The 281,729-nt window shown below is 51.1% G+C and overlaps 8 protein-coding genes across 34 annotated transcripts in view; 3 read left to right on the plus strand and 5 right to left on the minus strand.

Moving 5' to 3' along the window:
• Positions 1 to 2,786: 2,786 nt before the first annotated feature.
• Positions 2,787 to 20,260, minus strand: LOC123327535 (protein CD300H). The gene is made up of 4 exons (XM_045164693.1): positions 20,124 to 20,260; positions 6,983 to 7,362; positions 5,328 to 5,466; positions 2,787 to 3,104 (listed from the first exon to the last, which is right to left on the minus strand). The coding sequence occupies exons 1-4, from the start codon at positions 20,258 to 20,260 to the stop codon at positions 2,972 to 2,974; spliced, it is 789 nt and encodes a 262-aa protein (XP_045020628.1). The 3' UTR covers positions 2,787 to 2,971.
• An 8,473-nt stretch (positions 20,261 to 28,733) lies between these two features.
• Positions 28,734 to 45,771, minus strand: CD300LD (CD300 molecule like family member d). 3 transcript variants are annotated; one of them, XM_025279459.3, is made up of 5 exons: positions 45,556 to 45,766; positions 36,497 to 36,700; positions 33,622 to 33,951; positions 32,134 to 32,221; positions 28,734 to 30,047 (listed from the first exon to the last, which is right to left on the minus strand). In XM_025279459.3, the coding sequence occupies exons 2-5, from the start codon at positions 36,549 to 36,551 to the stop codon at positions 29,912 to 29,914; spliced, it is 609 nt and encodes a 202-aa protein (XP_025135244.1). In that variant the 5' UTR covers positions 36,552 to 36,700; positions 45,556 to 45,766; the 3' UTR covers positions 28,734 to 29,911. The 3 variants fall into 3 exon arrangements, with proteins under 3 accessions (XP_025135244.1, XP_044794468.1, XP_044794467.1); XM_044938533.2 differs by having other exon boundaries at positions 29,068 to 29,706; positions 45,556 to 45,762; XM_044938532.2 differs by lacking the exons at positions 28,734 to 30,047; positions 32,134 to 32,221 and having other exon boundaries at positions 32,818 to 33,951; positions 45,556 to 45,771.
• A 14,678-nt stretch (positions 45,772 to 60,449) lies between these two features.
• CD300LF (CD300 molecule like family member f) lies at positions 60,450 to 174,195 on the minus strand. 12 transcript variants are annotated; one of them, XM_044938540.2, is made up of 8 exons: positions 172,657 to 174,080; positions 161,838 to 162,014; positions 161,269 to 161,598; positions 159,818 to 159,917; positions 158,459 to 158,568; positions 156,103 to 156,125; positions 155,657 to 155,806; positions 154,003 to 155,189 (listed from the first exon to the last, which is right to left on the minus strand). In XM_044938540.2, exons 3-8 carry the CDS (start codon positions 161,366 to 161,368, stop codon positions 154,971 to 154,973), a joined length of 702 nt encoding a protein of 233 aa, XP_044794475.2. In that variant the 5' UTR covers positions 161,369 to 161,598; positions 161,838 to 162,014; positions 172,657 to 174,080; the 3' UTR covers positions 154,003 to 154,970. The 12 variants fall into 12 exon arrangements, 9 of the variants coding, with proteins under 9 accessions (XP_045020683.1, XP_006045261.2, XP_045020684.1 ...); XM_044938536.2 differs by lacking the exon at positions 161,838 to 162,014 and having other exon boundaries at positions 172,657 to 172,821; positions 173,879 to 174,076; XM_044938537.2 differs by lacking the exon at positions 161,838 to 162,014 and having other exon boundaries at positions 159,818 to 159,863; positions 172,657 to 174,083.
• CD300E (CD300e molecule) lies at positions 94,347 to 106,733 on the minus strand. Its single transcript, XM_006045202.4, has 4 exons — positions 106,566 to 106,733; positions 99,220 to 99,567; positions 98,735 to 98,846; positions 94,347 to 97,652 (listed from the first exon to the last, which is right to left on the minus strand). The coding sequence occupies exons 1-4, from the start codon at positions 106,603 to 106,605 to the stop codon at positions 97,337 to 97,339; spliced, it is 816 nt and encodes a 271-aa protein (XP_006045264.2). The 5' UTR covers positions 106,606 to 106,733; the 3' UTR covers positions 94,347 to 97,336.
• On the plus strand, positions 134,289 to 202,996 carry RAB37 (RAB37, member RAS oncogene family). Of its 6 annotated transcripts, XM_044938541.2 has the most exons (10): positions 134,292 to 134,773; positions 185,443 to 185,553; positions 197,437 to 197,547; positions 198,590 to 198,631; positions 199,157 to 199,223; positions 199,326 to 199,378; positions 200,298 to 200,363; positions 200,902 to 200,958; positions 201,040 to 201,116; positions 201,293 to 202,996. In XM_044938541.2, exons 1-10 carry the CDS (start codon positions 134,702 to 134,704, stop codon positions 201,396 to 201,398), a joined length of 762 nt encoding a protein of 253 aa, XP_044794476.2. In that variant the 5' UTR covers positions 134,292 to 134,701; the 3' UTR covers positions 201,399 to 202,996. The 6 variants fall into 6 exon arrangements, with proteins under 6 accessions (XP_006045258.2, XP_044794476.2, XP_025135247.1 ...); XM_006045196.4 differs by lacking the exon at positions 197,437 to 197,547 and having other exon boundaries at positions 134,289 to 134,773; XM_025279462.3 differs by lacking the exons at positions 134,292 to 134,773; positions 185,443 to 185,553 and adding an exon at positions 194,503 to 194,787.
• Positions 202,997 to 204,081: 1,085 nt separating this feature from the next.
• Positions 204,082 to 220,976, plus strand: SLC9A3R1 (SLC9A3 regulator 1). Its single transcript, XM_006045205.4, has 6 exons — positions 204,082 to 204,760; positions 214,807 to 214,968; positions 215,972 to 216,125; positions 218,667 to 218,707; positions 219,805 to 219,894; positions 220,102 to 220,976. The coding sequence occupies exons 1-6, from the start codon at positions 204,296 to 204,298 to the stop codon at positions 220,294 to 220,296; spliced, it is 1,107 nt and encodes a 368-aa protein (XP_006045267.1). The 5' UTR covers positions 204,082 to 204,295; the 3' UTR covers positions 220,297 to 220,976.
• A 1,901-nt stretch (positions 220,977 to 222,877) lies between these two features.
• On the minus strand, positions 222,878 to 227,623 carry NAT9 (N-acetyltransferase 9 (putative)). 8 transcript variants are annotated; one of them, XM_025279464.3, is made up of 7 exons: positions 227,574 to 227,623; positions 226,864 to 226,955; positions 225,857 to 225,966; positions 225,168 to 225,311; positions 224,532 to 224,591; positions 224,286 to 224,380; positions 222,878 to 224,015 (listed from the first exon to the last, which is right to left on the minus strand). In XM_025279464.3, exons 2-7 carry the CDS (start codon positions 226,938 to 226,940, stop codon positions 223,581 to 223,583), a joined length of 921 nt encoding a protein of 306 aa, XP_025135249.3. In that variant the 5' UTR covers positions 226,941 to 226,955; positions 227,574 to 227,623; the 3' UTR covers positions 222,878 to 223,580. The 8 variants fall into 8 exon arrangements, with proteins under 8 accessions (XP_025135249.3, XP_025135250.3, XP_025135248.3 ...); XM_025279465.3 differs by having other exon boundaries at positions 225,168 to 225,284; positions 227,520 to 227,615; XM_025279463.3 differs by having other exon boundaries at positions 227,520 to 227,615.
• Positions 227,624 to 227,822: 199 nt separating this feature from the next.
• TMEM104 (transmembrane protein 104) overlaps positions 227,823 to 281,729 on the plus strand; it is a 54,513-nt gene continuing 606 nt past the window's right edge. Inside the window, exons 1-10 of one of the 2 annotated variants that reach the window (XM_045164750.1) lie at positions 227,823 to 227,961; positions 228,762 to 228,874; positions 239,362 to 239,483; positions 242,109 to 242,190; positions 242,767 to 242,863; positions 243,567 to 243,644; positions 247,305 to 247,404; positions 247,846 to 247,954; positions 267,661 to 267,754; positions 279,887 to 281,729. The exon at positions 279,887 to 281,729 is cut by the window's right edge and continues 606 nt beyond it. In XM_045164750.1, the coding sequence (XP_045020685.1) occupies positions 228,830 to 228,874; positions 239,362 to 239,483; positions 242,109 to 242,190; positions 242,767 to 242,863; positions 243,567 to 243,644; positions 247,305 to 247,404; positions 247,846 to 247,954; positions 267,661 to 267,754; positions 279,887 to 280,647 (1,488 nt within the window). In that variant the 5' untranslated portion in view covers positions 227,823 to 227,961; positions 228,762 to 228,829 and the 3' untranslated portion in view covers positions 280,648 to 281,729. Of the gene's footprint in view, positions 227,962 to 228,757; positions 228,875 to 239,361; positions 239,484 to 242,108; positions 242,191 to 242,766; positions 242,864 to 243,566; positions 243,645 to 247,304; positions 247,405 to 247,845; positions 247,955 to 267,660; positions 267,755 to 279,886 lie in introns of both variants that reach the window. The other variant, XM_006045209.4, reaches the window with a different exon arrangement.

A 281,729-nucleotide genomic window follows, 5' to 3' on the forward strand; every position in this document is an offset into this window, starting at 1 on the left:
TGACAATATACAGGCTTGACGTACTCCTTTTCCTATTTGGAACCAGTCTGTTGTTCCATGTCCAGTTCTAACTGTTGCTTCCTGACCTGTATATAGGTTTCTCAAGAGGCAGGTCAGGTGGTCTGGTATTCCATCTCTTTCAGAATTTTCCACAGTTTATTGTGATCCACACAGTCAAAGGCTTTTATTCAAAGCCTTTTATTTTTTGAAGCTCTTAGAGTCTCAAAAAAAGGAGCGATACCAAAAGAAGATTATAAAAATTGCAGTGTATTTTAAATGTGCCAAGTTCAGAAACTGACTTTCTGTTACACAAACGGCCATAAAGTAGAATTAACTGGGCTATAAAATGACTACTGGATTAAAACTTAATTTGCTGATGCAAGTTCCTGTGCCCGATGCACAGTGAGGCCAATCAAACTGGAACGTTGGAGTCCAGAGGAAAGGAAGTTTCATTGCAAGAAGAGGAGGCCTAGAAAGCCTTGGGCTCCCTGAAAGACTTCAGCAAAGCATTTTTAAAAGCCAGGTTGGCGGGGGGTGGGGGGTGCGTGGTCGCCGGGTCCCCCACGTTCCTCTGATCGGCTGGTGAGGGGGAGCAGGGGGTGTCACAGGGGTTCCGTCCACCAGTCCTGAGGCTCCAGGAGGCCTGGGGCCCAGTGATCATGGTCCTCAAGTAGTCAACATCTTTCCTTTGGTGGGGGGTTTCCACCTCTGCAAAACAGTGCAGGAAATGTGCATCACATACTATTACCTAGGTACTTCAGAAAGGACCTAAAGCAGGGGATAAGGGGGAAGGCCTGACCACCCCACACACACCCCCACCCCGGGAAGGCCCCATAGGGCCCTGCTCATTTACATATCTACTGGTGGTTTGATAGGAATAGCAGCTTCCCTCACTCATGGGCGATACAAGGAAACACTGACAGTCGTCACCACTTAGAGTTCCAAGCGAGTAGACACGTCCAGCCGGAGAAGGGAATGGCACCCCACTCCAGTACTCTCACCTGGAAAATCCCATGGACGGAGGAGCCTGGTGGGCTGAAATCCAAGGGGTCGCTAAGAGTCGGACATGACTGAGCAACTTCACTTTCACTTTTCACTTTCATGCATTGGAGAAGGAAATGGCAACCCACTCCAGTGTTCTTGCCTGGAGAATCCCAGGGACGGGGGAGCCTGGTGGGCTGCCCGTCCATGGGGTCGCACAGTCGGACACGACTGAAGCGACTTAGCAGCAGCAGCAGCAGCAGACACGTCCAGCAGGGGGCGCTGGGTCTCTCCACTCCTCCCAGAGAGAAAGAAATCCCGAAGAGCAGTTAGGGAGCTGCTGCTCAGGGAAGCTGAAGATCCAACCCCTGGATGTCTGGGTCCTTGTCTGGTCAATCCCAGGGTGGGAAGGTGACCCCTACTCAGACAGCTCAGGCTGACGAGAGGGAAGGGGCTGTAGGACTCAGCCTGGAGAGGAATGGCTGTCAGGATGCAACGGGTCTTGTTCTGATACTCACGGTGGCCAGGATCAGATTCAGCAGCTGAGAGGCAATCCGGGTATAGTAGAATTGTTCGTATGTCCTTGAAGGAGTGAAGCTCTGCAAGATGCCACTAGCACCGTCTGGTGGTGGGCTGAAGAACTGCCACAAGTGTGCCCTGGTGTGTGCCGACTTACCTCAGTCGTGTCTGACTCTTTGCGACCCCATGGACCATAGCCCACCAGGCTCCACTGTCCATGGGATTCCCCAGACAAGAATACTGGACTGGATTGCTGTGCTCTCCTCCAGGGGATCTTCCCGACCCAGGGATCAAACCTTCATCTCTTATGTCTCCTGCATTGCAGGAGGGGTCTTTACCACTAGCACCACCTGGGAAGCCCAAGTGGTTACCTTCTATTTTTGCCCTTGAGGTCAGGAAATAGAGATGCCACATCCACCCAGCAAGGCTTCCGACTGACCTGGGGCTCGGACATGGGGGATGGGTCCCAACGAGGTAAACTGCACCTCTACCCGAGCTCCCACTTCCCAGAGAGCAAGAGGCTCTGTTTCACAGAGACTGTTTTTGATGCTGGCTGACTTAGAGGAGATCACCCGGCTGGAGAGAGAGGGTTGTCAAAGCCCCTGCTCCTTCTTGACCCAGGCCTTTGCCTCTGTCCAGCCCATTCACCTCCCCCTCTCCCCCAGCCAGCTGGAGGCTCTCATCTGAGAGGTCGTCTCTGCCCTCCTGTTGCCCCATCCTCTGAATTCTGGTCTGTTTTTTTCTCTATAAGGCTTTTTTTTTTTTTTTTAACGTGAACCATTTTTAAAGTGCTTATTGAATTTGTTACAACATTGCTTCTGTTCTTTATGTTTTGGTTTTTTGGCCATGAGGCATGTGGAATCTTAGCTCCCTGTCCAGGGATCAAATCCTCACCCCCTGTATTGGAAGGCGAAGTCTTAACCACTGGACCACCAGAGAAGTCCCCACAACGCTTATTATAAACCAGTGTTGTATCTTTATTTTTTTTAAACTCCCATTAGAATATAAACCCATGTTTTAATGATTGCTCTCTCCCCAACACCTAGAAACATGCCAGGCTCTTTGTATTTGGTGAGTGAATGAAGAAATGAAGAGTTGAGAATCTACACCTGGGGCAAAGGAATGTAGGTGGGCAAGATGGCAGAAAATCAGGCCCTGGGGTCCCCTGACGAGCGGTGGTGCTGTGCCTGGGACTCCCTCCTAGGGAATGAGGGGTTCTGGGTGCCCTTGTGAAACGCTCTTCCCAGTTCTCTCCAGCCAAGCACCAGGCAGGTGAACATCATATAGACACTTGTATATGTGATATATTTCATTAAACTTTTTAAAGTTGGTTGTTGTTTTTTTTTATCAAGTCTCTGGATATAAGGTGAAAAGCGACATGAAGTTCAAGGTCAGTTCTTCTCTAGTCTGAGCGGCTGTGTCTCTGGACAGGATATTGATGGTGGGGGAGCGGGGCTGCAGGTTGTCTTGGTCAGACTGGTTTTGTCTCCCCACAAACTGCCCACTGAGGCCTGTTGACCCAGAGGGCAGCACCGAGCATGCCCAGGAGCAGGGGCACCTTCAGGAAGACCAGGAGCAGGAAGTGGGTGCTGCCCAGCAGGGGCCTGTGGGAGGATGCGGTGACCGGTGGTAAGTTTCTGCTTCAACAGGAGGCCTAGGCCCCTCCCCCATCTTCCTCTGTGCTCAGGTCCCGTGGCCTCAAAACTCAAAATCAAGGTCAAGTCTGGTTGGTATTGAGGCTGCACTGGGTCTTAGTAGTGGTATGTGGGATCTTATAGTTGTGGCAAGTAGAATCCCTAGTTCCCTGACCAGGGATTTAATCTGGGCGCCTGCATTGGGAGCGTGGAGTCTTAGCCACCGGACCACTGGGGAAGATCCCACTCACCCTTAACAACCGCGTGGGAGAGCATCTGTTCTGTTTAAATGGTTCCGCAGTCTCAACCACAACGATCTCAACTCCTTGCTCAGCTCATGGCCAGTTCTCTCACCTCCGGGTCCCAGGACCTGCTCTCACTCCAGCTCCTCACAAATCCCATGTCCTCTTCCCATCCTGAGCCTCTGCTTAATCGCTCTGCCTCCCCGACCCTCTGCCTGGCTCCCAGCCTAAGGTGGCCCTCCAGGGCCACCTCCAAGATTACACTGGGCTCCTGTGGCCAACCCTGTCGGTACCCCACCTCGTGCCCTCCTTGCCCACATGACCTCTTGGCTGCTTGGACAGTACTGAGCCCACCAGTGGTCTCCCACATCCTTGGCTTGGGGCGATCTCTGGTTTTTGGGGTGTGCGTGGCTTCCTGCACCAAGCAGGCCAGACATGCTATAGAATCCCCTGCCTGGACACTCCTCCAGGCTCCTTCTTGGCGGGCTCTCCCACTTCTTCAGGTTTCTGTTCAAGTGTCACTGTTTCTGAGAGGCCGTCCCTCACCACTCTGTATGAAAACCGCCAGCCTCTCCATCTTCTCCCACCCTGAGGACCAGTGTGTGTGGACCACCACCCTGGCTTCCTCACTGCTCTGTGGGACCAACCCGGGGGATGTCCCACAGAGTCTCTCTGAGGGGGAGTGAGCCCCGTTGCTATGGTGACACGTCTTTCACTGGTGTCTGCTTCACTGGCGTTCCCTGCTTCCCCATTCCCTCACCATTATTCCTGGGATCTACTCGCCAAAAAGTGTCTTAGGATCGAGTTTGAACAAACCTAAACCAAGACAATCTCTTGGTTATTTGTTTTCACTGAGCATCTTGGTAGCCTTCATTATGCCCGTCACTTCCCAAACATCTCTCACCCTACCCTACACACCTGCTTCATTTTCCTCACAGTGATTGCTGTTAACTGACATTTCCTCCATTATTTATCTATTATCTATCCAAGTATCTACCTCTATTATCTATCATATATCTATGCATCCCATCACATATCTCCATCTCTACCAACTATCCTCTGTATGTATCTATCAATCATACATCCATATCTATCTATATTCATCTATGTATGTATCATCCATCCATCCATCTATCCATCTGTCCATCCATCCATCCATCCATCTATCTATCTGTCCATCTGTCCCTCTGTCCACCCATCCATCCACCCATCCATCCACCCATCCATCCATCCATCCATCCATCTATCCATCCATCCATCCAACCATCTGTCCACCCACCCATCCATCCATCTATCCGTCTACCCATCAATCCATCCATCCATCCATCTGTTCACCCTCCACCCATCCATCTATCCATCCATCCATCCATCTGTCCACCCATCCATCCATCTATCCGTCCACCCATCCATCCATCCATCCGTCTGTCCGTCCGTCTGTCCATCCATCCATCCATCCATCCATCCATCCATCTGTCCACCCATCCACCCATCCACCTATCCATCCATCCATCCACCCATCCATCCATCCATCTATCCATCCGTCCATCCATCCATCTGTCCATCCATCCATCCATCCATCTAGCCACATCTAGCTATCCTTCCTTTCACACATCTCTATCAACTGTCCTCTGTCTATTCCTATGTGTGTATGTATCTTTGTATCTATTGATCATCCATATCTACCTACCTACCTATCATCTATCTATCTATCTTCTTATCCATCTTGCCATTGTCTAAAATCTACCCATTTGAAAGAAACTTCCATGAAAGCACAACCTTGCCCATTAGTTCACAGTCATATTCCTAGCCTTTGGATCAGTTCCTGGCACACAGCAAGTAAATTAAATGTTTGTTGAGTGGTGACTCATTAAGGAAACCCATGTCTAGGAAGCCCTACCCTAGGGAAGAAGCTGTGAAGATGACAGAAGAAACCAGGAGGCATGCACCTTACCCTTGCTGCTGGCTGAGCGATCCAGAAGTCCATGTAGAGCTGTTGCTACTGGAGGCTGTGATGGAGGGTGGAGTGAAGAACTGTGGAGGGTGAAGAACGGTGTCCTGTCCACGACTCTTCCCAGCCAGTTGCCTGTCACCTGCATGGTTCCCAGTCCACAGAGGAGAGGAAACTCACAGAAGGGACTGGACAGGTGTTCTGGGACCATCACCTCCTCATGCTCAGACCCAGGCCTGACCAGCATATAGGAGTATCTGCACCCAACTCCACCCCAACCTGTTCTGCGTCCAGGTGGAGACAACCAGGACCGGCGTCACTGCCTCTAGCATTAAGCGCTTTCCTTCTCCTCACCTCGTTGAAAACAGGAGTGCATGAAGGTCAGCACAAGAGTTGGACCTCAGGTCCCACCGCCTAGCCAGTGCATCCACATACCACCCCTCCCTCACCCTGTCCACCCTGGCAGAAGACAGTACAGCAGAAGCTACTGAAGCCTGAGCACCCTGGAGCCTGTGCTCAGCAACCAGAGAAGCCACTGCAAGAAGCCTGTGCGCCAGAGCTGGAGGGTTGCCCAGGGAAAGCCCGCGTGCAGCAATGAAGATCCAACACACCCATAAATAAGTAAATATTTTAAAAATATTCTGTTAGTTGTCCCCCAGCCCACTTCCACCTTGTCCGGTCCAGGGGTTTGTGGGCTCCCTCCTGCCCACCACTCTGAACCTTCTGGCTCAGAGTCCAGAAGGGAAGGGAGCAAAAGCAGAGGGAAGCTGAGGAGACAGAGAGGAAGCCAGACAGACAGAGACACAGCACTTATGCACAGCACAGACAGTATGCACAGCATATTGAGTGCAGCACTTTCACAGCATCATCTTTTAGGATTTGAAATAGCTCCACAGGGATTCCATCACCTCCACTAGCTTTGTTCGTAGTGATGCTTCCTAAGGCCCAGACAGGGGCCAGAGGCTTGGGGGCTCCCTCTCGGGCTTTCCCTTGCCTACAAACCAATCCCCTTGGCCCCCAGCCCAGTTGCTGATGCCTCCGGGAAACAGGTGTTCCCTGGGTCAGCACAGTGGTCAGAGGCTGAGGAAAGGCCCAGGGGAGGAGCTGGGGCTGGGGCTTGCCCTTTGGGATCATGAGGTCAGAGGGGTGAGCCTGGCAGGCTCGGCCATCTCTGAGCCTGGGTCACTCAGGGCTCCTGGATGAGGATCTGGGTTGTTGAGAGGCCCCAGTTCTGACAGCGGAAGCCAGGGGAGAGTGACAAGAGAGTCTTCTGGAGTGGACCCCCCCAGCCCCCCACACACACCCTGTGCCCTGTGGGCACAGGGAGATGGCAAGAGCCCTTTAGTCCTGACGGATCCGGGATAACAGCGGGCCCTCCCCCCCAACCAGCCTCAGAATCCCCGAGGCCCACAGACGTTGTCAGGGCCTGGGCGTTGGCAGGAACCCGGGTGTCCCCCCCTCACTCTCACAGCCGCTTACACACTCACACTCTCACACACCGGACACACTCACATGCACATGACGCACTTGGCCCTGAAGCTCTGACACACAAACACCAGGCCCAGTTCCTCTCCCCTGGGCTGAGATCTCCTGGGACGCCCCGCAGAGCTGAGCTCAGATTCCTTCACCACCAGTACCAGAGAGAAGGAGGGTCTTACCTGCGGAGACAATCACTTGAACCTGGAAAAAGGGATCAGGCAGGAAGCCGAGGAGTCCTTCTTCCTTCAGCATCGTTGCAACCCCACACCTGTATTTCCCTGCATCATCTGCAGTGAGGCTTTCCAAGGTCACTGTGAAGGTGAGGTCCTCCGGATGGTCCGTGATGGACACCCGGCTGCTCTTCACCTCCACCTCGGGCCTGCTGGTCTGTAGAGTCCGCTGCCAAAGCGGGAAGCATGGCTGTCTGCACCAATATTTGTGAAATTCCCTGTATTCCTCCTTGTAGCGACACTCCACGCTCAGGGAGTCCCCCACGGCGCCCGTCATGGTGCTGGGGCCGCTCAGGGACAAAGAGCCTGGAAGACACAGTACGTCTTGTCTTCATCCTAAAGAGCCTGGGCCAGGGGAGCCTGGGGGGTCAGGTCCTCTGGGAGCCTGGAAGTCACCCTGAGGCCAGAGGAAGGAGGGATCAGAAGCCAAGGAGGCAGCGGGTTAACCCAGTGTAAAGGTCGGGTGAGAAACGGTTTTGGCAAAGTACCAAACTGCTGAAAAAGAATTGTGTGTGTAATATACTTGTGTGTGTGTGTGTGTGTGTGTGTGTGTGTGTTAGTTGCTTCTGTTGTGTCTGACTCTCTGCGACTAACAAGCTATCAAACTGACTAACAAACGTGTGAAGGAGGCCAGAACTCTGTGACGACTGTTGTTGTTTAGTCGCTAAGTCATGTCCAGCTCTTTGCACCCCCATGGACTATATAGCCCGCCAGGCTCCTCTGTCCATGGAATTCTTTAGGCAAGAATACTGGAGTGGGTTGCCATTTCCTTCTCCAGGGCATCTTTCTGATCCAGGGATCAAACCCGGGTCTCTGTCATTGCAGGCAGGTTTTTTACCATCTGAGCCAGCAGGGAAGCCCAAATAATCTACTTACTGATCACCTATCTGTCTGTCCATCCAGCCATCCTTCCCTCCCTCCCTTTCTCTTTCTTTCTCTCTCCCCATCCACCCTTCCAACCAACGATTCAGGCAATATACTGTCACCCACAGATTGGGAGCCTTTTGCTTTTGTTTAATGTTCAAATTAACAAAAAAAGTACATTTTTTGCTCCTTCATTTAAAAAAACATTTTTGGCTGAGCTGCCCAGCTTGCAGCATCTTAGTCCTCCACCCTGCCCCAGGGATCGAAACCAGGGCCCTCAGCAGGAAAAGTGCCGAGTCCTAACCACTGGACCACCAAGGAATTCCCACTTCTTCACTTTTAATATCCTGAATTTGGACACTTTATTTCCCAGCAAGTCCAAGTGGCCCACTGACCTATATTCTGCAACAGAACGATGTCTACTCCTCCCACCAACATCCCCTAGTGCAGTGGTTCCCAAGCAGCAGCAATAGTCCCCGCGGGAGATACCCGGCAATGTCTGAAGACATTTTTGAGGATCACCATTGCGGGGCGGAGAAAGCAATGGCAACCCACTCCAGTACTCTTGCCTGGAAAATCCCACGGGTGGAGGAGCCTGGTAGGCTGCAGTCCATGGGGTCTCGAAGAGTCGGACACGACTGAGCGACTGAACTGAACTGAATGCATAAATAATATAATTAATTTTATATAATAATTATTATTTTTTAATTTTTTACAATGTTGTGTTAGTTTCTGCTGTACAGCAACATGAATCTATTATATGTCTACATATATCTCCTCCTTTTCAGCCTCCCTTCCACCCTACAGTCTCTTGTTTTAATAAGAATTAAGGATTGGATTAAGTAACAGGAGAAAATCTTGTCTGATTTGTCCAATTAGTATTAGTTCTCTGCCCCCCCTGCCCCGCCCCTCCCCTGCACTTCTCTCTGGTGTATCAAGACGACATTCCTGATTTTAATCATGTTGGGGATAAAGACTCAAGTGGCCAGATATAAACTTAGGGCTCAGTACGTACTGTCTGTGTGGGAAGCAAGCTTTACATCTCATACTCCTCCTTTCCCAGTGTGCAAATACACTGAACAGGGGTTTTTAGGGGCACATTACGCCCTCTGTTTCCTTATGCTTCTCCTTCCCATCAGCACCCTTTGCTCACACCGTGCTCGCCCTGACTCGCCCGAATGAACTTCCCCATGTCAGGCCCAGCCCCGCTCATCTGGGACGCAGAGAAGCAGCAGAACCGCCAGCAGCCGCATGGCCCGGGCCCCTGGTGATCTCTCCAGGCTCCTGCAGAGCCTGGAGCCTCCTCACCCAGTTCCACTCACTGTTTCCCTTTTCTGCTTTTCTTGGCACTTTTCTGCTTTTCTTGGCACTTTTCCACTTCCTCTGTCAGCCTCCTAGAGCTGTTCTCAGTTGGTCAGAAAATGAGGGAAGCTGGGGCCTTGGGACGTCAGATGATCATGCTGAGAACTTGTTGAAAGTCATTCTCATGTAGCACATTTGAATGTGCAGTTCCAGTTTCTGTTCCTTGTGAAGATGATGCCCTTCCCATTCCTTGCCTGTGGTTGATGGGCCCATCCCCCCTTCTCTAAATCCAAATTGCCCAGACAGCCAGGCCAGTCTTGGTTAAATTCCATCTAGATTTTCTGAGCAAGTCCTCCTCTTTGTCAATAGAGTCCATTTCCTGTGGCTGGCATGGGCAGTCCCGTGTGATCAAGCATTGACTAAGCCTTGTCTGGGCACAGTCGGCTGTTTGCAGGGCCCAGTGCAAGAAGAAAACATCCTCATTCTGGAAATATTAAGAATTTCAGGAGCAGTCTAGTGGCTAAGTCTCTGTGCTCCCAATGCAGGGAGCCCAGGTTTGATCCCTGGTCAGGGAACTAGATCCCACATGCCACAGCTAAGACTGACGCAATGAAGATCGAAGATCCTGAGTGCCACAACTAAGACCCAGTGCAGGCAAATAAAGAAAGAAATACTAAAAAAAAAAAAAAAAAAGAATTTCAAGATGGTGGCAATGGAGTATCAGCCAAGCATGTGGCCCTTCTAAGTGTGAAGCCTGATGATGCAACACCCGTGAGGCTGACTCTGTCTTGGCCCTTGATGGCACAGATCAAGGGCATTGTGGAGGCCAGTGAAGCTGCCAAGGACGGGATGGAGGGAGATTAGTTGGACATGATGGCAGAGAGAAACTCAAGAGTGAAGTGGGGACCTTGGAGGGTTTTGAGCAGAGGAGTGCCATGATCCCACGTTTGTTTTCAAAGCATCGTTCTTGCTGTTAAGTGGGGAATGGGGGCCTCCCTGATGGGCCAGTGGTTAAGACCTCGCCTTCCAATGCAGGTGGGTAGGTTCAATCTCTGGTTGGGGACTTGAGATACCACCTGTCTTGTGGCCAAAAACCCAAAACACAGAACAGAAACACTATTGTAACACATTCAGTTGAAACTTTAAAAACAGTCCAGATAAAAATATACATATATTTTTAATAAATGGAGAGTAAACCGTCCCCTCCCCAAGATTTAGACCATCTCCTCCCCAAGAAAAAGAAATGAAAAAAGGCAAAATGGTTGTCTGAGGAGGCCTTATAGATAGCTGAGAAAAGAAGAGAAGCTAAAGGCAAAGGAGAAAAAGAAAGATAAACCCATTTGAATGCAGAATTCTAAAGAATAGCAAGGAGACATAAGAAGGCCTTCCTCAGTGATCAATGTAAAGATAGAGAGGAAAACAATAGAATGGGAAAGACTAGAGATCTCTTCAAGAAAATTAGAGATACCAAGGGAACATTTCATCCAAAGATGAGCACAATAAAGGACAGAAATGGTGTGGACCTAACAGAAGCAGAAGATATTAAGAAGAGGTGGCAAGAATACACAGAAGAATTATACCAAAAAGATCTTCATGACCCAGATAACTACGATGGTGTGATCACTCATCTAGAGTCAGACATCCTGGAATGTGAAGTCAAGTGGGCCTTAGAAAGCATCACTATGAACAAAGCTAGCGGAGGTGATGGAATTCCAGTTGAGCTATTTCAAATCCTGAAAGATGATGCTGTGAAAGTGCTGCACTCAATATGCCAGCAAATCTGGAAAACTCAGCAGTGGCCACAGGACTGGAAAAGGTCAGTTTTCATTCCAATCCCAAAGAAAGGCAATGCCAAAGAAAGCTCAAACTACCACACAATTGCACTCATCTCACACGCTAGTAAAGTTATGCTCAAAATTCTCCAAGCCAGGCTTCATGAACCATGAACTTCCTGATGTTCAAGCTGGATTTAGAAAAGGCAGAGGAACCATAGATCAAATTGCCAACATCCGCTGGATCATAAAAAAAGCAAGAGAGTTCCAGAAAAACATCTATTTCTGCTTTATTGACTATGCCAAAGCCTTTGACTGTGCGGATCACAACAAACTGTGGGTAATTCTGAAAGAGATGGGAATACCAGACCACCTGACCTGCCTCTTGAGAAATCTGTATGCAGGTCAGGAAGCAACAGTTAGAATTAGACATGGAACGACAAACTGGTTCCAAACCAGGAAAGGAGTATGTCAAGGTTGTATATTGTCACCCTGCTTATTTAACTTATATGCAGAGAACATCATGCCAAATGCCAGGCTGGATGAAGCACAAGCTGGAATCAAGATTGCTGGGAGAAATATCAATAACCTCAGATATGCAGATGACACCACCCTTGTGGCAGAAAGCAAAGAAGAACTAAAGAGCCTCTTGATGAAAATTAAAGACGGGGGTGAAAAAGTTGACTTAAAACTCAACATTCAGAAAACTAAGATCATGGCATCCAGTCTCATTCAGTTCAGTTCAGTTGCTAAGTCGTGTCCGACTCTTTGTGACCCCATGAATCGCAGCACACCAGGCCTCCCTGTCCATCACCAACTCCCAGAGTTCACTCAGACTCACGTCCATCGAGTCAGTATGCCATCCAGCCATCTCATCCTCTGTCGTCCCCTTCTCCTCCTGTCCTCAATCCCTCCCAGCATCAGAGTCTTTTCCAATGAGTCAACTCTTCGCATGAGGTGGCCAAAGTACTGGAGTTTCAGCTTTAACATCATTCCTTCCGAAGAAATCCCAGGGCTGATCTCCTTCAGAATGGACTAGTAGCATCTCCTTGCAGTCCAAGGGACTCTCAAGAGTCTTCTCCAACACCACAGTTCAAAAGCATCAATTCTTCGGCGCTCAGCTTTCTTTACAGTCCAACTCTCACATCCATACATGACCACTGGAAAAACCATAGCCTTGAGTAGACAGACGTTTGTTGGCAAAGTAATGTCTCTGCTTTTGAATATGCTATCTAGGTTGGTCAGAACTTTTCTTCCAAGGAGTAAGCGCCTTTTAATTTCATGGCTGCAGTCACCATCTGCAGTGATTTTGGAGCCCAAAAAAATAAAGTCTGATACTGTTTCCACTGTTTCCCTATCTATTTCCCATGAAGTGATGGGACCGGATGCCATGATCTTCGTTTTCTGAATGTTGAGCTTTAAGCCAACTTTTTCACTCTCCTCTTTCACCTTCATCAAGAGGCTCTTGAGTTCCTCTTCACTTTCTGCCATAAGGGTGGTGTCATCTGCATATCTGAGGTTATTGATATTTCTCCCGGCAATCTTGATTCCAGCTTGTGCTTCTTCCAGCCCAGCATTTCTCATGACGTACTCTGCATATAAGTTAAATAAGCAGGATGACAATATACAACCTTGAAGTACTCCTTTTCCTATTTGGAACCAGTCTGTTGTTCCATGTCCAGTTCTAACTGTTGCTTCCTGACCTGCATACAAATTTCTCAAGAGGCGGGTCAGGTGTCTGGTATTCCCATCTCTTTCAGAATTTTCCACAGTTTGTTGTGATCCACACAGTCAAAGGCTTTGGCATAGTCAATAAAGCAGAAATAGATGTTTTTCTAGAACTCTCTTGCTTTTTTTATGATCCTGCGGATGTTGGCAATTTGATCTCTGGTCCCTCTGCCTTTTCTAAAACCAGCTTGAACATCAGGAAGTTCACGGTTCACATATTGCTGAAGCCTGGCTTGGAGAATTTTGAGCATAACTTTACTAGCGTGTGAGATGAGTGCAATTGTGTGGTAGTTTGAGCTTTCTTTGGCATTGCCTTTCTTTGGGATTGGAATGAAAACTGACCTTTTCCAGTCCTGTGGCCACTGCTGAGTTTTCCAGATTTGCTGGCATATTGAGTGCAGCACTTTCACAGCATCATCTTTCAGGATTTGAAATAGCTCAACTGGAATTCCATCACCTCCACTAGCTTTGTTCGTTATGATGCTTTCTAAGGCCCACTTGACTTCACATTCCAGGATGTCTGGCTCTAGGTCAGTGATCACACCATCGTGATTATCTGGGTCATGAAGAACTTTTTTGTACAGTTCTTCTGTGTACTCTTTCCACCTCTTCTTAATATCTTGTGCTTCTGTTAGGTCCATACCATTTATGTCCTTTATTGAGGCCATCTTTGCATGAAATGTTCCCTTGGTATCTCTAATTTTCTTGAAGAGATCTCTAGTCTTTCCCATTCTGTTGTTTTCCTCTATTTCTTTGCATTGATCGCTGAGGAAGGCTTTCTTATCTCTTTTTGCTATTCTTTGGAACTCTGCATTCAGATGCTTATATCTTTCCTTTTCTCCTTTGCTTTTCACTTCTCTTCTTTTCACAGCTATTTGTAAGGCCTCCCCAGACACCCATTTTGGTTTTTTGCATTTCTTTTCCATGGGGGTGGTCTTGATCCCTGACTCCTGTACAATGTCACGAACCTCAGTCCATAGTTCATCAGGCACTCTATCTATCAGATCTAGGCCCTTAAATCTATTTCTCACTTCCACTGTAGAATCATAACTTCATGGCAAAAAGATGGGGAAATAATGGAAACAGTGATAGACTTTATTTTTCTGGGCTCCAAAATCACTGCAGGTGGTGATTGCAGCCATGAAATTAAAAGACGCTTGCTCCTTGGAAGAAAAGTTTTGACTGACCTATTGGTCATAACATATTAAAAAGCAGAGACATTACTTTGCCAAGAAAGGTCTGTCTAGTCCAAGCTATGGTTTTTCCAGTGGCCATGTATGGATGTGAGAGTTGGACTATAAAGAAGGCTGAGCACTGAAGAATTGATGCTTTTGAACTGTGGTGTTGGAGAAGACTCTTGAGAGTTCTTTGGACTGTGAGGAGATCCAACCAGTCAATCCTAAAGGAAATCAGTCCTGAATATTCATTGGAAGGGCTCATATTGAAGCTGAAACGCCAATACTTTGGCCACCTGATGCAAAGAGCCGACTCACTGGAAAAGACCCTGATGTGAGGAAAAGATTGAAGGTGGAAGAAGGGGACAACAGAGGATGAGATGATTGTATGGCATCACTGACACAATGGACATGAGTTTGAGTAGGCTCCAGGAATTGGTGATGGACAGGGAGGCCTGGCGTGCTTCAGTCCATGGGATTGGCATGCTGCAAAGAGTCGGACATGACTGAGCGACTGAACTGAACTGAGTAGACTGTTCAGTTGAGGAAGGGGGTCTAACATGAGAACTGGGAGACCAGTTAGTCTGCAGAAGTCCAAGAGTTGATGATGACTGGCTCTCAAATTAAGAGCAGGGGAGGGAGTGCTTAGATCCTGCAGATCGGTATTTTGAAGGAAAGATATTTTAACAGATCAGATATGGTATATGAGCAAAAGAGAGAGGTCAAGGGTATCACTCCAGTTTGGGGAGCAATGGGAGGAATGGAATCCAAATAAACTGAAGTGGGAAAAGCTGGTTTGGGGATGAGATCCTAGTCTGACTTGTTTTGTTGTTTCTGTTGTCTTTAAATTTTTTGGCTGGGTTGCACAGCCTGTGAGATCCTAGTTCCTTGGCCAGTAATTGAACCCAGGCCCCCCTGCATTGGAAGCACAGAGTCTGTACCATTGGACCACCAGGGAAGTCCCTGATTTATGTTTTAAGATGTCTGTCAGTCATCCATCATGGACCAAACATCTGTGTCTTCTTCCAACCCCAGTTTATATGTTGAAGACCTGACCCTCTAGGTGACCTTACCCTCCTGGGGAAGGTAACCACATTAGATGAGGTCATGAGGGTGGGGCCCTGTTCTGATAGGATGGCAACCTTATTACAAGAGGAAGACTTCTCTTCCTCTCCCTCCATCTCTCTCTTTCTTTCTCTCTCTCTCTCAAAAAGATAATAGCAGAATTTAGTGAATTTTAAAACAGAAAAGCAGTAAAACCATGAACAAACCCAAGGGCTGACCTTTTGTGGAGTGGAGGAAAATGTGAGGGGAAAAAGACAATACAACAGAGGAATTAAAAAAGAGAATATTCCCAGATAAAGAAAAAATTAAAAGAATCTCACGTGAGCATTTTGAAAAAAATATTTACAAGTATACTCATAAACTGAGATTAGACCAGCAATTTTCTAGGGAAATATACATTACCTAAGCTTACTGCAGAATAGAAATCTTCAAAATACTGTAGAAAGGGCTTCCCTGATAGTTCAGTGGTAAAGAATCCTTCTGGCACTTCAGGAGACACGGGTTCGATCCCCGGTCCCGGAAGATCCTGCATGTCCCGTGGGCCACGACCACCGAGCCTGTGCTCTAGAGCAGCACTCATGACAAGAGAAGCCACAGCAATGAGGAGCTCGTGCGCTGCCAGTGGAGTGTCGCCCCCACTCTCTGCAACTAAAGAAAAGCCCATGCAGCAAGGAGAGCAGCCAAATAAATAAATAAAATTATTTTCTTAAAAATGCTATGGAAAAATCTGAGAATGTTACCAAGGAACTATTTATTCCCTCCAGTCCCCACTCCAACCCTCAAAATGATGGACAAACTCCAGTGATTTATCCTTCCAAAGCTTCAAGGAACAGATACTTCCAACACTGTGGAAACCATTCCAGGCCATCCAGAAAGAAGGGACATTTTGGGGTGAAGTCAGCATAATACTGATATGACAACCTGACCAAGAGAACATTTATGAGAAAGAAAATATCGTCCAATGTCATTGATAGGCATTGATGCAACGGTTCTTATATTAAAAACTCGAAGATAAATTTGGGGAAGTACTTTAAAAGAATAATACAATATGATCAAGTTTGATTCATTCTAGGAATCTCAGGAATCTAGGAATCACAGGGTGATTCATATGGGAAATATGTTTTTATTATTAATCACTTTAAAATTCTATTGAGAGATAGAAATATAAGTAAATGGAAAGCTATATTTCTTTCAACCCCATGGACAGAGGGACCTGGTGGGCTACAGCCCATGGGGTTGCAAAGGGTTGGACATGACTGAGTGACTGATCACACATACACACACACACACACACACACACACACACAACTCTTTCACTACTGTGAATGTGTGTGTGTGCCATGTGCCCTTCTGTTCCCTCTTTCAGTCCCATCTTGGTTCTGACCTAGAGCTGGTCACAGAGTCAGGAGGCTGGGGGGCACATCAAGCCTAGCGATGTCTCCACCTCATCCTACTAACCCTGCTTAGATGCCAGTCCTCATGCTGTTCTTGCCTTCAGTAAATATCTGTGCCCCTCCTTCTTAGCAGTTAGAGGGACCCTCATTTCCTTTATCAAGAAGAACAGTTGTGCTATAGATCAGGCCAGGACCAAATTTTTTTAATGGTTCTTTCAATTATATTTTTTTAATTGAAGTATAGTTGATTTATGATGTTGTGCCAATCTCTGCTATACAGCAAAGTAACTCAGTTGGACACATGTAGAATATATATATATTTTTTTTCTTTTTCCCTTATGGTTTATCATAGGATATTTCAATAGTTCCTGTGCTATACAGTAGAATACACTTGCTGTTTATTCCCCTACAAAAAAAAAAGTTTACATATGCTAAACCCACACTCCCACTCCTTCCCTCCTGAACCGCCCTCCCCCCTTGGCAACCACAAGTCTGTCCTCTGTATCTGTGAGTCTGTTTCTGTTTTGTAGATATGTTTATTTGTCCCATATTTTAGATTCCACATATAAGTGATTGTTGTTGTTGTTGTTCAGTTCGTAAGTCGTGTCCAACTCTTTATGACCCCATGAACTGCAGCACGCCAGGCTTCCCTGTCCTTCACTATCTTCCTGAGTTTGCCCAGACTCATGTCCATTGAGTTGGTGATGCCATCCAACCATCTCATCCTCTATTACCAAAATTTATCCTCCTGTCTTCAATCTTTCCCAGCATCAGTGTCTTTTCCAATGAGTCAGTTCTTTGCATCAGATGGCCAGAGTTTTGGAGCCGCAGCATCAGTCCTTCCAATGAATATTCAGGGTGGATTTCCTTTATATATGAAATCATATGGTGTTTGTCTTTGTCTTTCTGGACACAGCTCGCATCACCTGCTGCAATTCATCTTCTCAAAGAGTGACACCCTTTCCTCCTAATATATAAAATGCAAAAAGTAGGTGCTGACAGTGGGAAATGAATCAAAGACGAGTGCAAAGGAGATTCAAGCAGCTTCACTTAAACCCTAAGGACATCCACGGTGTCCACTCTTGACCTTGGCTTTGCATCCTTGAAGGGTATTGAGCGTGTGTTACCACCAAGGATGGGAGGCTGGACCATGTGGCTGCTCCCAGCTCTGCTCCTTCTCGTCATCCAGGTGAGTGGGGCTGGTGCTTCAGACACTGAAGTGACTGAGGTTGGGCAGGAGATCATGAGGGTCTGTCCTGGCTTGCAGATAGGCAACTTCTTACTGTGACCCTGCCTCTGTGTCTATGCAGAGAGAGACAGAGTCTGGACCTCCAGGGAATTCTAACAAGCTCTTGAGGAAATTCACTCTGGAACTTTTGACTGTGAGCACACTATCAACTTTCCTGACCATTCAGAGGAGTGTTAACACCTGCTCAGGACCCCACGCAGCCTCATTCCTCTGGCTGTCTCCCCACTCAGGCGGAGTTAGCAACCATGTCCACTGCTTGAAGTTATATCCACTAGAAAAAAAAGTTCCCCTCTTCCATGCTTGATTTACAGTGGGTTTCTCAACCTTGACACTGTGGACACTTGGGGCCAGATCGTTCTTTTTCATAGGGACCTTCCTGTGGTAAGCAGCATTCCCGGCCTCTACCCACCAGATGCTGATTGCACCTCCTCCCCAAGTGATAATCAAAAATGTCTCCAGACCCAGCCTAATGTCCTCTGGGAGCAGGGGAAGGGGTGATGGCAAAACACCTCCATGAGAACCACTACTTTCGGGTCGCCCCTACATTTATCCAAGTGCTGGAGCTATTCACTTACAGAGGTTCAGCACACTACGCGGAACCATCTGATCCGCCGTGTGCCTTCCTTCTGCGGTCCACTGATGCCCCAGATCACAAGATCTGGTCTACTCATGAATGCGACCAGCTGGTGCCTCCAGGACCTGCCTGGTCCCCATATGACACAGAGGATTTCCTCTTGATTCTTGATCTTCAGTGTTCTCAGGTCAGGAGATGCCTTGGCAAACAACACAATCTGTAAGGTCTCATAAACACTGTAGCAAAAGAATGCACATTGTGCCAGGAGAGTGTCACTTCACGTGCCACTGAAGGACGGACAAGAGTCCCAGCTGACTTCCAGGCAGAGGGGCCTTGATGGGGATGCTGGGCAGAGACTAGTGTAAAATGAGCAAGGACTCAGGGGCCTGACTGCATTGTTGCAATAGTGCTGGAGTGCCTAGACTGTTGTGTGAGCTATGAGAATATCTCACCCTGTGAATACCATGGTGAGGTGATGTGCTTAGTTGCTCAGTAATGTCCGACTCTCTGCTACCACATGGACTGTAGCCCACCAGGTTCCTCTGTCCATGGGATTTCCCAGGCACAAATACTGGAGTGGGTTGCCATGCCCTCCTCCAGGGGATCTCCTCAACCCAGGGATCCAACCCAGGTCTCCCACATTGCAGGTGGATTCTTTACCATGTGGGTTTTTTTTTCAAGACTTTTTTTTTTTTAATGTAGACCACTTTAAAGTCTTCATCACTTTAAAATATTGCTTCTGTTTTATATTTCTTGCTATTTCGGCAAAGAGGCCTGTGGGACCTTAGCTCCCCAATCAGGGATCAAACCCACATCCCCTACATTGGAAGGTGGACTCTTAGCCACCAGGGAAGCCAGGGAAGCCCCAGTGTGCTGCAATTTTATTTTCTAAATGTGATAACTCTATCCTCTGGGGTACTCAAGCCGGGGCCCCCACACATGGCCCCTCTGATGTTTCCTTGTGTCAGCAGAGTCTTTGGGCAGTCTGGGGTGGGCCTCCCCAACCTCATTTTGTCTTTGAATACAGTCAATGTCCCACCTGAGCTTTAGCTACATGAAGGCAAAATCTTCAGCTGGATGGCAGGACAGAAGGCTGAAACCCTGGTCTCTCTCCTATGTGCCCCTCACCTCTCAGGGGGCAAGAGAGAGTCTCAAGGTTTCACCTCTAACAGATTAGAAAAAAAAGACTTCTCGGAGAATATCACACGATATCCTTGTGGAATCTTAAATGATGCAAATTATTTTACTTACAAAACAGAAAGAGATTCCCAGACTTAGCGAATGAATGTATGGTTGCAGGGGAAAGGATGGGGAAAGGATAGTTAGAAAGTTTGGGATAGACATGTGCACACTGCTGTATTTAAAATGGATAACCAGGGGTGGTCATAAGATGGCAAAGGAATAGGATGGGGAGACCACTTTCTCCACCACATAGTCATCGAAAGATCATTTGAACGCTGGACAAATTCCACAAAACAACTTCTGAATGCTGGTGGAGGACATCAGGCATGCAGAAAGGCAGCCCATTCTCTTTGAAAGGAGGTAGGACAAAATATAAAAGATAAAAAGAGAGACCTGTCCCAGGGAGGGAGTCGTGAAAGAGGAGACGTTTCCAAACACCAGGAAACCCTTTCACAGGTGGGTCTGTGGGGAGTTTTGGACTCTCAGAGGGCAACATAACTGGGAGGGGGGGAAAAATCCCACAGATTATGCGCCTAATCAGAACTCCCAACAGAGAAGTAGCCCAGACACTCACATCCACCACCAGTGAACGGGGCCTGAACAGAGAGATGCAGACTGCATGTTAAGGGTAAGGGCCAGGCCTGAATGCCCTGAGGACAATCTGAGGGAGCTAATGTGAGATAGCGATATAAACTGTGGGAGAGCCAGAGAGAGAAAAAAGAGAGAGACAGAGAGAGAGAGAATTTTTCCGAGAAAAGCTCTAAGGCACAAGCTGGCCCGCTCACCGAACAGAGGATTGAGTGAACACCAGAAGACAGCCAGCCAGCTGCAGACCGGCCCATCCCCCGCTGGAGGCAGAGAGGCAGGCGCGTGACATCCAGAGCCGGAAGGTGAGGGGCAATCTCGGCACCAGAGACGGCATCCTCCACCAAACTGTGAGCAGGCTCCCAGTTGCTAACCAAGTCTTCCTGGGATCCTGGACAGTTGACATCCACCAGGAGGGTTGCGGTCAGAGATCAGCTCCCCAGAGGAGATACATGGCACACCTGAGACAGCATTCTTGAGGTGCACCCAGGAAACCCAGTGGCTGGGACCGGGGAGTTGATAAGATGCATCGCCCACCTAGGGAGAGTGCACTCGCCAAGCACCTGGACACCTGAGCCACTCGGACCTGGGAAGGACACAAAACTCAGGCCCAACTGAGTCTGTGCCTTTGTGGAGTACCTGAGAACCTGAACCTGAGTGGCTTAGACCTGGGAAGTGCACGTAACTCAGGGCCCACTATAGACAGTTCCCCTGCAGAGCAACCTGGAGCCTGAGCAGTGTAGACTGGGAAAGCATACATGCCGTGAGTGGGGGCAAATCCAATGTGGCCCAGACACTGTGAGCACTGCCCACACACGCCAGTGATATTTGTTTGCAGTGTTCCTCCCTTCCCACAGCACAGTTGAACAAGTGAGCCTAAATAAATGACTGCCTTTGTCCCCTTGTGTTAGGATGGAAATTAGACCCTAAACAGACTTGCAAGCAGAGGGAGCCAAAATAAAGAAAAGGGAACCGCTTTGGAAGTGACAGGTGCAACATATTAAAACCTGTAGTTAGCATTGACTACATTGGAAGGGGCCTATAGACATTGAGAAAAAATATAAGCTGGAACAAGGAATTATCTGAAACTGAACTGACCCCACACTGCCCTCAACAGCTCCAGAGAAATTCCTGAATGTATTTTACTATTATTATTTTAATTTTTTTTAATTTTTAAGCTCTTTACTACTCCTTTAATTTTAATTTTTAAAACCTACTATTACCATGCAAAAAAAAAGACCCTATTTTAAAGCAAATTTCAAATATATATATTTTATAATTTTTGCAATTTTGTTGTTTTTTTAATACTGCATTTTTGAGAGTCTAACCTCTACTCTAGATTTTTAATTTCCTTTTTGGTATTTGTTATTAATTTTGTACCTTTAAGAATCCAATCTTCAGTACCCATTTTTAGTTAGGAGTGTGATTACCGGTTTGATTGCTCTCTCCCCTTTTGACTCTCCTTTTTCTCCCCCAGGTCACCTCTGTCTCCTCCCTCCCCCTTCTCTTCTCTACTTAAATCTGTGAATCTCATTGGGTGTTCTGGGCTGTGGACACTTAGGGAACTGATTATTGGCTAGCTTGGTCTCTCTCCTTTTGACTCCCCCTCCTCTCCTCCTGGTCACCTCTCTCTCCTCCCTCTTCTCTTCTCCATATAACTCTGTGAACCTCTCTGGGTGTCCCTCACTGTGGAGAATCTTTTCACATTAACCTAGATGTTTTATCATCAATGCTGTATGGATGGAGAAGTCTTGAGGCTACTGTAAGAATAAGACTGAAAGCCAGAGGCAGGAGTCTTAAATCCGAAATTTGAGAGCACCAGAAAACTCCTGACTCCAGGGAACATTAATTGACAAGAGCTCATCCAAAAGCCTCCATGCTGCTGCTAAGTCACTTCAGTCATGTCTGACTCTGTGAGACCCCATAAATGGCAGCCCACCAGGCTCCCCCATCCCTGGGATTCTCCATTGCCATTTCCTTCTCCAATGCATGAAAGTGAAAAGTGAAAGTGAAGTCGCTCAGTCGTGTCTGACTCTTAGCGATCCCATGAACTGCAGCCTACCAGGGTCCTCCATCCATGGGATTTTCCAAGCAAGAGTACTTGAGTGGGGTGCCATTGCCTTCTCCGAAAAGCCTCCATACCTACACTGAAACCAAGCTCCACCCAAGAGCCAACAAGTTTCAGAGCAAGGCATACCAAGTTAATTCTCCAACAATGCAGGAATATAACCCTGAGCATTAAAATACAGGCAGCCAAAAGTCACACCAAACCCATAGACACCTAAAAACTCACTACTGGACACTTCATTGCACTCCAGAGAGAAGAGATCCAGCTCCACCCACCAGAACACTGATGCAAGCTTCCCTAACCAAGAACCTTGACAAGCCACTCATCCAACCCCACCCACAGGGAGGAACCTCCACAATAAAGAGGAAACACAAACTTCCAGCGTACAGAAAGGCCACCCCAAACACAGCAATCTAAATAAGATGAAAAGGCAGAGACATATTCAGCAGGTAAAGGAACATGATAAATGCCCACCAAACCAAACAAAAGAGGAGAAGATAGGGAGTTTACCTGAAAAAGAATTCAGAATAATGATAGTAAAAATGATCCAAAATCTTGAAAACAAAATGGAGTTACAGATAGTCTGGAAACAAGGATTGAGAAGATGCAAGAAAAGTTTAACAAGGACCTATAAGAAATGAAATAGTCAATCAATAATGAATTATTCAATAACTGAAATCAAAAGCACTCTGGAGGGAACCAACAGTAGAATAACTGAGGCAGAAGATAGGATAAGTGAGGTGGAAAATAGAATGGTGGAAATAAATGAAGCAGAGCAGAAAAAAGAATTAAATGAGGACAACCTCAGAGACCTCTGGGACAATGTTAAACACCCCAACATTTAAATCATAGGAGTCCCAGAAGAAGAAGACAAAAAGAAAGGCCATGAGAAAATACTTGAGGAGATAATAATTGAAAACGTCCCTGAAATGGGGAAGGAAATAGCCACCCAAGTCCAAGAAACTCAGAGAGTCCCAAACAGGGTAAACCCAAGGTGAAACACCCCAGTTCAGTTCAGTTCAGCTCAGTTGCTCAGTCGTGTCTGACTCTTTGAGACCCCATGAATCGCAGCATGCCAGGCCTCCCTGTCCATCACCAACTCCCAGAGTTCACTCAGACTCATGTCCGTTGAGTCAGTGATGCCATCCAGCCATCTCATCCTCTGTCATCCCCCTCTCCTCCTGCCTCCAATCCCTCTCAGCATCAGTCTTTTCCAATGAGTCAGCTCTTCGCATGAGGTGGCCAAAGTACTGGAGTTTCGGCTTTAGCATCATTCCTTCCAAAGAAATCCCAGGGCTGATCTCCTTCAGAATGGACTGGTTGGATCTCCTTGCAGTCCAAGGGACTCTCAAGAGTCTTCTCCAACACCACAGTTCAAAAGCATCAATTCTTTGGCACTCAGCCTTCTTCACAGTCCAACTCTCACATCCATACACCCCAAGACACATATTAATCAATTTAATGAAGATCAAACACAAAGAACAAATATTAAAAGCAGCAAGGGAAAAACAACAAATAACACACAAAGGGATTCCCATAAGGATAACAGCTGATCTTTCTATAGAAACTCTTTAGGCCAGAAGGGAATGGCAGGACATACTTAAAGTGATGAAAGAGAAAAACCTACAATCCAGATTACTGTACCCAGCAAGGATTTCATTCAAATATGAAGGAGAAATCAAAAGCTTTACAGACAAGCAAAATCTGAGAGAATTCAGCACCACCAAACCAGCTCTTTAACAAGTGCTAAAGGATCTTCTTTAGACAGGAAACACAGAAAAGGTTTATAAACTCGAACCCAAAACAACAAAGTAAATGGCAACAGGATCATATTTATTGATAATTACCTTAAGTGTAAATGGGTTGAATGCCCCAACCAAACGACAAAGATTGGCTGAATGGATACAAAAACAAGACCCCTGTATATGCTCTCTACAAGAGACCCATCTCAAAACAAGGGAAACATACAGACTGAAAGTGAAGGGCTGAAAAAAGATATTTCAGGCAAATGGAGACCAAAATAAACCAGGAGTAGCAATACTCATATCAGATAAAATAGACTGTGAAATAAAGGCGATGAAAAGAGACAAAGAAGGACACTACATAATGATCAAAGGATCGATCCAAGAAGAAGATAAAATTATAAATATATACACATGCAACATAGGAGCACAACAATATGTAAGGCAAATGATAACAAGTATGAAAGGCGAAAATAACAGTAACACAATAATAGTGGGAGACTTTAATACCCCACTCACACCTATGGATAGATCAACTAAACAGAAAATGAGCAAAGAAACACAAACTTTAAATTACACAATGGACCAGTTAGACCTAATTGATATCTATAGGACATTTTACCCCCAAACAATGAATTTCACCTTTTTCTCAAGTGCACGTGAACCTTCTCCAGGATAGTTCACATCCTGAGCCATAAATATAGCCTTGGTAAATTCAAAAAAATTGAAATCATCTCCAGCATCTTTTCTGATCACAATGCGGTAAGACTAGACATCAACTACAGGGAAAAATTGGAGAAGGAAATGGCCATCCACTCCAGTGTTCTTGCCTGAAGAATCCCAGGGATGGCAGAGGCTGGTGGGCTGCCACCAATGGGGTCGCACAGAGTCGGACATGACTGAAGTGACTTAGCAGCAGCAGCAGCAACAGGGAAAAAAACTATTAAAAATACAAACATATGGAGGCTAAGCAACATGCTTCTGAATAACCAAGAAATCACAGAAGAAATAAAAAAAGAAATCAAAATATGCATAGAAATGAATGAAAATGAAAACACAACAACCCAATGCCTATGGGATTCAGTAAAAGCAGTGCTAAGGGGAAGGTTCATAGCAATACAAGCTTACCTCAAGAAACAGGAGAAAAATCAAATAAATAACCTAACTCTACACTTAAAGCAACCAGAAAAAGAAGAAATGAAGAACTCCAGGGTTAGTAGAAGGAAAGAAATCATAAAAATTAGATCAGAAATAAATGAAAAAGAAACAAAGGAGACCATAGCAAAAATCGACAAAGCTAAAAGCTGGTTCTTTGAGAAGATAAATAAAATAGACAAACCATTAGCCAGACTCATAAAGAAAAAAAGGGAGAAGAATCAAATCAACAAAATTAGAAATGAAAATGGAGAAATCACAACAGACAATACAGAAATACAAAGGATCATAAGAGATTATAATCAGCAATTGTATGCCAATAAAATGGACAACTTGGAAGAAATGGAAAAATTCTCAGAAAAGTATAACTTTTTAAAACTGAACCAGGAAGAAATAGAAAATCTTAACAGACCCATCACAAGCATGAAAATCGAAACTGTAATCAGAAATCTCCCAACAAATAAAATCCCAGGACCAGATGGCTTCACAGCTGAATTCTATCAAAAATTTAGGGAAGCGCTAACACCTACCCTACTCAAACTATTCCAGAAAATCACAGAGGAAGGTAAACTTCCAAACTCATTCTATGAGGCCACAATCACCCTAATACCAAAACCAGACAAAGATGCCACAGGGAAAGAAAACTATAGGCCAATATCACTGATGAACATAGATGCAAAAATCCTTAACAAAATTCTAGCAAACATAATCCAACAACATATTAAAAAGATCATACATCATGACCAAGTGGGCTTTATCCCAGGGATGCAAGGATTCTTCAATATTCACAAATCAATCAATGTAATATACCACATTAACAAATTGAAAGATAAAAACCATATGATTATCTCAGTAGATGCAGAGAAAGTCTTTGACAAAATTCAGTATCCATTTATGATAAAAGCCCTCCAGAAAGTAGGCATAGAACGAACATACCTCAACATAATAAAAGCCATATATGATAAACCCACAGCAAACATTATCCTCAATGGTGAAAAATTGAAAGCATCTCCCCTAAAGTCTGGAGAAGGAAATGGCAATCCACTCCAGTATTCTTGCCTGGAGAATCCCAGGGACAGAGGAGCCTGGTGGGCTGCCATCTATGGGGTCACACAGAGTCAGAGACAACTGAAGAAGCTTAGCAACAGCAGCAGCCCCTAAAGTCACGAACAAGACAAGGGTGCCCACTCTCACCACTACTATTCAACATAGTTTTGGAAGTTTTAGCCACAGCAATCAGAGAAGAAAAGGAAATAAAAGGAATCCAAATTGGAAAACTCTCTCTGTTTGCAGATGACATGATCCTCTACATAGAAAACCCTAAAGACTCCACCAGAAAATTACTAGAACTAATCAATGAATATAGTATATTTGCAGGATATAAAATTAACACACAGAAACCCCTTGCATACCTATACACTAACAATGAGAAAACAGAGAAATTAAGGAAACAATTCCATTCACCATTGCAACAAAAAGAATAAAATACTTAGGAATAAATCTACCTAAGAAAACAAAAGATCTATATATAGAAAACTATAAAACACTGATGAAAGAAATCAAAGATGACACAAATAGATGGAGAAACATACCATGTTCATGGATCAGAAGAATCAATATAGTAAAAATGAGTATACTACCCAAAGCAATCTATAGATTCAATGCAATCCCTATCAAGCCACCAACGGTATTTTTCACAGAACTAGAACAAATAATTTCACAATTTGTATGAAAATACAAAAAACCTCAAATAGCCAAAGCAATCTTGAGAAAGAAGAATGGAACTGGAGGAATCAAACTGCTGACTTAAGGCTATACTACAAAGCTACAGTCATCAAGACACTATGGAACTGGCACAAAGACAGAAATATAGATCAATGGAACAAAATAAAAAGCCCAGAGATAAATCCATGCACCTATGGACACCTTATCTTTGACAAAGGAGGAAGAATATACAATGGAGAAAAGACAATCTCTTTAACAAGTGGTACTGGGAAAACTCGTCAACTACTTGTAAAAGAATGAGACTAGAACTCTTTCTAACACCATAAACAAAAATAAACTCAAAATGGATTAAAGATCTAAATGTAAGAAACTATAAATCTCCTAAAGGAAAACATAGGCAAAACATTCTCTGACATAAATCATAGCAGGATCGTCTATGACCCACCTCCCAGAGTAATGGAAATAAAAGCAAAAATAAACAAATGGGACTTAATTAAACTTAAAAGCTTTTGCAGAACAAAGGAAACTATAAGCAAGGTGAAAAGACAGCCTTGAGAATGGAAGAAAATAATAGCAAATGAGGCAACTGACAAAGAATTAATCTCAAAAATATACAAGCATCTCCTGAAGCTCAATTCCAGAAAAATAAATGACCCAGTCAAAAAATGGGCCAAAGAACTAAACAGACATTTCTCCAAAGAAGACATACAGGTGGCTAACAAACACATGAAAAGATGCTCAACATCAGTCATTATCAGAGAAATGCAAATCAAAATCACAATGAGCAGTCAGAATGACTGCTATCAAAAAGTCTACAAACAATAAATGCTGGAGAGGGTGTAGAGGAAAAAGAATCCTCTTACACTGTTGGTGGGAATGCAAACTAGTACAGCCACTATGGAGAACAGTGGGGCGATTCCTTAAAAAATGAAATAGAACTGCCATACAACCCAGCAATCCCACTGCTGGCCATACACACTGAGGAAACCAGAATTGAAAGAGACACGTGTACCCCAATGTTCATCACAGCACTGTTTACAATAGCCAGGACATGGAAGCAACCTAGATGTCCATCAGCAGATGAATGGATAAGAAAGCTGTGCTACATATACACAGTGGAATATTACTCAGCTATTAAAAAGAATGCATTTGAATCAGTTCCAATGAGGTGGATGAAATGAGCCTATTATAGAGAATGAAGTAAGTCAGAAAGAAAAACGCCAATACAGTATATTAACGCATATATATGGAATTTAGAAAGATGATAACAATGACCCTATCTGCGAGACAGCAAAAGAGACACAGATGTAAAGAACAGTCTTTTGGACTCTATGGGAGAAGGCAAGGGTGGGATGATTTGACAGAGTAGCATTGAAACATGTATATTATCATATGTGAAACAGATCGCTAGTCCAGGTTCGATGCATAGACAGGGTGCTCAGGGCTGGTGCACTGGGATGACCCAGAGGGATGGGATGGGGAGGGAGGTGGGAGAGGGGTTCAGGATGGGGAACACATGTACACCCATGGCTAATTCATGTGAATGCATGGCAAAAACCACCACAATATTGTAAAGTAATTAGCCTCCAATTAAAATAAATCAATTAATTAAAAAAAATAATAAATGGATAACCAACAAGGACCTACTGTCTAGCACAGGGAACTCTGCTCAATCTTATGTGGCAGCCTGGATGGGAGGGGAGTTTGGGGGAGAATGGATACATGAATATGCATGGCTGAGTCACTTTGCTGCTCACCTGAAGCTATCACAATATTGTTAATCAGCTATACTCCAATACAAAATAAGAAGTCTTTTAAAAATGAAAAAGAGGCTACTTTCCCATCTGCTCCTGGTGCAGCCCCCTCCCCCAAGTACAGAGTGACAACATGAGTAGCCTCCCTCTCTGGTCTTAAGGCAACCCAGAATTAAAATTCCCAGGGAGCAACTTGAGAAGAAGAAAACAGTTGACCTTTTCTAAACTAGCTCCCTGAGGCCCTGCCCACTTCCTTCACAATGAACCACAGGAAGAACTTAATTCATGTCCCAGGACTCTTAGTCTAGTGATCTTTTTAGGAAAAGAGTCCTCTCCAAGCCCCACCCTCCACAGCCCACCCTAGCTCATAGCTGCAGATCTGTGCTAACTCCAGCGTCTGACTGATGGATTACTCCACAGTCCCCAAAATGCATGGAGGATCTCCTCGCAGACCCTAAGTGAGAGTCACAGCCAGACTGAATACATTCAAGACAGGGAAGAAAATGGAGATATTAATGGGGCGAGAACTTATGGTGACAAGGAGAGGCTATGAGGTCGTTCTCATCTTCAGGTGTGTCCAGGACGTGGGGGATGGCGCTGGTACTAGAATCTCATTTCAAACACACAAAATACATCAGGGCAGGGATGCCAGAGTCTTCTGACCACTCTTTAAGAAAATATTTTCTTTATTTATTTGGCCGCATCGCCCCCCCACCCTCCCCCCGGGTTCTTCATGAGTCATGCAGAATCTTTTGTTGCACTGCACAGTCGTGGTTCCCCAACCAGGGATTGAACCCACAGCCCTTGCATTGCAAGCCAGATTCTTACCCACTGGACCACCAGCAAAGTCCCTCTGTCCACTTATACTTTCATATCTTCACATGCAGTTGGCATATTATCATCGTTTTGCACATTTTTCTACTTTCATGGGGTCTAGCATTTCCCAGGTGGCTCAGTGGTCCACCTGCAAATGCGGGAGATGCAGGAGACACGGGATCAACACCTGTGTCGGGAAGATTCCCTGGAGGAGGAAATGGCAACCCACTCCAGTATTCGTGTCTGGGAAATCCCATGGCGAGAGGAGCCTCGCGGGCTACAGTCCATGGGGTCACAAAGAGTCGGACACAATCGAGCACACACACAGAGAATCTCAAACCCACGATTGGCTGACCCCTGCCCCGCACACAATGCAAAAATAAGTGTATTACATTGTGTGTGGCACAGACTTGAGATCATATATGTCCTCCAAGGAACTGGGCCCAGAAGAAGGCATCCGCTCTTCCATTCCTTCCTGTAGTTTCTCCTGTGTTGGAGGCCTCAGGATGAAGAAGGCCAGAGGCTGTGCAGGGAAGGGCGAAATTAGAGCCAGACTGGAACATCAGAGCAGCAGGTTTCCAGGGACTAGGGGACTGATTCTTGAAGCAGGGGGCCACGCTGCCTCGAGAACCACAGTCGCCACTGACCACTGTCATTGCCTGAGAAAAATGCCCTTTTGTTCTGTTTGAGGGTCTTTAATCTCTGGACAATATTGAAGAGCATGGGGGCTACTGGTTTTTCTGGGGCTTCCCCCCAGAGCTCCTCAGAGGCCTGTTGACCCAGAGGACAGCACCGAGCATGCCCAGGAGCAGGGGCACCTTCAGGAAGACCAGGAGCAGGAAGTGGACGCTGCCCAGCAGGGGCCTGTGGGGAACATGGGGACAGGAAGTGAGATGCCCCCCAGGCCCCCTCCTCCCAGCTCTCCCAGGTCCCAGGTTCCAATAACCTACAGGAGGGCCAGCCTGGGACCCCAGGGTGACAACAGCCTTCACCCCCCAGACTCTCCTTCTTCGTGTCTCCCTGTTCTGACCCTTGCTGCTCTCCTGGGCAGGAAAGGACCAGTGATATGATCTCATCAGAAGGAGAAGAGCTTAGAACATAGACACATACAAAGGGGAAACCACGAGATGCACAGCGAGGAAGACAGCCACCTACACAGCTAAGGAGGGAGACCTTGGGAGAAAGGAGATACGCTGACACCTTGACCGCAGACCCTGGCCTCCAGAGCTGTGAAAAATGAACGTTGTCTAAGCTGCCTGGCCTGTGTTACTTTGCCATGGCAGCCAAGCTAATACAAGAATCATCCCTTATTCTTCACTCTTCACAGAAATTTGTCAAATGAAGTCACCAATCAATCACTTAACTCTGTTTGGTACGTTGATTATGTGATATAAGTACCTGGAAGGCAGACAGCTGGATATTTGGATAATCCTCATATCCCCTCATATTCTTAAAACAGGGATGGGCAGGCTTCCCTGGTGGTCCAGTGATAAAGAATCCACTGCCAATCCAGGGGTCATGGGTTGGATCCTTGGTCTGGGAAGATCCCACATGCTGCACAGCATCTAAGCCCATGTGCTACATCTTCTGAAGCCCATGCACCCCAGAGCCCATGCTCCATAAGAAGAGAAGCCACTGCAAAGAGAAGTTCACCAACCACAACTAGAGAGAGCCTGCGTTCAGCGATGAAGACCCAGAGCAGCCAAAAATAAATAAACTAATTAATTGTAAAAACAGGAATAGGTAGGAGTGGGTGCTCAATGCTTAATTGTTGGATAAGTGAGTGAATTGGCCATCTCATGTGCATCAAAGACCCTGCCTGACACTTACGGGTGGCTTTGATCCATTCAATGAAGATATTCCTTAGTGATCCTTAGTGATTCCTTATTCACAGCAGTTTGGTAGAAAGAAACTTTCCAAACACAGAGCAAAAGTGACAGGGAAAGGTAAGTGTTCCCGGAGGAAGAAGGTGGGGGGCGGCCCACAGATATTCTGTGTGAAGGCCCAGCAATAGGAAATGGGGCAGATCTAGAAGCAGAGAGGGCCAGGGAGAGTGAAGGAGGAAGTGAAAGGGACCTCGCAGCATACAGAAAGCCCCTTTGGCTGCAACGGCTGGGCAGGGCACTAAGGGGCATGGGTGAGACTCAGTTTGTTCCTCTGTGAATGGGGAACGTGCCTATCTGTCCGTTCCTTCTCATAAGTGTAGGCAGGGGCAAAGAATTAACAGAATAATGACAGGAAAGCCTCTGAGCCGCCAGGAGATATGAGCATCACTGCTGTTGCCAGAGCAGAAGTTAGGGCAAACGGGACTCATCAGGCCTTCCCTGCTCTCCCAGAATCTGGACCAGGAGCCCCGCTGGGGCCCGCACACACCAGCCGTGCCCTCCACACTGGCTGCCGTCCCGACCGAGTCCCAGACTCAGAGTCTCCATCTCTGAGCTCGGCAGGAGATGCTCCTTGTCTGTGTCCCCACACAGTGCAGGGCACGTGGAAGTTCACACAGTAAAAATGGGACGGATGGATGTTGGAAGCAACACGCCGGCAAAAGGCACTGAGCCCAGGACGAAGGGTCTGGGAGCTCCAAGGACACTTGCGGCCCAAGAGCAAGTGGGAAGAGAGCCCAGAGTCCTTGCCCTCTTCACAGAGCCTGAGGGTCGGGAGACAAGCTCTGGCAGACTCTAAAGGGCGCCTCCATTGGAGGGCTCGGCCACAGGGAACTGTAGCAACAGAGCTGGATGACCTGCTGTCGGAGCTGGGGTTGGTCACAGTCAGGGACCAAAAGGGCCACAACTAGAAAACGCCCGTGCACAGCCATGAAGACCGAGCATATCCAAAAACATTAAATAATTTTTTTAAAGGGATGGGCAGGAGTGGGTACGCAGTGCTTATCTTTTGGTTAAATGAGACAGTCAGACATCTCATGCAGATCAAAAGCCCAAATGGTACTTACAGTTGCCCTTGATTCTCTTCTGGGGCAACTGGTGCCGTGAACATGTTGCCATTGGAGGTGGCGAGGGTGGAGATCAACACTGTAGGTGCTGCAAGACATACAGACCAGGTTACACACCACTCTGCCTGCTCACCTGCCCGCCGCCCTAAACGTGGCTCTGAGTCTGGGGGATGGGGGTTTGGGGAGCATGGCCTCCTTGCCCTGAGGAGTCTGGAGCAGGGCCCAAGGAAGGGCCAACAGCCTGGACTGCTCATATCTCCCTGGCCTCTGGGAGACTCAGAGCCTCAGAGGCAGTAGGGCTGGCACAGGTCCAGGGAGGTTAAAGGGGCCCAGGGTCACCTCAGGCCAAGGGCAGCTGGAGGGCAGCAGAATTCAAATGCTCCAGCTGCTCGTGACAGGGTCGCGGCCAGTGCCTCCTCCATCTGCTTATCCATGAGGACAGGAGTAGAATGGGGGCTACCAGGCAGCTGACACAGCCAAGATCTGCGACTTCAAAGGTCAGGGCCAGCCCTGACCTCAGTAAAATCCCGAGGTTCAGGAAGAGCCTGCACTTGGAGGACGTTATTAAGCTCCCACAATGGGGACAGTTCTTAGGAATGTTGTCAGGATTGAATGAGATGATGTACGTGTTGTACTTTACAAGTATAATGAGCCTCACAGGTTCCAGGTGTGAGCGTGGGGGGGACAGGGCGGGGCGGTGACTGTTGACTGTGTACCCAGCCCCCCTGCCACACAGGTGCCCCATGAGCTGGTGCCATCTATCTGAGGATCAGCAGAAGCAGAGCTTAATAGATAAATTATGTCAAGCCAAGATTGCTGAGCTAACATGCCCAGGAGCGTTTGCCTTCTAGAAGGATTGAGGAGTGCTCTCTTCGGCAGCACATATACTAGAAGGATAGAGGAAGAGAGTGTTCTTCAACTCAGATGTATAAATGGCTCATGATGGGGTTTCATGCACCAGAAATGCAGCCTTCTGACTGTGAGGCCCTTTCCAGACCCCAGAATTAAGCACAGCATCCCCCACTGGGCTAGAACTTCCCCCTGAGATGGGATATGGAACATGCGGTGGGCATGGCAGCTCTGAAGTCCCAACCCCGAATTCCAGAAAGAGCAGGAACACCCCCAGGGCAGCAGGGGTCCCAGGAAAGCGCTGGCAGGAATCGGAGTCTCCAGGTCCCATAGAGGAGGGTCCCTTGGCCCACAGGCTGACACTGGTCCCACCACCTTCATCTCCTTGGGAGCAGACTCGGGCACTGACTGTGCGCAGGGAAACGGGGTGCTGGGAAAGCCTGATCCCAGCCCGGAGGCGGCCCTGGAGCCAGGAGAGCGTCAAGGGGAAGCCCGGCCCCTCCCAGCCCAGGTGGTCAGCGGGGGCTCCGTGAGCCCTCAGGACTCCCCCACCCCTGGGACATTCCCTCTGAGGGACAGTTGGGTCCCTGGACAGAGCAGGCCCTGAAGAGACACGTCCACACACACACATACTCTTACCTGGGTCAATGGTCACTTCTACTGGGTTCCCCAGGTCAGTTCCAGTTCTCTCAATCCCACACCAGTAAGTGTCTGTATCATCTAGCCTGAGCTCCTCCATGGTGATGGTGAAGGAGCGGTCTTTCTGGTTGTCCCTGATGGACATGCGGTCCTTCTTCACCTCCTTCTCTGATCCAGTGGTTTTAACAATGAAGGGACAGTTGTTCCAGGCAGCCCCCCGGCACCACCACTTCATGTGGCGCTCATACCCAGGGTCGTATCGACACCGCACAGTCAGTGAGCCCTGCTCCACACCTCTCACTGCTCTGGGACCCGAGATGGCAGATGAGCCTGGAAACACAAATCCATGTACCTGTCACCTCCCGCCCTGGGGGCAGGGCCACAACCTCCTGCATTGTGAATAGTGCAACCAGACCCAAGGGCCTCCTGAGCGGAGTAACAGTCAAGGAAGGGATACACCTTCCACAAGATGGACCTTTTGCCCTGCAAAATCCTAGTCAAAGCCACCAGGAAAATCCCATAAAAGCACAACTGCGGATCTCGAAGAAACACAAACACTGACACAGAGCAAGAGCAACTTCCTGAGATCATCCCCACTTCCCCTGTCTGCGGCCAGTGAGTCTTTCCATTCCAGCCACATCCATTTGCAGCCATCCCTGTGTTATTCTGCTCTGATGGGGAGGAAAGACCAGAGGACCCATTTCCATAGAGGATGACTCTGCACTGACGACCTCAGGAGGTCCAGCTGAAACACCCCCTTAACACGTCTGTGGGGAGGCTGTTCCCACTGGCTACGATGCAGTAAAGCGGTAAACTGGGTGTGGTGTAGTGAATGTGCTGGCAGGGGCCTCCTTGAAGCTGACCAAAGCAGTGGTTGCTACCGGGGCTCCATGTGCTATGGACTCCATACAGGACATGTCCCATTATGTTCACTGAACTGTAAATTCCACTCCCAAATCCCTGGGAGAAGTGCTTTTGTAGGACAAAAGCAAGGACAGGACAGCACTCACTTGCTCATTATTTTCAGTCTAGGTCTGTCTATTCAAAGCTATGGTTTTTCCACTAGTCATGTATGAATGTGAGAGTTGGACTATAAAGAAAGCTCAGTGCTGAAAAATTGATACTTTTGAACTGTGTTGTTGAAGAAGACTCCTGAGAGTCCCTTGGACTACAAGGAGATCCAACCAGTCCATCCTAAAAGAAGTCAGTCCTGTATATTCATTGGAAGGACTGATGCTGAAGCTGAAACTCCAATACTTTGGCCACCTGATGTGAAGAGCTGACTCATTGGAAAAGCCCCTGATGCTGGGAAAGATTGAAGGTGGGAGGAGAATGGGATGACAGAGGATGAGATGGTTGGATGGCATCACTGACTCAATGGACCCGAGCTTGAGTAAACTCCAGGAGTTGGTGATGGAAAGGGAGGCCTGGCGTGTTGCAGTCCATGGGGTCACAACAAATTGGACATGACTGAGACACTGAACTGAACTGAAACTTGCGTAAAGGCACTCAGAGCACTGGAAATCACTTAAATCAGACCTCCATTAAAAATTATTTAAATTTACTGAAGTCACCGCAAACCCGGAGCTTCCCAGTGGCTCAGGGGTAAAGAATCTGCCTGCAATTCAGAAGCCGCAGGAGACAAATACCATCCCTGGGTCGGAAAGATCCCCTGGAGGAGGGCTTGGCAACTCACTCCAGTATTCTTGCCTGGAGAATCCAATGGACAGAGGAGGCTGGCAGACTACGGTCCATGGAGTCACGAAGAGTCGGACACGACTGAAGCAGCAGCATGCATGCAAATGCAAACCCATTCACAGAAACTCTGACCACTTCTTTACAGTCAATAAACATTCAGCGTGATTGTTCAGCATGAGTTTGAGATGCAACTAGAAGCATGTGGAACACGATCTAACAACTTCAAACAACATGTTTTTTGAAAGCACATAGAGAACATTTACAAAAATTGACCATTAAAGAGACTGCCGCAAAATAGGTCACTGAAATTTTCCAAGGACTGAAGTCATTGAGAATGTTCTCTGGATATAATTCAACTAAGGTAGAAATTAATAATGAAACAGAAGTTAAACATTTCCACATGCTCAGAAAATAAAATGGAAGTGTTATCGCTAAGTCGAGTCTGACTCTTTGCCACCCCATGGTCTGTCATGGAATTCTCTAGGCAAGAATATTGGAATAGGTTTCCATTCCTTTCTCCAAGGGATCTTCCTGACCCAGGGGTTGAACCAGGATATCCTGCCTTATAGGTGAATTTTTTTTACCATCTGAGCTACCAGGGATGCCCCAAATCAACAAAATAGTGAGGGAAAAAAATCACAATAAAAACTTTAAGGACTTCCCGATGGTCCAATGCAGGGGCACGGGTTCCACCCCAGGAAGATTCCCCATTCCATGGTGGGGCGGGCAACTCGGCGCCTGCACCACAGCTGTGGAGCCTGCACCCCCTGGAGTCTGTGCTCTGGGACCAGAGAAGTCACTGCTATGAGAAGCCCGCGCACCGCACCTAGAGAAAGCCCTCAAGCACCCCCACGCCCCAGTGCAGCCAGAAATAAAGCTTTAAAAAGCTCTTCAGGAGTGGATTCCTTCATCACCCCCATTTTCATTCATTCATCTGTGTGTCTAGAATGGCCAAGGTTGAAAAACACTGTCCTACGGCGGGGACACTTGGGTTTGGTTTGGTTTCTTGTTTCCCAGCACCTAACATAGAAGCTGTGAGGTGTTTACAGTAAACATGATATTTGATTAACAAATAAGTGTCTGGATGAACGAATGGACCCTGCCATGTTCCCCCAGGACAGATCCTCAGGATCTCCTGCCTCAGTCACGCCAGGGTCGGAAGCCCCACCCCACTCACCTGGGATGACAAGAAGAAACAGAGCCGGGAGCAGACACGTGGTCCTGCCTCCCATCCTTGGAGCTAACGAGCTCTCGGTCCCTTCAAGGACCCGGAGCCAAGGTCAGAAGTGGACGTGCCAGATGTCCCTCAAGCCTCGAGAGATGTTTCCTGAATCTCCTTTGCACTTGTCTCTGGTTCACTTCCCACGGTCAGCACCTACTTCTGCATTTTACAGATTAGGAGAAAAGGCTGTCACTCATTGAGAGGATGAATTGCAGCACGTGATGAGAGCTGTGTCCCGACCTCTGTGCCTCTGGGGAGAACAAGTGGTCGGGGTCCGGGCGGGTTGCCCACGAGGAGCCAAGACATCGCTGCTGGGGGGAGGGGGCAGAGCTGGTGGTGGGTGAATAGAGAGGACCCCAGAGCAGGGGGTCAGAGGCAGGAATGGACTCAACTGGGTCTGCCCTTGGGCAGAAGGCGGAGCTCGGGGCTCAGGTCCAGCCTCGCTGCAGACACAGTCCCACCCTTCCCTCTCTGCAGGCAGCACCCCCACCTGCATCTCAGACCACCTTCCTGCCCTGAGCCTGACCCCTGCCCCTCCCTGGGCTCGGCTCCCTTTGAGGTCCTGAGTCTCTGCCGAGCAGAGGCCGCCCTGGGGCAGGATCAGAAAGGAGAAGCCCCTTTTCCTTTCACCCATTTTGCCCAGAGGCTTCCTCTCCCATGTCTGCATGTGCGCTCTGGACTGATTCTTTGTCTCTCCTTTTCTCTGTCATATTTTAGGAGACGAGTTTCTCTGAACCTCTGACCCCTTCTTTCTCCCTCTGTCCTGGCCACTTCTGTTTATTTCATGTAATGTGTGGCTTTGTGGCTTCCGTGCTGCTAAGAGCTACCCAGAGGTGAACAGGGCCCAGCTCCCCAGGCTTGGCAAGTGTGCTGAGTGCCCCCGTGCTGTCTGTGTGTGTGTATGTGTGTGTAAGCCCCAGGTTGAAAGACTCCTAGGTCACCATGAGATTCCACCACTGGGATCTGTGTCCTGAGATCCACTCCCAGGCACGCCCTCTGGTCATGACGAAAGGAACTCATTTTCTTCTTCCCTGGTAGCCCCACACTCCCCGGGGACCATGCCCACACTCAACTTCACCCATTGGTCTGGGGTTGGGAGGGGAGGGCAGATTGTGGGGGCAGGATCATGTCCTGGCTCCCTCTCAAACACCCGCATGTGCTGCAAGGGAGCCTCTGTCTTCTAATGGGTGTTCGGGCCTCTTCTGCCCACCCTGAGGGTTCAGGGCACCTGGGCAGGTGGTGAGGAGCTCAAGTGCCCTGGTCTCAGGGCCTCACTTTCCCTCCAGGAAATTGTGTTCTGAATCACTGGATGTGGCTGAGGATTTAACCCTGGCTGAAATTCTACTTCTTGGCTATTTCTCCAAAGGAGACATCCAGATGGTCTACGTAGGCACATGAGAAGATGCTCAGCATCACTAATTAGTAGAGAAATGCGAATAAAAACTTCAATGAGATATCACATCAGACTGGTCAAAATGGCCATCATTAGAAGGTCTACATTTAACAAATGCTGGAGAGAGAGTGGAAAAAAGGGAAATGTCCTACCCTGTTAGTGAGAATATAAGTTGGTGCAGAAACTATGGAAATTGTGTGGAGGCTCCTCAGTAAACTAAAAATAGAATTACAATATGATCCACCACTCCTACACCTGGGCATATACCTGGACAACACTGTTTCAAAAAGATGCATGCACCCCTACGTCCATAGCAGCACTGTTCACAATAGCCAAGACATGGAAACAAGCTAAATGTCTGTGAACAGATGATAGATGAGGAAGAGGTGGCGTGTATATATCCACATACATAACCACACTGGAATACTACTCAGCCATAAAAAAGAATGAATAATGCCACTTTCTGGAGAAGGAAATGGCAACCCACTCTAATATTCTTGCCTGGAGAGTCCTATGGACAGAAGAACCTAGTGGGATACAGTCCATGGGGGTTGCAAGACTCAGACACAACTGACTGTTTTCATCAACATGGGTGCAACTAGAGACTACCCTACTAAGTGCAGTAACTCAGAAAGTCATAGACAAACACATATGATATTACTTATATGTGGAATCTCAAATATGGCTTAAATGAACATATCCACCATACAGAAACAGACTCACGGTCGTAGAGAACTGACTTGTCATTGCAAGGGGGAGGGAGGGAAGGAAAAGGCTCGGAGTCTGGGGTTAGCAGACTGTTACATGTAAGCTGTTACATGTGGATGGACAAGCAGCAAGATCCTACTATATACCACGGGGGAGTGTCTTCAATATTCTGTGATAAATCACAATGGAAACGGATATTTTAAAAAAGAATGTCTCCATATGTATAACTGAGTCACTCTGCTATACAGGAGAGGTTGGCATAACATTGTCAATCAACTCTACTTCAATTAGAGAAATAAAATGAAAAGACCCATTATAAAAATTATGTCCTGACCTGATCTATACACAATTGTTTCTTCCGATAAAGAAAACAAGGGTCCCTTTAGATGCTAAGAAGAAGGTATATCGATGTTCACCAAAGGCATGGGCCACAATGTCAGGGCAACACTCCTCATAACAGTCAAAACTTGACACAACTCAGACACCCACCACCAGAAAGGATCGGGACTTCCTGGTGGCTCAGTGGGTAGGAATCCACCTACCTATGCAGGGGACATGAGTTTGACCCCTGGTCCAGGAAGGTTCCGTGTGCTATGGAGAAAGCAAACCTGTGTGCCAGGTCTACTGAAGCCTAAGGCCTGAGACCCGCAGCTGCCAAAGCCACCACCCCTGGAAGCCCCACGCCCCCGGAGGCCCTGCCCGGCAACAAGAGAAGCCACCACAGTGAGAAGCCTGCCCCCTGCAACTGGAGAGTAGGCCCTGCTCACCACAAGTAGAGAAAGCCTGAGTGCATCAACAACTCAGCCAAGCCAAAGAATAAATAAATAAATCAGATGACCGTTATATCTACTACTGCAGGCAGGAATCCCTCAGAAGAAATGGAGTAGCCATCATGGTCAACAAAGTCTGAAATGCAGTACTTGGATGCAATCTCAAAAACGACAGAATGATCTCTGTTTGTTTCCAAGGCAAACCATTCAATATCACAGTAATCCAATCTATGCCCCAACAAGTAACACTGAAGAAGCTGAAGCTGAACGGTTCTATGAAGACCTACAAGACCTTTTAGAACTAACACCCAAAATAGATGTCCTTTTCATTATAGGGGACTGGAATGCAAAAGTAGGAAGTCAAGAAACACCTGGAGTAACAGGCAAATTTGGCCTTGGAATATGGAATGAAGCAGGGCAAAGACTAATAGAGTTTTGCCAAGAAAATGCACTGGTCATAGCAAACACCCTCTTCCAACAACACAAGAGACGACTCTACACATGGACATCACCAGATGGTCAACACCGAAATCAGATTGATTATATTCTTTGCAGCCAAAGATGGAGAAGCTCTATACAGTCAACAAAAGCAAGACCAGGAGCTGACTGTGGCTCAGATCATGAACTCCTTATTACCAAATTCAGACTTAAATTGAAGAAAGTAGGGAAAACCACTAGACCATTCAGGTATGACCTAAATCAAATCCCTTATGATTATACAGTGGAAGTGATAAATAGATTTAAGGGCCTAGATCTGATAGATAGAGTGCCTGATGAACTATGGAATGAGGTTCGTGACATTGTACAGGAGACAGGGATCAAGACCATCCCCATGGAAAAGAAATGCAAAAAGGCAAAATGGCTGTCTGGGGAGGCCTTACAAATAGCTGTGAAAAGAAGAGAAGTGAAAAGCAAAGGAGAAAAGGAAAGATATAAGCATCTGAATGCAGAGTTCCAAAGAATAGCAGAAAGAGATAAGAAAGCCTTCCTCAGCGATCAATGCAAAGAAATAGAGGAAAACAACAGAATGGGAAAGACTAGAGATTTCTTCAAGAAAATTAGAGATACGAAGGGAACATTTCATCCAAAGATGGGCTCGATAAAGGACAGAAATGGTATGGACCTAACAGAAGCACAAGATATTAAGAAGAGATAGCAAGAATACACAGAAGAACTGTACAAAAAAGATCTTCACGACCCAGATAATCACGATGGTGTGATCACTGACCTAGAGCCAGACATCCTGGAATGTGAAGTCAAGTGGGCCTTAGAAAGCATCACTACAAACAAAGCTAGTGGAGGTGATGGAATTCCAGTTGAGCTATTTCAAATCCTGAAAGATGATGCTGTGAAAGTGCTGCACTCAATATGCCAGCAAATCTGGAAAACTCAGCAGTGGCCACAGGACTGGAAAAGGTCAGTTTTCATTCCAATCCCAAAGAAAGGCAATGCCAAAGAATGCTCAAACTACCGCACAATTGCACTCATCTCACACGCTAGTAAAGTCATGCTCAAAATTCTCCAAGCCAGGCTTCAGCAATATGTGAACCATGAACTTCCAGATGTCCAAGCTGGTTTTAGAAAAGGCAGAGGAACCAGAGATCAAATTGCCACCATCCGCTGGATCATGGAAAAAGCAAGAGAGTTCCAGAAAAATATCTATTTCTGCTTTATTGACTACGCCAAAGCCTTTGACTGTGTGGATCACAATAAACTGTGGAAAATTCTGGAAGAGATGGGAATACCAGACCACCTGACCCACCTCTTGAGAAACCTGTATGTAGATCAGGAAGCAACAGTTAGAACTGGACATGGAACAACAGACTGGTTCCAAATAGGAAAAGGAGTACGTCAAGGCTTATATTGTCTCCCTGCTTATTTAATTTATATGCAGAGTACATCATGAGAAACACTGGACTGGAAGAAGCACAAGCTGGAATCAAGATTGCCAGGAGAAATATCAATAACCTCAGATATGCAGATGACACCACCCTCATGGCAGAAAATGAAGAGGAACTAAAAAGCCTCTTGATGAAAGTGAAAGTGGAGAGTGGAAAAGTTGGCTTAAAGCTCAACATTCAGAAAACTAAGATCGTGGCATCTGGTCCCATCACTTCATGAGAAATAGATGGGGAAACAGTGGAAACAGTGTCAGACTTTATTTTTTGGGCTCCAAAACCACTGCAGATGGTGACTGCAGCCATGAAATTAAAAGACGCTTACTCCTTGGAATGAAAGTTATGACCAAACTAGATAGCATATTCAAAAGCAGAGACATTACTTTGCCAACAAAGGTCCATCTAGTCAAGGCTATGGTTTTTCCAGTGGTAATGTATGGATGTGAGAGTTGGACTGTGAAGAAAGCTGAGCACTGAAGAATTGATGCTTTTGAACTGTGGTGTTGGGGAAGCCTCTTGAGAGTCCCTTGGACTGAAAGGAGGTCCAACCAGTCCATTCTGAAGGAGATCAGCCCTGAGATTTCTTTGGAAGGGAAATGATGCTAAACCTGAGACTCCAGTACTTTGTCCACCTCATGGGAAGAGTTGACTCATTGGAAAAGACTCTGATGCTGGGACGGATTGGGGGCAGGAGGAGAAGGGGACAACAGAGGATGAGATGCTGGATGGCATCACTGACTTGATGGACATGAGTCTGAGTGAACTCCGGGAGTTGGTGATGGACAGGGAGGCCTGGCGTGCTGCAATTCATGGGGTCGCCAAGAGTCGGACATGACTGAGCGATTGAATTGAACTGAAAAAAAAAAAAATAGAAGAAGAAGCATGGGTGCGTCTGGGCAGGGAAGCCAGTGCGTGCTTCTTCTCATGCTCCCTCTGCTGGGCCCTGGAGGCTGACCCAACCCAACAGGGAAGATAAAAGCCTCAGCTTCCCAACCACAGGACCAGGAAGGGGTCAGGGAGCTGAAGAAGAGGAAGCAGCTCCAGAAAGGAACTCTGGACAGTCAGCTCACCCTCCAAGCTGTGCGAGCTGGCGGAACCCTGAGACAGAACCCCAGACTCTGTGTGTGTGTGTGTGTGTGTGTGTGTGTGTGTGTGTTAGTCACTCAGTCGAGTCCGACTCTTTGTGACCCCACAGACTGTAGGCCGCCAGGCTTCTCTGCCCATGGAATTCTCCAGGCAAGAATACTGGAGTGGATTGCCATTCCCTGAATACTGGAGTGGATTGCCATTCCCTTCGCCAGAGGAACTTCCCAACCCAGGGATTGAACCCTGGTCTCCTGCCTCACAGACAGATTCTTTACCATTTGAGCTACAGGGAAGTCTTTCCCCCAGACTGAGAACTGGGGAAAGATCACCCCTGTGTCACGGACCAGCCGCTGGGTGGAGCACATGGGCCAGGTCTGAAAGCACCTCAAAGCCTCTGAAAGCTGAACTCCATTGGAACACCAGTCCTGGGAAGCCTTTAGCACTTGAAACTCTTGATGGCCTGACATTAAAGAAGCAGAATCCACATTTAAAGACCCTGGAGGAAAGTGATGCAATTGTGCTGTATGTTTGTGGTGGTGTTCGCAAGAACTGATGCCTGCGTTAAAAATTCATCAAAGTATACATCACAAAGGAGTGAGTCTTACTCTGTGCAAAATTTGAAAAATAATAAAAAAGAAAAACAAAAAGAAAACAGTTTTCAACTGGGTACTTTCAATGTACACAGTTTATTTTATCCCAATTATACCTCAATAAGGGGCTTCTTATTGATAAGAATACTTACCACCTAGTCACCTGAGATGGCCACCCACTCCAGTATTCCTGCCTGGAGAATCCCATGGACAGAGGAGCCTGGTGGGCTACAGTCCACGGGGTCACAAAGAGTGGGGCATGAGTTAGTGACTGAACAGTAGCACACCTCAATAAAACCACTGAGAACTGAAGGGAGGGAGACAGGGAGCTGGTGTTCCCTGCAGTCCTGCCCACCCCCATCCCTTCATGAGTTCTTGGCTGCAGGCAGAAGCATCTGGGCTCACTGGACTCCCCACCCTGCCCCTGCATCCTCCCAGAAGAACCCTCAGTCCTGGGACATAAACGCACACAGAAGCGGCTCAGCCTCCTCCTCCTCAGGGCTCCCTCCCCAGAACCGGCTCACCACCCCTCTCCTGCTCCTGCAGACTTGCCACTGCACCTCCAAGCCCCCCTCCGCTGCAAGGCCCTCGGAGGGTACAGGAGGCAGGAAGAAGACTCAGGGGGCTATGTCTTTGGAAGACTAGTCCAGAGAGGGAAGCTTTAGCCGCAAAGAGATCAGTCTGAGGACTGGAGTCACAAGGACTTTCAAGGAATTTCATTCTGAGCATATCTGAACTCTGCAGAAGAGCATTGGCTTTGAAAGTCAAGAGCTGAGTCGAGATGGGGGCGGAGATGTGCGTGTGACGGCCCTGTGCATGGAGGGGATGCTGGAGAGAGCGCTGGGGATGCTGCTCAGAGACGAGGGCAACAAGGACAGAGTCTGGGAGACGCTGGAGTGAGAGTCACGAGAGCGAGAAGAGGGACTCGGCCAAGAGAGAGGAGACTTCCCTTGTGGCTCAGAGGTTAGGAACCCGCCTCCCAATGCAGGAGACACGGGTTTGATCCCCGACCCGGGAAGATCCCATGTGCTGCGGAGCAGCTAAGCCCGCCTCAACTACTGGGCCTGAGCCCTGGAGCCTGGGCGCCACAACTACTGAAGCCTTGAGCGGCCTAGAGCCTGTGCTCTGGGACAAAGAGAAGCCACCAGGACGAGAAGCCCGTGATTAACAACCAGAGAGCAGCCCCCTGCTCTCCACAGCAGAGAAAAGCCCGCACGGCAGCGACGAGCAGCACAATCATAAATAAATAAATGCATTTTTTAGATAAAGGACAGGGGGCAGGGCACAGAGCAGCGGGGCAGCCCGCAGGGAAGTGGGGAGGGGAGTGCAGAGTCAGTGGAATAAGCAGCTCAGAGGTCAGCAGCCCAGAGCCAGGAGAAATATGCGAAGAGGTGGGAGGGGCAGCAGAATGAGGGGTGGGGAAGGCACCTCTCCTTCCTTCTAACTCCCCCGTGGCGGCCTCTGCTTCCCAGTGACTCTGGACCTTAGGAGGCCAACCTAAAAGAGGGTAGGCATGGGGCTCAGGGAGGGACCCTGGCCCAGGAGGAAGGTGATCTGAGATGCACGGTTGGGGGAGGGGGGGCGGGGCTGATTGCAAGGAGGCTAAGACGGGGCTGTTTGTCCAGCGAGGCTGGGCCTGAACCCCGAGCGCTACATTCTTTCCGATCACAGACCAACGTCTCTCCATCACTCGTCTCCCCGGCTCTGCAGCGCTCTCCTCCCAGCCCCGCCGCACACGTCATGCTGTTCGACTGGCGGCCACCTCCTCAGGCCCTCACTCACACTCGCAGGGAGATCTTGGGCAACTGGGATGCTCTGTGTCTCCCCAGCCACGGAGGACACATTATCACACCCATCACATGTTCTAAAGGACAATTCATGAAATGGGGAAGTAAGAGCAGAAAAACATAAGGGAAGTAGATGAGAAATACTAAAAACTAACGGTTTCAACGCATTGAGGGCGCTTTGCCTGTGGGTTCACTTTGAGTCCCTGGAGAGCAGCTGGCATTGATCATCCACAGGGAGGGGACCGGGGCAGGACCATGTGGCTGCTCCCAGTCCTCCAGATGAGAGGGGCTGGCCTTCAGGAACTCGGACGTGCCAGGCTGGGCTGGGACACAGAGAGGGTCTGTGCATGGGGTAAACAGCTTTCCTGAATGAAAGCGACATGGCTCAAAATAGCCTGGAGTTAAAACTCCCCTCCAAGTTCTCCCCACCATTCTATACAGAGTAAAGAACTTTCTCCCCACGAAGAGCAGAATGGACGCTATGATGGATTACGTTCAGCTCCCAGCCGATCCCAGTCTCTGGCAGGTCTCAGGAATTCCTTGCCCCAGTTGTTGAAAGCTAACTAATCAAAAGTAATCTTGAGGAAAAACAGATCCCCTCAAAACAATGTATCTCTCCATATATATGTTTTCCATATATACCTACTCTCTTCTTGACTTAGCACAGCAGCCCACTAATCTGACTGCTGCCCCTACTTGCCTCATTAAAGGTGATCTGTTCCTGTAAAGTGCCGGTCTCATTCTTTTTCTGAACCTCGCCTTCTCTAGTTCCCTTGACTTACATTTTTGGTGCCAAAACCCAGGAGGTTGAGGTTCCTTCTCATTCTCCATGGCCGGCTCTTCGGATCGTGGAAGCCTGCCAAGCTCACTTTCCTGCCCAGGCCTTCAAGACTTCCTCAAGAGGACACCCTGCGCCTTCATGAGCGGTACAAGCCCCGAATAAGGGCTTTATTGGTTTTCCACATACCCCAGGGAATTATTGGCCTCTCTCTCTCTCTCTTTCTCTCTCTTCCTCTTTTCTCTACACTCTCTTTTTTATGAGACTGACCAACCCCAGGGCAGAGGCCTTTTGCCATTCGACCTCCCTCCATCCACCACAAATTCTTGCCTGACCCAGTAGCCCAGGGAAGCTCAGACAGTACTCTAGGACGCCATAGACTATTGATTTCCGGGTTCCCTGGGAGCCCTCCGGCCAAAAGACCCTCTGGGGAGGCACTTGGGGGAAGCCCCTCCCTCCTTCAGCGTCTCTCTCCCTTTGCCAGGTCGAAGGATTAGGGGATGACATTTTCTCTCGACTGGACTGTCGTTAGCCATTTGCTATGGGGTCAAGCCAATCCATCTTGTGGGACTCTCTCTTGGCCTGTGTAAAATGAAGCCTCAAACCTCTACTCTTGACTGAAATTAAGGTTCATAAGCTTGAGTCACTATGCACTCAAATTTGGCCTCAATACAAATTGGATAACCAAAACCACTGGCCTGAGTTCAGGACTTCGGATTTCAATATTTTATCAGATCTCACTAACTTCCTCAAACAGAAGAGCAAAAGGTCAGAGGCCCCCTATATTCAAGCCTTCTGGAACCTTCGAAGCCGTCCTTCTCTCTGCAAGGACTGTTCTACCTATCAAATCCTCCTCTGCTCTCTCTCCCCCTCCACTACAAAAGAATCTGACTCTAAAGCCCCTAAAAGGCCCCCTAAACCCTCAGCCCCCAATTTGGACCCGGCAGATGGACCTCCTCCCTACCGCTCCAGAGGTGAGGCTTCCGGAGACGAGACCCCACCCTCTAGCCCTTCCTCCTCCAAATCAGGAAGCAATGACTCCAAAACCCCAAAAGAGATTTCCGCTCCCCCCCTCCATCGACCAGGACCCGAAGCAAACACAGATTTCCTCCCAGAGAGGAAGGGACTGGAGGGGCCTGCCCGGGTCCATGTGCCTTTCAATTTCTGATATGAACCAAATTGAAGAAAAAGTGGAATCTTTTTCAGAAAACCCTACTAGATACAGGAAGAAATTCCTCCGTCTTACACAAGCATATAATTTAACCTGGAATGATCTCTATTACATCCTAAATGCCGCTTTAACCCCTGATGAAAAGGAAGGGATATAGCGGGCAGCCCGAGCTCATGCTGATCAGCTCCATAACCAAGACAGGGGTAATCCGGTGGCTGATGGTGCGGTCCCTTTAACTGAGCCATGGTGGACATATCAAGCCGGCATTGCCGGCATCCGGTACCTGCATCGTGTGATCACCTGTTTACTAGAAGGAATGCTAAAAAGCTCTCACATTCATGTGAACTACAATAAGATTAGGAAAGTGACTCAAGAAAAGGATGAAAACTCTGCCTTTTTTCTTCCACAGCTTACTGAGGCAGTCCAGAAATACACTAACCTAGATATTTCCACCCCCGCCGGACTCTTGTACCTACACGTCCAGTTCATAAGCCAGTCAGTCCCCGATATTCGCTGAAGACTGCATCAGTTACAAAAGGGCCCCGAAACCCCTCAGCGAGAGCTCCTAGAAATAGCCTTTAAAGTTTTCAGTACTAGGGAGGAAGAAGCGAAAAAGGAAAAAGAAAAGGAAAGAAAGGCCCCTCCAAAGAGACCTACAAACTTCAGACCTAGGCTCTACTACCTCACTCCAATATGTAGACGATTTATTGTAAGGTAGTTTCCCTCACCTAGTCCTAGTCCACACTGCAACAGATTAAATCCCCTAGGCAACGGGGGCTGCAGCGTCTCGCTCTCCAAAGCACCGATTGCTTCCACCACTGTCAGTGACATGGGATTGCTTCTCACTCCCACATCCAAAATAATCCCAGCTCAGAGACTTCAAGCCTTGACACAGACACCCAGGCCCCAAACCAGGAGGGGACTTCTTTCTCTATTAGGTGTATTAAACTTCTTCCGAATGTGGGTCCCAAATTTTCCCCTCCACGTAAAACCTCTCTACCAAGCTACTCGAGGAAACTTAGATGAACCCTTATTGGCCCCCACCTCTCTCCACACCCCAATACAGACTCTTATCAAACATTTACTACAGCCCCCTTCTCTTTACTTGCCTGATTACACCAGGCCTTTTTTCCTTTTTGTACATTCTCGACAAGGACATGCCTTAGGGATTCTGTGCCAGAAATTGGGGGACATATGGGGCCCTCTAGCTTACTTATCCAAACAACTCGATCTCATCACGTCGGATGGCCACCTTGTCTCCAGGTCTTAGCTGAAACTACCTTCTTAGTGCCTGAAGCCCAAAAACTAACCCAAAAGGCTCCTCTAAATGTATGCTCACCTCCTTCCTTCAAAGATTTACTCTCTCATCAGGCTTTCCTTTCTCTGCCCACTGCTCGACTACAGATCCTCCACACACACCTCCTCGACCCATCCCTTTCTTTTATGCCTTGTAAACCTCTTAATCCTGCTAGCTTACTCCCTACACCAGATCCAGAAGCAGAACACCTATCTCATGACTGTGTTCAAACCTTAGATATGATACTTAATCCCTTTGAATATATAACTGGTCATCCCCTTACTGGCCCCAAAGTCCCAGAATACTGGTTCATAGACGGCAGTGCCCAGACATAAGCCCCATTTGGGGCTGGATACACTATAGTGCAGGGGCAGCCTGACAAAGTTATCCCCCTCGCCTCATCAAGTCAGCCACACTCCCAGCTCACACATCCTCACAGCAGGCTGAACTGATAGCTCCTACACAAGCTTTGACCCCGGTCAAAGACCAGAAGGTAAACATTTACACTGACTCCAAGTATGTCTATAACATATTACATTCTAACATTATAATCTGGAGGGAGAGGGGATTCCTGACTCAGAAGGGCACGCCCATTCTCAATGCTTCTTTTATTTCTGAACTCCTCCACATGGCTCAGCTCCCAAAACAAGCTGCTGCAATACGTTGCCGGGGACATCAGTGACATGGCCCTATCTCCTTTTATAACAACATAGCAGATCACGAAGCAAAGCGTCAGGCCGCCTCTGTTAGTCCTGTCTTTACTATAGTCCAGATTGACGAGCCTAACATCCGCACATTGCTTTCATATTTACACTCCCTTTTCCACCCCTCTGCAAGAGTACTTAAGACTTTCCTTCAGAACTTTACTGGGCTGACTAAGGATGATGTGACTTATTTAAATAATCTGACCCAAACTTGTACCACTTGTCAGCAGACAAACCATAGTTCTAACATTCGCCCCCCTCTTTTCCCCACCCACCAAATTCGCAGACATCTTCCCGCACAAGTAGATTTCACTCACAAGCCACCCATTAAAAAGGGGTAAATTTCTCCTAGTCTTCGTAGATACATTTTCTGTGTGGATTGAAGCTTTCCCGACTACTAACAAATGAGCCCCTCCTGTGGCTCACCTTATTCTTACTGAATCCTGCCCAGGTTTGGAACGCTTTCCTCCCTCCAGTCTGACAACAGGCCAAGTTCACATCCCAGATCACCCAAAATACTGCACGAACCCTTCAAATTCCTTGGAGGTTTCATATTCCTTATCACCCCTGGTCCTCCAGTAAGGTTAAGAGAGCCCACCGAGTCCTAAAAGAAACTCTGACCAAATCAACAATCGAACTTCATCAAGATTGGACTAAACCCCTCCCTTTAGCCCTCTTAAAGGTCTGGGCCTTACCAAAAAAGCCTCTAAACGTCAGTCCATTCAAGACCACGTATGGGAGGCCCATAATAGCTTTAGGACTCCCCCACTCTCATGACGGTCCCAGACTGCCATCCCACCTTCCTTTTCCCTTACTTGCCCAGATGCGAGATGCCCTTTGAAGACATATGGATAACCTACTCCCATGACCACATCCCTATCTCCCGTACCCATCCCTCCAAATAGGAGACAAAGTCTATATGACAGTTCAGTCCCACTCGGATCTAACCCCCAAATGGCAAGAACCCTACACAGTAATACTGCTGACCCCTACTGCTGCAAAATTAAAAGAAATCACCCCTTGGGTGCACATTACTCAACTGAAAAAGGTTATGCAGCCCAATGATGAGAATGCTTACCAGACTAATACTTATCAAATTTCTCACCCAGGCCCTACAACTCTAGAGTTTTCATGGCCTCCACGGGCCCCAAATGACGATGAATGAGCCTATCGGTTTCATGGCTACAATTATTTCCGGAACAACTCCTGGCAGATATCTGGGTCTCGAGTCCTCAAGGATCCACGTTCGAACACGTTGAAGATTACATCTCCACCCTGTGGCTGCAGGGAACCTTTTATAACTTTTACCCTTTTGAAATCCAATTCTTCTCCATAGTAGTTTATCTTATATTCACTTCCCCAAATGTTGGTTAACATCTTCTTCTTATCTTCTTTCTTTCCTCTGACCCAAGAACTCTTTCGAAATCCTACACTCAACTGTCTACTCTGGACCCTTAATTTAACCCATACTCTCCCCAATGTTTCTAACCCACAGTTGGCTAAAGACTGCTGGATATGTCTATCCATAACTCCTCCGGGAGATTCAGCCCTCCCCACATCCATCCTAGACTGGACCACTGGTAACATATCCCTACACCACACATACCACGGAGAGCCTTTATTCGTCTCATATCTTAAATCTTCACACTAGTGATCAAATCTGGAATTCGGGCAAACTCTTAGAATCTTTATTCACTGACCTTCCCTCCAACAATGGAAAACCTCCAATAGGAGGCCCTGTCGCCCAGAGAGTAACACTATGAATTGAAGTGAAGTGAAGTCGCTCAGTCATGTCCCACTGCTTGCAACCCCATGGACTGTAGCCCACCAGGCTCCTCCATCCATGGGATTCTCCAGGCAAGAACACTGGAGTGGGTTGCCATTTCCTTCTCCAGAGGCTCTTCCCAATCCAGGGATCAAACCCAGGTCTCCTGCATTGCAGGCAGAAGTTTTCCTTCTTCTGAGCCACCAGGGAAGCCCTATTATTACACTGTTACAACCAGCTCCTTTTTGCATATCTAAAAATTCCCGAAACAGTTCATATGACCAAGCCGTGGGCATAATCCCTAAACCCATGTGTAGTCATCCCTCCACTTTGCTCTTTGCCACTGGAGAGGCTATATATGATGTTCCTGGTCCTGCAGGACACTTTGCCTTCACAGCACGGCTTCCCTCAGCACACTCATCCGCTTCTCCCTTCACTAGGGCCACCTTAGCGGAGTCCCTGACCGTTCTTGAATGAGCGATCAACCCTGCCCCCCCACCCCAAGACTCCTCTTCGCCATCAACGTTAGCTGTTGTACGGTGACACCTGGCCTGGTTTCTTGTGTGGGACGCCTACATACCTCTGTTTACCTACTAATTGGACCAGAACCTGCACCCTGGTATACTGCAGTCCAAACATTTTTAGAGCCCCCAGTGATCAATCTCTACCTATTCCTCTCATTCACAAAAAAATGAAATGAGCCATTCATCTCATTCTCCTCTTAGTGGGACTAGGAATAGCAGCTGGAATTGGAACAGGAACCGTGGGCCTAACCACCTCCATCCAAAACTACCCATCAGACAGCCTCCAGGAAATAGCCCAAGGTCTAGTAACTATCCAAAATCGACTCGATTCCTTGGTGGCAGAGGTGTTACAAAATAGAAGAGGATTAGATCTACTAACGGCAGAAAAGGGAGGTTTGTGCCTTTTTCTGGACGAATCCTGCTGCTTCTATGCCAACTAGTCGGGTGTTGTTCAGGAAGCTGAAAAATACCTTCCAGATCGAGCCTCTCGAATCCGCCAGAGATTAAGCAACTCCTGGCAGTCACGGTTGACGGATTGGAACTGGATGCCTTGGCTTTTGCCCCCAAATCCTTCATATTCATTATCATCCTATTCACATTTGGACATTGTTGGTTTAATCTTTTCCAGTGATTCCTCCAGGACCGAATCCGAGCCATTTCTCAACATCAAGTCAAAACTGTTCTTCTGCTCGAGACCCTGGCAGCTAGAACAGAAAATCAACACTACGGGCCTTAGACTTCCTTCCTCCCAGACCGCAAACCCCCGACCCTCATTTACCAGCATGAAGAAGCCCTGAACATTGACAATGCCCACCTCTCTTTCTCTTTTTATATATTCCTTAGGGTCTGGAATGAAGGAAAGCTACACAGCTCAAAATAGCCTGGAGTTAAAACTCCCCTCCAGGTTCTTCCCACCATCCTATACAGAATAAAGAACTTTCTCCCCTGAAGAAAGGAATGGACGCTAAGACTGATTACGTTCAGCTCCCAGCTGATCCCAGTCTCCGGCCGGTCTCAGGAATTCCTTGCCCCAGTTGTTAAAAGCTAACTAATCAAAAGTAATCTTGAGGAAAAACAGACCCCCTCAAAACAATGTATCTCCGCATATATATGTTTTCTATATATACCTACTCTCTTCTTGACTTAGCGCTGCTGCTGCTGCTAAGTCACAGCAGTCGTGTCCAGCTCTGTGCGACCCCATACATGGCAGCCCACCAGGCTCCTCCATCCCTGGGATTCTCCAGGCAAGAACACTGGAGTGGGTTGCCATTTCCTTCTCTGGTGCATGAAAGTGAAAAGTGAAAGTGAAGTCACTCAGTCATGTCCAACTCTTCGAGACCCCATGGGCTGCAGCCCACCAGGCTCCTCCATCCATGGGTGCAGCAGCCCACTAATCTGACTGCTGCGCCTTCTCGCCTCATTAAAGGTGATCTGTTCCTGTAAAGTGCCAGTCTCGTTCTTTTTTCGAACCTCGCCTTCTCTAGTTCCTTTACCTTGCAGGGCCTATTCATTCATCCATGCACTTAAAAGAAAGGTTAATACATTTCTGTTCTCTGACATGTTCGAAGTTAGGTGTTGGGAGAAAAAATGAAAATGAATAAAATAAAGATCTGTTTTCTAGGGTACCGTTTCTCAAGGCTGCCAGATAGATGAGAAGACAGAAATATAGGTGGACAAATAGATAGAGGGAGGCATGCATGTATGGATGTGTGCATGAATGTGTGAATCTGAGGAGCTTTCTTTTTTAATATTTATTTATTCATCTGGCTGCATCAGGTCTTAGCTGTAGCACAAAGGATCTTCACTGAGTCATGTGAAATCTTCCACTACAGCCCATGGACTTTCTAGTTACGGCTTTCCAGATGGCCATGATCTCCCTCCCTCCTAGGCTCTGACACTGATGCCACTTTTCTTTATGCATGGAGTGTTTTTCTTATAATAAAGAAGCATTTCACTGTACCCTGAACCTTCCAAAAGTGAGAAAGTGAAAGAAAGAACAAGAAGATTATATAAGAAAATGCTGTTTAATTCTATAATACCTGCCTTACTGCAAAGCTATAGTATTCAAGATAGTATGGACTGGCATAAGCACAGACAAATTGATCATTGGAAAAGAATGGAGCATCCATAAAGAACTCACATGTTTGCTTTTTGACAAACCATCTAAAGAAATTCAATGGGAAGAAATGGGATCTGGGTAATAAGAATTCCAGAACATGGGGAGACCGATTGGCATCACTGCTTTGGTCAATTTCAAAGGTTCTTCTACCAGGCTGGTTTACTGTAGATCCAGTAGAAACAGAATCATTAGGAACAGTTTCTCCAGAGCTGGGTGATGGGGTGGTTTCCCCTGGGCCTCCTGAGGTCATCAGTACAAAGTCATCTTCTGTGCAAATAGGTCCTCTGCTCATTCCTCCCCATCAGACCAGTATAACACAGTCAGTTCAGTCACTGAGTCATGTCTGACTCTTTGCGAACCCATGAATTGCAGCACGCCAGGCCTCCCTGTCCATCACCAACTCCCGGAGTTCACTCAAACTCACGTCCATCGAGTCGGTGATGCCATCCAGCAACCTCATCCTCTGTCATCCCCTTCTCCTCCTGCCCCCAATCCCTCCCAGCATCAGAATCTTTTCCAATGAGTCAACTCTTCGCATGAGGTGACCAAAGTATTAGAGTTTCAGCTTCAGCATCATTCCTTCCAAAGAACACCCAGGGCTGATCTCCTTCAGAATGGACTGGTTGGATCTCCTTGCAGTCCAAGGGACTCTCAAGAGTCTTCTCCAACACCACAGTTCAAAAGCATCCATTCTGCTCTCAGCTTTCTTCACAGTCCAACTCTCACATCCATACATGACTACTGGAAAAACCATAACCTTGACTAGACGAAACTTTGTTGGCAAAGTAATGTCTCTGCTTTTGAATATGCTATCTAGGTTGGTCAGAACTTTCCTTCCAAGGAGTAAGCGTCTTTTAATTTCATGGCTGCAGTCACCATCTGCAGTGATTTTGCAGCCCCAAAAATAAAGTCTGACACTGTTTTCACTGTTTCCCCATCTATTTCCCATGAAGTGAGGGACCAGATGCCATGATCTTCGTTTTCTGAATGTTGAGCTTTAAGCCAACTTTTTCACTCTCCTCTTTCACTTTCATCAAGAGGCTCTTTAGTTCTTCTTTGCTTTCTGGCAAAAGGGTGGTGTCATCTGCATATCTAGGTTATTGATATTGATATTTCTCCTGGCAATCTTGATTCCAGCTTGTGCTTCTTCCAGCCCAGCGTTTCTCATGATGTACTCTGCATATAAGTTAAATAAGCAGGGTGACAATATACAGCCTTGACATACTCCTTTTCCTATTTGGAACCAGTCTGTTGTTCCATGTCCAGTTCTAATTGTTGCTTCCTGACCTGCATATAGGTTTCTCAAGAGGCAGGTCAGGTGGTCTGGTATTCCCATCTCTTTCAGAATTTTCCACAGTTTATTGTGATCCACACAGTCAAAAGCTTTGGCATAGTCAATAAAGCAGAAATAGATGTTTTTCTGGAACTCTCTTGCTTTTTAGATAATCCAGCGGATGTTGGCGATTTGATCTCTGGTTCCTCTGCCTTTTCTAAAACCAGCTTGAACATCTGGAAGGTCACGGTTCACGTATTGCCTGGCTTGGAGATGACTGCAAATAGACATGACTGGAAAAGGAAAGACTTACTGGCTACAGACAGGGGAAGATGGGGTGAACGACAGGAAGCTACTATTGCTCTGGGTCAATGTTTTTACTTCTTTGATCTGTAGTTGTGCTTTTATGGAATTTTCCTTTTCTATTGGCTTTGACCCAGTAGAATTTTGAAGGACAAAAGGTCCGTCTTACGGAAGGTGTATTCCTTCCTTGACTGTTATTCAAGGAGGCCCTTGGGTCTGGTTGAACTCTTCACAGTGCAGGAGGCTGTGGCCCTGTCCTCAGGGCGGGAGGTGATAGGTACACGGATTTGGGTTTTCCAGGCTCACCTGCCATCTCCAGGCCCAAAGAAATGAGCAGCCTGGAGCAGGGCTCACCGACTGTGCGGTGTCGATACAAGCCTGGGTGGGAGACCTACATGAAGTGATGGTCCCAAGGGGCTGACTGGGACAGCTGCCAGTTCGTTGTTAAAACCCTGATCAGAGAAGGAAGTAAAAAACAACCACATGTCCATCAAGGACAACTGGGAAGACCACTCAATCACCATGACCATGGAGAAAAGTGAAATGAAAGTGAAAGTTGCTCATTCGTGTCTGACTTTTTGTGACCCCATGTACTATATAATCCATGGAATTCTCCAGGCTGCAATACTGGAGTGGGTAGTCTTCCCCTTCTCCAGGGGATCTTCCCAACCCAGGGTTCAAACCCAGGTCTCCTGCATTGCAGGTGGATTATTTACCAGCTGAGCCACAAGGGAAGCCCAAGAATACTGGAGAGAGTAGTCTTACCATTCTCCAGGGGATCCTCCCAACCTAGGAATTGAACAGGGGTCTCCTGCACTGAAGGCGAATTCTTTACCAACTGAGCTATCAGGGAAGACCCAACCATGGAGAAGCTCAGGCTAGACGATTCAGATACTTACTGGTGTGGGATTGAGAGACCTGGACCTGACCTGGGGGACCATGTTGACGTGACCATCGACCCAGGTAAGAGTATGTGTGTGTGTGGACATGTCTCTTCAGGGCCTGCTCTGTCCAGGGACCCAACTGTCCCTCAGAGGGAATGTCCCAGGGGTAGGGGAGTCCTGAGGGCTCACGGAGCCCCCGCTGACCACCTGGGCTGGGAGGGGCAGGGCTTCCCTCGATGATCTCCTGGCTCCAGAGCCACCTCCAGCTGGGATCAGGCTTTCCCAGCACCCCGTTTCCCTGCGCACAGTCAGTGCCCGAGTCTGCTCCCAAGGAGATGAAGGTGGTGGTCCCCGTGTCAGCCCATGGGCCAAGGGACCCTCCTCTGTGGGACCTGGAGACCCCGATTCCTGCCAGTGCTTTCCTGGGACCCCTGCTGCCCTGGAGGTGTTCCTACTCTTTCTAGAGTTTAAGTCTGAGACTTCAGAGCTGCCATGCCCACCCCCTGTTCCATATCCCATCTCGGGGGAAAGACCCAGCATAGTAAGAGTGCTGTGGTTTATTATTTGGTCTGGAAAGGCCTCCACACTCAAAGGGCATTGAAATCTACCAAATTCATTTGTCTGACAATCATATGATATTCTCTTTACTTCATGAATACGGTATATCACACTTACTGATTTTCTAATGTTCAAACAGTTTTGCTTGCTTGGCATAAGCCCAAATTGGTCATGAGGCATGTTTTTTCTATTTCTGGATTCAGTTTGCCAATGTTTTGTTTCAGACTCTTGCATTTACACTCATGAGTGATAACTGCCTATCATATTTCTTCCTGTCACTGCCTTGTCAGGTTGGCATCAAACCTATGCCAGTCTTACAGAATGGATTAGGAATTACATCTTCTTTCCTCTGTTCCAGAATTTTTTTCAATATATAAGATAGACATTATTTCTTCCTTAAATGTTTAGTAAATGTTGACATTGAACTTTAATAAATAATCTAGCATTTCCTTTGGGGGATATTTTTAATAATGGAGTTGATTCATTTAAATAGTTGTAAGATTATTTCAGCTTTTCTAATTCTTTTTGTGCTAGCTTTTGTATATTATTTTTCAAAGAATTTGTCATTTCATCAGAAGTTTCAAATTTACTGGCATAACTTTGTTTAGTGTCATTTCATTATTGTAGCTGCATATCATCTTATCCTTGTATTCAGTCCAGTTCAGTTCAGTCGCTCAGTCGCGTCCGACTCTTTGCAGCCACATGGGCTGCAGCACACCAGGCCTCCTTGTCCATCACCAACTCCCGGAGTTTACTCACACTTGTGTCCATCGAGTCGGTGATGCCATCCAACCATCTCATCCTCTGTCGTCCCCTTCTCCTCCTGCCTTCAATCTTTCCCAGCATCAGGGTCTTTTCCAGTGAGTCAGTTCTTCACATCAGGTGACCACAGTATTGGGGCTTCCGCTTCAGCATCAGTCCTTCCAGTAAACATTTAGGACTGATTTCCTTTAGGATGGACTGGTTGGAGCATCACCACTTATGCCAGTTCAAAAACATCAATTCTTTGGCTTCAGCGCTCAGCTTTCTTTATTGTCCAACTCTCACATCCATACATGACTACTGGGAGAACCATTGGTTTGACTAGACAGACTTTTGTTGGCAAAGTAATGTCTCTGCTTTTAATATGCTGTCCAGGTTAACTTTTTAATATGTGCAGAATATATAGTGATGTCTCCTATCTCACAATTGATTATTCAGACCCCCAATCTTTCTATTGTAAATATCTTTCACGAGCTTTTTAAAAAGCAATCATTGACTTTGAGGATCTTCTCTATTTTATCTTATTTTCTACTTCATTAACTTTTGCTCTTTTTTTTTCCAGTATTTTCTTCCTCCTACTTTTTCCTGAGCAAGTGACTACTGACTGTCATTACGGCCCAGGGTGGGAAGAACCATGTGAAGAGGTGGTGTCGAGACGTTGATCAGCAGAACTGTATCATCCTGATTCAAACCATGTCATGCAAGCAGGAGACGGCGAGCCGTGTGTGCTGCAATCAGAACAAACGCGTGATCACCATGACCACGTCTTTTGAGAAAAACACTTGTTTTTCTGACTTGCTACCTAGGCATTTTATAGGAAGATAACCCTTCTCACACTCAGAGCTTGGACATTCAGATAAAGATCTGAGTTTAAGATTCCCACCAGAAGTTCCTGCTTTACTGCTCCCAGGGCACCTTTAAAAATAACCACTTAGGGACTTCCCTGGTGGTCCAGGGAAGACTCTGCACTCCCAAGGCAGGGGGCCCAGGTTTGATCCCTGGTCAGGGCACTAGATCCCACATGGTGCAACTAAAGATCCCGCACGCTGCAGCTAAGACCCAGAGCAGCCAAACACATTTTGAAAAATAACCACTTCGAGTTAAGCCTGCTAAAAATTAGCGACCTCTGCTCTAACCACCTACTAAGTAACAGGTGCTTGCTACCCTGCTCTCTGTCTTCTCCTCTCTCATGACCTGGGACTGAGAAGCACCCTTTCCTTGGCTCATTGCCACCCCACCTCACCAACCCTTCTTCTGAGATCTGTCAGTAATAAATCTTTTGATTCTACTTCCCTCGTGCAGGTGTAGTGACACTTTGCCTTCAATCAAAGGCTTCCCTGGTGGCTCAGCGGTTAAGAATCCACCTGCAATGCAGGAGATGCAGGTTCAATCCATGGATTGGGAAGATCCGCCGGAGAAGGAAATGGCAACCTACTCCAGTGTTCTTGCCTGGGAAAGCCCAAGGACAGAGGAGCCTGCTGGGCTACAGTTCATGGTGTCACAAAGAGTTGGACACGACTTAGGGACTAAACAACTTCAACCAAAAGGACCTCGTGGGTTTCACTTCCAAAGTGGGATATTTGGGTACTGACAGTCAGCTACCTGCCGACCCTGGGTGAGTTGCTTGTACCTCTGCATTCAATGGGTTATCATCTGCATATTCTCTTGTTTTTATTTTGGGGGTTTAAAACTCTTTTTTAAATTAATTTTTTATTAAAGTGTAGTTGATTTACAGTGATGTGTTAATTTCAGGTGTATAGCAAAGTGATTCAGTTGTACATAATACATATTTTTTCTCAGAATCTTTTCCCTTATAGGTTATTAGTAATACAAAATATTGAGTTGAGTTCCCTGTGTTATAAGTAGGTCCTTGCTGGTTATCTATTTTATATATAGTAGTGCGTATATGTTCATCACAAACTCTTAATTTATCCCTCCCCTTTCTTTCCCCTTTAGTAGCTATGTTTGTTTTTTTAGTCTCTTTGTTGGTTTCTGTTTTTTATATGTTCATTTGTATCATTTTTTAGATTCCACATATAAGTGATGTCATATGATATTTGTCTTTCTCTGACTTACTTCACTTAGTATCATCATCTCTAGAGGTCCAGCCACGTTGCTGCAAAGGGCACTGTTTCCTTCTATGATCTGCATAGTTTTCTTTCGACACACTAGCTCCAGCTTCTCAACACATCTGCAGGAGCTCAGGGCAAACAATGCAGACACTTACTGATGTGGGGCTGAGAGAATCAAAGCGGACCCTGGGGTCTAAGCTAAAGTGACCACTGACCCAGATAAGGAGTCTTCCTCCCTGTATCATGTTGCTGGGGAATTGAGGTTTCAGGATCCCCTTCATTCTTATTCAGACTATAAAAATGAATCCCCGAACGCTTCCCTGAGACCATGTGTACGAGTGTGGGTGAGGGAAGGAGTGAGTGTGTGACATCAGAAGATGACTGTCTTAGCCTCTCGGAGCAGGACATGCTCAGCTCAGGTAGGAGAATTTGAAAAAGACCAGTCCCCATTTTGATCATCGATGGCACCCACTCTGCCTTCCTTGGAACTGGGCAAGCCTGACAGTCCTACTGCAATGGAACCTCCAATTTTTATCGCAAGGATTTTCCCAATATTTCATGGGATATACTTATATTTTCAAAGTATTTGCTGTTTAGTCAAACTTCAATTATAATTGAGTGTCCTGTGGAGCTTTTTCCAAGACTTTTTTTTAAAATGTATACCACTTTAAAGTTTTATCAGTTTACAATGTTGCATCTGTTTTTTATATTTCTTGCTTTCTGGGCCACAAGGCATGTGTGATCTTAGCTCCCCAATCAGGGATCCAACCCACACCCCCACACTGAAAAGTGCAGTCTTAACCAGGAGGGAAGCCTGGGAAGCCCCAAGTATGCTACAGTTTCATTTGTTAAACCTGATAACTCTATCCTCTGGGGTACTCAGGCTGGGGCCCCCACACATGGTCCCTCTGACGTTTCCTTGTGTCAGCAGAGTCTTTGGGAAGTCTGAGGTGGGCCTCCCCAACCTCATTTTGCCTTTGAATACAGTCAATTTCCCACCTGAGCTTTAGGTACACGGAGGCAAAAATCATCAGCTGGATGGCAGGACAGGAGGCTGAAACTCTCTCTCCTATATGCCCCTCACCTCTCAGAGGGTAAGAGAGTGTCTCAAGGTTTGGCCTCTAGCTTTAGAAGAAAAGTTGACCTTTTCTAAACTAGCTCCCTGAGGTCCTGCCCACTTCCTCCACAATGAACCAAAAGGAAGAGCTTAATTCATATCCCAGGACTCTTAGTCTAGGGAATCTTCCTGAGAATACAGTCTTCTCCAAGCCTCACCCTCCCCAGCCCACCCTAGCTCATAGCTGCAGATCTGTGCTAACTCCAGCGTCTGACTGATGGATTACTCCACAGTCCCCAAAATGCATGGAGGATCTCCTCACAGACCCCAAGTGAGAGTCACAGCCAGACTGAATACATTCAAGACAGGGAAGAAAATGGAGATATTAACGGGGCGGGAACTTATGGTGACAAGGAGAGGCTATGAGGTCGTTCTCATCTTCAGGTGTGTCCAGGACGTGAGGGATGGCGCTGGTACTAGAATCTCATTTCAAACACACAAAATACATCAGGGCAGGGATGCCAGAGTCTTCTGACCACTTTTTAAGAAAATATTTTCTTTATTTATTTGGCCGCATCGCCCCCCCCCCCTCCCCGGGATCTTCATGAGTCATGCAGAATCTTTTGTTGCACTGCACAGTCGTGGTTCCCCAACCAGGGATTGAACCCACAGCCCCTGCATTGCAAGCCAGATTCTTACCCACTGGACCACCAGCAAAGTCCCTCTGTCCACTTATACTTTCATATCTTCACATGCAGTTGGCATATTATCATCGTTTTGCACACTTTTCTACTTTCATGCTCTCTAGCATTTCCCAGGTGGCTCAGTGGTCCACCTGCAAATGTGGGAGATGCAGGAGACACGGGATCAACACCTGTGTCGGGAAGATTCCCTGGAGGAGGAAATGGCAACCCACTCCAGTATTCGTGTCTGGGAAATCCCATGGCGAGAGGAGCCTCGCGGGCTACAGTCCATGGGGTCACAAAGAGTCGGACACGATCGAGCACACACACAGAGAATCTCAAACCCACGATTGGCTGACCCCTGCCCCGCACACAATGCAAAAATAAGTGTATTACGTTGTGTGTGGCACAGACTTGAGATCATATATGTCCTCCAAGGAACTGGGCCCAGAAGAAGGCATCCGCTCTTCCATTCCTTCCTGTAGTTTCTCCTGTGTTGGAGGCCTCAGGATGAAGAAGGCCAGAGGCTGTGCAGGGAAGGGTGAAACTAGAGCCAGACTGGAACATCAGAGCAGCAGGTTTCCAGGGACTAGGGGACTGATTCTTGAAGCAGGGGGCCACGCTGCCTCGAGAACCACAGTCGCCACTGACCACTGTCATTGCCTGAGAAAAATGCCTTTTTCTTCTGTTCGAGGGTCTTTTGCTCGGGGAATGTTGAAGAGCATGGGAGCTGCTGGTTTTCCTGGGGCTTCCCCCCAGAGCTCCTCAGAGGCCTGTTGACCCAGAGGACAGCACCGAGCATGCCCAGGAGCAGGGGCACCTTCAGGAAGACCAGGAGCAGGAAGTGGACGCTGCCCAGCAGGGGCCTGTAGGGAACACAGGGACAGGAAGTGAGATGCCCCCCAGGCCCCCTCCTCCCAGCTCTCCCGGGTCCCAGGTTCCAATAACCTACAGGAGGGCCAGCCTGGGACCCCAGGGTGACAACAGCCTTCACCCCCCAGACTCTCCTTTTTCGTGTCTCCCTGTTCTGACCCTTGCTGCTCTCCTGGGTAGGAAAGGACCAGTGATATGATCTCATCAGAAGGGGAAGAGCTTAGAACATAGACACATACAAAGGGGAAACCACGAGATGCACAACGAGGAAGACAGCTGCCTACACAGCTAAGGAGGGAGCCCTTGGGAGAAAGGAGATACGCTGACACCTTGACTGCAGACCCTGGCCTCCAGAGCTGTGAAAAATGAATGTTGTGTAAGCCGCCTGGCCTGTGTTTGTTTGCCATGTTTGCCATGGCAGCCAAGCTAATACAAGAATCATCCCTTATTCTTCACTCTTCACAGAAATTTGTCAAATGAAGTCATTTATCAATTAATCACTTAACTCTGTTTGGAACGTTAATTATGTAATGTACGTACCTGGAAGGCAGACAGCTGGATACTTGGATAATCCTCATATCCCCTCATATTCTTAAAACAGGGATGGGCAGGCTTCCCTGGTGGCCCAGTGATAAAGAATCCACTGCCAATGCAGGAACCATTAGAAAGCCCGTGCACAGCCATGAAGACCGAGCATATCCCCCCAAAAAATAAAATAAATAAAAAAAATTTTTGAAAAAAGGGATGGGCAGGAGTGGGTACCCACCCAGCGCTTATTTGTTGGATAAATGAGTGTATCAGCCATCTCATGAAGATCAAAAGCCCTAATTGTTACTTACAGGTGTCCTTCCGGGGCAACTGGTGCTGTGAACATGTTGGCATTGGTGGTGGGGCGGGTGAAGATCGACCCTGCGGTTGCAAGACACACACACCAGGTTACACAGCACTCTATCTGCTCACCCACCTGCAGACCGAAAGTGCCTCTGAGTCTGGGGGATCTGGGTTTGGGAAGCATGGGCCTCCCTATCCTGAGTGTCTGGAGGAGGGCCAAGGGAGGGGCCGAGAGCCCAGACTACTCATATTTCCCTGGCCTCCAGGAGACTCAAAGCCTCAAAGGCAGTGGGGCTGGCACAGGTTCAGGGAGGTTAAAGGGGCCCAGGGTCACCTCAGGCCAAGGGCAGCTGGAGGGCAGCAGAATTCAAATGCTCCAGCTGCTCGTGACTGGGCCGCAGCCAGTGCCTCCTCCATCTACTTATCCACGAGGACAGGAGTAGAATGGGGGCTACCAGGCAGCTGACACAGCCAAGATCTGCGACTTCAAAGGTCAGGGCCAGCCCTGACCTCAGTAAAATCCCAAGGTTCAGGAAGAGCCTGCACTTGGAGGATGTTATTAAGCTCCCGCGATGGGGATAGTTACTCTCAGGAGTGTTGTCAGGATTGAGGAGATGAAGCTGCTCTGCTTTGCAAGTATAATGAGCCTCCAGGTTCAGGGTGTATGTGTAGGGGAGCTATTGACTGTGTGCCCACCCCTCTCTGCCAGAGGTGCCCAGTGAGCTGGGTCACCCGGTCCGAAGATCAGCGGAAGCAGAGACCAACAGACAAAATTGGTCAAACCAAGGTGCCTCCACTAACATGCCCAGGAGTGCTTGCCTTCTAGAAGGATTGAGGAAGAGTGTCATTCAACACAAACGTATAAATGGCTCATGATGGGGTTTCATGCACCAGAAATGCAGCCTTCTGACTGTGGAGCCCTGTCCAGACCCTGAAATTAAGCACAGCATCCCTCACTGGGCTGGGACTTCCCTCTGAGATGGGATATGGAACATGCGGTGGGCATGGCAGCTCTGAAGTCCCAACCCCGAATTCCAGAAAGAGCAGGAACACCCCCAGGGCAGCAGGGGTCCCAGGAAAGCGCTGGCAGGAATCGGGGTCTCCAGGTCCCACAGAGGAAGGTCCCTTGGCCCACAGGCTGACACTGGTCCCACCACCTTCATCTCCTTGGGAGCAGACTCGGGCACTGACTGTGCGCAGGGAAACAGGGTGCTGGGAAAGCCTGATCCCGGCCCGGAGGCGGCCCTGGAGCCAGGAGAGCGTCGAGGGGAAGCCCGGCCCCTCCCAGCCCAGGTGGTCAGCGGGGCTCCGTGAGCCCTCAGGACTCCCCCACACATGGGACATTCCCTCTGAGGGACAGTTGGGTCCCTGGACAGAGCAGGCCCTAAAGAGACACGTCCACACACACACATACTCTTACCTGGGTCAATGGTCACTTCTACTGGGTTCCCCAGGTCAGTTCCAGGTCTCTCAATCCCACACCAGTAAGTGTCTGTATCATCTAGCCTGAGCTCCTCCATGGTGATGGTGAAGGAGCGGTCTTTCTGGTTGTCTCTGATGGACACGCGGTCCTTCTTCACCTCCTTCTCTGATCCAGTGGTTTTAACAATGAAGGGACAGTTGTTCCAGGCAGCCCCCCGGCACCACCACTTCACGTGGCGCTCATACCCAGGGTCGTATCGACACCGCACAGTCAGTGAGCCCTGCTCCACACCTCTCACTGCTCTGGGACCCGAGATGGCAGATGAGCCTGGAAACACAAATCCATGTACCTGTCACCTCCCGCCCTGGGGGCAGGGCCACAGCCTCCTGCATTGTGAATAGTGCAACCAGACCCAAGGGCCTCCTGAGCGGAGTAACAGTCAAGGAAGGGATACACCTTCCACAAGATGGACCTTTTGCCCTGCAAAATCCTAGTCAAAGCCACCAGGAAAATCCCATAAAAGCACAACTGCGGATCTCGAAGAAACACAAACACTGACACAGAGCAAGAGCAACTTCCTGAGATCATCCCCACTTCCCCTGTCTGCAGCCAGTGAGTCTTTCCATTCCAGCCACATCCATTTGCAGCCATCCCTGTGTTATTCTGCTCTGATGGAGAGGAAAGACCAGAGGACCCATTTCCATAGAGGATGACTCTGCACTGACGACCTCAGGAGGTCCAGCTGAAACACCCCCTTAACACGTCTGTGGGGAGGCTGTTCCCACTGGCTACGATGCAGTAAAGCGGTAAACTGGGTGTGGTGTAGTGAATGTGCTGGCAGGGGCCTCCTTGAAGCTGACCAAAGCAGTGGTTGCTACCGGGGCTCCATGTGCTATGGACTCCATACAGGACATGTCCCATTATGTTCACTGAACTGTAAATTCCACTCCCAAATCCCTGGGAGAAGTGCTTTTGTAGGACAAAAGCAAGGACAGGTTAGGTATGAAACAGAGCAACACCTATGTATGTCTTCAGGTGTCTTGTAAGCTTTTTATTAAATCTAATGGAAATGATTCTATCAAGAGATCAACACTGAGTAAACCAGAAAAAAACTACTTCTCTCTGCTCTGCAACCATCTGCTCTAGGTCAGCGATCACTTGCTCATTACTTTCAGTCTAGGTCTGTCTATTCAAAGCTATGGTTTTTCCACTAGTCATGTATGGATGTGAGAGATGGCCTATAAAGAAAGCTCAGTGATGAACAATTGATACTTTTGAACTGTGTTGTTGAAGAAGACTCTTGAGAGTCCCTTGGACAGCAAGGAGATCCAACCAGTCCATCCTAAAGGAGATCAGTCTTGGGTGTTCATCGGAAGGACTGATGTTGAAGCTGAAACTCCAATACTTTGGCCACCTGATGTGAGGAACTGACTCATTGGAAAAGACCCTGATGCTGGAAAAGATGCTGGGAGGAGAATGGGAGACAGAGGATGAGATGGTTGGATGGCATCACCAACTCAATGGACATGAGTTTGAGTAAACTCCAGGAGTTGGTGATGGACAGGGAGGCCTGCCGTGCTGCAGTCCATGGGGTCACAAAGAATCAGACATGACCGAGTGACTGAACTGAACTGAACTGAAACTTGCGTAAAGGCACTCAGAGCACTGGAAATCACTTAAATCAAATCTCCATTAAAAATTACTTAAATTTACTGAAGTCAACGCAAACCCGGAGCCCCCCAGTGGCTCAGGGGTAAAGAATCCATCTGCAATTCAGGAGCCACAGGAAACAAGTTCCATCCCTGAGTCAAGAACATCCCCTGGAGGAGGGCTTGGAAACCCACTCCAGTATTCTTGCCTGGAGAATTCAATGGACAGAGGAGTCTGGCAGACTACAGTCCATGGAGTCACAAAGAGTCGGATACGATTTACCAACTTAGCATGCATGCATGCAAATGTAAACCCATTCACAGAAACTCTGACCACTTCTTTAGAGTCAATAAACATTCAGCATGATTGTTCAGCATGAGTTTGGGATGGAACTAGAAGCATGCACAACATGATCTAACAACTTCAAACAACACGTTTTTTTAAAGCATGTAGAGAACATTTACAAAAATTGACCATTAAAGAGACCTGCTGCAAAATAAGGAAATGGCAACCCACTCCAGTGTTCTTGCCTGGAGAATCCCAGGGATGGGGGAGCCTCGTGGGCTGCTGTCTATGGGGTCGCACAGAGTCGGACACAACTGAAGCAACTTAGCAGCAGCAGCTGCAAAATAGGCTATGAGAAGCCCGCGCACCGCACCTAGAGAAAGATCCTGAGCACCCCCACGCCCCAGTGCAGCCAGAAATAAAGCTTTAAAAAGCTCTTCAGGAGTGGATTCCTTCATCACCCCCATTTTCATTCATTCATCTGTGTGTCTAGAATGGCCAAGGTTGAAAAACACTGTCCTACGGTGGGGACACTTGGGTTTGGTTTGGTTTCTTGTTTCCCAGCACCTAACATAGAAGCTGTGAGGTGTTAACAGTAAACATGATATTTGATTAACAAATAAGTGTCTGGATGAACGAATGGACCCTGCCATGTTCCCCCAGGACAGACCCTCAGGATCTCCTGCCTCAGTCACGCCAGGGTCGGAAGCTCCACCCCACTCACCTGGGATGACAAGAAGAAACAGAGCCGGGAGCAGACACGTGGTCCTGCCTCCCATCCTTGGAGCTAACGAGCTCTCGGTCCCTTCAAGGACCCGGAGCCAAGGTCAGAAGTGGATGTGCCAGATGTCCCTCAAGCCTCGAGAGATGTTTCCTGAATCTTCTTTGCACTTGTCTCTGGTTCACTTCCCACGGTCAGCACCTACTTCTGCATTTTACAGATTAGGAGAAAAGGCTGTCACTCATTGAGAGGATGAATTGCAGCACGTGATGAGAGCTGTGTCCCGACCTCTGTGCCTCTGGGGAGAACAAGTGGTCCGGGTCTGGGCGGGTTGCCCACGAGGAGCCAAGACATCGCTGCTGGGGGGAGGGGGCAGAGCTGGTGGTGGGTGAATAGAGAGGACCCCAGAGCAGGGGGTCAGAGGCAGGAATGGACTCAACTGGGTCTGCACTTGGGGAGAAGGCGGAGCTCAGGGCTCAGGTTCAGCCTCACTGCAGACACAGTCCCACCCTTCCCTCTCTGCAGGCAGCACCCCCACCTGCATCTCAGACCACCTTCCTGCCCTGAGCCTGACCCCTGCCCCTCCCTGGGCTCAGCTGCCTTTGAGGTCCTGAGTCTCTGCCGAGCAGAGGCCGCCCTGGGGCAGGGTCAGAAAGGAGAAGCCCCTTTTCCTTTCACCCATTTTGCCCAGAGGCTTCCTCTCCCACGTCTGTACATGCCCCCCGGCTCCTGGCTGCTGGTCACCGCCCTGCATAGGCACTGCTTATTTTTCTGTCTCTGTGTGACCTTCCCCACTGCCTCCAGGGGGCCCCTGTGTCCCCTGCTCCCTCTCCCCCTCCTCTCTGGACTGATTCTTTGTCTCTCCTATTCTCTGTCATATTTTAGGAGGCGAGTTTCTCTGAGCCTCTGACCCCTTCTTTCTCACTCTGTCCTGGCCAGTTCTGCTTATTTCATTTAATGTGTGGTTTTGTGGCTTCTGTGCTGCTAAGAGCTACCCAGAGGTGAACAGGGCCCAGCTCCCCAGGCTTGGCAAGTGCGCTGAGTGCCCCATGCTGTATGTGTGTGTGTGTGTGTGTGTGTGTGTGTGAGCCCCAGATCGAAAGACTCCTCCTCAGTCACCATGAGATTCCACCACCAGGATCTGTGCCTTGAGATCCACTCCCAAGTACACCCTCTGGTCATGACGAAAGGAGCTCACTTTCTTATCTGCAGCAAGGGAGCCACTGTCTTCTAACGGGTGTTCGGACCTCTTCTGCCCACCCTGAGGGTTCAAGCATGTGGGCAGGTGGTGAAGAGCTTAAGTGCACTGGTCTCAGGGACTCAGTTCCCCTCCAGGAAATGTGTGTCCTGAATCACTGGTTGTGGCTGAGGATTTAACCCTGGCTGAAATCCCACTTCTCTTAAAAGTAGGTCCGGGTTATTTCTCCAAAGAAGACATCCCAATGTTCTATGTAGGCACATGAGAAGATGCTCAGCATCACCAATAAGTAGAGAAATGCAAATAAAAACTCAGTGCGATATCACCTCACACTGGTCAGAATGGCCATCATTAGAAACTCTAGATTTAACCAACGCTGGCGAGAGGGCGGAGAAAAGGGAACCCTCTTACCCTGTTAGTGAGAATATAAGTTGGTGCAGTGACTATGGAAATTGTGTGGAGGTTCCTCAGAAAACTAAAAATAGAATTATGATATAATCCAGCATTCCCACACCTGGGAATATACATGGACAAATCTCTAGTTCAAAAAGATGCATGTACCCCTATGTTCATAGCAGCACTGTTCACAAGAGCTGAGACATAGAAACAAGCTAAATGTCCATGAACAGATCAATGGATGAGGAAAAGGTGACGTGTATATATGTACACATATATACACACACTGGAATACTGCTGCTGCTACTGCTGCTAAGTCACTTCAGTCGTGTCTGACTCTGTGCGACCCCATAGACGGCAGCCCACAAGTCTCCCCCATCCCTGGGATTCTCCAGGCAAGAACACTGGAGTGGGTTGCCATTTCCTTCTCCAATGCATGAAAGTGAAAAATGAAAGTGAAGTCGCTCAGTCGTGTCCAACTCTCAGCGACCCCATGGACTGCAGCCTACCAGGCTCCTCCATCTATGGGATTTTCCAGGCAAGAGTAATGGAGTGGGGAGCCATTGCCTTCTCCACATTGGAATATTACTAAGCCATAAGATTAGATCTCAATTACAGGAGAAAAACTATTTAAAATTCCAACATATGGAGGCTGAACAACACGCTGCTGAATAACCAACAAACCACAGAAGAAATCAAAAAAGGTATAAAAATATTTCATAGTAACGAATGAAAATGAAAACACAACAACCCAAAACCTGTCAGACACTGTAAAAGCGGTGCTAAGGGGAAGGTTCATAGCAATACAGGCATACCTCAAGAAACAAGAAAAAAAGTCAAGTAAATAACCTAACTCTACACATAAAGCAACTAGAAAAGGAAGAATTGAAGAACCCCAGGGTTAGCAGAAGGAAAGAAATCTTTAAAATTAGGGTAGAAATAAATGCAAAGGAAACAAAAAAGACCATAGCAAAAATCAACAAAGCAAAAAAAGCTGGTTCTTTGAGAGTATAAATAAAATTGACAAACCATTAGCCAAACTCATCAAGAAAAAAAGGGAGAAGAATCAAATCAATAAAATTAGAAACGAAAATGGAGAGATCACAACAGACAACACAGAAATACAAAGGATCATAAGAGACTTCTATCAGCAATTATATGCCAATAAAATGGACAACTTGGAAGAAATGGACAAATTCTTAGAAAAGTACAACTTTCCAAAACTGAACCAGGAAGAAATGGAAAATCTTAACAGACACATCACAAGCACGGAAATTGAAACTGTAATCAGAAATCTTTCAGCAAACAAAAGCCCAGGTCCAGATGGCTTTACAGCTGAATTCTACCAAAATTTTAGAGAATAGCTTAGCTATCATACTCAAACTCTTCCAGAAAATTGCAGAGGAAGGTAAACTTCCAAACTCATTCTATGAGGCCACCATCCCCCTAATACCAAAACCAGACAAAGATGCCACAGAAAAAGAAAACTACAGGCCAATATCACTGATGAACATAGATGCAAAAATCCTTAACAAAATTCCAGCAATCAGAATTCAACAACACATTAAAAAGATCATACATCATGACCAAGTGGGCTTTATCCCAGGGATGCAAGGATTCTTCAATATCTGCAAATCAATTAATGTAATACACCACATTAAAAAAATGAAAAATAAAAGCCATATGATTATCTCAATAGATGCAGAGAAAGTCTTTGACAAAATTCAACATCCATTTATGATAAAAACCCTGCAGAAAGCAGGAATAGAAGGAACATACCTCAACATAATAAAAGCTATATATTACAAACCCACAGCAAACATTATCCTCAATGGTGAAAAATTGAAAGCATTTCCCCTAAAGTCAGGAACAAGACAAGGGTGCACACTCTTACCGCTACTATTCAACATAGTTTTGGCCACAGCAATCAGAGCAGAAAAAGAAATAAAAGGAATCCAAATTGGAAGAGAAGAAGTAAAACTCTCACTGTTTGCAGATGACATTATCCTCTACATAGAAAATCCTAAAGACTCTACCAGGAAATTACTAGAGCTAATCAATGAATATAGTAAAGTTGAAGAATATAAAAACAACACACAGAAATCCCTTGCATTCCTATACATTAATAATGAGAAAATAGAAAGAGAAATTAAGGAAACAATTCCATTCACCATTGCAATGAAAAGAATAAAATACTTAGGAATATATCTACCTAAAGAAACAAAAGACTTATATATAGAAAACTATAAAACACTGGTGAAAGAAATCAAAGAGGACACTAATAGATAGAGAAATATACCATGTTCATGGATCAGAAGAATCAATATAGTGAAAATGAGTATACTACCCAAAGCAATCTATAGATTCAATGCAATCCCTATTAAGCTACCAATGGTATTTTTCACAGAGCTAGAACAAATAATTTCACAATTTGTATGGAAATACAAAAAATCTTGAATAGCCAAAGCAATCTTGAGAAAGAAAAATGGAACTGGAGGAATTAACCTGCCTGACTTCAGGCTCTACTACAAAGCCACAGTCATCAAGACAGTATGGTACTGGCACAAAGACAGAAATATAAATCAATGGAACAAAATAGAAAGCCCAGAAATAAATCCACGCATCTATGGACACCTTATCTTTGACAAAGGAGGCAAGAATATGTAATGGAGAAAAGACAATCTGTTTAATAAGTGGTTCTGGGAAAACTGGTCAACCACTTGTTAAAGAATGAAACTAGAACACTTTCTAACACCATACACAAAAATAAACTCAAAATGGATTAAAGATCTAAACATAAGACCAGAAACTATAAAACTCCTAGAGGAGAACATAGGCAAAACACTCTCCGACATAAATCACAGCAGGATCTCTATGACCCACCTCCCAGAATATTGAAAATAAAATCAAAAATAAACAATGGGACCTAATTAAAATTAAAAGCTTCTGCACAACAAAGGAAACTATAAGCAAGGTGAAAAGACAGCTTTCAGAATGGGAGAAAATAATAGCAAATGAAACAACTGACAAAGAATTAATCTCAAAAATATACAAGCAACTCCTGCAGCTCAATTCCAGAAAAATAAACGACCCAATTAAAAATGGGCCAAAGAACTAAACAGATATTTCTACAAAGAAGACAAACAGATGGCTAACAAACACATGAAAAGATGCTCAACATCACTCATTATCAGAGAAATGCAAATCAAAACCACTATGAGGTACCATTTCATGCCAGTCAGAATGGCTGCTATCCAAAAGTCTACAAGCAATAAATGCTGGAGAGGGTGTGGAGAAAAGGCAACCCTCTTACACTGTTGATGGAAATGCAAACTAGTACAGCCACTATGGAGAACAGTGTGGAGATTCCTTAAAAAACTGGAAATAGAACCGCCATACGACCCAGCAATCCCACTGCTGGGCATACACACCGAAGAAACCAGAATTGAAAGAGACACATGTACCCCAATGTTCATCACAGCACTGTTTATAATAGCCAGGACATGGAAGCAACCTAGATGTCCATCAGCAGACGAATAGATAAGAAAGCTGTGGTACATATACACAATGGAGTATTACTCAGCCATTAAAAAGAATACATTTGAATCAGTTCTAATGAGGTGGATGAAACTGGAGCCCTTATACAGAGTGAAGTAAGCCAGAAAGAAAAAACACCAATACAGTATAATAACACATATATATGGAATTTAGAAAGATGGTAATGATAACCCTGTATGTGAGACAGCATAAGAGACACAGATGTATAGAACAGTCTTTTGGACTCTGTGGGAGAGGGAGAGGGTGGGATGATTTGAGAGAATGGCATTAAAACATGTATATTATCACATGTGAAAAAAAATGAATAATGCCATTTTCTGGGGAAGGAAATGGCAACCTACTCTAGTATTCTTGCCTGGAGAGTCCTATGGACTGAAGAACCTGGTGGGGTACAGTCCATGGGGCCACAAGAGTCAGACACAACTGAACAACTAACACAATGCCATTTTCATCAACATGGGTGTAACTAGAGATTACCCTACTAAGTGCAGTAACTCAGAAAGTCAAAGACGAACACCATATGATGTCACTTATATGTGGAATCTCAAATATGGCATAAATGAACATATCCACCAGACAGAAACAGACTCACAGACGTAGAGAACTGACTTGTCGTTGCCAAGGAGGAGGGAGGGAAGGAAAAGGCTTGGAGTCTGGGATTAGCAGATGTAAGCTGTTACGTGTGGATGGACAAGCAGCAAGATTCTACTGTATACCACGGGAGACTGTCTGCAATACCTGTGATAAATCACAATGGAAATGAATATTTTTAAAAAGAACGTTTCTATACATATAGCTGAGTCACTCTGCTGTACAGGAGAGGTTGGTACAACGTTGTCAATCAACTATACTTCAATTAGATAAATAAAATGAAAAGACCCATTATAAAAATTGGGTCCTGGCCTGACCTATACATGATTGTTTCTTCCAATAAAGAAAACAAGAAAGTGAAGTCGCTCAGTCGTGTCCGACTCTTTGCGACCCTGTGGACTGTAGCCCACCAGGCTCCTCCGTCCATGGGATCTCCAGGCAAGAGTACTGGAGTGGATTGCCATTTCCTTCTCCAGGGGATCTTCCCGACCCAGGGATCGAACCCAGGTCTCCTGCATTGCAGGCAGATGCTTTGCTAAGAAGAAGGTATATAGATGTTCACCAAAGGCATGTGCCGCAATGTCAGGGCAACACTTTTCATAACAGTCAAAACTTGACACGACTCAGACACCCACCAGCAGAAAGGATCAGGACTTCCCCGGTGGCTCAGCGGGTAAGAATCCACCCACCCATCCAGGGGACAAGAGTTTGACCCCTGGTCCGGGAAGGTTCCGCGTGCTATCATAATCAGCAATCACGCAGTCACAGTCATTCAGAGGCTATCATGATGCCTCCCTTCCTCTGGAGTCCCCAGGTCTCCCTATCTGATGCTCCCTTCCTGGGAGCCCAAGGAGGTGATCAGTCTCCTCTTCTACCCGTTGGGGTAGGTTTCTGCCTGGGGACCAGTCCCGGAGCCTTGCCTTATCCTGTGACCAGGATAAACCAGCCTATTAACAGCTAGTGTTGCCCACTACAGTATGTCTATAAAAACTCTGTAATCCCTTTGTGCGGGGCTCAGAGCTTGGACTGTTAACTCCTCTGGGCCCACCAGCATAATAAACCTGATTCTCCAACTCTCTGAGTGTGGTGCTTGGTTTCTTGAGTACTGGTTCAGCAAGCAAACCTGTGTGCAAGAGCTACTGAAGCCTAGGGCCTGAGACCTGCAGCTGCCAAAGGTCCCGCCCCTGGAGACATCCACTCCTGGAGGCCCCGCTCCTGGAGTCCCTGCTCCTAGTGAAAAGGAAAAGTTAAAATTTTACATCACCTCCTTCTCCTTCTGCCTCTGTAACTCAGCTTGCCTCTTGCAAAATCTAGATCACGTAGGTCATGTTGTCTCAGACAGTGGGGACTTGCAATACTAGGAACTGGAGTTTATCTCACTCACCCTTGTCCTGCTCTTTGCAATCGCCCAGCCCCTGCAAACCTGCTTCATCATGCCTGTCCAGGCCAGGCATCCCCCTCCCCATCTTGACCACTGTTCCTGCACATGCAAAACCCCTTAGTTTAAGACAGCCTATTAACAGCTAGTGTTGCCCACTACAGTCTGTCTATTAAAACTCTGTAATCCCTTTGTTCGGGGCTCAGAGCTTGGACTATTAATTCCTCTGGGCCCGCCGGCATAATAAACCTGATTCTCCAACTCTCCGAGTGTGATGCTTGGTTTCTCGAGTACTGGTTTCTGCAACATTTCTGGAGGCCCCACCAAGATTCCAACCACGCCAGTCCCTTGAGCCACCAGACTGCGGGCTCTGCCAGGCTGGAGTGAAGGAACTGGAAGATGAACGAGGAGGCATGCCACCTGACAGTATTCCAGGTTCTCTTGTGGACCAGTGTTCCAACACTCTGGACAGCTGAGCCCCAACTGGACTCATTGGAGTGACAGACCAACTCACCAGGAATGGTCACAGGATAAGGCAAGGCTCCGGGACCGGTCCCCAGGCAGGAACCTACCCCAACAGGTAGAAGAGGAGACTGATCACCTCCTTGGGCTCCCCAGAAGGGAGCATCAGATGGGGAGACCTGGGGACTCCAGAGGAAGGGAGGCATCCTGATAGCCTCTGAATGATTGTTAGTGCGTGATTGCTGATTATGATCAACCTATCTTGAGAAACCTATATGCAGGTCAGGAAGCAACAGTTAGAACTGGACATGGAACAACAGACTGGTTCCAAATAGGAAAAGGAGTACGTCAAGCCTGTATATTGTCACCCTGCTTATTTAACTTATATGCAGAGTACATCATGAGAAACGCTGGGCTGGAAGACGCACAAGCTGGAATCAAGATTGCCAGGAGAAATATCAATAACCTCAGATATGCAGATGACACCACCCTTATGGCAAAAAGTGAAGAGGAACTAAAAAGCCTCTTAATGAAAGTGAAAGAGGAGAGTGAAAAAGTTGGCTTAAAGCTCAACATTCAGAAAATGAAGATCATGGCACCTGGTCCCATCACTTAATGGCAAATAGATGGGGAAACAGTGGGAACAGTGTCAGACTTTATTTTGGGGGGCTCCAAAATCACTGCAGATGGTGATTGCAGCCATTAAATTAAAAGATGCTTACTCCTTGGAAGGAAAGTTATGACCAACCTAGATGGCATATTGAAAAGCAGAGACATTACTTTGCCAATAAAGGTCCGTCTAGTCAAGGCTATGGTTTTTCCAGTGGTCATGTATGGATGTGAGAGTTGGACTGAGAACAAGGCTGAGCGCCAAAGAATTGATGTTTTTGAACTGTGGTGTTGGAGAAGACTCTTGAGAGTCCCTTGGACTGCAAGGAGATCCAACCAGTCCATCCTAAAGGAGATCAGTCCTGGGTGTTCATTGGAAGGACTGATGCTGAAGCTGGAACTCCAATACTTTGGCCACCTCATGTGAAGAGTTGACTCACTGGAAAAGACCCTGATGCTGGGAGGGACTGGGGGCAAGAGGAGAAGTGGACGACAGAGGATGAGATGGCTGGATGGCATCACCAACTCAATGGACATGAGTTTGAGTAAACTCCGGGAGTTGGTGATGAACAGGGAAGCCTGGCATACTGCAATTCATGGGATCACAAAGAGTCAGACACAACTGAGCAAATGAACTGAACTGAACTGAAACAGCATATTAAAAAGCAGAGACATTAATTTGTCATCAAAGGTCCATCTAGTCAAGGCAATGGTTTTTCCAGTAGTCATGTATGGATGTGAGAATTGGACTATAAAGAAAGCTTACCACAGAAGAATTGATGCTTTTGAACTGTGGTGTTGGAGAAGACTCTTGAGAGTCCCTTGGACTGCAAGGAGATCCAACCAGTCTATCCTAAAGGAGATCAGTCCTGGGTGTTCATTGGAAGGACTGATGTTGAAGCTGAAACTCCAATACTTTGGCCACCTGATGCAAAGAGCTGACTCATTTGAAAAGACCCTGATCCTGGGAAAGATTGAGGGCAAGAAGAGAAGTGGACGACAGAGGATGAGATGGTTAGATGGCATCACCGACTCAATAGACATGAGTTTGAGTAAACTCCGGGAGTTGGTGATGGACAGGGAGGCCTGGCATGCTGCGGTTCATGGGGTCATAAAGAGTCGGACATGACTGAGCGACTGAACTGAACTGATTGCTGATTGAACAGAGTGTAGTTTCTTTTTGAAAACTACAAAACCAATTCTTTTTGCACATGCAATTAAAAACAACTAGCTTGTTAAAAAGAACTACCCAGGGAAAAGCTTGAAGTTAACCCTTTCCATGTCCTTGAAATACAGCCAGCTTTGCCTGAGACCTCAGCCTTGGGCAAATTAGAATGTCAAGCAAAGAAAAAAAGGGGGTTGAAGAGATATTTTAAATCTCAAACAGAAAACTATAAGATCTCTTCTGTCAGTCTGTCTGTCTGGATTTAGGTATGTCTCAATATATGTCTTTTTTCTGATAATATTGTTGAAGTTGTAAATGAATTCTAATTTTATTGGCCTAAAGAAAAGTAACAGAGAAGGCAATGGCACCCCACTCCAGTACTCTTGCCTGGAAAATCCCATGGACGGAGGAGCCTGGTGGGCTGCAGTCCATGGGGTCGCTGAGAGTTGGACACGACGGAGAGACTTCACTTTCACTTTTCACTTTCATGCATTGGAGAAGGAAATGGCAACCCACCCCAGTGTTCTTGCTTGGAGAATCCCTGCTGTCTATGGGGTCGCACAGAATCGGACACGACTGAAGTGACTTAGCAGCAAAGAAAAGTAAGCACTTAAAATCAAACATTCTAAATGCAAGAAAAATTAACCTAAATAAATTTCAGATTCAAGTGAAATATTCAATAGTAAATATCTAGTATCAATGTTTGTTTGCTAATCTAATAAGAAAGTAGGATATGTGTTTTTAATAAAGAAGATATAAAAAAATAAAATTGCATTTTATAAAGGGAAAGAAAGTAGGTTTGACTTACAGATGACTGTTACAGAAAGTGATTAAAGGTTTGTGGAAGGTGGACCATGAAAAAGTTTTGTGCATGGTTAAGACTAAGTTGAAAATAAACTTAATTAAGTTTACCTAAATAAGTTTAAAGTCAGCTGGTGCAAAAACTTAAATTCAGCCTTTCTCTCTGTTAAGAGGACATACTTTCTTCAGATGTTGAACTGCTTTTAATAATAGATTTAAGGTTTTTTTTTAACCTCTTAATTGATCTGTTCTATATTTACCTTTAGAATCTTTTGTTAACTTTGGCTAAGTGAATAACTATTATTTCGCAGTAACTTATGTGATCCTACCTGACTGAGTGTTATAAACCCTTTTAATATTTATCAACAAAACTTCCTAAATAACTTGACTTCTAGCTAACTTTGGGATGCTTTAGAGGGCCCCTGAGACATCCCAAAGCGCTATTAAGCTACCTGGGTTCATTGGACATGTTAAATGACATGGGAAGTACCGTTAAAGAGGTAAAAAATTTTTTCAGGTTATGTTGATGTTACTAATATAGAATTCTAAAATTATGTGAAATTCATATAGATCTGATATGCCCTGATAAAATATGGTCGATTATAATTCTAGTTATCATATTAAAGTGTTATGACCAGGTTTCTTTGTCAATTGCAATAGAGTCAGATTTTAAACATGCCTTCTATGGTTTTATTCTCATGCCTTTAGAAGAATACTGCTAGTTCTTCAAGATTTATGTAAAAGACTTTCTACAATTAAACAGATAAACAAGTTTTGTTATAAACAGTAAGTTGATATCAGGCTGGAATTTGGTCTTTTCTCTGTTTAGAGAACAAAGTTTTCTTAAAATGCAGTTTTCGATAATAGATTACAAATTTCTTTGCCTTTAAATGATTTATATTTGTTTTTAAAATCTTTTTGTTGCTTTGGTAAAGTAAATAAACATTATTTAAGATTATGCTACATGTAGACAAAGCTCATTCTGCTTCTACAAAAAACCCCTCATGGTTAGACTTTTGCTATCTTGATGTCCTTAAAACATGGCAATAGTCTGCTCTTAAATCAGGAAATTAAAAATGGATAAACAACAGCTGAAAATCAAAGAGCCAGGGCTATGGGAAATCTAAGACGGCCACTTGGCTTTTCCTGGCTCCCTGACAGACTGCATTTTTATTTGATGGGTTAAAGCTTTCCCTGGCTACAGTGTTAATGCCCTCACAGTGAGTTCTCAAAAAATAAATAAATAAATAAATATGTTTCACTAAATATTAAGGTCTAGTTTTGTTAATTAAGGTCTGTGATTACTAAGACTCACTTCTGAGATAGTCCCTTGTTATGTTATATTGCTAAAAGTTTTAATTAAGTTATTAAAAAGGACATTCTAAGATTGTTCTAAAGCTTATCTCAATAACCAGTCTTTGGATAAAGGTCAGATGCTCCATGATGTACAACCAGATTAACACTTGGTTATAATCATTTAACTGAGTCAGATGACCCAGGGTATACCGGGCTATACCCAATGAAAGTTCTTGACTTAAATTCTTGCTTGTGACCTTACTAATAACTGGTAGCTATGTTATTTTCTATGTAGCTTGCTTCAGAAGATTATTTCTCACGTTACCAAATGTGTGACTGAGCCTGTGATAAAATGCTGATATGCAATTCCATATGAGATCAGTAATTGTAATAACGTAACTCTAGATATGGGAAGAAGCAACAAGAGGAAATATTTTCCTGGACCAAGAGGCTAGTAAGACAGGTATGGTCCAGAGACTTGCTACTTACAAGGCCTGGTCTAGTGACAACACATTGAGTGGCCTGTCAATGGAATCTTTGTTAGACCTGGGAATGAGCCTTCCCAGCACCGCGGGACACAGTGACCATGAAATGCCCCCAAAACATGGTCAAATATGTGGCTATGACAGGGCCTTGCTGACTGGAGCTGGCCCTTGCCAGCTGCCTCTACAAAGATTAAATCATGACCACTATAACACGCTGACCTTCAACACCTTCCTTGAAAGGAGTGCAGGGTAGAGACAAAAAATAAGGCACTCTGTTCTGGGAAAACCCAGAAAAACAGGCCTTCAGATAGTCAGATGTTTTCAGGTAAAGATTTTTATGAGTCCAAATTCTTGCATCTTCTCATATCTAGAGAAGCACTAATGTCACGAACCAATGTCTGGACCTGGTTCTCCTAGCTAGCACCTCAGCAGCTTTCCTACTTCTATTAATCTTTGGACCGTATATCTCTAACTTTCTTGCCAAGTTTGTTTCTCTAAGTAGTAGTATGACAAGAATATCCCCTGGCTAACACCCAAACAATGCTAGAACAAGCTGCCTTATTCTGCAGACTCTCATCGCCCTCCGTAAATGCACCCTGAGGTCCTCAGGCTATTCTCCCTTTGAGATCTTATACAGGAGACCACCAACAGTGATAGGAAAAAAATAAAAAGCTCAAGGGAAACCAACAACAACTAGCTGACCTGGAGATGTCCCGACACCTCCAGGCCCTGGGAAAGTCTTCTGCCATGTCACCCGAGAAACATGAGAAAGGACAGCCATTCCACTGGGCAACTGGGTTCACCCCTATGAGCCAGGAGATGAGTTAGAGGCGTCATCCCTTGGTCCACCCCACCAGACTCAAGAAGGCAGTGGCTTTCTGTAATGAAGACACCTGGAAAGCAGTTCCGGACACCAAACACCCGCTCAAGGTCTGGTTCCAAAAATAACGACCCTCACCCATGAAGGAAGCTGAGCCCTGCTCTAGTCACTCTGGGAGCTGACTAGTCAACGCACAGCAGAAGCTTGAGTGTTCTTCAGCCTTGCTTCAGCCACTATCCGGTGGCTGGCTGGTCAACGCAAGGTGGAAGCTTGAGATCCGGCTATCAAAACATCAATGGGTTTTCACTGTCAACCGGACTCTCTCCCTGATTGCTGTTATTTCTGTGCTCTTCACCACAGGACTAGCTTCAGTTGCACCCCAGGACTGGGATTTGGGTCAGAAGCTGCCTTTCGCTGTCTGTTATGTCACTTCTGATGCTTTTGAGCTGTGGTGTTGGAGAGTCCCTTGGACTGCAAGGAGATCCAACCAGTCCATCCTAAAGGAGATCAGTCCTGGATGTTCATTGGAAGGACTGATGCTGAAGCTGAAACTCCAATACTTTGGCCACCTGATGTGAAGAGCTGACTCACTGGAAAAGCCCCTGATGCTGGGAAAGATTGAGGGCAAGAGGAGAAGGGGACGACAGAGGATGAGATGGTTGGATGGTATCACCGACTCAATGGACATGGGTTTGGGTGGACTCCGGGAGTTGGTGATGGACAGGGAGGCCTGGCGTGCTGTGGTTCATGGGGTCACAAAGAGTCGGACACGATGAGCGACCAAACTGAATTGAACTATCTCACTGTAGTGGGAAGCCTCATTCTTATTAAAAGTCTCTTATGATCGATTCTCCGTACTAACTACACTGCTCCATAGGATAGCTGACCCCCCCTTAACAACAGGCTCAGTTGCTATAGCCGTGACAACCCAAATATGGGGAGAAAACTTTTTGCTAGTGTTCAGTTATCTGTTACGTGCAGGTTGCTTTGCAGCCTTTTGGTGTCCCTTGCCGTAACAGATGGTGCCGCCCCCATCGAGGCCTTTTCTTTCTTTGTGGGACAGATGCTTACTTATGTCTACCTGTCAATTAGATGGGTATCTTCACCTTAGCTTTCCTCACTCCCCAGATGAATATTGTCCCTAACAACCAGACTCTCACAGTACCTCTGGCAGCACATACGTGGTCAAAAACAGCCATCCAGCTTATACCCCTACTAGCTGGTCTGGGAATCACAGCTGGGACAGGTGTGGGAATAGGAGGAATTGCTTCATCAACCACCTTCTGCCACACCCTATCCAAAGACTTCACTGACGACACTGAGAGAGTGGCCAAATCTTTAGTGGCCTTACAGGACCAACTTGACTCCCTGGCTGAGGTGGTTTTACAGAATAGGAGAGGGCTAGACCTAGTGACAGCTGAAGAGGGAGGACTCTGCCTCTTCTTGAATGAAAAATGCTGCTTTTATGTACACCAATCAGGAATAGTCAGGGACATGGCCCAACAGCTAAGGGAACAAATCATAAAATGGAGAGAAAAACTAGCTAATTCCTGGGGTAATTGGAGCAATACCTGGAGCTGGGCATCGTGGCTTCTCCCTCTAACAGGTCCTCTCATCATGCTCTTTGCAGGGCTCTTGTTTGGCTCTTGTATTCTCAATGCTATTACCCAGTTCATAACCTCTTGGATTGAATCCATAAAGTTACAAATGGTAAAAGCTCAGTATAGCCCCTTAAATGATGGGGAGCTCTGAATGTCCTACTGAAACATGAGATGATGCTTTCTACAATGAGAGATAGAAGCATCAAGGGGGAGAATGAAGAGGAAAAGTTAAAATTTTACATCACCTCCTTCTCCTTCTGCCTCTGTAACTCAGTTTGCCCCTTGCAAAATCTAGATTGAGTAGGTAATGTAGTCTCAGAAAGTGGGGACTTGCAATACTAGGAACTGGAGTTTATCTCACTCACCCTTGTCCTGCTCTTTGCAATCGCCCAGCCACTGCAAACCTGCTTAATCATGCCTGTCCGGATCAGACATCCTCCTCCCCATCTTGACCACTGTTCCCGCATGCACAAAACCCCTTAGTTTAAACCAGCTTACTAACAGCTAGAGTTGCCCACTACAGTCTGTCTAGAAAACTCTAATCCCTTTGTTCGGGTCTCAGAGCTTGCAGTGTTAACTCCTCTGGGCCCGCCAGCGTAATAAACCTGATTCTCCAGCTCTCCGAGTGTGGTGCTTGGTTTCTCGAGTGCTGGTTTCGGCAATGCTAGAGCCCCCGCTCCGCAACAAGAGAAGACACCACAGTGAGAAGCCTGCCCCCACAACTAGAGAGTGCCCCTGCTCACCGCCACTAGAGAAAGCCTGAGTGCAGCACTGAAGACCCAGCCAGGCCAAAAAATAAATCTTTTAAAAAAATAGAAGAAGAAGCACGGGGGCGACTGGGCAGGGAAGCCAGGGCGTGTTTCTCCTCAGGCTCCCTCCGTCTGGCCCTGGAGGCTGACCCAAGCCAACAGGGAAGACAAAAGCCTCAGCTTTCCAACCACAGGACCAGGAAGCAGGGGGAAGGGGTCAGGGAGTTGAAGAAGAGGAAGCAGCTCCAGAAAGGGACCCTGGGCAGCCAGCTCACCCTCCAAGCTGTGCAAGCTGGCAGGACCCTGAGACAGTACCCCAGACTGAGAACTGGGGAAAGGTCACCCCTGTGTCACGGACTAGCCGCTGGGTGGCGCACACGGGCCAGGTCCAAAAGCACCTCAAAGCCTCTGAAAGCTGAACTCCGTTGGAACACCAGTCCTGGGAAGCCTTCGGCACATGAAGCTCTTGATGGCCTGACATTAAAGAAGCAGAATCCACAGTTAAAGACCCTGGAGGAAAGTGATGGAATTCTGCTGTATGTTTGTGGTGCTGTTTGCAAGATATGATGCCTGCGTTAAAAATTCATCAAAGTATACATCACGAAAGAGCGAGTCTTACTCTGTGCAAGATTTGAAAAATAATTTAAAAAAAAAAAGAGAGAAAGAAAAACGTTTTCAACTCGGCACTTTCAATGTACACAGCTTATTTTATCGCAATTATAGCTCAATAAGGGGCTTCCCAGGTGACTAGATGGTAAGAATCGCATGTCAGTGCAGGACATGCAGTCCCCATCCCTGGGTCAGGAAAACCCCCTGGAGAAAGAAATGGCAACCCACTCCAGTATTCTGTACGTGGGACTCTCCAGGCAAGAATACTTACCACCTAGTCACCTGAGATGGCCACCCACTCCAGTATTCCTGCCTGGAGAATCCCATGGACAGAGGAGCCTGGCGGGCTACAGTCCATGGGGTCACAAAGAGTCGGGCATGAGTTAGTGACTGAACAGTAGCACACCTCGATAAAACCACTGAGAACTGAAGGGAAGGAGACAGGGAGCTGGTGTTCCCTGCAGTCCTGCCCACCCCCATCCTTCATGAGTTCTTGGCTGCAGGTAGAAGCATCTGGGCTCACTGGGCTCCCCTCACCACCCCTGCCTCCTCCCAGGAGAACCCTCAGTCCTGGGACATAAACGCACACAGAAGCGGCTCAGCCTCCTCCTCCTCAGGACTCCCTCCCCAGAACCGGCTCACCACCCCTCTCCTGCTCCTGCAGACTCTCCTCCCCTGCAAGGCCCTTGGAGGGTGACAGGAGGCAGGAAGAAGACTCAGTGGGGCTATGTCTTTGGAAGGCTAATCCGGAGGGAGAAGCCTTAGCTGCAAAGAGATCAGTCTGAGGACTGGAGTCACAGGGACTTTCAAAGAATTTCATTCTGAGCATATCTGAACACCGAATGGGCGGGTAACTCTGCAGAAGTGCACTGGCTTTGAAAGCCAAGAGCCGAGTCGAGATGGGGGCGGAGATGTGCGTGTGATGGCCCTGTGCATGGAGGGGACGCTGGAGAGAGCGCTGGGGATGCTGCTCAGAGACGAGGGCAACAAGGACAGAGTCTGGGAGACGCCAGGGTGAGGGTCACGAGAGCGAGAAGAGGGACTCGGCCAAGAGAGAGGAGACTTCCCTTGTGGCTCAGCGGTTAGGAACCCGCCTCCCAATGCAGGAGACACGGGTTTGATCCCTGACCCAGGAAGATCCCACGTGCTGCGGAGCAGCTAAGCCTATGCGCCTCAACTACTGGGCCTGAGCCCTGAGCGCTACATTCTTCCTGATCACAGACCACCATCGTTCCATCACTCGTCTCCCCGGCTCTTCAGCGCTCTCCTGCCTGCCCCACCACACACATCATGCTGTTCAACTGGCCACCTCCTCAGACCCTCACACACACTTGCAGGGAGATCTTGGGCAACTGGGATGCTCTGTGTCTCCCCAGCCACGGAGGACATGTAATCACACCCATCACACACTCTAAAGGACAGCAATTCATGAAATTGGGAAATAAGAGCAGAGAAACATAAGGGAAGTAAATGAGAGAAACTAAAAACTAATGATTTGGACACATAGGGGGTGGTTTGCCTGTGGGCTCAGGTCAAGTCTCTGGAGAGCAGCTGGCAGTGATGATCCACAGGGCGGGGACCCGGGGGCAGGACATGTGGCTGCTCCCAGTCCTCCAGATGAGAGGGGCTGGGCTTCAGGGACTGGGACCTGCCAGGCTGGGCTGGGACACAGAGAGGGTCTGTGCTGGGGTAAAGAGCAGGGCCTATCCATTCATCCATGCACTTATTTTTTTAAAGAAAGGTTAATACGTTTGTGTTCTCTGACAGGTTCTAAGATAGGTGTTGGGGGAAAAAATGAAAATGAATAACATGAAGATCTGTTTTCTAGGGTACCGTTTCTCAATGCCGGCAGATAGATGGGTAAGAAGACAGAAGGGTGGGTGGACAGATAGGTAGATAGACAGAGGCATACGTGCATACGTGCGTGCTTGAATGTGTACATCTCTGAGCTTTATTTTTTAATATTTATTTATTAATCTGGCTGCATCGGGTCTTAGCTGCAGCACAAAGGCTCTTCACTGCATCATCAGGATCTTTCATCGCGGCACAGGGGCTCCAGGGCACGCAGGCTCTGTATTTGTGGCTCACGGGCTTAGTTGCCCCTCTGCACGTGAGATCTTAGTCCCCACCAGGGATTGAACTCTCATCCCCTGCATTGACAGGCGGATTCTTAACCACTGGACCACCAGGGAAGTCCTGAGGTGCTTTTAAAGAGCACAGATGCTCAGACCCGCGTAGTCAAGGTAAGACTCAGCATCTGGGTCATTTCAAAGCCTCCACAGCTGGTCTGGACTTGGAGCCAGAGCTGAGAACCCTTCCTCTAAAAAGAGCTCGGAGAGCGGGGAGGAAGACAGGCAGCAAAACCAGGGCGGGGCAGGGTCTCGGGGTGTCCTTCAACCCTGCACGTCAGCTGCCTAAGTTTCTGCTCCAGATGAGCCAAAGACCAGCCCATGGTCCAGAGGGGCGAGTGTGACAGACAAGACAGGACGAAGAGGCCTGGCAGCCCCTGGAAGAGACCCAGTCAACTTTGGAACCAGAGAGCCCTCAGAAGAGATGCTATCTGAGCCAAGCCTGGGGGGATGGGTGTTAGGGTCTGACTCCTTCAATCGGAGAAGAGAGAACGTTCCAGGTGTGGGAAGCAGCTTGTGCAGAGATGTGGAGACACAAAAGAGCACAGTGTTTAGTGTGGGGGTGTGTATGTGTCTTGTTCGTCAGAGGGTGTGTTGTGGGTGCCGTGTGTCGGGGAGGCAGAGCTCCAGGAACTCAGCAGAACGACCTCCCCAGCTCTGGGCTTCGGGACTGAGGCTGTGGACTGTGGGCTGGAGGGGAAGGCGGTTTGCCTGAGAGCAAAGGGTGGGAGAGTTTCTGAAACGAGGGTGTGGCTAGTGGTCCGTGGGATGAGGAGTCTGCAGATGCTTCTGTATTTGGGCAGTTAGGACCCCAGAGCAGAGCTTGATGAGAGGCGACAGCAAAGGTAACACTGCAGGGGAGTAGGAAACAGGTAGGACGTGGGATCCGAGCACCCCGGGGGCAGAGGGCAGAGGCTCCTGGTCAGTCCCTGAGGAAGGTGCCGAAGCCTGGAGCAGCGCCCAGGCCCGCCCTGGGCTGCAGGAAGATGGAGATGCGAGTTGGGTTCCTGTTTTCCAGGCTGCTTCTGCATCCGTGGTGTCGGTGAGCAGCCCCAACGGTGGTCTGGTGACCATCGAGTGTCACTATGACCAGGGTGGGAGATCTACTTCAAGTGGGGATGCCGCGGAGAGAACTGGGGCTCCTGCCAGATCCTTGTGAAGACCACCAGCTCAGAGAAACCAGTGTGGAAGGGCCAAGTGTCCATCTGGGACGATCATAGGGGGCGCATGCCCACCATGACCGTGGAAGGGCTCAGGAGAGGTGACACCGACCCTACTGGTGTGCGGTCCAGAGAACCGGGCCTGACCTGGGGCACCAAGTCTACGCGGCCATCCACCCAGGTAGGAGCTACCCTCCTGTCCTCCGAGGCCCTGGTACTGACCCGTGGAGGGTGCAGAGCTCTTCCTCTATCTGCCTGAGGGATTGGGGGGGGAACCTTGAAACTCACCTGAGACTACATGTGTGCCCATGGTTTCACATGCACGTGTGTGCACACACGTGCATGGAAGGGGGTGTGTAGATTTTCTAGAAAGTCTGAAAGAAAGCGTGAACCTGGCATCTCTGCACATCTCCATCTGTTGTCATCAGGGGGAGGAGACTCAGACAGGCTTGTCCCAGGAAGGCAGGGGCTCTTTACCAGGTCATCAAGCATCGTGTCCACCCTCAGAGTAGCCCCAGCCTGACCGGGGGCCTTGTCATTGTGCAGAGAGGGGTGGGGGCCAGAAAGCCATAATCCTGGGTGTCTCAGCTGAACAAATGAGCCCCACCCCCTCCTTCTCTGGCAACATGAGGGCGGGGAGGATGAGGGACTCTGAACTAGGACAAGGAAAGGCAGGACCCACTGTAACCTAGGAGCCTCCACCGGCCTCCTCTGGCTGCCTCCAAGCCCTGGAGGAGATTCTCAACTCAGCCGTATGTGCCCCAGAGGCACGAGGGCCTCGTTCAAACAGAGGCCTGGAAAGACAGTCAGACTCAGCTCCCACCCTGAGCTCCTCGTCTAGAACCTTCACACCGAGGTTTTATCTCCACTTCCAGCACCAGGGAAACCCCTCCATAGCATCCACATAGACACACAGATACTAGGTAGGTAATATCTCTGTTATTCTTTTTTTTTAATGGCCAGTTTCTTTTTTTTATATATTTATTTATTTGGCTGTGCCAGGTCTTTGACTGTGTGGATCACAACAAACTCTGGGAAATTCTTAAAGAGATGGGAACACCTGACCACCTGACCTGCCTCCTAAGAAATCTGTATGCAGGTCAGGAAGCAACAGTTAGAACTGGACATGGAACAACAGACTGGTTCCAAATCAGGAAAGGAGTACGTCAAGCCTGTATATTGTCACCCTGCTTATTTAACTTATATGCAGAGTACATCATGAGAAACGCTGGGCTGGAAGAAGCACAAGCTGGAATCAAGATTGCCGGGAGAAATATCGATAACCTTAGATATGCAGATGACACCACCCTTATGGCAGAAAGCAAAGAAGAACTAAAGAGCCTCTCCATGAAAGTGAAAGAGGAGACTGAAAAAGTTGGCTTAAAGCTCAACATTCAGAAAACTAAGATCATGGCACCTGGTCCCATTATTTCATGGCAAATAGATGGGGAAACAGTGGAAACAGTGGCAGACTTTATTTTTTGGGCTCCAAAATCACTGCAGATGGTGACTGCAGCCATGAAATTAAAAGACGTTTGCTCCTTGAAAGAAAAGTTATGACCAACCTAGACAGCATATTAAAAAGCAGAGACATTATTTTGCCAACAAAGGTCCATCTAGTCAAGGCTATGGTTTTTCCAGTGTCATGTATGGATGTGAGAGTTGGACTATAAACAAAGTTGCTACTGCTGCTGCTAAGTCTCTTCAGTCGTGTCCGACTCTGTGCAACCCCATAGATGGCAGCCCACCAGGCTCCCCTGTCCCTGGGATTCTCCAAGCAAGAACAGTGGAGTGGGTTGCCATTTCCTTCTCCAATGCATGAAAGTGAAAAGTGAAAGTGAAGTTGCTCAGTCATGTCCGACTCTTCGTGACCCCATGGACTGCGGCCTACCAGGCTCCTCCGTCCATGGGATTTTTCAGGCAAGAGTACTAGAGTAGGGTGCCATTGCTTTCTCCTAAAGAAAGCTGAGTGGTGAAGAATTGATGTTTTTAAACTGTGGTGTTGGAGAAGACTCTTGAGAGTAGCTTGGACTGCAAGGAGTTCCAACCAGTCCATCCTAAAGGAAATCAGTCCTGGGTGTTCATTGGAAGGACTGATGTTGAAGCTGAAACTCCAATACTCTGGCCACTTGATGTGAAGAACTGACTCATTGGAACAGACCCTGATGCTGGGAAAGTTTGAAGGCGGGAGAAGGGGACGACAGAGGATGAGGTGGTTGCATGACATCACCGACTCAATGGACATGAGTTTGAGTAAACTCTGGGAGTTGGCGATGGACAGGGAGGCCTGGAGTGGTGCAGTCCATGGGGTCGAGAAGAGTCGGACACTACTAAGCAACTGAACTGAACTGAACTGAACTGTACTGAACTGTGCCAGGTCTTAGGTGCGGCATGCAGGATCTTCAATCTTTGTTGCCGCATGCAAACTCTTGGTTGCAGCATGTGAGATCTAGTTCCCTGACCAGGGCTCCAACCCAGGCGGCTGCATTGGGAGCTTGGAGTCTTAGTCACTGGACCACCAGGAAAGTCCCTATCTGTGATTCTTGAGCCCACTTAGAAAACAGAGAAGTCTTTCCAATTTTGGTAATATATGCAAATATGGTATATAGAGTGGGCAAGTATGCTGGTTCTAGAATGTTCCAGAAGTTAGCTGAAAAAAGGCAGCCAAGCTAGGGTGGATATGTGGAAGAGGAGTTGGCACTGGGACAATCGGAGGCTGAGACCCTCCAAGCCCAACAGTCCTCACAGGCAGGGTGGTGACACAGGAAGCCACTGGAGATGGAAGGACGAAGAGGCCACTGGTGCTCAGTCGGGTGCAGGAGAGGGATCTTAGGGTCACATGGCATCAGGGCAGGAGGCCCAGAGCCCGCTGCAGCCAAGGCCGAGACTCAGAGAAAAGCTATCTTGGCCTGATTTAAAACCCCAAGGAGGGACTTCCCTGGTGGTTGTGGTTAAGAATCAGCCTTCCCATGCAGAGGATGCAGGCTCCATCCCTGGTCGGGGAACCAAGATCCCACGTGCTGTGGGGCAGCTAAGCCCCGATGCCACAACCTGAGACCTGCGTGCTGCAACTGCAACCTGATGCAGCCGAAGAAAAAGAGGAAAACAATCCCAAGGGGCGGGAACTTGGTTCTGACACACTCAGCTATGTCAACAGGACTCTGCGATGACTCGGAATATTTGTAAAATGCCCACCTGGCCCACCACCCTCAAATCCCTCACACGGTGGTAAGTGGATTCTCTGTAAATGAAGGAAGGTTATGTTTTGAATAAAAATCAAAAAGATGCAGGAGAAGGCCAAGGTGGCTGATCAGTGGTGCTCAGACAGAAAGGTTCTTAATCCCCGGAGGCAGGGGGCAGGGGTGGAGAAGGCCAAGGGGAGCCGCCTGGGTCACCTTGGGAGCCACGCTCTGCTCTGTGTGTTCAGCAGGAAAAGCAACACCCTCCCCATCAACAACATTCACGACTGGACCTGTGACCACAGACACGGCTGAATCCATAACAATAGACTTGAGTGAGCCTGTGACAGCAGACACACCGGCCAGCCCGGCTTCCTCGCCTCCAGCCCCCCAGAGCGTCAGCAGCAGCCAACCCACGGCCCTGAGCAGCGTCCCCACCAGGCAAGCAGAGACAGCCTCCTGCAGACCTTCCCCACGGCTGCCCGGTGGCTGCTTCCCAGGGGGCGCTCAGTCAGGGACCCTCATGTGGCCCCTCTGATGTCTCCTGTGCAGAGAGAAGAAACAGCCATCTGTCCTGGGCTTCCTCCTCCCCATTTATGCCTCCAAGGACTGACAGAGCTGCCCACTCCCTGCGAGGAACCAGAACAAACCTCTCCAGCTGGGCTGCAGGAGGCAAGGCCATGGTCTCCCTCTGACCTGCCCCTGCCAGCCCAGAGAAGCAAAAGGAGGCATACTGGGGTTGAGCCTCGAGTGTGCCAGAAGGGAAGCACTCTGTGAGTTTCCTGTGGCTGCTGTAACATCGCCACAACATTGATGGCTTCAGTTCCGTTCAGTTCAGTCACTCAGTCGTGTCCAACTCTTTGCGACCCCATGAACTGCAGCACGCCAGGCCTCCCTGTCCATCACCAACTCCCGGAGTTTACTCAAGCTCATGTCCATTGGTGGCTTAAAGTATCACAATGTTATTATCTCCTAGCTCTGGAGACCAGAAATCTGAAATAAGTCTCACTGGGCTATAATCAAGGGGCTGGCGGGACTGAGTTCCTTCAGGGGCTCTGGTGTAGCATCCACCTCCTTGCCTTTTCCAGCTTCTAGAGGCCACTGCGGGCTTGCCAAGGGGCTCAGCGGTAAAGAAGCCACCTGCCAATGCAGGAGACACAGGTTCGATCCCTGGGTCAAGAAGATCCCCTAGAGGAAGAAACGGGCAACCCACTCCAGTATTCTTGGCTGGAGAACCCCGTGGACAGAGGAGCCTGGCGGGCTATGGTCTATGGGGTCACAAAGAGTCGGACACAGCAAGGAGACTAAACAACAGGAAGCCTCTGCATTCCTTGGCGTTTGGCCCACTCCGGCTTCAAGGCCAGCTGTAGCGCCTCAAGTCTTCCCTACATTGTGCTGCTTCCCTCTCAAAGTCAGTGGCTCACCAATCTTAAACCTGTCTACACGAAGAAGCCCCCCTTGCTGTGTAAAATAGCACATTCGCAGGTTCTGGGGGTCAGGATGTCTTTTGTGTGTGTGCGCGTGCTGAGTCGTGTCCCAGTCTCTGTGGCCCCATGGACTGTAGCCCGCCAGGGTCCTCTGTCCTTGGGATTTCCCAGGCAAGAATATTGGAGTGGGTAGCCCTTTCCTGACCCAGGGAATCTTCCTGACCCAGCGATGGAGCCCTAGTCTGCTGCACTGGAAGGTGGATTGTGTACCACTGAGCCACCTGGAAAGGGGAGGGTCATTAATCTGCTCAGGACAGTCACAGGCGTATGCTCTGGCCCTCCTCTCCCCAGGTGTTAGGATGTTCCAGGAGGGAGTGGGGAGCTAGGGTCCCTGCTTTCTCACATTCACAACATGGGAAAGAGGCGTGACAGCAGCCTGAAGCCCACCCCCTTCAGAGGTCAGCTCTCTCATCAAAGGGGAGCCTCCCCCCCCACAGGCTGCCCCAGTTTCCTCCCAGCACAGCCTGGTGCCCTCCAGCTCCCACGGTCAAGGTCCAGTTTCTCCCTGGGTCCTGCCTCCCAGAATCACCCTCCCTCATCTTCCTCCCCTGCTGTGGTCCAGCTTCCTTTCTCGAGGGTCCTGTTGCTTGGAACCTGGGCCCCTGGCTCTCATTTGTTCAATAATGAGTCTGAACAGGACGAGATTATGGGAGATGCTTCACGCCCCGCTTCTGCTTTGCTCGCTGCTGTGGGGGGAGTTGTGCCTTGCAGCCACAGAACACAGGACTTCGAGAGAAGCTGGAGAAGCCAGGGGCAGTGGGCAGGGGGTGGAGGGAGGGGAGGGTGGGGCAGTCTCTGTGCTGGGACTGGTGAGAAGAGCGCAGTGGGTGAAGGGCTATTTTAAGGCTGGCATCGCAGTGTGCCCGCTCTCTCTCTCAGGAAAGCGAGTAGTGACAACATGACTCACCACGCTCAGGGCAGATGGAGGCAGAGACCAAGGCTGGTGTGCCCCGGGGTTGGGGGGGGGGTGGTGTTGCGGGGAGAGGGGGGTCCTGGCCCTGCCTGTGGGGGAGGGGATCAGACTCCCTTCTGTACCAGGAGGGGCTATCCAGGGAGCAGAGACAACCACGGGCCCAGCAGTGTGACTAGACCAAGTGTCAAATATGTGTTATGTGTATATATGTAACACAAATATATTATTGTGTTAAATATTGTATATTATGCATATATATAGAATCTAGAAAAATAGTACAGCTGAACCTATTTGCAGGGCAGCAGTAGAGACACAGATATAGACAACAGACTTGTGGACACAGCAGGGGAAGCAGAGGGACAAACCGAGGGAGCAGCGTGGAAGCATTGTGCGTGTTAGTCACTCGATCATGTCCAACTCTTTGCGACCCCATGGACTGTAGCCCACCAGGCTCCTCCATCCATGGGATATCCCAGGCAAGAATACTGGAGTGGGTTGCCATTTCCTTCTCCAGGGGATCTTCTTGACCCAGGGATCGAATCAGAACCCAGGTCTCCCACATTGCAGGCAGATTCTTTACCACCATCTGAGCCACCAGGGAAGCCCATCACCGTATGTAAAACAGATAGCCAGTGAGCTCAGCCCAGGGCTCTGTGACAACCCAAGAGGGGCGGGATGGGGTCGGGGGTGGGAGGGAGGCTCAAGCGGGAGGGGACATATGTGTATCTATGGCTGATTCACATTGCTGTATGGCAGAAACCAACACAACATTGTAAAGCAATTACCCTCCAATTTAAAAATCACGTGTGTGTTATGTGAGATATTCCTTCTTATACGCACTATCTGATGGGGGTCAGAGCAGGGACAGACTCCTCCCAGGAGAACCGAACAGGTAAATAGCCAGGTTGATGGGGTTGAGGAACCTTTCTCTGCTTCTAAGAGGCGATATTAGATCTGAGCTTGAAAGACAGGCAGAGTTTACCAAAGGCAATACAAGGTGGCCAGGCGAGCTGAGGCCGAATCAGAAAGACAGGAGAGGGTCTAGATTGCGGGGGGTTTGAGGAGGATCATGGGGGAGCAGTCACAAGGCAGGATGGTAACAGACGGCAAAGGGTGCCGGCCCCCGGGCCGGGTTGGTAGGGAGGCCCTGAAGGCTTAGCCCTTGAGCAGAATGGCTGTGCCCCTTGAGGAGACTTCCCCAGCAGGGATGCAGGCTTGCCCCTCTGTCACCCAGGTCTGAGCTCAGGGAGGGGGCAGAGAGGTAGGGCCAGGGGCTCCCCTAAAGACACAGCTCACTCCTGTTACCTGTGCCTCGTAAGCGTCCTCCTCTGCAACATCCATGTGGTGCTCTTGACCTTTGTGGAGGTGCTCCTGCTTGGGAGCCTGCTGTGTGCTGCACCATGGCTGAGCAGGAGTCTGCAGCAGCCCAGGGGGCAATGAGCTGGGCTGAGCGGGAGAACCACAGCGCGCTCACCACCAACACCCTCCCACCCACCCGCCCGCCTGCCGAGCAGATGGAGAAGAAGCTCCCGGCTTCTTATCAGAGAAGGAGTGGTGATTTCAGTCCCAAAGGAGATGAGCATCCCTGCTGCGGTGAAGATCCCTTTCATCCTGGCCTTGGAAAACTGATGGGGCCTCTCTGCCTCCTGCAGCCTCCACTGCAGGCTCAAAGAAAGGAGAGGAGATGGCGTTCCCCTTATACACGGGGTCCTCAGAGGCCCCTGTGATCTCACCTGGAGTTGAGAGTGTCCTTCCAATGCCTCTGTCCCTGTGACTCTGGAGGGAGGGCGGGTCTTCTGAAGATAATTGACTAAGACCTTGTTCAGGGCTCCCACCCAACAATGGGTTTCAAAATTCTAGACCCATAGGTTTACATAAAACTGGAATTAAACTAAAAAGATTTGGGACTTCCCTGGTGGTCCAGTAGTTGGGAATCCGCCTGCCAATGCAGGGGGACACGGGTTCAATCCCTGGCCCGAGAAGATCCCACATGCCTCAGGGAAGTTAGGCCCATGCACCACAACCCCTGAGCTCCAGAGCCTGAGCCCCCAGCAAGGCAAGCCACTGCGATGAGAAGCCCGTGCGCTGCAACGGAGAGCAGCCCCCTTGCTCGCCACAACTAGAGAAAGCCCATACCCAGAAACAGAGACCACGTGCGGCCAAAAATAAATAAACTAACAAAAATTATTTTTTAAAAGCTTTAAAGTGTGTCTAGATTGGCAAAGACCCCCCACCATGGGCCGGGTGTCCAGGGGTCCACCAAGCCCACCTTCTGTTTCACCCATACCTCCTCGAGGAAGACTGGCCTGAACACAGAGAATGAAGATGGGCTCGGGGCAGAGCCCAGCTCCTGTGTTTGTGAGCTGTGCGTTTGTGCTGTACGTTTCCTATTAAAGTCTATGGGTTTCCTGCGCTCCTCTGAGACTGTTTCGTTGGGACACTAGTTTCATTTTTTATGTGTGAGAGGACGACCCATATATTCCAGAGGGTGTGAAGTGACCCTAAATCAAACACAAGAGTTAGACTATATCTGGCAGTGGTGAGTTGGCAGCAAATAGAGGGGAGAGACCTGGAAGACACCTTTTTATGCCCTCACGGAGGTCATGATCGGACTCCCTACATGTAGACGCAAACTGAAAGCGACGGTTGTGCTGGAGGCTCAGTCGCTCAGTCGTGTCCGACTCTTTGCGACCCCATGGACTGTAGCCTGCCACGCTCCCCTGTCCATGGGATTTCGCAGGCAAGGATACTGGAGGGGGCTGCCATTTCCCCCCTCCCCAGGGGATCTTTGGAAGGATGATAATGGGAAAAGCCTTGAGAAACATTGCTCCAGTCTGTGACCGAGGCAGCCCTAGTGCACCCAGACTCAAGGAGGGGAAGTGAGCCCCAAGCCTTGATAGGAGGAGCGCCAAGGAACTTTGAAGTCACACTTTAAAGCTGCCACACACAAGTCTTGATCCAGCACCTTCACATCACATATAAGAACAAGGAGATGTGAAGGGTGAGGGCCCTGGGTGCCCAGTCACAGAGCCAGGTAGCAGAGTCGAATCTGCCCCGGACCAGCATGCGTCTGGCTCACTCACCATCCCCACAGATCCATCTGTGCTCTTGAGAAGGTCAGTTCCTAAGCCTGCTGAGGGCACCATATGGCCCCAGGCATAAATACCAGGCAGATACACAGTGTTCTGAAATTCTCTGCTTTTCTCAGAAATCAGACTGTATCCATAACTTGCATGGATTTACGGACATGTTTTGTTTTGATCATGGTATTTTATTAATGGACTCTCTTGCCCATACATAAACATGAGAGATTTCACCTCCAGCTTCTCTCTCTTTATTTGCCATGCCATGCAGCCTGTGGGATCTTAATTCCCTGACCAGGGATCAAACCCACACCCCCTGCTTTGGAAGCATGGAGTCTCAACCACCGGACCCCAGGGAAGTCCCCCAGCTTCTCTTTTAAAAGTAGCAATGGCTGAAAGCAGTGGACCCACAGTGCCACATCCTCTACATGGCATTAGAGTGTTTTAAACCTTCCCTGGGCTCCCCCGGGCCTCCAGGACACCACTAAAACTTAAAGATTGGAAAGGAAGCATAAAAGTGTTCCTTTTCTCAGATGACATAATTGTCTATGTAGAAAATCCCATGGAATCTACCAAAAAAACAAACTGCTCAACCAATAAATGAGTTCAACCAGATCACAGGATACAAGATCAATACACACACAAAAGAATCATATTTCTAGATCCTAGCAACAAGTTGGTAGAAAATAAAACACTATTCATAACTGCTTCCCCCCAAAGAAGAAATACCTGGGTAAAAATCTAATGGAACCTGCATAGCATCTGTGTGCTAAAAGTTGCAAAATGCTGATGACAGAGGTCAAAGAATATTTAAATTAATTGAGAGCTACACCTCATTTGTGGATGGAAGACTCAACGTGGTAAAATGTCAATTCCCCCAATACTGATCCATGTAATTGCTTGTTTATTGTCTTGCATGTGTCCATGCTCAGTCAGGTCAGTGATGACCGACTCTTTGCAACCCTATGGATTGTAGCCTCCCAGGCTCCCCTGTCCATGGGATTCTCCAGGCAAAAATACTGAAGTGGGTTGCCAGGCCCTTCCTCAGGGGCTCTTCTCTGACCTGGGGATCTAACCGGCCTCTCTTACTGTCTCCTGCATTGGCAAGGAGGTTCTTTACCACTAGCACTTCCTGGGAAGCTCCCAGTCCCTCCTAACTGCAGGCGCTTCAAAGACTCTGTCCTTGGTCCTGAACTCTTCCCTTGACGATTCTCCCTCTCCCTGGGCTCCAGTTTACCACCCCACACATCTTCACTGCAGCATGAATACTCTGCTAACCCACGTCTCTAGCTTCCGACTGTTCCTCTATGCCTGGTAATCCCAGTGTCATGGAGAAAACCAAGCTCTGTATCCCTCTAGCCTGCTCCCGACTTCCCTATTTCTCTCAATGATGCCCTACCCTTCTGGTCTTTCAGGCTTGACATCTCTGTACATCCAGACTCTTCCTATCAGACTATCTTACTCATCAGCTGGGTAAACCTTCCTAAAACATATCCATGACTCCATGTTGATCTGCTCAAATTCATCCAAGCGTCTCAGTCAAAGCCTGAGTAGAAGTTGGAGTCCAAACCCCTTCAGCACACCCCAACCTTACTTTTCCTGGGCCTTCCCAGGTTTTGCAGTTAAAACTGCACTGCCACAACTTCATCCCACCGGAATCTTAAACACACCTCCACCATGCGAAACTGTGTGTGAACCTCACACTCTGCTGATTGGTCTTCTCTGACTGACTATTACAATGAGTATTTTCTGCCTCCCTGTTTTCACTTCTGCTGTTGCTGCTTTGGATATGTTCCTTCCCGCGGCTCCCCAACCCCACCTTACCACCCCACTTGAATGAAAGTATATACCTCCTTGAAGGTCAGTCTCAAATATCACCTCCTCCCACTGACCCAGCCGGTGTGACATAATATTTTCCCCTCTGACATCATGTAGCATTTTGCCTATGACTGCCCCGTGGAGCTTGCTAGCCCTGCCTGTGCTCTACTGACGTGTGAGTTTATCTTCCTTATGAGGTGTATTGCAAGCTCTTCTCTTGCCCATTATTATGCTTCCTATACCACCCTGTGTATATTTTACGGTCATGATTAGTATGTGCCTCTTTAGAATGAGGTTTTCCTTCAGCCGAGTCTGAGGCCAGCCCCACCTCTCCCTGAGATGCCATGAATGTACACACCCTTATGGGAGCCACATCAGAGCTCAGGTTCAGAGAACAGCAGCCCTGCCTGAGAACTCAGTGCTCAGAGGAGCTCTCAAAGGAAAAGGGTCACTATGGATGCAGAAAGGTGAGTGGAAATGTTGACAGACTGTGCAACTCTTGCCTGCATACTTCAGGGAGGGAGTATTGGATATGCATCCAGGAACCAACTGACAACTCCCCTGGGCTAAGGGTGTCTGTGGTTATGGTGGTGTCGTACGATCCCAACGTGGTGAAACATCTCCTTTCCTCTGGGTCCTCTACCCTGTGTTTGAAGCTATGTCTGCCTCTTCTGCAAAAATGGTTAATTGTTGATGGATGGTCTCAACCAGACTTCTCCTAAACTGGATAAACCTGGACTCTCCATTGACTCTATGCACGGGAGACCCTCCAAGTTATTGAATTCCCAGAGTGATATTAGAGGTATCCACTGCCTCCTTCTACCATTACTGCTCCAAACAGCCCCAGAATTTTAACTTGAAGCTGCTCAGTTGTGGCTGAGCTAGACAGAGATGCACTCAGCCAAGTCACACACCGGTCACAAGGACACAAGAAGGTTTGAAGCCCAAGAGGCGTTGGAAAAGAGGAAATAACCCTGAGCTCACAGGACAGCTGCATGAGCAAACTCTGTCAGGACTAAACTCCCTTGGAATTGTCCCAGAGAAGCAGATGGAGCCCTGTGAGCCCAGGACTGAAGCTGGGAGGGTTGTGTCCTCAGGGAGCCTCCTGTCTGCAGGGAGGAGGTGGGCATTTCCCTGGCAATGCTGAACCAAGAAGCTTTTGTGCCAAGGAGAAGAGTAAAATGTCAGGCCTCTGAGCACGCAACTTCCAGAGAATTCTGGCCCTTGGGACGTGGGTGTGAAGTCCAGGAATCAGGAGATCTGGGGAGGAGAAAAGAGAACCCCCAAGCAAGGGCAGGGGTGGCTGAGCCCTTCTTCACCTGAGGACTCAGAACGAGTGTCTTCTAAGATCCAGGACCCTCCCTGGACCAGCGCCCCCAGAAGACCTGAGTCCTTCCAGAATCTAGCAACTGCTGTCCCCCTGCCCTGGAGCCCAGAATCTGAAGGTCTCTCTTGTCCAGTCTGAAGAGCTGTATTCCTGGACAGGGCATTCCTGGGGACAGCACCCTGCACAGTGGACCTCCCTGGTCAAGCTGTCTCTCTCTTCCTCCAGGGCGCCTCTGAGGTCTGTTCACCCAGAGGACAGCCCCAACCATGCCCAGGAACAGGGGCAGCTTCAGGAAGACCAGGAGCAGGAAGTGGACATTGCTGAGCTCGGACCTGTGGGAGACACAGTGACTGGAAATGAGCTGCCTCCCCTGGAGGAGGTCCCAGGACCCTTCCCACCCCACTTCTCCCTGCACCCCAAAACTAAAGCCTAGATAAAGTGAAGTCACTCAGTTGTCTCCAACTCTTTGCAACCCTGTGGACTATAGCCCACCAGGCTTCTCCATCCACGGGATTTTCCAGGCAAGAGTACTGGAGTGGGTTGCCATTTCTTTCTCCAGGGGATCTTCCTGACCCAGGGATAGAACCTGGATCTCCTGGATTGTAGGCAGATGCTTTACCATCTGAGCCACCAGGGAAGTTCCTAGATAACTCAGGATCAAACCCAGAAGAGACCCAAGTCAGGGCAGCCCCTCTCTGGGACTCCTGTCATCATTCCTGCCTCAGGAACTGCCCTTGGGACTCTTCTTAAGGGGAGGGGAGGGAGCAGAGGGAGGAGAGGGACGAGGCAGTGCCCCTTCCAGAAGCGTGTGTCCAAACTCATCCTCTCCATCCCTTTCCCGCACACGTAATTTTCCCTGTTATCGGCTGGCTTCTTGAAACCAGTCCTCACCCACACTTTAAAGCTCTCGCCCCCCATTCCCTTCAGGGTCTGAAAGCAGCATCACAGCCCTTCTGGGTATCTTTGGAAGGAGGAGACAGACCCAAATGTCAGCCTGGAACCAGCGCACCTCCCACAGACCCCACAGGCAGCTCCTGGAAACAGAATCTCTGGTACAGCAAAGAACTTTAGATGCGAGCCTGGGTTAGGGACCGCAGAATCAGGCCCCTGCATCCAGAGCCTGGTGAGAAGGGAGACGGGGAGGGTGGGGATGTGAGGAGGGGCTTCAAGTCCACCTGAAACCGGCCTCCATCTGTGTCCCTGCAGCTGCCCCTCAGGGGAGAGGGTTCACAGAATGGGTGCTATCTTCCACTCTGCATGCAGCTTTGGAGAATATAAACATCAGAACCAGAGCTGGAGGGAAACCCAGCAGAGGGTGAGGTACAAAGGTCATGGCGTGCTGCCAGGCCCCGCCCCAGGGCCCCTAAGGCTGCTGACCCTCCTCCCTCACAGTCTCCAGGCCTGGGGCCCTTACCCTGGGCAGCCGGTTGATATCTCCTTGGTGCTGAGGTTCTGTCCGTCATTCACTGTCAGGGGGCTGGCCGGTACAGCCAGACAGGCGGTGCTCCCTGGGGTGGTACTTGGTGCTGGAGATCAAAGCATGGCTCAGGCATCACTCTTTCCCCAGTCCCACACTAAGCACCCATGTGGCTCTGATGTCACATAGAATCATCCAGTGACCACCACTTTGTACTGAAGCGAATCAGTATGTTCAGGGGTCTCTGCCTCTCTGTAAGGGCAAGGATGGTGCCCTGTGTGGGGTACCTATGGCCCCCAGCCCATGCCAAAGCTGAAGAGTCAGCTGCCTTTCTCCCTGACCATACCCTAGGCTCCTCCCAACACTACTGAGACAGAGGACAAGACAAGACCCAGGACACTGTTCATCCTTGTCGCCCATCCTTGTCCCCAAGCCCACTCTTTTCCCATAAGCTCTGCTGCTGGACCAAAGGGAGCTCTTACCTGGGGAAACAGACACCTCAACCTGGACGGAGGGGTCCCTGGACAACACATCCAGGATCCAGATGGTCTGAATTCGACACCAGTAGGACCCAGCGTCGTTCGTGCTGAGGTTCTCCATGATCACTGTGAAGGTCAGGTTGTCCGCGTGGTCTCTGATGGACACGCGGCCATTCCTCCTTTCTTTCTCTTCTCCTTTGGTCTCCACAATCTTTCGACACACTGTGCCATACTTTCCTCGGCACCAGTATTTATTATGCCCCTTGTATGCCTTCTCATACTGACACCGGACACGCAGAGAGCTCCCCATGGTGCCCGCCACAGAGCCGGGGCCCGTCAGTGACAAACAGCCTGGAAAACACAAGTCAGATCCCAGGACTCCGTCCCAAGAGGCCCCATCTGTTTGCTTGAAGCCCCAGGGGAAGGTTACTAGGGAGGCGTGGACCATTCCAGGCTTGGGGCCGGGGACCTGGAGAGATACCTGGATTTAAGACCTAAGCCAGAGGGTCTGGAGACGGCGGTCAGCAGGGCCAGCTCAGACCCGTGCCCTGTGAACCCAGACAAGCTGCCTGGCTGCACGGGCACCCTGTCCCTGAGAACAAGGGGAGTCGGGCCACGGTTGGAGGTGGGAGTAGAGAGGGCTGGCAGTCCTGCCCTGTTCTTTTTTGTTGTTTGCTTGTTTTGTTTTAATTTAAACTTTTTATTTTCTATTGGGGTATAGCTGATTAACAACATCATGATAGGTGAACAGGAACAATTTGTTTCATGTGAACAGGAAAGGGACTCAACTGTAAATACACAGGTATCCATTCTCCCCCAAACTCCCCTCCCATCTAGGCTGCCCCATAACATTGAGCAGAGTTCCATGTGCTACACAGTAGGTCCTTGTTGGTTCTCCATTTTAAATACAGCAGTGTGTACATGTCCATCCCAAACTCCCCAAGTATCCTCTCCTCCCATCCGTCCCCTCGGCAACCATAAGTTTGTTCTCAAAGCCTGTGAGTCTCTTTCTATTTTGTAAGTTCATTTGCATCATTTCTTTTTAGATTCCACATATAAGGGATGTCATACAATATTTCTCCTTCTCTGACTTACTTCACTCAGTATGACACTCTTTAGGTCCATCCATGCTGCTGCAAATGGCCTTATTTCATTCTCTTTAATATCCCGCCCTGTCCTTAACCCTGCAACCTCTGCCAGGCATGAGGTTTGGGCATGTAACCAAAACACTTTCCTTTGGAGTAAGATTTCTACATCCTGGGTGTTTTGTAATTCAAACTATTTCTTTAAGAGTATAATTTCTTGGGCTTTCCCTGGTGGTCCACTGGTTAAGAATCTGCCTTGTAATGCAGGGGACATGGGTTTGATCTTTGGTCAGGGAACTAATATCCCAAATGCTTTAGCATTAGCATTGAAGAACCCACGCACTGCAGCAAGAGAGCCCATGAGACACGACAAAAGATACCACCTGACAACCAGAGACCTCACGCGCCACAGCGAAGGCCTGAAGAAGCAAATCAATTTTTTTTAAGAGTATAACTTCTTGTTTACTCTGCTCTCCCCATGTTCTCAAGGGAGAAAAAATAAATCTCTGGCTCTCATCACAGACCCTCAGATTTAGAAGGTGGATTATAATATCTCAGCCCAATTTTCTACCTAACCCACAAATATATCAAAAATGTTCATGAAATATGTTGACAAATGCTACCAGGTTACTGGTGTTTGAATGAGGAAGCCGGATTGGATTGGGAAGGAGCTGGTAGGTCTAAGTTATAGGTAGCATCCCAATTCTTGGGTTGGCCAGTGAGCTCACAGAGGTTTGCTAAATTATATATGATTAACATAAAAGAGGGCCTTGTATGGACCAATGATGAGAAGGCATCCAGGCAAGACCAACCCAGTCTGGACACTGAAAGTTAAGGAAAAAAAAGATTCTACTAATTCCAAGAGAGTACTCTCCTCTGTCCTGCTAGAATGTGCCTGGATGCAAGATTAGCAGGTCTTACATGGGACCATATAAATTCGTGTGTGCATTTTTTAAGGAAAGTGTTTGCTGGTTGCTTGAAGTTCACAGGAGCTCAAGTCGGAGAGCAATGAGTTCATAATGGAAACACTAGGTGGTCAGCAGAGCAATGTGCAGGACGCACCTTGAGTGGTTTTGTGACTATCACAGGCTTTGCTTTGTTCTAGATACCCCGTGGGCGTCAGAAAGAGCCCTGGGGAGGAGGCTCATCTGGATTTAATTTTCAGTAATTTCACTTACTGGATACGTCACTAACCCCTTCACGGTCTTATCTGTAAAGTGGGAATGATACTAACTGCCCTGCATGAAGTTACTCAGAGGGGAACAGTAGGAAGCTTCCTTAAAAAACTAAACATAGAGCTACCATGTGACCCAGCCATCCCACTGCTGGGCATATGTCCAGAGCAAACCATAATTCAAAAAGATGCACACACCCCGGTGTTCACAACAGCAGTATTTACAACAGCCAAGACCTGGAAGCAACCTGAATGTCCATCGACAGAGGAATGGGTAAAGATGTAGTAAATATATAGACACACAATGGAGTATTACTCATCCATAGGAAAGAATGAAATAATGCCATTTGCAGCAACATGGATGGACCTGGAGTTTGTCATACTGAGCGAAGCCAGTCAGACAAAGACAAATATCATAGATATTGCTTATCTGTGGGATCTAAACAATGGTACAGAGACAGAGTCACAGAGGTAGGAAACAGGATTATGGTTACCAGGGGAAAAGTTGGGGAAAGGATAAATTGGGAGGTTGGGGTTGAAATAGACACACTTCTGCTGCTGCTGCTGCTGCTGCTGCTGCTGCTAAGTCACATCAGTCGTGTCTGACTCTGTGCGACCCCATGGACGGCAGCGCACCAGGCTCCTCCATCCATGGGATTTTCCAGGCAAGAGTACTGGAGTGGGGTGCCATTGCCTTCTCCCAATATACACACTACTGTATATAAAATAGATAGCTAATAAGAACCTACTGTATAGCACAGGGAACCCTACTCAATACTCTGTAATGGCCTATATGGAAAAGAACCTAAAAAAGGGGGATACATGTATGTGTGTTACAGGCAGATTCTTTACTGCTGACCGCCAGGGAAGCAGCCTGCAAAGCAAGAGACCCAGGCTCGATCCCTAAGTTGGGAAGGTTCCTTGGAGAAGGGAAAGGCTACTACCCAGTCCAATATTCTCACCTAGAGAATTCCATGGACAGAGAAGCCTGGTGGGCTACAGTCCATGGGGTCACAAAGAGTCACACACGACTGAGCGACTTTGACTTACATCCGTATGACTGATTCACTTTGCTATACACCTGAATGGTGTACACAACATTGTAAATCAACTGCAATTCAATAAAGTTTTTTGAAAAGTTGCTCAGGGGGCTGAATTGTGCCATTGATTTGAAAGTGTCTGTAGGTTGTAAAGGGCTTAATAAATATAAGTTCTGTTCTTGCTCATTTTATATCGGAATCCACTTCCTCTGCCTTCATTCTTTTCCTCTCTGCTCTGGAATCGCCCTTGCCATCTTTCTTTATATCCCTTACAACCCTCTTGGATGCCCACCTTAAATTTAAAGTAATCACTTTTTTCCAGACCGTGGTTGTAACCCCAGACGGGTGCACAGGGTGGAGGAGGGAGCTGGGATGAAAAAGAAGAACTGAAATTTAAATCTTTACAAGTGACTTCAAAGTTCCAATCTGAGCCCACATGAAACATCAGCTGCAAATGTTCTCAAGATGGAAAAATGAGGCTGTGGGTCTGGAGAGTTCAGCCAGTTCCACAGAAAGGGGTGGGAAGAAGTTTCCATCTTCAGTTTAACTGCACTGAGGCTGGGGCACTTAGACATTTTATTAGATTTAACTAAGAAGATTTAAACAAGCACTGATATGCTGGTAAACAAGCTCCCTAGGGGAGAAGCCTGATTTGTGGTGTTTGCCAGTTTCCAAGGTATGAATACTCTAGCCCTTGACTGGTTTCTTTCTCCTTTTTTATTTTTTTTTAAACTTTTTATTTTATTTTGGAGTACAGTTGATGAACAATGTTGCATTCGTTTCAGGCTGTACAACAAAGTGATTTAGTTATACATGTGTAATACATTCTATACATATAGTATTTTCCTAATTACATTGTTACATATTGAACAGAACATTGAACAGAGTTCCCTGTGCTGTACAATCAGATCAGATCAGATCAGTCGCTCATTCGTGTCCAACTCTTTGTGACCCCATGAATTGCAGCACGCCAGGACTCCCTGTCCATCACCAACTCCCGGAGTTCACTCAGACTCACGTCCATTGAGTCAATGATGCCATCCAGCCATCTCATCCTCTGTCGTCCCCTTCTCCTCTTGCCCCCAATCCCTCCCAGCATCAGAGTCTTTCCAATGAGTCAACTCTTCACATGAAGTGGCCAAAGTACTGGAGTTTCAGCTTTAGCATCATTCCTTCCAAAGAAATCCCAGGGCTGATCTCCTTCAGAATGGACTGGTTGGATCTCCTTGCAGTCCAAGGGACTCTCAAGAGTCTTCCCCAACACCACAGTTCAAAAGCATCAATTTTTTGGCGCTCAGCCTTCTTCACAGTCCAACTCTCACATCCATACATGACCACAGGAAAAACCACAGCCTTGACTAGATGAACCTTTGTTGGCAAAGTAATGTCTCTGCTTTTGAATATGCTATCTAGGTTGGTCATAACTTTCCTTCCAAGGAGTAAGCGTCTTTTAATTTCATGGCTGCAGTCACCATGTGCAGTGGTTTTGGAGCCCAGAAAAATAAAGTCTGACACTGTTTCCACTGTTTCCCCATCTATTTCCCATGAAGTGATGGGACCAGATGCCATGATCTTCATTTTCTGAATGTTGAGCTTTAAGCCAACTTTTTCACCCTCCACTTTCACTTTCATCAAGAGGCTTTTGAGTTCCTCTTCACTTTCTGCCATAAGGGTGGTATCATCTGCATGTCTGAGGTTATTGATATTTCTCCCAGCAATCTTGATTCCAGCATGTGTTTCTTCCAGTCCAGCGTTTCTCATGATGTACTCTGCATATAAGTTAAATAAACAGGGTGACAATATACAGCCTTGACGAACTCCTTTTCCTATTTGGAACCAGTCTGTTGTTCCATGTCCCGTTCTAACTGTTGCTTCCTGACCTGCATACAAATTTCTCAAGAGGCAGATCAGGTGGTCTGGTATTCCCATGTCTTTCAGAATTTTCCACAGTTTATTGTGATCCACACAGTCAAAGGCTTTGGCATAGTCAATAAAGCAGAAATAGATGCTTTTCTGGAACTCTCTTGCTTTTTCCATGATCCAGCGGATGTTGGCAATTTGATCTCTGGTTCCTCTGCCTTTTCTAAAACCAGCTTGAACATCAGGAAGCTCACGGTTCATATTGCTGAAGCCTGGCTTGGAGAATTTTGAGCATTACTTTACTAACATGTGAGATGAGTGCAATTGTGCGGTAGTTTGAGCATTCTTTGGCATTGCCTTTCTTTGGGATTGGAATGAAAACTGACCTTTTCCAGTCCTGTGGCCACTGCTGAGTCTTCCAAATTTGCTGGCATATTGAGTGCAGCACTTTCACAGCATCATCTTTCAGGATTTGGAATAGCTCAATAGATCCTTTAAATCTCCTTCTTTTCCACCCACTTTTCCAGTAGAGTCTGTCATTACATTGGGCAGGCTCTACATTTTGTGAGGGAACCTAACAAAAAAATTATTCTAAAAGCATGAAGAAAACCCTCTAATTTTTATCCTAGACTTACAAATATCATATACTAATGCATATATGTGGAATCTAGAAAAAATGGTATAGACGATCTTATTTGCAAAGCGGAGCCGCAGATATTGGGAACAAACATAAGGACACCAAGGGTGGAAAGTGGGGAGGATGCGGCGAACTGGGAGATGGAGACAGTCATATACACATCACTATGTATAAAGTAGATGTGAGAACCCACTGTATAGCTCAGGGAACTCTAGTCAGTGCTCCATGGTGACCTAAATGGGAAGGAAACCCACAAAAGAGGGGATATATGTGTACATACGCCTGACTCGCCTGACTGCACTGCGGAAGCCGATGCATCACTGTGAATCAGCTCTGCTCCAATAACAATTAATGTTAAAAATGTGCTCTCATGCACTTTGAATGTCTCTTTAAAGATTTTCTCTTCTGAAAGTTCAACCTTTGAGGAACAATTTGATCATGTTCTTCCAGGAGGGAGTTAACGTGGAAGCTGAGGTTGCCCTTCTAGACTCTTCGTTCATCCCTCCTGACAAATCTTTTGTACCCCTTTCAACTGAGCCCTGACAAACAGAGCGGCTGCTCCTTCCTGAGCTTTCTATGGTCTCCACGCTTTTGCATCAGCTACTCCGATTTTCCACTCAGCTGACTCATTCATCCTTCCAGACTAACTCTCAGTGATGCTTTAGGGAGACCTGTATCCTTCCAGGAGCAGAACCAGGGGCCCTGTGTGCATGCTCATCACCATATGAGCAAACCTCTTCTATAGCAAGTTCCACACATGTCTGACTCTTTACAACCTCATTGACTGTAGCCCTCCAGGCTCCTCTGTCCAGGGAATTCTCCAGGCAAGAATACCGGAGCAGGGGACTCCCCTGGTGGTCCAGTGGTTAAGAATCTGCCTGCTAAGACAGGGGACATGGATTCAGTCCTGGGTAGGGAAGATCCTACATGCTGCAGGGCAAGTACTGAGGCTGCACAGCTTGAGCCTGTGCTCTGCACAAGAGAAGCCACCATAATGATAAGCCATGCACCACACAGAGCAGCCCCTGCTCGCCGCAACTAGAGAAAGTGGCAAAGACCCAGTGCAGCCATAAACAAATTCTTTTTTTAAAATTAAAAAGAATACTGGAGTAAGTTGCCATTCCCTTCTCTGGGGAAATCTTCCTAACCCAGGGATCGAATCCGCATCTCCTGCATTACAGGTAGATTCTTTACTGTCTGAGCCACCAGGGAAGCCCGAGTTTCATGCAGCAGCATAGTAACTTGACACCTTCATTCAATCACGAGTCCCTGAGTGCAGAAATTGCTCTGAATTACTGCATCCAGAACAGTCCTGGCACACAGTTGGTGCTCAATAAGTGTGTGTAGGCACACAGTTGGTGCTCAACAAGTGTGTGTAGGATCATAAGATGAATGTTTGAATGTATCAGAGGATATACAGACAGATGAATTGATGTGTCCCTCCCATTTCTGCTGATGCTCTGCCTCTGGCTTGAACCCAGGACAGACCTTCTACCCTTCCACGGTCCTGCCCTCTGCAGTACCAAGTTCCCAAAAGCCCCAGCCCCACTCACCTGGGAGGCAGAGAAGGAGAAGAGCTGAGGGCAGCCACATGGTCCTATCTCCCTGGCAGGTGGCCCCAGAGGATCCAGGTCCCGGCTGAAGTCTAGGCGCCGACAACGGAGCCTGGGTCACCCGCCTTCCACTTGTTCAACATTCCTTTGTGTTACTTGCTCATCTACTTCCTTTATAGTTTCTTAGCTACTTCCTAATTTGAAGCCTTACTTAGAAAAAGGGGAAGGGTGGCAAGAGACACTTCAGAGAACAGACAAATCAACGAGAGAAATCTACCAATTTTTTTGTCCATTCAGTGACAATATAAGGTTTGAGTCACACCTTGAGCCTTCATGATCTCAATCTCTAGATATAAAGCAACAGAGAACCCCCTGGCCCCTCGCCTTTCCCTTTCTTCCCTCCTCTCTGGCTGCCTACTTTTGTTGTTGCTGTTGTTTTGTTTTGTTTCTGGACACACCACATCACATGTGGGATCTTAGTTCCCTGACCAGGGATCGATTCTGAGGCCCCTGCACCAGGAGTGCAGAGCCTTAGCCACTGGACCATCAGGGAAGTCCCTTCTCCTGTGTCATTCCTTCAACACTGATAACAGCGGGAGGGAGGCTATGGGTCTCACGTTATTTGATCCACCAAGAGGATCAAACAAATTTCCAGTCCCTTCAGTCTTGCTTTTCTGTTGTTTTATTCTGCTTTCTTTTTTTTAATTCCTCAATATGATCCTGGAGTTGTTTATAAAGTAAAGGAAATTTGAGTAAGCAAAATCAAGTGCTGATGCCTTAAAATATATATAAAATATGACTAATGTGGTCACATTTCACTAAAATCCAATAAGAAAGTGCACCCACTGTGGTAGATGAGTCAGTACAGAGACTTCCTCCTAGACCCAAATAGGAATTCTGTATAAAACACAACCCTGAAAGTTGTAATATATAACTGAGGTCAAAATCATGCAAAGAACATCCTCAAGTGCCAGAAATGTAAAGGGAATTGAAGGCCAAGACCAGGAGTGGGACCTGATACCGAACAGCTAATGGAAACTATTAGAAATGGATAGCTCTCTTTCAGGAGGAGAGTGGCTGGCATTTAAACAGCCACTCGGGACCTGGAGGTCCAGTAGCATTCCCAGTGCAGGGGGTCTGGGTTCGACGACATGCCACAGCTAAGACACACACAGCCAAATAAATCAATAAATATCCAAATAAATGAAGAAACAACCACTCAGGGCCAGAAGCCGATGTCTCAGGTCTATATTAGGCAGGAGCTGGAGCTCCCTGCCAAAATCTGGGATCCGTAAAGAGACCCTACAGCCTCAAATCAGAGTGAAGGGAAGCCTCGTGGAATCATGACACCATCCTGACCCCTTACAGCCACGTATTAAAGAGTCTCCCATAGAAACGGAGACCTAGGTTGGACCACATACAAATGTGAGCTTCAAAGTCCCAGTTTCTCATGACATGACAAATACAGACGTAATATAGATAAACTTCCCGGCGATCCAGTGGTTAGGACTCCATGGTTTTACTGCTGAGGGCCCAGGTTCAATTCCAGGTCAGGGAACTAAGATCCCACAAGCCACACAGTGCAACACCCACCCCCTCCCAAAAAAAAAGAAAAAGAAAGAAATATAAAAGCACGCTGGCAATCGATGAGGCTTGTAGGGTTGTAAGAGATGAACACAAACCCACAGCCACACCTCCAGCCCTCCCTTTTTTTTGCACAGCCCATGGGCTAAAGACAGTTTGACATTTACAAAGAGTTGAGGGGAAGATAGAAAGCAAAAATATTTCATGACGTGAAAATTTCATGGAAGTCAAATTTTAGCCTGCATAAATAAGTTGTGTGGGAACACAGCTACCCTGCTTCATTTACATGTTCTCTACGTGGCTTTCCGGCTCCAACAGCAGAGTGGAGTGGTTGTGGCAGAGACCACATGTCCACAAAGTCTAAGATGTGTACTGCCTGGTCCTGACAAAAAGAGCTTGCTGTCCTCTGCTCTCAGGATGGAACCCTCCCCACGCGTGCCTTAAGAATGACATAAGCAGTCATTCTTACCCGTGATTATCATAGAAGCGGAACTCTGAGAGCAGAACACCCTTGGGATAGTCATCACGTGGGTAATACGAGCTACATTAGGTGGTGCGATGGTTTTTCAGGGTCCAAAAAACCCAGAAAGTGACCTCAGGCCAGAGAGAGGGTTCAGGCCAAGTCCAGCCCAGCTCAGTCCAGGCCAGTTAGAGACCTGGGTGCTTCTTCCTGGCCCCCACCGTCTTCCTTCGATGGCCCGAGATGTGGGCACTCTCTTCTGGGTTCCATTCACTTGGTACAACCCCACGCGGCTCTGGAGGAAGCAGGTGGTCTTTACCTACGGACAGCGCCTGGCCCCCTAAGCAGCTCTAGTCACACCTGGCATTCCTGCCTGGTGTCTCTAGCCCCTCGCCCCCAGGGCCTAGCTGAGCCCCGTGACCTTGGGACGGCTCCACCCTGATTCCACTGGCATCTCCAACTCAACACAACCAAAGTCTAGCCCTTCTCCCTCGCTCGCCCACCACCACCACCACCACCACCACCAGCATCCTGCGTTTCCTCCTCCACTCCCTGGGGTCCCCTCTCCTGACCTTTCACTTCCTGTTTTTATGTTTGTTGTTAAGTGCTGCTGCCCCAAACTGCCCTGAGCCCAGGAGACACCCTCTTTGATAGAAAAGGGAAATCAGCCAATGGAAAAAACCACTCTTACTAGCTTGAAGTTTACTTCTCATACAGATAGACTAATTGCAGGTAATCAAAAGAAAGAACATATAATGAGATGTAAAATATGCTTAGGGCTTCCCTGGTGGCTCAGAGGGTAAAGAATCCACCTGCAATGCAGGAGACACAGGTTCCATACCTGGGTCCAGAAGATCCCCGGAAGGAGGGCATGGCAACCCATTCCAGTATTCTTGCCTGGAGAATCTCACAGACAAAGGAGACTGGCAGGCTACAATCCATAGGGTTGCAAAGAGTCGGACACGACTGAAGCGACTGAGCATATAATTATAAATACATTTAATATTAAAAGTAGTCTCCTTAATATATTTCATGCAAAAAATGCTGTGTATAATTAATGTTTTTAAAAGCTCCTAAATAGGCCAATTTATGGAGATTTAGAGTGTATTTCTGCCAAGAGTGGGGAAAGGACTCTATTTCCCAGGCACAGAACTGGAGGAGCTGGTCCCCTCCAGGCCCCTCTGCCTGCAGGAAAGAGACTACTGTGTCCTGCAAGAACTACCCAGAGAAGCTGACGCCTGTGGGTGAGGAGAGGAGCAGGGGTTCAGGTGGGCAGGCAACAAGGAACCTGGATGTCCAAGGAGGAGGAGAAGGGACAAAGTCAAGGACGGGGTGGGCCCTGGGAACTCAAGGTGAGTGTCCCCTGGGCAGAGGGGACATCCACCTGTGGAGTGAGAATTCCTAATAACGTGCTTTCACAGCCTTGAGAAATTTCACAGGAACAGCACTTGGAAGAACAGCATATGTTAAGAAACTGTGTTATGATTATTCTTCATGTTTTTCTTAGAATACGAGCCTTGTTACAAACCCCAAGGCCAGACGCAGAAAAGAGTATGACTGGGATCCTGAAAGCATGGACCTTGGAACACCGGGTCAGCATCAGGTATGAACACCGCCCACACACTTGCTGACTGTTCCCGAGACAATCAGGAACGGCCTGCGGCAAAAAACCAGGAGATCTGGACTATGTCAATGCAGTGTCTTGGGAAAGACAGATCAAAGGAAGTTTGGTAGTCTGCAATCAGGAATAAAAGCTGGACACAGAATGGATGCTACACCTCCAGTTCAATAGACGCTGAAGGTGCCCTGACCCATTGCACCAGATTTCATGTTCTGTTTGCATTCTCTTCGCTCCCGGACCTTTAAGGCAACACACCTGCTTGGCCCTAGAACAGTAAACAGCACCACGTGTGGCGAAGGAGCAGGTCCCAAGCTGGGTGTCCAGAGCTGCAGAGCCGAGCAGGAACCAAGCCAGACTCGAGTCAGGGCTTTGCTTCCTCAAAACCAGCAGCTCGGCCGCCGCCCTGTGAAGCCCGTGCACCTCCACCAAGGGCACCCCACCCCCGCGCTCTGCACCCAGAGAAAGCCCACTCACAGCAACCAAAATACAATTTAAAACTAAGTGAAAAATAAAGAGCTATGGCAGTGGGTTTCAGCAGAGGGATTTCTGCCCCCAGGGGACATTTGGCAAAGCCTGGAGACAGTGGTGGTTGTCACAGTCAGGGTGGGGGACGTGTTACACCCACCCCGTGGGCAGGGGTCAAGGATGCTGTGTTCACAGCAGTGTGCGGGATGGCCTCACCACCAGGAGCTACCCAGCCCAGGGTGTCAGCGGGGCCGGGGCTAAGGGAGAAGCATCCCAGGCCGAGGGAAGAGCAGACACGAAAGGCCTGAGATGAGAAACCACTGGATGAATTCAAAGAACAGGAAGGAAACCAGGAGAGCCTGGCACAGCATGGGGAAGAGAGACGCAAGGGTCTGAGAGGTGCCCTTGTCAAGTGCGGTAAAGAGCTGGAATGTTCAGGGACAGCCATGGGAAACCTCCACAGGGCTCGGGGCAGTGTGGGCTCTGGTTTATGTATTAAAACAACCACTCTGCTGTGCAGACGTGGGAAAAGGAGAAGCAGGGAAGAGCCCGGCTCTGCTGTCAGCCGGGAGGGCAGTGACGGCGGCCTGACGCAGTGATCCACCCAAGGCTGCAGTCCCGGGGGTTCCGGGAAGCAGAAGCATCAGCATTTGTGACTAACTAGGTGCAAACTGAGGGGGCAGGGTAGGAGGAATCCAGAGTGACTCCCAGGTTTGCTCCAGCGAAACTTGGTCACGGTCAGTATTATTCATTTGCTGGACCTGCCATAACAAAGGTCTTTATCTTCTCCTAATTCTGGAGGCTGGAAGTCCAAGAGCAAGGTGCAGCCGGGCTGTTTTCTCCGAAGGCCTCAGTTTGTAGATGACCATCTTCTCGCTGTGTCCACATGGTCTTTCCTCTACATGCGTCTGTGTCCGAATTTCTTCTTATAAAGACGCCAGTCATATTGGGTGAGGACCCACAACAACAACCCCATTTAAACTTACTTCTTTAAGGACCTGATCACCAGATACAGTCACATTCTGAGTCGCTGGGAGTTAGGACTTATTTCTTTTCATTTATTTTTTTTGGCTGCACAGGGTCTTTGTTGCTGCGCAGAGGCTTTCTCTGGTTGCAGCGAGCAGGGGCTCCTCTTCGCTGGAGGGTGTGAGCTTCTCTTTGCAGTGGCTTCTCCTGCCGTGGAGCACAGGTAGCTGTGGCTTGCAGGCTTAGTTGCTCCACGGCATGTAGGATCTTCCTGGACCAGGGACCAAAACCGTGTCCACTGCACTGGCAGGCAGATTCTTAACCACTGGACCGCTGAGGAAGTCCGGGGGTTAGGACTTTAATGTAAGTTTTTGGGGGACACAACTCAGCCCATTAAACTGGTGACACTTCCTAAGATGGGAGAAGGGCTTTGATGGTGAGGATGGATCTAGAACCCCACAAGGATGTAGTAAGCTCCCAACGTCCATTAGACGTCAGGTGGAGATGTTAAGCGGGGAACTGAATATGCAGTGAGGGATCTGGGTGAGAGACAGCCATTTGGAAGACCGCAGAAGTTACTGGTACTTCAAACCGTGCCACTGAGTGAGGTACCCAAAAGACGAGCAGTCCAAGAGCTGAGTCCAAGAGCTGAGCTGCCAGGCTCGCAAATATCTTCTAAATCAAGAAGGGGAGAAAGTGATAAAGTAAAGTAAGGAGGAGGAAAGCAAAGCAGGAGGTAAACCAGGAGAGTCTGAAAGCTAAGAAAGGAGCCAGTTTCCTCCAGGGAAAAGTGATTAACTGAGTCAAATGTTGCTGAGAAGCCAAGGAAGATGCGAACAGAGATAGTGCCTTTGGACTGGTCAAGAGCATCTCTGTAGACTGCTGGGAAGACAGATGAAATGCACTGCAGAGTGAATAAGCAAAGAGGAGACCAATAGCTGGAGAGGCTGGGGGCTAAGGGGCATGTCCTTCTCAAAAGGAGGAAGCTTTCCCTGTGCTGCTCGGCTGCAAATTACCAAAATGTGACACTGAACCTTCAATTTATTAAAAACCCACACTATCTGTGAAGGGCAATAAAATAAGGTGTGCCAGTAGATGACAGATGGGTGGGTAGACAGCGAGGTGAAGGCCGAGGAGTGGACCGAAGGACGGACAGGCATGTGACTGATAAGCTGTTCTTCTTCTTAACCTCATTGGAGTTATTTAAACATCACTTTAAGGGCTTCCCTGGTGGCCCAGGGGTCAGGACTCTGAGTTTCCACTGCAGGGGGCACAGGTTCGATGCCTGTTTGAAGAAATGAGATCCCGCATGCCACAAGGCACAGCCAAAAAAATAAATAAACATTGCTTTAAATTATTCTGCAAACTACACATATATGTTTTATACAGGCTTCTCTAAGCATGATACACATTTAAATGTACACGTATGACTACATATATATATAATTAAATATACATATATATGTAATGAAGCGATTTCCATGGATTTTGAGAGAGAAAATCAATGGTTTTGAAATATAAGGAACTCCACATGTATTTGTAGTCTTTAAAAGAAAGAAACAGAAAAAAGAATTCAAAGCACTCCACCCAACCAAGAAATGAACCCAAATGATTTTAGTTTGAGGAAGAAGCGATATAAAGGAATAACAGTGGAAAACAAGTTAAGCTTTAGAATTTAGGTCTAAATCATCATTATTAATATGGTTATATGTATTGAAAATGCTAAAGTTAATTCTGGAAAAGACCAAGAGCATCTCAGGGGAGCAGTAAGTGGAGGTGCAGCCGTCGGAGGAGCCAGACGGGCTCCTAGCTAAAGCAACTGCTGTCCTGCCTCGAGCCCAGTGCTGGGGGTTTTGCCCAAATTATTTCTAAGACGTGCGTGCATGTCTGCTCAGTCATGTCCGACTCTTTGAGACTCCAAGGACTGTAGCCAGCAGGCTCCTCTGTCCGTGAAATTCTCCAGGTAAGACTACTGGAGTGGGTTGCCATTTCCTGCTCCAGGGGATCTTCCTGACCCAGGGATTGAATCCAGGTCTCCCGCATTGCAGGTGGATTCTTTACCACCTGAGCCACCAGGGAAGTCCAGTTATTTCTAAAGCTTACAACAAAGCCGTCAGATGGGTACCATCATCCCCAGGTTACAGGTAAGAAGACGGAAGCCCAGAAAGGCCTGAAACCAGGCCTCATCTCATGAGGCTCACAAGTCCCATTTCCGCTTGGTGTGCTTTGGGATGGTCGGGGAAAGCCAGGGGAGGGAGCAGGAGATGTGCTTGTAGGGGAGACCGAGGGCTCGGTGGCCAGGAAGTAGGCAGATTCCTTTCCCAAGGAATCACAGCCTCATCCCCAGCCCTGCTGGCCCCCTGCCCCCCTGAGCTGGGTGTCGCAGGCTGCACGGAACACAGGAGACAGGAGAGCTGCCGTCTGGGCCTCTCCCCACTGCCCGACCTGCACCCGCCGTAACCGCCCAGAACATGTGCATTTGGGGGAAGCCACCACACGGAAGAGGCTAAGAATCCAGAAGAGAAGCTTCTCTTCTCTTCACCAAAATCACAAATATCCTCACCTGCCCCCTCACCTCTCCTGAGCAGGTCCTCAAAGCTCTCTGAGAGGCTGTGTCCCAGGAGCTAGCCTTTTGCTGTTCAGTCACTCAGTCGTGTCCAACTCTTTGTGACCCCGTGGACCGCAGCATGCCAGGCTTCCCTGTCCTTCACCACCTCCTGGAGTTTACTCAATCTCATGTCCATCGTGTCGATGATGCCATCCAAGCATCTCATCCTCTGTTGCCCCTTCTCCTCCTGCCCTCAACCTTTCCCAGCATCAGGGGGAAAAAATTAAAATGAGTATTTTCTGTTCATCAAAAGACACAGTGTAGAAAATGAAACGGCAGGACAGAGACTGAGGAAAAATGTCTGCAGTGCGTCGTGGACATCTGAACACTGGACAGCTAGAATATACAAAGGACTCATAGATCAGCAATAAAAAGGGGGAGCAACTTAAGTTTTTAAATAAGCCTAGGATTTATTTGAACGGAAACGTCACTGAGGAAGATACGTGAAGAGCTAATGCACACATGAAAAGGTACTCAGCCGCATCAGTTTTCAGAGAAACACAGCTTAAAACCACAGTGAGAACTAGGTGGATGGTTGGGCAAAAGAAGTGAATATATACTTAACGCCACTGAACCATGCACTTTGAAATGGTTTAACTGGCCAGTTTTATGGTATTAATATGTATATCTCACCACAATTTTTTTTTTTTAAAGAACAGGAAATGGGCCTTCCCTGGAGGTCCCTGGTGGTTAAAACTTCGCCTTTCAAAGCAGGGAGTGCAGGTTCAATGCCGAGGTTCGATCCACCAGGTTCAATCCCACGTGCCTGGTGGCCAAAAAACCAACACATTAAAAAAAAAAAAAAGAAGAACAAATTCAATAAAGATGATAAAATGGTCCACATCAAAAAAAACTTTTAAAGAAGCACATTAAAAAAATCATAAACCTGAGCCTGTGACCTTTAGGTCCCCACGTGTGCCCTGTTCATCTTTTATTGTAGTTTTGCTTTTTATCTTCTAACTCCACACCCATCCCTTGCACCCATCCAAAAACCATCTCTTGAGTATTTCTATTACACAACATTTGGGCTGAGCAGCATCTCCTTCATCTGCTTTCTCATCTCAACTTCTAAGTTCTGAGATTCATCCGGGAAGCTGCTGGTCATCCCTCCTGACGGATGGAGACTCTCCCACCCCTTCCAGGTGCCATACTACATCGGCTCTTTATCTGTACACATTTCTGACCAGGTGCCTTCACAGTCCATCCTGGGGTCACCCTCCCGCTCATCTCCTGTGTGTCTGTGGCCAAGGGCACCCCAGGGAACTTCCCTGGGCAGAGCCTCAGTCCCCAGGAAGAAGAAAAGAAACAGAGGGTAAGTGTCTGCCTGAGTTGAAATGCTAATTAATGCTTGGTAGAGTCGGGATTCGGAGAAGGCAATGGCACCCCACTCCAGTACTTTTGCCTGGAGGATCCCATGGATGAAGGAGCCTGGTGGGCTTCAGTCCATGGGGTCGCTAGAGTCAGACACGACTGAGCGACTTCACTCTCACTTTTCACTTTCATGCATTGGAGAAGGAAATGGCAACCCACTCCAGTGTTCTTGCCTGGAGAATCCCAGGGACGGGGGAGCCTGGTGGGCTGCGGTCTATGGGGTCGCACAGAGTCGGCCATGACTGAAGCGACTTAGCAGCAGCAGCAGCAGCAGAGTCGAGATTAAAATGCCAGCCACCAGATTCCAGAACTCGTGTGTGTCTCTGGGCCAGGAGGCTGGAGTTGGCAGGACACACGTGTCTGACAACCAGGAAAGAACCAAATGAATAAATAGTTGAGCGTCACAACGTTTTAGGGTCTTTCCAACAGCAACAGCCTGTCTCTGAGAGAAGCATCGTCTTTGTTCAGTTGCTCGGTCGTGTCTGACTCTTTGTGACCCATAGACAGCAGCATGCCAGGCTTCCCTGTCCTTCACCATTTCCCAGAGTTGGCTCAAACACATGTCCATTGAGTCAGTGATACCATCCAACCATCTCATCCTCTGTCACCCCCTTCTCCTTCCGCCCTCAGTCTTTCCCACCATTAGAGTCTTTTCCAAGGAGTCGGCTCTTCACATCAGGTGGTCAAAGTTTTAGAGCTTCAGCATCAGAACTTCCAATGAATATTCAGGGTTGATGTCTTTTAGGATTGACTGGTTGGATCTCCTTGCTGTCCAAAGGACTCTCGAGAATCTTCTCCAGCACCACAGTTTGAGAGAAGCATAACACACAATTAAAAATAAAAACAAAACAGCAATCTGGATCAGCTCAACACAGGTGACCTCCGACAATACTCATTCCAGATGACTGATTCTTGTTTTCATCAAGCAACGTTCAGACGGGTCATTTGGTCTCCAGAACAAACCTTGACACAACCCCGCCATTCTGAACTCTACCCGGGCCCATCCGGCGGAGAGTAAGGATTACACTCTCCTACTTCCGTTTTCATGTCTGTCTCGTCACTGTGGCTTTCATTCACAATCACAGCCATTGTTTATTCTGCTGCTTTTTTTTTTTTTTAAGGAAGAAACTGAAAAGAAAACCTGTAAGTGTCTGGCAGACAAGCACTAGAGAAAACAGCAGTGTGACCTCCTCCTGTGCTCACAGCCTGGAAACCCCAGCAGTACTGTGCCCACGGAGAGAAAATCCACGCGCCGAGGGCCTCGAGTGCTCGTGGGAGGGTCTCCTCGGAGTGTCAGCAGAGAGCCTTGGACACAGATGCTCATGAAGGCTTTATTCACAACTGTCAAATCTTGAGGCAACAGAGCTGTCCTTCCAAACATGTCCTTCCAAAATGTTTGGTCACTGGCCAAACAAACCGTGCTACATCCCACAGAGGAAGGTTATTCCGTGCTAAAAAGAAATGAGCTGGGACTTCCCTAGTGGTTCAGTGATTAAGACTCGGAGCTCCCAGTGCTGGGGGCCAGGGTTTGACCCTTGGACAGGAACTAGCTCCTACATGCCACAACTAAAGCTCCTGCCTGCTGTAACTAAGATCTGGGACAGCCAAATAAATAAATATATATATATATAATTTTTTTTTTAAAGGAGACACAGACACAGAGAACAAACTTGTGGACACAGTGACTGAAGAAGAAGGTGGAATGAATAAAGAGAGTAATATTGAAACATATACATTACCATGTGTAAAACAGATAGCTGATGGGCGTTTGCTGTATGACTCACGAGCTCAAACCCGGCTGCTCTGTGACAACCTAGAGGGGTGGGATGGGGTGGCAGGTGGGAGGGAAATTCAAGAGGGAGGGGACATATGTATGCCTATGACTGATTCATGCTGAATAATGCAGAAACCAATGCAATACTGTAAAACAATTCTCCTCCAATTAAAAATAAATAAACTTTATTTTTTTAGAAAAGAAAAATTACAGGTTGATATAATACATAAGGCAAAATTACAAATGAAAACCAGTAAGTGTCTGGCAGACAAGTACTAAAGACAAGGACTTTATTGAATTAAAAATTCAATAAAATACTTACAAGAAAGAAAAGAAACGAGCTAAAGCATCACAGTGGCAAAACACATCCCTCCTTTTTCAGTCAGTTCAGCCACTCAGTCATGTCTGACTCTTTGAGACCCCATGGACTGCAGCACTCCAGGCTTCCCTGTCCATCACCAACTCCTGGAGTTCATTCAAACATGTCCATCGAGTCGGGGATGCCATGCAACCATCTCATCCTCTATCATTCCCTTCTCCTTTTGCTTTCAATCTTTCCCAGCATCAGGGTCTTGTCCAGAGAGTCAGTTCTTCACATCAGGTGGCCAAAGTATTGGAGTTTCAGCTTCAACATCAGTCCTTCCAATGAACACCCAGGACTGATCTCCTTTAGGATGGACTGGTTGGATCTCCTTGCAGTCCAAGGGACTCTCAAGAGTCTTCTCCAACACCACAGTTCAAAAGCATCAATTCTTCTGTGCTCAGCCTTTTTTATAGTCCAACACTCAATTCCATACATGACCACTGGAAAAAACATAGCTTTGACTAGATGGACCTTGGTTGGCAAAGTAATATCTCTGCTTTTTAATATGCTGTCTAGGTTGGTCATAACTTTTCTTCCAAGGAGCAAGCATCACAGTGGCAAAACACATCCTCCTTTTTAACCCCCCTTTTAGGAACTAAAAGTCAGCATCCACAAGCAAAGATGCCTCTGTGGGAGTTATGGGATCCAGCACCATACACCAAGGGACCCGGGAGGGGTCTCACTCACTTGTGCATTGAGTAACAGACACAGATCTTGCAAGGGGCTGCGGAACCAGCAGAAGCCAGGGGACTGGTCCCAGCCCTTCTCAGCCACAGCGGGGAAAACCTGGTGAAGCCTGACCTGGACAGACACCCCCATACAGAGAGTCTCTGAAGAAGCCCAGGCTTCCCAGGGCAGATGCCAGCACTGCATTGGACCAAAATGCACTGGAGAAGGGCATGGCCACCCACTCCAGTATTCTTGCCTGGAGAATCCCATGGACAGAGGAGCCTGGGGGGCTACAGTCCATGGGGTCACAAAGGGTCAGACAGGGCTGAGCCACTGAGCCAGGAGGGAAGACAGTCGTGCAGGATGATGCTGGAGGATCCTGTTTCTCTCCTGCAGGATACAAAGTACTGAAGCGAGACCACCGTGTGACTCAGGGGAGGGAGGCGCTGCGAAAGAAGCAGATCAGAACGTCAGAGGGCACCTAAGGGATGTGGTCCCTACTGGCTGCGCTCAGGAGCCCGGCAGGAATCGTGCCCAACAGCCACTGGGAAAACGTCACCGGAGGATCGATCGCCCCCCGGGGTCCCCAGGCACGCCCAGCTCACTGAGGGTTAAACCCACTCTTCCTCTACTCTGCAAAGAGCACCTCCGAGCCCCGGGAGACAGGGAGGGAGGGCGCTCGGGAAACAGGCTGGGCTCTGCGGGGAACGAAAAACAAACTTGAGCGGTAGCGCCACCTGCTGGAAAATAAGAGTTTTCCAACAGCCAGCCTTGTGAGTCGTAGTCTAGAGAAGACATAGCAGCCTAAGAATACTGCCACAAGGGACTTCTCTGGTGGTTCAGTGGTTAGGAATCTGCCCTTCAATGCAGGGGACCTGGGTTCAATCCTTGGTTGGGAAGATCCCCTGGAAAAGGAAATGGCAGCTCACTCTAGGATTCTTTCCTGGAAAACCCCTGGACAGAGGAGCCTGGCGGGCTACAGTCCATGGGGTCGCACAGTTGCGCAGAACTGAGAACACACGCGTGCTCATGCAGTAGAGCACTGAGAGTCTTAAGGGGAGGGGGGGGGGACAAACTGGAAGGAAACTGGGATGAAAAGACAGTATATGGGGGCGGGGGGCCGGTAAGAAGTTGCAAGTGCAGAGCCTATTCCGTTTCTGCCATTCCCCCCAGGCCTGACGGTTCCCAGCTGCAGAAGGAGGAAACCAGACCCATGAGGGCACCGGACCCCAGAGCGCCCTCCTGAGGTCCTGGCCCGCCTCGGGCCGTGTCTAGGTCTTGGAGGGCCGGACAGAAGGAGCCAGACTCCAGGGAGCTTCCTGCTCCAATTGAGGTATCTTACAGATGAAATTTTATTTAAATAAGAGGTTCTGCAACCTACATAAAATTTGTGTTGTGTGTTCCCCACCCAGCTTAAGAAAATTTCTTTAGTGTGTTTTTTTTTCTATTTTTAATTTTTGTTCCCTGATTTAAATGTAATAATCTCACTATAGGAATTGTACAAGATGCAGAAGACTGAGAAAATAAAAATCAGCATTATCTCATTTTCTTACTGCTAATGGTCTGGTAACAATGTTGCTGTTTAGCCGCTCAGTTGTGTCCAATTCTTTGTGAGCCCATGGACTATAATCTGCCCGGCTCCTCTGTCCATGGGACTTCCCAGGCAAGAAAACAGGAGTGAGTTGCCATTTCCTTCTCCAGGGGATCTTCCTGACCCAGGGATGGAGCCTGTGTCTCTTGCGTTGACAGGCGGGCTCTTCACCCCGAGCCACCAGGAAAGTCCTTTCTGGTAACAGGACTTCCCTGTTTAGTCTGAATGCACTATTTTTCTGAACTTGAGATCTTTTTATACAAATTGTCCCTTTTATACATCATGACCACTTCCCTTTGACAGCTAATTTTGTATCCCTTCATCTCCAAAATTCCAAGAAAATGACCTCCAAATACCCTTACTTTTGAACAGAGAGTTGGTTTTCCAAAAAGCAGCAGAAGCAGGAACTGGTGGATAGGGAAAATCTTTCCTGTTGGGCTTCCACCTGACACGGAAACTAAATTGAGAGGTTGATAGAGTGGCTTCTGCCGCCTGGCACAGGGCGGTGTCTGATGAGCAAATGTTGATTGATGGTTGCTTCTCACGTGCCTGAAAGCATCTCGAGATAAGAGGGAAAACAGAAGCCAGTGCTTTCGTGATAAACAAAGATGCCCAAAACGCCTTCTCTTAAACTTGAGCCAATGTCTGAGTCCAGGGTGGAGTCTCCACACAGACCAAGTGTGCTTATCATCTGTGCTTTGTCATTGCATGTTTATTTAATCACTATTTGTCCAGGGAGTAGGACACAGCATTGCGTGCTTTGATGGAGGCAATGAAGAAGCCAACACGGGCTTATGGAATGGATATCCTTTGATGCTAAACCCTTTGCATGCAGCTTCCCATTAAGCAGTCAGCCATCGCATCAAACGCCTATGCTGTGCAATATAATAAATTATTTCTAATAATAATAGCTAATATATATTGTCACAAATTGCACAGATCTGACCCAAAGCTCATATTCTCACCCATTCTTTCTACTACCTTCCCACTAGCGGACGCAGTATAAAGATGTCAATTACCCAGAAGGAGATAATAGGGGACAGAGACCAGCCCCCCTCAGCCAGCCCCTTTCTTAGGACCTGCCACAAAGAAAATCTCTGCTTCTGCGTCTACCACCATCTGCCTCCATTCCCACCAAGACTCTTCCCCACTTCTCCGAAGGAAACAAAGTCCTAATTGAATCGTGTTTTCAGGCGCAGCCATTGCTTGGATCAAGCATCAGTTCCAGACAGCTGCAACATTCAGTTGGCTGCCCCTTGTCCCCAGGACTCCTCCCTGAAATCTGGATCGCTTCTTCAATGGGAAAAGCGCAGGGCTGGCAATGAGGTCATGTAATGACTTGATATATAACAGAAAGAGACGGTGCCAGACTCCGGGAAATTATTCAGAGTGACTTTATTTAGTGTGTCTCACAGCCAGTGATCACCTGGCAGACTGCGATGCAGCAGCTGATAAGACAGGACAAGACATCTCTGACACCTGCACTGATGAGATGAGCCTGAGACCAAAGTCCCAGCCTCAGAGCTCGTCTTGCACGTAGGTGGCCCTCAAGTCTAGCCACAGGCAGTGATGTGACCTCACTTCTCATGTGGCCGGGGGGTGTCAGGCCGCTGACACGCACCTGACTGTCCTGCCCCGTGTCATGAGCTCCCCGTTGAGGGGAGTATTTTTGTCCCTGTTCCTGCCTGGATTTTAGAGCAAGTAGATGAAATAAGACCTCCCATCTGTTCCCACTTCTGAAATATCAGGTGGAAAGGCATAGTCTCTCTGAATCAAAAACTTTCCACGTTGAACCATTAATTTGAGAGTTACCCTTTACTCTCCTTTTCCCTTTCCTCTCTTCCTTTCTTCTCCCTTAATTCCTCTCTACCCAACTCTATCCAGTAGCTCCTAAACTTGTCCTCATGTATGAGTCATCTTTTTTTGTTGTTTGGTTTGTTTAGTCTCTAAGTTGTGTCCGGCTCTCTGCAACTCTGTGAACTGCAGCCTGTCAGGCTTTTCCATCCATGGGATTTCCCAGGCAAGAATACTGGAGTGGGTTGCCATTTCCTTCTCCATAGAGTCATCATAGAACTTTATAATAACAAATTCCCAAGCCTTACTTCCAAGAGATCCTGATTCAGAAAGTCTGGGGAAATCTGTATTTTTGATAAGGGCACCCAACCCCCCCCCCCCCAATTCTAAGGAAACTCACCTTAAGTCTGTATGAAAACTATTAGTAGACACCCTCCTTCCAAATCCAGGATTTGAAACTCAGTCTATGTAAGGAGCTAACACTACAGCCCAGGTTAATAATAGCAGTGCCTACTGTGCGCCAAAAACCAGCACAGGGATTTATGAATTATCTCAACCACACAAAAGCCTCAGAGCTCAGTATGATTACCAGAGCCCACAGGGAAACTGAGACCTCAAGAGCCAAGTCAGTTTGTTGACGTTGTTCAGCCGTGTCCAATTCTTTGCAACCCCATGGACTGCTGCACACCGGTCTTCCCTGTCCTTCACTATTTCCCAGAGTTTGCTCAAATTCATGTCCATTGAGTCTGTGATGCCATCCAACCATCTCATCCTCTGTTGCCCCCTTCTCCTCCTGCCCTCAGTCTTTCCCAGCATCAGGGTCTTTTCCAGTGAGTCAGTTCTTCACATCAGGTGGCCAAAGTACTGGAGCTTCGGCTTCAGCCTCAGTCCTTCCAGTGAATATTCAGGACTCATTTCCTTTCTGGTTGACTGGTTTGATCTCCTTACAGTCCAGAGGGCTCTCAAGAGTCTTCTCCAGCACCACAGTTCGAAAGCATCAATTCTTTGGTGCTTACCCTTCTTTATGGTCCAACTCTCACACCCGTGCCTGCTACTGGAAAAACCATAGCTTTGACTATACAGATGTGATGTCTCTGCTTTTTAATCACTTCCTTCAATAGAAGGGATGAAAAAAACATGTGGTCTCTTCATTCAACCAAACACACAGAGCAATCAAAACAATGAACCGCAGCAACAAGCAAAATATAGAAGAATCTTAGCAATATGATCTTAAGTCAAAAGAAACTAAAATTTTAACAATGTATTTTGAGAAATGCATATAGATACAATGGGACTATCTGAAAAAGGAAAGAAGGGAGTGATGGACACAGGAATCAGGATCATCATAACCTCAGATGCAGGAGACAAAATTATGGGTGGGCTGGGGAGAGGGGAATATGATTGCATATAGATCATTGTCAAGGTCCTAGCCTTTGGTTTGGGTTTGCACGTTCTTACTGCATTATAATAAAAGAAGGAAAGAGGGAAGGAAGAGAGGGTGGAAACCATTCATGGATGAATGTGCTAGAACACATTGCTTTGATTATCCCAATTCTGTGCAGCCTGAAGTTCAACTGAAAGAAAAAATAGGTTACTACATGAATAAATAGTTGGAGATCCTTGCATCATCAGCTCTTGGAAGGGGGGACTGAATTTTCCTCTTCCCAGTTCTGATGCTCAGTTTTGTGCCTTGAGGAGAAAAATCACAAAGGAGAGAGAGCACCTAGGGGCCCAGAGTACCTTCTGCCTCTTCTGAAAAATACCTGAAATAGAATCTGCTGATCCCTGCAAGCAGGTGGCAGGCTGCATAAGAGGGCCTGCTGGCATAGGATCGTGGCCAGGTGGTGTGTGATTTCAGCAAAGAAAGACCCTCAAAATATGATGCCTCCTGCAAAGAGGTGTACAACACACACCTGCTACTAACTATGGATAAGACCACTTGCTAATCCTCACAGCCAAGTTGTCGTTTGTTGCTAAGTTTGTCCGACTCTTTGGCAACCCCGTGGACGATAGCACACCAGGCTCCTCTGTCCATAGGATTTTCCAGGCAAGACTACTGGAGTGGGTTGCCTTTCCATTCTCCTGGGGATCTTCCTAAGCCAGGGATCAAACCCAGGTCTCCTGCATTGCAGGTGAATTCTTCACCATCTAAGCCACTGATGGGTAAGGACACTGCAGGTCTGACATCTGTTCCTGCTCTGCAAAAATGTCCCCAGAATGTGTTTCCACTGTGAGTGTTGCCAGAGTAATGAGACCCAGATGTGAGGCTAGAGCCGTAAGGGGGCCCATCGACCTAGTCAGGGGTCCTTACCGTCCTGGCTGTCCCCGCTGGGGACAAATGTCCGCAAGGAGGAGACAGTGAGTTACAGAGAGCTTTGAGCTCAGTAGAGGAGCCTGCCCAGATGCTCCTTGAGTCTCTTGGTCTGTGCACCTGGCCTGTGCACGAGACAGAAGAGCACTCCATTGCGGATGACTGATAGAAAGACCCCCGGCTTATGGATCCTAGCCATAGGGGCTGTCACACTTACCCAGATTCCAGGGAACAGAGGCACTGGGACTCTGCCCAGCGCTTGGCGGCAATCCCCTGTATGTGCCCGGAATGGGGGTGCTGGAACAAAAGTGGCAAGACCACCAGCATGTCTGTAGCCCTGGAAAGGCAAACCCTCTTAGCTTTCCCTCCCCTGAACCTGACGGAGTGGCAGGAAAGGTTGGAACTTAGAAAAAGCCCTGCATGTCAGAGAGTTTTTCCAGCAATGGAGCTTAAAGCGCTGAGTGAATCACCCGCTCCCTTTCTGAACCACAACTCTTGACTGATGATTCTATGCAAATGAGGCAGCTGCAGGATGTGGGATGCATATCAGCTTGGGGCCACTCTGCGGGACTGAATCTGGTTCTGTCCGCTATCTGCAAGATCTCAGTGATTAATTTAATGTCCCTGAACCAGCTCACTCCCACCATCTATAAAACCAGAAGAAGAGCCTCCTCCAAAGGATTATTGGGTTAGATTAAATTAGACAGTACCTGCAAAGGAGACTGACAGATGGTGGCCATAAGACAGACGCATTCATTATTCATCCCTGTATATCCCAGAGAACATCCAGTAGAGAAGCTAAGAGAAGCCAAGGCAGCAAAACTATGGTTTCGAGATAAGTTACCGCGATGGCTTTAGAGTGAATTTCCCTTATTGGAAGCTCTTGTCAGTTGTCAAAGGTGTGATTCCTTGGTGTGCTGGGAGAGGGGTAGATACCAGTTGGCGGCCTTTCTCAGAAAGGAAGAGTCAGTGCTTGGAGATCCCTTCCTGGGTGAAATCCTTCCCGCCTCCCTCATCTCCAGGCAGAGAGAATTGATCACCATCTTCTCCAGACCCGCAGCACTCATTCTCAGTATTATTATTCTCGATATATATCAGGTCATGGGATGAGCATTTCCTGTGCCTTATTTCATTTCATCCTCATGACAATCGCATGAAGGAGGGAAGTGAAGTTTAGCAAAAGTGAAATATTGGGTTGGCTAAAAAGTTTGTTTCAGGTTTTCCATACCAGCTTATAGGAAAACCCAAACAAACTTTTTTTGGCCAACCCAATAATAGTGTCATCCAGATTTAAAAAAAAAAAAAACAAATGGCAGAGCTGGGATTCAGCTCCGGGTCTGCGGTTCCAGCACTACACTACCTGCCTGACAGCCCATCATGGCCCTTCTCACCTGCTGTGCTATTTCTGTATCTGTTAGTCGCTAGTAGACTGTCAACTCTTTACAGGCAGGAAGCCAGAGGGTCTTCAATCTATTTATCTCCAGCACTTAGTACAGCACCTGGCCAAAAATGAATGAATGAGCGACATTCTCCAAAGCCCCAAGGGAGGAGACAGCCCCATTGTTCCTCCCAGGTCGATATGATACATAACCTCCATCCTCATCCCAGCTTGCTGGGGGGAGGGGAAGATATGGAGGGAAGGACAGGTGGCTGCGTATACCATATACAGGGAGATTTGGGGGGAAGGACAGGTAGCTGCATATACCATATACAGGGAGATTTGGGGGGAAGGACAGGTGGCTGCGTACACCATATACAGGGAGATTTGGGGGGAAGGACAGGTGGCTGCGTACACCATATACAGGTGGCTCTTTCCTATAGTGAATTTCTCACTCGCTCCAAGAGCCCAGAGCTTGATCACGGGAGCTGTGCCAAGCACTTCACGAGAGGACCGGTGTTGCTGCATCCTTTATGCTAGAAAGGCCATCCTGTCTCCTCCTTTCACAACTTTATGCAACATTAAATCATCATGGAGTTTTATTGGGAATGTTTCCTTCAAATCCACTTGTCTCAGAATCCTCCTGTTTCACTTTTATTACTGTGGCTTATAGATTATTTCCTTTGAGACCCAAAATGGAGCTGCCACTTAATGCCCACCTGAGGTTCAGCTCAGCCAAATAAATAAATAAATATTAAAAAAAAAAAGAAAGATCCTAAGAGTTGCCAAAGAAAAACAAGTAATAAAACAGGCCATTTCCATAGCTGAGGAATTAGTCTGGCAACACTTCCAGTTAGCAATACTAACTCCCATTAGTGAACTGGAAGACGATGTAGTAATGTCTTCAAACTTGGGGGAAATAGACTTCACCTGGAATTCCAAATTGAGCTGAAATTGAATAAGGTTAGAACAAACACTTTTTCAGATATGTCAAGACTCAGGAAGTTCACCTCCCATGCCCCCTTTCTTAAGAAGTTATTTGAGTACATTCTCAAGAAACTTCCTCAAGAAAAGCAAACCAAGTTCTTGAAAGAGTAAGCTGAGAAAGAGGAAAGTATGACTCATGGGAAATACTGAGTCCACATAGAAATAAAACTAAAACACCAGAGTTACAGCTACGCAGCAGGCCCAGAAAGCAACCAGCTCAGTTTGGAACGGGAAAATAAAGTCCTAAAGCACAGATGTTATGAGATAACACAGAAGAGAACTTGGAAAACAAGCCTTGAGCCCACGATGAAGGCCTGGAATTCCGCCGATTTATTCCTGGGCTGCGCTGTGTCTTCGCCGTGCACGTGGGCTTTCCCTAGCTGCAGAGGGGGGTTGGACTAGTTGCGGCGTGCTGGCTTCCCTTTCCGTGGAGCACAGGTTCCAGGCGTGAAAGCTTCAGTAGCTGTGGCTCAGGGCTTAGCTGCCCCAAGGCATATGGAATCTTTCCAGACCAGGGATCAAACCCATGTCCCCTGCGTTGGCAGGCAGATTCCTAACCGCTGGACCACCAGGGAAGTCCCAGAATCCAATTTTTAAAAGCAATTAGACACACTCAAGGAAAAGGAAATATGAGAAAGTCGTTATCTAAATACAAAGGAAGCAGCACATATCAGACCAGGAAGTTACTGAGATTCAAGAAAGAAATGGAATGAATACCACAGAAAAAGAAAAGTAAAAAGATGGAAGATCTGGGAGGTATAATAAAGATAGTGAAAGTCGCTCAGTTGGGTCCAACTCTTTGAGACCCCATAAACTATACAGTCCATGGAATTCTCCAGGCCAGAATACTGCAGTGGGTAGCCTTTCCCTTCCCCAGGGGATCTTCCCAACCCAGGGATTGAACCCAGATCTCCCACATTGCAGGAGGATTCTTTACCAGCTGAGCCACAAGGCCCCTCTTTCAAAAAGCAAAAAGAAAAGCAATCACGAACATCAGAGAAAGTAACAAACACACAAAGAGACAAGGGACAGATTAAAACAATGCACAGTTTTGAGCAATGGGGGTATATAAGAACAATCTTTCTGAGCGTGGTGATGTAAACCTTTGGAAATGAAATGAAAACATAATAGTAATATATTATCTGGTTCTGCAAGTAAACTGTATTGCCTAAATATAGCAGTTTAAATGGGCTTCCTTGGTGGCTAAGTGGTAAAAAAAATCCACGGTTTGGAAAAGGATTCAAATTTCAGAATAAGTCTATAAAGAGTCAAAAACATTATAATATATTTACATATTATATAAGTATGATTACATAAAATACATTCCTCCTGTCAGTTGAGAAACTTTACAAGCAACAGTACATCTGATAATATCCCAGTAGCAATGAACATATCAAGCACCCAGACCTTGGTCCAAATATTTTCTCCAACAAAATGAACCAGGGGTTCTTGGAGAAATGACTGATTCTAAGTCGGGGCAGAAATGTATATGATAACCATAATTAACAAATACACACTGTTGACTCTAAAATAGATGAACAACAAGGTCCTACTGTATAGCACCGGGAACTATATTTAATATCTTATAATAATAATGTACAATGGAAAAGACTCTGACTTTGATTATGTGTGTGTGTGTGTGTGTATAATCACTTTGCTGTACACTTGAAACAAGCGTAGCTTTGTAAATCAACTATACTTCAATAAAAAGAGGGGGAAAGAAATACACAAGATAACTCTAGAGCTAGGATAGTTGAATCCTAGGAATTTCCAGAAAGAAGGAAGAGCTCCAAAAAGAAGAAGAATGTCAAAGAGGAGATAAACATTAGTGGGTAAACCTGTCAGACACAACCTCAGTCAGATGATCCGGGTTTACACCGTCAATAAGTCATGCTGATAGTACCTTCTTTGGTTGTGATGCATTGATAATGACATAATCCCATTCTAACCATGAGAAAAATGTCAGACAAATCCAAATTGAAAGACATTTCACCAAATACCTGACCAATGCTCCTCAAAAGGTCATCAAAAATAAAGCAAGTTTGAGAAATGCTCACAGTCTGAAGAAGCCTAAGGAAGCACAACGATTCAGTGCAATGAAATGTCCTGGATTGGATCCTAGAACAGAATGAGGACTTTAGGTTAACAAAAAAAACAAAAAAGGATATACAAATAAAGTATGCTGCTAAGCTGCTAAGTCGCTTCAGTCATGTCCGACTCTGTGCGACCCCATAGACGGCAGGCAGCCCACCAGGCTCTGCCATCCCTGGGATTCTCCAGGCAAGAACACTGGAGTGGGTTGCCATTTCCTACTCCAATGCATGAAAGTGAAAAGTGAAAGTGAAGTTGCTCAGTCGTGTCTGACTCTTCGAGACCCCATGGACTACAGCCTACCAGGCTCCTCTGTCCATGGGATTTTTCAGGCAAGAGTACTGGAGTGGGTTGCCATTGCCTTCTCCAAAATAAAGTATGGGTTGTAGTTAAAGATAATACATCAATGAGAGACAGAGACAGTGCACTAAGTCATGTCCTACTCTTTGTGACCCCGTGGGTTGTAGCCTGCCAGGCTCCTCTGTCCATGGGATTCTCCAGGCAAGAAGACTGGAGTGGGCTGCCATACTGGTTCATAAATGTGACAGATATGCAACTGTGAATAGTAAAGGAAACTGGGCATGGCATATACAAGAACTCTACACTCTGTGCAAGCTCCTGTCAGCATAAAATAATTCTAAAATAAAGGGCTTTATAAAAGTATATCTGATACAGCTTGGGAAATGCAAGGGGAAGCAAGGCAAAAGGAAGGATAGGTGTGCTAATTCTTCATCTTACATCTTGGGGACTAAAAAGATACAATCTATGGCTAATGAGGCAAGAAATGGAGGTTTCGGTCTGTTGTACGAAACGGTAGCAAAAGAACGGAAGACAGTGACATAACTATATGAAGAAGAATGAGCAGAGGAAATATCGGGGCACAAGCCAACACAAAGTGTTTGTGGTTGATAAACATAAAATTGGCATCAAAGGAGCTAAAAATGAGAAAGAGCTAAAAATAAGGTTTGCCTGAGAGGAGAGAGATTGGAAGTTGAGAGACGAGCCCTTTCATACCATTATATTTTCCTTTTTATTTTTTTAATTGAATATATCATTCTGTGTTTTGACTTACAGGCATTTATTGCTTTGTTTACAATTTTTGAGATGAAATGAAAAAAATAAAAGTTCTTAAACTTCGTTCAGTCATGATAGACATGGAAAGGGAACCCACCAAAAGTAATTGCTGTTCCCAGACAAAGGACTGAAAGTTCCCTATTAAAATGTAAATGAGGGAGTTCCCCAGTTGTCCAGTGGTCAGGAGTCTTGCCTACACTACCGTGAACCCAGGTTCTATCCCTGGTCAGGGAATAAGATCCCACAAGCCATGAGGCACAGCCAAAACAAAAAAATCTTTAATAAAATAGATAAAATGTAAATGAGTGTTCTTAAGAATCCCATCTAACAGGGAGATGCTGATAGAGACAAATTTCTCAGAGTGGACATAACCTGCCATTGATATAAAAATGTGGATTGTAAACCATGAAAGCAAAGGGGAAGCTGACCACTGAACTCACATATCTCACCACTGCTGATCGCTGAAGTTTTGCGCAGATAAAGCAAGAGAACTGAGCATAGAGAATTCAACAGATCCTGAAATCAAGGGCTGAAAGAAGAAACTCGGAACCACATGCCCTAGCAGAATTCAAACACCATTTCCCAGCAGAAGGGGTCTGGACCAAAAGGCAAACCCCAGAAAGGGGAATAAGCAGCTGGCTGGATGTGTAACGCAGTTGCCCCTCTGGCCTCAGAGTCCCTGTGCAAATAAATACTTCCTCAGCACATGGAGACAGCTGTCCACAAAAAACCTAATAGTTGATCTAAGAAAGAAACAGATATTTGTATTTATTTATTTATTGAAGAATAATTGCTTTACAGAATTTTGTTGTTTTCTAACATCAACAAGAATCAGCCATAGGTACATCCATGTCCCCTCCCTCCCATCTCCCTCCCCATCCCACCCTTCTAGATTGTTACAGAGCCCCTGTTTGAGATACTTTTATTCAAAACAATCTAAGGGGATTTCCTGGGTGGTCCAGTAGGCTAAGACTCTATGCTCCCAATGGAGGACACCTGGGTTCAATCCCTGGTTGGGGAACTTGATCCCACATGCTGTAACTAAGACTCAATGCAACCAAATAAAATAAATGAAATATGTATTTTTTTAAAAAAGACAATCTAAGGATTTAAACCCAGGAGTCAGTCTTTCAGAAAGCTCTGAGACCTGATATATATGTTTTTGAGACAAAGGGCTGTACCTCAGATTATGTATTTGATGGCTCATACAATCCAGATTTGCACGTACAAAGCAAGCTGTGGGTCATCATGACCCCTTACAAAATTACAAGGAATGCTATCTTCTAATGAGGTCGTTGCAAATGCGCGCACACACTGAAGGGGAGGGAGGAGACCAAACAAGCAGACAAATATGTCATTTTTTTTCCTTACATCATCATAAAGTGAGTTTTATTCCATTGCAGTGTAAGAAAATGTCACCTCTAAAAAATTTAGACCAGAGAACCCCATAAAATGGATCACTCTTCTGAGATAGGTCTGCAGATATGTAAGCAGATAGGATTGGTGGGGGTCCCCAGAGGAAGAGAACCAGACAAAGCTTTCTTGATATAAAAAGAAGTCATTTTGAAAGAGACACATGTACCCCAATGTTCATCGCAGCACTGTTTACAATAGCTAGGATGTGGAAGCAACCTAGATGTCCATCAGCAGACGAATGGATAAGAAAGTTGTAGTACATATACACAATGGAATATTACTCAGCTATTAAAAAGAATGCATTTGAATCAGTTCTAATGAGGTGGCTGAAACTGGAGCCTATTATACAGAGTGAAGTAAGTCAGAAAGAAAAGCACCAATATAGTATGTGAATGCATATTTATGGAATTTAGAAAGATAGTAACGATGACACTATATGTGAGACAGGAAAAGAGACACAGATATAAAGAACAGTCTTTTGGATTCTGTGGGAGAGGGCGAGGATGGGATGGTTTGAGAGAATAGTATTGAAACATGTATATTACCATATGTGAAACAGATGGCCAGTCCAAGTTCGAAGTATGAAAAGGGCACTCAAAGCTGGTGCACTAGGACAACCCAGAGGGATGGGATGGGGAGGGAGGCGGGAGGGGGATTCGGGATGGGGGAAGCATGTACACCCATGGCTTATTCATGTCAATGTATGGCAAAAACACCACAACATTGTAAAGTAATTAGCCTCTAATTAAAATAAATTAATTAATTTTAAAAAGAATAAAAAAGAAGGCATTCTAAGCCTAAGCCATTTTGTGATCTAAGCCTGGCCACAGTCAGTATCCTTGCAGAATGAGTCTCATTAGTAGGTAGTGATTTCAAGGGGAAAAAAGAATGTAAGAAACATTAGCTGTTACCAGCCCAGGGAGATAACTTAACCGTATCAGAGACACTATCAGTTACGAAGACCCGACAGTTCTGTTTTGAAGGTAAGGTTAGCCTAAAGCACGTTCTTGAGCTATTTCACAAGATCCAAACCCCCTAAAGCAATCAACCACCAGACCAACTGGAACCTAAGGAATAATGATGCTGATCTTTGCTGACCATTGTGTCTTCAGTCAGCTAGAGCCTGGCCAGTACTCTTGCCTGGAAAATCCTATGGACGGAGGAGCCTGGTGGGCTGCCGTCTATGGAGTCGCATAGAGTCGGACAAGACTGAAGCGACTTAGCAGCAGCAGCAGCAGAGCTTGGACCCTGTCTATGCCCCAATTCTATGCTGCATTCTCCTCTACTCATGCCCCTTCATGAATATAAATGTACCCTTGTTGTGCTGTGCTGTGCTGTGCTCAGTTGCTAAGTCGTGTCTGACTCTTTTATGACCCCATGGATTGTAGCCTGCCAGGCTCCTCTGTCCATGGGATTTCCCAGACAAGAATACTGGAGTGGGTTGCCATTTCCTCTTCCAGGGCAGTTTCCTAACCCAGAGATAGAACCCAACCCAGGAATCCAACTCGCATCTCCTATGTCTCCTGCATCAGCAAGCAGATTCTTTACCACTGAGCCATCTGGGAAGCCCAGGCACCCTTAGCTTAAAACTTTCCCAATTTTGCTGTTTGGGGAGACACTGCTTTGGGAAAGACCCCTGGTGTTCTCCTTACTTACTGCAAGTAATTAACCCTTCCTTCTCCCACCCTTTGGCTTGGTTGTGTCTTTGGTTAGACACTCCCCCAAGAGGTAAACCCAGTTTTCAAGTAACAAAGGTACTTGCCAATGGCACCTGAGCAGCTCCAAATATTAAAAACATACCAATCCAAAATGTAATTTCTGTGAGAACAAGGTGTTTTCAAAAATTATTATGTTAATGTTACAAAAAGGTCCAGAAGGCATGAAGCCCAGAAAAATGGGTCAGAAATCAAATTTCTGTTTCTTTGGTTGGTTTTACAGTTTACAAAGAAAGAAATATTTTCACATAGTTGTCTCATTTACTCCTCACAAAAGCCCAATGAGATAGGCACAAATTGTTCCACCTATTTTACAGATGAGAAAACATAAGCTATCCCAGAAGACTTGTGTGGTTTGGTTAAAGCCACCTAGCCAAAAAAGGAATTGAAACCTAGAAGTAAAATGCACCCTTTTAATCTTAGGCCTGGCCCTTTCCTTCCATATTATATTGACTCTAGAAGCTGGTGGTGATAGAATTTGTGTCTAATGAGGTAGTTGCTTGTTGAATGCCAAAGTCATCATATGAGGATAACCTCTGAGACCACATCTCAGCTCCCAGTTCCCATAGGGGTCAACTTCATGTTCACTTTTTCAGGTGGTAACAAAAGTCTGCAAATTGCTGGTCCCAGCAGCAGGACTTTCCCAGTGTTTAGGAGAGGTAGACAGAGTTCTCATCCCCTTGTCCTGAAAACACAATAGCTAACATTTTTTGAGTTCCTAATACATGTCAGGCACCGTTCTAGGCTCTTTATGTGAATAAATTTATTAAAACCTCAGAACAACACCATGACGTAGGTACAATTATTATTTCCACTTCATGGATGCTTAGAGGAAGTTAAGTAACTTGCCGAGGTTATATAGCTTATCGTTTTTGGAGTTATGATTTGAACTCTGGAGCCCGTACCCTTAAACCAAGCAACCCTTCTGCCTTACCCAAGCCAATTGTTCTTAAGTCGGTCAGTCATGTCTAACTCTTTTGGACCCCATGGACTATACAGTCCATGGAATTCTCCAGGCCTGAATGAATACTGGAGTGGGGAGCCTTTCCCTTCTCCAGGGGATCTTCCCAACCCAGGGATCGAACCCAGGTCTCCCCCATTGCAGACGGGTTCTTTACCAGCTGAGCCACCAGGGAAGCCCATCATTTTCAGAGTTATGATTCGAATTCTGGAGCCCGAACCAAAAAACCCTTCTGCCTTTCCCAAGTCAAGTGTTCTTAAGTTTGGGGGAGGGGGACATATGCATCCTAGAGAGTGTAATTTAAGCTCTGGACCCTCTCTGTAGGGAAATGCAGGTAGAATTGTGCAAATTATTTCAGAAACTTCAGGGACCCCTCTGGGCCCTCATCTGTCGACCTCATACATTCTGTAGGGAACTGTCTAGAGATCAAAGAGAAGTGGCTCCAGCGCCGCTGGGCTTCGCCTCTGCAACCACAGGAGGAGAGCTGAGCTGCGTGGTGTGACGGGGATGCTCGGTCACTAAAAATCAGGAACGGTGAGCTCCCGGGACCACAATGCCCTGAGAACGCAGCCGGGACGCTGAGACCCGGGGATCCGGTAGCTGAATGAGATTCGCACGGACTGCCGGCTAGTCTGAAATCTTGCATCCCTCCCAACAGCCTGGAGTCACGAGACAGGGGACGGGATCTCAGAACTCTGGCCCTGGGCACGCAGGGACGGTATCGCTGTTCCTGGTGCTGAAACGCTGCGGTCGCGGAAGGGAGAGGCCGCCTGCTCTCAGGGTACCGTGCCGCAGCAGCTGCGGGAGCTGTCCAGTGCTGAACCGGATGCGGCCGGCCCGCGGGGCTTAGACCCGAGCCTGCTGCACCCCTAGGAGACCGGACGGAGCTGACGCAGAGCGCTGGGAGAGCGGGGAACAGCGGGCTCCAAGCCGGGCATGGACCTGCAGAGACTCGACTCCTACCAAGGGGGAGCCGGCCCTGACTTCCATGAGCACGTCCTGCATAAGGTAAGGATCTCCTCGGGTCACCCCCACCCCCCACCACGGCTCCCATCTCAATCCTGGGCGAGGGCGCCGTCATCAGTTCTCTCTTCCCTTCACTTGGCTTTGGAACTTAAAGAGAAACTAGACCGTTTCTGTGAGCCTGGGGAATCCTTTCTGCTTGATGCTGTTTGTTACTTAAAACAGATGCGTGTACACGGGGGAGGGGCCGCCGCCAGAGGTTCAGATCGTCAGGGGCTTCATTCATTCATTTAAATCACTTGGGTCCCTTTCCAACATCATATCTCCTGACTCTCAACCCTGTGACCCTCAAGAACTTTTGCGTTCCATAACCCTTGTGGAAGGATACATCTGTTCTTCCACCCTTGCCTCCCAAACTCCAGTTCCATTAAGTCTGGTAGTTGCAGTCAAATACCCGAATTCCTGGCCAACTTGGCTGAAATTAAACATGGAAGTGGTCTGCAGCAAAAATAAACTGTTTTTTTCAAACCAGACTCCCTTGCACCTCCGGAAACCTGCCCTCCAGCCAGGACTCACTCATGGCTTCCTGAAACTGCTTATTTCATAGCTCACACTCACCCCTTGCTTCTCTTATTCAAGATTTTTATATAACTAAGTTATCAGTAACATAACTAAATTATCAGTAATGTAAATTATCAATAACATCCTCTTGAAGTGGATTGTTGGGGGAAAGTAGCAGCCTGTCTCTAGGCAACACTTTTCAATTCAAACCCATCAGTCAGGACTTCCCTGGTGGTCCAGTGGCTAACACTCTACACTTCCAATGCAGGGGGCCTGGGTTCAATCCCTGGTCAGGGAACTAGATCCCACAAGCTGTAACTAAAGTTTCCTGCATCCACAACTAAGACCCGACATAGCCAAATAAATAAATATTTGTTTAAATCACTGTACATAAGCAGAACGTATATTTTGCCATAAGAAGTCACCATTGCTTCTCATCTGTTTCTCTGCCTTCTTCATTCAGCCCTTTTATTTCCTGCTTTGTTAACACCAGTTTATCTATTAGTCCCTGAAAGGCAGTACATAGTCCTATACATGGAGATTTTTTTTACTCAAGGTATCACTCTGAAAATTCCATGAATGTAAGCTTTGAAGTAATCTCATCCACTTTTGTCCCATACTATACATTTGTTGGCCTTCCCAGGTGGTGTTCGTGGTAAAGAACCCACCCGCCAATGCAGGAAACATAAGAGATGCGGGTTTGATCCCTGGGTCAGGAAGATCCCCTGGAGGAGGGCATGGCAACCCACTCCAGTATTCTTGCCTGGAGAATCCCATGGACAGGAGCCTGGTGGGCTACAGTCCTTAGGGTCACACAGAGTTAAACACGACCGTAGCCTACTAGCATCCATGCACGCCTACAGTTGATATTTGAGGAAACTCAAACCTGGAGCAGTAAAGTGACTTGTCCAAGAAAACAAGGTAGTGAATGAAAAAGTGCTAAAAGCCAGGAATTGTGATTCAAAGTCTAATATTCTTTTCTCTCTATAAGTGTAGTTCATGGACCTGCAGCATTGACTTTACCTTAGAGCTTGTTAGAAATGTGACATCTCAGGCTCCACCCCAGACCTGCTGAATCTGAATATGTATTTTAACATGATCTCTAGAAAATAAACATGCACATTAATCTTTCAGAAACTGCCGGGGGCCACACTGGCTATTTCTGACACAAATTGTAGAAAGCCAACTACGAAGAGAAGAGGGCCTATAGATTTGATGAGTCCAGTGACTTCTCCCTTTAGGCCCCTGAACCTCTAGGGTATAGAGAAAAAGAAAAATGCTTAACTTCCCAAGTCAGGAAGTTTAAAAACCACCACTGTTTGAAATAAACTAGAATAAGGTCTGTGTTCTTAGAGGTGGTGAATCTAGCCTCAGTCAAAAATGCAAGCAAACAAAAGGGAACGAAATTACAAATCAATTACAAAAGCATCCTAGTGACTAGATATGTGGGTCTCTCCAAGTTTAAACCATCCTATAAAGATATAAAGATCCATTTAAAAAGCTTTAAGACTTGGTGATCCAAGTTTCCAAATTGTTGATCACGTATGGTCTTTCCCACCTCAGTTACCCACACAGGAAATCTAGGCTATAGCCCATGAGAACGTTCACTTCCTTTGGGTTTATTGATTACCAAACTGGAAGGGAGCCTATTCCTACAAGTTCCAATACATTTGAAGAGAGGTGTCTACTTACCACTGGTAAATGCTCAGTATCTCCAACTTGGTTGTGAGCATCTTGAGGGTAGAAGCTGACCTTCTGTGATACCAAAAGGGTAACATATGTGGGTAGCAATTTTCCTTTTCCTATAATACTGGTCACCTCCTCCTAGTATCATTTCATTATTGTACATGACTTTTTATTGTGATCCACTTAGAAACCTTTTTGTAAAGGGACAGGGTATCAACATACTTGTATTATTTTAAACTTGACTATGTAACAGAGTCCAAGGAATTCCTGTTGGTTCATTATAACAAATTGACCACAGGAGGGAGGTCTCCCTTCCAACATTAATTGCTATGGAGGATTCTTTTTAAATAAACATTTTGTTGAAGAATAACACATACAAGAAAAGCTCAAATCATATGTCTGTACCCTGATGGGTTAGCACAAAGTGAGCACTTCTGTGCAACCACTACCAAAATGAAGATAGAACATTACTGGGACTTCCTTGGAGATCCAGTGGTTAAGAATCTGCACTTCCTGGTTTCCCTGGTGGCTCAGGAGTAGGGAATCTGCCTGCCAGGGCAGGAGACAAGGGTTTGATCCCTGATCCAGGAAAATCCCACATGCCTTGGAGTAACTAAGCCTGTGCACCGCAACCACGAAGCCTGTGCTCTAGAGCCCTCCAGGCACAGCTCCCGAGCCCACACGCCACAGCGAGTGTAGCCCATGCACCATAGAGCCTGTGCTCCAGCAGGAGAAGCCACTGTGTGAGAAGCCCAAACACTGCAACTAGAGAGTAGCCCCCACTCGTGGCAACAGGAGAAAAGCCTGCACAGCAGCAAAGACCTGGCACAGTCAAAAATAAATAAATAAGATTTAAGAAAAAGGGGTCTGCACTTCCATTGCAGGGGCACACGTTCAATCCTTGGGCAGGGAGCTAAGATTTCACATGTCACGCGATGCAGCCAAAAACAAATTAAAAAAAAAAAAAAAGAACCTTACCAGCTTCCCAGAAACCACCCCCAACATTTTTCCCACACACTGCCCCTGTCCTCCTCCCCAGAGGTCACCTTTTCAGAGGGTGCAGTATTATTTAATGTTTTGACAGAGCTGTTAAATTTTATGTAGGATAGTCCTAGAAACCTGCCAGAGAAAAGATACTGCTATTTGGTGGAAAGAAAACCCAGACTTGGAATCAGACCAGACCTTGATTTGATTCTGAAAGACATCTGTGAGCCTTATTTTTCTTATCTATAAAACAGGGATAATAATACCTGGCTTGCTGAGGGTTTTTTTTTTTCTTTTGAGTGAAAATGTTAGGTAACATAATGTAATATCTTTATTTATTTATCAGGTGTATAAGAAACATTCAATAAATGGTTGTTATTAGGACACCCATCTTGAGGTTCAGGACAACTTCAGTAGGTGTCACGTTGGGTCTCACCTAACATGATGAAGCTTCATGAGAAAAGCAGCAGCTTCATACACAGAAACACACACACACACATTTCACAGACACGATCCCAAGGGACTGAGCTCCCACAGCCACCTATACAGACCTCCTGACTTCTGTGTGAATATCGCAACCCTGATTTCCTAAGGTGAACATCTCTTTTCTCTGGGAGGTGAGGTATGGGGCGCTGTTTCACCAAAAGTTTTACTTTCACTTTAGGTTTGAAGGATTTGTTAACAAAAGAAACTGCTTGTTACACACACATAAACAATTCCAATATTTAATAGAGGGTTATTTGACTTAATTTCAATATGCTGTCATTAAAAGAAAAGAAATAGAAACAACAGACAAAGGTAACAGTCTATTCATCACCAAATCAGGCCCACAGGCTTCAACCAGACGTGAACAGCGCTGGCAAGTCCCTCACTGACAGCAACCTGGAATCCCGATTGGGAAAGGGTCTTCCCAGGTGGTGCTAGTGGAAGATCCTGCCTGCCAATGAGGGAGACATAAGAGATGCGGGTTCCATCCCTGGGTCGGGAAGATCCCCTGGAGGAGGGCATGGCAACCCACTCCAGTATTCTTGCCTGGAGAACCCCGTGGACAGAGGAGCCTGGCAGGCTACAGTCCATAGGGTCACAAAGAGCTGGACACGACTGAAGCAACTTAGCACAGCACAGCACCCACGTGGTGCGTCCAGCCCATGGGTAAGACATCAAATTGCAGTTTGGGGGGCTCTTGTTTATAATCCCAGATCCCAGACTGATATCATCATCAGTTTGTATGCAAAAATGCATCTCTGGTTTAACTTTAACTTTTACAATGCTGTTTATTTCACCTGGTGAGTCATAAGACTTCTTAGATGGGGGAAGAAGGGGGGCAGTTCTGGCCAGGTCCTCAGGGACTTAAGAGATTCCAAGACTCACTCCCTTTCTTATCTAAAGTGTCACCTGACTTGCTGTGCCCTCAGGCGGGCCAGGAATCTAGGTAGTGTGTCCAGGTGGGTCAGAGGCCTGCTCCCCTGCTTCTGAAGCCTGAAGTCCTCCATTTGAATTTCCCTAACGGATGCAATGAGACCTCTCATTAAAATTCACTTATCTGAAACACATTCGCCATGGATCATCAGCCTTGGATGGCCCCCGCACACAACTCATCCCAAGGGGTGAAGGCTGAACCAAATGAGCCTGAGAAACTCTCAGAATATTCCTTGAGTCTGGGCTGGAAGCTGGGAACTGCCTGGAAGCAGAGTTCATCCATCACATGCTTGGAGATTTTAAATAGAGTTGCTGTTGTTCTCACAAATCTGAATATTTGATGCAGCTAGATAATTTAAAACATGTAAACAACCCTGCTGCCCTTTCCATCAGAGAACTCTTAGCCCTCTCTTGCTACCAATACAGTCTCAGGAGCCACCAAAGGCAGCAATGTGAGTTAGGGGCTCAGAAACCCTCCGCTCTGGGTTCTTGCTGTGCCAGGGCCTGACTGTGAACTCTGGGGAAAGAGTGGGGGGCAGCTTTTGCCCCAGATGCTGGTGCATCAGGACAAAGAGACTTCAGTTCAAGAGCTCGCTTCCCAACTCGCCATCCCCAGTGCTACGATGAACACCCACAAGCCAGTTTTGTTTCAAGAGGAGCAAATATTTAATACGCTGAAGTCAGTCTCCTCCATAGCACCTCAGCAAAACCAGCAACCAGGGAGGGGGAAGCGGGGCATAAAGACATGAACTGTCCATCCATTCATGCAGGGCTGGTCCTCATCGGGGAAAAATGGAATTACTAGGGAAATAAAATCAATCGGTCCCTGTCCTACAGGGTTCCCATTCCTTCTAACTCTGCCCCCGACACCTCTCCCTCATGAGTGGGACATGGAAGCAGGTCACCTCTCCTCCTCTCTCGGGCTGAACTTTCACATCCCTCTTGTACGTTTATCTCCCTCAGCAGTCCACGTGCCTCATCTAGTCATTCAGCAAACATTTATGGATCGTTTCCAAAGGGTAAGAAACTATGATGCGCGTGATAAAGGATGCACACACACAGACACACACACACAAGCACACACGCGCCAAAACTAGTCCCCACCTTCAGTGAGCCCCTGGCCTGTGAAACGTGCACACAGATTGCTATAATACTCAGTAGAGTCTCAGAGGTGCCCCAGTAAAGGTCTGGGAAGAGAACAGGGAGGTAACTCAGAAAGAAATGGTCATTTCTAATCTCAATTTGTGGCTTCTCGCTCATGGCCTCTGCTTGAGAATTAATATCTAAGAAAGGCGGAGCTCTATACACCAGCCAGCCTCCCTCCCACAGGCCACCACCCATTCACCCTAGACAGCAATCTGGGTTCAGTGGTATTTTTCTTCCCTATCAGAAAATTTTATCAGAGGAAGACAAATCAATCAGCAAAAAACCATGCCAGCTAATCTGTCTCCTTCTAACCATTCCTTATCCCTCGGGGACATTTTTTCCCCATCAAACAAAGTTAATGAAACACAAATTGGTGGTCAAAGAATCTGATTTCACAGAAAAATCCATGCCCTGTAGGTGAAGAGATTTCACTTTTAAAGTTCATCATCTCAATAAAGTGGTTTTAAGAAAAGAGAGGGGAAAGGAGAAGGAAGAGAAGGGAGGAAGAGATGGAAAAGGAAAATACAAAAGAAAAAAATATATAAAAAAACAAAAGCATGAGAAGACTAGGTCCAACTCTTGCCTGATCTCCAGTCTCAGCTCAGAAACAAACAAGAAAGCCTAGAAAGATTAGCTGTTCCACTCCTTGTAGAATATTTCCATTTGCTTGTTTTCCTCTCTTGCTCACTCTGGAGACCTTCCAATAAACAAATGATGTGTATGTTACATCATTAACAATCTCTGACCATCTGGGACTCCTTGGGCTAATCTGTCAGTCCCGCCCAGATCCCAGCCCAGCCAGCTGGCTTGGGGAGGGATGCTGGCTGGTTCTCCTGGATAAGCTTAGCAGGAAATGATCATGACTCTGCCCAATCTCTCCAAGTCATTTTCCAAAGTCTCAGGCTTCCCACTCCAAACACTTCTTGCCTCTAATTTAGAGTTCCTGGGACTGTTTGTGAGGAAACATCTGGAACTCACTAGTGTTGCTGTGCTAGTGACCGTCTCGTGAGCTGCTCTGGGAAAGGACTGCCCTTCATCTTCAGGGCAGGAAATCCAGCTTTGCTGGAAGTAAACAGCCAGAGGTGAGCAGCAGGGTAGGGGATTGTGGAACTAGACACGTGAAGTGGCTCTAAGCGTCTCCCAGAATGCTCCTTGTTTCCAGCCTCCTCCCAGACAAGAGGAACAATCCCTGGAGGTTGCAAGCAGGATGGAGATCACAGCTTCTTTGCTACCTGGCAGAGAGCTCAGGTAGTGCACCTCCCCAACTGGAACAGCCCTGGACCACCCTCCCATCTGCCAGGAGAGGAAGCTTTCTGGGGGACAGCTAAGAGAGCTCCAAGACAGCAGCAAACAACAGATCTGGGCACCTTAACCCCTGACTGCACCCGTCAAGGCCTTCCAGACCTTGTGCCACTCATGAAGTTATCGAGGTCCTGAGTGGTGCTTGCTCAGTCCCTTCAGTTGTATCTGACTCTTTGCAACCCTATGGACTGTAACCTGCAAGACTCTTCTGTCCATGGGATTCTCTGGGCAAGAATTCTGGAGTGGGTTGCCATGACCTCCTCCAGGGGATCTTCCTGACCCTGGAATCGAAACTGTGTCCCCTGCATCTCCTGCATTGCAGGCGGATTCTTTACCCACTGAGCCACCTGGGAAGCCCCTAAGTGATGCCATGAAAATAATGTAACTGTTGAAACAAGCAGAGCTCAGAATTCCCCAAGCAAATGATCCTTGTTTCCCTGACCTTGATGCCAAAATCTACTCCCTCCCTTCTTATTTGCATTTCTGCTTTTAGCAGACAATTTTTACCCATTAACATAAAGGTATCTTTTTAATAACTGGTGCTTATGTAAGCCCCGTAGATATGCTTTTCTGTGTCTTGAACCAAGTTCTGCTTACGTTCATGTTTCCTTTGGCTTTCTAGCCGTCTACCTACCCCCAGTTACCAACAGCAGAAACACCCACCCCCTACACACACACACACTCACAAGGCATGGGCAGGACCAGTGACTAGGCGTTCTTATTTTTTGTTTCTTATCTTTTATTGCCTCTCAAAGGCAAAGCAAACCTTTCCCCTCCTCCGCCCTCTGCCATTTGAATTTGCAACTGCATCACTAACAGCAACTCTGCTTTTTAAAAAGCAGCTCTGCCCTGTATCAGAGCAACACCCTCAGGGGACAGTCAGGAACTGGCACCAACTTCTTCCAGCCTCTCCCAGCTTCACACAGAGAAGCCTCTTAACCTCTGGGAGGGAGTGAAGCTGCTGGTACAGACTCAGAGCCTCCTGCAGCCCCTGAGGTACCCCCTTCCTCTGTGGGGAGCGGTGCCAAAGCTCCTCTTTACCCACGTTCTTACCTCCTCTCTGGTCCCCTTCTCAGGTTTCACTAGGCTAGGAACTAAGTATTAAAATCATCTGCACTGTCAACTTAAAAAGCACAACATGACTGTTACGAGTTAAGTTTATTGGGGACAAAATGAGGACTCCACCCAGGAGACAGCACCTCAGATAGCTCTGAGAAACTGCTCCAAAGAGGCAGGGGAGGAAAGGTCAGTGTATATGTGATTTTTGGGGAAGTGACTGTTCAGTCGTTCAGTCATGTCTGACTCTTTGCAATCCCATGGACTGCAGCATGCCAGGCTTCCCAGTCCTTCACTGTCTTCAAACTCATGCCCATTAAGTTGGTGATGCCACCCAAACATCTTATCCTCTATCGCCCCTTCTCCGCGTGCCCTCAATATTTCCCAGCATCAGGGTCTTTTCCAATGAGTCGACTCTTCGAATCAGGTGACCAAAGCAGCTTCGGCTTCAGCATCAGTCCTTGCAAAGAATATTCAGGATTGATTTCCTTTAGGATTGACTGGTTTGATCTCCTTGCTGTCTTCTCTGACACCACATTTCGAAAGCATCAATTCTTCGGTGCTCAGCCTTCTTTATGGTCCAACTCTCACATCCATACATGACTACTGGAAAAACAGTAGCTTTGACAATATGGGCCTTTGTTGGCAAAGGGGGAACACATGAAATCAAGCACATATTTTTCCAAAAGGTTTCTACTAGTCTCATGAGGTTTTCACAGTCATCACGATGAAGGATTTTAGTGCTTTTCTAGATATGAGGACATACAAGAATTGGGCTCATAAAATCAGCTTCTGATAATATCTGAAGACCTGTCCAGCCAGTTTTCGCAGAGCACAGAGTGCCTCATTCCTGCTCTCCACCCTGAACTCTTTCAGGGGGTGTTAAAGGTCAGCAGCTGCAGCAGCTCTTGATTTAATCTTTGTAGAGGTAGACGGCAAGCAGACATGGCAAGGGCCAGTCTGTAGCTGACAGCGTATAGTCCAGAGGGACCCCATGAGACTAATAATTGTTCATTATAAATGATAAACATAAACCCCAGTTCATTTGTGGAGCATGATAGTTAAAAAAAAAACTTATAATACATTCTATGACACTTTACTTTTGCCCCATGCTTTTTCCCATAGATTGTATTATTAGTTCCATACGATAAATAAGGAAACAAAAGCCAGATGAAAAAAAAAAAGTTACTTGTTCAAGGTCACAGCAGGTAGGCATTATGGAAATTCAAATAGGCACAGCAGAGCCTTACAAAGCACAGATGAACCAGGCACTGTGCTAAGCTCTTAACAGCCTTCAATCCTAAACAAACCTATTTTAATCTCATTTTACAGATGAGTAAACTGAAGCACAGAGACATTAAGGAACTTGCCTAAGGTCACACAGCTAATTAGTAGCAAAGCCTAGATTCAAACCCCAGCAAGCTGGAAATGCAAATGGATGGAGTCAGCAGAGGGCAAAGGACTTCACCAAGGGGATCACAGATTGTCATCACTTTCGGGTGCTGACAGGGTCCCATGTATGGCCCCAGCTCTGTAGAATCAGAGACCCAGTTTTGTTCACTCAGTCAAGAGTGGATCCATCTCAAAAAAAAAAAAAAAAAAAAAAAAGCATTAAAAATAAAAGCCAAAACATGCACACACACAAACAAACAAAAAAACCCAATGGATCCATCTCTCCAGGCAGGCTTGTGTTAATCAAACTCATGAAACTGATGTATTGTCCTGGATGTCAAGCCATATTATAATTAGGGGATGGTTTGCTAAGCATGAAATTCAGGGAAGATAAAAGAGAGGGAGACTTGGAGAACTCAGATGCTGAACGACGTCAGGATGATGCGGTTTGCTGGCTGAAAGGATGGCCTCAATCTACAGCTCCCTCAGCCCTTTCTACCCTCGGGTCCTCTCCTTTCTGATCTCTCCCTCCCTCGGCTGTGTTTAACTGTTACCTAGGCAGGCAGGCACTCTATTCTCCCCAGATACCCAGTTTCCTGCACCCCCTTAGGGACCACGTGCCTCTGAGCTGGAGCATGCCCTGCACTTGAGCTGGTTGTGGGGAGAGAAGAAGGTGGCCAGGGCAGGGTTGCGGGATGCTTCCTCTTCAGGAGTCTTCATCATCCCCATGACACTCACAGGTGTGGACCCACCGCTCTGCCTCCGTCCTGCTCAGGGCTCATGTCAGGGCCTTAGGGATCTGGGTTTTAAGGGCGAGACCAAGAAAGAGACAAAAGGGGATTGGGGTCATTTCCTTATACCCCACCACTGTCCCATTCCACATGCCCCCCTTGAAACTGGATATGCTTGATTAAAAATCTTGAGAATCGATTCAGCGAACATTTGGTGGGCGCCACTTGTGCCTGAGAGCCCAGGAACAAGACCCATTCCCCACCCCAAGGAGCTGAGTCAGGCAGGCTGGGTGGCTCAGCGGGCTGGCTCAGAAGACTCAGGCCATATCTGACTTCAGCCCAACATGGACACACGGATATTGGTGCCCATGAAGACGTCCTGAAGTTGGGGACCTCTCGTCTCACATGATGGGAAACTCAGAGGACCAGGTCAAATGCTTGTGGTAATCTCGGGGTGCCAAGTTTGGGGTCCTGATTCAGTGACTGATCCGAGAGGCTGTAATATCCACAGCTCCAGGAACGAGCCCACCTGTGAAGCTCAGAATGGCTCCAGGCACCCAAGACAGGAATCTCTTCAAGTCCAATATCCAAGAAAGGAGGGGGTTTCTTCTGAGATGTGCCCAGAGCAAAGATGCATGGCCCAAGCACGGCAGAGTCAGATTCAGAGAAGCAAAGCTGGTACCCCTCTGTCAGCATCTCTAAAGATCCAAGTCAAAAAAACATCCAAACTCAAAAGTGCCAAGGCCCTGGACTTCCCTGGTGGCTCAGTGGTTAGGAATCCACCTGCCAATGTGGGGCACGTGGGTCCAACCCCTGGTCCAGAAGTTCAGATGCTGCAGAGCAACTAAGCCTGGAGCCAAACTATGGAGCACTCACTCCAGAGTCCACAAGCCACAACTACGGAACCCTGCGAGCAACTCCTGAGCCAGCGCGGGAGCCTGGAGCCTGTGCTCGGCAACAAGAGAAGCCACTTGTTACAATGAGAAGCCCGGGCACCGCAATGAAGCGCAGCCCCTGCTGGCTGCAACTAGAGAAAGCCCACGCAAAAACAATGAAGACAGTGCAGGCAAAAATAAATAAGTGAAAAGTCCTAGAGCTAATGCTCATTGGGCTGAGATGGGTCGATGTCACCCATGAGGTGGAGTCAGTCCCACCCAAGCCCTAGGGATGGAGGGTGGAAGAGAGCATTTTCCCGGGAGAATGGGGGTGACGTTAGCTGTGGGCTCGTCATGCAACGACAGATGCCCCTATGGTAATCCCAGCTGGACCACAGGAGCTTTTGAGTGTTTTAGCGAGAAGGGACTGAAAAAGAAATGAGCTGAACTTGTCCCTCTCCCACCTAACTGGGCTAGTTGTGCCTCATTCTTGCTGTTGCTGAAGACTAAATAGTCCACTCAGTTTCTTAATGACCAGACTCAGGAAATGAACTGACGTCACCCTCTAAAGGGACTGGTTTATTGGGGCTGTGGAGCCAGACCTCACCCTGGGGGTGGGAGTAGGTTTTCCAATGGAGGAGGATGACCCAACTTCCAACCTCCCAGGAAGGAGGCTGATAGAGGGGTGCGGGGGGCGGGGGGAGGCTGGGGATGAGGATGCAGGAGGTGACGCTCAGGCTGGAATGGAGGGAAGCTCTCCCTTCTTGTTTTGGGGTCAGAGTCAGGTGGTGTGAAGAAGCCTGGATTTTTCAGCGGGGAGGAGGTGCGGCGGGGTAAGCTGTGAACAGCCCATGGATTCACAAAAGTAGGTGAAAAGTGAGCCAAATGAGGCCAGCTTCACGGGCATGCCACCTGGGCCATCACACCAGCCCCACACCTGGAAGGGCCCTATGATGGGCTCAAGACTCTGCTGGTTTAGTATTGGTTTAATACTGTCCCCATCTCGAGACTCTTTTGTACAAGGAGCCCCATATTGTTATTTTGTGCTGAGACCCACAAAATCCGTAACCATTGCTGCTGTCAGCTAGGGCCGTCTGCAGGGTCCGAGCCTAGGTCTCTGCAGTAGTCCTGAGCTGTTCTCTGGATGTGCCCTCCTTTCTTTTGGCCTCACCCCATGCCTGGCTTCAGATGAGCTGTGAGGAGCCGGAGAAAGGTGACCTTACGCTCTGGGCAAAGTGGCCGGGAAGTGAGCTGTGTTCCTCCCCAGGGCCAGCTTTTTAAAGAAGTAAAAAGCCTTGAAGGAGCCTTCCACATGGCCTTGCAGCAGCTCCTGGGGGACCTCTCAGAGAGAGCTGGGGTTGGCGGGACAGACGTCAGCGAGGCCCAAGCTATCACGCACTGGGAACCAGAAGGTCACTTCGGTCGCTCTGAGATCACAGGCTAGAGGGCCTGTGGCCCTTTGGTTAAAAACCATCTGGCAGAGGGATGAACAGACCCCAGGAGACATTCTGTGATTGTGCAAGGCCACCCAGCAAAGAAGTAAGAAACAGACAGAACCCTGGGGCTTCCCTGGTGGTCCAGTGGTTAAGTAAGACTCTGTGCTCCCACCACATGGGGTGATCTCTGCTTGGGGAGTTAAGATCCCACATGCCACGTGGTACAGCCACAAAAAGAAAGAAAAAGACAGAACCCCAACCTCGGGGCTACCCGGACACCATTGAAAAGTAGGCCTGGTGCAATGAGTCCCTGTTCACTGGGGCCCAGGAGCAACGTTATCCCCTGGGGATTTGCCTCCATAGAAACACAACTGCAAAAGATAAACAAGTCCTACCATATAGCACAGGGAACTATATTCAATATCTTGTAATAATCCATAAGGGCTTGCCTGGTGGCTCACACTGTAAAGAATCTGCCTGCAATGCAGGAGACCCAGGTTCAATCCCTGGGTCAGGAAGATCCCCTGGAGAAGGAAATGGCAACCCACTGCACTATTCTTGCCTGGACAATTCCATGGACAAAGAAGGAGCCTGGGGGGCTACAGTCCATGGAGTCGCAAAGTGTCGGAATAATCTATAATGATAAAGAACCTGAAAAAGAATATATATATATATATATATATATATATAAAACTAAATCACACCTTAAACTAACACAGCATTGTAAGCCAACTGTACTTCAACAATGTTTTTTTTTCAATTTAAATAGCCAGCTGGAGGATAATAGCCACAGGAAAGCACACCAAGATTTACTGACACCAGGATGGCTCCAGGAGAGCAGCTCCTTCATTTGCCTCCACTTTCACTTCTGTTCTCACGTCTCAGTTATTTTTCGGTGGGTTATCTCTCCGCTGGCCCTACTTTCGTTTGCCACGCGACAGGCATCAGGGTGTTTCAGTGGGAGGACGAGGGCCTCCGGCGTTCAGTCCTTCTGCTTTCGTGGCCTATTACTAATCTTGCAAAGGCAATGCGAAATTTTGAAATGAGTACATTGTCTGAACTTTGCAACTCCTTCCAGTGACCAGGGGGCTGGCACCAGGCACCACGGGTGAGACCTGGGGTTGTGATCTGTTGCTTCCTTGTCACAGAAACCCTCACCGTCTCTGACAGAGGGCAGCATTCTGCATGGGGATGCTGGAAGGAAACGATGAGGCTGCCCTCCCAGCATCACCAGATCCATAAAGAGCATAAAGGCACAGTCAGGTGTTGGCTTGCAGCTTTATTGAGGGAGAAAAGTCGTATTAAGATAGGAAGGGTTGTGCGTAGATTTGTTAATTTAGTACAGAATGCTGCATAATGAAGACCAGCTCCTCCGATGGCTTTGGTAATTAACATGAAGGCAAGGAGAGTGGGTCAGGGGCTGTGACAGAAGCTTACAGCCACCGCAGGCAAGCAGTCTTCCTTGGAAGAAGCAAAAGACAATGAGCTGGGTGGTTTCAGTGGGAACACTCCATTTCTTCCCTAGGATGGTGAATAGGGAGTATTTGCTTCCCTATCCTTTAAAACAAATACACGTCTTATGTAGACATATAGTCTGCACCAAATATGTCATTAAAACTTGTTGTTCAGTCACTAAGTTGCGTCCAACTTTGCAATGCCATGGACTGCAACACGCCATGCTTCTCTGTCCTCCACTATCTCCCGGAGTTTGCTCAAATTCATGTCCACTGAGTCGGTGATGCCATCCAATCATCTCATCCTCTGCCCAATAAAACTTGAATAATTTATGGAAGTAAGGATTTCCCTGGCAGTCCAGTGGTTAAGATTCCAAGCTCCTATCACAGGGGGCACAGGTGTGATCTCTGGCTGGGGACATAAGATCCCACATGCTCTGTGTCATGGCCAAAGATAATGATAATAATAAGGTAATAAACAGTGGGACTGGGGGTATCTGGGTTTGTGACTGAAGATGGAAAGGGTGATGGGGAGGATGTGGGAGGTTTCAGAAAGTCCCCAGGGTGGAGTTTTTATTTTGGAACACAAGATAAGACATCCCTCCTTTCTGCTAAGAGCGGCTTTTCTATCACACAAGAGTTCAGAATGTCTCTTCTCTATTTCTGATCCTTAGGAACAATCTTGAAAGTGAAAGTGTTAGTCATTTCAGTTGTATCCAACTCTTTGTGACCCATAGACCATAGCCCGCCAGGCTCCGCTGTCCATGGGATTCTCCAGGCAAGAATACTGGAGTGGTTAGCCATTGCCTTCTCCAGGGGATCTTCCTGACCCAGGGATCAGACCCAGATCTCCCGCATTGCAGGCAGATTCTTTACAGTCTGAGCCATCAGAGAAGCCCCAGGAACAGTCTTACCCCCTCCCTAACTCCGAACCCGTCCTTAGAGGTTCTTCAGTAAAACCAGTGAGCCGGTCACCTTTTGTTGGTGCTGCACTGCACCCACTCAGGAAGGGGCCGTGTGAGTTTGTGATCCCAGTGGATTATTCAGGGAAGGGCTGACGCTGGGCAGGGGAATCTGAGGGACTGAAGCGGCCCTTTTCCCTACTGATGTAAGGTCACAGGACACTCATGAGTGATAACCTTAGCATTCAGATGAATAAGTTACTAGGAGGTTTTAGGGGGATGCTGAGCTTCCCAGGTGGCGCTAGTGGTAAAGAGCCCGCCTGCCAGCCCCGGAGACATAAGAGACGCAGGTTTGATCCCTGGGTCGGGAAGATCCCCTGGAGAAGGGCATGGCAACCCACTGCCTGGAGTGTTCTTGCCTCGAGAACCCCATGGACAGAGGAGCATTGTGGACTACAGTCCACGGGGATGCAAAGAGTCAGACACCACTGAAGCGACTTAGCACACCTGCGCAGACCACACTAGCTGAACCTAAAGGAGAGAATCCATGTCTAGAGAATAACTTGGACAAAATCAGTGGCTGACAATTCTTAGTCTATATGTGAGCACCAGCCCTTGACAAAGCATTAGTCAATTCATAGGAGATTATATACAGACAGAGCATAAATCCATGTTGGCCCAAAGTCACCAATTGTCCTCGTGGGAAGCACCGCCTACTGTTCTGATTTGGGGCACTCACATGTCCTTTCTTTTATGAAACTATGGTCATAACAGATGGTTTAGTAGAAACTGTCTTAACTAATTCCTTTTTTTTTTTTTTTTGGCCATGCCCTAAGGCATGTGAATATTAGTTCCCCTCCCAGGGACTGAATCCTGCAGTGGAAGTGCAAAGTCTAAACCACTGGACCACTAGGGAAGTTCCAAACCAATCCCTTTCTTACCCAACTTATTACAGCAACCAACACCTTTCAATCTCTTGGTGAAAATACTGTCTTTGTGCCTGTGGCAATGGGTAGATTCTCTTGAAGGCTCCCTTGCTTCTGCTCTTCGCGCATCACCCATTAAGATACGTGTTTAACAAGAGTCAGCTGCATCCAGCCCAAACCTGTTTAGGCCGGTCATACCTGGGAATTATAATTATGCAATTTGATGAATTCATCCATGAACAAACCAATTAAGAGTATAAACAGAAACAATATTGACCAATGGCAGGGAGTGTAAACAAAAAAAGTTATTTCTACAAAATTGAGGAGACTTCCCTGGCAACCCAGTCTTCCACCGCAGGTGGCGTGGTTGGTTCAATAACCCTTCAGGCTGTGTGGTGCGACCAAAAAAATTCTTTTAATTTTATAAATAAATAAATAAATTGAGTGTTAGGGTTAGGGTTAGGGTTAGGGTTAAAGCATATCATTTTTTAACAGCAAATTAGAAATGAGGGAGACTGTAAAATATTCATAATGAAAGCATACAAATGAAAAAGGATTTTGCAATCAGATTGCTTCATCAGTATCCATAATGTCTTGCTCCATGTCAGGGAAACTGGAACTCGAAACTCCAGGACCAGACAACGTGTGTAGTTCGTGCAGAAAAAGCGATTAATCCCTTTTCCTTTTTCAGGAGATTCATCAGCAAAGAAAAGGCTTAGATCTACATCCTGATACTGTTAATAGCCAATGATGACACATTTAGATATTTTGAGCCAAAGAAAGCATTTAGAGAAAGAATATATCTTTTGTGTGATTCCTTGATAGAACCAACTTTTCCAGTAAACAGACCGTTAACAATTCCAGTTACATTGGGTAAGAATACACCTACTGGGTAAGATAAAAGCCTGACCGCTATATCAGTCCCTCCTGGTCTAAAAAGTTCTTATATGTGAGGGACCACCCTGGTGGCCCAGTGTTTAATTCTTCCCCTTCCAAGGCAGGGGGTGGGGGTTCCATCCCTGGTCAGGAAGCTAAGATCCCACATGGCCCATGGCCAAAAAACATAGAAAACAGAAGAAAAGAGAAGACATAACAAAGAACAAAACATAGAAAAGAGAAGCAATATCGTAACAAAGTCAATAAAGACTTTAAAAATATAGTATGCTTCTTAACAAGTCTTGCCCTTCTTTAAAAAATAAAATAAAATAAAAAATCACTGATGCATGAAATCACCTGATTTTAGCTGCCTGGTCCTTCCAAGATCCAGTGGCTATGAACTCTGTTTTCAAAGTATCCAACAAAGGTAGTCTTCAGCATCACTTCAGTCTAACATATATATATATATATATATATATATATATATATATTTTTTTTTTGACCATGCTATACAGCATGTGAGTTCTTAATTCCCCAACCAGAGATCAAACCTGCATTGGAAGCACAGAGTCAGACCACTGGGCAAGTCCCAATCCAATGTATATATATTAATGGTATATGACTCTCAACTGACCCTCAGAAGGGCTTGGTCCATTCAGAACAGACCTGTGGTTGGCAAGGAGGAGGGAGGGCAGGAGAGGGATGGACTGGGGTCTGGGGTTAATGCAAACTCCCATAGGATGGGCACACAATGAGCTCCTGCTAAACAGCACAGGGAGCTGCATTCACTATCCTGCAATAAGCCATAGAGAAAAGGATATTTTAAAAGAATATATATGTATAACTGAATCGCTTTGTTGTACAACGGAAATTAACATAACATTGTAAATCAGCTATACTTCAGTTTAAAAAAAAAACGTTGGGGGAGGGGCTCTGTCTTCTGAAAGCCAGAAATACACATGTATTCTCAAAAGGAGACTATCCAAACCCTCCAATGTTTTATAAAGTGGAATCTTTAAATATTAATGATTCAAAAACCAAAGGAGGGAAACTCCGGCACCGTCGTCAGGCTATAAATAACTAGGCACTCAACCGGAATTGAGTGGTTAAACATCTTGGAGTTTGTCCTAACAGAGCGTGCTTTCCTGGGAAATGGTAACTGCCACCCTCACTCGGGCCAAATGAACCTTATCTGAATTTTCTCTCCCTTGCAACCAAGGTGCTAGTCCAGAACCCAAAGTCTGCCGTAGCAAAGTCTCTATGGAGAAGCCGAATACGGCTGAGACAACACCAAGATGGTTATCTCTAAACATTAAGAAACGGTTTCCTTCGGCCCTCTTGCATGTGTTTGCCTCCCTTCCCCCACCCTGACCATTTGTCCAGCGCTCTCAGGCTTGAACAAATTAGGCTGGATTCAAGACAGATTCCTGCAGTCATGACCCAACACCGGAAGAACTTAAGTGCCTCCTGTGAGGATCACCACTCAGAAGTCCTCTGCCTGGCTAACTATAGAATGGACTGGACAAAGTTTACAAATACCAGGGCCTAGTCAACTCCATCTCTAAGGACATGAAAAGATCCCTTTTCAGAATGCCATCCATCCAGATGACTGGAATCTAGGATTAAAAAAACTTTATATCCAGCGAAACATCTGGTAGGTGCCTATTTTAAAGGCTGATTGAGGTAAATAAAAGTTAGATGGACAGGAGAAAGGCCAGCATGGACAGAGCAGGGCAGTCAGGGGAAGAGTAGCCAGAAAGAGGGTCCTGGGGCAAACAGGGAGCCGTGGCTGCTGGGAGGAGGATGGACTCAGGGGCAGAGAACAAGAGGACTCCCGGCCAGGGACTGGACTAATTTGGCAACCATGGAGATGACAAGCTAAAGCAGGAGTCAGAATTCCAGAGAGAGTGGGGTTGGGACCCTAGGATAAAGTCAGTAAGTCCGGCATCTATAATATACATTTTTTTAATTTGGCTGTGCTGGGTCTTAGTTACGGCATGCAGATCTTTGCTGTTTAACTGTGGCGTCTGAACTCCTAGCTGTGGCATGTGGGATTTCATTCACTGACCGGGGACCAAACCCAGACCCCCTGCATTGGGAGCTCAGAATCTTAGCTACCAGACCACCAGGGAAGTCCCAGTCCAGCATCTATAGATACTCACTGACTATCCCTGTGTGAGTAACTGTGTATGCGTGTGTGCGCACACACACACACACACACACACTCACACACACTGTTCTCCTTATACAGAGTCCAGGTGGTGGCCCAGACTCTGGACTGTGGAGCCAAATGCCCAAGTTCAAATTTCAGTTCATCCACTTGCTAGGGGTAAAACTTGGTAAGTCACTGACCATCTCTGTGCCCAGATTCCTCATCTGTAAGGTGGAGACAGTAATGAAAGCATCTTCTTAGGGTTGTAACAAGGAGTAAATTAGTTACTGCGGGTAAAGCATTTAGGGACGAGTACCTGTCACAAGAGTATATTTTTCCTATTGCTCCTGTAACAAATTACCACAAACACAGTGGCTTCGTGAAAATAATAATTTATTCTCCTGTAATTGTGGAGGCCAGAAGTAGAAAATCAGTCTCACTGGGCTGAAGTCAAGGTGTCGGACGGGCTGACTCTTCTGGGCGCCCCAGGGAAGGCTCCGTTCCTGCCTTTTCCAGCTCCTGGAGGCTGTGGTATTCCCTGGGTCCTGCCCATATCGTCCTGACCTCTGCTCCTACCGCCATCACCATCTTCTTCTCTGTGACCCTCTCACTTCCCTCTTATAAGGACCCTTGGGCTTATTTTTAGGGCCCAGCTGGATAACCCAGAATAATCTCCCCATCCCCAGATCCTTGACTCCATTACATCTACACAGTCCCCTTTGCCCCAGAAGGTAATGTTCCCAGGTTCTGGGGATTTGGATGCAAATAACTTCAAGGACCACTATTCAGTCCACCATTCATGATAAAGTGAAAGTGTGAGTCACTCAGTTGTGTCCAGCTCTTTGTGACCCTGTGGACTGTAGCCTGTCCACGGGACTCTCCAGGCAAGAGTACTGAAGTGGGTTGCCATTCCTTTCTCCAAGGGATCTTCCCAATCCAGGGATCAAACCAGAGTCTCCCACATTGCGGGCAGATTCTTTACCGTCTGAGCTACCAGGGAAGCCCACCACCCATGATAAGCAATAAATAAAAGTGAACTACTGTTGTTAACATTATCGTCCTGCTTACTCCCTAAGCAGCTCCAGATTGTATCCTCAACCCTGTCTCAAGCTGTGTGGGAGAGAACGGAATGTGGAAAGACCCCTGTCTAGCCCTCAGAAGCTCCCTGAGACCAGACCCCATGCCATCAGACCAGAGCTGGCCATGATGCCAGCTTCATCAGTCAGAGACCTCAGTCACTGGCTGGTCCCCTGAGGGGACAGAGGGGGCAGAAAGCAGACAAATGGAACAGGAAGGAACTCAGAGGTCCCGAGGGGGCTCAGAGAGGGGCCTCTGGGGCTGAGGCTAAGGCTTTCTGATGGTGCTATACTCCGTGGACTTCTCGAGGATCCTGCTGGGAGCGGGGGTGTTGAGATGCTCCATGTTGCTGTAGATTGGCTGTTCATCCGAGGTGTCCAAAGACAGAGCCGCGTAGGTGATGCTGTCCCTGGAAACCTCAGCCTGCAGTGAAGATGTCTTCGGGGTTAGAGGGGTGTAGGGGATGTTGTCCCTGAAAACATCAGCCTGCAGTGAAGATGTCCTTGGGGTTAGAGGTGCTGGCTGGAGGCTGCCCACATGTGGAGGAGGCCTTGGAGGACCCCAAGGAGACAGACCCTCCAGGACTTCTGGAGGCTTCTCCCAGGCCCTCCAGCCCCTCCTCCCTCCATTCAGCCAGGCACCCTGAGTAGCAGAAGGTGCTCTCCCTCAATTCTGTGCCAGGGCAGCACATTTTGCACAGAATACCATGTCACTCGGCCGCACCCAGCATATGGACCGTGTCTGACTGGGCTCTGAGTCTCCAGTGCTGAGGTCTGGTATGGAGGTGATGCCAAAGGCCAAAAGACTGCAGGGGCTCTGCCAGCCAGTCTTTCGATGGCTGCATGTTTGCTCAGCGCCCACCTTCCCACGTGGGCGAGAGAAAACCCAGCCTCAAAGGAGGAGGCAAAAGCGGGTCTGGTCCGAGCCCCACAGCAGCCTCAGCGAGCACATACCGTGTTGGCATAGTCCCCGTCCCCTGAGTAGGCCTGCGGGGAGGAGGGGGCCCTCCCAGAGGCCTTCTTCCGGGAGGAGCCAGAGGGCTTTTCAATCTGCTGCAGGTTCAGGTCTGCGTAGCAGATGTCGCTCCCCGGGGGCTGAAGCACCTAGGAGACGAGACTCAGGTTCCTCTTCCATGGAGGGACACCTGGCTCCCAGCTTCCTCTGCAACCTCCACTTCCTCTCAGCCTCCCACACCTGCCCCCTCCCAAGCCCCCTCCCTTCTTGCTGATTCCAGCATCTTCCTGGGCCCCTTCCCAGCCCTTGCAGCTGGGTTGTGAGCATACGGGCACTTGGACACAGGGATTGTCTGAGGCACTTGGGCCTCGGTGCTCCTGGGAGATGGAAAACAAGAAGGGCAAGGTGTCCAGTGTTTCTGCTCTGACCTCAGGGACTCTCTTACCTGCACTGGGGATGTCCCAGCAGCTAAAAGACAAAAACAACCAGAATTAGAAAGCCCATTCAGAGACTCACCCGTGCCCCCAGGTCTGGGGAAGAAATGAAGTGAATTAGACTTCAGGCTCAGAGAAAAGAGTGAGTGAGTGAGTGTGTGTGTGTGTGTGTGTGTGCACAAGCGCACATGCATGCTCAGTCTCTCAGTTGCATCCAACTCCTTGCAATCTTGTGAACTGTCGCCCCACCAGGCCCCTCAGTCCATGGAACTTCCCAGGCAAGGATACTGGAGCGGGTTGCCATTTCCTACTCCAGAGGATCTTCCTGACTCAGGGATCAAACCCGCATCTCCTGAATTGCAGGCAGATTCTTTACTGCTGAGCCACCTGAGAAGAGACCTGGTTCTAATTCTCATCCTTCAGATGACAAATAAGGAGACCTCAGTCCATCTATTGCCCACATCGCAGAACTGTGTGATCAGTTGCTCAGGTGGCCCTGCCAGCTATCAACTCCTCTAGGATTAGGCTCAGCCTAAAACTTCTGGAATTCTGCCCATAACTCCACCATTTCTTGACCTGCCTGTCATCTTCAGGGGTCAACTCAAGTCACACATACTTTCCACAGCTACACAGGCTGTCGAATCCCTCCCTTGCCGGCTCCCAGGGTATTTGATTTGTGTGTGTCTCATCACCCTTCTGTGGTAAAGAATCCACCCGCCAGTGCAGAAGACCCAGGTTCGATCCCTGGGTCCGGAAGACCCCTTGGAGAAGGAAACGGCAACCCACTCCAGTATTCTTGCCTGGGGAAATCCCATGGACAGAGGAGGCTGGTGGGCTACAGTCGCTGGGGTCACACAAGAGTCGGACACGACTGAGCGACTAAACAACAAAACAACAACACCCTTGTCCCATTGAGTTCTGGTTAGTCTTTGGGTGGGATGTGGGCTGCTAGGTGGCCGGGCCTGTTCTATGCTTTCCCGGTGCTGGCTGTTCCAGGCACACAAGCTCCAGCAGCACGGCTTGCTCACGAGACAGGATTGTTCTAAGCTGCTCACCAAGTGAAGCACTTGAGCTGAGTCAACACTGTATGGACCAGCTTTCAGCTGGTTCTTATTTCTTTATCTCCCTGCCATCTCCTGCACCTAGTTTTGGAGACTACAAAGAAATAATATAACTGCCCCCACCCGGTTTTTAGGTGGGACAGAATGTATTTAGGTCACAGACAATACATTTGGGAGAAAATATGATGAGCCAAGAGTCAGGGCCCCGTGAGAGCTTGGGTGCCGCTGGATTCTGAGAAGGAGAAGGCGCAATCATTGTAAGAATGTGGAAGTGGAGCCAGACAGGAAAAGGGTTGGTTGAGGCCAAACCTCATGACTGACAAGTGCAGACTCGTGAGCAGGGGCCCTTCCCTAAAGGGTAAATTTACATAGAACAGGAGGGTAGCTTGAGAAAAGGCTGGAGAAGAGGAAGAGCAAAAATAGGCCTGGGGTCATCCCTGGTAGCTCAGTGATAAAGAATCCGCCTGCCAATGCAAAGCCACATGAGTTCGATCCCTGGTCCTGGAAGATCCCACATGCCTTGGGGCAACTAAGCCCATGCACGACAACTGTTGAGCCTGTGCTCTGGAGCCCAGGAGCCACAACTACTGAAGTCCTCACGCCCTGAGCCCGTTCTCTGCAACAGGAGAAGCCACTGCAATAAGAAGCCTGCAACTAGAGCGTAGCCTCTGCTCGCCGCAGCTAGAGAAAAGCCTGAGCGGCAACCAAGACCCAGCATGGCCAAAAATAAATAAAAAGAGGAGTGGCCACCAACCTTTCTGAGGAAACCCAGAGGACTGTATGTGTGTGTCCGAGCACGCATGTGCATTCACGTGTGGGCGGTGTTTGCGCGTGCATGTGTGTCCATGGGTTCATGCGCCTGTGTGTCCATTCGCTCGTGTGTGCATACCTTCCTGTGGGTGTCTCCCCTGCCCCCACATCAACTCAGTCCCTCCGTGACAACCCCAGGAAGTGGTGGTCAAAACTCTAAAGGGTGTGGGTACCCTAGAAGGGCTGCCTGCCTAAGGCCATCGTCACCTCTGCCACTGAGAGCCAAATCAGGAAATGGACAGGGAGGCAGAGCAAAGAGGCAAGAAGAACAAGGAGGGATGTTCAAGGCAGACTGACGTTGAAAGCTCCTGGGCTTACCTCCAAGCTCCAGCCCCTCAAACCGCCAGCTGCTGAGGCCTTCGGGACAGCGACCCTTCGGGAGTCTGCAGGTGATCCGTGGGTCCGAAGGCTCCGGGATGACCACGCGGGCCATCAACCCTACGCGCTGCTACTCAGCCCAGCCCAGCCCAGCCCAGCATCAGCCCGGTCCCCTCACCTTTCTTCGGTCGCTTCGCCATTCTCCAAACCACAAGCGAGGCCACCATGGAGAGAAGCAGCAACACGGCAAAGATGAGAGGAAGGAGGACACTGAGCTTCAGGCCGTCGCTGATGGAAACGACAGAGGAGGCCCCTATGGCTGACCTCCCCCCTTGACCTTATCCCACCCACCCGGGGGCAGAGATGGCCACACACCTTTAGACCTTCTGACTGCAGGGCTGTGGTTTCCAGCCTAGGAAACCCCTACTCCTGGGGGCCCTCAAAGATTTTTTTTTTTTTCCCTTTTCTTGGCCGCACCGCAGGGCTTATGGGATTTTAGTCCCCTGACCAGGGATTGAACCTGCTCCCTCCACAGTGAAATCATGGAATCCTAACCACTGAACCATCAGGGAGTTCTCCAAAGATGTTTTTTTAATATTTCATTTATTCGCGCTGAGTCTTAGCTGCAGCAGGCAAACTCTTAATTGCAGCACATGGGATCTAGCTGGGATCAAACCCAAGCCCTCCACATTGGGAGCACAATGTTCTAGCCACTGGACCACCAGGGAAGTCCTGGTTTTAAAAAAAGAAAAAAGAAAAGATGGAGAGGAGTGTTCCACACAGTGCTTCTGTGGGTCTGCAGGCCGAACAGAAATTGCGTGGCAAAGGCTCTGGGAAGGCTTTCCTATTTTTCTGCTCGCACCCTGTGCAGGCTGAACAGCGTCCTTCACCCAGTAGTTCACTCAGAACCTGAGATCCGTATGGAAGCAAGATCTTTGCAGAGGTCGTCAAGTTAAGATGAGGTCACGCTGGATCAGGATGGGCCCAAGGCAAGTGACTGGTGTCCTTATAAAGGATAAATTGGTGGTCCAGTGGCTAAGACTCCTCGCTCCCAGTGCAGGGGGGCCAGGTTCAATTCCTGGTCAGGGAACTAGATCCCACAGCTGGCAACTAAGAGTTTACATACCGCAACTAAGACTCAGTGCAGTCAAATAAATTAATTAAAAAAGGGGGGGGGGACGGAAATCGGGGCACATGGACACACAGGGAGAAGGCCATGTGATGTCAGAGGCCAAGGTTGGCATGACGCTGCCACAAGCCAAGGAATGCTCAGCTTACCGGCAGCCCCCAAAAGTGAGGAGACTGGCCTGGGACAGACTCTACTTTAGAGTCCCAAGAAGGAGCCAACCTGCCCACACCTTGGTTTCATTTCTGGCCTCCTGAGCTGTGAGAGCAAGTGAGAGGGGGTGCTAGCATCCTTGAGCCCAAGAGTGCAGAGACAAGCTCTGGCTGGGACCTGGGACTACAAAGGGTGCCCCCTTCCGCAGAGTTTGGGCCCCATGGTCCGTGAGGAATGGCAGCCTCGGAGCTGACTTACCTGTCATTGGAGCGGTGGCCGGTCGCAGCTGAGAAGCGAATATTATCTTTTGTGTTGACGGTGGAGGCGGCGGGAGGGGTGGTCGGTACTGTAGTTGGTGCTTGGCACAGAGACCAGGTTACACACCACTCTGCCTGCTCACCCGCCCGCCACCCTACACGTGGCTCTGAGTCTGGGGGATGGGGGTTTGGGGAGCATGGACCTCCCTATCCTGAGTGTCTGGAGCAGGGCCAAGGGAGGGGCCAACAGCCCAGACTGCTCATATTTCCCTGGCCTCCAGGAGACTCAAAGCCTCAGAGGCAGTGGGGCTGGCACAGGTCCAGGGAGGTTAGAGGGGCCCAGGGTCACCTCAGGCCAAGGGCAGCTGGAGGGCAGCAGAATTCAAATGCTCCAGCTGCTCATGACGGGGCCGCGGCCAGTGCCTCCCCCATCTACTTATCCAGGAGGACAGGAGTAGAATGGGGGCTACCAGGCAGCTGACACAGCCAAGATCTGTGACTTCAAAGGTCAGGACCAGCCCTGAGCAAAATCCCGAGGTTCAGGAAGAGCCTGCACTTGGAGGACGTTATTAAGCTCCCACAATGGGGACAGTTCTTAGGAATGTTGTCAGGATTGAATGAGATGATGTACGTGTTGTACTTTACAAGTATAATGAGCCTCACAGGTTCCAGGTGTGAGCGTGGGGGGACAGGGCGGGGCGGTGACTGTTGACTGTGTACCCAGCCCCCCTGCCACACAGGTGCCCCATGAGCTGGTGCCATCTATCTGAGGATCAGCAGAAGCAGAGCCCAATAGATAAATTATGTCAAGCCAAGATTGCTGAGCTAACATGCCCAGGAGTGTTTGCCTTCTAGAAGGATTGAGGAAGAGAGTGTTCTTCAACTCAGATGTATAAATGGCTCATGATGGGGTTTCATGCACCAGAAATGCAGCCTTCTGACTGTGAGGCCCTTTCCAGACCCCAGAATTAAGCACAGCATCCCCCACTGGGCTAGAACTTCCCCCTGAGATGGGATATGGAACATGCGGTGGGCATGGCAGCTCTGAAGTCCCAACCCCGAATTCCAGAAAGAGCAGGAACACCCCCAGGGCAGCAGGGGTCCCAGGAAAGCGCTGGCAGGAATCGGGGTCTCCAGGTCCCATAGAGGAGGGTCCCTTGGCCCACAGGCTGACACTGGTCCCACCACCTTCATCTCCTTGGGAGCAGACTCGGGCACTGACTGTGCGCAGGGAAACGGGGTGCTGGGAAAGCCTGATCCCGGCCCAGAGGCGGCCCTGGAGCCAGGAGAGCGTCAAGGGGAAGCCCGGCCCCTCCCAGCCCAGGTGGTCAGCGGGGGCTCCGTGAGCCCTCAGGACTCCCCCACCCCTGGGACATTCCCTCTGAGGGACAGTTGGGTCCCTGGACAGAGCAGGCCCTGAAGAGACACGTCCACACACACACATACTCTTACCTGGGTCAATGGTCACTTCTACTGGGTTCCCCAGGTCAGTTCCAGTTCTCTCAATCCCACACCAGTAAGTGTCTGTATCGTCTAGCCTGAGCTCCTCCATGGTGATGGTGAAGGAGCGGTCTTTCTGGTTGTCCCTGATGGACACGCGGTCCTTCTTCACCTCCTTCTCTGATCCAGTGGTTTTAACAATGAAGGGACAGTTGTTCCAGGCAGCCCCCCGGCACCACCACTTCACGTGGCGCTCATACCCAGGGTCGTATCGACACCACACAGTCAGTGAGCCCTGCTCCACACCTCTCACTGCTCTGGGACCTGAGATGGCAGATGAGCCTGGAAACACAAATCCATGTACCTGTCACCTCCCGCCCTGGGGGCAGGGCCACAGCCTCCTGCATTGTGAATAGTGCAACCAGACCCAAGGGCCTCCTGAGCAGAGTAACAGTCAAGGAAGACAGACCAAGACAGACTTTTTGTCCTTCAAAATTCTAGCCAAAGTCACCAAGAAAATCCCATGAAAACAGAACTACAGATCTCAATGAAACAAAAACATTGACACAGAGCAAGAGTACCTTCCTATAATTAACCCCTCTTCCCCTGTCTGGTGGGCTGCCACCTATGGGGTTGCACAGAGTCGGACACGACTGAAGCGACTTAGCAGCAGCAGCAGCAGCAGCCCCTGTCTGTAGCCAGTAAGTCTTTCCATTTCCAGCAATGTCCGTTTGCAGCCATCCCTGTGTTATTCTGGTCTGATGGGGAGGAAAGAGCAAAGGACTTATTTGCACAGAAGATGACTCTGTACTGTCGACCTCAGGAGCCCCAGGGGAAACATCCCCATCACCCAGCTCTGGAGAAACTGTTCCTAATGGTTCTAATTATGTCTACTGGTTCTGTAGTAAACCAGCCTGGTAGGAAAGTGAAAAAGTGAAAGTGAAGTCTCTCAGTCCTGTCCAGCTCTTTGCAACCCCATGGACTGTACCCTACCAGGATCCTCCATCCATGGGATTTTCCAGGCGAGAATACTAGAGTGGGTTGCCATTTCCTTCTCCAGGGGATCTTCCCGACCCACCTTTGAAATTGACCAAAAGAGTAATGCCGATCAGTTTCCCAGTGCTCTGGAATTTTTATTACCCAGATCCCATTTCTTCCCACTGAATTGCTTTGGCTGCTTTGTCAAAAAGCAAATATGTGAGTTCTTTATGGATGTTCCATTCTGTTCCATTGATCTATCCTTATGAAGTTCCAATACTCTGGCCCCTTGATGTGAAGAGTTGCCTCATTAGAAAACACTCTGATGTGGGGAAAGTTTGAAGGCAAACACAGAAGGTATCAGCATAGGATAGATGGTTAGATAGCATCACTGACTCAATGGACATGAATTTGAGTGAATTCCAGGAGATGGTGGAGGACCAAGGAGCCTGGTGTGCTGCAGTCCATGGGGTCACAAAGAGTTGGACACGATTTAGCCACTGAACAACAACAAGAATGCGAATCCATACTGTCTTGAATACTACAGCCCTGCAGGAAGGCAAGTATTATAGAGAAAAGCAGAAGCATTTTCTGATATATATGATTTTCTTGCTCTTTCTTCCATTTCCTCCTCTTTGAAAGATTGGAGATACAGAGAAATATTTCTTTACTGTAAGGAAACAACACCTCAAGCATCATGAAGAATGGCAGCCATCGTGTCAGAAGCGGGGAAGTGGTGAGGAGCTCGGCAGTCTGGAGAGCAGACGCCCCTGGATGGGGTTGGGGGACAACTTTCCCTTTGTCCTCATGCAAGAAGCAGGCGATGGGGTTTCAGATCTTTACACTTTTGAGGAGTAGCTCAAATCTGGGTGAAATCTCTCTTTGAAACACCAGCTTAAATAGAAACAATAGCAACCTAGCCTGGGCCTCCCAGACCCATCTGCTGGCAGACCAGTTGTGTTCTGCTTAGGGATATTTTAGAGCACTAAATGCATGTATTAGAAAAGTAAAGAGGACTTTAATATATCAAACATTTATTTAAAAAGTTAAAACAAAAAACAGAAGGAGGAGTAGAAAGACAGAAAAAACTAGAAGAAAGGAAATAATGAAGGTAATAAAAATTAACGAAGTAGAGAGGCTTCCCTGGTGGCTCAGTGGTAAAGAATCTGCCTGCCAATGCAGGGGACCCAGGTTTGATCCCTGACCACATGCCACATGGTCAACACACATTTGATTTTCTAAAAACTCTTAGCAAACTAAGAGTAGAACTTCCTTTATCTGATGAAGATTATTGAGTAAAAGCCTCAGCAAATACCGCAATGATTGTGAAATATTGGTGTATACTTTATAATCATCAACCTGGACACTGATTCTGTATCCACTTTTCTGTATGTGTTATCCACCTGTACATGTTATTTTCTGAAATTCTGACCAACGAAGTGAGACACAGAAAAATATAAAATATATCATTTTGAGGGAAAATAATAACATTTAGGGAAAATATTTAAATCTTCAATTTAAAAGGATTTTCATTTTTAATGGAATTCAGTAGAGTGGCTAAAAACACAATAAATGTGTTAAAAATCAGTGGCTTTCTTGTAAGCCACTAACAAGTAATTGGAAAACAAAATGGAAAAGTGCTCACTTACAATAGCAATAAAAGTGTAGTAAATACCAAGGAATAGCTTGAACAGAAACAATTAGGACTTATAGAAAAAAATCATACACAAACACTTTGAAATTTTCTTGACTGACATAAAGGTTTACGCATAAAAGAGCTATATTATAATTCTGAATGAAAATGCTATATATTGCAAAAATTTTCTTCCTTTCCAAATACATTTAAAGATTTAACTCAAAAACCCCCAGAACATTTTTAGAACATGTACATTTTTTTCTGATAATCTCTGTCTATACATAGGTGTAGTATATATGTGTGTGTGTATATATATATGTCTATGCATGCATGTGTAATAAATATTATATGTAATGTATGCTAGAGGTTATCTGAATAAATGAAGAGACAAGAATTTTTAACATCTGAAATTTGAGCAATGAGTAAGGACTTGCCTGCCAAATATTAAAATGGTACCAGGCCTAATAAAGAAGCCAGCTTGGAAATCTAACAAGACTAGGTGAGCACCTCAATCAAACACAGTTAAGAGCCTAAAAACAGACCTAGTCTATTTAAGAATTTTATATGCCATAGAAAACTATGGCGAAAGTGAAGAAAAATTAAAGAATCTCTTGATGAGGGTGAAAGAGGAGAGTGAAAAAGCTGGCTTAAAAACTTAACATTCAAAAAACTAAGATCATGATATCCGGTCCCATCATTTCATGGCAAGTAGATGGGGAAACAGTGAAATCAGTGGCAGATCTTATTTTCTTGGGCTCCAAAATACTGCAGACAGTGACTGCAGCCACAAAGTTAAAAGATGCTTGCTCCTTGGAAGAAAAGCTTTGACAGTGTATTAAAAAGCAGAGACATCACTTCGCTGACAAAGGTCCAGATAGTCAAAGCTATGGCTTTTCCAGTAGTCATGTACAGATGTGAGAGTTGGACCTTTAAGAAGGCTGAGTGCCAAAGAATTGATGCTTTTGAATTTTGGTGCTGGAGAAGACTCTTGAGAGTCCCTTGGACAGCAAGAAGATCAAACCAGTCAATACTAAAGGAAATCAGTCCTGAATATTCATTGGAAGGACTGATGCTGAGGCTTCAATACTTGGACCACCTGATGCAAAGAGCAGACTCATTGGAAAAGACCCTGATGCTGGAAAAGATTGAAGGCAGGAGGAGAGGGGGATGGCAGAGGATGAGATGGTTGGATAGCATCATCGACACAATGGACATGAGTCTGAGCAAACTCCAGGAGATAGTGAAGGACAGGGAAGCCTGGGCATGCTGCAGTCCATGGGGTCGCAAAGAGTCGGACATGACTGAGCAACTAAACAGAAACAATATAGAAAACTAAAACAGTAAACAGGAAAGGGAAGAGTGAGGGCATAACCCTCTCCCGCCGCCTCTCGGTGCACTCCATTAGGTAAATATAGAGAGATTAAGGAGGTCAGCCTGTTGATGAAAGTGAAAGAGGAGAGTGAAAAAGTTGGCTTAAAGCTCAACATTCAGAAAACGAAGATCATGGCATCTGGTCCCATCACTTCATGGGAAATAGATGGGGAAACAGTGGAAACAGTGTCAGACTTTATTTTTGGGGGGCTCCAAAATCACTGCAGATGGTGACTGCAGCCATGAAATTAAAAGATGCTTACTCCTTGGAAGGAAAGTTATGACCAACCTAGATAGCATATTAAAAAGAAGAGATATTACTTTGCCAACAAAGGTCCGTCTAGTCAAGGCTATGGTTTTTCCTTCCAGTGGTCATGTATGGATGTGAGAGTTGGACTGTGAAGAAAGCTGAGCACTGAAGGATTGATGCTTTTGAACTGTGGTGTTAAAGAAGACTCTTGAGAGTCCCTTGGACTGCAAGGAGATCCAACCAGTCCATTCTAAAGGAGATCAGTCCTGGGTGTTCTTTGGAAGGGGAATGATGCTAAAGCTGAAACTCCAATACTTTGGCCACCTGATGCGAAGAGTTGACTCATTGGAAAAGACTCTGATGCTGGGAGGGATTGGGGGCAGGAGGAGAAGGGGACGACAGAGGATGAGATGGCTGGATGGCATCACTGACTCAATGGACGTGAGTTGGAGTGAACTCCGGGAGTTGGTGATGGACAGGGAGGCCTGATGTGCTGCAATTCATGGGGTCGCAAAGAGTCAGACACGACTGAGCGACTGAACTGAACTGAACTGAAGGAGGTCAGCATAAAACAGGAAAGCATTTTTAAAACTGGAAGAAAATAGAAATGAATATTTATAAAATTTCTAGATGACAGGGAGCAGTTTCGAAAATTAAAATTAACGAAGGACAGGAAACAAAAATCGAACGTGCACTTGCTGCCTTGGAAGTCAGAGTCTTAACCACTGGGCCCCCAGGGAAGATACTATTCCCAATAGTGTCTCTCTTGATTAAGAATGTATAGAAGAAAAACATTTAGGACTCCATTTGGAAAACTGATGAGACATAAGAGGCAAGTCCCAAAGAAGAAATTCAGTGGCTAATAAAATTCAAGTGTTCAATTTAAACAACGTAACAAACAAGAAATGTGGAAGACAACACCGCTTGTCATATATCGATTCAACCAAGTGTTGATGATTCACGTTTTGCTGACCAAGGCCAGGGGGTCCAGGCACTAGGAGAAGATGCTGGAAGGAAGGTAACTGGTTCAAACACACAGAAAGCCATAAGGCAGTTTCATGTGTCAAACAGAGGCATGCCCTTTGATCCAGTAATGATACTTCTAGGATTTAGTCCTCAGGAAACAACCAGAGAGGCACACAAAAAGGGTGTGCAAAAAGATTCGTTACATAGTGAGCAAAAATACAGGAGACAAACCACTTCCATCAGTTGGGGAAATAAGTACATAATGAGATAATGCAAACACTGATAATGAGGCTTAGAAATATTTTTAATTATGTGGAACATTCTCATATGAAGTGAAAATTAGGGCTTTTTTAAATCATGTACAGTATAATATCAACTAACTTTTTAAAATGCATAAAAAAGATCAAAAATAAGCTAGAATGTTAACAACTGGTTGCCTTGAGCATTAAGACAGACATGAGGTTTTTTATTTTTCCTAATTCTTCATTTTTTTTCTGTACTTCACTTTTTTTTTCCTGTACTTTTCCAAGTATCAATAATAAGAACTTATTACTTTCAAAGCAGAGACATTACTTTGCCAACAAAGTTTCATCCAGTCAAGGCTATGGTTTTTCCTGTGGTCATGTATGGATGTGAGAGTTGGACTGTGAAGAAGGCTGAGCGCCGAAGAATCGATGCTTTTGAACTGTGGTGCTGGAGAAGACTCTTGAGAGTCCCTTGGACTGCAAGGAGATCCAACCAGTCCATTCTGAAGGAGATCAGCCCTGGGATTTCTTTGGAAGGAATGATGCTAAAGCTGAAACTCCAATACTTTGGCCACCTCATGCAAAGAGTTGATTCATTGGAAAAGACTCTGATGCTGGGAGGGATTGGGAGCAGGAGGAGAAGGGGACGACAGAGGATGAGATGGCTGGATGGCATCACTGACTCGATGGACGTGAGTCTGAATGAACTCCGGGAGTTGGTGATGGACAGGGAGGCCTGGCGTGCTGCAATTCATGGGGTCACAAAGAGTCGGACACGACTGAGCGACTGATCTGATCTGATCTGATTACTTTAAAAATCATAGAAAAACAAATGTCTGGACAGGGCTGTTCAATAGTGTGGTGGTTTAATAGTAACAGCCCCTAAAGAAGTCCTAACCCCCAAAACCTGTGAACACAATCAGCCTTACATGGCAAAAAAGGTCTGTGCAGGTGTGATTGAATTAAGGAAAGTCCTTATCAGAGGGAGGCAGGAGAGTCAGGGTCAGAGAAGGAGAGATGATCGTGGAGCGGGGGCTGCAGTGATGTGGGGCCACATCCCAGGGAGATCGGGCAGCTTCTGAAAATTAGACGAGTCAAGGGGTTGAATTCTCCCCCTAGAGCCGCCAGGAGAAATGTTGTCCTGTTGACTCATTTTAGACTTCTGATCTCTAGACTGTAATATAAATTTGCGTTCTTCTAATCCCCTATGTTTGTGGTTGTTTGTCCCAGAGCCCTAGGACTCTAACATAGGCGGCCACCTCATCTGTAGTTGCCACGACTCTAATGGCTTGTAGAGCATTTAGTTTTGGGCTTCCTTGGTAGCGCAGTGGTAAAGCACCCACCTGCCAGTGCAGGAGACGTGGGTTCAATTCCTGGGTCAGGAAGATCCTCTGGAGTAGGAAATGGCAACCTGCTCCAGTATCCTAGCCTGCAGAATTCCATGGACAGAGGTGCCTGGTGGGCTACAGTCCATGGGGTCCCAGAGAGTCAGATACAATTGAGAGACTGAGCATGCCCGCATTGACCCTTGAACCATCTGTCCACTCCCTTCTCAGACCCCTCTTTGGGAAGCCCACTCCCCATCAACCTTGGCAGAGTACTGGCTCTGCTTTGGGGAACCGTCCTAGCCCAGAGGCAGCCCGGAGCTCCAAGAAGCAGCACCTTCACTGGGCATGGCTACTCACAGCCTGGATGATGGAGAATAATCCTAGATCAGGTGGAAACTGAGCTGCAGGAGGGAGGTGACTGACTCAGTGTTAGTAAGCAACAGGCGGGACTAGAGCCTGCCTCCAGCTCAACAGGGGACATCAGCTAGTGTCCACTCTGGGTCAACACATCTGGGGTCTGGTCCACCTCTGCCACCACTTACGGTGAGGCCAAGTGGGACAAGGCAGCTAATTTTTCTCTGAAAAAAAATTTTGTTATTGCTGCTTAGTCGCTAAGCTGTGTCCAACATTTTTGCAACCCCATGGACTGTAGTCCAATAGGCTCCTTGGTCCATGGGATTTCCCAGGCAAGAATATTGCAGTGGGTTGCCATTTCCTTCTCCAGGGGATCGTCCCGACTCAGGGATCCAACCTGCATCTCCTGCATTGGCAGGCAGATTCTTTATCACTGAGCCATGAAACAGAGTTATTAAAAGTCTTGCTTCTCACAGAAAATGAATTGCTATAAAGCCCCGAGGAAAGTTCTGGGTTGTTTTCTGCGTACTTTTGCAACAGTGAGCTCTCAAGAAGAAGGAAGCAGTGCTGGTTAAATGTGTTGCTTGTGATCGGAAGTCCTATGGTTGAGGCTGGTCACAGGTTGGCACCAAGGTTCACAATGGTGACTAGGTTCTTATCAGCACACAGCTGTGCCGGTTCTGCTTCAGACAAACATTCCTGCTCTGTCTTAATCCCTCCCAAACCATGTACATACACATACTCTCACATCTGCTAGCCATCAAGTTCCCCTGTTCCAGATGTCAGGGGGAAGAACAAAACCCTCTATATGCCTTCCCCACCTTGCTTGTCAGTTTGTCCCCTAACTTCTCACCCCAGATCTACCTCCTCTGTTTCCACACCGAAACTCAAGGCTGAGCATCCACAAGCCATCTCCAGCCACCTACGAGCCACATGTCTCTCTCCTCCTCTAAGACCTTTTCCCCTAACAGAGAAAAGCAACCTCCCCACCAGTGGCTCAGTGGATAAAGAATCAGCCTGTAACACAGGAGACAGAGGACGTGGGTTCAATCCCTGGGTCAGGAAGATCCCTTGGAGGAAAAAATGGCAACCCGCTCCAGTATTCTTGCCTGGAGAATTTCCTGGACAGAGGAGCCTGGTGGACTACAGTCCATGGGGTCACAAAGAGCACACAGCAGAGAACCTCCCAATCAGCCCCAACAGGAGCATGTGGGGCCTGTAACAAAGGCCTTCTGTTCCTCAGAGTACCAAGGTCAAGCTCATTTCCATATGAGAGCCTTGCTGTCCCCTGTGCCTGAGAAACTTCCTTGATCTGAAGTACCTGCTCCTTCTTGTCCTCCAGTTCTCAGCGAAGGTGGCTCCCCTCAGAGGGCTCCTTCTAAGCCCACCCCATCGAAAGCACTCCCCCCGCCCCCTGAGTCGGGGCATGGCGCTTAGCTTTGCTCACAGCATGCATCGCTGCTTATAAGTATCATTTCCATTTCTATGCCCGATGGACTGAATGATCAAAGCAGACCATGGGAGACAGTCACAGGTCACAAAGGACTGTCCAGCTGTCATGCCATCTGGAGCCTCAGATCCAAAGGTGACCACAGAAAGTTTTCTCAGGAGACCATAACTGCTCCTAAGTCTTCTCTCTGCTCTTTGATTATTTTCTTATTGAGATATAATTCACACATCATGCAATTCACTCTTTTAAGTTGTACAGTTCAGCGGTTTTGTGAGATACTCACGAAGCTGTACAAACATCACCATTAATTCCAGAACATAGTCATCTAAGAGAGAGGGGTCTCTCTCCTAAGAGAGACCCCGTATGAAGGAGTCCCTCCCCCTAACTCGCTCCCCAGCCCCTGGGGACAACTAATCTACTGTCTCTATGAAGTTACATATTCTAAACATTTCGTATGCATGGAATAATATAACATACACCCTTTTGTGTTTGAATTCTTTACCTAGCTTAATGTTTTCCAGATTTATCCAGATTGTAGCACGTGTCAGTACCTCCTTCATTTTTATGACTAGTGTACCATGGTATGAGTACACCAAGTTTTAATTTATCCATCCATCAGTTGACAAGCACTTAGACTGTTTCCGCTCTTTACCTCCCATGAACTACGTTGCCGTGAACATTTGCATACACGTTTTTTACATGGACGTATGTCCTTCATTCTCTTGGATATATACCTAGGAGTGGAATTGCTGGCTCATGTGGTAACCACATGTTTAATATTTTCATGAATGTCAAATTGCTTTCCAAAGTGGCTGCACCATTTTACAATCCCATGAGCAATGTCCTCTCCAGGTAATGTTAACAGCCTCAATTGTTTGATTCTATAAAGTAGAAGGACAAAGATTGGGGGGGTGGGGTGGGATGGGCATTATAGGAATCACTGTTCCCTGTCCATTAGATGCATTCACTCATTCAACCAATACTCACTATTTGTCTCAACTGCACCTGTCGTGGTTGTAGGCACAAAAATCCTGGCCCTCCTGAAGTTTATATTCTATCAAAGTGAGGGAAGGGAGAGGATAAAGCATGGAGAAAAGTAATGCAAGGGAATTGCTTTTTCTTCTTCTTCTTCTTTTTGGCCACACCGCGTGGCATGTGGAACTTCCCCAACCAGGAGTCAAACACAAGCCCCCTGCAGTGGAAGTGCAAAATCTTAACCACTGGGCCATCAGGGAAGTCCAGAGAATGGCTCTTTTCATTAGGGTCATCAATGATGGCTTCAATGAGAAGCAAAGATGGGAAGGAAGTGAGGACTGGAGCCTTGGCTCTCTGAAGAAGAGCACTGTGCAGATTGAACATCAAGGGCTGAGGGCCTGTGGTGGGAGCATGCCTGGTATGGTCAAAGAACATCGAAGAGGCTGGGATGGCTGGGGTGGGTTGAGCCAGAGGGAGCAGAGTGCAAGAGGAGACCGGGAGATGGTGTGGAGGGAGACCCAGATGGTACAACCTGGTGGCCTCTGTAAGGACTTTGGATTTGTACTCTAGGATGGAGGTCATTGGACAGTTTTGACCAGAGAAGAGACAGGATCTGGCTTACATTTCAAAGGCTCACTATGAGATATGAGAGAAGTGATGGATGCCCCTGGGGTTCTGCCTGAGCACCTGAAAAGATGGAGTTGCCAAACACCTAGATGGGAGAGAAAGGAATTTGACAGAGGAGATGTGGTCAGGCCACATTTGAAATAACATCTGGGACTTCCCTGGCGGTCCAGTGGTTGAGGTTCTGCAGGGACCCAGGTTCCTTCCCTGGTCCAGGAACTGAGACCCCACAGCTCAGGGCATGGACAAAAAAAAAAAAAGAAATGTCAACATCTGAGTGAAGAAGTCGAATGGAGAGCTAGATAGAAGATTCTGGAGCGCAGGGAGATGTCCAGGCTAGGGATACAAAAATGGGAGCCATCTCAGAGAGGAGGTGAGATCAACAAGAGGCTGACTCTAGAGACAGAAGGTGCTCAGACACTGAGCTCTGCGGTCCCCCAACCTGTCCAAGCCAAGAAGACCCCCTTGACTTTTAATCACAGTGAGATCCATGGGACTTCCCTGGATGTCCAGTGGTTAAGACTCGCACTTCTAACAAGTCTTAACCATGGGTTCAATCCTTGGTTGGGTGACTAAGATCCCTTGTCCTGCGTGGCATGGCCAAAAAAACAAAAAGGTCTCCATCAACTTCAAGTTGACTTCAACCCTCTGTCTCTGCTCACATCCTAGCCCCCTTTTCCTCCTCATCCTACCATGCTTAGCTTCTCTCGACCTTTCCATTCTATTTCTTTCTTCCCCAAAAGCCTAGAACCATCTCTTCCACTCCATCAGGCAAATCCCCTGCTTCCCTTCCTTCCAGGTCCCCTTCACCCTCACCCCTTCTCCAGAGGCTTCCCTTGCTCATAACACTTTCTGGAAGGTGAGAGCAGGGGTGCATACTCCCCACTTCTCCTGAGCACCCAGGGCGCCTCTGCTTCTCCCCCACCAGTGGCAGCCACCAGTCTGTCCATTCTAAAGGATCAGCCCCCAGAGGTCAGGAGTTATGCCTGGTGCTGGCTTCATCGTGAAGACCACGCTCCACCTTCTGCGTTGGCTGTGTGGGCCCTGAAACACTGAGCGCGGGGTTGAGTGGATGAAACACACACTCACAACTGGAGGAACTGCTTAGAAACAGAGCTGGTGCCTCAGCAGGACGCCTTGCTGAGCCTGCTCTTTCCTCTGCCAGGCACTTCCTCCTGCCCCCATCAACTTTCCCTGGGCAAACAGACCCGCGGCCCACTCACCTGAAAGCTGGAGGAAGAGGCAGAACAACAGCGGCAGGTGCATCTTGTCTTCGCACGGCTTCAGGTGCAGCGTGTCAGGGAGAACCAGCTGCAGCCTCCTTTGCTTCCAGCCCTTCTGCTTTCGCTTACTCTCACTCTCGCACTTCCTCCTTTGGTCCTTTCCCACTGGCAAATCAGATGAAAAGCGGAAGGAGGCAGGATGGGTGAAATTTCAAGGCCATGCAAGAAGCGATCGTGAATAAGCTTTTGAGAAATACCTCCCTGGCCGGAGCCTCGACGGGTTCTCTAAAAGGAGAACTCTGCTCCTTCTCAGCCTTGAAGGTTGCAGACCCGCTGGGTCTGAGCAGCTTTTACTCAGTCCTTCTCCCCTGGTGGGAAGATTGGGATAGGGGGAGCCTGGTACCACTGGAGAAGTTGTGGAGAGCCGAGACTGATGGACACAATGGCCTACACGTGGGATTTCAAGCATAGCTGAATGCTCAGGAGCCCGGAAGCTCAGGAATTCTACTTAATCACAGTGGTGCTTGGGCCAGAGTCACAGGAGAGATTCTAGATTCCAAGCTAGACCAGAGATGGGAAGCAGAGGATGAGGAAGTATCAAAACCCACACAACTGGGACTTCCCTGGTGGTACAGGTTCCAGTACAGGGGGCAAGGTTTCGATCTCTGGTTAGGAAACTAAGATCCCAGGCGGCTCATGGGGCAGCCAAAAAAATTTTTTAATAAATACATTAATTCATTAAAAAAAAAAAACAGAGTACCTACTAAAAGAAAAGGGCTCAAAGAGTAGGAATATGTGATCAGGGAACTCCTGGTCCAGTGGGCAAGAGGGGCCTCTGTCCTGAGAACATACCAGAAACTCTTATCACTGTGCCCAGCTTAGAAGGTGAGCATCTGTGAATATCGATTCTAGGCTGAATCCTCCAGAAACTTGTCAGTCATACCTTCCTGAAGAAACCAGCTCATTGTTCATGGCTATCCACCCCCAGCACCTCACCCCCTCAATACACACTGCAATGACTACCTCTTACAGTGGCCGTAAAGGATGCACCCACCAGCTCCCCCATCTGACTCCCTTTCCGTGTTGTCAGAGTTGCCATCCTTCCCTCCCTTCCCCTATCAGAGTCCCAGCAAGACCTGGGATGAAGCCCAGAAATTAGGAAAGGACCAGACCTTTCTCAGATTTTGTTCCTGGAGGCACTTTTGCCGTGTGCCCCGCGTACCTGGTGATGTCTCAGGGACCGAGTGAGTCCCAAGGAGAGATCTGAGCCCCTCGTGTCCTTATCGGGAGTGACTAGGTGTCAGAAGGGTTATTTGCACAGGAAAATGCAGCAGCTGATAAGCAAGGGTTTTCCAGGATGTGGCCAGAATTGGCTTCTCACATTACATCCTTCCAGGCGGTCAAGTCAGGTCAATGATACAGAGTGAGAACTCACTCAGCCCTCCGTCCCTACCCTGCTGCTCGGCAGAGCCATCCTCAGCCTGTGACCCTGAATAGCTATCCTGAGAGACATCTGGCCTCAGCAAACAGAGACATCATTTGGCTTCCAGGGGAAATGACCCATGAGTTAAGTAAGATGGGGCACCCTGGAAAGCAAGGGGCACATGCTTTGAGGGGTGTGGGGTGATCTTTCCTTTCTCGGGCACAGTCAGTAAGAAGCGAACAGTCTCTGAGCTGCTCCAAATTTCAGCCTGTGTCCTGACCCTCTGATCCTGGGCCTTCCTGGGTCAAAAACAGAGATTCTGCTTGGAATCAACCAAAGAGAATTCTCTGGGGACATCCCTGGTGATCCAGAGGTTAAGATACCTTCCACACTTCTAGGGAAGATGCCAATTTCTTTGTATCTTGATTGGGGTAGTGATTACATTGGTATATATATTTGTTAAAACTCTTTCACTTATACCCTACAATGTGCGGCTTTTATTGTACATAAATTATACCTCAGTAAAGTTTATTAAAAAGAAAGAAAGAAAGACTTCACCTTCCAACGCAGCCGGTGCTGGCTTAATCCCTGCTCAAGGAGCTAAGACCCCACATACCTCATGGCCATAAAACAGAAACAAAAATATAACAAATTCAATAAAGACTTTAAAAGTGGTCCACATCAAAAAAAGAAAGAATTCTCTGAATGTCTCTAAGTGACAGCGAGTCTATTCCTCTTCACAAATGCCTCTGGGGACTAGAGGAGTGTCAGGCTCTTCTGGGAGCCCCGTGTCTTCAATGACCCATTTGAGGCTCTCCTCCTGGCTTGGCCATCGACATCTGCACAAGTCTGTTACCTCGCTGGGCTCGCACATCTCCATGTGTGAAGGAAGGGATTGCACGGATCATCTGAGATTCTCCTGCTCTGAAGCACCTGTGTGTGTGACTGTGTCACGCGTGCATGTATGTATGGGCACATGTGTGGTGTGTCCATGTTTGTGCCTGGGCCCGTGTGTGGGAGCTGTGTTACGAGTGTGCATTGTACCGTGTGTGCTAGTGTTACGTGTGCACAGGTGTTGTGGTTCAGTTGCTATCACTCTCTGCAACCCCACGGACTGTGGTACACCAGGCTCCTCTGCCCTCCACTATCTCCAGAGTTTGCTCAAATAATTCATGTCCACATGTGCAGTGTGTGTGTGTTGATGCAATCGTTGGGTTGTCCTGATGACTAGGAACAGAAACGCACTCAAGCTGCCTCTCTAGGTCACATTGGGCTTACAAACTACAATCTTTTTCTGGACTCAATCTTTTCAGGAGCTTCCCAGGTGGCGCTAGTGGTAAAGAACCCACCTGCCAGGTAGGAGACCTCAGAGATACAGATTTGATCCCTGGGTCAGAAAGATCCCCTGGAGGAGGGCATGGCAACCCACTGCAGTATTCTTGCCTGGAGAATCCCATGGACAGAGGAGCCTGGCGGCCCCAGTCCGTGGGTCACAGAGAGTCAGACACGACTGAAGTAAGGGCACGCAGGCAGGGGGAGGAGCCCCTGTATGGGAAAGGCCGGTTTCACTGGGTCTCTCCCACTCTAGAGAAAGTCCACGAGATGGCAGTTGCCAGGCCCACTGGAGAATTGCAAAACCAAAGTCTAAACCAGGTGGACCTGAAGGAACTAATACTCTCAATGGAGGAGCAAATGCAAACAGTGCTTAGCCAGACATCATGGGACCAGAGCAGACAGCCACCCAGAATCCAGGTGCCAACGCTGGGCTGAACCGGTCTCCTTCTGGGCTCTGCCACCAGCAAGACGACGGCTCCCCTCACTGGGGCTTCGAGCTTCTTTGTGAAAGTGAGGAAGAGGCCACGAATCTGATGGAACTTAAATGTCAGCACCCCTCACTTGCCCAGGCCCCTATATCAAATTCTGTATTCATATTTAAGGATTCTTTTCCCCCCCTTTTGTGTGTGTGTGTGTGTGTGTGTTATTTATTTATTTGTCTGTGCCGGGTCTTGGTTGTTGCACCTGAGATCTTTAGTTATGGCAGGGATGTGGGATCTAGTTCCCTGACCTGGGATCGAACCCTGGGCCCCTGGGTTGGGAGCGCAGATCCTTAGCCACTGGACCAGCAGGAAGTCCCAGGATCCTTTTAAAAAGGGCCTCCAACGTTATATGAGCTTCAGGCCTGGGATAAATGGTCCCACCCTGGGTATCCACCCCTTGACCCCAGAGCTCTTCTGACAAAAAGGAAGAGTCTCTTGCCCTCTGTTTGAGTCTGGACCAGACTCGGGACTTACTTTGCCCAAGAAAATGCAGCAGAAGCGATGGTGTGCCATTTCCCAGCCCCAGCCCACGGGGGCCTCCTGCCTTTCCTTTCTTCTCATGCTTCTCTACTTCCTCCTTGAGAATGCACCAGGCTAACCAGCAGATCAAGACCCACGCTGCTCTGGCCAACAGCCAGCCCGCTGACTTCCAGACACGCAAGGGAGCCCAGCTGAGACCACAAAGACCACCCAGACTAAACCGCCAACTCACAAACTTGCTACACGCCACTGAGCTTCGGACAGCTCATTGCAGCATTATTGTAATTGAAAACTAAAAGACGACCCCACGAAATCCAGGTCCACCCAACAGCGGCTGCCTCATTCTCCACTCCGCAGCTTTAGCTGCCCCGTGGTTTCTGTTCACTCCAGTCCCCTCTGCCCTCTGACTTTTCCGTGCAGCTCTTCACAGATGGCCTGCGCTGCCCCTGCTATCTCAACACCTCACCTCACCTCTCCCTCTAATGTGGTTCAGATCAGAAGGGCCCTTGGACCGCTAGCCATCCGTGGCTTGTGATTCAAAACTATAAGTTGCTCTAAGCTAAGAAAGCAATACATGTTCATTTCAAGAAAATAAATTGTGAAATACAGATAAGGTTAAAAAAAAAAAAAAACAAGGATATAATTGCCTTCATCTCATCACCCTGAGATAATCACTTTTAACTTTCAGGTTTATACTTCACCCGTCTTTTATCTCTTCCTGCAGAAAAGCAAAGTTATTCCAGAAATCAGGAGGAGACACTAATGTGTGAGTTCATATCACTCACTTCTCAACAGATTTCCATCACAAACAACACCATCTCCTTTGAGAAAAGATGTCCTATAAAACAAATATCATCAAGAAGTTTGGTTTTAGGGAATTCCCTTGCAGTCCAGTGGTTAGGACTTGGAGCTTTCACTTCCAAAAGGCTGGGTTCAAATCCTGGTCAGGGAACTAAGATCCGGCAAGATACGTGGCACTGCAAAAAAAAAAAAAAAAAGGATGATTTTAAAGCTTTGGAGAGCAGAACCAACTCATGTTTCTTTTTGGTAGAAATGCCTCCAGGGACTAAAATCAAAAACTCCTCTTGGTCACATTGGACTTGCAGACTACAGTCTTCTTCAGATTCCAAAATAATGTGTATTCATTGTTGAAGAATAATGAAATACAGAGGAACCCAAACAGTGCATGGTAAATCAGTTCTAATCCCACCCCAGAGACAACCACTGTTGAATATAAGTATATGTTTCTATTACCAATTTTGTGTTCTTTTCTTTAGAAAAGCAGTTTATTTCAGGTTAAGTAAAGGATCACTCCTGCATGACTTTACTGCCTCAATTAGTTTATTACATTTATTAGGGATCTTTAATACAGAAAAATTCAAAAAGTAAACAAAGCCAATAATGCCCACTTTGAAATAATCCCAGTTAACATGTCTTTAAAAGGTAATGCAAACAGAGTTTTTTTAAGTGTGGGAGAGATAAAAGGAAAAAGAAAATTCTCCTTTCCAACCCCACCTCACTATGTCCAGAAACTCAAAAGTAACCATTGTCAGACTCTATTGCCTCTTTTTAAAAAAGCTTATGCACGGACTTCCCTGGTGGTCCAGTAGTTAAGACTCCAAGCTTCCAATGCAGGAGGCATAGGTCCGATCCTTCATTGGGGAATTAAGATCCCATATGTCACATGGTGTGGCCAAAAAAATTTAAAAAGTAGATTTTAAAGCTTATGCATAACTAGAATATGCATCTCAGTGAAGCACACGTAAGTCATCATACAAGCAAACCTCTCTGCACCTTCATCTTTTGCTTAATAATCAAGTTTTTTCCAAATAGCACATACAGATTTTCCTCATTCTTTTATCATTCACAATATTGCATTACATGTAAATTCTAGAGTTCACTCCACCAGTCCCAACTACTGGGTTATCTGCCCCTACAAACACTACAGTGAGCAGTCCTGTACTTATATCTTGGTGCACTTTTGCAAGCAAAGCCCTAGAACTGCTGAGTGGAAAAAAATTTGCATTTGTAACTTTGATCAGTTCAGTTCAGCTCAATTGCTCAGTCATGTCTGATTCTTTGCAACCCCATTGACTGCAGCACACCAGGCTTTCCTGTCCATCACCAACTCCCAGAGCTTGCTCAAACTCATGTCCACCGTGTCAGTGATGCCATCCAACCATCTCATCCTCTGTCGTCCCCTTCTCCTGCCCTCAATCATTCCCAGCATCAGGGTCTTTTCCAATGAGTCAGTTCTTCACATCAGGTGGCCAAAATACTGGAGCTTCAGCATCAGTCCTTCCAATGAATATTCAGGACTGATTTCCTTTAGGATGGACTGGTTGGATATCCTTGCATTCCAAGGGACTCTCAAGAGTATTCTCCAACACCACAGTTCAAAAGCATCAATTCTTCGGTGCTCAGCTTTCTTTATAGTCCAACTCTCACATCCATAAGTGACTACTGGAAAAACCATAGCTTCGACTACACGGACCTTTGTCAGCAAAGTAATGCCTCTGCTTTTTAGTATGCTGTATGGGTTTGTCATAGCTTTTCTTTCAAAGAGCAAACATCTTTTAGTTTCATGGCTGCAGTCATCATCTGCAGTGTAACTTTGATAGTTATTGTCAATTGTTCTCCAAAAGGCCCTAGTGTAGACTCCCACCAATGGTATATGTATATGTACCTGCTTCCCCAAGTCTCAGCCAATGTTGACCATAATCAAAGTTTTAACAAAGCATTCTATATTATTTTTTATCAGTCAGGGCTCCCCAGAACAACAGGACTAGTAGGAGATCTATCTATAAAGACAGATTTCGTCTAAGGAATTCGCTTATGCAACAGTGGGAACCAGCAAGTCCAGCATCTGTCGGGCAGGCCAGCAGATTGGAAATTCTCAGGCATGAGACAATGCTACAATCTTGAGACAGAACTTCTTTCTCAGGGAAAGCTCAACGTTGCTCTTAAGATCTTTCAATTAACTGGATAAGGCAAATGTGGATTATTGAAGACTTACAAGTCACCAGTCCCAACTGCAGAATTACTTGCTCCTACAAATGCTACAATGAGTGGCCTTGTACCTTGTATCTTGGTGTACCTCTGCAAGCAGAAGTTGGTTGTAGATGTTAGTCACATCTAAAATATGCCTTCATAGCAATATCTAGATTAGTGTTTAATTGAATAACAGGAACTATAGCCTAGCCATGTTGACATCTAGAACAAACATACCTACCCAAGAGAAATGAAAACATATGTTCACACAGAAATGTGTAATAGATGTTCATAGCAGCATTGTTTATTAGTAGCCAAAAAAGTGGGAACATCCCAAATACCCACCAACTGATAAATGGAAAAACAAAATGTGGTCTAGCCATATAATGGAATATTATTCTATAATAGAAAGGAATTAATTACTGGTACATGCTGTAACCTACTGCTGCATGCTCTCACCCTGATGAACCTCAAAAACAGGACACTAAGTAAAAGAACCAGTCACAAAACATCATATATGGCAGGTTTCTGTTTATATGAAATGCTCATAAAGCCTCTCTATCCATAACCCTTACTCATTTTTCTATTGAGAACTTCTTTTGAGAGCTCTTGATATTACTCGGTGTTTAACCCCTTACCTGGCACGTGCTGTGCCGTGTTAGTCGCTTCAGTCGTGTCCGACTCCTTGCGACCCCCAAGACCTCAGCCCACCAGGCTCCTCTGTCCATCTGGCCAATATTTTCCCCCTGTCATTTCTCATTTGCTTTTGTTGCTGTAGCTTCTAATGACCAGAGTATTTTTTTCTATACAATCGAATCTATCGATCTTTTTCTTTATGGCATCTGTATTTCCTGTCTTGTTAAAAAGAAAAAAAAGGTTGCTAAGAAGCACTGCAAGAGCCACGGTAACCACTCCATTCATCTTGGTTTTCTAAATGTTCCCCTGAATCATGAAATCACAGGAAAGCAATGTATTTAGACACCATTAGCCCGGCTCCATTGAGAGGCCTCTACGGAAGTGCGAGATGTCAGGCCCCGGCTTTTAGCAAAGATCGATACAAAAGCTGGAGAAAAGCTTTGCATCTTCTGCAAAATTACAAATGCCCATCTTGTCATTCAGGCCTCTTGTATAAGGATCCATACAAGAGATTCCTCTCAGCAGCTCATGCCAAGAGAAAAAGTACTCACTGATTGAAAGGACTCAGGCATTTTTCCTGGCAATAAAGCACCACACACTCCATCTGGCTTCCCCTTTCATCTTGACTGCCAGGAAATCCAGAACCAAATGTAAGCTCAGACGCAGGAAAAACCCAACCTCACTTTGGGGAACTTATGCCAGGCATAATCAGGCAGCGTCATTAACTGCCCTTTGGTGTAGTGGTGTGCATGCCCACATGCTTAGTCATGTCCAGCTCTTTGTGATCCCGTGGACTGAAGCCCACCAGGCTTCTCCATCCATGGGATGAATGGGTTGCCATGTTCACCTCCAGGGCATCTTCCCGATCCAGGGATTGAACCCACGTCTCCTGCACCGGCGGGCGGGTTCTTTACCCGCTCTGGTGGGTTTTGCTGTAAATCACCTCAGATCGCTTTTGGATGAGACACAAACAGGGACATAAACAAAATGACAAGAAGAGAGAACAAAGACACTCGTCTAAACAGTGGTGACGCTGACACAGAGGTTTCTGTCACAACCACGATTAATCAACCTTTCCATACGTGCTCCCAAAAGTGGAGGTGCCCTGGAAAATCTAGATCCGAGGCTTCTCTGAGCAGTGAAATTTGGAGCACACCCAGAGTAACTTCAGGAAAATCCTGGCAGCTGTTGCGTGGAGACACTCCTTTGTGCATCTAAGATAATAGATTAGCCAGACCCCTCCCTAATGTTTGGGGGACCAGGGCTAGCATACAAACGGTGGCCCATATACCACGTGTCCCATTTTTTAACAGTCTAAAGCAAGCTAAGAAGAGAATCTATCAAATCAGGGTTTCCCTGATGGTTTAGTGGTTAAGAATCCACCTTACAATGCAGGGGACTCGAGTTCAATCCCTGATAGGGGAACTAAAGATCCCACATGCCTCGGAGCTACTAAATTGGTGGGCTACAATTACTGAGCCTGTAAGCCACAGCTAGAGAGTCCCTGTACTGCAAGGAAAGATCCCGTGAGCCACAACTAAGACCCAGGGTAGCCAAATAAATAAACACATATTTTCTTTAAATCTATCTAATCAAATGCATCTGGACTTCCCTGGTGGCCCAGCGGTTAAGACTCCATGCTTCCGCTGCAGGGGGCACAGCTTTGATCCCTGATCTGGTAACGAAGGGTCTTCCCAGGTGGCATTAGAATCCACCTGCCAGTGCAGGAGATGCAGGAGATGTGGGTTCAGTCCCTGGGTTGGGAAGATCCCCTGGAGGAGGGCATGGCAACCCACTCCAGTATTCTTGCCCGGGAAATCCCATGGACAGAGCTGACTGGCAGACTACGGTCCATAGGGTCACAAAGAGTCAGACATGACTGAAGCGACTTAGCACAGATGTATGCTGGTAACTAAGATCCCACAGGCCACACAGTATGGCAAAAAAAAAAAAAAAATGCATCTGACCTTCCTACCTTGACAAAAATACCTGCCTACCAACGCAGAAGCCAGATTTAAATGTATCATTCTCAGAAGTTCTGCACCGAGACATAGCAGCCTAGTGACAGACATCTTCCTCTCCTCAGCCCGCAGTCCACAGACGTTCCCCTGCCATCCCCACTCCCACACATTCTACATGCCAAGGTCCTCAGGAGAGTGTGTGCGTGAACACCCAGCCTTCACACCCAAGCTCTGTCCATATCCCAGCAAACAGCCACCCCTTGGCCACTACTCAGGCAACACTAGCAGTTACCTTGGAGCAAACTATAGTCTATAGCAGGGACACAAGTCTTTGAGCTCCATGGACCACTTATTTCAAAGGGAGGGGCACAGGCAGATAAAGACCAGGCATAAAGGTGGCCCTGGATTTCAGGGGCAATCATTCAATATCTAAATTGATCAGCTCTGAGCTCTCCATGGTGACCCAGAAAAAAAGTTGGCCCTCATCATCAACTGACACCTGACGTGATCATCTTCACAGAGTTGCTGTTTTTAAAAAGATCAGCCCAAGCGCATCATCCCGCCCTTGCCTCCAGACAGAATTCTGCTGGATCTGAAATACTGAACCCCATCACCCTGGACTGTGTCCTCACTGAATCAGAAAAGGTCCCAAGAAGAGGGAACTGTTTTCACAGGAGACAAGAAGGTGATGGTAACTCTTCATCCTGGAGAGGACAAGGATAAGGGCAGAAAGAACGAGAATCTGTCCTATCTTTTAGTAAAAGTGGTGGATGCAGATGGACAGACTGACCCTTCACATTCTGGAATATTCTCTCTAGGAAGCACTTCTTCCAGTTTGAGGAAGTTAGATTTGAGATGTAAATTATTACAGCCACTGCATACAACAAACAATGGAGCGTTTTCACCCGGGAGGAAATAAAGGAAAAGAGAAGCCGCTCAGCCATGTCTGACACTTTGTGACCCCACGGACTGTAGCCCAGCAGGCTGCTCCATCCATGGGATTTTCCAGGCAAGAGTACTGGAGTGGGTTGCCATTTCCTTCTCCAGGAGGAAATAAGAACTGAATAGAATTTGGTTCGGGAAGTGGGACTGAGGGAACACGGTCAAAGAGCGTCCAAAGGTGACATCGTGTATGACCCCTGCTAGTGATTCATGCCATGGTCAGAGCAAACAGTGCGGGCGCCACGGTCTGACCCAAGGAGGCCCTGTCAATCTTTACAGTTTTTCATGTTTGTTTCTTTGCATCTTTATGGTTTTGTAAGTTGAGCTAAAGCTGGCATCTCCCAAGTCTTTCCAGTGACCCTGAACACTTGCCTTTGGACAGTGGCTACTGTCCACTTTGAAACGAATGCATTTACCCAGCCATTCATTCATCGAAGATCCACTGGCTATGAGCCTCTGAGTGCATGTTGATTTCCTCCATATCACATATGATTTTCTTTCAGGCATTGCACTTGAACTTCCAGGCAATTCTCCCCACTACTTCCTGCAAGTACGGAAGTAGCCAGACCCTTCTTTCCCAGACTCTGCATCCCTTTGAAATGTTATCCTCTCCAAGGCCAAGTGCAAATTCTTCCCAATGTGTATATCCAGGCGTCCTCATTTTCTTCATTCTACAGACTTTCCCATAAGGGAGACCCCCAGACACAGGTATTCCAAGAAGCAGATGCCAAAAGGGTTAGGAAACGTTCAGGGATTTTGGACTTCCCTACTAGTCTAGTGGTTAAGACTCCGAGCCTCCAACGAGGGTTCGATCCCTGGTAGGGGAAGTAAGATCCCCTGTGCCCCATAGTGTGGTCACAAAAAAAAAAAAAAACAGCACAAGGATATGATTGAGGGAAACACCTATGAGAGCAATGGGGTGGGAGAGGCAGGGAAAGCGGCCAGGCTGTGATGAAGGCGTCGACTTTAAAAAGACGCACAACGTGAGAGTTGTGAGTTAAGTTTTATTTGGGGCAAAATGACTGCAACCCGGGAGACAGCACCCCAGCTAGCTCTGAGAGACTGCTCCGAGGAGGTAGTGGAGGAGGTCAATATGTGTGATTTTGGTGAAGGGGGAGTTCATGCAATTGAGCACCTATTTTACAAAAGGTATTTTTCTGCTAGTTACGAGCAGCTGATGTCACCATGAAGAGATTTAGTGCTTTCCTAGACATGAAGGGCGGAGAAGGCAATGGCACCCCACTCCAGTACTCTTGCCTGGAAAAATCCCATGGACAGAGGAGCCTAGTAGGCTGCAGTCCATGGGGTCGCTAAGAGTTGGACACGACTTCACTTTCACTTTCACTTTTCACTTTCATGCATTGGAGCAGGAAATGGCAACCCACTCCAGTGTTCTTGCCTGGAGAATCCCAGGGACGGCAGAGCCTGGTGGGCTGCTGTCTATGGTGTCACACAGAGTCGGACACGACTGAAGTGACTTAGCAGCAGCAGCAGATATGAAGAGATGCGAGGATTGGGGTCATGAAATCAAGTCCTGAAAGTATCTAACTATCTAAAGACCTGTTCCACCAGTTTTTCTGGAGCACATAGTGCCCCATTCTTCACCCTGAACTCCCTTCCGGGCATCTTGAAGGTCAACAGCTGCAGCAACACCGGATTCAGTCTCCGCAGAAGCAGATGTCAGATGCCCTTGCACGCGTGCGTGCCAAGTCGCTCCAGTGGTGCCTGACTCTATGCGGCTACGGATTGTAGCCTATGTCCACAGGATTCTCCAGGCAACAATACTGGAGTGGGTCGCCATGCCATCCATCAGGGGCTCTTCCTGACCCAGGGATCGAACCCAAGACTCTCATGTCTCCTGCATTGGCAGGTGGATTCTTTACCACTGGCGGGAGACCTGGGTTCGATCCCTGGGTCAGGAAGATCTCCTGATGGAGGGCATGGCGACCTACTCCAGTATTCTTGCCTGGAGAATCGCATGGACAGAGGAGTCTGGCGGGCTGCAGTCCATGGGGTCGCAAAGAGTCGGACATGACTGAGTAACTGAGCCCAGCACAGCGCCACCTGGGAACCCGGCAGATGCCCTTGGCAAGCGCCAACTCGTGGTTGACCCAGGCCTGTCCCCAGGTGAAGGAGGAAGAGCAGGAAGATTGGGTAGACATGTGCAAGGCTGCTATGAAGTCTCTGGAAGTTTCTGCAAAACTGCAAGAGACTCCAGGAGCCAAAGTTGGCTTTTAGGGAAGTCTTGCTTCTCCCAGGAACAGACCAATGACGGCCCGCAGAGCACAGCAGAGGGACTTCAGTCAGCGATGCCCCGGGGGCTGGAAGTCTGAGAGGCACATTCTCAAGGTCACCCGAGAGACTGATTAACTTGGGTTGAAACAAGATTTCCTTCATGCTTTCACACCATGTTCAGCGGTTTCACTAGGATATCCAGAGCTTGGGCGGGGGGGGTGTGTGTGTGTGAACATGTGTATGTGTGCTTAGAAGGAGCCCACTCCCACAGCTCCAGAACCTCTCTGTTGCTCCCTTTCAGACCATCCTGGTGGGGGACAGCGGCGTGGGGAAGACCTCCCTGCTGGTTCAGTTCGACCAGGGCAAGTTCATCCCAGGCTCCTTCTCGGCCACCGTGGGCATCGGATTCACAGTAAGCACTCCTGGGCTTGGGGGCCCTACTGGGCCTCTGATAGGGTCCCGGTAGGAGACAGGTGGACTCTCACACTGGGTCATTCAGGAGGTTTAATAAAACGGCTATTGGCCGAGGTGCAGGCAGGGGGTGGGGAAACCAGGAGGGATGTGGCAGGGCCCTTGGGCAGTTTCAGGGCATCCATCCCACCCAAGGTCTGAAGAAAGAGAAGAGGGAACAGTCAGCAGAACCAGGAACAAAGAGGGCTGTGTGCAGAGGGCTGCCCTGACCCCAGCAGTGGAACACAGCCACCGTCGGAGCCCACCCAGGAGGCAACCAGGGCAGGAAACTGTCCCCCGTCCCACACTGCTCCCCTCCTGCTCCCCGTCCACCTCCCTCTGGGGCTCCCCATGACCGAAGACAGTAGAAGGCAAGGGAGCATCCTGACATAGATACAGGGCAAAAAGAAGCCCAGAGAGGCAAAGAGGTAGCTTAAAAGTTGCACATAAGTCCATGGGACTTCCCTGGCGGCCCAGTGGTTAAGACTTCGCCTTCCCATGCAGGGGGTGCAGGTTCGATCTCTGGTCTGGGAGCTAGGGTCCCATGTGCCTTGCTCCAAGAAACCAGAACAAAACAGAAGCAATACTGTACCAAATTCTTTATGTTGCTGTTCAGTCGCCCAGGCGTATCCAGCTCTTCATGACGTTATGGACTGTAGCCCACCAGGCTCCTCTGTCTGTGGGATTCTTCAGGCAGGAATACTGGAGTGGGTTGCCATTTCCTCCTCCACGGGATCTTCCTGACCCAGGGATCGAATCTGCATCTCTTAATCTCCTGCATTGGCAGGCGGGTTCTTTACCACTAGTGCCTCCTGAGAAGCTCTTTATAAGACTTTAAACTATTTATAAAACTTTTAAAAATGGTCCACATCAAAAAAAAAAAAATGTTATACACATGTGCAAACTTGGCATTGTCTTGTGGGTCCTAGGGCACTGGCAGGTCAAGGGTTAAAGTTCAGGTTTTGTTTTTTTTTTTCACACTCTGTCTCTCCCTGGATACACCACGGGGGAGAAGCTCAGATTAAGGAAGCATCCTCAGGTTTTGTCTATTCTTAGCACCTCTGCAGGCCACAAAGCGCTTCCTCTAGCCCACATCCTTATTTCTCTCCACTTTCACTATGCCTGCCAGCGGCTGGCAGCGACCTTGAATCCTGGGGAAGCCTTTGGAAAGCTTTTGGGCCCTCTCTTGGATGGTGGCAGGCACAAAAGGGCCTTCTTTAGGGGTCCCCAGAATCCTAGTATCTGGAGATGCGGAAGGACAAATGTCATTTCTTGGGCAGCACAGGTGTTTGAAAGGCCAGCCTCCCGGACCAAACAGAGCACCAGGCCTGGGAGGTGCTGGGACACAGCAGAATCATGCTGGTGGGACCCCCCAGAATCTGGACTTGACCACTGGGTCACCGTGCAGAAGGCAAGGGACCATGATGGAGCAGAAACGAGAGACTGACCAGGGTATGCGCCAGGGCCTGAAGTTCAGCCGGAAAAACCAGCACCCAAGGCTCCTAGTGCTGAGAGCGGCGAGGCTGAGTCCAGGAGGGGCGGGGCCACACTGGCAGCCCCAGGCTTCGGACCAGGGTGCCAGGAAGCCAACCAGGATGGGAGTGCCAGGCGTCCTCCACTGCGGGCCTGCGTCACCAGCCCCTCAGTGTGCAGGGCACGCGTGTGCCCACAGTCACCCTCCTCACTCACTCCATCCCCGTCCTCCCGCGTGACAGAAGGCGAGAGGCAGAGAGGGGGTGGGGTTGGGGGGAAACTGATTCACGCTCCTCGGAGGCACAGGGGTGGGACCTCCAACGTTTGCCACCAGCCTGGTGAGAAAAGCGAGGCGACTGCCCATGTGAGAAGGAAGAAAGCGAGTGGCCAGCAGCGCATGGGCTGGGCCCACCCTCCCTCCTGGGCCTTGGCTGTGTGCTTGGCCCCGGTTCGCACCTCAGGACAAACCCACGGGCAGCTTATGCTGCGTGAGGGCCTGGGGGCCCAACTCAGCCCTGAGTCTGGGGTCTCCTGGGTCCAGTACGTGGCCTGGGAGCAGACCGGGCACACACCCTACCCCTCAGCCCACACTGGCCGTAGAAGGTGGTGACGACAGCCTGTGACAGGAGCCGTGGCGAGGACATGTGACTAACCCTGGGCCAGGCACCACAGCCCAGCTCCACACAAAAAGGCCTGCAGCGGTCGCTGGGAAAACGTTGGTCTCTTCCACAAGCCCCCTCCCCACTCCTCTGGCTAGCGCCAGGGACCTTCCACTCATTTCCTTCCCAGAGACGGTTCTCCTTCCAACCCTCTGCTCAGACCAGCTGGACCTTTGCCCAGCAGCTGAAGTCTCCCATGTCCTCTGACACAGGGGCTGGAGGACACGGGGGTCTCCTCCCAATATCAGTGGTCTGGGGGGCCCCAGAGAGCTGGGCTGCCAGACACTTGCTTGCCCACCTGTCATTTGCACATTAACTTGAAACACTGCTGACAGCTTGTTGTTGTTAAGTCATTAAGTCATGTCTGAGTCTTTGGGACCCCATGGACTGCAGCACGCCAGGCTTCCCTGTTCTTCACTGTCTCCCTGAGTTTGCTCAAACTTGTGTCCATTGAGTCAGTGATACCATCTGACCATCTCATCCTCTGTCGCTCCCTTCTCCTCTTGCCCTCAATCTTTCCCAGCATCAAGATATTTTCCAATGAGCTGGCCATGTGCAAATGTCCTGTGGCCAGCCCTGGCTGTGGTCAGAATTCCTGGTAGCCGGTGGGGGTGGGTGGGTGTCCTGTTGACCCAGCTCATTAGGCTGAGTGGAACCTGGGCAGCAGGAGAGAGGAGGAGTCCTTGACCTTCAATTTAAAGGAGACAGAGGTAGGGAATTCCCTGGTGGTCCAGTGGTTGGATACTGTACTTCCACTGCGGGAGACATGAATTCAATACCTGGTTGGGGAAACAAGATCCCACTTGCCACGTGGCCAAAAAAAAAGTTAGTAATAATAACAATAAATAAAGGAGACAGATGGAGAAGGCAATGGCGCCCCACTCCAGTACTCTTGCTTGGAAAATCCATGGATGGAGGAGCCTGGTAGGCTGCAGTCCATGGGGTCACTAAGAGTCGGACACGACTGAGCGACTTCACTTTCACTTTTTACTTTCATGCATTGGAGAAGGAAATGGCAACCCACTCCAGTATTCTTGCCTGGAGAATCCCAGGGACAGAGGAGCCTAATGGGCTGCTGTCTATGGGGTTGCAGAGAGTCGGACACGACTGAAGGGACTTAGCAGCAGTAGCAGCAGCAACAACAGGAGATAGAGGTGAGTGGGCAGACCACTGAGATCTGCCCCCAGGCCCTTTCCAGAACCTCTGAGCTCATTGCTTCCGGAAGTGGGACCTGCCCAGGTCCTGGGTAGATGGCTCTCAAAGCAAGGTCTTTGCCAACTCCTCTGTCATCAACTCCACCAAACTGGCGGCATAGTCCCATGGATGAGTTTACTGGGGTGCTGACACCCACAGGGTTCACACAGCAGTCTCCCCAGCTGGCCCCCTCCCCCCGAGTCAGGTCCTCCTGGCTATGTCTTGTCTCAGTGTCCCCTAAACTCTCCAGTCTTGCCTGAACTCAGCTGTAACGTTCATCTTCCTAAAGCCTCGTCCCTGGTCCCCACCACCTAGCACCATCAGTGGCTCATCTACCGCCTTCCAATAAAGTTGGAATCCGTCCTCTGCCTGCCAAGGTCTGGCGCAGTTCAGCCAGGTGGTTTCCAAACACGCAGGTAATGCACATAAAAACCTCCAGTTTGCCTGCAGTCATGGATCCCAAGCTCACCCACGCACACGTGGGGACCTGTGGTCAGGCACTTAGACTCTGATGTAGGTGTTCCCCAAGCTCTGGGGGTTTCTTGCCACCCCCTCTGCTCACTCCCCCATCTCCTGACTGCACACAAAAGGCCCTCCTCTGAACAACCATGAGGCTTCACGCAGCATCATCACTTCCATACTGGGAGGTTGTGTGGGGGTGTGGGGTGTGACTTGTGTACTGGAGGAGGGCAGGGAGATTGGTTAGGGGTGAAGTGTGGGGTGTGTGCCTTCTGGACTTGGGCGTGATGAGAGGGGCTGGGGTCATTGAGAGACACTGCATTCAGAGGGTGATCTCTACCCCTAGGGAAGGTGTGAGATGTGGGGTCAGTGAGGAGGGTGTTTGTGCAGTGACGTGGTGTGCGTGTTGGGGAGTGGTGTTGAGTCATGTCTGTGACCGTGAAGTGGTGACACGTGTCTGGGGAATGTGAGATGTGTGTGTTTGCAGAGGGGGTAAGGCATTGTGTGTTTATGGTATGATATGAGGTGCACCTGTGCTCACTGATAAAAAACGGTGCATGTGGAATGATTTGAGGTACTTACGTGACTTGAATTGAGGTGTGCATGACGTGAGCGGTGTGTGTTTCTGTGGCCTGGGTGGTGTGTATGATTTGAGGTGTGTGCGTGAGGTGTGTGCATGATGTAAGGTGTGTATTTGTGGTGTGAGCTGTTGTGTGTCTGTGGTGTGAGTTGTCTGGTGTCTATGACAGGGTGTGAGGTATGTGTGTGTCTGCGGTTTGAGTTGTCTGGTGTCTGTGATGGGGTGTGAGGTATGTGTGTGCCTGGGTTTGAGGTGTCTGTGATGCGGTTTGATGTGTCTCTGTGTGTGTGTCACATGAGATGTCTGTGTGTGTGTGTCATATGAGGTGTGTGTGTGTCTGGGTGTGAGGTGTCTGTGATGGGCTGTGACGTGTCTGTGTGTGCATGTCACGTGAGGTGTGCGTGCATGGGTGTGAGGTGTCTGTGATGGGGTGTGACGTGTCTCTGTGTGTGTGTCACGTGAGGTGTGCATGCCTGGGTGTGAGGTGTCTGTGATGGGGTGTGACGTGTCTGTGTGTGTGTGTCATGTGAGGTGTGTATGTCTGGGTGTGAGGTGTCTGTGATGGGGTGTGACATGTCTCTGTATTTGTGTCACGTGAGGTGTGCGTGTCTGGGTGTGAGGTGTCTGTGATGGTGTGTGACGTGTCTCTGTGTGCGTGTCACGTGAGGTGTGCGTGTCTGGGTGTGAGGTGTCTGTGATGGGGTGTGACATGTCTCTGTGTGCGTGTCACGTGAGGTGTGCATGTCTGGGTGTGAGGTGTCTGTGATGGGGTGTGACGTGTCTGTGTGTGCGTGTCACGTGAGGTGTGCGTGTCTGGGTGTGAGGTGTCTGTGATGGGGTGTGACGTGTCTGTGTGTGCGTGTCACGTGAGGTGTGCGTGTCTGGGTGTGAGGTGTCTGTGATGGGGTGTGACGTGTCTGTGTGCGTGTCACGTGAGGTGTGCATGTCTGGGTGTGAGGTGTCTGTGATGGGGTGTGACGTGTCTATGTGTGCGTGTCACGTGAGGTGTGCGTGTCTGGGTGTGAGGTGTCTGTGATGGGGTGTGACGTGTCTGTGTGTGCGTGTCACGTGAGGTGTGCGTGTCTGGGTGTGAGGTGTCTGTGATGGGGTGTGACGTGTCTGTGTGTGCGTGTCACGTGAGGTGTGCGTGTCTGGGTGTGAGGTGTCTGTGATGGTGTGTGACGTGTCTCTGTGTGTGTGTCACGTGAGGTGTGCGTATCTGGGTGTGAGGTGTCTGTGATGGGGTGTGACGTGTCTCTGTATTTGTGTCACGTGAGGTGTGCGTGTCTGGGTGTGAGATGTCTGTGATGGGGTGTGACGTGTCTCTGTGTGCGTGTCACGTGAGGTGTGCGTGCATGGGTGTGAGGTGTCTGTGATGGCGTGTGACGTGTCTGTGTCATGTGAGGTGTGCGTGTCTGGGTGTGAGGTGTCTGTGATGGGGTGTGACGTGTCTCTGTGTCTGTGTCATGTGAGGTGTGTGTGTGTGTGTCCATGGTAAGGTGCTAGGAGTGGGTGGGGTGACGTGTGCCCGGTGTGAGTACTTGGGGAGATGCAGGCTGCCCTGGCGTGCACACAACACTAGAGAGGCCGTCAGGAAGGCTGGACTCCCCAGAGGCTGTGTCCTCCGTCCACTCTCTCCGCCACCCCTCCTGTCTAAAGACACTCCCCATCTCTGAGTGGGCTGTGCGTCCTCCCTTTTTGGGCAACACCTGCCCCCCCAGCACCCCCCAGCTCTGAACATCCCTGACCCCCTCTCACTTTCGCCTCCCTGAAGGCTGCCCTTGAACACCCCGCCTGACACTGCAGTGTCCCAGAGGACAGCGTGTGACATACTCTGCTCATGACACCACCCATGGGCCCCAGACCCGGCAGGCCAGACAGACACGGCCCAGAGGGGTCCGGCTGGGCCTCTCTGCCATGTTAGTGGGCTTCACGCCCCACTGCTTCCAGCCCGCCCAGAGTGGAGATGCAGCAACACAGCGCTTGTATTTCTCCACCATTTCTAGAGCATCCACACCAATGGGCAACTTTCTCCATCCCAAACCTACCACAGGACAAAGACAGTCTTACGGAAGCCGACACAAACCACAGCTGGAGGCCAGAAATCAAGGCATGGGCAGGGCCACACTCCCTCTGAAGGCTCAAGGGAAGGACACTTCCTTGCCTTTTCCACCTTCCGGCGGCTCCCGGAAACTCTTGGCATTCCTTGACTAGTAGCTGCAACGGTCCCAGTTTTACGTCTGTCTCCACATGGCCGTTTTCTCCTTTCATCCCCTCCTTAAAAGGACACCATTCACATTGGATTGAGGTCCCACCCCCTCCTCCCTAGACAGCGAATTAAAAAACAGACACATGACTTTGCCAACAAAGGTTCGTCTAGTCAAAGCTATGGTTTTCCCAGTGGTCATGTATGGATGTGAGAATTGGACCATAAAGAAGGCTGAGCACTGAAGAATTGATGCTTTTGAACTGTGTTGTTGGAGAAGACTCTTGAGAGTCCCTTGGACTACAAGGAGAGCAAACCAGTCAATCCTAAAGGAAATCAACCCTGAATATTCATTGGAAGGACTGCTGCTGAAGCTGAAGCTCCAATACTTTGGCCACCTGATGCGAAGAACTGAGTCATCAGAAAAGACCCTGATACTGGGAAAGATTGAAGGCAGGAGGAGAATGGGACGACAGAGGATGAGATAACTGGATGGCATCACTGACTCAGTGGACATGAGTTTGAGCAAACTCCGGGTGATAGTGAAAGATAAGGAAGCCTGGCGTGCTGCAGTCCACAGGGTTGCAAAGAATCGGACACGACTTAGCAACCAAACAACAACCACCTCTCCTCTAAGGCCTCATCTTAAATAATTATACCCGCAACGACCCTACTTCCAAATAAGGTCACATTATGAGTTACTAGAGCTTAGGACTTGAGTTTTTCTCTGGGGAGGGGGGAACCACAATGCAACCCACATCAGCCTGGTTGGCAGAGGAAAGCCAGAGAGGACCAGACCACATCCCCTCTCCTTCCTCCTCAGTCATCACCCTCTCGCCTGCAGGGTTCCTGTGTGCCCTCAGGACACTGAATGGACTGGGGCATTATTTGTGACCAGAGCCTGTGACGCCCAAATAGCAGGCAAGAGGGGACATCGGCAGGGCTCTGTGTCCTCCCTGCTCGCGCCCCTCCCTATGTGGCATGAGCTTGTGGCACACCCACTTCTGGAAAATGGCTCCTGGGACTTCCCTGGTGGTGCAGTGGTTAAGACTCCGCACTTCTAAAGCAAGGGGCATGGGTTCGATCCCTGGTCAGGGAACTAAGATACCACATGCCGCACTTTGAGGCCAAAAAAATAAGTAAATAAATAACAATGCTCCATGGAAAATAGCTCCAAGTGATGCCTAAAGTTACAGGGCAGGAGGCAGGTGTACATGTACATGTATAGTCCCCATGAGGCTTATGTTTTCCCGTAAGCCAGGCCTGCCCCTTGCCCCTCACCCCCAATACCTCGGTAAAGAGGGGCAGGGCCCCTGCCCCTCTACGTGCCTCTCACCCAGTCCCTCTGTAAAGTACCCACCCTGTTCCCGTGGGAATCTGACTGCACTTATGTAGGATTTGGGATCAAGTATTGAATGGTGGGATGGCACCACCGACTTGATGGACATGAGTTTGAGTAAGCTCCAGGAGTTGGTGATGGACAGGGAAGCCTGGAGTGCTGCACTCCATGGGGTTGCAGAGAGTTGGACACAACTGAGCGACTGGACTGAACTGAACTGAATTGGTTAGCCAGGCCAGGGCCCCTGAACTCTGCTCTGGACCACCCCTGGACACGCTCTTAGTCTCTGTCAACAGGAGCAGTGGGGTTCCTGGGAGGTCCTGGAGACTCAGCTCAAACTGATTCACAACTTCGTGAATTCATTTGGTACCAGACTTTAAGACCTACTAGGTGCCAGAGGGGAGGGCCACACGTGGATAAGGCTAGTCCTGCCTTGAGGAGCACCTGGATTGGGAAGTGTGCGGGGAAGCCCGCCTGGGAAAGCTCTCCCGGTAGGGGACACCTCTGGGCACACCCCAAGAGGTCAGGGGGGAACAGCGGAAGTCTCAGAGTCCAAACACCAGCAGGGGGGCCCAAGCAAGTGTGGTGAAGAGTGAATACCCATCGGTCGGTAAACACAATTACATTCGGATGACGTCGAGCTAGGGCGCCCTGCTGCTGCTGCTAAATCACTTCAGCCGCGTTCGACTCTGTGTGACCCCATAGACGGCAGCCCACCAGGCTCCCCGGTCCCTGGGATTCTCCAGGCAAGAACACTGGAGTAGGTTGCCATTTCCTTCTCCAATGCATGAAAGTGAAAAGTGAAAGTGAAGTCGCTTAGTCGTGTCCGACTCTTCGCGACCCCGTGGGCGCACTAGCAAAAGCGAAACTGCCTGTGAGCTGAGCTCAGAACGCAGGCGTGCTCTTGAACCCGGCGCCGCGCGGCCCAGGGGCGTTTCCATGCTCCCCGGACACGCCCCCAGCCCCCTCACCCCAGCCACCTGTGGAGCGCAGGCCGAATGGAGCTTGGGCGCCGCCTGCTGGCCGCACTGGGCAGCGGCAACCCCGGCGCCAGCCCGCGGGTCCCAGTGATGCCAGACCTTCCCCAGAAGGCGGGGTCCCCAGGGACAGCTCCCCGTGGAACCCTAACCCCGGCAGCTGGCGGCCTTGGGGAGCTGTCCTAGGCTGGATTTGGCCTACGCCCTCCGATCGGTGCGGCTCTAGGGGCCTGCCTGCCCCCTCGAGAGCTGACTCTGCGGTCCTGCGCGCCCCCGCGGGACAGCCAGCTCCCCGCCAGCGTCGTTCAGGTGGCGGAACGGAGGGAGGAGCCTGTCGGGGTCCCGGCCTGGGGTGGTGGAGGGGAGAAGGAGCGGGCGGAGCTTCAGGCGAGGCGGTTCCTGCCTGTCCCTCGGCCGCCGCGGGCCCCAGCTCACCTCTGGTCCAGGGACATGACGGGAACGCCTGGCACCGCGGCCACCCGGGATGGCGAGGCCCCCGAGCGCTCCCCACCCTGCGGGCCGAGCCACGATCTCACGGGCAAGGTGGGTGGGCTCCGCGCCCAGCGCTGGGGACTCCGGTGCCAGCTCTGGGGGCCACCCCTTTCCCCCCCCCAGCCCCTCTCTGGCTGCCTCTGTGCTGGACTCATCCCATCCCCCCCAGGCAGCCAGGTCTTCCCAGAGTAAGCGGGGGAGGGTCGAGACAGCCCCCGGAGCCCATACCAACGTCCAGGGATCTGGGAGAGGAGAGGGGAGAGTAGGAAGTACTGAATGACTCCCCACCCCTGAGGACCCCAGCCTCATTTTCCTCTGCCTCACTTCGGCCAGTGCGAGCCCCGGGGAACCCCGGGCTTCTCGCTAGCCCCTGAGCCCACAGCTCTCCCAGGGCACAGGCTTCCCAAGCGCTGGGAAAGGCACTCCGAAGGGACGCCCCCTGAGGTGGGGGAATTTGCTCTTTAATGCCCTTCTCCCAGGGTGGACTAGGATCCCAGCTGCCCCCAGGTGCGACCCCTTCCCCTCCCACCCCTGGAGCCAGCTGCCCACACCTTCTTCTGGGAGGATGTTGCTAGCCAGAACAGTAGACTCACCTGGGAATTTTTTAGACCCTGAGAATGATGGGAGCGGTTAGGCACTAGTACCCCACCTGGGAGAGTTTAAGTCAGCTCTCTGGGCCTGGTTCCCGATGCGGGTGGCCCTGATTGAAGGAGGTGGGGTTGCTGATGGACACTAAGCAGTCTGCCCTTCCTCTGCACCCTGGGAGCAGACAGGAACTGGGATCTCTGAAAGAGGGAGCCCAGAGCATCCACTCTTCCTCCAGGTCAGGGAGAGATGATGAGGAGGCTGGCCCAGTCTCCTGCGGCATGACCTTGAAGGAGACCTGCCTTTCTCGGTGCCTTGCTTTCCTCCCTCCACCGCCCCCACCATCTTCTTTCAGGGGAAGCTAGTCTGCAAGTCACCCGCCCAGAGCCGCCCAGAGCCGTTGTTGAGATAGGCGTCCTGGTGCGGGCTGCAGGCAGGAAATGGGCCCCCAGTATGTTCAGGGGAGGGGGAGCCACTGAGAACCAGTCCTGGGCCATAGGGCACTGCCTGACCTCCTTGCTTGACAAGCCAGCTGAGTGTTTGCCTAGGAGGTGGCGAGGCTGGGCAACTGTTTGTGTTTGGTGGACTTGCCTGGCTGGGTGGCTGGCTGGCATCGCTTGCTCAAGGCAGCTGTGATCTCTAAAGTACACAGCTGCTTGCCTTCCCTCCCTCTCTCCCTCCTGCCCCATTGGGTACTGGTACCCAGGAACCAGGGAGCCATGCAGGCTCCAGAGAGCTCCACAGCCCCCAGCCCACCATCTGTCCAAGAAGTCATCCATCCTTCCTTCTAACCCTGTGGGAACTGCCACAGAAAGGTTAAGGGATCTTCCCAAAGTCCCCCAGTCACCCACGTACAAGACAGGACCCCAGCCTTCATGCACCTTTTGCTCAACTGCCCATCTAATCCCATACCCCATGGTCACAGCAGGAAAGTCTTTGGGCTCCATGGTCAAGGTCAAGGCCCCCAAAAGAACTCAAACCTTAGTCCCTGCTGCACCCATTAAGCATCTATTCAGCCAGTTGGAAAAAATTCCAACTTTAGGTCTCAACCCCTATTCTCTGAGTTTGAGGAATGTCAGGACAGAGGGGTCCCCTCCCCAGCCCCACCCTATCCCATCCCCAGAGGAGAGGAGCAGAGACTGGCCAGACAGTAAAGGGACAGACACATGCCCACACACACTCCCTCCCCCCCACCCCCCCACCCCACCCCCATGCCAGTTTGCAAGCCATTTGTCCCACTTGGGAGGTTACTGCGGAAAGCATTTCAGGCTAAATGTCTCTCTGCTTTAGTATAAATTTCAGCCTTCCCTAATTCACGCAAGGCTTTTACAAACATAAGATGTCATTAGGAACTTCCAAATAAAGGTGACCAAAAATAAAACACTGGAACATGAGCAATTTTAGAACATGCCTTGGCAACTGACAGAGGCCTACCTGCCTCAGATCCTGATACCCTCCCTTGGGTGGGAATCCCTGGCTGAAATATTAATGCTTCTCTTTCTGGTGCGGCGGCCCCACCCGTGTGTGCACACAGGCGTGGAACACACAGCAAGGAACACACAGCATGGCGTGGCGGGGGACCAAGGGGGCCGGAGTCTAGATGCATGAAAAGTGGTTGTTCTCGGGGCCACAGAGCACATTTGGGGACCTCTTGGCTCTGGGGTCTCAACTCGGGTGTCCCGGAAGCCAGATGAGGACAGGAGGGTCCAAGGGAGCGGCTGGGAGGCCAGCGGCAGCCCAGGAGAGTGGAAAAGAGCAGGAGGTGGCAGGTTTTCCAGAAGCAGGTGCCCGCTTGGGGCTCAGCATCCTTTCCCGGCCCTCCCTGGGAGCCCAGAGTCTTGCCCCAGCGCCCCATTAACTGCCTCTGCCCCCATCTCCTAGGTGATGCTTCTGGGAGACTCGGGCGTCGGCAAAACCTGTTTCCTCATCCGATTCAGAGACGGGGCCTTCCTGTCCGGGACCTTCATAGCCACCGTCGGCATAGACTTCAGGGTGAGGTGGCTGCAGGCTCCTCCTCCCAGCTGTGAACCAGGGGTCACGGCTTCAGGCACGGGGGGGCTGTCCTCTGCTCAGACCTGCGCTGACCCCTCACGTCTACAGTGGCTCACCCTAGAGGTGGCCAGCTTAGAGGAGTCTGGGCTTGCGGGGCTCCCTGCCCCCCCTACAGAATGAGAAATGAGAGACTACATCTTAAAATCCTGCCACTGAGCAGGGCAGACACACCCCCACGGTGTGAGCCGGCCCCTCAGGCAAGATGTGAGGTCAGCCGGTCTTTCTGGAGCTCAGAGCAGCACCGCAGGGCACGAGGTTGAGGAGCTGGACTGGTCCTGTGGGGAGAGAGCAGCAGCCAGCATCCCGCCCCCTCACCGGGATGAACCCATCTTGGGTTGGCATCAACAGATTGGCATCGGGGTTGCTGAGCACTCTGAGCACCGCACAGCCCCAGGGGCCAGGAGGACTCAGGCCTAACCCTGGCAGCGGGGCTCTCAGAGGCCGAATGCCTCCTCCCAGTAGAAGGGGAAGCTTCATCTAACGGTAGAACCAGTGGGCGACCAGGGCAAAGACAGCCCTGCAGATCCGCCCGCTGAGGTCTCCGAGATGCTGGTGGGCACCTCATCTCGAAGAGCTACTTTGCAGTGCTGAGACTGAGCCCCAGGAGAGGCAGACAGAAGCAGGGAAGAGGCAGGACTCCCCCCGCTCCCCCCACAGGGCTCGGGCTGTGTGCTCTGCTGAGCCCTGGGGAGCGGGGGCGGGCACGTTCTCGGGCTCCCTTGCCTTGGTGTGTTGTGAGGAGAGACAGCGTCCACAGAAGAGAGGACTCTGAAGTCGGGGTGCCTGGGGACGGAGTCGCCCTACCCTGATGGGACAATCTGGCTGGAGATATCTCCGGGGCTCGTCAGACGCCCTGGCACCTACCCTGGGGGAGCTGCCAGACAGGATGCCTGCTGTTGTGCAGGATTCAGCAGGACGCAGAAGCCAAGCCGCCTCCCCCGCCCTCCGCACCCACCTCTCCCTCTGCCCTTCTCTCTTTCAGAACAAAGTGGTGACCGTGGATGGTGTGAGAGTGAAACTGCAGGTGAGACCAGCGGCTGGGAGGGCTGGGGTGGAGGGGGGCGGCGGTTCAAGGATAGGGGCGCCTGCCCAGGCTCTTCACCCACTCACACGAGGCCTGTGGCCCTGCCCTCAGCCTGGGGTAATTTCCTGTGGGGCCCAGGAGAGGAAACGGCTTTTGTTTGTTTGATGTCTGCAGAGAAAGCCGTTCCCAGGCCCTCTCTTCTGTCAAAGGCAGCAGCTCCAAGTGCCTTCAGACAAGCTTAGGCTTGCTGCAAATCCTCCCCAGTGTCACAGGCCTCACATGCTCTAGGAGGCTAGACACCCCTAATCCCTGGACTTCACCACTCAGGGCAACAGCACCAGATGAGAACAGAACTCATTAACTCATTAACTACCACCATCTGGCACGTCACCAGGCCCTCACAGGCCCAGGCCCCTGAGAAACCAAAGAAAGAAACCTCTCACCTCCCACCCCTCGTACCACAAGGGTTTTCTCTGCCCAGCACAGTGCCTGCCCGTCTCTGACTGTCTGTCCTCCCCTCCCTAGATCTGGGACACGGCAGGGCAGGAGCGGTTCCGCAGTGTGACCCATGCTTATTACCGAGACGCCCAGGGTAAGGGCCTCCGGCACGGCGCCACTCCCCCAGCCCACTTGTAACAGTCACCCTACTGCCCCAAGTCCCCCCACCCCGTGTGACCTCTCTCTCCCCCTCCAGCCTTGCTCCTGCTGTACGACATCACCAACAAATCTTCCTTCGACAACATCCGGGTAGGTTCTCCCTGACCCACCACTCGCCACTCTCGGGATCCAGCAGGGCAGGACCGCTTCCTGCTTTGTGGGAATGGGTGGAGCCTGGAATACTGCTGCCTCGCTAAAAACACTCGAGCTGTGACTCAGAAGTAATAAACGCCTCGTGGGCAGCTGATTGGCATGTGGGCATGAAGGCCAAGCAGGCTGTGTGCCACTTGCTTACTCCTGCCTGTGATTTATAAGTGCACTTCATGACCGAGTGCTCAGAAAGTCCCCAGCTCCACCCTGGACAAGAGCTCATGGGAAGAGCCCAAGCAGAAAACGTCTACCATATATGCAGCCCAAGTTTCTAGAAAGTGACTCAGGCAGACAGAATGAGTGGCTCTGTCCTCACAAGCAAACTATCCAGTAGTCGAGGCAATAATTCAATACATATAAGCACTGACTCTGTGCACAAGTACGGTGAAGGTTGCACATGCTCCCCGACCTCAAGAGGTTGGCAAGCAAACCAGGGAAACCAGACACATAGAGATAAAACAGCTTACCAACTGGATGGAACCCATGGCATCCCTACTGCCTCCCCCAACCCCACGGGCATGGCAGACATCTCTAATCGATCACAGTATTTTTGATCACCGAGCCCTTACGTGGCCTTAGAACCCTCTACGGGGTTCAAGGAGAGTGCTGGTGACTAGAGCCGATCTAGAACATAAAGCCTGTGCCTCCTCTAACTTCCATAAAACTGAGAGTTACACTGTAAGGGGTTTAGAGCTATTCAGGACTGGAGAGAGGCCCGAGCGAAGATGCAGGAGAGAGAAGGCCCAAGGTGTTCAGTGATCGGGGGCAGTGAGTAGCCCAGGAGGATCCAGAGGGGAGAAGCAGGGAAGGCCGGGGGAAGGAGGAGAATGGCTGGGGCTCAGCGCGCCCTCTCCCACAGGCTTGGCTCACTGAGATTCACGAGTATGCCCAGAGGGATGTGGTGGTCATGCTTCTGGGCAACAAGGTGAGTGGCTTCAGGGCAGGGTCGGCCCACCCTCCCCCACAACCTCCAGAGTAATTGCTGGACATCCTGCCACTAAAGAACTCTTTCCAGCCTCCAGTTCAGAGGTCAGACCTATCTGCAAGCTTCTGCCCATCTCATCTGCCCTCTTAAAGCTTTGGAATTGGCCCCCTGCAGGGAAAGGTCAGGCTGTTTCCTGAGAAGTCCCGGAATGCCCAGCTACTCTGTTAGATCCTAGGGACTAGGTACATGGATGAAGATCTGAGATGGGAGAGGGTTAACCTCAACTACCGCCATCCCTTCGAGGCTGGTCACCACCCCTTTTCCAAGCGGAGTTACACACCATCTCCCTAAGTTAGGGTGAGATCCTCCGGCTGGGAGCTAAGAACCTGAGGAGGGGGTCCTGGCCCCGGGTGGATCAGACCACCTGCAGTCCTGCAGGCCACCAGCAGAGGGCGGGAGGTCCTGCTCCCAGGGCAGAGAGAGAGGCCTTGGGGGTCAAGGCATCCTTCCCCCAGAGTGACCCACCTGGGCTTGACAGGCAGATGTGAGCAGTGAAAGGGTGATCCGCTCAGAGGATGGAGAGATGCTGGCCAGGGTAAGTGACTGGCCCGGGGGTGGGAGGGGAGGGATGGGGGCAGCCCGAGACTGGCCATGGAGCACGCTCTCCCCCTGGCAGGAATATGGAGTTCCCTTCATGGAGACCAGCGCCAAGACGGGCATGAATGTGGAGCTAGCCTTTCTGGCCATTGCCAAGTGAGTACTGAGCCGGGAAGGGAGCGCGCAGGGCAGGGTGGCGCCATCTGGGACCCAGTGGGGCCTGGCCCCTCGCCCAGTCCCAGGGCCCATCTACAGCCTGCGTTCGGAGGCCGTGGGATTGGGGCAAGGCTCAGCTCCCCACCGACTGCCCAGCCCACTTCTTCTTCTTCAAGGGAGCTGAAATACAGAGCCAGGCGGCAGGCCGATGAGCCCAGCTTCCAGATCCGAGACTACGTGGAGTCCCAGAAGAAGCGGCCCAGCTGCTGCTCCTTCCTGTGAATCCCAAGGGTCTGAGAGGAAGCTCCAGAGGCCCCCGAGGATGCAGCCATCCTCCCCCCACCCCCCCAGACCTGGCTTCTTCTGAGCAGCTGAACCAGCGGGGAGAGAGCTTGGGGACCACTGCACAGCCCCTCCGGACTCCTGCCCCTCCCCTAACTCCTGGAGCTTCCCTGCGTCCGCAGGGGGGGCAAAATATTTATCTTTCATTTTAATAATACATAACTTAATCAAAAGGGGACCAGAAAAACCGAGCCAGAGAGCTGGTGGTGGTCCTTTGGCCTTCTATTACTAGGACTTAGGAGCCTGGGCCACCCTCCTGACCACCATGAGGGTGGTATTGCTCCAGCTCAGCACCAGGGGGCACTGATGCACTTCTGGGACATAAGGGCAAGTAGTGACACCACCCCCCCACCCCAATCCTTCAGCTGGCCAGCGGCTGAGCAAACCCAGGCCTTCATTTCCTCCAGCTCCCCAGAGAGCAATCTTCTCCAATAAAACAGAGCCCTTGTGCTGGGAGTCAGACCAAAGCCTCTGGAAGATAAGAGATGTGGAGATTAGGCCAGGGACCTGGCTCCCTGTGGGGAGATCGGAGAGGAGCAGCAGAGATTACGTCTATCTGTTTGGCTACCTCTGGGCTTACTGGCCCCCCTTCTGGGAGGTGTACCCCTTTTCCTCCAGCCCACAAATACATGAAAGCACCTGGAAACACCTGGTTCCTGTTCTCTGAACTTCAGATCCCAGAGGAGCCCCTCCTCCCTGAATGCCTGGCCTTATCTTTCTACCTTTCCATCTGTGTCTCCAGACACCTAAGGTTATAGACAGGAAAAGGTTATTCTGGTCCCAACTCTTTGGCAGGTAGGCAGCCCACAGGCTACTTCTTCAAGCAGGTCTAGTGCTTCTACTGGACAAAAGAGCCCAATAAAGAGAAATCAGAGAAAGCTCTGATCCTGGCATAGGCAGGAGGCAGAAGTGAGCAAACCTCAGGCCATTGTGTAACCCCCAAACCCAAGTGCTGCCTCCTCCCTGACCTCCCTCATTCCTTCTCAGACAGACAGACTAACCGACCAACCTTAGAGCCCAAACTGCTTTATCTCCCTTCTCTCTGACCCTGGTTAGGGAGTGAGAGGTCATCCATTTCCGGGTAAATCAACACATTGTATGCAAAACAATGTCTGCCTGGTAAGATCTGGGTGGGGAAAGGGGCCCGCAAGGAGTTTCTGTGTAGCCAAGGTCACAGGTCTCCCCAAGCCCTGACCTCAGCCCTAGGAAGAGGTCAGGAGCTGTGCAGATCATGATCTAGAGACACCTTTACTCTGGCTCTGTACACCCGGGGCCAGGAGAGGGGTATGTAAGGTATGCACTGCCCATTTCTCAGGCTGCTGCGTTTGCTTTCAAAGTAGAAATCTTGCTCTTTGAGCAGAGTCAGCAGCTCCAACTCAGGCCGATAAGGAAGCTCTCCAGGCAGAGCAGGGAGGAGCCTGACCTTGCAGGGTTCTTCTGGGGCCCAAGGCAGGTTGCAGGCGATCCAGTCACATGGGCTGCTCTGGGCCTCTAGCTTTTGTGTTTTTCAGCATTAAATGGCAGCATTTTGGAAAGTACACCCTGTCCACTGTTTCTTTGAGGTGGACCTGATGCGGGGGTGGGGGGAGGGCGGGGGCAGTTCATGTTGAAAAGATCATTGTTGCTTGTCACTGACTGCCAAAATCATTTGATCCTCATCTTTCAATGCCCAACCCACCCCCCACTCCCAAACTGGTCACCTCACCCTTAACAGACTGCCCCCAGCCTCTGTGACCAGCCTCTCATCTTAAAGTAGGAGCTGAAAGAAGGTTTATTATCTCACGGTCCTAATCATTTTAACTTTCTCTGTTGAAACACGCCAGGGCTCCTTTTCCCCAGAGATCGGCTACCTGACTGTGACCTGCCTCTACCCTCCCCCACCTCCCTAGCTAAAGGCTGACGCCGATACACAGTTGCCCCTGGGTGGCCTGTCTTCGCTGGGCAGTCCCGCTAAAGGCTTGGGCGCTCCGCTGGACCTTCACATTGTCCCAGCGAAGATCGGAGCCCGCACCCCTACTAACAGGTCCTGCGCCAAGCGCCCCGCAGACACGAAAAGATTGTTATTCGAACCACTCTCTTGGGTCCGAGGTAGGCCTGGACCACAGTAAAACTGCGGGGACCTTGCAGCCCCGGAGCCGGATTGGTTTTCCTAGCAACAGTCGCCCCCACCCTCACCCCGCAACTGGAGATGCACACTTTGGTTGAAGGCTGTTAAAGCCTCAAGGTCCTTTACCCGAGGGTTGGCGCGCTCAATCCCTGACGCAGGTGGTGGTGGTGGTGGTGGCGCGGGTGTGGGGGTGGGGGGGAATCAGAACCGATCTTGCGAGCCACCCAACTCGGTACCAGGAACCCGCCCCGCACCCAGCGCCCCTCCCCGGGCCTGCACTCCGGCCACTCAGTAACAAACACTTCCACTTCCTGAGCGCTCTTTCTTCTCCCGCCGCGGGGCGCCGAGCGGTGCCCAGAGCCCCGCCCCCGAGTGCTCCCATTGGCCAGCGTCCTTCACCCGGCCAGAGCGCCTCCCGGGAAAGGCCTCTGATTGGCCTGCGGCGGTCCACACCCTCCGCGCGGCCCCGCCCCCCGGGTATGCGGCCCTGGCGGTTTCTGGAACGCTCAGTCGCCGCGCGGGGCGGGGATCGGTGTTTGAACCCCGGCTTCGGCTCCTCGCTGTTCGCCGCCGCGGCTCCCGGGACACCTGCTCACTTGTTGGCCCGTCCGGCCTCTCTGGGCTGCCCTGCCGCTCTCGCCCTCGTCTCCCTGCCCGCAGGGTGGGACACGGAGCTGGACCGGCCCGTCTCCGGACACCGCTGAGCGCCACTGAGCCGTTGCCAGGCGAGATGAGCGCGGACGCGGCGGCCGGGGCACGACTGCCCCGGCTCTGCTGCCTGGAGAAGGGTCCGAACGGCTACGGCTTCCACCTGCACGGGGAAAAGGGCAAGGTAGGCCAGTACATCCGGCTGGTGGAGCCCGGCTCGCCGGCCGAGAAGTCAGGACTGCTGGCCGGAGACCGGCTAGTGGAGGTGAACGGCGAGAACGTAGAGAAGGAGACCCACCAGCAGGTGGTGAACCGCATCCGTGCCTCCCTCAACTCCGTGCGCCTGCTGGTGGTCGACCCGGAGACCGACGAGCGGCTGCAGAAGTTGGGCGTCCAGGTCCGGGAGGAGATGCTGCGTGCCCAGGAAGGGCCCGGGCAGGCCGAACCGTCGGCCGCCGCCGCCGAGGAGCGAGGGGCTGGCGGCGAAAATGAGCCGCCGGCCGCCGCGCCAGAGCCTCCCGAGGCCGAGCAGAGCCCTCAGGAGCGGGTGAGTGCGGGCCCGGGCCTCGCGGTGAGGCTGGATGGAACAGGGTGGGAAGGATAAGAGTAGTGGGGAGACCCAGGCGCCCCGGATGCCCAGCCCTGCTCCCCGCCTTGTCTTTCTGAAACTCGTTCTTCGGAGGCGAGACTGCTTCCGCCCGCCGACTGGGCCAACTGGCAGTTACAGCCTTGAGGCTGCGTCCCATGACCCCTACGTCCCATCCCCAGGCTGGGCTGGGACCCTGAGCGCCTTAGGGAGTGAGGGTGAAGGAGGGCGGCTCAAGGAAGCCCAGTCTCCCTTTCCTCCACTCTGTTGGTGGCTATCTGCTCCGATCCTTTGGGACCCCCAATTCCACCCCACCTCCGAGTGGCCAGCTCCCTCCACAGGCCCCTGGGGGTGGCAAATGAAGCGGCCGGACTTCGAAAAGCCGGAGGAATAACCACCCTCTTTCTGTGTGGAGCTGCAGCGGTGGGAGGAGAGGGGAGAGGAGGGGGCCCTTCCCCCCTTCCCCACAGCCCGCTGGCCTGTGTATCATTAACTTCAGCCTGGTGGACTTCATCCTCCTGAAGTCCAGCGTGACTTCTAAGAAAGAAGCTCCACCATCTGCAGGAGATGTGTGGGGGCGGGGCTGAGGGAGGAGGTGCAGGGGCGTCTGGTCCCGGGGTGGTGGCAGCTCTGCCCCCAGGAGGATTTATGATTCTCAGGAATGTGAGGAGTAAGCTAGCTCGTATCTGGGAGCAGGAGGGAAGACCTTGGAGAAGTGGCTGGCTGTGGGGGTGGGGGGTGGGACAGCAGCCAGGAGGTCACCACGGGCAGGTGGTCTTGCCTGGCACCGGCTGTCCCATTCCAGGCCCTGGACAGCAAGCAGGCTGGTTGCTTTCTGCCCACGCTGGATCAGCTGCAGGAAGGACTTGTACTGAGCCTTCCTTGCCCAGAGAGGGGGGGAGGCCTTAAGGTGAGACTGGAGGGAGGAGGGCCAGGGCCTCCCCTGGGCCTCTTCGGCTTCACCAGCTCTCCACCTGCCGGCAGGGGTGTCCGTGGTACCGGTAGGAGCCTCCCGTGACAGAGAAAGGGCACACTTGAGCCTTTCAGTTTGAAGGTGGAGCCTGAGAGGACCAACTGGTTTGGTAGAAGTGAGGTCACCAGGAGCCCTGTCCAGCCGGAGCTGGGTGCTGGGAATGCCAGGGCCACTGGGAGCCCACTTCCTGCAGCTGCCAAGCTGGCCTTGGCAAGGGTGGGGGTGGGGTCAGAGCACCCTGGCAGGGGGTTGACCCCAGGGAGTTGGAACTCATGATCTCTGGTCCCAGACAAATCCAGTTTGAACTTTGTGCCAAGGGCACCTACTTAGCATTCCCGTTTTTGTGGGTTTTTTTTTATGGACTTGAGCACTTGCACAAGTAACCCACACCGCCCCCCCCCAAGTTGCAGTCATGTTCAGCTCCTCCCACTGCCCTTCCGGTTTTGCTGCTAGGGGTGGGGGACTCCGAGGCCAGGATGGAGGCTTGACCTTCCACGTGCGCTCCCCTGCCAGGCCGTCTGAGAAGCAGCAGAGGTTGGCTCCCGCTCTCTGGGAGACCACAGAATGGGGTTTCCCCCAAGTGGGGGTGTGACCCCTGCATCCGTGTGTATGCTTTATCCGGCCAGTTCCTCCAGCCATTCCCTGGGACAGCATCACCAGGCCTCTTGGGATTTTGGGTCAACAAGCAAGACAGAACTTCTCTGAGCCTTGGTTCTGCCATCGATAAAATGGGAGCACTGGATTCCAGTGACACCTGCCTTCTCTAGGATTTTACGAATAATAATACGCTTGAGCCCCTAGTGGGTGCTGGACTGAGCTCCTTGTGCGCCCAGGTATTTGAATCCCAGCCACGAGCTGGGATCTCCCTTAGCCTCTGTGTAGCCGCTCAGCAGTGTTAATCCCCTCTGGTAGGAAATTCCTGTGAAATTGGTATGGTGGGCATGCAGGTGACTCACCCTGTCTTCAAAACAAAAAAGTTAATAGACACAAGAGTTCAGTGTTCCCCAAGAAGACAAGGGGGAGGGTCTGTATAAGGGATACATACAGCTTTCGCATGTTATTGATTACTTTGAATCTGAATTTATTTGTGGGGGCTGTCATGACATCTCCGTTAGTTCTCAGAAGTGGAAAAGGTTTTGGTGGGGAGTTGTCAAGCAGAGAGGGTGGCAGGTGACATCTCATTGGGAGGAGCGGCCTGGGTCAACAACAGTTCAGGACAGAAGGCAAAGGGGTGCTCGTAGCACTGGTCTCAGAGAAAGGAGTGGGGTGCTTCCAGCCCGGCCCACGTCCACCCCAGGGAGGGAGGAGCCACAGCACCTCTGCTCAGCTGTACTCGCTGGGCCACCTTGAGCCAAGTTTCTCTGAGCTTCCATTTCCTCTCGTTTAATTCAGGAGTGACAGCAGCAGCCTCGTGGGGTTGGTGGGTTACATGAGGATGTCTGTTAAGCCAGTAGCTCAGAGCCTTCACTAAGTAAGCACTCAGTGAACATTGGTGGCCAGGCTCTGGGTTAATAAACATTTCACAGTGATGATTACACGCTCACCCAAGGGGGCAGCCGGGCCTGGATCTGCCCCTCCTGTTGGACACGGGCAGCTGTGGCCAAGCCTGGCATCCCTAGATGCTCAGTCTGGGATCACTACTGTTGAATAATCAGCCCTTCACAATCTGGTCGCCTCCCTCCCGCACTGCCCCTCTCGGACACCCCCAGCCCACTGAGCCACACCAAGGCCGGATTCCCTCCCAGAGTGCCATGCGCTTTGAGCCTCTGCACCTGGTATTCGCACTCGCCGAGCCACCTCGGGCGAAGTTTCTCTGAGCTTCCATTTCCTCTTGTTTAATCTGGGGGTGACAGCAAACCCTTGGGAACCCTCGGCTCCCTAAGACCACTCAGCTCCCAGGTGGCCTTTCCTCTACCCCGCAGGCAACATGAGTTCCCTGTCCTTCCACTTTTCTCACCCCCCAACGCCCAGTATCTGAATCATCTGTTCACCTCTCCCCCCACCTCGTTCAGAGTCCCAAGGGCAACAGCTGTAGCTTATTTATGTTTATCACCCCACGCTGTCCAGGCTCAGGGCAGGGAGGGACTCAATAATTTTTGCATGAATGAATGAGTGCTAAACAGCCTTGGGGGACCTTTGTCCTAGGTCATCTCAGCCCAGCCCAGCTGGGCCTGCTTGTGCCTAGAGAGCACACCCAGAGATCGGAATTCCAGATAGAACTTATTGGCTTTTTCTTGTCTACTAGCAGCTTCCATTTTAAAGCCAGAAGTCTGGGAATGCCAGCCCTGCTGGCATCGTTCCCTGCAAGCCTCAGCTTCTTCCTCTGTGAAATGGGGAGGGAGGCTCCCAGCCTGCAGGGTTGTGGGGGAGATTTAATGAGATGATGGGGAGGAAGGGGAGTGTAAGTGCCCAGCTGGGGGGGGTGGGTTTCCGCCACACCTGACGCTGATCCCAGAGGCAGAGACCGGGTAGGCACCCTGGGTGGCACAGTGCGGGGTGGGCACAATTCGCTGGCAGCCTCCAACCTTTTTCCAGGTTTCATCTCACACAGAGTTGGAGCCGGCGAGGGCAGAGGGGGATTTGAGCTGCAGGGTGTTTGGATTTGAAAGGGACAGGGTGGGACGGTTCCTGTGTCCGTTGGTTCCTCTTCTTAAACCGTTCCTCTTCTTAAACCGCATACTTGGGATTTCTCATTCCCCAGGGATCACCCCCCACCACCCCCCTTATCTTTGGTTCCTGTTCAATCCTGGAGACATTCTCCTGGAGAGAGGAAAGGGGCTTCTTTCTCAAGGAACCCTGTCATGTCTCCATGGGGGCTCTTCTCTGCCTTCGTAGGCTTCCCATCCACCAGCCCCCAAGAAAGTGGAGGGGTTAGGAATTAGGAGAAGAAGGGGCCTTACCAAGGTTATGTGGACGCTGCAAGCCTCTTAGAGAAAGCAGAGCTCTGGTAATAGGAGCTCAAGGCAGAGAAGGAAACCCACATTTCTCCTGAGTCTGCTAATTGCCCGGCCCTGTGCCCTAAAGATAATGATACAAATTCCATTGTTCTTTTTTTTCCCCCCCACCACAACCCTGCAAATTAGGTATTATTTTCTCCATTTTGTAACTTGATAAATAATAAATGGTAGCTATTATCTGTGTCTGGCAACGTGCTCTGTACTAAACACGCCTTACTTATCTCAGTGAATCCCCACAACCACCCTGTGAGACAGAGATTGGCCCTATTGTCTGCTTGTGGAGGCTGAGGCTCCATCGGTTCAGGGGGTGGCCCCTGGCTTCTGTGCTAGTGAGCCCTACCTTGCAGCAGGGCGGTGTCTGAGAACCCTGCTCACTCCGACTCTGCCCATCACATTCCGAGCCACACCAGGGCCATCACATAGGCATAAGTTCAGGCTGCTGGAACCAGCTCCCTGTAAGGGTTCAGGGTTCCCAGGTGTTTCTGTCTCCAGGGGACACGGTCAGGAAAGGTGTCAGCCCTGATGGAAGGTGTTGGCCCAAAAGGGGTGGGCTCCAGGGCCCATCCTTCTCGTGTGATGGGCCTGGACGAGAGTGACCCAGTCTGTACCTTCATCTCCAGGGCCTGAGAGCTGCCCTTGCTGGCTCTGGGGCTCCCCTGTAGCACAAAGGACCCCCCTGCCTCCCACCTGCAGAGGCCTACCTTGACTGTTGGGTTAGATCTGGGTTCTAGTATCACTCACGACCGTGGGACTGAGGGCAGAGCTCTGACTTCCCAGGGACAAAGGCTCCAGCCTCTCTCTGCTTGTTATAAGGCCGTGATGCCCAAATGAAATAGCAAAGGCCGTAGGGACGTAGAAATAGTTGAGAGTGAGACCTCTGGGGTCTGTAGAATGGGCCTTTCGGCAGCCACTGGCCGCACGTGACTCCTAGCGCTTGAAATGTGCTAGTCGAAATTGAGATGTGCAGTGAAGGATGTACAGACCAAAGGATGTAAAATATCCCATTACTAACTTTTCACTAGATTACCTGTTGGGATGATGATATTTTGGATATGTTGTGTTTAAATAAGGTTAAAATTGATTACTTGTGTTTCTGTTTTACTCTTTAATATGGCTGCTGGAACCTTCTAAGTTACCAACATGACTGGCTTCTGTTTCTGTGAGACAAGCTGCTTTAGTTGTTAAGTCGTGCCCAGCTCTTTGCAACCCCGTGGACTGTACCCGCCAGGCTCCTCTGTCCATGGGATTCTCCAGGCAAGAATACTGGAGTGGGTCGCCATTCCCTTCTCCAGGGATTGAAGCCTTGTCTCCTGCTTGGCAGGAGGATTCTTTACCTTGCCGCTCTAGATCTGAGCTCAAAGTCTACCCTCTTCTCCCATCAGCTGCATGTACTTGAGCAATTTATGCCGTCTATTTGAACCCAGCTTTCCTCCACTGTGAAGTGAGGGTGGTAATACCTTCCTCGAAGAGTTATAGTTGGGTCTTAGTGAGAAAATACACTTAAAAGCCCCAGTGTGGTGCTTGGCACGTAGCAAGTGCTCATTAAAGGCCAGCTGCTCTTTGTTATTTCAGTAGAGTCCCAATTTCACAATCTCCAAGAAGGTCCTTACAGAGCCTCTTGGGACCGCCCACGGGAGTTAAATCCAGTGACTTCTGGGAGGAGGGAAAGGGATGAGAAGGGTGATGGGCAGGCAGGCATGGGGCGGCCAGCCTGGACGGTGTCCAGCCAGGCAGCAGCCCAGGTACCAGCCTGCTCCATCCCAGGCTTGCCCAGCCCTGGGGAGACCTGAGCCAAACACTCCATCGACGTGTCTCTGGCCAGCACCAGGAGAGAAGAGCCAGGGAGGACCTGGCTCAGGGCCCTTGGGGGGCAGTGTCAGAGCGGTAGCCAGCCCCCGCCCCCCCTTATCATCTGGATCCCACCCTGCGAGGCTCCAGAAAGAGGCCTTCCGGCTGAGAAGCAGCGGAATCAAGGGCCAGAGTCCCTTCTTTTTCCACAAAGGGAGGTTGTCTGGGATTCCTCAGTGTGTGCAGACCTTGGGTGGGGGTCTTCTAGGGTGAAATACATGAAGGCACATCGGGGTCAGAGGTCATGGGTCAGTGGCAGCCAAGCCCTTGGTCATCCCTCCCTTTGGGTGAGGAGAGGATGCTTTCAGCCCAGAGCCCTGGACCCTGGCCTGTGGTCTGAGTTCCCGGTCACTCCGCAGCCTGCCCTAAAAGACAGTGCCCGCACGCTGCCCGGTCACACGCGCCCCCAGGCAGAGCCGCTTCCTCCACCCTGGTTTCCTTGAAGAGCTGGCGCCAGACGCAGGTCTGTCTCCAGAGCAGCCCTGGCCCCTTCCCCCTAGTATCCCCACCCCTCCCCCACCAGAAGGACCAGGTCTCCCTGTCTCCACCGCCCGCCCCCCCCCACCCATCCCCCCTTGCTGAGGCCGATTCCCTGGCTGGGGGCAGGAGGTACCATTCTTATCTTATTTGCATAAAGCCTGGGCTGGGGGAGGGGCAGTGACCAGTCACCTCTGTCCATTCTCCTGGCCACCCTGGTCTTCTGCTCCTCCAGCCCCACCTTTTGGGACCCAGAGCCGGCAAGCCTGTGGGATATTTTCTATAAGGCTCATCACCATGGCATTGGCCAGGGAGGGGATGGCCCAGTGGGGCGTTGGCCCCCAGCCTCCCCTCCCTGGGGAGGAGCAGGGAGTGGCCCTGGCCTGCTCGCTCCCCAGAGACGGTCACCGGGATTAGGTATCGACTTTCCCCAGCCTCCCAGGTGGCTGCTGATGGTGCCTACTGAATTCCGTGCCCGACGCCCGCTCCCTGGGCCGCGTGGGTGGAGGTGACTGGGCGGCCACTCAGGGGTGGGGCTGGGCTCCCTGGGGGTGGTGGGGAGGTGGTGGAGGAGCAGCCACCAGGCCTGTGCAGGGTTTGGGACCTCCTGAGACCTGGAGAGTGGGAGAAGCCCGCGGGAGAAGAATCTGGAGGCAGCGCTCCTGAAGGGGTCTTTTCCAGAAATCGCTTCTGGTATTGTCCCGGGAGTGAGAGATTCGTCCAGCCCCAGCCTCCCCAGCCCATTTGCACAGACCCTCAGCCACCACTGCCTCGCGGACCCTCTTCTCACTTCTCTGCCAGTCTCCTCACTGAGCAGATCCTGATTTTTTACTTCCAAGCTGCCATGGTCACCCACCTGAGTCTCTGAACACTCTGTGGCCATATTCCCCTCGAAGTCACCCCACCTCCAGCGCAGACCCCTCTGGAGCTGCAACCACAGCTCAAGGCCACTTGTGAGCTCCTGGGGGCCCCATACCAGACCCAGGATATCCTGGAGGGCCCACGTTTCCCCTTGCCCCAGCTCCAGGGGCCCAGGCCCAGAGCAGCGGTGGCCAAACTCTGGCCAGTGCCTGAGCTCTCCGCATCTTCTCAGTGCGGGGCCTCAGGGAGCTGCCCCAGGCTCCAGACAGCACCAGCCTCTGCCAGGCCGGGCTAGGCTCCTTTGATGACTGACTCAGCAGCTGGCAGTGACAGTTCTGGAGGCAGCTGGAGGAGGGGTGGAGAGAAACACGAGAAGGAAGGGGAGCCCCCTGCCCAGTCTGGGGGGGGCAGGTTGGGAAGGTAGGAGCTGGGTGGGGTTCTATAGTAGCCTGAGCACCTCAGAAAATGCCTGGGGTTTCCTGGGCCCCTGGAGGGGGATCTACCACTTCCTGAGATCCTTATGGCCTGGCAGAGGGGCGTGAGGTGCAAAGGACGGGTCCCCAGGCAAGGGTCCCCAGGGTGCCAGGTGCTCCGGATCAGTAAGGGAAGCCACCGGGCCTGCCTGCTCCCAGCTGAGCCGCCCTCTCCGGAAGGAAGCCTGTGGTTTCATCATCTCCCCGCCCCTCGCAGCAGAGGCTGCAGCCTGAGTTTGCAGCTCTTGCCCAAGTGGGCCTCCTCCCGGTCTAGGCTTTGGGTCCTGCCGTGGATGGTGGCAGGGCACACAGGTTTCCAAGTCAGAGCCCCGGGTGGAGTCCTGGCTCCTCTGCCGGAGTGCTCAGGCTATGGGCTTCACGTCTGGGGTCTCACTTTCACCATCTCCAGGATGGGGGTTAGGGCTAGGGTCCTAACCCATGGGAGAGAGGCTCTTTGGAGTCAGGGGCGGCGGGAGGGGCAGGAGACAGCGGGCCACCCTCTGGCTTCCCATGATTCACCCTCCCCGCTTTCTCAGGGTGACAGCGGAGTGCTGCCCACAGAAAGCCGAGCCTCCCCGTGGTGGCAACTGGTCGGACCTGTTCCTCCTCCCCCCCAGGGCTGGGGGAGGGCTTAGCTTGAGGGGAGAAGAGCCTCACTTACTCCCGGAACTAGATGGGGGGGGCGGGTGACAACCAACAGGGGGTGGGCATGGGGAGTCCCTGGGGAGTGGGCCCCCCTCCCCTTTTTCATGCTCACGTAAGTGCTTCTGCCCCTGTCTGGGATGCCCAGGTTGGGTAAAGCCAAGCCTAACTGTCACCTCACCCTCCTTCCGGTCTGGGCCTCTCTACACCCCCAATCAACATCCTGAAGCTGAAAGGCCCGCCCAGGCCTCTGAAGGAAAGCAGAGTCACCCTCCCCACCCCACACTCCCCATCCTCCGGGGAGCTGAGGGGTGGGGACTGAGTCCACCGCAGGTGGCAGCTGCCTCCTGGGCCCGGCAGGTTGGGGCAGGAGGCCTGTGGGTCCTCCCCGCCCCGCCCCTCCCTTGCCTTCTCTCCCAGCTGGGCAGTGAGGTTTCAGAGCGACCAGCACCCCACCCTCAGAATCTCACCTCTCCGCTTCCTGTGACTGTCTGGTATTAGCAACGATGGGGCGTCCCCACGTGCACAGGGGCTCCCACGTATGTTAACTGGACCTCCTAGCACCCCTGGGAGGCAGGTGGCACTAAGAACGGTCTATAAACAAGGAACCCAAGGCTCTAAGAAGGAAATGACTTGCTCTGGGTCACTGAGCCGGGAAGCTGGAAGCTGGGCCAGGGCCCTGACTTCGGCTTTTGCTCTTTGCCTGGCATCCGGGTGATAATTCCAAACTGGCAGGCTTGGGGGCTGGGGGAGAGGGAACCCATGTCTGTCCGTGGGCTCCGAGCTCAGACCGCCTCAGCTCCCTCCACCTGTAAATGTGCCCTTGGGCCGCAGGCGCTGAAGCTGGGTCGAGGATGGTGGGAGCTGAGGGTCTGAGTGTTTGCACACAGCCTGTCTGTGGGCTCTTGGCGGGTCCTCCCCAGGTCACAGCCGCACGGGGCTCCCCACAGTCCAGCCCTGCTCTCCACCGCCCCCTCCCCATTCAGGCTCCCTGGTATCCAGCAGGCTCTTTGCAGTCTGTCACTACCTTTGTCCTCGGCCTTGCTTCTGCTGGTGGGACGTCCGGGACCCCTGGCTGTACCTCCCTCAGCCCCATGGTCATCTGGCTCCCAGCTCCCTTTAGGTGGGCCTTTTGGCTTGGTGGGGACAAGCCGGGAGTCCATGTAGGCAAGGGAAGGCTTTACTGTAAATATGTAAACCAGCTCTGAGTAACCACCTGCCCTTGCTTCCCCCTGCAGAGAGGAGGGTACAAAAGGGCCGGGGGTCCCCAGTCACTGTCCCAGGTACTCAGGTTGGCAGGGATGCTACCAGGGGAGAAGCAGACCAAGCCATTAGCTGGGAGGGATGAGGTAGCCATCAAAACACCATGACAAAGGGACTTCCCTAGCGCTCCAGTGGTTGACTTGACACGTCTCATGCAGGGGGCATATGTTCCATCCCTGGTTGGGTAACTCAGATTTCACATGCCTCTTGGTGTGGCCAAAAAAATATCATGATTAACCTTAGAATGTCAGAAAGGCAGAGACCTGAGCTAGTCTGCTCCCACCCCTCACTTGCCGAAAGAGGGAACAGTGGCATGGACTCAGGAGCAGCTCTGTGCCCAGGGGCACCCAGGCAGGTTGCGGCAGGGCAGGGTCCCTGGCCAGCATTCTCTCTGGCTGCTGGAGGATCTGAGGAGCCTCCCTCGGTCAGAGGGGATGGGGTCAGGCACAGAGCGGGGAGGGCAGCACCCCAGGCCGGTGTGGAAGAACCACGGCCCCTCCTTTCTCTCCACAGCGCGAGCTTCGGCCTCGGCTCTGCGCCATGAAGAAGGGCCCCAATGGTTACGGCTTCAACCTGCACAGCGACAAGTCCAAGCCAGGCCAGTTCATCCGGGCCGTGGACCCAGACTCTCCCGCCGAGGCCTCGGGGCTCCGGGCCCAAGACCGCATCGTGGAGGTAACGTGAGGCTTCCTGCCCCCTTCCCAGGCTCCTCCTTCCCAGTGGCCTCCTCCACGGCAGCCAACATACCACCTGCTCCTTGGTTAGCCCGTGAGGCCTGGACAGCCCATAGATGCTAGAGAGAGGGCGGGAGGGAAGGGGAGAATGGTGGGTGAATGGGCAAGAGGGAAGGAAGGAAAGATGGGGGATTCCCTGGTGGTCCAGTGGTTAGGACGCCACACTTCCACTCCTGGGTCCTTGGTCAGGGAACTAAGATCTCACGAGCTGCGAGGTGCAGCCAAGAAAAAGATTTTTAAAGAAGGAAGGAAAGATGGGTGAATGGATGGATGGACAGATAGAGAGGTGAACTGACTTCTTTCCTGTTTGCACCTCCTATGGGCTCTTCTCGCCGAGCAGACACGCTCAGCGGCCCACAGATCCCGCATCCGTCCAGGGAGCTGCCTGGGCCACAGCCAGTTGCCCGCTCTCCGAGGCCTCCATGCCAGCACGGGGACAGGGCGGGGCTGGGGACCATGAAATCCGTCCCCCGAGTGAGGCTGGCAGGCACGCTCTTGCACCCTTGTGCTCTGCCGGTCAGAAGAGGAAACGTGAACCCAGGGCCTGGGGCAGGTCCCAGAATCTCAGCCTTAGAGCCTCAGAGCTGGAAGATCAGCTCTCCCAAGACGTCTCAGTTTACAGGCGAGCAAACCAAGGCCCAGGCAGGGAAGTACCTAGAAACGCTGGGGCCCAACCCAGGCCTCCCAGACCCTTCCCAAACCGTCTGTCACAGCTGTGTTTGTTCAGTCTTGGCCGGGTATTTTCTTTGGCTTTTCCCACGTGTCCTGCCTCCCCATCCGACCGTCAAGTGGGAGGACCACACGGCCTGGTTCAGGGCTCTACAGGCAGGGGTAGGGGGCTGGGGTGGGCACTGTGTGTTCCCCGATTGCCAACCAGCTCAGCCTTCACCTGCCCCCCGCCCAGAACTGAGACCTATGCAGGTAACCTCTGCCCCCACCCACAGGTGAACGGGGTCTGCGTGGAGGGCAAGCCGCACGGGGAGGTGGTGTCCGCCATCAAGGCCGGCGGGGACGAGGCCAAGCTGCTGGTGGTGGACAGGGAGACGGACGAGTTCTTCAAGAAATGCAAAGTGATCCCTTCGCAGGAGCACCTGCAAGGTGAGCTGGGCTTGGCAGCCTGAGGCCCCCCCGGGTCAGGAATGTGCTCTGGACTTTATTGGGTCCCACGTGAGGGGAGGCAGGCAGTGTGGGTTGGGGGAGAGGGTAAGGGAGAGAAAGCCGGCGTAGGCAGTAGGTTTCTGCAGATGGAGTATGGCTGGGGGGTGGGGGGTGGGGACCCACACAAGGGATGGTGAGATGGAATGGGTTGCTGATTCCGCAGAGGGAGGGGACCCCCCCCCCGCCCGACTCTACCCGCGGTAAGCACTCAGGGCAGGGCCGATGCAAGGAAACAGTTAACTCTGGGGCGGCTTCCAGCCTTGGCTTGGTCAGATCAGAGTCCAGTGACAGGGGCCCAGTGCCTCCCCTTCCCTTCTCTCAGGTTGTCTTGGAAACCCAGGCTTGCTGGCTCCAGAGAGCGGTGGGTCCCTGGGCCCCTGCCCTCCCCCTCCCCTCCATCACCCTGCCAAGCCTGGCACCTCCCCCGCCCTGGCCCGAGCCAGGACAAGGAGGAGCTGAGCCGCGCTGTGCTGCCTGGTCTGGACCTTCTCCCTGGGAAGATGAAGATAGCTCCCAGGGGGGTGGGGGGCGCTGGGTGGAACTTCTTTGGACTGTGCAGTGGGTGGGGCTTCCTTGAGGGTCAGATGTGGAGCACAGGGGTCCACACAGAGGTCTTGCCACAAATTCAGATCGCTAGCTTGGAGGGGCCCAGTGGGTCCTGGGGGTATCCTGGAAGTCCCTAGCAGACTCCGGTCATGGGAGGTGGGTACCACTGTGCCCTTGTCTCCCAAGTTCATGGAAAGCAGGTGAGTCCGATAATCCCCATCCTCATCAGGGGGAAAGCTGAGGCCCCGAGAAATCCCCAGCCTTGCTCTCGGCAGTGTGGTGTGGGAAAGGGAAAGTGCTAGTGGCTGAGTCCCGCCTGACTCTGCAATCCCGTGGTCTGCAGCCCACCAGGCTCATCTGTCTGTGGAGTTCTCCTAGGCCAGAATACTGGAGTGGGTCACCATGCCCTTCTCCAGGGGATCTTCCTGACCCAGGGATGGAACCCAGGTCTCCTGAATTGGCAGGCGGATTCTCTACCACTGAGCCACTAGGGAGGCCCCGGTGTGGGAAGACACAGCTGAAATCTGGACTCCCCTTGGCTGCTCCTATACCTTCCCCTGCCTCCCCCAGCATCCTTCTCCCCCAACTCCCAAGTCATCAACCCTCTCTCTTCCCCCTGGCTGGGCAGGAAGGGCCCTGGGAACCTCCATGACTGCGGCCTCTGATCAGAGGACCTGCAGAGGGAGGCGTGGGGGCGAGTCCCCTGCCCAGGTGTCCCCCTCCCAAGTGGATGTAACTCTGCATGTCCCCAGCTGCTGCCCCCTGCCCACAGCTGAGCAGCCCACAGCTCACGGGTGAGCAGGGTACAGTGGAGGGTGAGTCAGGGTCCCTGTGTCCCGCAGTCCCCTGCCCAGCCACTGTGGGAGGGCTGGATGAGAGGTGTGCCTGCCCCGGTCCAGAGCAAGGAGAAAGACGTACCCTGACCTTAAGCTAAGAGTTCAGAAGAAACCCACCCAGGCTGACCTGAGATGGAACAGCCCCCTTTGCGGCCAGGTGGGGCGTCTACCCTGAGTGAGGCCTGGGAGGGTGACCCCAGGCCGTGTCCCCGCCCTCTGACCCCACCTGCCACCACCGGGTTCCCCCCTGGCTGGGGGATGGCACGCCCAGGACTCTGCCCTGAGCCCTGGGCCCCCCTCCATCCCCACACAGGCCAGGAGGAGTTGGGGTTCTTTAGCAGCTGATGGTCATAACCAGGGCGTGATCCCAGTTATGTTGACACAACCGTCACCTAGGAAGCATTAGAAAAATACTGATTCCTAGGCCTGTCCCAGACCCACTTAGATAAACACCCTGGTGTCAAAGCCCAGGGATCTGTATTTCTAACCAACTTCCTGGGTGGTTGGGAGGCAGCTGCCTGGAATTTCAACCCCGTCTACAACAGTGCTTTTTTCAAACAGCTCCTTACTCATCAGTGGTTCTTGGGATTAATTAAGTAGGCACCTTTTTTCCTTTAACTTTTTATTTTGTATTGGAATATAGCCGATTAACAATGTTATGACAGTTTCAGGTGAACAGCTTAGGGACTCAGCCGTACATATACATGTATCCATTCTCTCCCAAACCCCCCTCCCGTCCAGGCCGCCACTTAACACTGAGCAGAGTTCCCTGTGCTGTACAGTAAGTTCTTGTTGGCTATCCACTTTAAATATAGCAGTGTACATGTCCCTCCCCCGTCTTTTTAATCAGACTAAATAGGAAATATCAAAGAGCCTTGTGATGTAGTAAAGGCAAGTTGTTTTGTGAAATGCTACATAGTCTGCGGCTGCTGGGTTGTCAAAATGTCCAGTGTACTATAGTGGGTGGCAGTCAAGAGACTTAAACACTGGCCTTGGGGCACAAGGTCGAGTGGTCTACCCAAACCCACGGCCCCCGCCTTCCGCGCCCTGCTCCGTCCACAGCTTCTGACTCACCTGCGCTCTTCTCTTCCCCATCCAGGTCCCTTGCCTGAGCCCATTACCAATGGGGAGATCGAGAAGGTAAAAGCAGAGCCTTGATGCTTCTCGGGCTCAGTCCTGGGGCTGCGGGAGGCGGGGGAGGGGGCGTGGTGAGGAGGAGGACACTGTCTGGTTCAGGTGTAAACTTGGTGTCTCCTGGCAGATCCCTCCCGAGCCCCAGGCCGTGTAAGGGCCCCAGCCTGGGGCCGAGGCAGAGGGGACGGGCCTCCTGGCCAGGCCCTCCGCAGCCACCATCCTGGGTGACAGGCCCCGCCTCCAGCTGCCCACCACACAGGAGGCCATTCTTCCCCCCAAGAACAGAGCGGCAGTGTCTGCCCGTGGGCTGCCCAGGCCCTGCTACTTCCAGTCTGGGTTGGGAGAACAAAGCCCCTCCTACCCGGGCCAAAGGGAAGAGGAGGCAGTGGGGACCGGGGGAGAGATGGTGCGGCCCGGTGCCAGCTGGGGCCACAGGAACCCAGGCAGAAGTGGAGTGCCCAGCTGCAGCCCAAGGCCTGGGCTCTGGGACAGCCCCCTCGGGATCAGACCACAGGGCGGGAGGGCTCCTCGGGGTCTGCTCCAAGGCTTCCTTTCCCTGGGGTATCCTGCCGGGGTTGGGGGGTTGTGTAGCAAGAAGGCCCTGAACCACCTGAGCCTTCAGTCACTTCCTCTGTGGGTCTCTCACCCTCCCCCACCTTATTCCCTCGAAGCCCTTCTTGGCTGCTTGGGGGTTAAGATTTCAAGAATCCGGGGTCAAGTCCAAGTAAACAAGTCAGGTGGGCTGCAAGAGACTCAGGGGGCATCACGGGTGTCCCCCACACCGAGCAGAGTCTCCCGGCACCCCCACACCCCAGGAGGCCCCTCCGTGGTCACTGTGCCAAGGAGGAGTCAACCCCAGAGGCTGCCTGGGAGGACGGGGGCGGGGTGAGCCATCCAGCTAATCCCACGAGGGATGGTCCCGCTGCCCTGGATGGTGGAACCCGGCTGCCCTCTGATCCTTGGAAGAATGTGAAAATGTAAATTCTCGCGGGTCCCTGGCAGGCTCAGGCAGCGGGGCTCTGGGGTGTATGGCAGGGCTCAGACCGAGGCCCCATATTCCCCGGGAATGCCCACCCACATGCCTCCTCTCCTTTCTGCACCAGGAGAACAGTCCTGAAGCCCTGGCCGAGACGGCCTCTGAGAGCCCCATGCCACCCCTGGCAAGAACCGCCTCCAGTGACACCAGCGAGGAGGTACGGCCGGCTGGCTGGGCGGGCGGGGGGTGGCACTGGGTGACAGCAAGTCCATTCCCAGGCCTCGCTCGCTCCTGGCACACCGGCCTGCCGTGGAGGTCACACACTGAACCACGTTCTGTTCTCGTGACCTGGCTTCCCAGCGCACAGCCTCAAGGGAGCACCTCGCCAAGGTACTGAGACCCGCTCTCTTGCTCCTCTTTGCAGCTGAATTCCCAAGACAGCCCCAAGAAACAGGACTCCACAGCACCCTCGTCTACCTCCTCCTCATCCTCCGACCCCATCCTGGACTTCAACATCTCCCTGGCTGTGGCCAAAGAGAGGGCCCACCAGAAGCGCGTCAGCAAACGGGCCCCGCAGATGGACTGGAGCAAGAAAAACGAACTCTTCAGCAACCTCTGAGCCGCACCCCCCACACCAGCAAAGCCCAGCCCCACACCCAGTCAACTCCCTCTCCCCCACTTACCCCTAGATCAACACACAAATCAGCACCAGCATCTCCTCTCTCGGCAAATCTGATCTTTGTAGAGAACTATGTTCTTCCCTTACCTCCAACAAGGTGACTGTTTTTCTGTCCTGCCCCAGTCAAAAAGTAGACTCTGTGCCCCTCCTCATTGGATGCTTCAGCCCACCTGCAGTCCCCCTGCCACTCTCCTGGGACATCACTGGGACCTCCATCAAGCAAAGATCCTGAGACTGGGCAACAGATTACCTTCCCTCCTGACCCCAAGTGATGACCAGGTCCAGGATCCATCAAGGAAGGACTCTGATCACAGCAACATCCCGGAGTGGGCTGGGGCCACCATCCTCAGAGCTGTGACTTGGGCATCTTATTTTTGATTTTTTAAGTGCAGTACTACAGAGTTTAGAAGGACTTTCGATTCTTAATTAACATGATTTCCCAGGTTGTTGCATCCGGGACGTAGCAGTGGCCTTACCCTTCCTTCAACTTTTTTTTTTCTGCTCCCACCCCTCGAGACCTGGGCAACATGGGGAGGGTTTGGCCACCCCCTGCCCAACCCTGAGCCAGACACAATTGTAAGGAAATTCTTACCCGAAATTCAACTACTTTCTCCAAACCACCTTGGCCTCTGTGTGTTCCTTTGCAGCTCTGTCCATGTGTGTCCCCAGAGTGGCCTCTGGCTGAGAGAATTGTCCAGGGCTCCCTGGGACCCCAAGCCCGGAGCCAGAAGTGGGGTGGCTTTAAACAGAGGGCCTTAAGCCTGTAGCCACTGGGTGGCTACGCCATGCTTGAGTCCTGTGGGAGGACCCGCTGGGGCTCCCGTGTGCTTGGCTCACTGGGGCTGCCCTACAGGGATGAGGATCAGGGAAACGGGGAGCTTAGAGCCCACGTGCGCAGAGGGAGGACTCTAAGAGCCACCTCGGATCCCAGGAGCGTTCAAAGGGTCAATCCACAATGGAGCCAGACGGCTTGGCTGTAATCTTTCTGCCTGCAGCCAGAGAGACACAGATTCCCAGGCATGACCCAAGCTGGTGTTCCCGCCCCTCAGATACTCTTATCTTACCTGACCATGGACCTGACTGTGGGGATGGGTAGGACAGACCCGGCCCGCTGGGCCCTGGAACATGCTTGTGGCAGGTGGGGTGGAGGGGACTTTCCAAGGGTGAAAGGCCCTGCTCCTACACGGGAGGTCCGGGTCTCGATGCTGCTGACCCGAGGGCATCCTGGACAGCTGCCAGCATGGCCTGCAGGGCTCGGTTCATGGGCAGGCCGGAGGAAGGGAAGCAGGCCCTGGGCTGTCCTCCACCCCACCCGGAGGCCACTCAAGCCAGGCTCCTGGGACTGAGGAGAACAAGCAGGGAAGGTCACTATCTGATCATCACTAGAGCTGTTAAGATTAGAATTCCACCATTGGTAAAGAGAAACCTTCCCAAACCCTTACCACGGCACCACCTGCAGCAGTTAGCCTGGGCCTGGCCTGACCCCACTCTCCCTTGCCCCCATCCTGTGCCCCACCAGGCTGGGGAGGGGCCCTCCCTACCTCACCTGCTGGGTGGGGATGCCCTAAGGACTTCTGACTCTGATTAAGCTGGCACAGGTGGAAGGAACGGGTGGCTCAGAGGCAACTGTCACTGAGGGGCCTGGGACCTCAGCAAACAGTTTGCGTGTTAGGTTCAGGTGTGTATTTTAATGATTTTATTTATGGCTGTGCAGGCTCTTCATGCTGCGTGGGCTTTTCTCTAGCTGCGGCGAGCAGGGGCTGCTCTCCAGCGGAGGGGCGTGGGCTTTTCTCTAGCTGCGGCGAGCAGGGGCTGCTCTCCAGCGGAGGGGCGTGGGCTTTTCTCTAGCTGCGGCGAGCAGGGGCTGCTCTCCAGCGGAGGGGCGTGGGCTTTTCTCTAGCTGCGGCGAGCAGGGGCTGCTCTCCAGCGGAGGGGCGTGGGCTTTTCTCTAGCTGCGGCGAGCAGGGGCTGCTCTCCAGCGGAGGGGCGTGGGCTTTTCTCTAGCTGCGGCGAGCAGGGGCTGCTCTCCAGCGGAGGGGCGTGGGCTTTTCTCTAGCTGTGGCGAGCAGGGCCTGCTCTCCAGTGGCGGGGTGTGGGCTTCTCACCACGGTGGCTCCTCTTGTTGCGGAGCATGGGCTCTGGTGCCCACAGACCTGTTCTGCGGCTCACGTGCTCGAGAGCCCTGGACCAGTGGCTGTGATGCATGGGCTCAGCTGCTCTGCCACGTGTGGTCTTCCCAGACCAGGGGTGGAACTCACATCCCCTGCTTTGGCAGGGGGGCGATTCTTTACCACTGAGCCGCCAGGAAAGCCCTCAGGCGTATCTTAGACTAGTTTTCCACGCTCCTATCTGGTGAGAGAGGCCTGGGAGCCAGGAGTCCTCAGGCACGGTGCTGGCTCTGCCATCCAAAGCTCTGGGGCCTCCAGCGAGCGCCTGCCCCGCCCTCAGTCGTGTCTGACTCTCTGCCCACCAGGCTCCTCTGTCCATGGGATTTCCCAGGCATGATTACTGGAGTGGGTTGCCATTTCCTTCTCCACAAAAATACCCCAGGTGCCCTCAAATGTCTTTTTTCCAATTGTGTTTTGAAAGCATGCCACCGGGTTACGACAGGGCATGATGAGAGACAGACGTCAAAGGCTGTCCCGCTGGCTCTGAGGTGCCCAGCTGCCAGTTAAGCGCTCGCTGGTTGCCACGCAGCCTGGCCATCTCAGGTCTGTGCTGCGGGCGCCCCCTCGTGGCCTCGGCATGAGCCCGGGAGAGCGAGGTGCCTTTAGGAGGCCACGGCCTGGGGGCCTGGGGGCCTCCGCTTCCTCCGGCAGCCCATGCAGCTGAGCAGGAAGCCCAAGCTTCATCGGGGGCGGGGGGTGCTCCAGCCACACGGAGCTGCGTCCAGAACTAACTTACCCTGCCCTCAAAACTGGCTTCAAAGACCAGGACACCCACCACTTTCCCTCCTTCCTTTCCAAACCTCCCGGGGTCACACCCTCCTGCTTCTGCAGGACGACTGAGCACCAAGCGCCCCGCACCGTCGGCCCAGTGAGGAAAGGGCCAGCTGCATGCAGTGCACTACACTCCTGGCCGGAGCCTGGGCGGCCCCTCCGGGGAAAAGGGAGGCCCTGCCGGGTCATAGGCCCCGCTGGTCCCCAGCGCCGCCTCTACCTGCCTCCTCCGCCTGTGGACTCGGGCCATCCACTCCAGTCTGAGTCCAGGTTTGGCAGGACAGGCTAACCCTGGAGTAGCCCAGCCACAGCGGCCAGCCAGAGGAAGGCCAAGGCCGAGTCCAGCCCAGAGTCTGAAGGGCCCCACAAGGAGATTCCCAGCTTGGAGAGGGGCCAGCGCACCCCACACCCCAGGCTCCACACCCCAGGTTGACCTGCAGCAGGGCTCCAGGCTTCCACGCCCATCTGCAGGGGGAGGCCTGTCCACGCGGCGGCTGTCAGCAGGGCTCCAGGCTTCCATGCCCATCTGCACAGGGAGGCCTGTCCACGCAGCAGCCAGCAGGGCTCCAGGCTTCCACGCCCATCCGCACGGGGAGGCCTGTCCACGCGGCAGCTGTCAGCAGGGCTCCAGGCTTCCACGCCCATCCGCACGGGGAGGCCTGTCCACGCGGCAGCTGTCAGCAGGGCTCCAGGCTTCCACGCCCATCCACACGGGGATGCCTGTCCACGCAGCGACTGTCAGCAGGGCTCTGACGCCCCCTCTCTGTAGGGCTTCTCTTGCACGTGGCTAGTCTGCTCTAGAAGCCACTGCCGCTCCGGCTCACTCATCATCAGTCTGAGCGTCACCTCCTGGAAGACACTGCTCACAGCCACCTACGTGCGCCAGGGACAGAGCAGGGCTGGGCCGGCTAAGTTACAGACCCAGGTCCAAGCACCACCGGGCCCCCCGCCCAGACCCAAGCCTCACCCTCTCACCAGCACCAGCCTCACCTGCTCAAAGTGAAGCTTTTGGAACATCCGGATGCTCGGTTCATTTCCTTGCCCAATTTTAGCCTCAAACTTGGTCAGACCTAGCCTGGTCACTCCTTTGGAAGGGATCAAAGAGGGTAAGCTGCAATATGAATCCCCCCGCCCCTCCTCCAAGGACCCTCCACCCCACCTGCCCCCACCCCTGGGCCTGAAGGTTCACCCCCACCCCTCTCCTTCCCCTGGGACCGCCTGCCCGGCCCGCCTCACCATAAAGCATCATCATGAGGACGGCCTCCGTGCCCAGGCCCTGGCCCCTGCAGCTGGGCTCTAGGAGGAATGACAAGAGTCACTGACACTGCATGCCTGACTCACAACCCTAGGAAGCTTGCAAATACAGGTACCATTCTGCAGATGAAGAGACAGAGGCCCAGAGAAGTTAAACGACTTGCCCAAGGTCTCACAGATCAACAACACTCAGCAACCTGACCCCAAAACTGACCCCTTCAGCTCAGCGTGCTGCCCCACGAGCACGTGCACACAGCCCTTTAAAAAGAGGCTGAGGACCACGATGGACACAGAAACGGGGGCTCCTCACACAGCACAGGAAGATGCTCCAGGGAAGAGCACTAATTTTGGGGGGTCCCCAGTCCACCCCAAAGATGGGGCAGACTGCAGCCTGCAGATCCTAAAGCCAAAGGTTAAGTTCACACCCACGCATGAGATGGGAATAAAATGAACCACCGAGGGTGAGCCGCGCGGCTAACAGGGTGCCAAGTGGTGGTCTGCCAGGCCAGGTGCTGGGCTCACCAAGGCCAGGGCCTTGCACCGAGCTCTTTCGGCAGCTTTAGGTTCAGCGGATCTGAGAACCAGAGGGGAAGGAAGGCAGGGCCAGGTGGCACGAACCTGCAATCATGACCTCGATCTCCCCCAAGGAGGGGTCCCCGAGATCCGTGAGGAAGAGGTTCACATCTCCCGCCATGCAGCTCTCTTCGCTGGTGCCCGACTGGGCCAGCCACTTCTCTGCATCCAGCACAATGAAGGTACACTCTGAGGACGGGGGATGGGGTCGTCACCTTCTCCCCACAGGAGGGCAGAGGCCAGTCTTCCTACCTGAGCCAGAGAACCAGCCCTGTCTCTGAGTCTGGCAGAAAAGGGGAGCTGGCGCTTCCTCCCGCTGATTACAAAGCATGAAAGTGGCCTCCTGCAGGAAACAGTGGCCTTCTGCAAACAGTGACTGCATTCTCAGAGGGGATGCGACACAAAGACCGCACTGGGCTTGCAGCAAGGGGCGCAAGGGGGTGCGGCCTGACTTACAGCCAGAGCCCCACAAGCTTTCCTTTCTCTAAATCCCTCCAGGCCCGGTGCAGTGAGTGGGGAAGAGAGCAGAAGCATGAGCCCCCACCCTCAGGGTCTGGCTTCAGGGGGTGTCACAGTCTCAGGGTTTCAGGCACCTCCCCAGCTTTCCACAAAGTGCTTTTTTTGGCAACCTTTCTGGGGGCCCAGAGGGGAATGGGAAAGGGAGGGAACCCAGGACAGCCTCTGGAATCAGCCCTCCCACAACCGGCCCGGCCCAGGCCTCCTCCGCTGCTCACTGTCCACGTCTTCCCGCCAGCTGCGCTGCATCGCGTACTCCTGCTCCAGGGTCAGCGGCTCTGAAGCCGTCAAACGCTGCAGCTCCTCTGATTTCATCCACTCGTGGTACCTACAGGGGCAGAGGGGCACCCTTCAGCAAGCAGGACCCATTCAGAAGCCTAAGTCTTGACGTTTTATGAGATGAAGAAACGGATGCTTGAGAGGCAAACCCCTAGGGCTAACAGAGGGCCAGATAAGACCCAAGAAAGGGTTATAATGGCTCCTATGGCAGAAGGCCGCAGGCCCAGTAGCCAGAGACAGCAGGAGCCAGTCCTATCTGTCCAGCCTCCTCTCCTGTCTCAGGGGTCAGTGCAAGGAAGCAGTCGGAAGCTAAACATTCCTCAAATTCCTGAGGAGATGTAATGGCAAGCCAAACTCAGCAAAGAAGCCTGGACAGATCTCCACAAGGGCGGAGCACCAGAAACCCCCCCAAAGGAAAACTACAAGCCGGGAATACATGTCCACAGCACCAGCAGCCCCCTCTACCAGACATTCGCCAACTGCCTCCACAAGAGCCCCACCCTGAGACTCATTTCTGGCTGTCCCGAACAACAGATCTCACAACAGCCCGGCGGCTCAGCTTTACAACAGGTTAGCACTCAGTCTCCAAGAACTGAGCCTATTTACAGGCACCAGGGGTGTGGCACTCTTTTACAACCAGGAGAGAAGACAATACTTTTTCTTCCTTACCCACATGTAGCTTACAGAAAGGAATTCCTTGCTGAAAGGTCAAAAAGGAAGCTGAGGGGTGGGGTGAAAGGGAGAAATAGGAGGACTGGTGACTTCCTCCAGGGAGGTCACTGCACTCTGCTTCAGTTTTCACTTTTTCGTATCTGCAATGACTTCTCGCACAAATGTGTCTCCTCCTCAGAGAAAAACAGCCTCTGAGATTTGGGCTAAGACAGGCTGACCCTCCTCGCCGCACCTCGGAGAGCTGGCTTGCAGCCCATGTCCGGGAAGTGGTTACCTGGGCACATGCTCTGAGGTGTAGGGGACCAGCACCACCTTCTTCCCCAGCAGCAAGGTGTTCTGATTCAGCCTCATGGTAGCAGCCTGCAGCTAGCGGGGAGGGCAAAGATTTCAGCACCTGAGTTTCCTCCCACTTAGTGTGGGAGCCTGGGCTCTCAATTCGCTAAACGCCTCCTGGGGCTAAGATATCAGAAGAGAGAGAGAGCCGCCATCCTTCTTCCTTTCCAAACCCTTTGCAAGGAGAGGAACCGGGCTGGTGCAAGATAATTAAACAATCCCGGACTCGCATCTCAAGGAACCTTCAAGCATGGGCTGTCCCTTCCATCCCATCACCCAGAAGGCCTCACACCCAAGCACCAAGATTTATCACCGAAACTCCCATCACTTGTCCCAGTCCTAAGACGCCGCCCCATACGGTTAATTTTCTGCCGCGTCTTAAACCTGTTTCCAACCCCTTTTCCCAGAGAACGACCCCGGGGCTCTCGCGAGCCATCCGGGCCCCATCCCGGGCCACTTTCGAGGGAGGCTGGCTGAAGGCCTCGATCGCCTGCCCTTTGTGAGGGGCCATAGGCTACGCTTCTCGAACCCCACGGCCACTGGGGTCCCCGGGACGGCTAAATCCACAATCGCTCCTCGGCCCGGAGAGGCGCCCACCTCTCGCACCCGACCCCAGCTTCCTCCCCCGGGCCGACGGCCGCCCTCACTCACGCGCGTAGGCGCGCGCCCCGCCCATTTCCGCCCCGCAGAAGGCGGCCGCCGAGGCGCGCGCAGCCCCGCCCCCTCCAGGAACCCAATCCTCGCCGCGCGCCCCGCTCACTTCCGCTTTGTAGACGGCGGCCGCCGAGGCGGTCGCAGCCCCGTAAGCCCCGCCTACTTCCGCCCCGCAGACGGTGGCCGCGGAGGCGCGAGCGCAGCCCCGCCCCCGCGAGGCGCCCAATCCGCGCCGTGCGCCCCGCCCGCGGCGCGCGCGGAAAAGGTGGGCTCCCTGCGCGGGCGCATGCGCGCTGCGGGCGCTGGTGCGGGACAGCTGGCGCCGGTCGCAGCCCCGGGGATCGCAGGAGGCGGCCGCGGTGGCCCAGAGCTGGCTTCGCTGCAGGTGTCGGGGCGAGAGGCTGGGGTGGGCTGGGGTCGTGCCCGACTCGGGGCTCCTTCAGGAGAGGGGAGGAAAATGGGGAAGAGGATAGGAGAGGAGCGAGAGCCCCAGGGCAGGTTGGGGGACGTGGAGCGGAGGCCCTAGACGGGGCTCTGGGACAAGGAGTTGGGTTGGGGGGGTGAGCTCGGAAAGCCCCCAGCCCCTTGCAAGCCCCAGGCGGAGGAGGCAGTTATTTGGCTGCCCTCTTGCGATCGTGAGCTCGCTGTTGCTGGCATTGAATGGGGATAACCAGAGTGTGTTGATGAGACCCTTGTGCTGGGTGAGACTTAGTGGCATCCGAGGACCCTTAAATCACTTGCAGTCTGAGCAGCAATGAATACGTGCCCTGCACAGCCAGGGAACGGTAGAAAGAGACCACCCAGGTGTCATTATCATACAGGGAGATACTTCTGTCCCAGCTGTCTGGTGCCAGATGTTGAGGCCATAAAGTGTCTGTGGCTCAGTTGTGTCCGATTCTTTACGACTCCACGGACTGTACCCTGCCAGGCTTCTCTGTCCATAGGATTTTCCAGGCAACAATCCTGGAGTGGGTTGCCATTCCCTTCTCCAGGGGATCTTCCCAGCCCAGGGATTGAACCCATGTCTCTTGCATTGCATGCAGATTCTTCACTGTCTGAGCCACCCAGGAAGCCCCTGAGGCCTTAAGCGTCTGATTAAAGGATGGGAAGGGGGTGGCCCTGCAGGTATCCCCAACCGCTGTCTAGGTCCATGAGAAAGCTGAAGTCTGTTCTTTTTCCAGGAAGCCGCAGCAGCTGCCGCCCCAGCGAGGAAGAAACGTTGACCGCCGAGGGACCCTTCCTCACTTTGGGAAATGGCAGGCGACATCACAGAGACCGGGGAGCTCTATTCTCCCTACGTGAGTTTCACTTTTGGGGCCTAATTTGGCCACATCGGTGCCCTTGGCTTCTAGTGAAGCACACTGCTTCCTGTGGACTGTGCTTGTGAGCCCAGCGGCTTTCACGACTGGGGTCTGGGAACCCAAGTCAGCAGCGAGCTACGGCGAACAGAGGATGAGAGTCAGATCTGTTAACTCTTCACATGTTGATCAGAGAGCAGTCAGGAACACAAAATGGACTTGCTTGCCCCGTATTTTTATCTCAGGGCTGCTGTCTCTTGCAAACTGTGAGGTCAGTTCATATGAATGGGGGCCGCTGACTCTGGGTTTTGCTTCACTCAGCAGTTTGAAACCACTTCACTTCTTAGCTGAACTTTATGTTGCACAACTTTTATAGTCTTGGATGGCATAAGAGGCAGAGAAAGCACGCAGAGACCTCCAGTTGTGGTTTGCTGGAGCCTATAATTAGAACTATTACAATGATAGATTTCTCACTGTTGTGGGTCTGTGATACCCTCACACATACACTCAGTTTATCTTCTTTGTGTTATAGAAGATTGGTCATGGTTCCATCACAGAGTCCTCTTGCCTGGGTGAATAGTTGAAGGACTGGAGGATTGGAATAATCAAATGATTGATTCATGTTGCTACCGAGTATCCCAGTGCTGCTAAGTATCCCAGGAAAAGGCAGCACTGCCTTAAGTAGCAAAGTCCTCTTTCCTGAAAGTCCCTAACCTTAAACAACTGCCCTGCTTTGCACTTCCCTGGGGATCCATGCTTCTCTGTCTCTGCTGAGTTGTGATGTGATGGATAAGGAAGCACCTCTGAGAAGAGCTGACAAAAACCCTCACACCAAGGTCCTGTGCCATTCGTGTGTGACTCCAAGGGCCCCTTCTTCACCTCGTAATTTTTTTTTTTTTTTTTTTTTGGCTGTGTTGGATCTTCGTTGCTACACGGGCTTTTCTCTAGTTGTGACCAGCGAGGGGCTACTCGCTAATTGCAGTACTTGGACTTCTCATTGCAGTGACTTCTCTTGTTGCAGTGGAGTGCAGGCTCTAGGACGTGCGGGCTTCAGTAGTTGCGGCTCCCGGGATCTAGAGCTCAGTAGCTGTGGGTCACTGGCTTAGCTGCTCCAGGGCATGTGGGATCTTCCCCCAGATCAGGGATCAAACCCTCGTCTTCTACATCTGCAGGCAGATTCTTTACCCCTCAGCCACCAGGGAAGCCCCTTCCCCTCATGATTGATCAGGTTAGTCCTTCTTGAACCTTAAAATGGTTCAGATCATGTTCCTTTCATCTGTGGAATTATGTAACAGCCACAGCCTCCTCTGGGTATCAGCAATGACATGTCCACACTGTCTATAAACGTCACCAGGGCTCCTGTGTCATCTTCCAACATCTGTAAGCTTAGAGGTGAGGAAATGAGTTATTTCTGTAGCTGAGCCTTGGGAAGGAGAGCCTTTGATGTGCCCACTTTTCTTGGGCCTCCAGCTGTTCAGTAATCATTTCACACATCAGCGTGTGCCCACAGGAAATGGGGCAGTGAGACCTAAAGGCCTCCTCAAATTCCACTTTTTAAAACTCTTTCCCTCCATCTCCTCTGTGTTGGGTTCTGTTCAAGGTCTGCGTTCAAGGGCCTCCTCTGGGTATTGGCCATAAACAGCGGCTCGTGTTCTCTAATCGTGCTGGTGAAGGGAGAGGTGGGGGAAGGTGGATGGTACCGAGGGTGAGGTGGCAGTAAGCAGGAGTTAGCAGTCAGTGTTTGAGCAGAGAACACGCCTCCTGCCTGAGGTTTCCGTAACTGCCATCCTGCGAGAATGGTTCTTAATCGCCTGTGAGACCAGGAGGGTTGGAGATGCACCCCCCACCTCTCCGCACTGAGCCCAGAGGGACCGCGGAACAGACTTGACTGCAGGCGCTGCTTTCCTCTGCAACTGAATTCCCCTGCTCAGCAGAGCACAGGCGGAACCACGCTGCCTGCCTTGGGAGAGCCTGACGCTGAGCGGTGCGTTCCCAGCCCCAAGCCGCTCCCTACCTTTTTGTGCCCTGTTGTGAGTTCCTGCCACTCGTGGACGTCAGGGGTGTTTGCCTTCGCCTGCATTCTTCTGCATAACCGGTGTGTGATGAGCCTCGCAGGGGGCTCAGATGACAAGCCCTCTTGAGGATAGTGGGGGTCACAGGAGCATGGTTTAGGCCTGTGCACCTCGCCCTCATAGGTGATCTCACAACAGGCTTGTCTGTGTCCCCATATACGGGGACCACAAGTGGCACGGGACTGAAGGGATCCTGTGGTCGAAATAGAGGAAGAAGGGGGTCCCCACCCACAGAGAGGCAGCTGCTAAGGCCTCCCCCCGCCAGCCCGTCTTGCTGAAGATGGGTGACGGTGCTTTCGAAGGAAAGAGGGCTTGTTTTACTGCCTGAAACCCGAGTTGTTGCTTCCCCATCTCCACCGCCTTCTGTTTCCTGTGACAACTGTCGCTGGGGAAGCCGTTGAAAGACGCCAGTGACGCCGACCTCGTGCGCACCCTTGGGTGGGACCACAGAAACGCTGCACCGAACCCCTAGAGCATGGTGGGGGGCGGCGGGTCCCTGGGTCGGCCACAGGGAAGAGTTGAGGATGGGAGGAAGCTCGGTTTGCAGGGCCGCTCTACTGAGACCGCGGCAGGGCCCTACTCGTCTGCTTTCTGTCTTGCCTCCCTGGAGGCTGTCCCCACAGAACAGTCATCAACCAGCAGAAGAGGGGACCCCACACACACACCGGCTTCCTCCTGCCTTGCCACTGCCTTCCACCCGACCTGGGGCTCAGCTCAGGTTTGCTCCCTGCCTGTTTGTTCTGCTTCTTGAGATCAGTCCTTTCTGATCCCCTTGACAGAAAGTAAAGAGGGTTTAACTCTGGCCAGGAAGGTGGAGACACCATGCATTTTCCTATAGGGTTCCCCCTGTCTGCCACCCCCAGGCCCAGAATACTAGCCTCAGACTGAAAAATAGCAACATCCCGAGACAAATGGGATTATCCATTTCTGCTAACTGCCAACAGTCGATCACTAATTAACTTCTTTGTCAAGGTCTTACAGGGTCTTTTTCACTGAGATCTATTTAAAGCTTCTGTTGGGAGTGTGTTTATTTCACTACGCATTTATCGGCAGTGGTTCTCAGCTAGTGGCTATCTTCCCTACCAGGGGACATCTGGCAGTGTCCAGAGACCCCATGACTGTCACAATACAGGGGCGAGGTGGGGGCTACTGGAGTCTAGTAGCTAAAGGCCAGGGATGCTGCTAAACACCCCGACAACGCACAGAACAAGCCCCCACAACAAGGAATAATCTGGCGCCAAGTATCAGCAATGCTCTGAGAAACCCTGCTTGACAATAGACCCTTGACTTTTACATCCCAACACCTTCAGCCATCCTTGAATTCGCAAATACCTCTTCTACTACTTAATTTACCCATGAAAGTTTTTGGGGGGGAGAGGGGAAGGGAGGGCTGTGTCGTGGCTTGCTAGATCTTAGTTTTCCAACAAGGGATTGAACCTGTGCCCCCTGCATTGGAAATGTGGTGTCCTAGGTATGACCTAAATCAAATCCCTTATGATTATACAGTGGAAGTGAGAAATAGATTTAAGGGACTAGATCTGATAGACAGAGTGCCTGATGAACTATGGATGGAGGTTCGTGACATTGTACAGGAGATAGGAATCAAGACCATCCCCAAGAAAAAGAAATGCAAAAAAGCAAAATGGCTGTCTGGGGAGGCCTTACAAATAGCTGTGAAAAGAAGGGAAGTGAAAAGCAAAGGAGAAAAGGAAAGATATACCCATTTGAATGCAGAGTTCCAAAGAATAGTGAGGAGAGATAAGAAAGCCTTCCTCAGCGATCAATGCAAATAAATAGAGGAAAATAATAGAATGGAAGAGACTAGAGATCTCTTCAAGAAAATGAGAGATACCAAGGGAACATTTCATGCAAAGATGGCCTCAATAAAGGACAGAAATGGTAGGGGCCTAACAGAAGCAGAAGATTTTAAGAAGTGGCAAGAATACACAGAAGAACTGTACAAAAAAGATCTTCATGACCGAGATAATCACGATGGTGTGATCACTGACCTAGAGCCAGACATCCTGGAATGTGAAGTCAAATGGGCCTTAGGAAGCATCACTACGAACAAAGCTAGGGGAGGTGATGGAATTCCAGTTGAGCTATTTCAAATCCTGGAAGATGATGCTGTGAAAGTGCTGCACTCAATATGCCAGCAAATTTGGAAAACTCAGCAGTGGCCACGGGACTGGAAAAGGTCAGTTTTCATTCCAATCCCAAAGAAAGGCAATGCCAAAGAATGCTCAAACTACCGCACAATTGCACTCATCTAACAGGCTAGTAAAGTAATGCTTAAAATTCTCCAAGCCAGGCTTCAGCAATACGTGAACCGTGAACTTCCTGTTGTTCAAGCTGGTTTTAGAAAAGGCAGAGGAACCAGAAATCAAATTGCCAATATCCGCTGGATCATGGAAAAAGCAAAAGAATTCCAGAAAAACATTTATTTCTGCTTTATTGACTATGCCAAAGCCTTTGACTGTGTGGATCACAATACACTGTGGAAAATTCTGAAAGAGATGGGAATACGAGACCACCTGACCTGCCACTTGAGAAACCTGTATGCAGGTCAGGAAGCAATAGTTAGAACTGGACATGCAACAACAGACTGGTTCCAAATAGGAAAAGGAATACGTCAAGGCTGTATATTGTCACCCTGCTTATTTAACTTATATGCAGAGTACATCATGAGAAACGCTGGGCTGGAGGAAGCACAAGCTGGAATCAAGATTGCTGGGAGAAATATCAATAGCCTTAGATATAAAGATGACACCACCCTTATGGCAGAAAGTGAAGAAGAACTAAAGAGCCTCTTTATGAAAGTGAAAGAAGAGAGTGAAAAAGTTGGCTTAAAGCTCAGCATTCAGAAAACGAAGATCATGGCATCCGGTCCCATCACTTCATGGCTAATAGATGGGGAAACAGTGGAAACAGTGGCTGACTTTATTTTTCTGGGCTCCAAAATCACTGCAGATGGTGATTGCAACCATGAAATTAAAAGACGCTTACTCCTTGGAAGGAAAGTTATGACCAACCTAGACAGCATATTAAAAAGCAGAGACATTACTTTGCCAACAGAGGTCCGTCTAGTCAAGGCTATGGTTTTTCCAGCGGTCATGTATGGATGTGAGAGTTGAACTGTGAAGAAAGCTGAGTGCCGAAGAATTGATGCTTTTGAACTGTGGTGTTGGAGAAGACTCTTGAGAGTCCCTTGGGCTGCAAGGAGATCCAACCAGTCCACTCTAAAGGAGATCAGTCCTGGGTGTTCATTGGAAGGACTGATGCTGAAGCTGAAACTCCATTACTTTGGCCACCTGATGCGAAGAGCTGACTCATTTGAAGTGATCTGATGCTGGGAAAGATTGAGGGCAGGAGGAGAAGGGGACGACAGAGGATGAGATGGTTGCATGGCATCGCGACTTGATGGACACGGGTTTGAGTGGACTCCGGGAGTTGGTGATAGACAGGGAGGCCTGGCGTGCTGCGGTTCATGGGGTCGAAAAGAGTCAGACACGACTGAGCAACTGAACTGAATTGAACTGAATCACTGGACTACCAGGGAATTCACATTCCTATAAAACTTCTGGCTGAGAACCATCACTCTCTTAGGTCCCTTTGCCTTCTCTTAAGTTCTATCATGCAAACCATCACCAGAGCCATTTTCCATAAAGAAATAAGGTTCTGCTCTTCATAAGCATTACGACTTATAGAAGTGATATTCAGGGGACATCCTTGGTTGTCCAGTGGTTAAGACTCCATGCTTCCGCTGCAGGGGTCATAGGTTCCATCCCTGGTTGGGGAATTAGAAGTGGCACAGAAACCACCTGCCAGTGTAGGAGATGCCAGAGACGCAAGTTCAATCCCTGGGTCTGGAACCCTTGGAGAATGAAATGACAAGCCACTCCAGTATTCTTGCCTGGTAAATTCCATGGACAGAGGAGCCTGGCAGGCTATAGTCCATGGGTCGCAAAGAGTCAGACACGACAGTGTGCACAAATGCACGTACTGTGCTGCAGGGTGGCAAAAAAAAGCGCGACATGCGAGGAATGAAGCTGCTGGAAGATCAGACACTAGGTCCTCACCCGGGCCTGGTCTCTCAGTGCCCTGCGTAGACTCCTGCAGTGGCATCGGACTCCCTGTCCCGTGCACCAGGGCCGGGGAGTCTGTCTGCAGCCTTGCTGGCCGTGCTCCAGCCACACTGGCCTCAGACCTCCCGGAACACGTCTCCCCTTCTCCCACCTTAGGCCTTCATCCCTGCCAGTCTCTGCCTGGATGGCTCCCGCTCAGCCTTCAGGTCCTGGCTGGAATGTCACCATGAGGCTGCCCTCTCCCGGAAATGCTGCCCCGTTATTCTTTGTAATGAAAATTCTTTGTAAAGAACTGAGCCCTGGTTCTTTGCTTCCAAACGCTTCTCCGAAGTGGCGACCGTTGTTTGTTTTCTTGTCTGTGTCCTCTTGCCTGTCTTGCTCCCTGTCTTCCCCCAGGTTCTGAGCACAGGGCTGGGATCACTGGACAGTCTCAGTAGCTATTGAGTAAGTGAGCAAATGAGCAGACCTGGGCGAGCTCAGTGACCCGCACCCACACCCGCCCATACCTGGAGGTACTCCCCTCCAAGTCCCGGTGATTGAAATTAACCCCAGCCAAAGTCAAAGTTGGGGTTTCCCAGCTGGCGCAGCAGTAAAAAATCCACTTGGGTTCGATCTGTGAGTCAGGAAGATCCCCTGGAGTAGGAAATGGCAACCCACTCCAGTATTCTTGCCTGGGAAATCCCATGGACAGAGGAGCTTGGCAGACAGCAGTTCATGGGGTTGCAAAAAGTCAGACATGCCTGAGTGACTAACACACACAAAGTCAAAGTGAGCCTGAGGACGCTCACATCTTTGAAAAGTCAATTCAGAAGGTTAGCCGTCACCTTCACATTCATTCTCACAACGTCTCCCTGAGCCAGGACTCTCAGCAGGGGAAGCACCTCGTGCTGGTCGTGTGATCCCATCGAGAGCCAGAGGAAGACAGCTCAACTTCTCTTGATCTTTCTGGGATCCATCTAGGGATCGAGATGAGACTGGGACATTTAACACGGGACTGGGATCTGCCTCTGGGATCAAAGTGAGACTGGGATGAAGACCGTCAGATTCACCGCAGAGGGAACTGAGCCGGGGCCCCCGAGGGTTCCCATCTCGAGGCCGTCTGCCAGGCACCCTGAGAAATGCAGAGAGACGCAATGAGACAGAGCGAGCCTCAGACTTAGTAACAGGAAAGAGAAACACATCAACACCAAAAACCCAGACTAGGGCGTCAGAAGTGCTCTCAATCCAGGGCTCTGAGACTGGGAGCAAGATGGACTTGGGAGGCTGGGACGGGCTTTGTAATGGGCGCAGCATTGGAGTGGGCACCGCCTCCCCCCCGTCCCGTGGTGGGTGGGAGTTGAGGGGCTGGGTGGGAGACGCAGGAGCTCGGTGCCCTGGGCAGAGCTGTGTCCTCTGTAGAGGACGCCCTCCCGTTTGTCCAGCACGCCGACGGCCAATCAACCCCTGCCCTGAAGCCTGTCCCCCTTCCTAACCACTGCCTGGCCCCCCCAGCCTCCCTGTCACAAGCCCCAGGATGGTGACTGACACTCCCTACTTCTCTTCTTCCTTTTAAATCCAACTAAGGCTCATCTGAGAGTGGGTCCTGATTTAGAATGCAGCACACGGTTTAGTGGGGTGTAGGGAGATCAGTTAGGAACCTGCTGTTGTAGTTCAGGCCAGAAGTGATTCATTTGAGTTATAAAGAGAGCAGTACCCACTGCAGACTCAGTGCCACACGGTAGGCGCTTGTTGACTCTTTTATGGGTGGTTATGTGTGTGTGTTCAGCCCGACCTCCTAAGTGGGCCACCCGATCCTGCCTTCCCCAGCCAATCCTCTTTTAGTCAAGAAGTCACACCCTTGAGCAGCCTACTCTCAGTTCATCCAGCCCCACGGAAGTCATTCATGCTCTTGGAGTCCAGTTTTTCCATCGGTTCTGTACACCTCGCCTGATGATGGAGGGAAGTGGGACGGTTCCAAAGAATTTTGCAAGTGCTTTTGTGAAGGCTTCTAGGAATAAAATCGCCAGCACTGAGATACAGAGGGAAAGGAGTTCTAGGGCCATTCTGGGGTGTTTAAGTGGAGGGGACTCGCAGGCAGAAAGGTTCGCACTAAGAGAAGCACCGTCCTCTTCTGTCCCCCGTGATAATTAAAGCCATAGGCTCGAGCGATGCTGCTGAGGACGAGATACGCAGAGAGAAAGAGACTGCCAATGTCAGAACTGTAAGAGAGGTTAAAGACTAGCAGCCATTGGGTTAGGAGGTCGGTGATTATATTTTTCTTTTTGGTTTGTTTTTTGTTGGTCATTGGTGATTTTTTAAGAACGCAGTTTCGAGAGAGTTCTAGGGATGGAAACCACAAACTGCGGGAAATGAAAGCAGACAATATAGCTGCTGCTGCTTTTTTTAATCTCACTTTTTGGCTGCGCTGGGTCTTCATTGCTGTGTGGGCTTTTCTCCAGTTTTGGGGAGCGGGGGCTACTCTAGTTGCTCAGGCTTCTCATTGCGGTGGTTGAGGAGGGGAGGGAGGAGGCACCGATTTTTGAGTTCAGAAGGGGCGAGGCTTGGGAATTCCCTGGAGTTGCAGCTTCGCTCCCTGCTTGGGGAACTGAGATCCTGCAAGCTGCTCAGTGCAGGGAGAAGAGAAAGGGAGGAGTGAGGCTTGGGGAGTGTGCATCGGATGGTCTCCGTTACCTCTGTAGCATCGCTAGAGATACAGCCTTCACTTGAGAGAGACGGGAGCCCCAGGTCTGGGTTTTGGAGACTGAGGTTTGGAGCCTTTACGTGGGACGTGCTCGCAAGTCCACCGCGAGGAGGAAAGAAAATCTGATGCCGCCGACCACAGTGGAAGGGACCCTCATCTGTCAGAGGACTCAGCGTTAGAATTGGCTTTTTTAATTTTTTAAAAAGCTATGTATTATTTATTTGTTTGTTTGGCTGCACCGGATATTAGTTATGGCGTTCGGAATCTTGAGTTGCAGTCTTTGAACCTTAATTGCAGCAGGTGGGAGCTAGTTCCCTGACCAGGAATGGACTCTGGGCCCCTACCTTGGGAATGAGGAGTCTTAGCGACTGGACCACCAGGGAAGTCCCCTCATCGTGAGGATTTTTTTTTAAATTCCAGGAGCCTTTAGCAGCTTCATATTAGGGAACTGAGGAAGCGGATGCTGATTCATCTCCAAGGCCTGGGGTCAGAAAGGTTAGAACAGGGAAGATGTGGGGAGCTGGCGGGGCCGTGCCAGCTTTCAGGAAGCAGCCGACTGTCATTGAGGCCATGACAGAGCGGGAGGCCTGGGGAGGGAGGGTGGGGACTGGGCAACACGGAGCACAGAGGCAGATGGGTGAGGATGGACGGGGTGTGGGAGCCGAGGCTTCGGGTCAGAGAAAAGAATTTCATGGTGGAGATCTTGAAAAGGGAATCATTGGAATTAGCTGAGCTGGAGTCCAGTTGGTGTGAACTCAAGTTAAGCTTCAAACCTGAAGTCAGTGACTCAGCAGTTCCACTGGGAGGTGGGGTGACAGGAAGTTGGGAGTGGCTCCTGGTGAGTAGGGGTTTCTTTGGGGGGCAATGAAATGGAATTAGATGGTGGTGCTGACTGCAGAACTTGTGAAAATACTAAAAACCTGTGTACTGTAAACAGCTGCATTTTATGGCACATGAATTATTATATCTCAATTTTTTTTTTTTTTTTTAAATTTTGGCCCTGCCACAAGGCTTGCAGGAGGATCTTAGTTCCCCAACCAGGGATTGAACCTGAGTCCCAGCAGGGGAAGCACCGAGTCCTAACCGCTGGACCGCTGGGGAATTTCCTCTCAAATTTAAAAATCAAGGGCGGGAAAAGGGAATCAGCATGAATGTTGACGTCCCAAAGGGCAGTTTCAAGGATGGGTGGAGGAGGACTGGGTGGCATGCTCAGTAGCCTTGGAAAAGTCGGATTTTTTTGGAGGGTCAGCAGTGGGGGTTGGTCTGTGTGCCAGGTCACCCCAGATGTGCTGGCCCATCCTCAGGAAACCTGCGAGCGGGGTTGAGCAGAGAGCTACCATCTAAGATGCAGCTCCGAACAATACACATTGATGAAGTGATGGGGGTGATGGCGCGAAAGAGGAGGGTGAAACCGAGCCCCAGAGGCATTCTGAAAAGACGGGTGGACCACGGGCTTTGGTCGCCCAGCATCCAGCTGCAGATCCCGCCTCCCTGGAACCCGAGAGGAGCCCTCCCTTCTTACGTGCCCTCCTGGCTAAGGCCTCCTGGTCTCCACGGGTTTTGTCATCGCCCAGGGTCACCCTTGGGAGCCCTTGGGGGTGGTAAGGCTTGTCAATTTCTGGGCTCAGATGTTGACTCTCTCGGTTCCAGGTCGGACTGGTGTATATGTTCAACCTCATCGTGGGCACCGGTGCGCTCACCATGCCCAAGGCCTTTGCCACAGCCGGGTGGCTAGTCAGCCTGGTGCTGCTGGTATTCCTGGGCTTCATGAGGTAAGAGGCCATCCTGGAGTGGAGGTGCTGGGGGTGAAACTGGGGGCACCTCCCCGGGGAGCCTGAGCTCTCTCCATCGTCTGACAGAGACATCTGGTAACAGGTTCGCAGAGCAAGGAGGGGAGGCCCAAAGGTCTTGGGGCGGGGGTGGTTCACGCTGATGGAATAGTTGCCCACCCCCGATCACTGGAAAGTTAAGACCTCCAGGGACTTCCCTTGCAGTCCAGTGTGGTTAAGACTCTGAGATTCCACTGCAGGGGGAACAGGTTCCATCCCTGGTCAGGGAACTAAGATCCCACATACCCCGAAGCACAGCAAGACATTAGCAGAATACAAAAAAAAAAACAAGTGAAGACCTCCAGTTAGGCTCCAGGATGTCTCATGTGGGGCTCACGTGTTTCTTCCCCGGCTGGCTTTCCTCCTGTGCCATGCCCATAATTTCCGAATGTGACCATCAACGTTCGTTCCCTGAGAAATTCCCACCCAGCCACAGAAAAGATGCCAACTAACATTTCAGGTGATCCAGGCAATCAGCTCGGAATTTAGAGTTTGTTTAAGGTAGTTTCACTGAGCAGCGATAAGCAGGCAGGTGCAATCATATTCAGGTGTTAATCTCACGTGGCTTTGTGCCCGGCAGCAAACAGGAGGCCCAGCCCTCGGGGCGCCCACACTGTGAGCAGGTGTGTGTGGTTCACCCGGGATGCGGCAGCTGGTGCGTCTACAGCCACTCCCCAGGGAACTCACAGGCGGGGGCCCCAGGCCAGAGAGGGATTTTGTTGTTCTTGTTTAGTCACTAAACAAGAAGTCACTTGTTTAGTTGCTCTTTTGCAACCCCATGGGCTGTAGCCCGCCAGGCTTCCCTGTCCGTGGAATTTTCCAGGCAAGAATACTGGAGGAGCTTGCCATTTCCTCCTCCAGGGCCTCTTCCTGACCCAGGGATTGACTCCACGTCTCCTGCCCTGGCAGGCGGATTCTTGACCACTGAGCCACCCAGGAATCCCCACAGAATTTAGTAGCTGAAGTCAACTAAGACCTAGAGCAGGCTGCACAGGGTGGGAAAATGTCCGTTTTCCCCTTTCTTCCCGTGTTTTCCTCTCGGGGGGTTGTATGTAGCCTCAAGGTGCTGTGGGCTCATTACGTCCTGCAAGCTCTGTGGCCAGGAGCCCTAGACGTCCTTGTCCTCCTGTGACTCCGCTGTCCCCTTCAAAGGACCTTCAGCGCAGGCAGCCGTCTGAAAGGAAAGTGGTTATTGGGGGCACCCAGGCAGGGGCCACCACGCCCCCCCAACCCATTATATTCCGGCATGATCCATGAGCTGGCTTAGCGCAGCCACGAGAGCCTCTTTATGCCTTAATTAAGATGGATTTTAGTTTTACTTCCCAAAAGAAGAGGCAATGGAAAGCCCTTAAAATGGTCACTTAGGCAAGATAATGAGAAACCTTTCTAGGAGGAGCTGCGGTGGCTGGAGTTTCAGGGCTGGCTGCCCCACCCCCACTGGGTGTGGGTTAACTCCTGGGCAACCACCCCCCACCCCTGTCCCCACCGCCTGACTGCCAGCCTGCGGCAGGTGCCAGCACCCGAGGTGAGCCAGGGGGGCCTGCGGCAAGCCCGCCTGCCCAGCAGCTTCAAGAAAGAGGGAGCTGAATGTTCCTGAATGTTCCGCCCGCTCCGTTTCAGCAGGGGTGGGGTCACTCCGGTTTTAGCAGCAGGAACCTGGCCCTGCCCTGTAACGTCTGCTCACAGAGCATTCTTGCTGTCGCCCCGGTCTCTCCGGTTTCCTTAAAAAAAGTAGATTCTCTTCACTCTAGTCTCACTTCTCACAAAGGTCCAATGCCACCTCCCAATCTCTGTTTTGATTTGGGCCAGATTTTTAGGCTATTAAAATATTAACATGTTTTCCTCTGTTTATATGTTTTAACTTATTAATTAAATATGTTGATTTATTGCACTCTTTTTTATTTACTTTAATAGCTAACATTAAAATAACAATTATTTTAATATTAGCCATATTATTAGGAAAGTAATTAAAAGTACCCCCCCTCCCCGCCACAAAGTAAAAAGGGGAGGGTGGTGATTCCAGAGCCAAGCACTCTTTTCAGTTATCCACACCCGTGCTCCGTTCATCAGCATGTTGGCCTCTTGCCCAGCGAGAAGTGAGAGCTGCCCACCGCCCTTCCCTGAAGCCCCAGGCGGCCCCCTTGTGGACCAGCCGCCTCCTCCCAGTGTAGAGTCTCATCTGCTGTCTCTCTGCCCCCATCTATCCCACCTCTGTCCCCAACAGGCCCCTCCTGGGGTGCTGTACCACCTTGCCCCCGAGTCACCTCTCCCCCAAGGTCACACGCTCTCCTTCCCATCAGCTTGATTCACACCCTGGTCTCCTGTGCACTGAAATACGTTCTAAATATAAACAGACATCAGGGCGAGCCCATAAGGCACCGTGGAGGCACGCACCCCTTCTTACGGGGTCAGACCCATCCTGGAACTTGGGGTTCCTTCCTCAGCAGAGAGAATGCTTTGGGCTGGCTGGTTGGTCGGGTCCAGTTTTCAATGACTTTTCCTTTTATTTTGTATCTCCCCCAACCTCCTCCCTGCCTTTGGCGATTAACCCATGGCCTTTCCCTGCAGCTTCGTGACGACTACCTTTGTGGTAGAGGCCATGGGGGCGGCCAACGCTCAGCTCCGCTGGAAGAGGATGGAAACCCGCCAGGTGTGTGGGCCACCCTGGGCTCCGTGGTGGGGCCACCGAGTGCCGAGAGCGGGCCAGGCCTCTCCCCGCACTCCACTCCTGACTGTGGGCAGCTCTGGGACCCGGAAACATTAAAGAAAGTTACTCACTCAGTCGTGTCCGACTCTGCAACCCCATGGACTGTAGCCCACCAGGCTCCTCTGTCCAAGGAATTCTCTAGGCAAGAATTCTGGAGGGGGTTGCCATTTCCTTCTCCAGAACCTGGACCCGCTCTGGACCTTAGCGAGGAGTTGAAGTTCGCAGCCATGTCAGCTTCCAGAATATGCACAGCCTCTGGTGTTGCTCCCTCCTCCCCCAGTGCTCCCTGGATCCCCTCCTTGCTCCCTCCTCCCTCTGACCTGGGAAACTTCATCCCAGGACCCATGCTGCACCTCTCCCTCTGAGCACCTCTGACCCTCTGATGGGACAGCCCGGAAATACGGAAAGCTCCCTGCTCAGATACCTTCTAGGAAGAGAGAACAGAGCAAGCAGGCTCTCCCTTGGGTGTCCCCTTTTCTTTCCTGTCTTCCTCACCCTCCGCATCCCGCCCCCTCCCAGGAGGAGGAAGACGACGACTCCTCCTCGGCCTCCGACAGTGACGTTCTCGCCCAGGACACCTACGAGCGGGCAGAGAAGCGGCCCATCCTGTCTGTGCGTAAGTCTTGGGGTTCCGGGCTGGGCTGCGCTCCCCTCTGGTCCACGGGGTTCCCCTTCCTCATGGAGAGGGCTCAGGGCAGGGGCAGGGGTTCTCCCTGCAGAGACCCTCTGAGAGCACTTCCCATCTGAGGGCTGATCCCGGGAAGGCAGCAGGGAACATACAGCGGAGCTGGGCCAGGATCCCCGCTACTGGATCTGCCGCCAACTGTTGTCTGCGGCTTGGGGAGGGCTCTTGACCTCGGCCCCTGGAAGCCTGAGTCCGTGTCGGGTCTCTAACTCCCCTCCTTCCTGGCCCACCGGACAGACACACACCCAGAGGCCAGCTGAGCCAGGGAGGCACCCCCGCCTCCCCACTCACCCCACAGTGAGCATCCCTGGCTCCCTTTTTATAGACGTTTTCTCTTTTCCTTTATTTATTTATTTTTTGGCTACACTTGGAGGCACGTGGGATCTTCGTTTCCCAACCAGAGATCAAACCTGTGACCCCTGCGATGGAAGCTCAGAGTCCTGACCACCAGGGAGCCTCCTCTGTGGGTGTTTTTAAAAATGTTTCAAGCAGGAAACACAAGGAAAAGTTTTCTTAAGAGTTTGAGCCCCTTGGGATTTCATTATTCTGGAGGATTCAGCGAGCCCAGCACCCCTCCTAGGAGCTTGTCCTCATGGGAAAAAATAACACCCCCTCTTTCCTCTTGGCTCCACAGAGAGACGCGGATCAAACCTTTTCGAGATCACAGACCGGGTGGAGATGGGACAGATGGCCTCCATGTTCTTCAATAAAGGTGGGGGTGCTTTCTCCACGTGGGGAGCGGGCGGAGAAAGCTGGTGCCTTCCCGCAGGCCAGGGCACCCGGGTCGGGGGTTCCACCTCGCCTGGTGACGGGGCACAGGAGAGAGAGGAACAGATTCTTGGCCTGAGAAGCCACCTTGCTGGGAGGCCTGAAGCCCTTCAAGGTGTTCTCTTGGTTCCCTCCCTGTTCAGTGTATCAGGAATAAAAAAGCAGCTAGTGGTAAAGGATCCGCCTGCCAATGCAGGAAACATGGAATCAATCCTTGGGTCGGGAAGATCCTCCGGAGAAGGAAGTGGCAACCCCCTCCAGTATTCTTGCTTGGAGAATCCCATGGACAGAGGAGCCTGGTGGGCTACAGTCCATGGGGTTGCAAAGAGTCAGACACTAAAAACAACTTAGCAACTAGGGGGGCTTCCCTTGTGGCTCAGCTGGTAAAGAATTCACGTGTAATGCAGGAGACCCCGGTTCAATTCCTGGGTCAGGAAGATCCCCTGGAGAAGGGATAGGCTACCCACTCCAGTATTCTGGCCTGGAGAATTCCATGGACTGTATAGTCCATGGGGTCACAAAGAGTCGGACACGACTGAGCGTCTTTCACTTTCACTACCAACTATGGCTCATAGAGTTTGGGTCCCAAACAGCTTTCCAGTGGAGGCAGCTGGTGGTTCTCTGCCTCTTTCTTGATTGCCTGTGCCTTGTCTCTTTTCTTCTGGACTGTTGTGTCTAGGACAGCCCAGAGCACCCCGCTGCAGTGACGGCAGGGTGGTGTGTGGCTGCGTGCGGGGAGGGTGCCTTCACAGTGGCCAGCAGAGGGCGCCAGGAGCCTGTGCTCGGGGCCGCCGTCTGGACTCTGCAGGCTGATCGTGACCTCCCGGCGTGCTCCACCTGCTGCCCAGTGGGATCTGGGATTGCAAGGACAGCGGCCAGCTCAGATGCTGCCGTCCGTGTTGGTTGTTCCGGCAACAACATCTTAGGCCTCCATTCCAAATCTTGTTCTTCTGGGAGGTGATCTGTTAAAGGGTTTAGTTTTTGTAATGCCCGAACCTTCACAGAGAGTCGGACACATCTCAGGAAATGCTTGACCTTGCAGTTACCTTGGGAGATTTTTCTGCCCATTTGTCCAAGCCCCACTCTGTGCAGAGGGGAGCGTCTCCACCGGCTCTTTCCGGTCTTGAATGTGGCTGCGCTGAGCTGGAGCCGAGACAGGGACTGTGGAAACTAGAATCTTCTTGGCTGTTTCTTAGGACATCAAGCATCCACTTATCACCGTGGTGGGATGTGACGGGCGATGGTGATCAAGGTCACCCCAGAGCCTGCCTCCGCCCTTCCCCACCGGACCAGCCTCAGCAAGAACTCTCGGAACTCATCAGAACGAGACTGGCTGTGTCTGGGCCCTCTGTGCTCTGCTTTTGCCCCGCTTTTCTCTCCCTGTCTCATTATAAGAGACTGCCACTGCACAGCCTCCCGCCAAACGCAAGCTTCTGAAACAGAATGCGCATCGAAGCGAGGGCATACACCTCTTAAACCTCCTTCCTAACCTTCGTGGTTTACGGTCCGCTCTGATTTCTTTATAAGAATTCTAGGAACTTGCAGTTTCAGGTTTTTTTATATCGTTGCATATGTGTGCCCCGCAGCCTAAACTTCTAGGTTACCCGAAACTGATAGAAAATGAACATACTCATTCGAGAGCAGCTCAGACGTACAGGACACCCTCCCCTCGTCTGCTCCAGGGTTTCTCCAGCTCGGCCCTTTTTCACTGTGTGGCCTGCCCTGCGTGTTGTGGGACGTTGAGTAGCACCCTTGACTTGTCCCCACTAGTTGTCAGTAGCACTTGCCCAGTTCTGACAATCAAAAATGTCCTCAGACTTTGCCAAATGTCCCCAGCAGGAGGTGGGGGCACAGTCGCCGTCCCCTTCTCCGAACTGGAATCACTGCTCAACTCAATCCTAATTCACCGATCATCCGGTTACCTTTGGAAGGGCTGCCACCCTCCACACAAGGCTCCCTGGGGGTCCAGACTCAGTCCTGGAGTTAGAAATGCCAGACCTGGCCACTGCGGTCTTCAAGGAAGTGCATGGGTCCTCCCACCTTGTGTCTGGTAATGAAATTTATTGATCAGGAAGGGCCAGTGGCAGTTTATAAACAGCTGACAGGAGTGCAGTGCGGGCGGAGGAAAGGCTGGGAGCGGGGAGGGGCAGTGACCCCCACCCCCCGCAGGACTTGAGGGGGAGCCGGACTCAGAGCCGGGGGTGAGCAGTGGTGACCCCCCCAGGGGCCGCCGAGCTTGGCCGTTGGCACTCTCTGAAGCCCTCCAGGGTTCCTCCAAGAACAGTGTCTTCTGAGTCTTTTCCCCCCTAGACTCCTAGGAGCAGAGATAATCTCAAATAGCCCAGGAGGAACTTGTCCCTGACTTTCCCCTCCCACCACCCCTGGGGACCCAGAGGCTCTTTGGAGCCAGCAGGATTAGAAGGGAACTGTCACTTCATTTTTCTTTCTGTTCTCAGCGACACCAGCAGCTTGAGATCAGTGACACCGAAAACAAGCCATCAGTTTGAATAGGAGTTTGAGGCTGGCTCTCTGGGGCCGTAACCCTGAGGTTGTAGGGCCCAGATGCTTTTTTAAAGCACTTTTACACCTGGTCCTTATACCCAGAATCATGTGTGGAATTTAGCCCAGGCTGAATTCTTCTCACTGGACAGGATTAGAGGCGCTCAGGGACTTGCCAGGGTCGGGAAATGAGGCTGCAAGATCATGACCAGAGCCAAGCTCCCGGGTCCTAGTCCAGGCCCCTCCTTGGGGGAGAGAGCCAAGGTTGGCCTCTGCAGAGGGACCCTCCTCGTCAGCATGCTCCACACAGGTGATTCTAGTAAGAAGGAACGTGAGCCACTCCCTGCCCCGAGCACACCAGGCCAGCCTTGCCCATGGGTGCTTGGTGATGGGCCACATTCAGGAAGAGGCACTCAGTGTTTGGGAATCCAGGGCTTTTTACTCTCTTGTTTTCAGTTTCCGGGCTTCCCTGGTGGCTCAGCTGGTAAAGAATCTGCCTGCAATGCGGGAGACCTGGGTTCGATCCCTGGGTTGGGAACATCCCCTGGAGAAGCGAATGGCTACCCACTCCAGTATTCCAGCCTAGAGAATCCCATGGACTGTAATGTCCACGGGGTCACAAAGAGTCGGACACGACTGAGTGACTTTCACCTTCTGGAGCTGGGCCGCTCCCTGTTATCTTCTTGCTTTTCAGTCCCTCAGTCTTCTCTCTTGGAACCCTGCATGTGGCTGCAAAGGTGCCCCGGCCCAGGCCTGCCCTGGGGTTCAGGCCCCTGCCTCGGGCCATCCCCCCTCCTCCCCGCCCGCCCTCACCGGGCAGCCTGTCCCGAGCGCAGACGCCTCCGGCTCCTCCGCGGCTGGTGTGTTTCCCACGCTTGCTCTGCAGCCAGTCTGGGTTCAGAACCTCTGATCCAGCCTGGCCCCCCCAACCCTCAGGCGACAGTCACGAGCAGACGCGTCCCCCGCCAGCATCACGGTGTAGGCAGCCGGAATGAGAGGCAGGGCTCGGGGGAGGCCTTCCCCACGCCGCTCGGAGAGCAAGCCGCCGTCATGAGAAAAGCAGGCAGGCGACTGGCTCCCTGACCGACGGCTCTGTTGCTTCCAGTGGGGGTCAATCTGTTCTACTTCTGCATCATCATCTACCTGTACGGGGACCTGGCCATCTACGCCGCAGCCGTGCCCTTCTCCCTCATGCAGGTGACCTGGTGAGTGTTCCCGCTCCACCAGCTGCAGCCAGGTGGGCTCCCTCGGGCAGTCAGGACGGTGTTTTCTCGGGGTGGAAGCCCAGCACTGAGCAACTCCATCAGCTTCCCCAGCAGGTCGGTGTCCGAGGCCCTTCTCTGCATGTGCCCCGGCCAGCCGTGCGTCCTGGCCTGCGGAGACACTGTACCTCCCCAGCCCCGTTGGGAAGGGGACGGGGCTTCCCACCGGGGACTCCCGAGTGGCCGAGAAACAGTGCAGCGGAATTAGGGGACGGTGCCTGCCCCCAGAAACGGGAAAGCCTGCAGGGTCAGATCGTGGGACCCAAAGCTGCAGTGCGGGGCAGGACATGGGGGTCGGCGAGTACCCGCAGTTGACAAAGGCAGGTTCTATCAGCTTCCGGCCAAGCAGGGAGGCCCACACTGAACCACTGTTCTCTCCATCAGCAGCGCCCTAGGCAACGACTCGTGCGGCGTGGAGTCCGACACCAAGTACAATGACACGGACCCGTGCTGGGGGCCCCTGCGCCGCGTGGACGCCTACCGCATCTACCTGGTGAGTGGCCGGCGGGGGGCACCCGGGCCTGTGAGCCGCCTTCACTCTCGGCTGGAGCTCTCCCCAGAGAGGAGCGTCCACACAGCTCCACACCCCGGCTGGTTCCCGGGCTCCTGGTCCTGGTCGGAAGATCATGTCACTACAGCGCCAGCCTCAGGGTGTCCAGGCCACCAGGCCTCTGTCGCATGTGGTCTGGAGTTGGCATTCAGGTCGGTGCCAGCTCCAGGGTGACGAACGCTCATAAACTTAGCTCAGGGTTTCAGGGCACCCTCAGCAAAGCCCCGTTAAGAGGCCCCGGGCTGGTTTTCTGGAAGCTTTTCCTGTTTTGACCTTCCACCCTCCCAACCCACGAGCATGTGAGTGGATCCCAGGGTTCCTGGCTGGGCAGGTGGGACTGAGCTGTCTTATGGAGACCCTGATTACGGGCAGCCTCCCACACGAGGAGGGATCAGCCCCGCTTGCTCCCCGTCTCCCCTGCTCCCTGTAGACAAGGGAAGATGAATCTCCAGGCTCCGTCAGTCTTGATTGCTTTGTGCCGTTGCGGATAGGTTGGGGGTTGGAGAGGGGTGGAGCTGAGTGACACGCCCCATGAGTCTCGGGTAATAAACCAGAGGTGGGTATCTGTCTCTGCCTGGTTTGCAGGCAGGACTCAGAACTGGTTCCCTCTTGAGTGTGCAGCGTCTGTTAAGACTCTCCGATTCCTGTTGGTGCTCCTCAGCCCTGACACAGATTTAGGGGCGTTAGGTGACACACAGCTCGACACGTGGCCGCCTGGCTGAGGGAGAGTGTGAGGCAGAGCCGCCAGAGAGGCAGGGGGCCGGCCCCTTAATTGTCCGCATCCTGCCAGCCATCCTGCAGCTCTGCCGAGGCTGTGCTGTTCAGCTCTGAATTCGGCTAACCCCCAGGACTGGTTCCGCCTTCCTAGCCCCACCCTCTAGACCTGCCCCCAGGGTAGTCCTGTGGTCCAGCCCCGGGAGACACTCATTTTCCTCTGTTTCTGGAACAGTCTGACTGTCAGCTCCAGCCAGGAGTCTGTCTTCTCAGAGAACTGTATCTCCCCCGAGGTCCAGTGGGACCTGGGTGGCAGGTTTTCCCAGCCGCACCGCCCCCCCATTCCCCAGCCTTGGGGGCAGGCAGAGGACTCCGCAGGGCCCCCAGAAAACTGGAGGCCTGTTAGCCTCTTAGCATCTCAACAAACTATGATTGATAGAATTAGCAAAAAAAAAGTTGGTGAGTGTGAGGACCCATCTGGATCTCTGACCAACGTTGCAGAAGGAGGAGGTTGAGGAAAGGGTCCTAGAGGCTCAGCACAGACCTGGGGGCAGGTCCAAGACTGAGGGTCAGTGGGGGAGCCCCTCAGGTGGGTCCTCCAGTGGGGCTGTTGGAGGCTGTGCAAGGTCTATCCAGCACGCCCCCCCGCCCATCCGCAAAACAGACGTGGAGCGCGGGGAGTGCCGGCTGCTGCCATGGGCCCGTGAATTATTTAGCACCATTATTATTGCCTTATTAAATCGTTCCTCCTCTTAGTCCTGTAAACCTTCCACATGATGGAAGCCTCCCTTCCTGAATCTCAATAACTCTCTGGGCAAACAGAAGGAACCCTTCAGGGAAGCAGACAGGCATTAATTACAGCCTTCATCTCCCAGATATTACACTTATAACTCATGACGCTAATTGCCACCAGGCCCCCACAATCCACACAACACAGGCTGGGACGGAGGGGGCGGGGGGAGGCGAGGCCGAGCAGAACCAGAGCCCTTCCCCTGCGGGGTGTTGATACCCTCCCATCTCCCCCGGCCACTGCCGCTGGGGGCTTCTGTTCGCTCAGGTTTTCAGTTCAGATTCACTCGTCTGCCTGGTTTGGAGAAATTCCAAGCAGGTGGACTTCGGCGCCGTCTCAGAAGTTATTTTACAACTTCGCGTGTGGCTCCCGGGGTCCACAGCCTCCGCAGCACCGAGCCTCCTGACCCTAAACACTGGGGGCCCTGTCCCCGTGCCGGCCGCCCCCTGTTAGTGCGTCGGAAGTGGCCCAGTGACTGGAGGATGGGGTCAGCCGACCTGGGCTTCCTTTCTCGGTCCTGGGTGCTCTGTGCTAACGGCACCTTCCCTCCCAAGTCTGGCCTGAGGGGCTCACCCCTGTGTCCTTGTTCCATAAGGTGGGCCCTTAGGTCGTGGGAGACGAGGGGCATCCTTTTCCCTCGCCTTTCCGCCCCCCACCCACCGCCGCAGTCATTCATGTTTGGAAGATTGTCCCTCCAGGCTAGAGATTCCCACCACAGCTTGCTCTTTCTTTCCTTTCTTAAATATTTATTTGGCCGCAGTGGGTCCCAGCTGCGGCGTGCGGGTTCCTTTTAGTAACAGCGTGTGAACTCTCAGATGCGTCAGGTGGGATCTAGTCCCCTGACCAGGGATCAAACCCAGGCCGCCTGTGTTGGAAGTGCGGAGTCTTGGCCACTGAACCACCAGGGAAGCCCCCACCCCTGCCCCTGGGGCAGTTCTCTCTCCCGGTTGTTCTGCTGCCACGTTGGGCAAGACAGCAGGTGGGTTTAAGGTCCCTTTCCCACTCCAGACGCAGTCACTTCTTTGTCTCAGGGAAACCGTGCGTCTGCCCAGCCTGCCTGTTTCAAAGGATCTCTGATAGCCACTTCTTGTCTTTTCCAGGCCAGTATAGTCTGGCTTCTACTTTACGATTTAGCTTTTAGAAAGTCCTTGGAAATCATCTTTTCTGTGCCTCCCCGGGAATGCTGCTGAGATGCACACACAGGATGAGAACACTTAGGATATTAACTGCCTTCGGAGGCCGGCCCGAGTGTGGCGTCGTGAGTGCTTGTGAGACGGGAGCTTCCTCTGCCCGCAGCCACCAGTGGCCTCCCCGAAGCCCTTGACCTTAACGATTGGAAAATTCCTCCTCCCCTCCCTTGGCCCGCGAGCTCCATCCACATCCTGGGATTCCAGTGCAGCTGATCTGAGTCAATTTCTCCGTCTCCTCCCTCCTTGGAGTAGCCACAGGGTGCTGTAAAGTTGGGGGTGGTCCCGCGAGTCACATGTGCCCCCCAGGCGTCCCAGCAAGATGCCACAGCTGGGGCCAGAGGTGACCTGGGCCCCGTCTGGAGGGTCCACTCGAGTTAATATCCGGATCTGATCCTCAGATCCCCGCCTCATCCCCAGTCCCACCACCCCACCCCACCCCGCTCCTCTGAAGGATCAAATGGAAAAGTGTTGATGCCCCAGCGCTTTCAAACCCGAAACCTTGCCTGCAGGCTGGGGACCATCCTGGGATTCTTTCTGCTCAGCGTCTCCGACTTGGGTAGGAAACAAAGTCAGGATTTAGCATTTCATTCTCCTGCACGGTGAGGAGGAGTCAGGGGCCACTGGTGAATGGCAGGGTCATATGGAAATGAGTCCCGTTCAGGAATCAGACTGTCCCGAGTGTCTTGGAAGCAGGACGGACGTGTGTGGCTTGTCCCCTCGAGTCAAGGGCACTGCCTGGCTGTCTTGTCCTTGTTCCTGCGGTCCTGTCCAGCCTCACTTGCACCCCACGCCCTGGGCCCCGTCGGCATCAGCTCCTCGAGAGTGTCAGAGGGCAGTCCTGGGGGGGGCAGTGGGACTCCCTGAGCACTGAGGGCTCCTAGCCAGCTGTAGGAGCGACCTCCACTGCTCACAAGTGGATCGATGCTGCTGGGGTACCGGCCGCCCAGCAGGCCAGGCTGGGCAGAACCGGGCACGCAGATGGCAGAGCGGAGCTCATCCTGGCTGGAGACCCGGCCACAAACTGGTAGCATCAGGCGGGGGGCCCCTTGCGGGCCACTTTGGACCAGGACAAGGTCACCCTGGCTTGCCTTGAACGCAGGAGCTGGGAGGTCCACCTCGAGGGTCCGGGTGACCGGGAGGGTAGTGCAGCCACCCTCTACCAGACAGAGGGGCCTCTCCCGCCAGACACCCCTTGAAGAAGCAGGGTGTGTGTTGGGGTCTGCAGGGGGGTGGGGGGTTCTGCCCGCTGGACTCTTCTTCCTAAAGGAGCTGCTGCTAAGTCGCTTCAGTCGTATCCGACTCTGTGACCCCATAGACAGCAGCCCACCAGGCTCCCCCGTCCCCGAGATTCTCCAGTCAAGAACACTGGAGTGCTTTGCCATTTCCTTCTCCAATGCATGAAAGTGAAACGTGAAAGTGAAGTCATTCAGTCGTGCCCGACTCTTAGCGACCCCATGGACTGTAGCGCACCAGGCTCCTCCACCCATGGGATTCTCCAGGCAAGAGTACTGGAGTGGGGTGCCATTGCCTTCTCCTCCTGAAGGAGCAGGTCAGTCTGATTTGGACTCAGATTAGCGCTGAAGGTCCTTCTGGGCCTGAGCTCAGGCTGAGATGACGGCGCAGATACGAAGGGACCCGCTGACCAGTCCTGGAGCCTAATGTTTGCAGAGGTCAGGGCGGGGCTGCCCGGGATGGGGCCTGCTTGGTGATCCGTGTTGGCACGTCCCGCCGTCCACCTGAAGGACCCACCATCTTCCTGCCGCCCCTCAGTCCTTGGTGACCAGGAGGGCTTCTCCCGTTCGCTTGAATAGCTGGAGCTCTGCACATCTGCCCAAGGACGTCTCCCCTCCCAGCCACAGCCTCTCTGTTATTTCAGCAGCGGCCCCGGTGCCCTGGGGCTGTGGCATCTGCTAATAAATGGGTCACCGCTGCCAACCCTTGCATGTTTATTCTCACCGGTTCTGGGGCAGGAGGTGGCCTAGAGGCTCTGGGACCAGCAAGGAGGGAAAGTCAGGGTGAGACAACAAGTTTCAGCGGCAGCAGTGACTTCATGGGACCTGGGGATTCTCGGGAACCATCCCAGGAGACCAGCCTGCACCCCCAGAGCACAACTCCAACGGAGACAGCGTTAGCGCTGTGCCTGGATTTGCACAGGGTGGGGGACCCAGAAGGAAGCAGGGGTCATCGAGACTGGAGGCGTGGCCCCGGAGGGCGAGCACCATGCTGGCAGGATGAGCCGTTTCCACGGAGGAGTCAGGGGTTGGCTCCATCCACAAATCCAGAGCTGAGCCCTCAGCACAGTACACAGCCCGGTAGTCGCTTGTTTGGGGACATCACCCTGTCTGAGTCCCATGGGTCGGGACTCAGCCCAGCACCAAACCAGAACAAGCTGGGCGAGGTTCCTGGCCACCTGGGGCAAGGAGGGGGTTGCCGACGGGGCCTCACAGGGTCTGGGACATCCAGGCGCCTCCCTTGTAGGAGGGAGACTGTTTGGGGACCTGCCTAGGCTACCAGGGACGCTGTCTTCTTTCTCTTCCTTTTCCTCTCCCAGTGTCTGCGCCTCATCCCGTTCTGGAGGCTCCAGGAAAGTCGGTTTGTTTCGTTCTAATTTCTGTGGCTGCATCTGGTCCTTTGCGTCCTGCAGTGCGTGGACTCTCTAGTTGTGGCGTGCGGGCTCAGTCACCCCGAGTCACCTGGGGCCTTAGTGCCCCGACCAGGGGTCACTCCTGTGTCCCCCGCGTTGCGGGGTGGTTTCTTAATCATCGGACCACCAGGGACATCCTGGGAGTCTGGTTTTGTCGCACCTTACCCGTCCCTCCCCTTTCGCCAGTCATGCTGGGCAACCCCCTGAAGGTGTGGCCAGTGGAGTAGCTCCCCCAACCCCAGGCTGGGCCCACCCTGACTTGGTGGGGGTCTGTGGTCATCCGCCAGCTCCTCTGGGCCCCCGGGAACACTTGTGCCCCAGGGTGTGGAAACCCCCAAAGTGCCCAATCTCTGCTTCTAGCCTGCGATCCTGGGTCTCTAGGAAGAAAACATTTCTGCCTCACACCCCAAGACCGCGTGTACGCACTCCCCAGACAGACGCTGATGTTGAGCAAATTCTAACTTCAAACAGTGGCCAGCGCTCAGGTTGAAATGACTGACTTTAAAGGATTAGCTTGTCTCTTCTTTTTCAGGGAAATCGATAACACAGGGGCAGGCCTGCATTTTTCTCCCTTCCTTTTCCTGGGGAGCAGCCACTCCGGCTCTTCCGGGGAGCGGCTGCTGGTGTTTTGCTGTGCTTTCCTCCACCACCCCAGCCCCTGCCCTTTCTAAATGAAATTCAGATTACACTGTCACTCACTCCAACACTATGGCTTGTCTCTGGAGCTCCTGCCAGGGCACCCCCAGGGCCCGCAGCCGTCACCCCCCATTGGTGCCTGTGCCCAGTGCCAGCCCAGCGCTGCCCAGCGTTGCTCCAGACCAGCCCTCACCTTTCCGAGGAGACCTGGGTAGCGCCCCTCACTGGACCACAGCGACCGCCCCCCCTCCACCCCCTCGCTGGATCACAGTGATGCCCCACCCGCCCCCTCCCCAACCCTAACCCGGTGCCCTGCGTCATTTGGCCCCAGCTTCCTCCAGCGCAGTGAGAAGCTGCTTGTTTTTGTTCTTAATGCGGCTCTCGGGGACGTGGGTTCTGTCCGCTGGCGTTAAGCTCGCCATCCATCACGCCCCACGTCCTGCCTCTGCGATGGCTGACGCCTGACCCGCCAGCTTAGAGGACAGAGCTGACTCCCCTGTGCCGCCCGCTCCCAGCTCCCAGTAAAAACACCAAGTGGCAGGAGTCGGGATCACAAGACAGTCCCCACCGCCCCCTCCCCCAGCCTCAGAAGCTACTCCCCGGGTGAGCTGGGACCCTCTGGCCTTCTTTCCATCCTGCTGGGCTAAGGGAGCTAAGTTCCAGCTCCCGAGACCCCCTTCTGACGACCGCTTCAGTGTCTCTCTGACCCTGTTAGAACGTCCCCCGCTCTGTCACCTGGAGAGTAACCAGTGTGTCCTTACAAACAGGATTCGCCCTGGGCGCCGGCGGCTTATACCCCGGGCCTGTGGGAAGCTGTCAGTTTGGCTTGTCTGGTGTCTCGTCCTTTCTCCCTGCCCCCGGTTCCCCAGGCCCAGAGACGGGCACTGACAAAGGAAAGTCATCTCTGAGCCGCAGCCGGTCGCGGGCGCTGCCGGCAGACTCGGCTTCTAAGCATCCCCATCGTATGAAAATTCCAACGTAAAAGACAAACTCAGAGGGGGTAATTACTTGTTACAGAACAGTTTGTTATTTTACAGAAGGACTCACGGCAGGTTTCTCTTGAGTTCTTGGTTTCCCTAGTGTGTGTAAAACACTGTTCTGTGAAAATTAAGTATTTATAAATAGAACCTTTAGAAGCCCATCTCTTGGGTAAATTCTAGTATCCGTGTGTTTGTGTGTAAGTGTGGGAATCCAGAGCCGGGCTTGTATAGAAACAGGCCGATGTGGATTTGGCGTGGGCATCAGAGACAGACAGAGACACACACACACAGCCCCAAGCCAGGAAAGCTTCATGGAGCATATTAAGAATATATCCACGGCCCACGCTCATGCACAGGCCAATTTGGTTGGGAAACTTCCAAATAGGTCTCTGTGGGGAGTGTTCATCCCCGCTGGGGACCTTCTGCACTGTGCTCTTCCTGGACCATTTTTATCCACACTTCACACCGATCTCGGGCACACCCTGAGTGCCAGGCTTCTCTATTTGTGCTCAGCGAGATCAGAGGGTAAGAAAGCTGGTTCTCCTTGCTTCACGAGCGCCTCGGGTGGGTCCTGGCCACTGACCCGTGTGTGTGTGTGTGTGGTGTGTTTTCAGGCAGTCATCTCAAGAAGCTGCTCCAGGGGCTTCCCTGGTGGTCCAGTGGTTAAGACTCCAAGCTCCTGATGCAGGGGGCCAGGCTTCAATCCCTGGTCAGGGAACTGGATCCCACGTGCATGCTGCACCTAAGAGTTCACATGTCACATTAAGAGCTAGCAACCAAATTAATTCATTTTGAAAAAAAGAAGCCTCTCCGGGAAAGCTCCCAAAATCCTCCAGCTCTGGTCATCTCTGTATCCCCTCTGCTCCAAAACCTCCCATTTCTGGGCAAGCAGCTTAAAAAAAAAAAAAAAAAAAAAAAAGACTCTGTATTCTTTAAGGAAATGCCCCAGCTGTCAATTTCAGATCTCTACTCTCCCTTGCTCTTTTTTTTTTTTTTTTTGGCTTCATTTCCCAAAAAGTCTGGGAATGATCTGTGGTCAAGGAAGCGTCGCAGCCTCTCAGGAGTTCTGAGGATAATATGAGTTGTTCTTAAATACTCTGTGCTAACTAGGATCAGAGCTGTATATGCCAAACCGTGTTCCTCCTCCTGCTCTGGTCTCTCTGCTGCTTCGGGGCACAGATGAGTCCGTAGTCCTTGCAACATCCCTGCTGACTTGGGAGGCCGTGCCCCTCCCTGAGCAATGTTTTCTCTGTTACAGGGTGTCTATTCTAAGCAGAATCTGCTGTCTTTCTAAACCGTGCCCCAGGGCCCTGGCAGTAATGGTTTAATTAAATAAAGCACTCTTTCTAAAGTAATAACTGCGCTCCTCCGTGTGGCTGGTATCCCAGCCAGTGGTGCTGGCCCTGCAAACCGTGCAGGGACTGAAGGTACCTGAGGGCACGTCCCCCAGCCCGCAGGCCGGCCCCTAGGAGAACGCAGGAGCCAAAGAACCCCAGAGGAAATGCAGGCAGCAGAGAGGTGCCTGGGACTCGGGCCTGATGATACGGGGCTGAGCAGTTAGGGTGCAGATCAATGATGACATCTGATTAATTAGCACGTAGGCGGGCTCTCTCATGGGTTAGAGTAGACCAAGGCACGTTTTAATAAGGCTCGCAGTGCCGAGAGGGGTGCTGCAGAGGGCGTCGCCGAGCAGATGCTGCATGAAGGCGGAAGGACAGGTCACAGGGCACTGCAGGGCCTCTGAGTTGAGCTCCGGGATGAACTTGCGGATTGAGATGTTCTCTGGAAACCTTGACAGGAGGAGGGACGTGATCAGTGGGGCCAGGTTGGGTGCTGATCATGGCTGGAAGCCTCACCGACCACCCCCTCCCTGACCAAGTTGTGACATCTGAGCAGTTCTGGCAGGAGAACTGCTCACCGCCGTTCAGGAGGCTGCCGTCCACCCCAGGGACAGGTCACCGGCCTCCAGGAACGCTGCTCAGCCCTCCCTCTCCCTGGGTCAGGACACAAGTCTCATCCACTGGGTCTCAGAGCATGGTTCCAGGACCACTGGCACGTATGAAAAATATAGATTCCTAGACTTCCCTGGTAGTACAGTGGGTCAGAATCCGCCTGCCAACGCAGGGGACACGGGTTCGATCCCTGGTCCGGGAAGAGTCCTCATGCCATGGAGTGGCTAAGCCCACGCGCCACAACTACTGAGGCCGGGAGTGGCAACTGCTGAGGTTGGTGCACCTGGAGCCCACGCTCCGAAGAGAAGAGTAGCCCCACTCACCGCAGCTAGAGAAAGCCTGCAACGAAGGCCCTGGGCAACCAAAAACAAATTTAAATTATTAAAAAAAAAAAACATTGCTAGGTGACACCCCAGACCTAATGTAGCAGCATCTCAGACTGCAAGGCCCAGGAATCGGCACTTTGCACCAGTTCCAAGGGTGACTCTGGGTCCTCTCCCCCTTGAGAAAGTCTGCTGGCCGAGGCCCTCTCGCAGCGGTACGTGGTCTTGCCGACACCCAGCCTCCTGGGGAGAGGCCTTCCCTGGTCTCCCTTGGATCTGCCTCCCGAGGTTCGGCCAGGGAGGTGGGGGTCAGGGCCCTCCCGAACCGAGCCTCCCCCAGGAACGAACGGGCAGGCGTCGCAGGCCTCCGGGCTGGCGTCACGAGTCACGACTGAAGGTGACGCCTCCTCCGTGCTCAGAGTAGTGGCAGCAGGCAGGCTCAGTAGTTGTGGGGCGTGGGCTTAGCTGCTCCATGGCATGCGGACTCTTCCCGGACAGGGATGCAGCCGCTCCGGTGCCCTCATCAGGCCACTTTCAGACTCTCAGCGTCCCCAAGAGAGGGGGCCCTCCGGCGGTATCCCTCTGCCGCCTTGGCCAGCAGGCCCCTGCGGGTGGTGCTTCCTCCCGGAGCTATGGCGTGCCAGCCCCATGGAGAGGCCTCTGGGCTCTGACCATCCACCAGGGAGGAAGCCAGGGGTCTTCAGCCAGATTTCTCGTACCCAACTCGACAGAGCTCCTTGATCAGCCAGTTCCCCTCCCCACGTCCAAGGTTACTGGGCACCCAGCAAAGAGTCCTGCCCTTTCCTGACTGTTTGGAGGTCAGCGATCTGCAGGGGAGGGGTGGAGCCAGCCGCCCGTGCTTGCAGGGCTCCCGTATCCAGGCACCCGACTTCCTCCATTCCAGCCCCCGTGAAGAGCCCGGTTCCCAGCACCCGCTCTCCCTGTGCAGAGATTGGGGGAGGGGGGAGTTGCGTGGGGTGCCCACACATCCGGCCGAGGTGCCAGCAGCAATGGCTCTGCCACCTCCTGTCCCTGGGCGGGCGGGGCTTGCAGCAGAAGCAGTCAGATGCCAGCCGGTTCCTGGAGGCACCAACAGCCGTGCGGGTCCTGAGTCCACGGGGCTCGCTGCCCACCCAGCCCAGGGTTGCATGGCTGGGGATGTGGGTGCTTTCTCCCAAGAGAGCCGAGGGGCAGGACTGACGGCCCAGAGGGTCCCCACCTTCCGTTAACACAGTCCACGATGCAGAGTGATACCCGCCCGCCTGTTCCCCTCAAGGCCTCCCATTCTGAGGACCCGTAAGGCCCAGTGGATCCCGTCCTGGCCCCGACAACTGTTCCCCAGCCCCAGGATCACACGGCCAGTGCCTCCAGCTTCCTCGCGTCTGTGAAGCAGTGTATAATAAGTTGGCCAGGCCCAGGGGTGGGAGGACTGCCAAGTGCCCACTCCTCTCTTGTTCCTTGACATCCAGCAGAAATAGACCAGGACCCAGAGCTGTTTCCAGTTCTCCGCAGACAGATTTCAGTAGCTGAAGAGTGGGACGTGGTGAACCAGGCCCGTGGTGCCTGAGAAGTTCTCTCTGTGCCTCGGTTCACTGAGCCTGGGGAGCAATGTTGCCGTCCTCTCCTGCAGCTTTTCAAACCCTGCTGCCCATTAGAAAAACCCTGCCTCCCTCTACGAGACCTGGCGGCGTGTTCCCCGACCAGGGATCAAACCCGCAGTGGGAGCTTGGCGTCTTATCCACTGGACCCCCAGGGAAGTCCTGAGGCCTGTTTTCTTGCCTGGGAGCCCGCCCTGGGCTCATGTGCCTCCCTGGCTCCACGGGGCTCCCTGCCAGGGCCAGCTCAGCATTTTCCTGTGGCTGTCACCGCGCCCAGCTGGACGGGGACATCCCCACCCTGCCCTCTCTCCTCCAGCCCCCAGGACTCCCAGTTCTAATGTTTCGAGTCCTTTTCAGATCTCATCCCATGAGAAAAGGGAAGGCTTCCACTGGGGGATTTGGTGGCTCAACTTGGAGCCCTGGGCGCCTGGACCACTTGTCCACAGAGAGGTGCCCCTCACCAGCCCCCTCCCCGCCATCCAGCCCGGCCGCCTCCCAGCATGAGGCTCACCCCAAGGTCATGAGGCTTTTCTGTCTTTGACTCTTTCAGTCTGGTTTAAGGTTAACCTGACCGCCATTTCCCTGCTCAGGACCCTTTAGGAATGCCTCTCTCTGTGTGAGGCAGCTCTAAACTCCTCCACGAAATATGGTCTGCTCTAATCTCCCTTCTGGAACTTTTCTCTGTCACCACTGCCTCACCCTCACTGGCCACTGACCCCCGCAGATGCTGGGCACTTTTCACAGCTCTGCACCCCTCGCATGCCTTCCCCTTGCTGCAGAGTCTGACAGGCACTCACTTACTCTAGGCTGAATCAGGGGCTCCCCCCATGACACCCCGTGCCGTGGCGTTAATCAGACTCATCCGCGTGCAGTTCCCTGGCCTCACCGGGAGCTCCTCAAGGCCCAGAGCTGCGCCTTGTCCACCTTTGGGTCCAGAGCCAGCGTGAGGCCGGCCACAAAGGGGGAGGGGGCGCTCTGTGAGCGTCCGAGTGGACGAGACCCCTCAGGTGGGCAGCCGCTGTTCCAGCCTCAAAACCTCCCCTTCCAACCAGCCCTCCCTTTCCCAGAGACCTGGGCCGTCCTCCACTTCTCACTGCCGGGACAGAAGCTGCCCCTCAGTGAGGGCTTAGGGGCCCCCTGTCTTTGGGGGGGCGGGCGCTGCAGATCACGGGGAGCAGTCAGAAGCCATCCAGTCGCCAGGAGGCTGGCTCACCACCCATGTCTGTCTCTGCCACCCCTTGTCACCTGGAACGTGAGCAGTAGAGTGTTAATGTTAGGATGGGTGCCGGCTTCAAAGTCAGGTCTCTTCTGCCCGCAGGGCCCCCAACTTTCCACCTGTTTCACCCCACCTCCCTCATCCTCCCACAGCCCCGACCCTCTGCAGCTCCTTGTCATCATGTTCTTAAAGCCCACCTCGTGCAAGGTCAGGCCCCTCAGTCTTCACCTGGCACTGTGGGTGCGCACCACCACCACCGCCCCATGTCTCTTTTCACACTTGTAAGGAGCCAAGCTGTCCTTTATAAACCCCGGGGCTTATCATCATTGAGTGAGTGGCTGCATGGGTTTTCCACAGTATTTATCTCCCTCTCTAACACACACACAAACCACAAGGGTTGAGGCTCTGGCATCAAACCCTTGGAACCCTGCCCACCACCGGGTACCATCTGGTTTTTCAGCTGAGAAAGAGACAACACAGGCGCGCAGGCTTGTCCTCCAATCAGAGGGTGAGGGAGGCGGCAGCCATGCCAGGCTAATGCCACTGGACCAGCCCAGCCCTCCTGCCCCCGGCCCCCCGGGAGCCAGCCTTGGAGCGGGTACTGGAGAGACTCTTTCTCTGGGGCGTAATCAAGGGAGGGGGTCAAGTGCTCTGCAGAGAGAATGGGCCTTGGATACAGACAGCCTGAGCTCTGAGCTCTGGTCTCAGCTGTCTTGGTTGTTATGAGATCATGGACAAGTTAATTAGTCCTCTTCAGCCTCAGTTGGTTTTTTTTTGTTTTTTTGTTTTTTACAAAAGAAGACAATAGCCAGTGTGTAAGGTGTCAGGATTAAAAAGCAATCTTAGATGGAAGATGTTGTGTTTGGGCGCTCAGTAGGTGCCTGGTAATGTTGGTTCGGGCTTCTCTCGGGGCTCAGGGGTAAAGAACCTCCTGCCGATACAAGAGACGCAGGTCCGATGGGAGCGATGCCCCCAGGGGCCTGGACCGGCCTGTGTCCCGCCCAACCCTCTCGGATGGCACACGCGGTCCCAGGAGCCCTCATCTTGGGCAGTTGCCGCGTCAGCTCCATCCGGGGCCTCTTGGATGTTCTCTTCCAGGCCGCCCCCTCCCCACCCCAAACCAACGGAACTCACATCCTCTGGGCTTGGACAGGCAGAGTTGAATGCATGTGCAGGGTTGGGAGCAGCCACCCCTTCCATGGCTCCTCCCTGAAATCACTCTCCCAGGCTCCCCCGTCTCAGAAACAAATAGCGTTTTCACCCGTCTTCTAGCAGAGGTGTTTCAGGTCCCTCCTCCCTGGCCGGTCTGCATTGCTGCCTGGAAGCCACCCCCAGAGTTGCATCCTCTTGAGAGTTAATCAGGCGTGAGGACAGATCTTTTCTCCCCGATTCCCAGGTCTGATGGGCAGTCGAGGTCCCACCATGTGGGTTTGATTTCTTGCCTCTGTTCTGTAGCCCAGTGGCTGCTTAAGAACTCCCTGGGGGAGCCTTGTTGGCTCCGTGCCCTTCTCCCCCGGGCTGTGCCTCCTCAGCAGGCATGCACTCACCTTTTGACGGGAGCCACAGGTGTTAACGTGTCTCAGCTCTCGCTCAATCCAAATGGAACTAAATTGTTTGACATGAGCCAACTTGGCTTTCTGCTGCAGATGTCGTGAGATGATAGCGGGTTTCTAGAGCTGACTTCTGTGCTCCAGAAGCCTCTTTAGAGTGTCTGGGCCTCAAGTCTCCACTCTTATCTTCAGGCATCACCTGAATCTTTCATTCTATTCAGCAAGCATCTCCCAGGTACCTCCTGGGTGAGGTTTGAGGGGAATCCAGAGAGGGACCCAGGGACCCTAAGCCGTGGCCACCTGCTCTAATCAGCTCATTCGGGGGCTGGAGAGGCATCTGGCCTCCGTCTGACTCCATCACCCTTTCTCCAGCAGCTGAACATATTTGAAGGATCAGTGAGTAAGAGCTTGGCAGCACCCGCATCGTGGCCGGGCTGTTCGTCTGAAGGCCGGCAGCCTCTCCTGGCAGGGGCCCCGTTGTTCCCACAGTGGGGCTCCTCATGCTCTCGGGATCAGCCGCCCCCCGCCCATCCTCTGGGGGAGATTGTCGTTCTGAAACCTCAGCCTCCATTTCCTGCGCAAGTGCTGGTCTGTTGCAGCGTCCCGGTGGCCTCCTCTCAGCGGCGCTGCCTCTCCTCGCAGGGTTTTGGCTGATGAGCTGTGCTCGGGCTCCACCGAGCGCCATGCATGGGCCTCTGCTCTCCTTCCCACACGTTCATCCTTCGCTCGATGGGGATGAACGTGAACTCACCCTGCAGAGCACTCGGGCTGCAGGTCACGCAACAGGAAGAGTCCTGACCTAACGTTGTGTGGCGGGAGCTCCTCACTTGGCTTCAGCTGTTCCGCGTTCCCCAGTCCCGGCACGTTGGTAGGACGGGTGGAGTTCACACCATCCTCCCATGAGGGCGTGCTGCTCCTTGCTGGGGCGATGCAGCCAGGGCTGATGTTCACTGACTACCTTCTCTGCACACGCGATGCGCTCTGGGACCTTCACGAGCACTCTGGGGTCTCGCCGTTAGCTGGGGCACCCTCAGGACACAGGCCCCCGCCCTGAGCATGTGGCCCCAAAGCCTCCGGCCCCCACTCTGGCCCTCACCACCCCAGGGCACACCTCCTCCTCATGGCCGCGTCGTCAGGCGTTGTGATTCAAGTTGGGAAGATGTAAACTTCCAAACCTAAACGTTCACAGCCACTTGAGAAGTAAAAATAGACTCCTTGAGCATGTCTTCACCGCGCTTCAAGGGCACGTTGGAAGTTCAGTTCCCGTTTAGGGATGGGTTCCTGCTGAGTTGCCATTAATCCCAATTAACTCTTAACCCCAACAAGGCCAGCCCTGTGATCGAGGCGTCTGTGTCCTTTGTCACTTGAAATGACCTCCAGGATCAGTCCAGAGAGCTCAGCTGTGCCCTTGGTATGTGTGAACTGGCTCCCCGGGGCCCAGTGTCCTACATAGCCCGCCCGAGGGTCTCTGTGTGTTTAGGTAGATCAGGCAGCATATTGCCCTTCACCCTTCCAGAACTTGTTGCTCCATCACCCCTGCTGGATTAACAGAGAAGTCTGAGTGCCCCCTCCAGTCTTAGAGCATGGAGATGCCAAGTGGCTCTGCTGGCCTTTCATGTTGAAACTCTAGGGACTTCCCTGGTGGTCCAGCGGTTAAGAATCCGCCTTGCAATGCTGGGGACACGGGTTCAATCCCTGGCCCAAGAGGATCCCATGTGCCCCGGAGCAACTAAACCCATGCCACAATTAAGACCTGAGGCAGCTGAATAAATATTTTTTAAAAAAAAAACAGGGAACCTACAAGAATTTAAGTGGTGTGGTACCCACCGTGCGTTTGGTGATTCAGTCAGGAGCCCCCCCCAGTGAAGATGCAAATGTTTGGCAAAGCGGGCGGGGGAGACTGGCACCTGAGCGGGGCTTGAGAGGTGACAGAGAGAAGGAAGGTGGAGGGGGAAGGGCAGTCACGAGGGCAGAGGTGTGAGGGTGAGAACCAACTGGAAGTGGGGAGAGGAGGTGTTGTAGTGGGGAGGCAGCCTCACACAGCGGGGAGTGTGCGCATCACAGCGGTCGGCGGGGTGGGGCCGGTCCCATCCACTGCTTCCTGGGTCACCCAGCCTCTCCAGACCCCCCGTCCCCTCATCAGCAAAGGAGGCCCTGGCCCTTGCCTGGTGACTGTTCTGCTCGTCTAGGGTGTTCTCTCGCTGCCGCCTGTTGCAGGAGGTATAGCTGGTGTGGCGCTACAGATGGCCCTGAAACCGTGCGTGCGTGTTGAACACGAGCAGGTGTGCTTGGGGCTGAGTGTGGGGAGGGGACACGGGTGCCAGCGAGCTCGGGCCCAGGAGGGATCACGACAGGAGCACGGGGCTCCAGACGGCTCCCCAGTCCCAACCTGCCGCCAGCCCTCTGCCCACCTGAGTCCTCTTACATTATGTATTGTTACCACTGTGACCCCCCCACACACACACCTCTGACTCCTCCCAGGCTCCCTGTGTCCCTTCTAAGACTGTAAAAAAGCACACTCCTGTGGTTTTAAGCCACCAGGTTACAGCAGCCGCCAGACATGAGCACAGTGAGGAAGGACTAGGGGGTCGTGGGAGCAGCCGGAGGTGGGTGGCGCCTTTAACCTGCCTGGGGACGAAGGTGGAGAAGCAGCCCTGTCGAGTGCTGAGACTCCCGGTCAAGTTCACCGAGCCCCCCCGGGACATCTCGAGAGCCGTGGCCAAGCGTGCCAGGGACGTGAGCCACCTCCTGTCCACCAGGAGCCCCCCGGGACTCCGTGCCTTTGGTGGGCATCTCGACTCACCAGCTGGACGAGAGAGACCCACACGCAGCCCCGTCTGCACCCTCCCGGGTCTCGGACTTTGTTCCTGTGACCAATTCAAAGGTTTCATTTAGAGACCAAAGAATTCGTTCTTTTTGTCTGTTTTTTTTTTTTAAAGAAACACATTTGGCCGCGGCAGTTGGTGTCCCTGCCTCCTGTAATGAGTCCAACTCGGAGAGTCCTTGAACAGATCCCAAGCTTGAACTGATCAATGGCGTTTGGGTGTCTGGAAATGGCTTGGGGAGCCAGCTAATTTATAATGTCACACAGGCTGGACAGGAAAACCCAGGAGGACAAACTGTCTCCTGCCTTTTCATTCCTTCTTTGGGTAAAAAGAGAAGGGAAGACAGGCAGTGCCACGCGTGGCTGTTCAGCATCTAGCAGTGAGCTCGGGCCGGCGGGACCCTGGGGCCGTTTCCCCGCCCAGACCTCGCAGCTGCACCGGGGCGAGGCCATGCACGCCGCTGGCCGAGCCCTCTGCCCTTTCCCACCCTGGATGCCAAGTCTGGCTGAACCAATTTGCAGAGAACACCTGTTCCTTAATTAGCCCCAGCTTGCGCCGTGTCTCGGTCTGGGCTCCCAGTGCTGCGTGAGCTCTGCCCCGCGTGGGGGCTGCTGTTTGCCCATTGGCCCTACGTCTTCCCGGACCCTGCGGTCGGTCTGTGGTCCCGACCTGGGGGGATAAAGAAAGCACATTCCAGCGGCTGTCCAGCCACAGATGTCACAGCTGTTGACCCCATCTCCCCAAAGAGCCCTTCACCACCTGCCCCCAGCCTGGGGACAGACCTGTTGTCACGCACATGGACCCCAGAGAGCCCGGCAGGGCTGGACCCCCGTTCCCAGCCTGACTCATGCTTCCTGGCACTCGGTGGGCACCTCGGTACACTTCCAGACTCTGCCCTGGGAGGTGTGTCTGTGTGCTCCGTCCCTTTGAACGAAGGGTCTCTCGGCAGAGTCCCGTCTACAGGGGGGTATGCAATGGGGCCGCGTGTGTAAAAGGGTATTGACGTATTTCCTGAGGAGGAGGATGAAGATGGGGTCCCTCCTGGAGAGGAGACCTAGGGCGGCCCACAGCAGCAGAATTCCCAGCCTGCCTGCAGGGCGGGTTCTGTGATCTCCCTGTTTTTACATAGTAGAACCTTCTAAAACCCAGTCTTTAGGCCTCCAAGTTGAGCTCTGACCCCCCACCACGAGTATGTCCGGCACCCACAGCTGGAGGTATCATAGGTCAGAAGTGAAACACCCCAGCTCCTGGCCCGGGCACACCACAGTGTAGTTTCAAGCAGCCCAGGGTCATTGGAGAACGTTTATGGCAGGTGGCTTGGTCCATGTTTTTCCACGTGATTGTCCCGCCCCCATCCTTCAAAAGAGAAATTCATCAGTGGAAAGTTTCCCTGAGGTGGTGATTTTCCTAAATGACTTGCTGATGGCACCGCAGACAGACTGGCTCAGCTGGCCGGGAGCTGGTGATCCCACCCCTCGCCGTGTCCCCGCGCCATGCCTGCTATGCAGGAGACCAGAGTTCGATTCCTGGCTTGGGAAAATCCCCTGGAGGAGGGCGTGGCAACCCATATCCTTGCCTGGAGAACCCCATGGACAGAGGAGCCTGGCAGGCTATAGTCCATGAGGTGGCAAAGAATCGGACGCAACTGGGTGACTGTCACCTCCCTGTGTCCCCAGGCCACAGGGGCCAGCGAGGACTGCTCGGGAGCCCTTGTCCTCTGCCTCCCCCGTCACCCCGCCTGCTGAAACCGCTGCTTCTTCCAGAGCGGAAGCAGGGCTGGTTGTCAGCCCCCCGGAAGGAAGCTCCTTCCAGAAGTCTCCAAGCCCCGGGGGACTGCCAGGAGGCCGTACCCACCCCAGATAATTAGAGCCCTTGCTTAAGTGGCGCTTCAGTCTTTCCTGTCATTCTCACAGTGATAATGGACTTGGATGAGCGGTCACAGCCTCTCCCACATCCTGCTCCCCTTCCAGGCGGGGCGGAGTCGGGGTTGGGGCAGAGTCGGGGTCGGGGAACGGGCTCACCCCCCACCCCCATCGGGGGAGCCAGGGACTGTCCACCAGGCCAAGCAGCTAGGACGTGTTCACTGGGATCCCAGGGCCAGCCCCGACTCCCCCAAAGCGAACCCTGCTCCCCACTTCCGGGCTTGGCACCTTCCGCTGCATCTCTGGCAAGCGTCATCAGCATTAACGTGATAAAACGGCTCGCTGTAAATGTTAATAAGGTCTGCCGCCTCCGCCGCCGCTTCGCCACTGCCGAGTGGCAGACTGGAAATGGTGCCATCCTGTAACTCCACCCAGCAGCTTCTAATCACTCCGCTCTCGGAGCAGCCGGCTTGGCATGGAGAGCCTCAGCTTCCCTCCGTCCCCAGCCCCAGTCTCCATGGGGCCACGTTTATCCACCTCCCTGTTCTCTTTTGCAGAGGGGGTTCAGTTTCCGCAGATCCCAGTCTCTAAGGCGGGGTGTGAATTCTCTTCTGTTTGCCCCCTAAGGAAGCACTCGCTCTCCCTGTTCCCCAGAGAGGAAGGGCAGAGGAGGGGCCAGTGCCGGCACCCCCACAGCTCCCACCCCCAACACCTGTCCACTCCGGGCTTCCTGCTCTTCCTGGTCCAGGATGTTTCTCTGTGGCTCTGCCCCCGGAGACACTGGCTCCGATTCTCCAGGCTTTACCTTCTCTCAGAATTCAAGAGGTTGCTGATTACCGACATCCTGATTGATCCTGTCCTCTGAACCATTCAGGATGGTGTCCCTCCCACTGCGCCGGGTCATCGGGGCCCCTGCGTCCCCACCCCACCGTCCTTTCTTCCCAGTAAACCGTGAGAGCCCAGGATGTACCTGGGGTTTGTTTCAGAGCCTCACCTTCCTAACCAGTGCTCATGCCAGCCTGCTGCCGGGCCCGTGACCCCCTCGGTCAGCACTTACTGAGAAGAGAAGCAAGCAGGGCCATGTCCCCAAGAGATAACCTGCAATTTGCCTAGAAAGTCGCCTCAGGACCACAAGTGTGAGGTGCAGCAGACACGCACGGGTCTCAGTTTCTGTTGCAGCCCTGGTCCCAGGAACTCGCCAGGCGATGCTGCCTGACCCCAGGGAGCCTCTGCCGCTCCCGGCGCACACCTGGGTTAGAGCAGCCCTGGGGATGGCTGGAGGCTGCGTGAACAGCGTGCCGTCCCCACACGCATGGAGTGCCACGTGCGCCTGGCCTCTGCACCTTCTCACTCTCGTTTTTGTCACCAGGCCATCTTCACGCTCCTCCTCGGACCCTTCACCTTCTTTGACGTCCAGAAGACCAAATACCTGCAGATCCTCACGTCCCTGATGAGATGGATCGGTGAGTCTGACAAGCATCTCGAGGTCTGCCTCACTCCCCTCCTTCCCAGTCTTCCTGAGACGGCCACACGGGCTCGCAGCCAGCGCTGGGAGGTGGAGGGGGCTCCCGTGGACTCCAGAGCGCAGGGAGGAGGCAGGCACTCTGTGCCTTTTTACTGGTGGGCAAATTTTGTCCTAAAAAGACAAGTCATTTCGAGGTAATGTGGGCAAAAGCGGGGCTCAGCCCAGGACCACTTGTTCCGATTGTACTGGGTCCCCACCACCCAGAGGAGTGCTCCGGGGCTCCTAGAGGCCTGGATGGGGCTGGGCCCCTTCAGGGCAGGAGAGCAGCTGCTCTTTGTTCTCACAGACATGCCACGCGACACAACCTTAAAACTCAGCAGGCCGTGGTGGCCACCTCTTGAGTCCCCGGCCACTAGAGCATAAAAAAACACCATAGTACCTTCCAACTGACGCTGCAAAGAGCAAGACCCCCAGTGTCCTTGGGGGAGCTCGGGGGTCTCCCCAACACCAGGTCGGCAGCTGGGAGTTCATTCACTTCCGACACCATCCTGCCAGCCGCCCGGAAGGGCCGGGACCCACCTGGGCCCACGACCAGAGGCCGTGCAGTCACCATCCCCCCCGTCCCCGGCAGGCGCTCTGGGATCAGTTGCACACTGGTTTTGGTCTCAAAGATGCTGTTGCTGTTCTGGTTGATGGGCCTGGCAGAAGGGTCTCCCCAGCACTGCAGGATCCCCGGGGGGCACGTGTAGCGTGAGGTCCTGTCTGTGTGTGGTGAGCGGTGCCTGTGTCAGAGGAGAGAGGTTGTAGGAGGGAGAGAGGAAGCTGACGGTAAATAAAGGGTGGGTGTCTGGCACGGACACCAGGCGGCCCCAAGCTTGGGTCAGACCCGCCTCCACCCGCAGAGGCTGTGCTGAGCTCCCAGCGCTAGCTGGGCCCCGGGGTGCCTGGGTACCTCCCGCAGCCCCTGCCCCTCCAAGTCCTGCTCTTGGGGTCCTCGCCTTCCTCCAGGACGGGGCTCACGGAGTGGAGCCCACGGCTCAGCTGCTTTAGAAAACAGGCTGCTCTTTTCCCCAGCGTGGGCCGCCACGGCCCGCCGTGACCCGGCTCTCTTTCTCCTCCTCCTGGCTGGAGCCTCTCCCTTTAGGGCAGCGAGGGGACCGCAGGGGGGCTCCGCCAGTCTCCACCTGCAGCCCCTGGGCTCTCGGAGGCAGCCCCTGGCAGGGCAGTGGGGCGAGGTGGCCGTGGCCTTGAGAGAGGGCGCGAGGCGGTGACATGGCTGTCGCTGCGAGTCCCTTGCCCCTCTTCTCCCTCTGATCCGAGAGAGAATCAATCGGCCGCAGCCTCTCCACCAACCGTGGGTGACAGCTCAGGCCTGTCGTTTGTCTCTCTGAGAGAGTCAGGCCTCTGGGCTCGAAAAGGAAAGCTGTCTCTGACACGAAGCCCTCTCGGGTGGAAGCCCAGCCACCCAGTGATGTCAGCCCTCTGACAGGTAGCTGAGCCTGGGGTTCAGTTCCCGCTGGAGCCACCTGGGCATTTTCCTTTGCAGACCTGCTCAAAGGGGTCTCCCCTGGTCCTGACCCCGGAGCACGGGACAGAGCAGGATGGGGGGTACGGAGCAGAAATCGTTTACCCGGGGAACCGCTAGGCAACCCCGCCACAGGAGGGAGCAAGTCACCCCTGCCCATGGGATATCGCGGTGGGTGTGGGGCGTCTCGCTTCTGGCCCCAAATGACCCCAGGTGATTTTTCTAGAACTCCTGCAGAGGCAGTGAGCGCCCTGGCCCTGTTTGTCCTCTCGAGTGTGTGCCAAGTTGTCAGTGTGTGATGAGCCCCCTCTTCATTTTGCTGCTGAATGGCAGCTCTGTGGCCAGGCCCCCCCTGCCTTCCCACTTCCCGCACACCCTGTCGCTCCCCACTGCCCAGATTAGGGCCCAGGATGTCCGGGGGAGCCAAGCGGGGAGGGGAGATAGGGTGGCAATCAGCTGGCTTGGGTTCTTGGAAGGCACAGGGAAGAAGGAACACCGAAGGGACCGGAAAATCATAAATAGATGTGCTGAGCCGGAAGCTTTCTCGTGCGTAATTAGGAGTTTGTTCTGCCATCTGTTGAGGCCAGGGCAGGCTGCAGGGACCCCGCCTGAGCACAGCCGTCCCCCACCCCCCACCCCAGAGCTCCAGACGAGCTGAGAAGCCTGCGGGCCGGTCCCTCCACCAGAAGCCCCTGGTTGCGATCTAAAGGGCCGATGGCCTTTGCAAATAGCCACGTGTCAGGAAAACGTCAGAACATGTCTGACAAGCGCCACCATTGATTTCTTTTGCTGCTCAAATAAGTGCTGGGGGGGACCAGGCGGCTGAGTTTGGGAGACCCGGAAGATACAATGAGACCATGTAGAAAGCGCTGTCTGCACAGCGCTCAACGTCCAGACACCAGCCCCACGCACACCCTCACCATCGTCATCTCTGCTACCACGTCCCAGGAGTGGCCCCAGAGTGAGCCTCTCTTGGGGCTGGCCAGGAGGTCAGGGACGTGGCCCAAATCACTCCAGAAAGAGCTGTGTCCCTGGGTATCCCCGCCGAGATCTGGGAGCCTTGCCGGCTGCCACTGTCTGGCCTCCCCGCCCCACCCCCCGCCCACCGCTGGGCCCCAGGCCCACCAGATGGGATGCCTCCCTGCTCTCCACCACCGTCACCCCCACGTCTTCAAGGAAAGCCCGAGCCTCCCAGTAATGAGACGCAGGCCAGCCTCACAGAGAGGCCGGGCTTCCTCCTAACTCCTAGTTCTCACCGTCAGCCACGCATCCACCAGGGACACTTAGGGGACGCAGACGACAGTGCTGTCCTTCAGGCCCACAGTCCCAGCAGCTGTGACCCCAGAGCTGGAGCCTTCAGCTGCCTAACCGACCGCTGCGGACCGTGGCCCCTGGGCCGCCCGGGGCAGGGGCAGGGGGGCGGCTCTCAGGCTGGAAGGGGCCACAGCAGCAGCATCCCTTCACCCCCATTACCGGCATCCCCCGCAACACACCCCACCCCCAGCAGACACCTCCCGCTCTGGGACACAGCTGGCTCGGCTATGGGCGCCCCATTCAGTGTTATTAAAAAACCGCTTCTCTCTAATAAAGGCAGCTCCGGCATGGCAGGCCTCCTTGGGCTGGGCTGTCAGGGACCCACAGGGCTGCCTTCCCTCTGATCGTGTATTCAGAGCAGCACCACGCGCGTTATTCCTGTCTCTGTGCTCCCCTCAAAGTGGGTCAGGCACCATCCCCCTCAGCGGTCTGTGCATACGCTGGAGCCGCGTGGATTTCCTCGGCCCCCGCACACCCCACCTCCCCCTGGCAGGTGCCCCAGATTTGTCCTCCAGGCCGAGCCAGCAGGGAGAGGTGGGACCCAGGGCTGGTGGCCCGAGTGGCAGAAGGTCCCCAGGAGGGGACGTCACCCGGGAACACGAGGGGTCCGATTTTGCCCATCCCCAGAACTATCTGTGGCTGAGTGGCCAACTCCCCCCGTGGATCCATGACTGATCTCAGCTGAGCGTCTCCTGCTGGGGCTGCTCTGATCCGTCACCACCAGCAGCCCCGGGTCGTCCATGCCTGGGCCATCTGTTCCCCACATCCTGTTGGCTCAACAGGCCAGCTCTGTGTTTGAATTCCTTCACGGCCACTCAGCGCTGTCCCCTCATGCAACTGGTGCTTCTCGGAAGGCCAGGAAGGACCCCCCCCAAATGAAAGTAGCACATGGACCCCCACCTGCCCTCCCAGCCAGGCTTCGTCCTGAGCCGTTGATGCTGCCCCCAACCCCGACATCCCCCACCTCGGGCCACTGTCCAGGGCTCTCCTTGTGTCCACACAGCCAGCGGAGGGCATCCAGGAAAACTTTTCTATGTATGTTTCACTCTGGTCTTAACTTTATTCTTGGTTTTCCAAAAGTTTTCTCTGCAGATGCAGAGGTTAGTTGAAAGAAGAACCGGAGGATGCTGTCTTAAGGCTCTTAGGGTAGAGAAGACACTTAATTAAAGCTTGCTGAAGGGCGAGCCGCTTGTCACCAAATGACCCCTTTCATTAGTGGCAGGGCTGACCTCAGAGCCCGGCTCGGCCCCGAGCAAAGACCCTGGCTGGCTCTCCCCTCTGAGCAGCCTCTGCTGTCGGCAGCTCTGCCCTGCGCGTGGCTCACACTTGTGCTGACCTGGCCTTCAGGCAGGGACTCCTGCTTGTCCAGGAGATCGGCAGGTAGCTGCCTGGACTCCAGCAGAGAGAGCGGGGTGAGGCCCAGACAGGCGAGGTGCCCGACGGACTTACAGGCGCTCCTCCGCTCGGAACCGGGCTGCCCGCGAGCCAGGGTGAACGCCAGCCAGGCAGCCGGGTCGGGCGGCCGTGTCGGAGGAGCTGTGGCCCCGAGCAGCCCCGGAATCTGCCTTCAGACCCTGGGGAGCCCCACGCCCTTGTCACAGCTCTGCCTCCCCTCTTTCTGGCGTTCCTGGTTTCTCTCTGCATCCAGCCGCTGCTCATCAGCTGCCTTAGTGGGCTCAGGCTGTTGTAATGAAACCGTGAACCAGTGCCTTAAACAGCAGAGGTCTATTTTCTCAGTTCTGGAGGGTGGATGCACAGGATCAAGGAGGCTTCGGGACTGGTTTCTGGTGAGACCTCCCTTCCTGGCTTGTAGGTGACCACCTGCTCACCGTACCGTCATATGGCTTTTCCTCTGTGTGTGCAGACAGCGTGTGCTCTGTCTCCCCTCTCTCTTTTTATAAGAGCACGTGGGACTTCCCTGGTGGTCCAGTGGCTAAGAGTCCACCTTGCGGTGCAGGGGACACGGGTTCGATCTCTGGTCTGGGAACGTCCCACGTGCCACGGAGCAGCTTAAGCCCGCGTGCCCTAGAGCTGGTGCTCCGCAACAAGAGAAGCCCGAGCACCACAGCGAAGAGTTAACCCCGCTCGTCCCAACTAGAGAAAGCCCACGTGCGGTAATGAAGACCCAGAGCAGCCAAAAATAACTAAATAAAAATTTTTTTTAATTTCTTTAAAAAAAAAAAAAAAGCACATATCCCATCAGATTAGGGTCCACCCTTCTGATCTCATTTGACCTGTAACAGCTCTTTAGCAGCCCCGTTCCCAGCTGCACCAGCTGGCTGATTCTTCCCAGCAGCCCCTGGGAAGCACACAGTCACCCCAGGTGCGGTCACATCAGGGTTTAGGGCTTAGACATCTGAATCCGAGGGGGAAGGAGTAAGAAGAAAAGGTTTAGAAAGGACTGAGCCGCCTTCGGGCAAAGTGACGGTGTGGAAGTTTTATGTTTCTGATCACCCCGAAGATTAGTCTGTCTGCCAGCCAGAGGCCCCTGGGCCGCGATCTCCCAGCGATTACAGAGCCGGCTCAGACAGCTTAAGAAAAACTGAGAGCCCGCCCTCCCAGCCGCCACTTGCCGTGCCTCAAGGGTGTGGAAAGTTGAAGGATGAAAAGGCCAGAGCTCTTGATTTCATACTTAAGGCTTGATTGCTTCAGAGACTCAAATACCTGCCCTTGATCAACGACCCGCTCCTCCTGACATACTTGAGGCTCTGCCCTGAGTCCTTCTGGAGGAGAACCTCCATCCCCTAAGTTGATTACTTAAACGCCCTTCTTTCCTGCCTCTGAGATGATAATGATGCCCACCAAGCTCGAATCCTCTGGAAACCTCAGGGGCTGATCCAGCAGGGGAAGGCAATCAGATCCAAAGTCCCTTCCTTCATCGAAACCCAGGGGACTTGTGCGAGTTACACAGGCAAGGCCAGAGACCACAGAATGTCTTGTGCGCCTGGCACAAAATCTGACCCAGGGCCACGGTGCTTCTGGAGCCGAGTGCATCTGCTCAGGGGGCTTCCCTTCTCCCCTGAGGGCACCCCTCCCCACCAGAGAGTGAGTGTGTCCTTGTGTCCTGTCCCCTCTGGGTGTGAAAGGAGCCTCTGCCCCGACCACAGCCTGAGCTCAGGCAGGAGGGCAATGACCCGAAGGATGGGCTGACATGGGCACCAAAAAACCCAAACAGTTCCCTTCCGGTTCCCACCCAGCCTCGTATAGAAAGCACACGGTGAGTCCCTACAGCCAACCTGGTGTTGGGGACAGCTTGCCCTCGTATGACCTTCAGCGGAGCAGGAAGAGGTGGCTCTGGTTCACAGAGCAGGTGTGAGCGGCCTGTCCTGGCTCCTCCTCGTCCCCCAGAGATTAGCTGACACCTGGGCCAGAGAAGGGAAGGGTCATGACTGTGACTCAACCTGAGCGGGGTCATGGGTTGACCCCAGGACCCTCCTTGCGCAGAAGGAGAATTGGGTGAGGACTTTGGGGTTACAGGTTTTCCTGCTGGCCTAGGCTATCAGGATAGGAAATAAGGTTTCTGTGATGATAAAAGGGACAGACACGTTTTTGAGTGATTGCTGCGCGACAGACCCTGCCGTGTGCTTCTTCAGTTCAGTTCAGTTGCTCACTCGTGTCTGACTCTTTGCGACCCCATGGACTTCAGCACACCAGGCTTCACTGTCCATCACCAATTCCCAAAGCTTGCTCAAACTCATGTCCATCGAGTCAGTAATGCCATCCAACCATCTCATCCTCTGTCGTCCCCTTCTCCCGCCTTCAATCTTTCCCAGCATCAGGGTCTTTTCCAACAAGTCAGCTCTTTGCATCAGGTGGCCAAAGTACTGGAGTTTCACCTTCAGCATCAGTTCTTCCAAAGAATATTCAGGACTGATTTCCTTTAGGATGGACTGGTTGGATCTCCTTGCAGTCCAAGGGACTCTCAAGAGTCTTCTCCAACACCACACTTTAAAAACATCAATTCTTCTTCATTCAGCTTTCTTTATGGTCCAACTCTCACATCCATACCTGACTACTGGAAAAACCATAGCTTTGACTAGACGGACCTTTGTCGCCTTTTTAAATAACATCTTATTCCATGTCCCCACGCCCACGAGCATCTCTGATTTTTAAAGGTGATGAAACAAAAGCGCTAAGAAGCTAAGTGACCACCGCAGGCTCACCCAGTTCAGGACAGGGCCAGGAGTTGAGCCCAGTGCAACTCGAGGACTGAAGCTCTTTCAGAAGGAAAGCAGCAGCCCCCTCCCTCTCTCCTGTTCTCTCCAAGGGATTAGAGCTTTGCAGGCTGAGCTGCCACTCCCAGCCCTGACCTGTGTGTCCTGGGAACCTGCCCAGTGGCTCTCTGTTCCCAGCCAGTCCTATTCTATAAGGAACGATAGCCCAGCCACTTGTTCCTGCTTTTAGGGCCAAGAAACTGCCTGATCTTCAGTGTTCTCAGCTCAGGCTAATGTTACCCCATCAGCTCCTCCCAGCCCTCCTGAATCTCAGGGTTGGGGGCTGAGGGCAGCCCAGCTCTGATGACCCAACCTACAAGGGCACTGGGGGTTGAAGGAGGAAGCTGGAATCTCTTGGGACCCAGCTCCCCGCCTGAAGCACCGGTGCCCAAGCTGGGATGGGCACGCAGGGCCATTCGTAATCATCAGCCATGGCACACTGGTTCCCCGCTTGGAGAGGAGGGTGCCATGCCCCTGACAACCGCCTTGATGGATGGCCTACGCCTCGCAAGTGAGGGAACAGGGCCACTCACAGGGCCCTGAGAGCAGCAGGCTGGGGGGGAGGGGGGGGGGCATCTGGAGCCAGGCCCAGAGCTCAGGGAGGGAGGTGGCACCAGGCCCCTCCCAGGCAGCGCATAGTACAGCGCTGGCCGCGGGCCAGGGGCTGGGCTGCCGGCACGGCCCCCGCCCAGGGCACCACTGGAAGGAGTCCACCAGCTTCACCCTTGGCTCTCAGTCGTGGCTCCTCGTGTTTGTGTGCTCCGGGGCCCTCGGGGATCAAGGATGAGGGACCTGGCCTTAGTGGACACGTGTCCCCTCTCCTCCCATGACAGCTGTGTCCCTCCAAGGGCCCGCAGAGGAGACAGCAGGGGTCAGGGCTGGGCTCGGGCCTGTGGGCAGAGTCCCCCCACCTTCCAGAGGCGCTCTGTTCTAGCTCAGACTTCTACCAAACGACTGACTGAGTGACCCAGGACCAGAGGCCACTTCCGAAACGCCCCCAGCAGTGCATTCCCTCCCCTCTGCAGGGCAGGCCACCCAGGTGGTCACAGCCCTGGGCAACTGAGAGCTTTTTAAAGACAACCCAGTTTCACACCTCAGTCCTGTGTCTCTTAAGTGTTATGTGCAAATCAGGGCAGGTGACAAAGGGGCGTTTCTGGCGGAGCACCCTAGGGGCCTCGCTGATGACTTGTTAACTGTCCTGAGTCTTGGTGTTAGAGTTTACTTTGACCCCCACACTTGAGGCCTCTGATGTCCCCGGGAGTGAAAGCTGGCAATGACGTGACCCCACTGACCTGAGGCTGCCAACTGGACGTGCCTGAGCCGGAGGCCCGTCCTGGTGTGGACTTTACTTTCAACCTGACCTCCTCAGAAAAGGAATCAGGGAGATGTCTCCTCCAAGCTGTGCACTCAGGGCTCAGGATCTGTACAGAGATTAGGACCTGCCTTCCGCTCCTGTCTGTCTTTCTGCCTTGTGTGTCTCTCCCTCCCTCCCGAGGCAGCGCAGGAGCAGCTCAAGGTGGATCGATACTCTGAGGGTGGAACAGGGCATGGCAGCAAGTGCCGACCAGGGGCCCTGACCCCGTCCCGCCCCCTTCAGGCTGACCCTCCCCTCCTGCACCGCGACAGGGACAGCCTGACCGGTTCTTCGAAGCGACTCTGGCACCTGGCTCCCCTCTGTGAGCCCCAGGTGGTCTTCTCTCCTGGCTTGGACCTCCTGAGACTGGGCTCTCCCCATCTACCCCCATAGCTCACGTGGCTGTTAGCCGGTCCTTTCTTTCGTTGTCATTTCTCCCCTTTAAGTTCCACCTGCTGGGCCCCCTGGACTGTAGGCTCTAGAAGGACTAGGACTGTTCCTATTGGCACAGGACACCATCTGCAGATGCCCAGAGTAGTTACCAGCACAGGGGACCCTCAGGACATCACTGCTAAATGAATGAATGAATGGTCCTGGTGAGCCCCAATTCACATAAAACAGGCTCGGTTGTTTTTCCCCCGGGCTGGTGCTGCAGGTATTAAAAGAGAAGCCTGCTGACCCCACTTGTTACCCTGCAGCTGCCCCTTCCGAGGCCGACAGCCGCTCCTCGGTGACGTGTGTCAGGCCCCTAGCTGCACCCCCACCCCCAGGGCTGCCTCCCCAGCGGCCTGGTGCGGGACGCAGGTGGAAGTGGATGGATGTGGCCTGCAACCCCAGCCATCACGCAGGCTCTCTGAACGCAGCCTGTGAGGCTCGGAGAGAAGCCCAGCCCGCCATGTGTGCCCTGGGGAACTGCAGGTTCTGCCCGCCCAGACATCAGGATGCTCACTGCCCTGTCCCCTCTCCCACATGGCTGCAACCCGGGGGCGCGAGCTGTCCGTGGCGGCGCCCGAGCCCTGGGCGTCCGGTGTGCACTCAGAGCCCTGCTCTCCTGGCCGCATCTGTCGCTCACAGCCTGTCACCCTCGTTTCATCTTGATTTACGATCAGACCCGATGAGTTTTTGGAGCAGCCATCTCCTGGGGACGGGACAATCAATCTAGGAGACAGCTGTTGAACTCTGCTGCCCTGGCCACCCCGGGGGAGGGAAGGGCCCGGAGGGAAGGCGTGTGGTGCCCAGGGCAGGACCGGGCGGCTCTGGGGAAGTTGGACCTCGAGCCCCCAGTGCCACGACCCCTCAAGGTCAGAGCCACCCGTCAGGACCGAGCAGGTAGCTCTTTCTGAAGTCAGCAAGCCAGTTTCTGCCTATGTTTCTTACTACGTCTTGGCGATTTAGAGCTGAAGAGGAAGATGAGTAGAGACGCGCCAGCCAGCCTCCTAGCTGGAGGGAGCAGGGATAGGCTCACATCCAAACAGCCAGCTTCTCCTGCCTCCTGCACACCCAACAGACCCAGAGCCCCTCAGCCAAGTTCAACAGAGCTCTGGAGCGTTTACCACGTGCCTCTTTCACAGCACGCACCAGCCTCGGCCTGGGCCAGGGGTAGTGCCAGTTCACCACCAGACACTCGGGTGGTGGCAGGACTGACTGAGCTCCTGCCTTGTAGCAGCTGCCCTCTTGGCCTTGGCCCTGCCTCAGGTGGCCGACCTCTGCTACCAGAACTGTCAGCTGCAGCCTCTTGACTAGCTAACTACCAGGTGGGCCCAGGGCCAGCTGTAGCCACCCCACCCGCTCAGCTCTGTTCCGTAACCCTCTCTGGCCCAGGGCAGACTCCCTGCCTAGTTGCTTCAGTCGCGTCCGACTCTTTGTGACCCCATGGACTGTAGCCCACCAGGCTCCACTGTCCATGGGATTCTCCAGGCAAGAATGCTGGAGTGGGTTAGCATGCCCTCCTCCAGGGGAACCTTCCCAAACCAGGGATCGAACCCATGTCTCCTGTGGCTCTTGCATTGCAGGAGGATTCTTTACCACTCAGCCACCAGGGAAGCCCAAGACTCCCTGGCACACGGGGGACTCCACCTCCACCCTGTCCGGCCTTTCCCCTGGGTCCCCCCACCCCCCGCCATCATATCCTGCCCCAGTGCACTTTCTGGATGCGGCTCTCCTACACAGATCTCTGACCCGCGCCCCCCGCCCGCACCCTGCACCCACCCCAAGAAAACAGACGAGCCAGACCACCGGGGTCTCGGGTGTCCCCGAGGGGGGAACTGGGTTGCCGCTTCCCCTTGACTGACCAGTACTGGCAGGACCTGTGATGCCTTCGGTCATGGGGCCCCCGCAATCAGGAGCAGCAGGGATGGGTGCTTCTGAGAGCCTCAGAAACAAATCATCGTCTTTATTGGCAATTTCCACGGCCTGTTTCCTGGTTCCCCTCCTCCCGACTGGTGCCCGGCGGCGTCGACAGCTCCGATTAAAAGTAACAGATGACAGTTCCATCCGTCCTGCTCCCAGGTGTCACTGTGGGCAGACGGCAGTCTGGCTTCCCGGGCGTCCTCAGAGAAAGGGCTCCCTTCCGGGGAGCGGACGGTGTGACCTGGCCTGAAGGGCACAGTGGGGAGACCCCCAGCCTCCCACCTGGGAGGAGCCCCGAGCCTGCGACGGCCTGGCAGGCAGGAGCCACGTGGCCGGCAGCCAGGTTCTTCAGCCACTGTCCCTTCACCTCGCTTGCATCACTGCCCAAGAAATGTCAGGTGTCACGGTGGGCTTTACCTGAGCCGTGGGGGCCCAGGCTGGAGGGGCTGTCAGGTCTGGTCTGAGCACAGACAGCAGGGGTGTGTGGACCCTGGCACTGGAGATAGGAATGCCCAGGGTCTCTGGGTGTGCGGAGTGCCTAACGGTGGCCGTTCTGGGAACTCTGAATAACAGATTCGGGAAGCCAGAGACTCGGCGTCCACAGGATCAGCAAGGGTGTCTGTCTTCCAGGCGCTGATGTTCAGGAGCGCCGGCTCGGGGTGTGAGGGCCGCTGTAAGAGTGCAGCCAGCCCAGAGCTCTGTCTGCTCTCAACAGAGTCCCCAATCCCCTTCTCTTTCTGCCCCACACCCGGGGCAGAGTGGCTTCCTGTCCAGGAGAACAGAGCCACACAGCCTCGGCCTCTAGCCTTGGCCTCAGCTCCCCCAGCATTGGCCCCCAGTGCTGTTTCTTGCCTCGAGTGACTCTGGGTCCCGTCCTCCACCCAAGGCTGCCATCCTCCGTCCCTCCTGCCCAGGAGGACGGCTCCTCCCAAGGGCTCCGTGCCCTCCACCCACGCCCCCCCACCCTGATCCTCAGACAATCCAGTCTTTTAAACCAAAGGAAGAAGAGCGACCAGCACCCTGCTCCAGGCCTCCCCCTGCCAGGAAGCCTGCAGGAAACCCCTACCCCCGGAGCCCTGGGGCCCATAGGGAGCCTGCGCTCCTCTGAGGGGACTGATCGCCCTCCTGCCGTGCCCAGCCACTCCCCCAACACGCACCTTCCTGTACCTGCGGGTGGGGGGAGTGGGCGGGATGTCCCCAACAGCAGCAGCCACCGCCGGCCTGCCCCCGAGGACGACTCGCCCAACCTTGGGAATCTTAATGTGCTTTCTCTCGGGGGCTCGGGTCCTGCCGTCGCCACCCCCAGACCCGAGACAGGCCCCGGGCGGGGCTGCCCCTCCTCCCTGCCTGCCTGACCCCCGTCCTGTCTTGCAGCTTTTGCCATCATGATCGTGCTGGCCCTGGTGCGCATTGCGCACGGGCGCGGGGAGGGGCACCCGCCGCTGGCAGACCTCTCGGGCGTCCGGAACCTGCTGGGCGTGTGCGTCTACTCCTTCATGTGCCAGCACTCCCTGCCGTCGCTCCTCACCCCCGTCTCCTCCAAGCGCCACCTCACGCGCCTGGTCTTCCTGGACTACGTGCTCATCCTGGCGTTCTACGGGCTCCTCTCCTTCACCGCCATCTTCTGCTTCCGTGGCGACAGCCTGCTGGACATGTACACCCTCAACTTCGCGCGCTGCGACGTGGTGGGCCTGGCCGCCGTGCGCTTCTTCCTGGGCCTCTTCCCCGTCTTCACCATCAGCACCAACTTCCCCATCATCGCCGTGACCCTCCGCAACAACTGGAAGACGCTCTTCCACCGCGAGGGGGGCACATACCCCTGGGTGGTGGACCGCGTGGTGTTCCCCACCATCACCCTGCTGCCCCCCGTGCTGGTGGCCTTCTGCACCCACGACCTGGAGTCCCTGGTGGGCATCACGGGGGCCTACGCGGGCACGGGCATCCAGTACGTCATCCCGGCCTTCCTGGTGTACCTCTGCCGCAAGGACACCCAGCTGGCCTTCGGCTACGGGACCATCAACAAGCACAGGTCCCCCTTTCGCCACACCTTCTGGGTTGGCTTTGTGCTGCTCTGGGCTTTCTCCTGCTTCTTCTTTGTCACCGCCAACATCGTCCTCAGTGAGACCAAGCTCTGACGGCAGGACGTGTCTGGTGACGAGAGGGGTAGGAGCCCCCCACTGGCAGAGCCCAGAGCTTGTTGCCTCCCTGGGCGCAGCGGGGCGGGCAAGACCCAGGCTCTTGGAGAGGACCTCCTCCCCACCCAGGATTCTACACAGCCTGCACCTCACCGAGGTCGCTCTCCTCCAGGTCCTCTTGCCTGGGGCTGCCCCCGACCAGCCGAGTCCCACAGCAGGGCCACACAGCTGCTCCGAGGTTCTAGTCTGGCTACTGGACTCGAGTCCTCTGCTTTGGAACGGTGGAAGCGCAGCGCTGGCACGCTGCCACTATTTATACCAGACACACGTCCCCCAGCCTCTCTCCCAGCCCCTCCTGCATCTTTGGGAAATCCGCTCCACCAGGCTAGGCCCAGAGCCCTCCTGTCCTCCCCACTGGGCCTGGCAGGGCTCACCTTTCTGCCAGGCCTGGAGGTGCCAAGCACCTCTCCTAAGGGAGTGCCAGGCCAGCCGGTGACAAGGACTGGATGTGCTAATTGGTCCCAGGGGCCCCAGACCAAAGCAGTGAGGGCCACGCGAAGGGCACCAACATCTGTCCCGGGCTCCTGAGTCCACGATGACTCTGGAGCAGCGGGCAGAAGCAGCCCTTTCCTCACAGACACAGCAGCCCACACATCCCTGGAAGGGATCCCTGGGCCTCCTGCAGTGCCAGGGTTGGGGGGGGGCACAGGCCAGCATACAAGGGGCACTGGAGGGGAGTGGCCCCCGGCTGTCACCACTGTGGCTGGGAGCACCCCAGGCATGTAGCCCATGGTTCCCACCCTGTAAGAGAGGTCGGGCCTGCCCCCACTCCATCACTAACAGGGGCTCCCTTTCAAGCCAGGCTGTGGGTACTACCCGATGTCCATGCTCTCCATGTCCCTTGGGTGCCGTGGGGTGAGATAGGGCCCCGCTCACCCTTCCCATGGAAGGAGGGCCAGGTTCCCAGGCACCTCACCAGCTCCACGTGGTAACCCCCGCCCCCACAATCATGCATGCACCTGCTGGGCCAGCCTCCCTGGGAGACACAGGTGACTCGAATGAACTGCATTTTCAACGTGCCT

The sequence above is a fragment of the Bubalus bubalis genome, chromosome 3, assembly GCF_019923935.1.
Source record: "Bubalus bubalis isolate 160015118507 breed Murrah chromosome 3, NDDB_SH_1, whole genome shotgun sequence".
NCBI lineage: Eukaryota > Metazoa > Chordata > Mammalia > Artiodactyla > Bovidae > Bubalus > Bubalus bubalis.

What these genes read in the sequence shown, in the direction of transcription:
- CD300LF (XM_044938536.2), bottom strand. Translation starts at nt 172,699, where the DNA reads ATGCACCTGCCGCTGTTGTTCTGCCTCTTCCTCCAGCTTTCAG. An exon ending in GGCCACCGCTCCAATGACAG is followed by an intron (nt 158,569 to 159,817) that starts GTAAGTCAGCTC and finishes CGTTTCCATCAG; the next exon opens with CGACGGCCTGAAGCTCAGTG. An exon ending in GGCGAAGCGACCGAAGAAAG is followed by an intron (nt 156,126 to 158,458) that starts GTGAGGGGACCG and finishes TTTGTCTTTTAG; the next exon opens with CTGCTGGGACATCCCCAGTG.
- SLC9A3R1 (XM_006045205.4), top strand. Translation starts at nt 204,296, where the DNA reads ATGAGCGCGGACGCGGCGGCCGGGGCACGACTGCCCCGGCTCTGCTGC. An exon ending in TTCGCAGGAGCACCTGCAAG is followed by an intron (nt 216,126 to 218,666) that starts GTGAGCTGGGCT and finishes TTCCCCATCCAG; the next exon opens with GTCCCTTGCCTGAGCCCATT. An exon ending in CCAGTGACACCAGCGAGGAG is followed by an intron (nt 219,895 to 220,101) that starts GTACGGCCGGCT and finishes TCCTCTTTGCAG; the next exon opens with CTGAATTCCCAAGACAGCCC.
- CD300E (XM_006045202.4), bottom strand. Translation starts at nt 106,605, where the DNA reads ATGTGGCTGCCCTCAGCTCTTCTCCTTCTCTGCCTCCCAG. An exon ending in TCTCCTTCTCTGCCTCCCAG is followed by an intron (nt 99,568 to 106,565) that starts GTGAGTGGGGCT and finishes TGTGTTTTCCAG; the next exon opens with GCTGTTTGTCACTGACGGGC. An exon ending in ATATCAACCGGCTGCCCAGG is followed by an intron (nt 97,653 to 98,734) that starts GTAAGGGCCCCA and finishes TGTCTCCCACAG; the next exon opens with GTCCGAGCTCAGCAATGTCC.
- RAB37 (XM_044938541.2), top strand. Translation starts at nt 134,702, where the DNA reads ATGGACCTGCAGAGACTCGACTCCTACCAAGGGGGAGCCGGCCCTGAC. An exon ending in TTATTACCGAGACGCCCAGG is followed by an intron (nt 199,224 to 199,325) that starts GTAAGGGCCTCC and finishes CTCCCCCTCCAG; the next exon opens with CCTTGCTCCTGCTGTACGAC. An exon ending in CTTCCTTCGACAACATCCGG is followed by an intron (nt 199,379 to 200,297) that starts GTAGGTTCTCCC and finishes CCTCTCCCACAG; the next exon opens with GCTTGGCTCACTGAGATTCA.
- CD300LD (XM_044938532.2), bottom strand. Translation starts at nt 36,551, where the DNA reads ATGGGAGGCAGGACCACGTGTCTGCTCCCGGCTCTGTTTCTTCTTGTC. An exon ending in GTTTCTTCTTGTCATCCCAG is followed by an intron (nt 33,952 to 36,496) that starts GTGAGTGGGGTG and finishes TTGTGTTTCCAG; the next exon opens with GCTCATCTGCCATCTCGGGT.
- LOC123327535 (XM_045164693.1), bottom strand. Translation starts at nt 20,260, where the DNA reads ATGCCGTCTCTGGTGCCGAGATTGCCCCTCACCTTCCGGCTCTGGATG. An exon ending in TCAAGTGATTGTCTCCGCAG is followed by an intron (nt 5,467 to 6,982) that starts GTAAGACCCTCC and finishes GGAACCATGCAG; the next exon opens with GTGACAGGCAACTGGCTGGG. An exon ending in TCGCTCAGCCAGCAGCAAGG is followed by an intron (nt 3,105 to 5,327) that starts GTAAGGTGCATG and finishes ATCCTCCCACAG; the next exon opens with GCCCCTGCTGGGCAGCACCC.
- NAT9 (XM_025279464.3), bottom strand. Translation starts at nt 226,940, where the DNA reads ATGAGGCTGAATCAGAACACCTTGCTGCTGGGGAAGAAGGTGGTGCTG. An exon ending in CTGGCGGGAAGACGTGGACA is followed by an intron (nt 225,312 to 225,856) that starts GTGAGCAGCGGA and finishes CCCCGTCCTCAG; the next exon opens with AGTGTACCTTCATTGTGCTG. An exon ending in AAAAGCTTCACTTTGAGCAG is followed by an intron (nt 224,016 to 224,285) that starts GTGAGGCTGGTG and finishes CTGCGTGGACAG; the next exon opens with GCATCCCCGTGTGGATGGGC.